The sequence below is a fragment of the Marmota flaviventris genome, chromosome 17 (genome assembly GCF_047511675.1).
Source record: "Marmota flaviventris isolate mMarFla1 chromosome 17, mMarFla1.hap1, whole genome shotgun sequence".
In the NCBI taxonomy this organism is placed as follows: Eukaryota; Metazoa; Chordata; class Mammalia; order Rodentia; family Sciuridae; genus Marmota; species Marmota flaviventris.
This window is the reverse complement of record NC_092514.1, coordinates 2,615,867-2,904,224: the sequence shown is the minus strand read 5'-3', so window position 1 is coordinate 2,904,224 and position 288,358 is coordinate 2,615,867. Positions and strand designations below refer to the sequence as shown.

The 288,358-nt window shown below is 37.9% G+C and overlaps 1 protein-coding gene, 1 long non-coding RNA gene and 1 other non-coding gene across 6 annotated transcripts; 1 reads left to right on the top strand and 2 right to left on the bottom strand.

The window, feature by feature from the left end:
* The first annotated feature begins 91,711 nt into the window (after window positions 1-91,711).
* On the top strand, window positions 91,712-262,454 carry LOC139701369 (syntaxin-binding protein 6-like). The gene is made up of 5 exons (XM_071602915.1): window positions 91,712-91,895; window positions 215,796-215,926; window positions 216,815-216,980; window positions 256,325-256,482; window positions 262,235-262,454. The coding sequence occupies exons 1-5, from the start codon at window positions 91,742-91,744 to the stop codon at window positions 262,256-262,258; spliced, it is 633 nt and encodes a 210-aa protein (XP_071459016.1). The 5' UTR covers window positions 91,712-91,741; the 3' UTR covers window positions 262,259-262,454.
* Window positions 115,503-115,608, bottom strand: LOC114088296 (U6 spliceosomal RNA). The gene has a single exon (XR_003581959.2). It is a non-coding gene; the product is annotated as a U6 spliceosomal RNA (small nuclear RNA).
* On the bottom strand, window positions 220,115-259,027 carry LOC139702261 (uncharacterized). Of its 4 annotated transcripts, XR_011704839.1 has the most exons (6): window positions 258,878-259,027; window positions 247,119-247,169; window positions 226,425-226,583; window positions 223,678-223,816; window positions 222,954-223,088; window positions 220,115-221,583 (listed from the first exon to the last, which is right to left on the bottom strand). It is a non-coding gene; the product is annotated as an uncharacterized lncRNA (long non-coding RNA). The 4 variants fall into 4 exon arrangements; XR_011704838.1 differs by lacking the exon at window positions 247,119-247,169 and having other exon boundaries at window positions 222,748-223,088; XR_011704837.1 differs by lacking the exon at window positions 247,119-247,169 and having other exon boundaries at window positions 221,279-221,583.
* Window positions 262,455-288,358: the final 25,904 nt, after the last annotated feature.

Sequence of the window (288,358 nt, the reverse complement as noted above, 5' to 3'; positions counted from 1 at the left end):
GTTCCCAATGCAAAATTGTTCAGAGGTGGAGCCTTTCAGAGGTGATGGGGTCATGAAGGCTCTGACTTCATCATTGAATTAGTCCATTGATGGATTCATAGTTCAGTGACTTATTAGGAGGTGTTGGAAACTTATGAGGTGGGGCCTACATGGAGGAAGAAGGTCCTTGGGCAGGTGCTCTTGGAAGCTGTACCTTGTACAGGCCTCTTCTATTGTTCTCTCTCTCAGTGGCCATGGGGTGAGCAGTCTTGCTTTACCACGTGCTCCTCAATATGATATTCAGCCTCACTACAGGCCCAGAAACAACCAAGACAAGGGACCATGGGATGAAACTGCTAGAATGATGAGCCCCAATAAATCTTTCCTTCTTTATGCTAATTTTCTCAGTTATTTTTTCATAATGATGGAAATCACAAAAACGTAATTAGGCCATGAGGCTTCCTCACTTGTGAATAAGACTACAGGAAATATTTAGCTGGGCTGTCTTTCTGCTTTTGCCATTTCAGGATATAGAGCTCCTCCCGCTCTGGAGAATGCAGCCCTCACCAGATATTCAGATGAACAGGCACCTTGATCTTGGACTTCCTAGCCGCCAGAACTGTGAGAAGTAAATTTATGTTCCTTATAAATTACCCACTCTTGTGGTATGCTGTTATAGAAATAAAAAACAAATACAATAACTTCATTTTTTGATCTAAAAGAGGGTTCTCAAAATATATAACCCTCAGGCTCTACAAATGCCATATTCATTCCTGATTCTATATATCCTATCATCAGAACATTTCAGTTATGGTGGCAACAAGCACCTTACATGACCCTTAGAACCAGTTTGAGATCCATGGAACTCAGAATGTCCTTATGACTCTTCTGTCCCATGTCTGTAATTTAAATGAGTTTTTTTTTAAATGAACTTAATTTTACTTATTTAGTTTTTGATGTGGTGCTGAGGATCAAACCCAGTGCCTCACAATGCTAGGCAAGTATTCTACCACTGAGCCACAATACCAGCCCTTAAATGAGTTTTGAGTGACTTTTTTCTGGCAACAAGAAACGTTCTGCCAAATCATCCTCTTCAGCATATCACCATTTTATTGAAGGTCTCTGAAATTATTTGTATGATTAATTGACTGCCAGCCCAATTATGGAATACCTACAATATCTTTAACCTTCATAATATCTCCAGCAGAGAGTTATTATTATTGACATTTTACAAGGGAGAAGATGGAGAAGGACCTTTGTTAAAGGTCAAATAACTGGAAAGTGAGGCTGGATTGGAAATCAGCTTTGTCTGATTTCAAACTGAGTTCTTCATTTACTGTGCTGCCTGCTGATGTTGAAAGCCAAGGGAATTAATGTCTGCTGGTGGAATTTTATACATGATATTTAGCACATGATTATCAAATGTTAGAACAGGGAGAAGCTACACAGATCATCCAATTCAACTCCTCATTTTACATTAAGATCATTGTAGTCTTAGAAAAATGTACCTCAAGATTCCAGAGTAAGTGCTGGAGTAGAGCTGTGGGTCTCCTGGCTTGCTTTCATTAAATATGACCTATACTGATAGTGTTTATAGCCTGATACTATTCTTGCTTTAATAAAAATGATATGCTTCATATACATTCCTATCTAATAATACACATTTTTATTTCAAAAGGAATCTTAGTAGTAATATTAAAGTAATTCAAGTGTGAATTCCTTTAAAAAATGTATTTAAATTTTATTCCACAGGTTTATTTGCTGTAAATGATTTACTCTTTAAATCCTGTAGTATGTTATTGTCAAGCACTTGCTGAACTTTAAATAAATTTTCTGCCAATCCATATACACTTTAGTATGGAATTTATAGGGACAATGAAATTTAAAGTAATGTACACATGGTTTGTCTAAATGATAAGGGGTAAAACAGGGTTTTTTAAAACCTAGATTATGTTTCCTGCAAATAGCAAATATTTTACCAGTTTTTATGAAGTTTTAACATACATAAGGTTCAAAATGCGGGCATTAAGACACAGCTTATATTATGTCCTAGTATTTTGTGTTTCTTTTCTTACTCTGCATAAAGTGGTTATGGTTTCCACTGAAAGCAGTGATCTGGTCAATAGCTTTTAAGTATCCTTTAAACAGAAACATTGGTACATAAATACTCAGGGGATGTGGATTTTCTCATTGAACAGGAATAATCTTTGAAGGAAAGATTATTATAAGAAAAACAACTCAGCTGGTCAGAGCTTAAAGATTTAAAAATCATTTCTGTATTTTAAATGGAAGTTCAGGGCTTTAAAAGATTTACTTAAGCCTGTAGGGAAAAAAACCCTGAAAATTGTTCCATACTGAATAATGTAGCATCCAAAAATAAATTGGAATTTATTATGAAATCCTGATATTTCAGAAATCTCCCTTTCTAAAATTATTCTTGGCTATGCTATGTTTGATTACACTGATATTGATTTTTGTTCTCTTGAATAAACAGATAGAGGTTATGAAAGGTAATATTCTTTACTGAGACTTTTTCACGTAAGATTCTATTAGAAGGAAAGTAGACTTAATTTGATGGTGTTTGACCAATAGCCATGATTATGTGAGATCAAATGAATATAAATTCAGCATAGTAAAGCTCAGTAAGTGTTAGCTATTGCTATTTTTATTATTGGCTGTAGAAAGATGACAGAGAAACCATGAGAAACATGGATGACTTTCTAAAATGAATAGAGCATCTTGTCAAATGTTCCATGAGACATTCAGGTGTTAGAGGTTGGCAGTGAAATAAAGCAGCTCTGTGTAGTGACCAGATGGGATTTGGCTCTCACTTGGCACTATGCCAGCTGCATCAGGCCCTTGTTGATTGCCATGGAAGCTTGATCTGACAGGCTGATGTGACATTGCTGACACCACAGTCCAGCCAGAGGCACCTGCAATGTATCAGCACTTTTTTACCTGCAAGTGCCACATATGTCTAATAAAAATCCAATTTCTCACTCTGGGGAGGTACTTTCTATGCTTTTCTTCATGAACTTAGGGCCCCAATTCAGATCCTTGGGCTGTGTGGTAACTGTTCTTCTGAAAATTACAGCAGATGAGCAGGCTCAAATAACTTTTCCACCAGTATTTATCTAAAAGGGGAATCTGGTAGGCCAAATACCCTGTTAGCATAGTAACACAATGCTTGATTATTTTAACCATAATGGTTGAAAAAAAAAAACAGTTCTATATCCTGATAATTATTCCTAACTAGGGTTCACAACTTTTGAAGGGTAGTTTACCAAGGTTCTGAACATCACCATCTGGAGGGTGATGGCTAAATGCTGACTCCTGTCAGGAAACAGTAAAAATGGATGAGCACTGACCTTGGATAATTCTCCAAGGAGCTTGCTGATGAAGGTTAGGCTTAGCAATGATTTTTGTTAATTTAATAGGAAGTTGGTTGCCAAGTATGCAGCTCATGTGCCAGTGAGAACTGACTTTTGTGAAGTTCACCACATTGTTCTGATTGGTTCTCTTTGAAACCAGCCATACGAGAATTTCTAAGTAATGCCCACATAGCCTGTCAATCTCTGGACCACTTAGGACATCTAGAGTATATGTTTATCACTTTAACTTCATGTGTTTTCCTCCTTTTTTTATGTGCTCAAAGTTTATATTGCAAGAAGCCATCATGTGCTTTTTATGATTTATGTCATAGTTATATCATTCCATCTAAATGGAATATTGACTCCAAATGAAGAAAAAACTAAGAGAAGACAATTTATCATGTCATAGTCTTGTATTATGGCCACAATAAAAACCTGGCTTTGGAAATTGAGCAGGCTGTCACTCAGTTGGTGTAATGTGTCTCACATATGCTTCAGTAAGGTGGAGTGATGCTTAGGGGGAAGAGTCTGCATGAATTTTTTACAAGTGTTCTTTTTAAAAGAAAAGTATAATTAGCCTTACACGAATTAGCCATGTGAAACGTCTTCTTTTCTACTGGACCATTATTTGCAATAAATACTCATGATCAAAATATTTCCATTGCAACCCCCACAAACCTTCCTACCACTCAGTGTCCTTCTACTTTGTTGTCCTATTTACATCCTTTCCTTTAGAGATAAGCTTAGTGAAAGATTCGTCTAATCCTCCATGAGACTTTTCTGATGTAATTTGTATTGACTAATCTGTGGCGTTTTCCACTATTGTCAATATCATCTCTCTTAATAAATCTCAGTTTTCATGCATGTTATTTTCCTCATGCTATCAGTGTTTCCCTTTGTTCTCAATCATCTGTGCATTTTCTTCCATGTTTAAAATATTGTTTTTCTTGGGAGTTCTCTCTTGTGTCTCTTTCTCACTTTCACAAGTTTATCAAGGCTTCATATACCATGTATTTTCTGATGACTCATAATTATACATTCTATCTTTGGAAATTCAGGGTTCTACTTCTATATTCACTAACAAAATCTGCCAATCTAAGCCTCAACTTATACACTGGAATGCCAAGCTGCTGTTGTCTCTTTCTTTAGGAATGACATTAGCATTTTACTTCTCTCTTTTTAAGTTGGAATACTCATCCATCTTTAGGGTTAAGAACAAGTCCCACCTTGTCCTTGGAGATTTTCCTATTCTGCACTTCTGCTTTTTGTTCCTGTAATACCAACGTCTCCCCAGTGTTTAATACATTCATCGTGTGTTGTTATTATTAATTTATTTATGAGACAACTCCACTGTTTAGTTCTGTTTGAACAGGGCTTCAGATTGTTTATCTCCATGTCATTGAACCAAGTAACTCATACCAATTAAGAGATCAAGAAATGATTCTGGATAAATGAGTGAAAATTTCTTTAATATTTGCAAATAGGGTCACAGTTTGGATACATTATTCATTGATTTTGTCCCACTTTCATTTGCTGAAATTTAATTATTTCCTCTCTTGACTAGATTTCTTTTTCATAACTTAAATTCCTAATACTTTTAAAGATTATTTTTTTTTATACATAACCAAAACAACTAACTGTGGAGACAAAAATTTAGAAGGATCATAGTTTAAGTTTTTACTTTTCCATCTTTTGAATCCAAAGAACAGAGTTGCTTTTTTGTGGTAATAGAAGGATACATATCAGAATCCAATGCCAAATTATTTTCATAGAGTAATTGGGATTGGACACCTGGTCTACCTTTTGGGTCTAACATTAGGATGTGCTATAAAGTCTACTCATCTTGAGCTGATAGTAGTGGCCTGGCTTATAGCTCACAGCAATCATGAAGAGCTGACATTGCTGAGAGAATAATGTGTGCTAAGCACTGCTTCCTACTGTTGTCTGTGTTGTATCATCTACTTTAATCCTCATAGTAACAATATAAGGGAGACATCATCATTATTACTATTTCTATTTAACACATTAGGAAACCGAGTCCTAGAGTATTTTAGAAAATTATCCAGTATCTCATTATTAGCAAGCAGGAGAGCAGCAGAGCAGTAAGCTCAGCAGTCTGACTCCAGCCTGTGTGCTCCTCAGTGATCTGCTGCAGCTGTCCTGCTAGAGACAAAGGGGCTCTAAATATATTAGTCAGAACAAATTTATATGCTCAAATATGCTTCCCTAAAACATGAGAGTTATGGATAATCTAAATAATTATGCTGTGACATTTTTTTCAAGAAATAGACTCAGTGATATTTAGAAATATAGGACCACAGTGGGGTGGACAATAAATAAAATCTCTTTATTGTTTTCTAAAATGTCTAGTAATTTTATTTGAGAACAGTATATAAATGATGCTAAAAATATTTCCCCCATCTCAGGCCCTGCTGACTGTATTTTTCTGAGCAGTGGCAGGCTACCTCCACTCCAGCTATCTGTCACAGCTCTGTTAATTGTTGCTCTTACCATTATCCCTTCATTAGCCCTTCAGCTTCTAATTTTCATTCTCTTGCCATTGTTCCACTTGGGGAAAACTTACTTCTTTTTCACTTCTTTGCATTTTACACGCTCTCATGTTTTTATGAAACCTCTATAAAGGGTAATTTGTAATCACCACTTGCATGACTTTCATAGTAAAGTATACAGCAAAAGAATTCATACTCTGAAAAAGCCGTTAAGTCCTGTTTAGAATATCAGACTAGGGACTCTTTATTATGAGGCATTTTGGTATTTTAAAAAATATCCTCAAGCTCTCCTTTTGCTTTTAAAACAAATAATTATAATAAAAATTTCCTCACATACCCAGATAAATCTAAAAGGGAATTCTTTTACCCAACTAGGCAGAAAAAATATATATTAACTTTTAAGAGGTTGGCATTTGAGAAATCAACAGTGGAAAAATGCTTAGCTAAGTAATGCAAAAATTATCAGCTGCAGTATAAAAAGTTCTCTTCTGATTACTTTACCTTATAGTAATCTCATTCAAAAGAAGAAAACACATAAACCATATCTGTAATTAGAATGCAAACTCACTCATTTATCAGTGCTCAGGGAAGACTGATGCCCTCAACATTTTTCCTGGGTGAAAAATGGTATCACTTTCACTGATTCAGCTGTACAAAAACTGTGTAAAATAGAATGTTCTCAGGATTAAAGAAAAAAAAGATAATACCATAATTTATGAATAAAGATAGCCTAGGCTTTTAAAGTATGAAACTAATTACATGTACCTGATAATCTATAAACATTTGACCTACTGATGAAGCAATGCAGCTTAGGCTTTAGGCCCAGCCCACATGGTTTTGTGACTTGGCCAATTTTAATATCGAAAAATGACTGAGAGGTCACAAAATGTTTTCATCAAAGGAATACATATTGGGTGGGGTCTTTGCAGGCCACTCCTAATTAGCAATGGGAATGCCTAAATTAAACTTGGCCTTGGCATGCTTAGCAAAATGCTAACTTAGCCTTTACCTAAGCCAAAATTTTTCTTTCTGTTGAGGGGAAAAAAAGTAATATTTAAATATAGTGAAATTATTTCTTTTCGCATATTCACTACCAACAAAGAGTGTGTGACTGCAATCTATATGGAGAGTAACATCGTATTGGATCATTCGAGAAGAATAAAACTAGCTTTGAAAAATAGATAACTTATGATTTGAGTTAGGTAGCTGTATGCAAGAGAAACGTTGCTTGGACTAATGACATTTCTGGCTGGTTGCCTTGTTTGATGCTCCAGAAGTGGTTTCCATTGAGATGATTAAATAAAAGGATTGATATGAAATGGAATATGTGACAGTGGTGCCCCTTGTATGAGGATTAGTTGATTCTTTGATTCATTTTGGCATTTCATTTTACACCTCATTTTGAAATCAACTCCTGGACGTGTGATCAATCTACTTCCTTCTATAAACTACTCAGTGTACTTTCACTTTGATACTTTATATGCATTCTGATTAGTGTTGCAACATCTCAAACTTCCCTAAAAGTAAGTTGCTAAGTAAGACTCAAGGGCTTTAAATGCAGAAGCGAGGAAGTGGAAGGCCAGGTGGATAAGAAGAATAAAATGAAATTCCCATGTCTCCTGTCTTCACCAACATCATCAATGTTATTGTCAATAAACACATTAAATTCACATATGCATTTGTCATTTTAGGCATTTTCTTTAGCACAGTCTCACAAGATGGAGCATACAGTTGAAAATTATTAAAAACATGCTAATTTAAACTTGGCTTAATTCTTCTTCTTAAAGAGCAGCAGATAGTATGGCAGACTAGCATACATGACAATTCACTGACACTCTCTCGCAAAATATGTCTGATGTAAAGTGAGAAATCTCAAAGCCTCATCAAAAGAGAAAATACAAAACATTAAACTCAGCATATGTTCCATTACCAAATATTCCTTTTCTGTAATTAAGGAGAGACATACTTTTTCTGCATATGGTGGTTGTTTCTGAAAATGAAAGTAGACCAATAAGCCAGAAAATGTCTGGGATATATGTATTTTGAACTGATCTATTTTTTCCTTTTTTATTATTGTAAAACAAAATTATGTTTCATGGTGTTTTCAGCATCATGAAGTACTTAATAGTAGGGTAAGAACTAAATCTCCAAGGAACTTGCAAACTTTGTTGGGAGACAAGGATCCAGTCATCAATCCAGTTTGCATTAAGTACTAAAACCAGGGTGGGGAGGGATGGAGGTCCAAAATTGCCATAGTAAGCCAGACCTTGAAGTTTAGGTAGGTTTTGAGGATGATGACACAGCAACTAAACAGTATTCCAGCCTAGATGAAAATCCTAAGCAATGGCTGAGAAACAGAATAAATCATGATAGGTTGCTGTAACTGCACAGGCAGGTGGTAGTTGGGAACTAGTGGTAGTATAGATTGTACAAAAAATCCATGTTACTTATTATGGTTTGATTGTGGTGTCCCCCAAAAGCTCACATGTAAGACCATGCAAGAAGATTCAGAGAAATGATTGAGTTATGAGAGCCTTAACCCAATTAGCTAACTAATCATCTGATGGGATTAATTGTGTGGTAACTGAAGGCAGGTGGGGTATGACTGAAGGAGGTAGGGTATTGGGGGTGCTGCTTTGGGGTATATATTTGTATCTGGCAAGTGGAGATCTCTCTCTCTCTTTCTCCCCTTCTAATTAACATTTGAGCTGCTTCAGTCTGCCATACTCTTCTGCCATGTTGGAGCCAGCCTTCTATGGACTAAGACCTCTGAAACCATAAACTCTCTATTAAATGTTTTCTTCTCTACAATTGTTCTGGTTGAATCCTTTTATTCACAGCAGTGAAAAAGCTGACTAAAATAGAAATAACTTCACAGAAGTTAATTAACCAACACAAGACAAGTGCAAACATCTCAGCATTGTAGGCATCATCATAGGTAGTAATGCCAACCTGATATGGAATTTTGCACTGGTCCTTTTTATTCTATTTAGATTTAATCTTTTTCATATTAGAAGGCTCTGGTACATTGTTCTGGAAACAATATTGATAGTTCCACTGGAAGAGAGGGAGGTTTATTCTGGACTTGTCATTATATATGGCCTGGTTCAGATTGAAAGAGATAGTTGTTCTCTAAGTTGTGTCTGTATACAGCACTTCTCAATGGAAGAAAAAATTTCTAAGTAATAATTACTTATATATTTATTGTGCATGGCTTGGTTAACCCAAGTGTCAGACTGTACAGTCTATATGGACATGATAATTCTTTGCAAGGTCCATTTAAATCTAGACATCAAATATGATGGACTGTGTTCCAGAAAATCAATCTGAGATGGGCCTACTTCTCCAAAGATATAGATAAGAAACAGGGTCAAAGTTTTTTGTTTGTTTGTTTTGGGAAAAGTAGATTATCATTGCACTGAGGTGGAGGCACAGATGGTCTTGGGAAAGACCATCCACATGGGCTACATGAATTATAACTGAGTGTTGATGGAGTCAGATTTCTACAATATAGACCGAAAAGATCATTTTGGGGGTATCTTCTTAAAATATTTTTTTAGTAGTAGATGGACACAATATCTTTATTTTTATTTGTTTATTTTTCTGTGGTGCTAGGGATTGAACCCAGTGCCTTACATGTGAAAGGCAAGTGCTCTACCACTGAGCTTCAACCCCAGCCCTGGGGTGTCTTTTTGAATGTTTACATTTTTCTTCTTCCTTCCGGCCTTTCTCTGTCACATAGCTACCTTTACTGCCTCTGTGAATTATCCTATTGCAGCAGTATAGTAGAAAGTACAGAGACAGATGCTTTCAGATGCTTTGTGGAGTTAGACAAGACTGAGTTCCATTGCTGCTTGCCAGCAGTGCTACTGTAAGTGCTATGGGTCTGTTTCTCTTTGACAAAACAGGAATAATAAGAAGTATTTTTGGTGATGATTAAATGAAATAGCACATATAAAATAGCTAATACAGTGTTCCACTTGCAATAATGATGCATTGAAAGCTGGTTTATTTTCTTCCTCCTTCTGCCCCTCTTTCTCTCTGACTACCCTTTCTTTGCATTTTTCCTCTAATTCATTATTCATCCATTATTTATCTAGGAATATTTTAAAATAACTTCCAATTTGCTAAGTGCTATGTTTGGGACTAAGGATGAACTGGTACCTTGAAGGGAGACAATGATCCTACCCTCAGTAGATGGTAACATCTAATAAGAGAAACAAACTTTATTCATAGCTGGTCATCAATGCATATAAAAAAAAAAAAAAAAAAACTTACAACCACAAAGCATAAAGCAACATAAAGTTGTTGCAGAGTGAATAATATGAGGATTAATATCTTTTCCTTCTCTCCTTTCTATTATTATAAAACAGAAGAAGAAACTATGTTTAGTGTTGAACTCAGAAAATTAACAGAAAATATAAATATTTATATATTGGTGAATTGAGCTTGAGATGTATGAATGTTGGTACTTCCACACTTTAGGATTCCTGGATTCAGGAGTTGATTAAGAGATGTCAGAACCTCACATATTTCTACATTATGTTTCTATTTTATGCTTCTTTGGTCCCTTTTGTGTGTTGTGTGTGGGCTGAGGGGAGAGAAGTTGTTTTAGTAGATGTTGAGGGTTTACTCTTTAATGACTTGTCATTAAAGGACTGTGCATGGGATATTTTTTTCTTACTCACCCTGTTTGCCAAGGCTGAGGAACTTGGGTGCTGTCATTGTGTTTATGTCACATAAACATAATCTAGTATAATGTTTCTCATACTATGGTAAGTGACTATGTTATAGGCAAAACTAGAGGAAAAAAATAAAAGACAGCTACCAAAAATTTGTATTGGAGAATTTAGAGTTAACTGATCTAGGGGGCCTTTAATAAGATTATTCAGCTGTGACAATCTTTGATGCACCAGGAGGTGGCCTTCATGCCATTCAACATACTCAAGATGTATCTCCTCCTACAGTCCAGACCAGAGAAAAAAAGCTCCTCTTGAGTCTGCTTTCTTCTTCAGCTACCTCATTTCCCCTCTTTCCTCTCACAGTGATGCTCTTTGAAAGAATTGTCATCTCCCTGTCACCTTCTTTCATTCTCTCTTTTTGCATTCCAATGAGATTTCTTTCCCTGCACTTCACCAAAGCTACCCCTTTGCAGGTCCTCTAAGTCACTAAATCAGAAGGTCAATTCACAATCATCCTCTCCCTTGATTATTTCACTACACTTGACCCCGGCTGACTGCAAGCTCCTCCTTAAACCATTTTCCTCACTTGACTTTGGAACAGTGAGCTCTCCTTGTTCTCCTCCCCCTTTACTGGTCTCTGCTTCTCAGTTTCCTAACTGTCTAAACTCCTTTGTTCTGGAGGACAGGGACTCTCTGAGTGTCTTGGTGTCACTCCCTCAAGTGATGCTTGGAAACAATTACATATTGAATGTTCAGACCTTTCTGGGAGTTATTTGTGCATTTCCTTTCTTTATAGGAAGTGTTACATAAAAAGGCAACAGAAACATGTGTATGTGTATTTTTATATAAAACAATAACAAAGAACATTGAAAAGCCATTCTAAAGAAGGTGTTTTTCTTATATTTGCATCATATATGAGCTCTTCAAGCACAGAATATATAATTGTTTATTGAATGCTCGGAATGAAAAATAAAACAGTTCCAGATTTTAAGAAATAATTAAAGAAACAATTCTAATAAATTCTAATACCAGAATCACAGAGCAAGATTTGTGTTGTGATTTACAAGGTGCCAAGGAGAAGATCAGAAAGCCCAGTATCATCATTGATTTAACAAAAGTACATTTCCTCTGCAGATGATAGACACTTCTCCTTAAAAAAGTAGAAAAGAATAGGGTCCCAAAAGAAACTTGGCTTGCATATATTCCATGCTACAAAGAAGCACATTATTGCAAGTTCAGGTACATTATCTGTGTTGGTTTAGAGAAAGGAATAGTGATGATTTATAACTAAGTTTCCATATAAATCATAATTACTGAACCAGAATATTGATCCAAAAATAAAATGAAAGGCAACCTGCATCATGAATTTTATGACTTGGGGTTCATTGTATGTATTTCAAGTAAATACTAGGTCTGAATTATATAAATACTAACTTTAGACTCACCATTTATAAACAAAATAGAGCTATCAGATTATTAAGCTGAAAAGAGTTCAGTACAAAGACGAAAATAAACAACTATTTCAATATGCACATCTAAGGCATAAACATTTTTAAAAAGAAAAAATTAAATTTTTATTGTAGTATAATTCATGGTGATTCAAAATTGGTGACAAGCAAAAAGAAAACAATACCGATGTTTCCTGGTATTCTGTACTGTGTCTACTGAATATTTCAATTTTGTGTCCCCTGTTGCATTTTTCTTGTTCAGGAAGTGAAAACGCAGTGTTATATTGCAAGTGGGTGTTTGATTTTGGCCCTCTACTGTGCATTTTTCAGTTCATAGTACCAACTCTCATAAAATTAAGTCTGCAATACAATGATACTCTGGGTATGGTGTGTCTGTGATAAGATTCTTTAAAGCACAGAAAGAGCCATCCTAAAGCAGAGAAAGCATTTGGGAGAGAGGATTCAGTACTTGAGGTCTGGTTTTGAATCCCTCCCTGAATTTCTCCATTTGCAACAACAACAACAACATTTTTTTTTCCATTTTCATTTTCCGGTTATTGGCATATATGAGGTAAGACTCCCCCTTCTTGTGCTTAGCCTTATAGAAGATCTTCTTTGAAACATCAAAACATCAAGAAAGACAGACCAAAGTACATTTTTAAAGAGATGTAGGGTTCTCTGTTTCTGTGTTTATAAACAGGCTTGAGTTTTCTTTAGAATTTTTTTTTTCTTTGAGGTTATGTTGTAAAATCAGAATGCAGTCTGCAAGCAAAGGCTGCAGAAGACATGCATGGCAAGACTTTTCTCCCCAGACAGGTAAGACTGCAGCAGTCTACTCTAATAGGTCAGAGGCTTCCTCATTGGCTCTTCAGAAGCTCAAAGCCTAGGAGGACTCATTGTTAGAGGCAAGGTCTCCAAGGCCTGGGGAAATCTTCTGTACACAGCAGAATTTGGCAAATTTCAGTAAATTTGGCCTGACTCATATTTTCACACAGTTTGAAATTTAAAAAAGGTTCTTAAATTTTAAAATAGCTGACACAGAAAAATGTCATGAAATTCAAATTTCAGTGTCTATAAGTAAAGTTTTATTGAGACTCAGATACATTTATTTGTTTGTCTATTTTTCGGTTGCCTTCATGCTATCACAGAAGAGCTGAGTGGTGTTGACAGAGACCATATGTCTTGTCAAGCTGAAAATATTTACCATCTGGAGCTTCACAGAAAAAGTTTGTGGACTCTGCTACAGAGTACAATTTGCATCACTCTAACCTAAAAGTGACACTTGAGGCATTTGCATCTTTTTTTTTTTTTACATTAGCTATAAGCTAGTGGATAAATATATCCATATGTAGTATAGCTTTAGTTTTGCAGCCCTGGTTCTTAAGAAAGCCATATCCACCCGTGTGCTTGACTGACTCTGACTCAGGAATGTGCTCACCAAGTTGAGTGCAGATTCAGCCTCATCCTTCAAACCCCACACCGAGAGCTTTCCACACTTGTCTCACTTGCAATATTGACTTATCCACCCTTACTTTGCTATCCTTTGGGATTATTCAACAGCTGAACTTCAGTAACAAGAGGCACACTTGAAAGAAGGGTCTGTTTTTAAAGATCTGTGCATTTTGTTGTATATAAATGATATCTAAAACATAGCTCAATTTAAAGAAGCACAAACAAAATAAACTATGGCCAAACCAGGAGAGATGTGAGAGAAAAAACACAGATGAGGTCCTATACTTAGGAAGTGAGATTCCTTCCAGTCGAATCTAGAAGGGAAATATGACCAGAATCTGGCTCTTGCTGCAGAAATGTGCCCAGAAGGGTCTGTTTGAAAAGTTATACTTCAATTTCTTTTTGCTAAGTCCAAGGATTATGTGTTCATGTGACCCTATTCTTATCTCAATGCCTTATTTAAATATTGTTTATTATGGCTTACCACTTAAGTTTTTGATTGTGGGAAAAACACTTAACAAGAGATCTACTTTCAACAAATTTTTTGTGTACAATGCAGTATTTTTTTAACAATAGGCACTATGTCCTAAAACAGAGCTCTAGAATTTACTCATCTAGCATAATTGAAAGTACACCCATTGAACAATTCCCCAATCTACCCCCATCCCCGCAACCCCTGGCAGATACTGTTCCACAATGGGCTTCTATGAATTTGAACATTTTATATTTTAAGTACTTCATCCAAGAGGAAGCATGCAGACTTGTCCTTTGGTATCTGGCTTGATTCACTGAGCATAACACCCTCTAGATCCATCCATGTTGCTGTGTATGGTAGGATTTCCTTTAAAAAAAAAGCTGAACATTATTCCATTGCATTCTGTTGGCTATGTAAAATGGGATAGCCAATGAGAAAAGTATTTTGAAAGTTCCTCAAAAAATTGAAATTAAAAATAGGACTAAATTATAACCCAGCAGTCCCACTTCTGAGTAATATACCAAAGCATTGAAATTGAGATCTTAAAGAAATATTTGTACTCTCATATTTTTGCATAGCCAGCATTATTCACAAAAGCAAATTAAATATCTGCTCAGCACTTAGTTAGAATCTTAATTTAGAATCCAGATGTTCTTTAGGTGGGGCTCCAGAAATGCAAATGTTTTTGAGGTAAAGGTCTTTAGTTAGGCTAATCTCTCAGGGACTAATGCCTGCCTTTGCCAGAGGGAAGGCTTAATAACTGAGTTCTGTTTGGTGTGCTTGTGTCTGTGGGACAGGAAATCTTTTCAGTCTCTTTAATATCCTGATATCCAGGAACTTTTGTTTCTCTTCCCAAAAGGAACTCAGAGGAAAGGCAGAAACAGAACCCACAAGACAACTCCTGCCCCTGTCGTGTGTGCGGGGAGAGAGTGGCCATCAGAATGGTGATTCTTTCTATTTATTGGTATTAGGAGAGGCTTTTTTTATTTTAATAGCCTGGTCAGAATGTTACTAGAAACTGCTTTTTCAAAGTGCTATCTCCTTTATTTTACAAAACACATTTTAGGAGGAGTCAAATTAAGCTGTGTAGTAAATTAAACTACTTTCATGGTAACAGATATGGAGTTAGTGCTGCCATACTGATTGAAACCAGATTCCAAGGTGACCAACTGTTCTCAGAGCAGTTTTGGCCACGTTGAATGTGAATATTTCCGTCTTTGGCTATGAGTCCAGCATTTATCTCAGAATACCAAATTCTGCCTCCTGACACCATGACATCCAGTATCATCATGAACCTCCTAGAGCTACAAGGCTCTGCTTGCATCAGGTGGATATCCCTAGATAGATCCTTCAGCAAGAAGCAAGTATTTGTGATGACCTGGTCAAACTCAGGCTCTCTTGTATACATTAGAACCTGACAGGTCTAGTGACTCCTCAGCTCCTACATATCTTAGTGCTTAGGCAACAGACCCATTAATAACAATCAAATCTATAAGGGTGGTGGGAAGGAGCCCCATCTCTAGCCTTGGTTTAGGTATACAGAACATCTCCAGTTTTATTCAGACACATTTCTATGGCTACTTCTGGGCTCATTGTAAATTGCTTCTGAGCCTTAAATTCTATCTTAAATTTTACCAGAGACTATTCAAAGAGACACTTAAGTTCCACCCAGCGTATGTAACATTCTGTGTGCCACAAAGTTGTCCTGTATCACAAAATCCTCTTTCAAAATGAAACTTTCTGGGAATTGAATATTGGAAAATGTTAGCCAATTTTCTGCAGTTTTTATAAACTAAGAAGGAAATACACAAACCCCATGATAATATTCCAGGAGTGCATCTTGCAACTATTTTCTTTTGATTAATCTTTGCTTCCTTAAAAATAACTTCTATTTAGATGTAGTTGCTTAAGCTGTGAAGCCAGAGGCACTGAAATGCACTGTGCTAACTTGAACTTCATGAAACATATTCTACCAAAGATGAACTTGCTCTATTTGAAAGTCCCAGAAATAAGGCTACTCCAGGCTAGTGAGTTGTAATAGGAGCTTTCCATGTAATCAGCAATGTCCCTTTTGCTTTCAAGGTGATGCTGAATTACCCCCATTTCCTCATTACAACTGTTTTACTAAATAAAGACTCTATTTGGAGATGGCTTCTGTTATCCCAGTGGCTCAAGAAGGAAGCCAGAGAATCATAAACAAAGAAAAGAGAAAGAACAAAGCTGTTTCCAACATGTCATAATGGAACAATCTGTATTTATTCTGCCCCTTCTGCCATTACTTTACCAGCATTTTAAGCTTTGTGACCTCCTGTCCACTGAATCTCCTAAGAAAGGTTAAAAAAAGAAGAAAAAGAAAAAAAAGGCAATTTAATTTTTTGATCATTCAGAAAGTGTATAGGTGATTCTAAGTTTCTATTTCACCAAGGCTTCTATATTATAGTTTGCTTTTGATATAATTTGCTAATCTGATCTGGGTGCTAATTTCTCACTTGTCATGCTTCTTGGTTGTGTGTGTGTGTGTGTGTGTGTGTGTGTGTGTGTTTCTGGGGATTGAACCCAAGGGCGCTTTACCACTGAGAGATATTCCCAGTCTTTTAAATTTTTATTTGGAGACAAGGGTCTCACTAAGTTATCCAGTTTAGTTTCAAATTAATCCTCTTGCCGCAGCCTCCCAGTAGCTGGGATTATAGGCATGTGCCACCATACCTGGCAAATTTTTCATGCTTCTTAATCTCTAGGCATAGAATGTCCTGATCATGTTATACTTATTCAAGTTGTACATATCTTATATTCCATTTATCACATTATCTAAATACTTTAAATAAGTACTCTTTTTGCTAAGTGTCCTACAGAACAGAATTTTTCTTACATTTTTTGGGGAGTCTATTTCCTGAAATGCTACCAGCATCTTTCCAATTAGTTTTCTTATTGGAATTACTTTTCACAGAGGATAAAGCTCTTCTGAGCTCCTCTCATATCTTATAACTCTGTACACTGCAGTGTTAGGGTCTGTAAAAAAGTCAAGATGGTGCCTGGCATTTTGCCAGAGGGAGTGGTTTGTGAAGTAATGCCAGCAAGCCATTAAGTGTGGAGATTGCTTATTGGTTGACTGCTGTATCTAGTTTATGTTAATTAAGATAAGCTGTGTGGAATGTATATATACCCCTCCTGTCCTACAATAAACGGCTCCCACTCCTGCTGTATCAATGTGCACAAGTTGTTCGTCACCCCCCAGTTAGTTTGCCCAGCCAGCTGAGCTGAGGCACTGCAGGGTCTCTGGGACACTCCTCTTTATGATGACATTTTCATGATGTCTTGATTAAGAAATGCCCACTAGTTAAGGTGATAGTAGACTGGAGTACCTGCTCCATCTCCATTTGCAATGTTTTAATTAGAGAAAGCAAATAAAAACCCATAGGACTTCTTTATTTATTCATTAAACATGCCCTGAGTGACAGGTACTATGCTTGTTCTTAATATACAACTGTGCTCAGATAGCTTGGATGAGGGCATCCTCTCCTCCACTAACCTTATAACTTTCAGAATTGGTTAAAAGAAAGAATTTTCTTGGGGGTTTAAGGTGAAATTTTTACTCAAATTCAGTTTTTGTGCCAGGAATTAGTTCGTTTTTCCAGAGTCATAACCACTCCTTTCTTTAAATTTTGCTCAAATATGCAATAATACATATTGTTTTGAGAAGTGTGAGCCTACCAGAGTTTCATGAGATAAATCAATATGCTAAGTAAGTCATTTGTACCAATCCCACTTGTCTTTGCCAATAATTGGTTTAGGGAAGAACAAATGAAGAGATTTTGGCCAATAGGGTCATTAGGGAATTTGCTAGAAGTCTATGATTTGAGAAACATTTGCAAGTTATTTCTGTGAAAAGTTGATGTTTACAGCCATGGATGGCATTCTAACACCCTAAGTAGGGATATCATCAACTCACCAAATGATCACAGGGCTGAAATGTGGAGCTTATGTTATTATGCTGCTGAATCAATCACAGAAAAGTTAAGCACCAAAAAAGCAAATAACCCAATCAATAAATGGGCCAAGGATCTGGACACTTCTTAGAAGATGATATATAATCAATCAACAAATATATGAAAAAAGTTTCATCATTGCTAGTAATGAGAAAAATGAAAATTAAAACTACTCTAAGATTTCATCTCATTCTTACACTGCTGGTGGGACTGCAAATTGGTGCAGCCAATATGGAAAGCAATATTGAGATTTCTTAGAAAATTGGGAGTGAATCCACCATTTGGCCAAGATATCCCCCTCCTCAGTCTATACTCAAAGGACTTAAAAACAGCATACTACAGGAACACAGCCACATCAATGTTTATAGCAGCACAATTCACAGTACCTAAAATGTGGAATCAACCTGGATGCCCTTCAATAGATGAATGAATAAAAAGAATGTGGCATAAATACACAATGGAATATTACTTAGCAATAAAAGAGAATAAAATCATGGCATTTGCAGATAAATGGATGGAGTTAAAGAAGATAATGCTAGTGAAGTTATCCAATCCCCCAACAAACAAATGCCAAATGTTTTCTCTGATATAAGAAGGCTGACTCATAGTGTGGTAGGGAGAGGGAGCATGGGAGAAATAGACAAACTCTAGATAGGGCAAAGGGGTTAGAAATGATGGTGGAATGTGATGGACATCATTATACCAAGTACATGTATGAAGACACGAATTGGTATAAATATACAACGATAGATATGAAAAATTGTGCTCTATATGTGTAAAAAGAATTGTAATGCATTCTGCAGTCATATATAAATAAAAAATTAATTATAAAAAATAAAGTGATTCCAAGGCTCAAAAAAAAAAAAAAAAAAAACAAGCCACAAGCCTACAGAATTGCCTACCTCCAAAGTTCTTGTGAAGACAGACAATAAAGGACTATTCTTAGAGTTCTTTTAACTGGACACTGTATTCCATATAGCTAAAGAATCTTAACTGACACAGAAATAATCATATTCCCCATTCAAATAATCTTGAATTATTCTTTCATTTTGAAAGTCTTCTCTCAGTGTTTACTGGATAATATCGGTGTGGAGAAAGCTTGTTTGTCATTCCACAGTCTTTAAAGTGGCTGATCAGTAGGACTAATGGTGGAAAGCTTGGAAAATTTGGGGGTGGTTTCATAAAATCTTTGTGCTTTTTGTATATATCTGTATCCATATCCATATCTATATCTTTATCTCTGTGCATGCTTGTGTTTGTGTGTGTGTATGTGTGTGTCTTATAGATAGAACAGCACAATCAAGGAATTTCAAGATTTTTACATTCTTTTTCAACTCTTAGCATTGGCTTTCAATTTACTATGGATTCTATCAATTAGGAAATGTGGTCATTATTGAAAATATATCTGAAAGATAGCTGATTTTTAATTTTTAAACATTAGAAAGACTAGGGATAACAGGAACTTACCTCAACATTGTAAAAGCTATCTATGCTAAGCCTCAGGCTAGCATCATTCTGAATGGAGAAAAATTGAAGGCATTCCCTCTAAAATCTGGACCAAGACAGGGATGCACTCTATCACCACTTCTATTCAATATAGTTCTCGAAACACTGGCCAGAGCAATTAGACAGATGAAAGAAATTAAAGGCATAAAAATAGGAAAAGAAGAACTTAAATTATCACTATTTGTGGAAGACATGATTCTATACCTAGAAGACCCAAAATGGTCTACAAAAAACTACTAGAACTAATAAGTGAATTCAGCAAAGTGGCAGGATATAAAATCAACATGCATAAATCAAAGGCATTCCTGTATATCAGCGACAAAACTTCTGAAATGGAAATGAGGAAAACCACTCCATTCACAATATCCTCAAAAAAAAATAAAATACTTGGGAATCAAACTCACAAAAGAGGTGAAAGATTTATGCAATGAAAACTACAGAACCCTAAAGAGAGAAATAGAAGAAGATCTTAGAAGATGGAAAAATATACCCTGTTCATGGATAGGCAGAACTAACATCATCAAAATGGCGATATTACCAAAAGTTCTCTATAGGTTCAATGCAATGCCAATCACAATCCCAATGGCATTTCTTGTAGAAATAGATAAAGCAATCATGAAATTCAAATGGAAAAATAAAAGACCCAGAATAGCAAAAGCGACTCTAAGCAGGAAGTGTGAATCAGGCGGTATAGCGATACCAGATTTCAAACTATATTACAGAGCAATAGTAACAAAAACAGCATGGTACTGGTACCAAAACAGGCGGGTGGACCAATGGTACAGAATAGAGGACACAGAGACTAATCCACAAAGTTACAACTATCTTATATTTGATAAAGGGGCTAAAAGCATCCAATGCAGGAAAAATGTCCTGATACTATAATTTATTGGGTGCAGCAACAGATGTATTATTATCCTCATAATTTCTGATATCATCTTTTGTTTCCTCTACACATCTCTGAGGGAAATAATTGATGTAATGAAAACAACTTCCACTTAGAAAAAACATAAAAAATCATGAAGTTATATTTATATTCCTTAGCTTAAAAAGTGGAAAACAAGAGGTTGCTATTTTATTGATGAAATGAATAGTTTCATGTTTTGATAACTTATAGCACAGCATGAGATTATATGAGACAGTAAACTACAATTAAGCTAATTTATATTCACCATAATCCATATTATTTATGGATTTTTAAACATTTTAAACTTATTTTTAAACATTATCTTTCTATTGCTCTACAACCTACTTAAAGTTTAACGGTGCCTTTTGGGGAGTTTCATTTAATTATCTCTAAGTTAGTATTAGCTGCTTAGTTAGCTTAATTATGTTATTATAATATGAAAAAACCCTTTCATATGGATATTCAGCAAAGGTTACTTCCTCATATAGTATTAAAAATAATCCTTGATTTCTGATATGAAACCAGTATTCACATATTCCACCTGTTTCTTCTTGGCAACTCAGTTGATGAACAGGCATCTTGACTTTCAACAATGAAAATGTGAATAATTATGATCCAAGGATGCAAAAAAATTATGAAACCCCAAATTTATTTATGTTTATGAAAATTTAGTAGTTTAGTAACTTTCTCCTCACATCTTAATGCTTACTCCTTTCTTTTATGGAGGTTGATCTAGAACTTATTTATTTGCATTTTAAGTATTTAAATTTCTATTTATAACAGAAATGTCACCAGATGTCAGTACAGGTAAAGAACTGGAGTTAGTTTTTTTCCTTAGAGTGTGATCATCACGCTCTGTTGAGGGCCACTGCCAGAGTTGGGATGACGCATGACATTTTTGCCAGAAGTAGTGGTTGAGAGGTGACGCCAGAGAGTTCTGGTTGAGTTCCAGTTGAGCTCTGGAGGGGATTCCTGGAGGGTTCCCATTGGTTGGGGAAGTGCCAAAGGAGGGATATTTCCGGCTGCTGGTTCCTGGACGAAGCGCGTGGCTTTCGGCAGATTTCCCTGGAGCATATGTGGAGTGTGCTGGTAGAGTTCAGGAATAAAATTTGTTCCTGCTTCAGTGGCTCGTGATTTGTGCCTAGCCAGACTGCGGCAGTTATTTTCTGTAGTTTTGATTGTGCCCATCCTCATGGGTGGTGACGTGATAGCTCACCATGGTTTTGATTTGCATTTATCCAATAATCATGATGTTGGACTTTTTTTTTTTTCATATGCTTGCTAACCATTTTTTTATCTTCTTTGGAGAAATATCTATTCATGTTCTTTGCCCATTTCCTAATTGTTTTTTTGTCATGGTTGATGATAATATTTCCTCTGTTTCTTGAAGATCAATAGCATCTTGTTGCTTCTGGACAGTGTACATCAGGAAGAGATCTATTGATCCAGACTGGCTCCAATGATGTGAAAAGGTCAACAGATTGGGACAAATGTCATTACAACAGACTGTGTGAAACTGACACAATGCCTTACATAACTGGGAAGAATGTGGTCTTTGTCCTTCTCACAGAGCAGTTCCCACTCCTGCTGTATCAATGTACACAAGTTGCTCATCACCACCCTGTTATTTTGCTGCAGCCGGACTGCAGCAATGCTCTTTCCCCCTTGTCCTCCATTCCTCTTTCAAACCCTTCCCTACTGACAATAATAGAACCTGGAAGCAGTACAGCTGGAAGGGATTTTATAACCCATCTCTGCCATCACTGTACCTCCTACATCTTATCCAGTGCTAGGAAAACTGAGATGCAGAAATCCAAGGCTCCTCAATTACTCAGGAGCAGAATAGATCCTGGATGTCAGTGCAGCACTCAGAAACAAGTCTTCTTGGACAGTCTCAGCTCTTCAGGGGCCATGCATCCCTTCCCAGTGCCAGTTTGAAATAAGGCTGCTTTGGAGGATCGCATGTTTGTAGGGCTCAAGATGCACTCTAAATGAATAAATTGTTCAAAAGTTGAAAACAATCTAAGTCTTCAGATGAGAACTATAGAATTTCACCTTAAAGCACTAACTGGCATGGAATTACTGATAGTCCAACAACTATACCACCATGTAGTACTACATCACTCAGGAGACCCAAGGCTATAGGGGACTTGCTCCTTCTGATTTAGTATTTGGGTATTAATCAAATATATCTGGATGCTTTCTATCCAACTTATCTAAAAATGAACTTATGATCTAGTGTTTGGGTTTTCATTTAAATGTATCTGTATGCCTTAAATAGAGTTAATCTAAAATAAATAAACCATTATTCCCTAAAACCTTATTGACTCCTTTCTTTATTCAACAAATACTTACAGAATGTGACTTTGTATCAGGCAATATTAAAAAATGAAAGCTTTTTCATAGTAGTGGAAACAACAAATTTCCTTTTCCCAACCATTATTATAGGCCATGCTATTGAGTTACACCAAAAATAGATCAATGTTTAATATAATAAAAGGTAGCTGCAAGAATTTTGTAAATGAAGCAGAGTGTGTGGTCAGAGAGGGTGAGAGCTGGGGCAAGGCTATGGATTGGGTGATTTGATCAGGATACCATTTATGTGGCAGTTAGCTTGTGCTAATTTGCCTTATCATTTGTTCCATTCATTCACTAATTATTTGTTTTGTGCTCTCTGTTGTAATCAAGCTATTTGGTGTTATATTTGGATGAAATGATAATTGTTGCCCTCATAGGGCTCACATTTCAGCATCAGAAATAGAACATGTAAGTGGTATCGATAACTAAAATAAGGCAGATGATGGTAAAAGTAGAAGAGACATCTCTGAAGTTCCAGGGAGAGAGAATAAACAGCATGTTTTTTTTTTTTTTTTTTTTTTTTTTTTTTTTTTTTTTTTTATTAATCCTGTTTTCATAGCCAGGTATCCAGGAGTTAGGGATCATATATTTTCATACTTGCATCCCAAAATCAAACATAGTGACTTACCAGTTTGGATCTTGTTCATGCTATTAGGTTTGTGGCAGTTGATGACTATTAATTCTTCTATTAGCTAGTCACTGCTCCTTAAATTTTCCTGTAGGAGAGAACACTATTCTTATGCAAATGAACCACATCTAAAACCAAATGCAACTTTCCCTTTTAATTTTCTTATCTACCTGTACTGAAGTCTAAAGCATCTCTGACTTCTTCCTTTCACTTATTCTATCAGTAATATTGTGAAGCGGTGGCTCTCTGTGCTCTCTCTCATTCTACGCAGATATTAAGGCCACATGAGCAATGTATGTTTAAATGAGCAAGTGAATAAATGCAAGAACCTCTTTCTGGGGATTGAATTTGGAATTATTTAGTTAAGTTATGAAATGGACGTTTCATGGCTAAAGGGAACAGAGAAATGGGAAAAAAAGTTAAGTTATAAAAGAAGCTTTTAAAAATGATCTGCAATTGGATTCCATGGTTATTTATATTGGAAAAATAGATTCCACTTCAAGTGCTTGGCTAGGTGCTCATTTTTTTTTAAAGTAGGTTAAAAAAACAATTAAAAGAACTAAAATAATTATGTGCATAAAATATTCTGCCTATGCATTTGAATACATGCAGGATTGTATTCTTTTATTGATCCCTTTCAAGTCCCAAGTGTTTTATTTTAAAAGGAATCACTTCAGTTCCTTTTTCAGTCAAAAGATTAACCCATTTTAATTTTCCAAGGGAAGAAGCCCCCAAAGACACATAGAAGTTTTTAATCCTGCCCTAATATAAGCTGAATTCTCCCAAATGCCTGCCTCTGAGGTAAACACAATCCATTAAAAAGTAGTTATTAAGCCCTGAGAACAGAAAACAATATTAGAAGCCTAAAAACGATAGCTTTGGGGCAATGAAACTCATTGGAAATAGAGTATAGAATCAGGAACATTGGAGGAAAAAAAGGAGAGATCTTTTGGTATAAAAACAAGATTATGATGAAAAAAAGTAACTAATTAGCATTTTCATTGTTTCTTTCAATAAAAATCTCAAGAATCTTTATGGACAAGTAGGGTGATAAAAGGAAGCCTCAGGGTAGGCTACCAGATGGAATAATATGTATGCACAATGAAAATATGCACAGATATGGAAAACTTCACACTTTATGTCAGTGGGGAACTGCCTGATCATGTTGTCTGTATATATTTGGTACCACATTTAATACCCTGAAAGGGTTTCATGTTTAAAAGCAATATAAATATCATAGGAAGTATTATTACCTTATGTATAATTCTAAAGTCAAGAACAATTGTGTCAAGCTTCACAATTTTTTATTTTGTGAATGAAAACACACACAAATACATCCACAAACTGGATTTTTAAAAATATTTTCAATTGCTCACTATTGAGAGGGAATATATGTATATATATATATATATATATATATATATATATATATATATATAACAACAGAATAAGGTAAATAAAATACATATATGCACACTCATATATATGTAAAATATATATCTTAAAATATATAATATAAATATATATTTTTAATTTAGAATATATGAATATAGGGAATGAAAATATAATATATGTGCCTAGTACTAAGTCATATATAATTATAATTGAATGCTTGCAGGGAATTGGCAATGCATGATGCTTATACTAATGCTTGTATAAATGCATGAGGCTTATTCCAATGGTTATAAATAAGTGATGTTCCTGCTAAGGTCAGATCCCCCTAACAATTTCAGAGTTAGTATTCAAGAATCATAATGAAGTTTAAATGTAACACAGTGCATGTGTTCTGTGCTGATAAGGCTTACTATTTTCAATAAATGGAGTGAAGGATTGGCCTTGGTCTCAATTCATAAAAGCCATCTATTGCACTGACAGTTCAACAAAAATGGCCCACAAATTGATGATTATGCTCCCAATAATGGATATAGATGGAGCACTGATTACACTGTATGGACTACTGATTAAGTTTCGTGAACCCTAAAATGACACCTGCTATACATATTCCTACTGACCTAGAAATAAGCTTTAGTCTCCCTTTAAAACAGAAGACTGCAATAGGCAACTTAGGAATTAAAGAACTACTTTATGCAATGTTCTCCCACAACAAAACAAAACAAAACAACAAAACAAAATAAGACTTTGGAGTATCTGAGTATTTGGAAATTGAAAATGAAAGTACTAACACCACATGTGGTCATTAAGGTGATGTCTCAGAGATGGACAGACTTCACATAATTTATTCTCTGTGTGTCTCTGGAAGGAAAGGTGCCTATATTCTGTTTACTGGATATTCAGATTTTTGTAATTTAATCTTTAGATTAGCAATGGATTTTTCCAAGTTCTCATCACCAAATGTGTGCATAATGCAAACTCAACAGCTGATCTACCTCTAAAAACTTTCCACAATGAGTAGCTGAATGTGAATGAAGCCTTTGGAACTCACCTTTGTGAGTTTTCTTCAGTCTTCCCTGGCTGTCAAGAATTTCTTGGCTTACTGGCTTACTCATAGCTGGAATTGATTGATTCCAAGTGGTCTGACTACTCACAGGCTTTGTGATGTCAGTCATGGGAGTATTTTGTATTTCCATTTGCTCATGGAAGTCTTCTTGGTAGCACTGTCTGTACTGCACTCTCCTTAAATGCCTCCAGGATTTCTACCTCTTAATCATGGCTTTATTCATCTCCAAAGAATTAATGATAGTGATTCTCTGCCCTTAAACCTTAGCACCCTGATCATTGCCAGGGTCTCTGAGTAGAGAACATCAGTTCTCATCTTGCTGTAATCACATACTTGCTTGACTTTTTATACACTAATTATCCATTGGACTTATGAAATACTTAACTAATTAGAACTCAACTTCAATAGCTATGCTTTTACAATCTCCATTTTCTGTCCTTCAACACAACAAATTTGATCACTTAAGCTAAGTACTTTAGAAGAAAGTACTGTTCAGTTCTCATATAGATTGTAGCCAACCATGCCTGTTTTCTCCTCTCTATTCTGTACCATCAAATGTTTAGATCTATAAGCATTTTAATAATTGTATTTTGAAACAGAAATGGAAGGAAAGAAAATGTGGTAAAAACACAAGAATGCTTATCATGGTCAATATAATTTAGTATTTCCCTGGAGAAATGTAAATGATTGATCTGGACTTTTGCTCCCCTCTCTACTCAAGTTTGATATCTTGAAGAATATTATCTAAAAAAGATTCAGATTATAATATTCAGCAATATATTAAATTAATATGAGTTTATGTCCAATATAAAATTCCTTTCTAAAATGAATGAATACAGTGTTAAGCCATGGAGAGAAAATACCAACATGTATCTCTACAACCTACAAAGACTAACCACCTTCAAATGCAGTAATGTTAAGTTTGAGAACCTTGACCTCATGGGCATATGTGGTTGACCATGATACTAGAAGACATTTATGAAACTGTAGAACTAGGAAGATATGCCAATAAATTTCCTTTGGATATCCCTATCTATTTTAAATAGGAATTTATGAAAATTTAATAACTAGAGGGATTAGAATATTTATCTTAAAAAGAGAGACTAATCTAAGAAAAATTAGACTCAGAATATAACAATGGCTGCTAGTAGCTCATCCCTCAGGAAATTCTGTATAGAATTTAACATGCCTAAAACAGTACTCAAATATATTCATTCATTTCCTTATTTTTCTATCAATTTACATTTTTTGAACTCATACCAGATCCTGAGATTACAAAGACAAGGGTTTTCCAAGACTTGAAATCTAATGTTTTGAGATCCAACATGGCAGCAGGCACAGAGAGATTAAGTCTCTGATCTCTTCAGCTGCGCGGGCATAGGGAGTCTTAAACCATCTAAATACCGTTTGCTCAGGATCACTAGGCAATGCTGAGCTAACATGGATCTGGGGCGAACAGTCTGTGCCTCTAAGAACACACACTGAGCCCGGATCGGCTGAATTCAAGCTCCCGTTCCCCTGCATCTTGCAGACAAACTGCTGTGACTCAGCGTTAAACGATCCCACTGAAGCAACTTGTCGGCCCTTCTGAACCTGCAGAGGTTAATATCAACAGAGCCTTCATAGGCAGTGGCCACAGGATTGAGACGGGGCTTGGGAGAGCCAGTCAGGACCCACCCGTTGCATCGGTCACCCGGCAAAGGGAATGAACTGTTGCCATTTGCATGGGATACCACCATGGCAGAAAACTGACATCACCAGAATGCGGTGGAGGAGTTAACTTCATTGAAACCAGTGGCGACAGGTGTGTAACCACCTAGCCTTCCCTCTCCACACAGCGGGGAAACATCAAGGGCCCCTCCCAGCTCTCCCGTGAGGGCGATAGTTAGACCGAGGGAATCAGGAATGGTGCGAGACTCACGGCGCAGGACCCCCGGCTACTGCTCCCACCAGTGCTGACAACTGAGGTATCTTGCACCAGCTACAGGGGGTGTGGCTACCAGAGGGCAAGCAAAATACGCTGAGGGTTCTCAGCCCCAAGCTCCAAAACCTTAGGGTCTGAGGGAATGGCAAACAGGGAGCGTGTACCCGGTCATTCAAGAAAATAGGGCTCCCGGGAGCAGCAGACCTGGCATGTAGCCAGTATTGTGGAGAGTGTCACCCGTGAGTGGGGCCTGGCTGGAGGAAAAGTGGGGAAGTGACCAGACATAAGAAAAGGCCCAAGGCACTCAGGATTGGAGACCCACCCAGTCAGGGAGGAGGAGCTGCTGCACAGTGATTGGATCCCGCATATTGAGAGGAAAAGCTTGGATGAGTGGGCACAGCTCCACCTACTGGAAGAGAAGTTAATCAAACACTGACTGCATTTTTTACTTTTTTTATTATTATTATTTGTTTTTTTTTTCATTTTTCATTTTTTTTATTTTTTATTTTTTAAAATAGTTTTTTATTATTTTTTATTTTTATTTTTTTGATTATTTTTTAAATTTTTTTCTTTTCTATTTTTTTCTTTTGTCTTTTCACTTCTTTTCAATTTCCATATTCCCCCTTCCCTGAATTCTACCTGTTTACTCTCATTCTCTTTAGTGACTTCTTCCCTTTCCTTCTAATACCTTTCCTCCCAAGCATCACTACGCTGTTTATGTGTAACTTACTAAATATGTATAGGTCAATGTTCCGAGGCATTATACAGTGCTACACGTCCCTAGCTACCCCCAAATACTCCAGACCATTCTCCTGTTAATATCCCCCGTCAGTAGAGCAACCCTCCAAGGTGCCAAGAGATTCCAACCTCAATACCATCACATCATTCGACCTAAATATAAGTCCAAACTGCAGACCGCTATATGCCATCAGAATCCATACACAGTTTTGGAAACGAATGAATCTGCATTAAAGTGCAACAAAAATCATCTCTAGTCATAGTCTCCCATCACAAAAGAGAGACCCCAGAGACACACAAAAAAACAAATAAATTTATAGGAGTAAACAGTAACTCAGCAGTCAAGCAGAACAAGAAGTAACATGAGCAGCATGAAAAAGCAAGGAAGGAAAGGAATACAAACAATGCAGGACAGCCTAAATATTCAGGAGGACCTAGAGGCATCAGAAAAATGGTCAAATAAAGAACTCAAGGAATACCTTAGACAGATGGAATGGAATCTTAAAGAGGATATGAGACAGCAAATTCAAACAATGAAAGAACAGATTGAAAATGAATTACATAAACAGATAAAAGAAGCAAATAAGCATCTTTATCAGGAGATAGAGATTATTTAAAAAAATCAAACAATAATTTTAGAAATGAAGGAAACTATAAACCAAATTAAAAACTCAAATGAGAGTATCACTAACAGAGTGGAGCAAGTAGAAGCCAGAACATCAGATAATGAAGACAAAATATATCATCTTGAAAAGAGTCTATCCAACTCAGAAAGGCTGGTAAAAAATCACGAGAAAAACATCCAAGAGATATGGGATAACATCAAAAAAACAAACTTAAGAGTCATCAGGATAGAGGAAGGTATAGAGGTTCAATCCAAGGGAATGAGCAACCTGCTGAATGAAATAATTTTAGAAACCTTTCCAGAAATAAAAAAGGAAACAGATGTACAAATTGTAGATGCATACAGGACACCAAGCATACAAAATCACAGTAGACCAACGCCAAGACATATTGTTATGAAGATATCCAATATACAACAAAGAGAAAATATTAAAAGCTACAAGAGAAAGGAGGCAGATTACATTCAGGGGTAAACCAAAAAGGTTAACAACAGATTTTTCATCACAGATGCTGAAAGTGAGAAGATCCTGGAACAACATATTTCAAACACTGAAAGACAATGGATGCCAACCAAGAATTTTGTATCCAGCAAAATTAAGCTTCAGGTATGACAACGAAATAAAAATCTTTCATGATAAAAAAAAAAGTTAAAAGAATTTGCAGCCAGAAAACCAGCATTGCAAAACATCTTGAGCAAAACACTACATGAGGAAGAAATGAAAAAAAAAAAATAACCAAAATCAAAAGTGGGAAGTGCCTCAGTAAAGCCAGAGGGCAGAGGGAAAGCTAATCATGCAGAAACAAACCAAATTTTTAAAAAAAGATAAATAATCAAACATATATATATATTGATATATGGTACAAACCATATAGTAACTCTAAACATTAATGGCTTAAACTCACCAATAAAGCTACATAGGCTGGTAACATAGATTTAAAAAACAAATCCAACAATATGCTGCCTCCAGGAGACACGTCTGATTGGAAAACACATACACAGGCTGAAGGTGAAAGGTTGGGAAAAAATATACCACGCACACAGTCCTCGTAAGCAAGCAGGGGTGGCCATCCTCATATTGAATAAAATTGTCTTTAAAACTAAATTAATCAAAAGGGATAAGGAAGGATATTATATACTGTTAAAAGGAACCATTCACCAACAAGACATAACAATTATCAATATTTATGCACCAAATAAGGGTGCTGCAATGTTCATATAACAAACTCTCCTCAAGTTCAAGAATCAAATAGACCACAACACAATAATTATGCATGACTTCAACACACCTCTCTCACCATTGGGCAGATCCTCCAAACAAAAGTTGAATAAAGAAACTATAGAACTCAATATCACAATCAATAAACTAGACTTAACTGACATATATAGAATATATCAACCATCATCAAGTGGATATACTTTTTTCTCAGTAGCACATGAATCCTTCTCAAAAATAGACCATATATTATGCCATAGGGCAACCCTCAGTAAATATAAAGGGGTGGAGATAATACCATGCATTTTATCTGATCATAATGGAATGAAACTGGAAATCAATGATAAAAGAAGGAAGGAAAAATCCTACATCACATGGAAAATGAAGAATATGTTACTGAATGATCAGTGGGTTACAGAAGACATAAAGAAGGAAATCAAAAAATTCTTAGAGAAAAATGAAAATACAGACACAACATATCAGAATTTATGGGAAACAATGAAAGCAGTTTTAAGAGGGAAATTCATCTCCTAGAGGTCATTCCTCAAAAAAAGAAAAAAAAAAAAAACAACAAATAAATGAGCTCACACTTCATCTCAAAGCCCTAGAAAAGGAACAGCCAAACAACAGCAAATGTAGCAGAAGGCAAGAAATAATTAAAATCAGAGTGGAAATCAATGAAATTGAAACAAAAGAAACTATTGAAAAAATTGACAAAACTAAATATTGGTTCTTTGAAAAAATAAATAAGATCGACAGACCTTTAGCCATGCTAACAAAGAGAAGAAGAGAGAGAACTCAAATTACTAACATACGGGATGAAAAAGGCAATATCACAACAGATGCTACAGAAATACAGAAGACAATTAGAAACTACTTTGAAGCCCTATATTCCAATAAAATAGAATATAGTGAAGACATTGATAAATTTCTTAAGTCATATGATTTGCCCAGACTGAGTCAGAAGGATACACACAATTTGAACAGACCAATATCAATGGATGAAATAGAAGAAGCAATCAAAAGACTACCAACTAAGAAAAGCCCAGGACTGGATGGGTATACAGTGGAGTTTTACAAAACCTTTAAAGAAGAATTAATACCAATACTTTTCAAGTTGTTTCAGGAAATAGAAAAAGAGGGAGATCTTCCAAATTCATTCTATGAGGCCAACATCACCCTGATTCCGAAACCAGACAAAGACACCTCAAAGAAAGAAAACTACAGACCAATATCTCTGATGAACCTAGATGCAAAAATCCTCAATAAAATTCTGGCAAATTGGATACAAAAACACATCAAAAAAATTGTGCACCAGGATCAAGCAGGATTCATCCCTGGGATGCAAGGATGGTTCAATATACGGAAATCAATAAATGTTATTCACCACATTAATAGACTTAAAGATAAGAACCATATGATCATCTTGATAGACACAGAAAAAGCATTCAACAAAGTACAGCATCTCTTTATTTTCAAAACTTTAGAAAAACCAGGGATAACAGGAACTTACCTAAAACATTGTAAAAGCTATCTTTGCTAAGCCTCAGGCTAGCATCATTCTGAATGGAGAAAAATTGAAGGCATTCCCTCTAAAATCTGGAACAAGACAGGGATGCCCTCTATCACCACTTTTATTCAATATAGTTATCGAAACACTGGCCAGAGCAATTAGACAGACGAAAGAAATTAAAGGCATAAAAATAGGAAAAGAAGAACTGAAATTATCACTATTTGTGGAAGACATGATTCTATACCTAGAAGACCCAAAAGGGTCTACAAAGAAACTACTAGAACTGATAAATGAATTTAGCAAAGTGGCAGGATATAAAATCAACACGCATAAATCAAAGGCATTTCTGTATATCAGCTACAAAACTTCTGAAATGGAAATGAGGAAAAACACCCCATTCACAATATCCTCAAAAAAAATAAAATACTTGGGAATCAACCTAACAAAAGAGGTGAAAGATTTATGCAATGACAACTACAGAAACCTAAAGAGAGAGATAGAAGATCTTAGAAGATGGAAAAATATATCCTGTTCATGGATAGGCAAACTAACATCATCGAAATGGCGATATTACCAAAAGTTCTCTATAGGTTTAATGCAATGCCAATCAAAATCCCAATGACATTTCTTGTAGAAATAGATAAAGCAATCATAAAATTCAAATGGAAAAATAAAAGACCCAGAATAGCAAAAGTGACTCTAAGCAGAAAGTGTGAATCAGGCGGTATAACGATACCAGATTTCAAACTATTCTACAAGCAATATTAACAAAAACAGCATGGTACTGGCACCAAAACAGGCGGGTGGACCAATGGTACAGAATAGAGGACACAGAGACCAATCCACAAAATTACAACATTCTTATATTTGATAAAAATGCTAAAAGCATGCAATGGAGGAATGATAGCATCTTCAACACATGGTGCTGGGAAAACTGGAAATCCATATGCAACAAAATGAAACTGAATCTCCTTCTCTCGCCATGCACAAAAGTTAATTCAAAATGGATCAAGGAGCATGATATCAAATCAGAGACTCTGCATCTGATACAAGAAAAAGTTGGCTCCGATCTACATATTGTGGGGTCAGGCTCCAAATTTCTTAATAGGACACCCATAGCAGAAGAGTTAATAACAAGAATCAACAAATGGGTCTTACTTAAACTAAAAAGTTTTTTCTCAGCAAGAGAAACAATAAGAGAGGTAAATAGGGAGCCTACATCCTGGGAACAAATCTTTACTCCTCACACTTCAGATAGAGCCCTAATATCCAGAGTATACAAAGAACTCAAAAAAATTAAACAATAAGATAACAAATAACCCAATCAACAAATGGGCCTAGGACCTGGATAGACACTTCTCAGAGGAGGACATACAATCAATCAACAAGTACATGAAAAAATGCTCACCATCTCTAGCAGTCAGAGAAATGCAAATCAAAACCACCCTAAGATACCATCTCACTCCAGTAAGATTGGCAGCCATTCTGAAGTCAAACAACAACAAGTGCTGGCGAGGATGTGGGAAAAAGGATACACTTGTACATTGCTGGTGGGACTGCATATTGGTGCAGCCAATTTGGAAAGCAGTATGGAGATTCCTTGGAAAGCTGGGAATGGAACCACCATTTGACCCAGCTATTGCCCTTCTCGGACTATACCCTGAAGACCTTAAAAGAGTGTACTATAGGGATACTGCTACATTGATGTTCATAGCAGCACAATTCGCAATAGGTAGACTGTGGAACCAACCCAGATGCCCTTCAATAGATGAATGGATAAAAAAAAAGGTGGCATGGAGTATTACTCAGCACTAAAAAATGACAAAATCATGGAATTTGCAGGGTAATGGATGGCATTAGAGAAGATTATGCTAAGTGAAGGTATCCAATCCCTAAAAAAACAAATGCCAAATGTCATCTTTGATATAAAGAGAGCAACTAAAACAGAATAGGGAGGAAGAGCATGAGAAGAAGATCACCATTGAACAGGGATGAGAGCAGGGAGGGAAAGGGAGAGAGAAGGGAAATTGCATGGTTATGGAAGGAGACCCTCATTGTTATACAAAATTACATATAAGAGGAAGTGAGGAGAAAGGGGGAAAAACAAGAGAGAGAAATGAATTACAGTAGATGAGGTAGAGAGAGGAGATGGGAGGAGAGGGGAGGGGAGGAGATGGGGGATAGTAGAGGATAGGAAGGACAGCAGAATACAATAGACACTAGTATGGCAGTATGTAAAAAAGTGGATGTGTAACCGATGTGAATCTGCAATATGTATATGGGGTAAAAATGGGAGTTCATAATCTGCTTGAATCAAATGTATGAAACGTGATATGTCAAGAGCTTTGTAATGTTTTGAACAACTAATAATAAAAAATTAAAAAAAAAGAAATGTAATGTTTTAGCCTCACAGGTAAAGAATATATTGATATACCAATGTAATAAGGAATATATATATATATATATATATATATATATATATATATATATATATATATATATACACATACATTACTCTTGGCTTTCATTAGAAAGTTTGACTGGCCTCTATCTTTAAGTAGAGCTTTCCAGAAGTGTTGTCCTGGTTAACTTCTGGAGAGAAAATTGGAGTTAGGTAGGTAAGAAGGGACGGCTGCTTACAGGCATGGCACCATGTGTGGAATACCACTAGAGGTGATGACAAAGAGTTACCTGATCATTTTAGTAAAAGGTGTTTCTGGACTAGAATTTGAGATTTTGAGTATGTTAATGGTGAAAATTAGAAATTTTCCCTTTAAGTAGGAATTGAGTTTTCCTTTGGGAAAATTTTAGGAAGAAAAGAAAGGGATATTAGGACTCAAAAGAAAGATTTTCTAAATGGTATATATAGCTATTATAATGTAAGAACCACTAGACAGAAACAAGAAGAATAGGCCATAGAAAGTGGGGATTAATAAAAAAAAGTGAAGTTTCTGATGAAGTTGGAAAAGATGAAAGTAGAGAAGAGTGGGGAATTAGCTTTGAAGCTGATCAGGGACTGATCTTTGAAGACAGGAAGATCAAATGTAAGAGGTTTATTTACAGATAAATTTGTAGATGGGAGTTGGGCAATAAGTGGGGGAGGCATAAACAAATATGTGATAGGCAAAGAAAAGCAATCAACTAAATCATTAGGTCATGGCTGTGTGATTTTTTTCTATTCCTGTTCAGGGGATATGGAGTGGAGAAAAAAATGTTGGAATGATACAGGCTCCAGGGTTATATATAGGGTAATTAGATAAAGGGGTAGCAAATGGTAGGAGGATGGTGGTAGAGAGGGTGCAACATTCCACATGGGTAGGAGTGAAAATGAAACTCTGATGAGAATGAGAATTTTAAAGTAAAATTGTGAGTCAGGTGCCTGGAGAAAGTCATGAAGTCAAGGAAGGTATTTAGCTGGGGATTGATATACCTGGAAAGACAGATATCTTTAAAGAACAGAAATTGGTAAATTTGAGATATCAAAGGGTCTACTTTCAACTAACTGATAATAAGTTCCAAGTTGAGGCAGTGTTAGTGGATGGCTGCAGAGGAATGGAAGACAGGGTTGTTGGACTCCAGTTCTCTAGGTTGATCAGGACACAGATAGTGAAGTCCTCTGGAATGATGGTAAAACTTGATTTTTCAAGGAGTTCCCTGTGTATGAGGGTGACGAGAATAGGAAACTCGAAGGGTGCATGGTTGAACGGCCTTGTAGGTTCAACTTGAACCTTGATCACTTGACACATACCCCTTGATGTCTTACCTTCTCCTTTACCAATTGCCTGGGAAATGATTTACCAATTGCCTAAGAAGTGACTTGGTTGCTGCTACACAGAGAGCTGGCTTGCTTATTTAATGCAAGAAATATGTATTGAGTGCCTCTTGTGCCTGAATCTCAAGGTCAGCTTTTGCATTTATGGAGAATTTTAGGTCCAGCATACTTGTAGCACACTTGGTAAAAAAATTCAAAATGAAATTGTCCTTACATCAAGAAAGATGAGCACATTTACATAATAAACATACAAGGGATTTGGAAAAAGGAAATTTATGTAGTTAGAAGATGAATCAAAATTCAAATAAATATAATTTAGGCTAGCTTAGGTAAGCTAGCAATATTTTCAGAGGTTATATGCCCATCCCTTTTAGAAAGACCAGAAGAAAGCTGGAGGGAGGGTGAGGTGTGGTCTTACAGTGACTTTTTGATTTTCCTCAGGAAATAAATCAACTCTTGGGGAGGCTAGAAGTAGCTTTTGACAGTGGCAGGGTTGGAGATCTACTTATCAACAAACTCATGGCTTATAGCAAGCTGAAAATTCACATCCACTGAGTTGTTGGGAGGTTGCCAATATTTGGTTTAACATTATCCAAGGAATAATAAATGGAAAGAAAAAAAACAAAACAAAAAAAAGCTTCTGTTAATTAACAGAAAATGGTAAGGATTTGCACATATTTCACATCTTTATGTCTGGCTCTTAGGAATGACCTGGAAAATGAAGTTCAGGCAATACTCTATGATTATGAAAAATGATATATTCGTCTGAATGAAAGAACAAGTTGGAGAAAGTTTTAAGTCGAAATGCAATATTATCAATGACTGTTTAAGTTCAAGAGGACTATGGCCCTATAGAAACCCATATGTATAATGAACATGTTTTTAATCTCTATAGGTAGTAGACTCATCTTTTGAAACAGATTCCACTAGAAATGGATGTAAACTTTACCCCTAGCATTTTAATATCTTTGGTGCTATTGTTACATGTGTTAGTGTATGTGAATTGAATTGAAAGCTGGAAAACATACCAGACATGTTACTATGGAAAAGGCCTGACTCCCTGACTCATGGGAGTGTGAATGGCATAGGATCTGAATGCTTCCTCCCTGCCTCTTATCACTGCCATGGACTTCACAATTCATGGAAGCCACCAATGAAATGAATTTGCCTCTGGCAGTTGGCTATTTCTATATTCGACACCTCAAGAAGCTGAGAGTTTGGGAAATCATTGAACTTTTTTCTTGTCCTTTTCATGTGAGAGAAAGCAATTGTAGACAGCTTTCCAGTAGGGTAGCTCCTTGTGTCCCCTCACCTGTGGAGAAGCTTAATAATGGAGCTATGCAGCCAAGTAGCTTCAGTTTTCTTATGTCAGAGTATCAAGTGAACAAGTGGTGGAAATATTTTGCGATCCATTTTTCTCTTAATTCCACTAAATTATCTAAATTCCCTTGATGATATCTGGCAGCCTAAAAGATTGTATGGTTGCTTCAAAAACCAAACAGATTATGAACTTTATATTCCTGTTTGAATGATAATTTGATTGACCTTGGAAAAGGACATGCACAAAACTCATGATATTTATTTGTACCCTATAGAATTTTATTCTTGAACAATTCAATACTGTTTGAACTTCAGTTTAAGCATGTGAGATAATGAGGCTAGAACTCCATTAATTTTTTTTTTCCTACAGAAAAAAATAGAAAGAGAGTAACTCTATTTATTAAATCTTATTTACTTGGTTAGGCTAAGATCCATTTTGAATGTCTTAATATTTTATAATTATTATGCCTTCCACATAAAGTAGGAGCTTTACCAATCCATTTATACACTAAAGTAGAAATAATAGACTGTTAAAGTTCTTCCTTGTGAAGGGCTGTTTAGAAACAGGATCATCTATAAAACACTTTTAAAAGGAAATGATCAAATTTTGCAACTGCTCCTAGATAACAAAGAAAAATGTCAATGTAGTGAAAGATAAAAATGAAATGATTTGGTAGCTCTATCATCATAAATATCAATGAGCACTGTAATTTTAATGTTGCTGAAATTGGCACTAGGGCGTTATTGATTTTCTGTATCATCTAATGGTTTTCTGCAAATATCTTTTACAAAAGTGCATTATATGTCTTTTTAATAATATTTTCTCGAGTCATATACTATCAAATTCTGCAGAGTACCATTCATTCCATAGTAAGTTAAAGTCATTAAACATATTTCTATTAAGATTTTATTAGACTTGAACTAATATCCTGAAACTGATGCAATGTAATTTTACTATTTCCACCAACCACTTTGTTTTATGATAAGAAACATTTTAAAAATCAGAAAAAAAAATTCTAAAAGGACAATTAGAATTTATGAGAATTTCGGTTTTGACATTTTTAAAGCAGGACTAATTATTTTAAGGTCCTGTTGTTACAATGGCCTTCCTTTCCCAGGAGCTTTTCCTCTCTTTTCCTCAGTGCTTTTCATTTGGGCAAAGAAGATATTCTCATCTCATGACCTATGTGAAATGTGTTTTAATTTTGTTCAATTCCCAGCTGCTTTACATCTTGACATGGAAGAATTACTGTATCACGCAGTGTTAGAAGGATAGAAGATAGAAATAATTACTGAACTTTATGTTACTATTGATGTGTGAAATTTTTCAAGGAAGAAAATCCACTCATTTTAATAATAGAGGCACCCTGGCTAAATGCACAACCTTGTCCCATGAAAAATTTATTCTTTACACATTCTTTTCTCTAGTAAGCCATTATTGGAGAGTGCTTCAGTGAATTTATATTTTATTTGGGGGTTATGAGATTTACATATTTTAATGTGTGTATGCTTCCTCTGGGTTACTCAGAGTAATAAATGTTTTAGTTAATGGGATATTTAAAGTCCTCTTTCTTTCTGCTTCTATTTGGCACTGTCTGCATACAATGAGTTTAGTATTGCAGGCCATCTTTACATTCTCACACTTGAGAAAAGCATTTGTGGGGGAAAGAAGCTGACATCAGAGTACCCAGCAACATGTTTCGCTGTTCTCTTTATAGTTCTACTTCCTTCTTTTTCTTTTTCTTTTAAATTGTAGTTACACACAATACCTTTATTTTATTTATTTATTTTTATGTGGTGCTGAGGATCAAACCCAGTGCCTCTCATGTGCTAGGCAATCACTGTATAGCTGAGCCCCAGCCCCAGCCCTACTTTATTCTTCTTCTAAAGTTCAACAAAGAAACATGTATGGGTAGATTCATTTCTGCCAGCTAGAGACAGAAACTGATTTACTGTAAGTTTAGCTAGGTTTGATTGAAAAACCAACAAGGGTTCTGAGACCACTTTGAAACTGTATGCAAAAGACTTCCTAAGTATGTGCACCTTCTGTCTTTTGAACAGGCACTCAGCTTTTACTAGAATCTAAAATGTCCCTCAAAGTTAAGAATCTTTGTACATAGAACACATTACTCTAACTAGCAGCCATACTAGGTTTTCCTTATCACATTTTTTAAAAAAGAAATAAAAGCATATAGACTTTGTTAATTAAGAGCCTTGTCCACCAGGGGAGAGTGAGTGTTAAGCTTAAAATTAGCCCCATATTATACATTTAAGAAGTCAAATGCTCACCAGGTGTGGTGTTGCACACCTGTAATCCAAGTGGCTCAGGAGGCTGAGATAGGAGGATCACAGGTCCAAAGCCAGCCTCAGCAACAGTGAGGCACTAAGCAACTCAGTGAGACCCTGTATAAATAAAATACACAATAGGGATATGGTTGTAGCTCAGTTGTTGAGTGCCCCTGATTTCAATCCCTAGTTCCCTCCCTGGGTTGTGGGGGAAAGGTACTAGGGGCACTAGTACTGCTGATAGAAGTTCAGCTTGTGAGACATTTACTCCTTATAAACTCTTAAAGAACTTAGTCCTTTCTCTGTGTTTCTCTTCCTCCTCTCTCATCCTTCTCTCCCTTGTTCTTTGCTTGTCCCTCTATGTAGCTAAAAAGAAAGAACTGGAAAACTGAGATACATTGAATATTTGGCTCTAAAATTCTATCTCCTTAGTTTCCTAAGTATTGAATTTTTTATTGTACTCGCCCCCCCCCCATTAATCACCTAGAAAAGAATGACTGGGTAGCAAGATAGGAGCACTATCCTGTGATGGAGTCATGGTTTCAATGCAGGGACCCGGAGTGAGAAGCTAGGCTAACTGCTGATTTAGGTAAGCAAACCTTGGGTTAGGTCCAGACAGCAGGCAGGAGGACGCTCCTGCAAGACCTTATGCATGTCTCAATTTGGACAAGGAACTGGGAAATAGGAACATTCTCACTTTCACACATGCTGGTTTCTCCTTGAGTAAGCAGAGGGGCAAACTTCCCAGCTGAAGCTCCCAGGGTAACTTAAGTTATTCACATTCTGTGCTCCTATTTTACTGGAATTGCATTGTTATTTCCCCACTAAACTTACACATTAAGTAAAATATCCTTAGAAATTAAAAGTAAATTGACACATAGATAGGATTTCAAACCTGACAAACAACACTTCTCTTCCCTAGGTGGCAAGAATTTGCTTTTCTCCCATATGGTTGTGTTCTTTCTGTTAATTCTTGATTTTGAACACATGGATCACAATGTTCTTTAGATTTTGAATGTTTCCCACTCCTCTTCCCACCAAAAGTGTACTTAGAATCATGGGTAACAATTTACCACATCGATCCAAGATTAAAAATATTTTATCATGTAATTCAGTACTGGCTTGAGATACTCACATTTAAATAATTGTGAAATCTGCTTGATCTTTTAAATTAAATCCTTAAAATTTTCCTATTTATATAATATATAATAATAATTTCCTTAACATTCTGTCCTCACCAATATTATTATTTTCTGGTTGATTTGAAACTGTATTTCTCTAATCAAGAACTGAATGTATGGTGTACTAAGTTATTTGCACAAATATGGGCCATATTTGAAATAGTAGCTGCCATTACTATCAAAGAAACTGCAGATTTATACTTGATTGAATGTGCATGCTTATGGATGATTTTCCCATTTTTTATTTGAATAATTGTGCTTATAACAAGCAAATATAAACACAAAAAGATCCAATCTAGTTCGATCATTGCAGAACTATTTGAAGAAAAAGACTTGGGTTGTGTGAGTCAATTATCATAAAGAGAATGGAAAGAAAATGACTCCAGTGATTTCTTTTAGATTAGTAAAAGCAGCACAGAAAAGCTCCCAATTCTCCTTCTTCCTTCTTACCTAATTTTATGTTGGCTTTATTGCTAGCAAGTCCGCAGGCATACACAATACCTTTCCTTCATACCCCAAAGTAAAAAAGGCTGTTGAGAATATTTGAAAGAATGAACTGGGGGGCTGTCAGCAGTAGAGAGCTCCCCTAGTACATGCAAAGCCCTGGGTTTGATCCTCAGCACCACATAAAAATAAAAGAAGGTACTGTGTCCAACTACAACTAAAAATAAATATATAAAAAGAAGAGAGAACTAGAATCTATTTTTGTGCTATACAGGCATGTAAATCCGTAAAATAAAACCAGTTAATGAGCAATTAGCTCAATTTAAGATACTGAAAAGTACATTGATATATCAAGCACTCTGTATGAGACTATTTAAGCTTAGGCATTGCCTAGGAGAGGTAAATGTGTCACATTCAGCTTGAATACCTGGTGTGTTTAGATATGTAGAGCTACAGAAAGACAAATGTCAACTCATCAACCAACTAACTCATAAATAAACTCAGATTATTTCAGCAATTATTTAATGATTTATTTTATTATGGTGACATGCAAATGTATGTCCTTCCACTCTATCATCCTCTTAGTATCCACTTGTTTGCACCATAACCTGAGTTACTCAAAAGTCCTAGTGCCACTGCCACCACACAAAACTCAACTTTTCAGGAAAGATTATCAGCATTTGAGGTCCCAGAGTTTAAAAATGTGGTTGTTTAAAGCTCAGCATCATGAATCTTGTAAAATTAGAAGTGAAAGTCAGAACAAATCATAAGTAACTATGATAGCTATATCTCTGAAGATAGCCTCATATTTCATGGGTTGTAGTCTGGACTCTTAAGATGTTAACTGGGTAAATATCCTTCTATTACTTGCTATACCTTGAACATTATAGCAAAATTTACTTCTAATTATCCCTACTACAGAATTTTCTGGCTAAGAATGATCACTGAATCAAAAATGTGATAACCAAGACATCTGGAAAACCAGAGATGAAATGGCAGAATCAAAACTTTAGGAGTGGAAGAAAACCAAGGGTTCCTGAATTCTGTTTTCTCACCAAAATAACTCTCCTTGGCATGTGTCCTTACTGTACTTGTGCTTGAAATACACATCTTACTATCTCAAAATATGGCCACTCTCATCATGGCTAGGGCTAATTAGATAATTATTATGTCTTAAATGTTAATGATAAATATGCATTTATTAAGAATTATAACTCTCATTTTCCCTCCTTCTTTCTTTCCTTTCCTCTCTTTTTTCTACTAAATAAGTTATTATAAACATTTTATTTAAGTGTGGCAGGGTATTATATTCAAAATATAAAGATATAAGTTTGGATAGGTTTGAAGATTTAAGGAATATATGTAATGACTATATTTAAAGTTACTAATGTTTGATTTATAAAGAACTTTGATAAAGACAAGAAAACGAGCAGATATGCTAAATAAATAAGCAAAAGTTGTTGTTGCTAAAGCAAAGGACATCAATGGTGGTAAGAAGGCTGAAAGGCAACCCCACAATGAAGCTGAAGTTAGAAATAACCACCCATGCTGTTCAGTGTGTGTGTGTGTGGGTGTGTGTGTGTGTGTGTGTGTGTTTGTGTGTGTGTGTCTATTGAAAAGGGGCTGATGTTGGAGGGAAGGCTACAACAATTATTCACTAAAGGTCAAGGAGACATTAATTCACATGATAGGACTTCTATTTTCTTATGCAAATTTACTAGAACTATCATTGGATTACTGAGCACAAGTTCTGTAAAGTGTGTATAATGGCCAGGAGACTAATCACCCACTCTTGAAGACAGGGATGAAGCTACAGATGAAAGCTGGAAGATGTTGCAAAGTGTGTGTTTTTACTACCACCTTCCTTACAAAACTTTGGAATTTAATCTGTGATATAGTATCAAGTGAGAAATGCATGTCATGTTGTAGAAAAATAACCATATTACTATATACTTGTAGTAAACATTTTTATGAGCAAAGATAAAATTGGGGAAATAAATATAGATAGGTTCATGTTGGATATCTCAGGTGGAAGAAACTGGAGTAAAATGGCAGGAGTAAATTGTTGCACTGCTACTAATACATTGTATTTTTATTTGCTTGTTTTGCCCTTAAATTAAAAAAAAAAAAAAAAAAAAAAAAAAAAAAAAAAAAAAAACATTAAAAAACAAAAAAAAAGTTTAAAAAAATTACAATGATGTTTAAATTATGTTTTTCAAACATTAGCAAAATCATTGTGAAATTGAAGGTCTGCTTTGAGTTGTCATCTTTTTAATGATCCCATTATTTCATAAAATTTGTAAAAAAATCAAGTAAGTGTGGGGATTTAAAATCACCTTATCACTGCATTATTATTTTGCTCTTTTTTCTCTTTGCTGAGTGGTTAAATTCCATCATAAACTAATCTTATTCTTCTTAATGTGGTTAAGTGAGATGGAGTCAAAGTGGATTCAGGGTGTGTTTACTTCTCTAAGACAGGTCTAGAGAAACTGATGTAAGACATTAGAAGAGGAAGAAATTAAATTAACCTACCTCATAATATCACTTGTTTCGAATGTACTCATATTATACATGGGATATTGGTCGAGTGGAATCTGCTGAGATCAGGTTCAGTGGGTTTGGAGAGCTGGGTAGGACTATAGAGTGGTTCTAGTTTATTCTTGCATATAATAATGGGGTTGAGCCTTGTTCTTGGCCTGAAAACAGATGACTCCAGCAGTCAATGCTGGTAATCCTTTAGTGAGTTGAAAGTTTGTGGAGTTCACCAATGAAAATGAGGAGGTGTCAGGTATCAGGATAAGGCACAGATATTGATCCTGTGCTTGCTTTCTAGTTTTCAATCTCTTTTTGTGGCTCTTTAATTTTAGTGGATGCTTTGAATAAGGTGCATTTTATTTAGGGAGTTGAGTGGTTAGAAGTTAGAAGTAAAAACTGTGAAGATAATTTGAATGCATCAAAATAGCACACAAATTTTACTTTCTTTGGGACGCATGGCTATTTGAAAAAAAAAAGAACTAAGAGAAATCCATTGCTGGATCATAAAGAATGTGGTACACACCTGTAATCCCAGCTGCTCAGAAGGCTGAGGAAGGAGGATTGTAATTTCATAGCCACTCTCAGTAAGTTAGTGAGGCCCTAAGGAACTTAGTGAGACCCTAGGAATGGAATGTCTCATATTGTTGAAGAATTGTTTATCTGATAAGCTGGTATATAGATATGGCTTAGTTGTACAGTTTTCTGATTATTGTAATGAGACTTTTCCCTAATTAAAAGCACCACTATTCTAAATGCTTAGGGGCATTTAGTAGATTACAATGTTTAATAAATTATATTTTAGAAAGTGTGCAGTGTCCACTAATTTTCTTTATGGCAAGCATAGAGTAGTAACCGAAGGATGTATACTGCAAGAGAGGCAACATTTTTTCTCAACTCTCTTGGGGGTTTTCACCTAGGTCTGAGAATCAAACAATCCTAAACCTAAATGGGAGAAAACATAGGGGCTTATTTGATGTAAATTCTTTGTGACACAGGAGCTCTCATGAGGAAATAAAGACCCAAGGAAGTGGTTAAACTTAAACACCCTCCTGTTGGGTTGTATAAAGAGGCGCCATTGTGGGAAAGTAACTAAATCATAGAGGGAGTCTAAAGGAAGCAAAGAATTAGTTTAACTGGATTTGTCTGTATTGAAGTCTCTACAGCTTTCCCTCCTTGCTGATGAGAATGTCACTTTCTTTCTGTTACAGGGAGGATATCTTCCAAATTGGAGTTTCATCTCCTGATTTCCAGAAGAGTAGTGCAATAAACCATTTTTGCACTTCCTGTTTAAGTTCCTTTAGTTAAAAAAAAAAAAAAAAAAAAAAAAAAAAACTTCTTATGTCAAAATTTGGGGTGGGAGGTATTCTGCCATTCTTTAACATTTTATAGGCACTGTTCTAACCATGAACCGAAGCTTAAAGAGTAGTCACAGAGTGTGCTGTCATCAAGATATCCTTCATTATCTTATTAATTTTATTTTCTTTTTAATTTTTTAAAAATATTTTTACACGTTGATGGACCTTTATTATTTTATTCATTTACTTATATGCGATGCTGAGAATTGAACCCCATGCCTCACACATGCTAAGCAAGTGCTCTACCACTGAGCACCAGCCCCAGCCCACCTTATTTAATTTTCATAGGTAATTGGATAGGTAGAGTGCATCTACTGAGTGCTTGGGTGTATCTCGCAGATGTGCTGCTAAGCTATTCTTCTTTCTTCTGGGATGTGTTCCTTACTTTAAGCCTCAGGAGCCTGGGGATCATGAGTATTTTTATGAACAGCACTATATATATATATATATATATATATATATATATATATATATATATATATATATATATGCAGTGCAACTACTTTTTGACACAAATTGTTAGAGGAATGGAGGTTTTGTCTTGGCTTCTAGGAAAAATGGAGATGTCCCAATTCCATCCACCTTAATAAACTATAGCAAAGTAACAAAAAATATCACCTAAACATCATGTGGAATACTTTCCCATATAAAATTAGATTTAAAAATATGATAATTACTATTCTTTTTCTTCCTCAATTGCTAAGAGAAAAAACCTATTAGATGGTTCCTTTTCAAATGCTTGGCAGGCGAGGCCAGGAAGCTATACAATACAAAAGCATTTGTCAAAAACAAATCATTAAATTAAGTTCATTATATTCCTTCATTAAAACTACAGAGCATAACACAGTATATTCTAAAAAAATTAATGACTTTACACTAATACCATTGATACTACAGTAGATAAGCAAGCTTAATTCATATAATGATCTGTGTTCTCACATTTGCATATAATGAGTTTTCAAGGCCATCCTGGCAGCCCTATCCTAATCAATAATAATGACACAGTTTATGTTTTTATAGCAAATTAAGGCTAGACAAACTTAACATAAAAGTTATTTCTATGGAAATCCAACCAACTGGAAAGAAATAGGAGGTCAAAATATATAGGGAGAATAAAAGATCTGTTCTTAATTGAAGATTCCTTTACACATTTCCTTTTGCTTTGTTTAGAGAAAGTTTTTTTTTATTAAGAAGCTTTCTTCACAAGATCATTGTTTCTCTTTTGAAAATTAAAAAAAGAAAGGATGTATATATTTTAGTCATAAGATGGACAGCACTGCTTTTTAATAGAAGCAAGATTATAGAACTGTTGCTGAGAATCAAATCTTGCTTCTGTCTTGGACATCAGTTACCAAGTTTAAAAAAATGTAGAATCTGAATAATAAATTTACAAGTAGCAACATGTCACTTTTATAAGTTGCAGCTGGGGAAAATGTCTATAACAACACATTACTACGTTTTTTTGTGGCATATCATCCATGGCCTTCCATGATACCTTACTCTCAACCAAACCTCCACCATCTCGGAGGGATGATGACTTTTCTTACTGGTCTCTGAAGCAATTAGGAAATCCAAAAGTAATTTTTCTTGTTATATTTGCCTTGTGGAAATTAGTTTTCTGTTTAATTGACAAAAAAGGACAGTTGCAAATTTACTTATTAGTTTTCTTCATTGTATGCAATCAACACTCCAACATAACATTTTAATCAAAGAAAACTTTCACAATTGCAATGTAAATGTATGAGGCAACCACACATTTGCCAGTCATTTTCTACTATTGTATACACCAAATTTAAATATGTCACACCATTCCTCACACAAACACTTCTTCCCAGGTGGTGCATTTGATTTATTGCCATGTTTGTTGGATGAAGGGTTCTGGTCAGGGGACCACGTGGTGCATCATCTGCAGCACCAGTTGTGACTTAGAGTCAAGGTTAATGAAGAATTTGGAAGAGGAAGCTCTCCTCTATCAGCTCTATTGTAGTAGGATATGTAATAGGTCGGACCCAGAGCCACTTGTTTTAGAGACAGACCCAAGACAGACCCTCTACCTACCTCTGTTCAGATAAAGATATGACAGGGTCAAACAGAAACAGTGAAGTCTTTTAAATTTGAATGACATTTTTTATTCCCTATTCCCTTTCCCTCTGCTTGTGACTTTTTTATTTTTTTCCTTTGTACTCTTCCCCCATTAGTTCCAGGTACCTAGGATTTTACCTGTTTTCTAAATTTTTAACCTTAGCAAAAATCACTGGTAGTCTCATGCTGAGAAATATTTCATGCAAAGTTAGGAAGTTCCAAACCCTTTATACACCTTACCGTTTCACTAGCAATTAAGTTCATCTTTGTATTTTCTCAGAACTCAACACAGACCCACTGTGCTGGTACAGACCCATCCCCCAAAGCCAGACACATGCCTGGTAAATATTGAACGAATGTGTCAGTGTGTAAGGAGCACAGCTCCAGAGAAAGCATTGCAGTGACTTGTTAACATAGTATTTTAATGTAAGGCATTAAGATGATTATCCCAATGATTAAGAGAGTGAATATCAGAGGAAAGGAAATACCAGTCCTTGGTGTATTGAGGTAGAAGCCTGTCAAGGGACTACTAATTTGTTCAGAGTTGGAGAGTTGGGATCTTTTTCTTTTAAGGTTTGAATTTCAGAATATTTGATGGCACTGCTGATGTGAAAGATGACTTAATTTCACATAATATTGTGAAAAATAGTCATGGTTGAAAATGAAGCCCAGAAAATTCAGTCAAAGGAAAGGAGAATAGCATCATAAAACAAACAAAAAAGAAAAAAAAAAAACAGAAAAGGAAAAAAAAAAAAACCCAGGTTTTTGTTATTTAAAATAATGTTCTTTCAATCACATATGTGAATTGCTCACCATTTAGTCCTAAAACCCATGTCACCTAGTGGATTTTTATGTATCACACTTGCTAGATAAAGTTATTTGATTAAAACAATGAAATATCTCATTTGTTTTTCTTTTAGGGTTTATTATGCATGGTGATGTGCATCTAATCCTTAAAAGGGTACAGAGATTTTTATTTTAGAGGTTGGATATATAACAGGACTCATACAGACTCAATTTCTCATTCGCTTGGAGCTTACAACTATCACTGTTGATAGGTCTTCCTCTGGAAAACTTTTATGTTTTGTGGAAATGTCAAAAACCCATGTGCAATTTTCTTCAAGTGAGGGTAACTGGTCAGATGTGTTGTTCAAATTCTCTTTGACATGTGGATTAGATATTAGGCTAATAAGTGTCCAGGCCAGTTGGTTTCTTGTGATCCCAAAACAAACTGAAATAGTAATGCAAAACCCTTCAGAATGTCTTTTGTTGGTCAAGAATAAACCCAGGTAATACCAAGTCTGCATAAATTTACCATTATTTAAAACAGGCCACAAGGCAGTCACATGACTAAAGGACACAAATTAGGAGTAAATCCGTCTACATACAAAGGCCAGGTACAGCCCCAAATGGGCCAAAATCATCACAGAAAATCTGACATGTGTGCTTATCACTGCCTATTTTCACATGTATTAGGAGCAAAATCCACCTGACTGTTCCTAATAATATAGTTTCAAATTGTTCTTTGCTGTTTTTGAATAAATCTTTCAAAGAGGCTTTTGTATATTTGTGATGAACAGTCTTCCTAGAATTAGCAGTAAAAATGCATTTACTTTAACTCTCTTTCTATGTGTATTTGGTCTCATAACAATGTCTCTTTTTGCTACAGGGCTAAGGCAGTTTATTTCTCTTACAGGAAAAAAAAAAAAACTCCTAAAAATCAGAATTTTTTTTCCCTTTGAGAGAGCTCTGTTAGAAAGCTATTTTCCTCTGCCTTTTTTGGCAAAAAGAAGTTTTCTTGGGATGTGAGTTTGCTACATTTGTATGTGTGGCCCAGAGGCCTCCTACAGTCTCAGCTGGATGGTCCCTTAGAAAGGGAAATAGCTAGTGTATCACATTTTATAACGAGGCTACCAGATTGTTGTTCCCCTTTATAGATCTCCTAGTTGTTCTGCACAAGGGACTCCCTATGGTGAAGAGGAGAGACAAATGAGGTGTTGAGGGGAATAATAATTTTGCACAAGGTGAAAGGATAAAGGAAATGTGAAAAGCCTTCCTGCTTAGCCACAGGGATAAGTCATATTAATTAGTATGTGTGTGACACAATTCCACCAGTGGAAATGAAATTTATGAAAAGAGAACCATAAAATGGATACACCACGAAGATAAATATCACTCCAATGCTGCACTTCACAGCTTTTCCACATTGTATGGAAATTACTTCATTTTGCATGACCTTATTAAAATACATTATGGAGATACAGTTGGATATGAATTTAAATACTTAATCTCAGTATGCTCTGTGTATTTAAAAATACAATGAAAGATCCATTTCTAATATTTTAGATTTAGACATTTGTCATATAGTGACAAATTATGAAAGGAAAGAGTCTTCTATGGTCCATTTAGGAAAATACCTGAGTCAAGTCTAGTCTACAGTAATTCAAGAGGTAGTGTTGTACATGATCTAAAAAGTACAGACATACATTTGCTTCTAGAATATACACTTAAGTTTTTTTTAAAGGCTGAGCCTTTTTTTAAAGGGGAAAGAGAGAGAGAGAGAGAGAGAGAGAGAGAGAGAGAGAGAGAGAGAGAGAGAGAGAGAGAATCTTTTTTTGTAGATGGAAACAACACAATGCCTTTATTTTTATATGGTGCTGAGAATTGAACCCGCTTCCTGCCCCTGCTGAGCGAGCGCTCTGCCACTGAGCCACAATTCCAGCCCTACACTTAAGTTTTTCTGCATATTCACTTTCTGAATTTTGCTTAATTTAAGATGATACAAAATAACATTTTTGTAAGAATGACACAATTAAAAGCCAAGAAAGCCAGCACAAAGCCTTGTAAAGGAAGAGTATGCAACTCTTTAATATTAAATGCAAAACATAGATAGTCTATAAATGGATGAGAAGAGTACATAGAATATTAAAAATTTCTCCACTTTATTAAAATTCCTTGACAAAAGTATGAATTAAATATAATTTAAAGCAAATAAAACAATAAGAAAGTTTGCATTCTGAATACATGCAATCAAGTCATGGTTTTTGTTCTTTGATTTTGGCCTATATCTCAATTATTTTTATGGGCAAATAGCAGTACATGTGTTTTAGGATTTTCATAACTAGAATGTAGATAATTGTTCAAATTAAAGAGGCAAATTTTTGTTACTCTTTTATCTTTCTTACTAGCTTTCCACTAAACTATTCTTTAAAAAGCAACATAATATAATATTTGCAAATTTAACCATTTTTTAGCATACAGTTCATGATTATATACCAATGTTTTTTTTTGTATTCTGATTTTCAATTATTTTTTTAAACTGATATGTAAAATAAAATTATATATATTAATGGGGTTCCCTGTAATGTTTTGATAAATGTATATACATTGTGCAATCAAATTACAAAAATACTGAAAATCTTTTCTCCTAGCTATTGGAGATAAACAGTACACAATTGCTATCTGTACTTAAGGTGCTGTTCTTTCTCTTAACTGCAACTTAGTGCCCGGTGATTAACTTTCCATCCCTCCTGCCCTCCCCTGCTCTCTCCAGTATTCTCAGACAACTGCCATTCTAGTCTCAATTTCTATGACACCAGTTTTTTTAGATTCCACCTGAGTAAGATCATACGGTACTGGAATTTCTGTGCCTGGCTTCTTTCACTTCTTTCATCTCTGATTCCACCCATGTTGTCACAATGACAGAATTTCATTCTTTTTATAGTTGCATAGTATTCCATTTTGTGTATGTTCCGCATTTTCTTTACCCATTTATCAAGTAGTAAACACTTTGGTTGCTTCCATTTCTTGGCTCTTGGGAGTAGTACTGCAATAAATAAAGGAGTTCAAATGTCTCTTTGACATACTGATTTTATTTCCTTTGGATTTCTAAAAGTGGGATTGTTGGATCATATTGCAATTCTGTTTTTAATTTTTGAGACCATTCCATACTGTTTTACATAATGATGGTACTAATTTACATTTCCACCAACAGTATGCAAGGTTCCCCTTGTCTGTATATGCTTGTCAGCACTTGTTGTATTTTGTCTTTTTTATAATAGTGATTCTTAGTGAAATGAGTGATATCTCATAAAGAGTTTGATTTGCATTTCTCTGACCATTAATGAATTTGAATATTTTTTTCAAAATATACCTGATGGACATTTGTATGTCTTCTAATGGGAAATGTCTGTTTAGATCTATTACCCATTTTTAAAATGGGTTATTTGATGTTTTAGCATTCTGTTTTTTTTTTTCAAGGTGCTTTCACAAATATCTGTTAGAAATGTAGTAGGTCATGAACATCTAGAATCAAGTTCTAAATTGATTTGGTTTATGTTCATTTTTCTAGAAATAACTGAGTATAAGAGTTTGCTGGAAACCTCGATGCTCCTTTAAGAAATGCATCTTTGTTATTAATACATTCCCCTAAAACATTGTATATAAACAATTTTATCAATAAATGAGAGTTACATTTCTTTAAGATAGGCCTGTATCAGCATTGTTTCTCTTGTATGATGAAAGGAGTACTCACTACAGTATAATAATTACCTTTGTTTCCAAAGGAGTAATTAGGAATCCAACCCTGAATAAGTAATGGTGTGTGAATTACTGCTGGCATCCCAAGGATCCAGTAGCTCATGCATTCTTCTTTTAAATGTTTTTTTTTCCTTTGATTATCATGCCTAGTTTATGCTATCAAATATAGGATTCATCTCTGTTTTATAGCTGATGCTGACTCTTTTGGAGTAATTGAAGTTTATTTACTTCCTGGAGGAGAAAGTAATTTAAAGAATTTTAAAAATATTCTCCCTGTAGAAAGACATTCAAGCTGTACATTAATATGAGAATTCATCAACATATATAACCCATGTGAATTTACAGAAAAACTTCCTCTAAGACAGTAATTACAAATATAGCTGGGAAGAACAGTATGATTTAGGTGTTTTTGTTAATTCATTTAATACATTTTTAATAGATAATGCATACACATCATATTGTGTTCAAAAAGAACAAAGGAATATAATATGAGGAAAAATATGTAATAAGCAATGAATATTTGCACTTCATCTCCTCTCTAAGACCACAGTGACTATTTCCTGTGCATCTATTTAGGGATGGTTTATTCTTGGACAACAATGGATAAGATTATATGAGTTTATATGTATATTTCTATATTCATAGTTATACCTGTATTTATGTCCTTATATGTCTTTTCTCACTAATGACAGTTTGTTACACATGTAGGTGTGCCTTATCATTTCACTAGACATTGTATCAATACATATCATCTGTTCTTATACTTTTTTTACTGTTGCATATTATTCCATACATATATCAAATATTTTAATAACCCAGTCACCTATCATGTTGAACATTTATGTGTTTTCTAACCTTTTTCTATTATAATCTCTACAATAAGCAACCTCCTACATACCTCACAAATGGCCAATATTTCTTCAGAATATATTCCTAGAATTCGTATTGCTGAGTCAAAAATTCTGACAATTATAAATTATGATTGAACTATCTAAGTCATTCTCTGTGGAAATGTCACTGTTTAACATAAGAGACAGCAACAGATAGAAGTGTCTATCACTTCTTGAAGTTGCAAACATAATGAGAATACCATCTTTCTCCAAATACTTGCTGCATTAACTGTGGCTATGAATAATGCTTAGCATTCTATAAAAACACTTTTTTTGTCATTGACAATATCAAATATCCTGTATTGGAGTCATACTAGAATTTGGAAAAAAAACAAACAAACAATCAAGCAAAACATGCAATTAAAACTAGCTGAAGAACCATGTGAGAGATTTCAAACACCCTGCCTTCTCTATATAAATAATAAAACAACTTAATGGAAGAGAACATTATTATAATTGCTAGTGACAAACATCTGTTGAGCACTAACAATACATGAAGCACCACAGAGTAAACAAAGAATTAGATATGTTCTGAGTGCTTTTAAGCCACAATTTAAAATTAGGTAGAGAGAATACACACAGATACATGGCTTGAATTTTTGTTAACTTCCTCAGAGCAGAGTCAACACTGCCCACACACACACACACACACATGTATGTGGATTAGTAAGAGAAGTCATCTTTTTTTGTCAGATTTGACATGATTTACCTGTTGTGGCAATGGGGTATTTCCCAGATGGTGTGTGTGTGTGTGTGTGTGTGTGTGTGTGTTGACTCTTTTCTGCCTTTGGGGGAAATGGGGAAGATTGGATGATAGCTGATATTCTCCTCTCTCGGGGTTCTATCCAGGAGCTGGAATGGAGAACTCTCCAGCATCCTCTGGGTTGCTGTCCCATCCTCTGCCCCCTTGGCAGTGCCACTCCCTGGCTGCTTCCTTTTCCCCAGGCCATTCAGACCTTCAGTCTTTCCTTTGTTGTTGCCTTGACCTAGTGACTCACAGAACCATCCTGTTAGTTCCTAGGTGTTGGCTGCTTGGAATGTGCTCAATGACTTGCCTGCCCACCCTCTTCTGGTTTTCTTGGAGTCAAGCTGTTGGGAAGAAAGTGTTCTCTTCTTTGAGTCACATCATGGGAAGACATGGATCATTGCCTTATTTGAAGGCAGGGACTCATGCATGGTATTGTGAATAGGTGGAGAAATTCAAGGAAGGCTTTACTTGAACCCCCCAAAAGCATGTCTTTGTTTCCTACTTAGTCTACTCATTTGAGGAATGCTGTTATGTTTGGTTCAAGGTATGTGCATGTTTAATGGGGGAGGATATGTCTATCTTTATAATTTTAGTAAATTATATTTACTGCTCTTGCTTTCCCTTTATCTGGTACTTACCTCTCTGTTCTCATTGGTTTGTGATGTCTTTCCAGATGATTAAATGGTGATCAAAAATTATTTGGGTTAAAGTGCTGGTATCTATGCATAAGTGCCATACAAATAAATATTTCCTGGAGTTTAGACAAATTGGAATCCCTGAATCCCTATTAATGGAGAAATCTAATGTTGCACCTAGCTTGAAGGAGTGACTGCTCCAACCTCAGTTCCTTTATCCTATCTCAGGGCATGGAGAGTGATTTTCCATGGTGATGACAGAGCTGAGAAGGATGTGTGGTGACTTTCTCTTTGTAGAGGATTCATGTTTGGGGTTTATCTGAGCCTAGCCCATCTGTTTGCCATCTGTGGATTTGGCTCCAGGAAGTGATATTGCAGTGAGCTTGTGATTTTGTTTGTTTGTAAAGACCCTGTATCATTCTAAGCAACCAGGCAGGGTAGCCATGGGTCTTGGTATCAGGTGGGTCTGGATGAGAATCAAAACTGTTCCATAATAACTGTGAGATCTTGAGTAAGTCATGCTACCCCTTTAACCCTTGTTTTTCCTTTTGTGAAAGGAGATACATGTCCCCACCTTTTAGAGATTTACAGAGGACTACATGAGATAATAGAGGAGATAGCTAGAAAAGTATTTGGCTCCAAAAGCTGTTATTAGCTTTTTCAAATTTTGTGATGTCAATTAAAATGCTTTGGAAAAAAAAAAAAACAGTAGTTCCCCCATGAATATGAATTTTAAATCCTCACATCCACAAATGTAGGTTTTTATTTTCTCTCTTTTCTGCAGTCTCTTGACTGACAGCCCTCTGAGCATTGTGCTCTCTGTGTGTGGTGACTTCTGTAGTTAACTGGGCTCACCCTGTGCTTTGCTGCTGTCATTATGTGCTCTAAAGGGAGCCGAGATTTCTGCTTGGAGGGAGGTCAACCAGAATTTCCCAAGTGCCTTCTTTGTTCCAGGGATGTTGAAACTGCTTTACACAGGCTACTTTCCTAGGGAAAAAGAAGTTTCTAAGAAACAGCTTCTACCAAATCTCTAATTTAGTTGGAGCCAGTGTTTTGTCAATCTTGTTAATGTTAGTATAATGCAAAGTCCATAAAACATGAAACAACTGGCCTTTTGTATGGTGTGTTCTGAGGCCTTTCGTGTGTTCCTCATTGTTCTGCATTGCCAGCACATGGCTGTATCACCACTATTTGGCAGAATGTGGCAGGTTGCAATGATTAATTGCATAGATATGTGAAGCAGAAATCTGGACAACTCAAGAGCAGTTACACTTTAGTGGGCAAAATAGAAGAGACCCGTTGTAATACCTAAGAAGACAGGGAAAAGAAACAAGTCAGAAATGATATGGTTTGTTTGCACTATTTGCTGAAGGCACAGAATTCAAAGGAGCTAAAAGTGAGAGTGGAGCTGTCAGGAAAAGGATGGGATTTTGAGGATTGGATTTTTTGACATAAGCAAGTTACCTGTGAATGTTGGTCACATCTTCTTTTCCCAGTAGGCACTCTTGCAACAGCGTCACTCTGAAAACCACATGCAAACAGCGATTGTCTTGCTATTCTTGTCAAACTGAGGTTTTCTTTCCTTCATTACCTTCTTTACTCTGAACTGTTTTGTTGGAACTGAGCACGTTTCATCATAACTGGAAACTGCTTTCCCACAAACCTTTGCCTTTCTCAAATTATTACTTATATATCTTCAACATGTTGACCTGGCTTTAGTAATAAAATCTTTTTTAGCACCTATGCATAAAACACAGTTTTTAAAGATTTTAGGGATACCAGTATTCTAAATTGAATATCAATCACATTGAAATGAATGAACAGTACTTCTACATGTTTCTTTTTATTTATCTTCTACAGGTTTCTTTTTATTTCTTTTTTGGGGGTGCTGGTAGAGATCCTGAGGGTCTCCAACATGATAGGCAAGCACCCTACCCCCTGAATCCCCACCTCTTTTTAAAAGTGATTTGAGACAGGGTCTCAAAAACTAGAGTTCTAGGCTGGCCTTGATCTTGCAGTCCTCCTGCTTTAGCCTTCAGACTAGCGGGGATTACAGGTGTGCTCCATGATGCCCATCTACCCCCTAGGCTTCTTAGTTGGGTGTTTCAAGTCCCAAAAAACAAAGGGATGCATTAGAAGATATTTTAAAAATGTGTTATGAGATAAGATATTACTGCATATTTTTATCATGTAACGTAGCATATTAGACTCTGCTGACTACTCCCAGTAACTACCCCTCACTAGCTCTATGCCTGTGGGTAATTTGCTTAATTTCCCTATTCTTTTTTAATCTGCAAATTCAGGTAGAATAGAGTCTACCTCACAGAGTCATTGGGAATATTAAATGAGATAATGGCACTGTGATTCCCCACAAAGTAGCATTGAGTAAGTGTTGATTGTTAGTGGTTATTTTGGTGAAATTTAATCAAATAATTTTTAGTCTGCCAGTAAGCACACAATAAATATGTGTTGGTATTGGGCTGAAGGAAGGAAAGCATGAGCCTTAGGAAGAGAGGTGTTTATCCAAGAATAAAAAAGCAGCAGTCATTCTGATGTGTCTGGAAGTGACTGGTAGATCCTTCTTCACTTTTTAAACAAATATTTATTTTTTAGTTGTAGTTGGACACAGTACCTTTATTTTATTTTATTTATTTTTATGTGGTGCTGAGAATTGAACCCAGAGCCTTGCACATGCTAGGTGAGCGCTCTACCTTTGAGCCACAACCCTACCCCCCTCCTTCACTTTTTTAGGATGAGTGTGTCTTTAAGAGTTCAGAAAAGATTTATTGAGCACTATATATGATAGGTGCTGAGACAAGTTTGAGGACTATCCAAATGAATGACAGTGTCTGCAGAAAAAAGAAACAAGCACAAGTACAAATGGTGTCCTACTTGATTGCCCATAGGCTTGCAGATGACTGAGATGCTTTCATTGAGGGAAGTGCTGCCATCCACAGTTAAAAAAGGAGAGCCCAAAGTGCCTTGGCACAACACAGGTCACCCTGGATGAATGAGCTCATAGGTGTGGAACTCACAGGTATATGAGCTATGAGACTGCTGACTAGATATGGGAGTGGGTAGTGAAAGCTGTAGGAAGAGTTGGGCTCATTGGGTGGGGTGTTTTGTTTTGTTTTTTGTTTTTTTTGTGTGTGTGTGTAGTAAGAGAGTTCATAATTGGCAGCAAAGTATCTGGCTGCAAGCTAAGGAGCCCAATGTTAACTCTCACAAGGATGTGGAACAAGGCAGTCTCTGTGATCTCATTACCTCAAAAAGGAAGAGTAGTTATAATTGAGTTGATTTTTGTTGTGTTAGAGTGATGTTGGGCTGATATTTTGTTTTGCTTTGAAAAGGAATTTTCAATATTTGGGGGACTGAATAGTATTATGACTCTCAATGAATTTTAATCATTCTAGATTCAAAATAGTCTTTGCAGATATATTACATTTAAAAAATGTTGCTAATTATTTTAGGTTTTGCAACATTTTATTTATTTATTTTTCTTTGTAAGGGGTAATTTCCAGGCATTGCTGCTCTGTCTGGGAGAAGCTGGAAGATGATCATTAGCTCTAAGCTGAAGGAGGGTGGCAAGTTGCTCTATTCATTATCTTGCTTAGGAAGCTTAAGGAGTAAGGATTCACATATGAGGTCCTGCTACTTTGTGCAAGAGGCTCAGTCAGTGGGATTGAGTGACTTAGCTGATATAAACAGCTCGTTAGTGCTGGAGCAGGCATCTGAATCCAGGGCCTGGACTCCAGTTCTCACCAATGTCCTCTTTGACATGCTGTCTTTACCATGGTGATATTGTGTTAGGGTGAACCATGTGAAATTGTCATTTCTGTGTATTAAAACAGTCCAATATTGGCAATTTCATATGATTCCACTTAATATTTATGAAGTAATTTTTAACTTCTTGAAAATGTGTTGCAAAAGTCCATGGAGAGTTGACTCTTTTGTTTACTCTGGGGTCTCCACAAAGTGCCTCATTTTCTTTAATGTTTGGGTGTATTTGGTACCTACGCAACTGCATGCAATAATATCCTCACCCCTAGGCCCAATTCCATTTCCTCTTTACCAATTTAATATCAACAGTAATGATGTTTTCACAAATTACCAATCAATAAGTGTGTACCATAGAATATTATTTTATTTAGAACATCTAATATTTTACTAGGATTCAAATAGGAGCTACTGTCTTTACCAGAAGGATAATTTCCCTTTGATTGATTGCTAAATGAATAGAGCCTGTGAAAGGATCTTTTTTTTCCCAGGGATTTCTTGTTCAAGCAGAATTTGCTGTATCCACATCAGTAAAGCCCTGCTAATTGGGGCTGCTGGCCAGAACTTGGAAATAGCCTCATTATATTGAACTGGGTGTCATAATGGTACCCATTAAGGTGGGATTCTCTTGTGTTTGTACTTTTAAACCCAAGTCCTTGTCACTTTTTGTATCTCGCTGAGAATAGCAACATTTTTTGGTAATGCGACCTTTGAGTGTGCTGTCTCTTCCTACTGTAACCATCACAAAAGTAGAATCCTGGGTTTTGAGCACTTTCGGGGTATGTGCATTTTTGCTGCTCTCCAGTCATTAATTCTATTCTCAGAGGTTGTCATAACTATAGTAAGTTCTGGTGACTGGAGGTTAGAACCCATGAGATTCACTTCTTTCAACACTTGCATTAATTGATATTGCTGTCCAAATAGGTGGCTGGGAAAGAGCTGCTTTTTTTTCCAGATCTAACAAAATTCAACACAAGGTTCTTCATTTTATTTTTACAAGTCATTAAGAGACTACTGGGTTGGAACTCACAGCATTTATACTTACTGTCAATGCTACCATCCTGGCAAGGTGAAGCATTTGTTGTGCTGTTATAGGGTAGTGGATCCCTTCAGTGTTACAGCTCAGGAATGCAGAGGAATGTAGCCCACAAAGGGGAGGGCAGGGTGGGTGTCAACTACATTCCTCCAGCTAGAACAATTAAAGATCATAGCAGAGTGCAGGGTAGCACTTTTTTTTGAAGGCTGTTTGAACACCAAGGGGAACTATTTAGAGACATTACATATTTTACGATATAATTTCTGTCTTCTCTGTCCACTCAATTGGACTTACTTTAGAAACAAATTTTTATCAGTAGAATCAGCTTAATTTCTGTTGCTATAATTAAAGAGATGGTAAGAAATGTTTTAGAGTGGAGTCCTCTCTATGGCAATTGGGGGAAGATTTGTGCATTCATTCAGAAATTATTTCCCCAGTGCCTTCTGGATGCTGGACTTTGTGATAGGGCTAGAGTGTGACTAAGGGAGACACAAGTCCCTGGCCTCATGTAGCATCCACTTTAGTGGGAAAAATGGTACTTACAAACAAATAAACTGTCATAAAATATCAGGAAGTGATAGAAAATAAATTAAGTAGGTCAAAGAGATGGGAGTGGTCTGGGAAGGCTTCATTAGATACTCATGAATGGGAGCCAGCCATGGTCACAGCCACAGGGAGACCATTCCAAAAACACATGTAAAGGTCCTGAGGTGGATGCCATCTGGGCATGTTGAAGAATGGAGAAGGTCACTATGGCTGCCACAGAGTAAGGGAGGAGGAGAGTGGAAGGAGGTGATACAACAAGAATGGGCAGAGACAGATCATGTTGGGTCTGGAAGGCTTTGGGAAGCCAACGGACACTTTGAACAAAGGCATGGCATAATCTAATGTATGATATGAAAGATCCTCTGGCCAGTGTGGATCACAGGCTTTGTGGAGGGTAGACAGTGGAGGCAGGGAGAACAGTTAGGTAATTATTATAATTAACTAGGTGAGAGAAGATGATGGTCTGCAAGGGAGGTAGGGGAAGGGTCAGATTCAGGGTAAGGTTTGGATATGGGTGGTCAGTAAAAGAGAGCAGTCAAGAATAGTACCCAGATTTTAGCCTGAGGGACCTGTTTGAATGGTGGGAAAAAGGAATTTTGCAGGCAGTGGCTGCAATCAAGATTGTGTGGTTGTATCTACTTTAAGAGGCTTGTGATCCATCAGCTGGGAAATGTCACATAGTCGGTGGCACTTGGATGTCTTTAGAGGGGGAAGGTCTGGGATAGTGATTGGGAGTCATCAGTGTATGGAATGTAAAGCTAATGGAGTAAATGGAGTAATAGAAGAGAAGCAGCCTGAAGACCATGTCTTGCAGCTTTCCAATGTTTGGGATCTGCAGGAATAGGAGGTTGGAAGGGAGCAGACATTCCAGGCAGTTGCAGGTCCAGGAGTGGGGAAGAAATGTTTCAGTGGTCTCTGCAGTCAGGTTAAGTTCTGGTGAAAGTGTGAAGGTTGGATTTTGTCTTTGGAATGTTCCCTCCCTTTTCAGTGTTTTTTTTTTTTTTTTAATCTTCTCTGTGATCCCTTTCACCTGAGACTATTGCAGTCCCCTTCACCTGAGACCATTGGTTTTTCTCATCCCAGATATCAACTGTTCTAATTCTCAAAGTATGGTGTCCTGACTGGCAGCCTCAGCACTACTGGGGACCTTGTTAAAAATACCAATTGTTGGGCTCCGCCCTAAACCTGCCAATGAGATGCTCTGAGGGGCAGAGGCAATGAGTTGTCTTCTTTTTTTTTAGTTGTCAATGGACCTTTTTATTTTTTTCTATTTTTACGTGTTGCTGAGAATTGAACCCAGTGACTCACATATGCCAAGCAAGTGTTCTACTATGAGCCACAACCCCAGCCCCAGCAAGTTGTCTTTTAACAACCTTATGATGCATGCTGAAATTTGGGAATCACAGCTTTAAGAGAAGCAGAAAAACTGAATCAAGAAAAAATAACAGATGAAAATACACTCTTATTTCTTTCTGGACCAACTTTGTGAAGCCAAAGAAATGAATACATTTTTAAGTCTCCGCCAGCAGAAGACCACTATTGAGACATCTTCATGGTGGCCAGCGAAGCTGCTCAAGGCCTAAAAATCATAACAATAGGAATATATATATCCTGTTTTTTATATGGGTTCTACTAATAACTCTCCTAAATAGTATTATAAAAGTTCTCTGATCCCAACTACAGTCACAATGAAAACTTTGGCATTTTAGTGGGCAATCCAAAATCTCTAGCAACCATTCAGAACTTATTTTGTTTAACCACAACTTATCTACTAGGCAGTTTTAAGTAATGCCTGAGGCTAATAATAATAATAATAATAATAATAATAATAATAGAACATTTGTTGAGTTGTGAATTTTATTCATAAAATATATCTCAAATTTATTTTAGCCTTTAAAATAATAGAGCTTAATGTATATTTAGTCAGGCATTACAGTAGTAAGGGCTTAAGAAGATTAGAAATAAATGAATCCAATTAAAGAACATGTCTCTGAGATTTGATATGTCATAGATATGAATGAACTGTTTGCACAGCAACTGTAAAGAAACCATTAATGAATAACTTTCTAGAAGAGGTTTAATCAAGAATAAATGTAATGGGACATATTTTAAAATATTTAAACTAAACAAATGAAGATTTATGCATTTGAAAACATTGCATTATGCCATTATTTTTGCTGTGTCTTTTCCTGTGGAGTTCAAAGTCTGAGATTAAACTCTGCTGTGATTCACAGAAATTCCAGTGCATTGGTATTATGCAGAGCAAGGCAGATCTTCTAATCAGGTCCTGATGGTTTACTTTGTGGGATCTGCCTACCTGAGGCCCGAGGCCCTGTGGAGGAATTCAGGGACACTGTGCCATTGAATTTGGGGTCAAAATTTCTCAGTTTACAATGATTTAATGTTGACTACAGTTTTTTTTTTTTTTTTCTGTTCCTAGTTTGTGTGGAGTTCCTGCCAGAGTGGAAGATATTTTTAGAGTTTAGAAATTAGCTTTGCTCAGGATCAGAATAACTAGGTGAGAAAGCTGTTCCTGTGAGGTTGAGTCTCAAACAAATATAAGGTGTTAGGTGATGAGATCCCCATTGCTTTTCTTTCCTAGGGACTAGAAGAGTTCTAAAGGGAACTTGAAAAACATCAGGTTAATAAGTGAGAGTGAAGTGCATGTGGGGTGTGGGGAATGCACACAGAGGGTGGGGTAGGTTGGAAGGAGTGGAAGAAGATAGAGAAGAGGGGGCAGAATAAGGTGTGCATTTTGTTTACTTTTTGTTTGAGAATTTTTAAAAAGACAAACCTGATTGACATTGTATTACTTTTTCTTTTGATTGATATTATTAAGACATTTTGTGCTTAATTTATTTTGCTCTGACTTTTAAAGACCCAAATCCTCCTTACCTCTCCCAAATATAAGAAATAGAAAAACTATAAGAGTAACTTCACTTGGAACTTAGATCTGAAAGATTTGCAATATGTTGAAAACTTTAGTAGCTAAAGAGTGGATTTCTGATCATAAAAATTAAGTTCCTTCAAGCAAAAGCTATGCCCACCACCCCCAAATTGGGACTTCATTTGAACAATGATAAATATGCCATTTTTAATTCACACAAATCGAAATTGTTTTAGGAAACCACATAAAAGAGTCTTTTCCCCCTCAGTTGTAGTAACAATTTAAGTTCTATTCTCCAAAGAAGGAGATATAAAAATCATATAGTTCATATGAAAGTCTTCAGAGACAGATAATTCTGTAAACTTTTAAAGATGAAAAATAAATCAGAAAGTAGGGAAAACATATAGGTACTGAGAGACCATTTGAACATTTGGATATTTAAGTTGTAATTATTATGCCTCAGAAGGTATCCTATGAGAAAGAAGATTTTGGAGTGTTTTCTCTTTTGTATTTACTATGTGCAAAGATAAAACCCTAGAAATAAAAAAAAAAAAGTTGGGGAACCCTTTCAATATGAGGTGGAGATGCCTGAAATTTGCCTCAATTAGTGTTTTTCTAAAGAAACATTATTTCTGATTATACATACATGCCTATTATAAAGAATTAAGATAATAGAGACACATAAAAAGATGAAACATGTTTTCATCTATTTGCCAGATATCTGTACATGACATTTTAGTTCATTGCCTGTCACTGTCCATATGTAATACATGGTAATTTAAATAGAAAAAAAAATGTCACTTCATTATGCTTTTTTTGTATCACTGTAATTGAAATATTTAATGACTACATAACATTTTCTCACATGGATACATTGTAACTTAGTAATTCCTTTATTTTTAGTTCTTATTTCATTATTTCCAATTAAAAATAGAAATTATCTGATAAGCACTGTCATATATATTTTTGATGCTTATATTTGATTATTTTCTAGGAATGTTTTAATCCTCCTAGTTGACATTCCTGGATTTAAAGTATGCATGTTTTTAAGCTGCTTTATAAACACTCCTCTCTTACCAGTAGCATATACAAATGCTCATTTATTTCAACTTCCTTCATTGGGATTTATCGTCACTCAGAAAACTTTGCCAATTTGAAAGTTGCCTCTGTTACCTGCTTTAATTCCTATAGGTTATCATACATGAGGCTTAAGCTTTTAAAACATTTCTCAGCAATTTGTTCATTGTTCACATTCTTTTTAAATTTTTCTATGTGGAGATATTATTTTCATTATTGATTTCTAGGAGTTATTTCTCTGGGGGTTAAAGCACGGTTACTAGTGGGGCATCGCAGTGCATGCCTGTGATCCCAGCCGCTTGGGAGCTGAGGTGGGAGGATCTCAAGTTCAAAGCTAGCATCAGCAACTTAGCAAGGCCCTAAGCAATTTATCAAGACTCTGTCCCAAAATTTAAAAAAAATGCAAGGGCTGGGAAAGTGGTTCAGTGGTAGAGTGCTCCTGGGTTAAATCCCTAGTACCAAACAAACAAACAAACAAAAACAAACAACACTATTCCTTCTAATTCCTTCAGTATAATTGCAATAGTTCCAAATGGTTCAGGATGAAATTAATTTAGTATTTTATTATGCCCAGTATCACATATGCTGTGCCTGAATTGCAGTTTGCCAAAATCAGTGCATTTAATCAATGTGCATAACACTAAAATAGTAAGATAGGATTGGCTTCTTTGATTTAGGTTCTTACGGAATTTAAGGATGATTATGAATTATAATTTGAGAATTTGAAAAAACTCACATGAACTTGCTTACCTAGTAGACATCTCTCATTTGTATGGAAAGGTTTGACAGTTTTTTGAGTTTTGGATTTGAGATGAGTCAAAGTTTATTGAAATTAGAATCATTTTGTTAATCACTCACAAAGTGAGCATCTGTTCTATATGAGATATTGTGTTGGACAGTAAATAAAGGATGTTATACAAGAAGGAATTCAAGTGGTGGTTGTCAGGGTACAACTTTGGCCACACTGTAAGATGGAATGTTGAACCAAATGAGCAGTAGAGGCAGTGAGTGGTGGAGGAACTCAGAAGAAGGAGCAGGGAGAAATCACTGGAAGGGTAGGGACACAAATTCAGGGGCAGTGTGGTGGCAGATCTGGATAGAGCTGCAACCCAGTTTGTTTCATGAACTAGTAGGAAGGATTAACTTGATTCCCCTTATGAACACAGAGAGCTTGGCCACATCTTGTCAACATATTACTGATTTTCCCTTTAATTTTTGGTTGTTATTGTTTGCATATTAATTACAGTCATGTCATTCCTTCTTGAAATCACAGTGTGGTACTAAAACTTGTGTCTAAGGCATTCCTTACCTTTTGGTGCCATCCACTGCAGAGTGTGTTGGAGGAAACTTCAAAATGGAGAAAGCCATAGGCTCTATTTTTGTAAAAGCAAAGTTTTGGGGGGACCAACCTCAAATCCACTTATTGAGTATGAGACTATTATATTTTTACTATTCACATCAGGAAAAAAATCAGTGCACACTTTTAACATTTTTGCTTTAAAAATCTCATCAGCTAAATGTCTTATAAAAATGTTTTCAGGTTATGATTTTCACTTAACTACAGGGCACAATCTGCTAAACTGTCCATCACTGTATAATTAGGATTCTCTTTCCTACTATTTCTGATAAGGAATTCCTCATTTCCTATTCAGCCCTCATCAGCAGTGTCTTTAACAAACATATTCCTATCAGCAGATGATTTGAGTATTGTGTTTAGTGAAGTATGTTCTGAACCATGATCCTCATTTCCTACTGAAGAGTCTCTAGCAGAATTGATAACATCCTTGTCTCTATTCATAGTCTTTTCAAACAATCTGGGTCTTTTCTATCTTGCTTTTCAATACTGCCTTGTCTCTGCCTATCACCCAATTCCAAAGCTATACCCACTTTTTAAGGTGTTTGTTATCAAAATACTTCACATTCAGGTGATAGAATCTGTGTACTAATGGCATGTAAGTGACCAAAAACAATGGCTGAAAATAGCACAAGTGTATCATCTTGCAGTTCCATATGTCAGACATCTTAGGCAGGTCTCACTAATCTGAAATCAAGTTATTAGTAGAGCTTTATCCCTTTGAGGAGTGTAAAGAGGCAATTTTCCTTGCCTCTTCCAAATTAATTGGTTCTATTTTAACATCTTCAAAGAAAAAAAATGCTGCTTATCTCTGTATATCCTTCTAACTCTCTACTTTTGTCTCCCTTTCCAACTTTTCAGGACCATGATGATTGCATTGGACATGTGCAGATAATCCAGTGTGATAACCCTGTCTCAAGTTCCTTACATTCAAAGTCCCTGTCTCAGGTAAAGTTGTATATTCATGGGTTCTTGCGTGTAGGACAGGACATAAACATATTTAGGAGATTATTATTCTGTCTACTAGAGCTTCTTAAAAATGAGTCTATGTATATATAAAAACATGTATATAGATAGAGATTAACAGAAGTCTCCAGAATTAGTATATCCTGTATTATTACTCTGTTCAAAACATGATCACCCCTTCCACAGAATACTACTTTCACAGTAGACCCCCCAAAAGTCTCTGTGTTACTATCCTTTTTCATCTAAGCTGTATTCTCAACAAGTCAAACAAAATTAAATATTTCTCAAATGTCACATCATGTTATTTGGCTCCAGAAATTCCAATGACTGCCTATTATAGTCAAAACTAATGTCATTAAACTGGTATATACACTGTCATTTGGCATTTTTATATTTCACACCCACATATTTATTACTACCATGTACTCCTTATTATGTCTACTACTAATAAGCCCTGTGAATAGGTGTGGATAAAAAGGCATTTTCCAGATCAATAGCTACTTACCAGGTAGTAGGAGATGTATTAATCTTCTCAAGAAAATAAACTACATCTGCTACAACAGCTGTTATTGGTGTCATTACCTTATTATGCTAATGGAAATTAACTGTTATTCTCCAAGATTCATCTACCTTTGGCACAGGTCAAATAGGGAAGTTAAATGGGACTGTAGTAGGAACTACCACACCTGCATCCTTCAAGTTGTTGGTGGTCACACTAATCTATGTAATCCCACCAGTGATGCAACATTGTTTTTGATTTACTATTATCCTAAGCAAAGGAAGTTCTACCAGCTTCAATTTAGCCTTTCCTGCACCTTAATAACCATCAATCCACATGTTAGAAAGCCAATATTCTAAATATTTCTATCCCGAATGTGCATGCTGGGAGTGGGGAAACAACCACAAGATGCATTATGGGACCCACTAGACATACTCCTAGTCAAATCTTGGCTAATGTTCCATAAATCACTGACCTCTCTAAGTCCCTATTTTGACTAGAGGGTAATAGTGACATTTTGAATCTCCCAGGATCAATGTCAATTCAGAGATGGTATTGAATAGTCCCCCAAAGACTAGATCATTGCCTTTTCCCTGATGTGCATTTACCCTGGTTAAAGTCCATAGGCCCCTTAGGGGAAGAATGGGAGAAAGATTAACATTTTAACTTTTTGGTACAGTACCAAAGTCCTTCTTCAAAAGTAACTTGCCTTCCCTTAACTTATTCCCTTGAGACTTAAACTGACTCAAGTCTTGGCATTGGCTGAGAAACCATGATTTTCTGCTATTGCACATTTGCTCTGAAATTTTTATGCTTATATAAATTGAGTATGCACTTTGATTTTCCATCATACTGACTTCTGAAAATACCATGATTGATTAGCCAATGTCTTAGATGTACATAAGTCAGAAGATTCTAGTCATTGCTTCTACTTTGCTATGCTTTATGATATGAACCAAGTTGCCTGTGGTTGTTGAGTGCTATCACTTGGTCTCTGATACTTTGAAATCCAATAATACTCATTGCATTTCAGTTTGCTAATTGGGTAATTTCAGCTCTCATGATAAGATATGACATATAAAGAAGAGGTTGGGGTTTATAGTCAATTTTCATTGACTGAAAGAAAGAAGTTTCTCCTTCAGTACACACTAAGAAGACTTTAGATTGCATATGCACACCTAGAGATGAAAAAATAAAAAAATGAGTTCTTGAGCTAATTTTTTGTTGTTGTTGTTGTTCAGTGAAGAAGTATCCAGAGAACATTATTATATTCCTTAATTTTCCAGAACTGTTAAAAATATCATTTATAGAGTCACTAAACATTTTGACTCTCACAAGTGGCATATTATGAGTATCAAATGCATTCACTATGTATATGGCTTTAAAGAGTTCATGACATGAACCACCAGCTTTAGGAACATTAGGTCTATCCAATGTAGACAATTAACTCCAGAAACCACAAAATCAACTAAGAAAATATCAACTTATAATTTTATTTCTCTAGAACCACTTCTAGTCCCAATAGGATATCTCCATGTAAGATTATAAAAGAGGATTTCCTAGATTTGTTTACATGTTCAGAAGGTGAATCATAATGGCCATCTGCACACCAGAGAGTTGATTTTCCCCTTATGTAAAGTACAAAAGTCATCTTGCATTAATATGTCTTTTGACTGGATTTATTTTGCCTTTGGGGATGATAAAAGCTCAGTGAGCTGAGCATCTATCATCGACTCATCGGCAGTGAAAGTTCTCTGTGTATTTAGAACTCTGAGATGGCTGTCATTTTACTGTCCACACCCCTTAATCATAACAAACTATACCTTCGCATCACTCTCTGTCCTCCCAGTGGCCTGTGGGAGCTGATCTTAGCAGCTTTTAGGCCTCTTCTTTATGAATAAAGACAATGAGACTTATAATACAGATTTGAATTTCTTTTTGTTGACATTTATGGGTTTTGTTAGGTTTTGTTGGGTTCTGTCTTTACCTTGCAAGTAACAGCAGCTCACTCCAATTGCTTTGGGAAAAAGGGAGTTTTTCATAAGTTTGCATGTGAACTGCAAGTGCCAGGAAGTTTTGTGTGCTTTCCTTTCTTCTTTCTGCTTTCCTCTTTTGTTTCTCTCCCCTCTATCTCCTTCTCTCCATATCTGTATCACCCTTTTTGCAGTCTACAGATCAGCTTTCTCTGTAGTTTTGCTTGTGTGTGATCAGTCTTCTCAGCCTCTCTGCATCATACATAGCTCACTTAAAGCTTCAGCTTCCTCTGCCTATTGGGTATTAATGCTATTTTTTATAGTCTATCTTTAGAATCTGATTGGCCCAGTTTCTCTTTCCAGGTGTGGCCATATTGTAGCTGGTTGAGTCTTCATGGATTAGGAGCCCTCACCTGTTCCATCCACCTGTACAGGGAGGCATATCCATTTGGCTCTGAAAACCAGGAAGTTGGGAAACTTCCCTTAGAAACACAAAGTGAGAAGCACAGCAGCCCTGAGAGTGACTCTTCTCTGCCTAGTCCATAACTTAGTTTCTATACACAGTTCCAAAGATCCCCTTTTCTAATATAATCTAATCCTCATAGGCAACATCACACATTGACTTACTCTTTCCCCAGAAGAAAGCATCTGAAAGTCATAGTTAGCTGTTACATTAAGAAGCAGCCACTCAGAAAGCATCATCTCAGGCTGAATCCAGTTTTCAGTGATATTTGTTACAACTCTAGGTCTCTCATGATCTGGTCTAGCCATTCTGCAACCTGGGGACTAAATACTAACCACTGTACATGCCCAGGTATGCTGGTAATGGTGAAGACTCTCTTAATGCTCATTTAACAAAGGGGAGAAGAAATCTCCACCTCTAGCTGTGAAAGGACCATCATACATTAGTCACTAGCTCAGCTTATGCTCTGCCTAGAAGAATAGAGCCCACATCTAGTGATGAGCAGCCACCTTGCTGGCATACTGGGAACAAATGCTTGGAAATGGCAAGTTGTATTTTGAGAAGCCTAGCTCTTAGGCCCTTGGCTTGTTGCCTTGTCTTTTCTCCCATGAAATGAGTTCCCTGATCTGTAAATGGCTACTTTAGAATTATTATCTCTAGATTGTTGATTGGACTGGATCCTTGAAAATACCATGGAATCTTTTCTTCCTGTCCCTTTTTCTTCTTTGTGCCTTTCCTAAAATCCAGTTTAGAGGGTTTTTTTTTTTAAATGAGCTCTTCAGTGGTTAACAACATGGCATAGAGTAATAGAGTAGAAAGATCAGCAGTTGTGTCTCAAATCACTTCTTTGGAATTTTTCCCTTCAATTCCTGTTAAGAAATTAGAGCATCCTAATTTTGTAATAGATAGAGTAGGTATCTATGAGACTTGGATTCTGTAATCAAGGTTGTTTATTTCTGAGCATTCTTTTTTGGCTAATTTCCATGTGATTTCTAAGTTAATTGCATAGAGAAAAAATGAAAAATTTAGCACTGTATTGACATGACTTTTGCATTTGCATTTAATCATTTGCTTTCTTTATCTCATGAAGTACAGTGAGCTGCTTTTATATTTACATACCATTGAGAAGTATATGATAAATGAGGGGTAGAACTGGAATAGTGGAAATTAGAATAGTCATTTCGTAAATAAATACTCATCAAGGAACACTGCAGCCAAGAAGCTCCCAAGTCATCAGCCAGTACTAACTAACTTCAAACTAATTAAGGCATTAGTACTTTAAAAAAAAAAAGGTATGCTACTTATCTGTCTTAATTTGTTTTAGTTTATTTATCTTAATCTGGCTAATGAAAGTTCCTGATTTGTTACCCTGTACCATTTCTTTTTAGGTCTTCCCACTCTGACTAGGTTGAATTAGGCCTACCTTATGGGAAACTGTTCCATGAACTGTCCCATTGATATGCTTACCCAGAATCATAGGGGAATTTCTGTGGTGCAGAAAGACATACAGAATTATCAGAGCAGGTATGTAATAATGTGTAGTATAAGGTGCTTTGTATAGGGAGTAAAGTGTATTGTGCAGTTTATTGCTCTGAAGTCATTTTAAAAAAAAAATTATTAGAGCTTTATAGTTATTTATAGTAGCTGGGATTCAACCTGACAAATTCATACATGCAAGGAAGCCAGTTTCAGTTCATGATACTACTCCCTTTTCCTTCTCCCTTGTCCCTCCTGTCCTCCCTTCCTCTTCCATTCTCCTTCCTCTACTCTACTGGACTTCCTTTTACTTGTCTGTTAATTTATATTTAATTGGTTCTTTATATTTTTCTATCTTTCCCTTCCCCTTTCCTTTATTTTACAATAGCTTCCATATATGAGAGAGAATATTTGACCTTTGAGTTTCTGAGTATCACAGTTTCTTAATCCATTCATCTATTGACTGGCATCTGGTTTGATTCTGTAATTTAGCTATTGTGAATTGTGCTGCTATAAACGTTGATTGTGGCTGCTTTGCTGTAGTATGCTGCTTTTAGATATTTTGAGAAAATAACAAGGAGTGACACTTGCTGGGTCATATGATGGTTCCATCCCTAGTTTTTTGAGGAATCTCCATACTGTTTCCCAGAGTGTTTATACTAGTCTGCAGCCCCACCAACAGTGTACAGGTGTACCTTTCCCCCACAACCTTGTCAGCATTTATTGTTCTTATTCTTGATCATTGACATTCTGACTAGAATAAGATGGAATCTTGGTTTACTTTTGATTTGCATTTCCCTGACTGCTAGAGAAGTTGAACATTTTTTCATATATGTGTTAGTAATTTTTTCTGCTTTTGAGAAGTTTCTGTTTAGTTCTTTTGCCCACTTATTGATTGGTTATTATTATAATTTTTGGTGTTTTATGAAGTTCATTGTATATTCTGGATATTAATCCCCTATCAGAGGAGTAGCTGGCCAAGATTTTCTCCCATTCTGTAGGCTTTTTCATTTCGTTTTCTGTGCAGAAGCTTTTTAGTTTGACGGCATCCCACTTATTGATTCTTGATTTTACTTTTTGTACTTTGTGGGTCTTGTTAAGGAATTTGTTGCTGGGAACTATATGATGGAGTATTGATCCTATGCTTTCTTCTAGAAGTTTTAAAGTTTCTGGTCTAATTTCTTTGATCAATTTCAATTTGATTTTGTTCAGGGTGAAAGAGAGGGGGTCTAATTTCATTTTTCTACATGTAGTAGTCCAGTTTTCCCAGAACCATTTGTTTAAAAGGTTGTCTTTTCTCCAAGAGATAGATATGTGTGTGTGTGTATGTGTGTGTGTAAGTGTGTATATATGTGTGTGTGTATGTGTATAATATAAAATCTATGTGCTTTTGTCAAATATCAGAGAACTATAGGTATATGGATGTGTCTCTGTGTGTTCTATTCTGTTCCATAGGTCTTCATGTCTGTTTTGATGCTAATACCATGCTGTTTTTGTTACTACTTCTCTGTAGTACTCTTCTTGCTTAGTATTGTTTTGGGTATTCTGGGTCTCTGATTCTTCCAAATGAATTTAAGAATTGTTTTTTTCTAATTCTGTGAAAAATGTCACTGGTATTTTGATAGGGATTGCTTCGACTCTGTATAGTGCTTTGGTAGTATAGCATTTTGACAGTATTGATTCTGGCAATCCAAGAAGATGGAATGTTTAACTTCTCAGGTCCTCCTCTTCAATTTCTTTCTTCAGTTTTCTATAATTTTCATCATAGAGATCTTTTATCTCCTTGGTTAGATTAATTCTCAAGTATTTAATTTTTTTGAGTTTATTGTGAATGGGGTGGTTTTCCTGATTTCTTCCTCAGCTCAATTACTGTTAGAGTAGAGGAAAACTGTTGATTTGTGGGTGTTGATTTTGTATCCTGCTGCTTTGCTTGAGAAGTCTTCTAATGGAGTTTTTGGATCTTTTCATATTCCTCTTTTCCTATTTGTATTCCTTTGATTTCCTTTTCTTCATTTATTGTTCTGGCTAATATTTTGAGGATTATATTGAATAGGAGCAGTGAGACAAGGACAGCCTTGTCTTGTTCCTGATTTTCAAGGAAATGCTTTTAATTTTTCTCCACTTAGTATGATGTTTGTTTTGGGTTTGTCATAAATGGCCTTTATGATGTTGAGGTAAGTTTCTTCAATCTCTAGCTTCTCCAGCATTTTTAACATGAATGGGTGTTGGATTTTATCAAAGGCCTTTTCTGAGTCTATTGAAATGATCATGCAGTTTTTGTCCTTAATTCTATTTAGGTGATGAATTACATTTTATTTTATTGATTTGTACATGTTGAACCAACCTTGCATCCCTGTAATGAAACCCACTCTATTGTCTTTTTTTTAAGAGAGAGAGAGAGAGAGAGAGAGAGAGAGAATTTTTTAGTATTTTTCAGTTTTCAGTGGACACAACATCTTTATTTTTATGTGGTGCTGAGGATTGAACCCAGCGCCCCGTGCATGCCAGGCAAGCGCGTTACCACTTGAGCCACATCCCCAGCCCTTCTATTATCTTTTTGATGTGCTTTTGAATGTTATTTGCTAATATTTATTTCATTAAGGATTTTTGTATCTGTGTTCATCAGGGATATTGGTCTTTAGTTTTCTTTCCTTGATATGTTTTTGTCTGATTTTGTTATCAGAGTTATGCTGGCTTCATTAATAGTATTTGGGGGGCGGGCTGGGGATGTGGCTCAAGTGGTAGCACCCTTGCCTGACATGCGCAGGGCGCTGGGTTCAATCCTCAGCACCACATAAAAATAAAATAAATATGTTGTGTCCACCGAAAACTAAAAAATAATAAATATTAAAAAAATTCTCTCTCTTTCTCTCTCTCTAAAAACAAAAGTATTTGGGGGTGTTTCCTCTCTTAACAATTTCATGAAATAATTTTTTTTAGACCTCTCTGGATCATGAAAATTAAATTGATTTTTATTGTATTTATTATAATTTTATTTATTTTACAGGCCCTTTGAGTCATTAGGTTTTACAATCTGAAAAGAAATGTACTAAAATTAAATAAAAATATAAATTTGTGATATATTTTCTTCATACATCATTTATCTTCTGTTTACTCTCATCCCTACTGGTATGAATTATTTGGAAAAATAGCAAATGGTGAATTCAGATAATGATCTATTTTGATGTTTATATCACAACTAATTTTATTTTTTTAAATATATTTTTAGTTGTAGTTGGACACAATATTTATTTTATTTATTGTTATGTGGTGCTGAGGATCGAACCCAGTATTATAATAAGTGAAATCTGTGTTTTGTGGAAATGTGGCATTTTCTTAGTTAGACCTGGAAAATAATAATTAAATACTTTCATTTGATAAAGACCCATGCATGGTTCATGATAGAGTCTCTGTTTTCAAGCATAACTGAAAGCATAAGTTCAAAATTAAAAAAAAATAATAAAATAGGGCCTGGGGTTGTGGCTCAGTGGTAGTAGCACTTGCCTAGCTCATGAAATAATTTTTAAAAGACTGGTTAGTTCTTCTGTAAAGGTGTGGTAGAACTCAGAATCCATCAGGTCTTATATATGTCTTTTTTGGAAAGCGTTTAATTGCTTTTTCAATTTCATCACTTGGTATTGGTCTGTTTAGGTTTTCTGTATCTTCCTGATCCAATTTGGGTAGGTCATATGTGTCTAGAAGTATTTCAGTGTCTTCCAGATTTTCCCGTTTATTATAGTATAAATTTTCAAAATAGGTTTGGATAATCCTCTGGATTTCAGAAGGATCTGTGGTGGTGACTCCTTTTTCATCTCTGATTTTGCTGATTTGCTCCTTCTCACGTTTTCTTTTGGTTTCATTGCATTGTTTCTGTGTTATGTTTTCTTATTCTCAATGTCATTGATTTCAACTTTGAATTTAATTGTTCCCTATCTTCTAGTTGTTTTGGGGTTGGTTTTTCTAAGACATCGAGGTGGAGCATAAGCTTATTTATTTGGGATCTCTCCAATTTTTTTAATGTAGGCACTAGTACTATAATATTTTCTCTTAGAACTGCTTTATATTGTCTCAGATATTTTAATATGTTTATCTCTGTTCATTTCTAAGAATTTCTTGATTTCTATTCTCATTTCTTCTTTGATCCATTTTTCATCTAAGAGTACTTTTTCAATCTCCATGTGTTTATGTGGTTTCTCTTATTTTTCTTGCTATTGATTTCTAGTTCTACCCATTAGGATCTAATAGGATACATGGGATTATATTGATTTTCTTATATCTGCTAATATTTGCTTTGTGTCCTAGAATATGATTACTTTTGGAATAAGTTTCATGAGCAGCTGAGAAGAGCATAAATTCAGCTGTTTTGGGGTGGACTATTCTGTAGATGTCCATTAGGTCCATTTGATTTATAGTTGTTTAGGTTGGAAATCTCTTTATTGATTGTTTTGATGACCTGTCTATTGGTGATAAGGGTGTATTGAAATCACCAAGTATTATCGTGTTGGGATCTTTGTGGGATTTATTATCATGGAATTTTTTTTTTCATGTAATTGGGTTCTGCAGTCATTTTTGAAGTGAACAAAGAAATCCAAGAAGTTTGCTGCATGGGGCTATGGGAGAAGGGTTAGATACAAAAGTTCATTTGAAAAACAAAATGCAGATGTTACACAGGTAAGCCCTCAGTTTGAAGCAGCAGTTATGCAGAACCCCCGTGTGAACTTGGAGCTCTATCGGTATCTTGACAAGGTCAGCCCTGCTGTGCTTACCCTCCTGACTTGTCTTATTTATCTCTGAGACTCTTTGTACAGATTTGGAAGTTGGTAAAAACATGAGTAGAATCAAGTAGAAATTTGATTCTCAAGTTTCCATGGAATATTGATTGTTTACATTTATGAGAATAAATTAAATATGATATCAGTGGAAGAGTCTGGTACTTTTAAGAATACCAATTAAGTAGATAGACCTCCTTGAATATGCATCTTTGCCCATTTGTTCAATGATTTCTTTTGGAAAATTTTATAGAATTAGAATTGTTGCTGTATTCTGCTGTATTTTCAGAGGATTTTTAAAAAAATTATATATGACAGCAGAATGCATTACAATTCTTATTACACACATACAGGACAATTTTTCATATCTCTGGTTGTATACAAAATATATTCACCCCAATTTGTGTCTTCAAACATGTACCTTGGATAATAATGATCATCACATTCCACCATCATTAATCCCCTCCCACCCCTCTGCCCTATTTTGAGTCCATTTATTCCTCCCATTCTCTTGCTCCCTATCTCACTATGAATCAGCCTCCTTATATCAAAGAAAACATTTGGCATTTGTTTTTTTGGATTGGCTAACTTCACTTAGCAATATCTTCTCTAAACTGCATCCATTTACCTGCAAATGCCATGATTTTATTCTCTTTTATTGCTGAGTAATATTCCATTGTGTATATATGCCATATTTTTTTATACATTCATATATTGAAGGGCATCTAGGTTGGTTCCACAGTTTAGCTATTGTAAATTGTGCTGCTATAAATATTGATATGGCTATGTCACTGTAGTATGCTGTTCCTTTGGGTATTGGCCGAGGAGAGGGCTAGCTGGGTCAAATGGTGGTTCCATTCCCAATTTTCCAAGAAATCTCCATACTGCTTTCCATATTGGCTACACCAATTTGCAGTCCCATCAGCAGTGTATGAGTGTGCCTTTTTCCTCACATCCTTGCCAACACTTATTGTTGTTTGTCTTCATAATAGCTGCCATTCTTACTGTAGTGAGATGAAATCTTAGAGTGGTTTTGGCTTGCATTTCTCTATCTGCTAGTGTTGATGAACATTTTTTCGTGTGTTTGTTGATTGATTGTGTGTCATCTTCTGAGAAGTCTCTCTTCAGGTCCTTGGCCCATTTATTGATTGGGTTATTTGGTTTTTTGGTGTTTAGCTTTTTGAGTTCTTTATATACCCTAGAGATATGGTGCTCTATCTGATGTGTGAGGGGTAAAGATTTGCTCCCAAGATGTAGGTTCTCTATTCACCTCCAAGATTGTTTCTTTTGCTGAGAAGAAACTTTTTAGTTTTAGTCCATCCCATTTATTGATTCTTGATTTTAATTCTTGCACCACAGGAATCTTATTAAGGAAGTTGGTGGAATGTGATAATCATTATTATCCAAAGTACATGTATGAAGACACGAATTGGTGTCTTCCTACTTCCTTAATAAGACTTCACATGATGGAGATCCTCTTTATTAGAGCCTAGTTTTTCTTCTATTAGACGTAGGGTGTCTGGTTGTATTCTTGGGTCCTTGATCCATTTTGAGTTGAGTTTTGTGCATGGTGAGAGAGAGGGGTTTAATTTCATTTTGTTGCATATGGATTTCCAGTTTTCCCAGCACCATTTGTTGAAAAGGCTATCTTTTCTCCAATGCATGTTCTTGGCACCTTTGTCTAATATAAGATAATTATAGTTTTGTGGGTTAGTCTCTGTGTCCTCTATTCTTTCAGAGGATTTTTTGTTTGTTTGTGTTGTTATCAAGAATTGACCGTAGGGGTTCTTTACCACTGAGCTATATCTCTGTCTTCTTCTTTTTTCTTTTTTTTTTCTTTTTGGTACCAGGGATTGAACTGAGCCACATCTCTAACCCTATTTTGTATTTTATTTAGAGAGATGGTCTCATTGAGTTGCATAGCACCTTACTTTTGCTGGGCTGGGTTTGAACTCCTGATCCTCCTGCCTCAGCCTCCTGAGCAGCTGGAATTACAGTTGCACCACCGCACCCAGCAGTCCTTTTATTATTATTTTGACACAAAATCTCACTAAATTGCTGAGGCTGTTCTTGAAGTTACAATCCTCCTTCCTTAGCCTTCCAAATTGCTGGGATTACAGGTGTACACCACTGCACCCAGCTTTTGATAAATATGATTGATGTGTCCTTTAGAATTTGATACCAGTTGGCTTTAGATGAGAGTACTGGCATTCCACCCCTGGACCCTCAATAATTTCATTGTATGTGTCTCTCCAGACCCTCTCTGTGGCACTTTATTAGAGCAGTTGGCATGCTGGAAGAAAAAGAGACTGTAAAGTTTTTATCAAAATTCAAAGATAACTCTAAGATAAAAATGTTTGGCTTGTTTTTTTGTTTGTTTATTTTGATTCTTTTTGTTCAGTTCCCCCAAATTGATGCAGTGGTTTCTTTATATTTATTTATTTTTCTTTTTGCAGTACTAGGGATTTAACTCAGGAGTGCTTTTATACTGACTCACACCCCTAGGGTCTCATCAAGTTGTCCAGACTGATCTTGAACTGATCCCCCTGCCTCAGCTGCTTAAGTGCCTCTGGATATCTGGGATTATAGGGGTGTACCACCATGCCTGGCTCCATAAAATGATTTCTTGACCCCGTTTTGCTCTCCCATTTGACAGCACTTTTGTTGTTGTTGTTGTTAAACTCTGCTCTACCTTTGTGAACATGTATTCTTAGAACTTCCCCAATTGAGTTAATTATTTATGCCAGGTTCTGCATCCTCAGTATCTATACAGGAATGAACTCATGGATAGGCAGTTAGAAAAGCACAGCAAATTGGATGAGGAAGGTCAATTGACATTAATGCCTCAGTTTGAACAAAAAGACGGGGAGTGGTGGGGACTTGTAAATTTGAGATTGTAGAAGTGTTGAGGGCACAGGTATAGTGTTTCCAGGTTCTCCCAACTTTCAAGAAAAGCTATAAATCTATCTTACATAAAATATATGCATTTTAATATGTGCATGAACCAAGAAAATTTATTCTTGCAAAACTACCCATTTTTGACCTTGGGTCTTTCCTGACCCACTTCAATGAATTTCTCTCTGCAGATTGAGATAAGGTATGTATGTATGTATGTATATTATGTTATTTATTTACTTATTTGTGCTGGGATTTGAATACAGAGTCTTGTGCACAGTACAGAATGAACATTTTAAAGTAGTTTTCCTTCCATTTCCCTTCCCCCATTACTTAGTACAAAATGGACAGGGTTCACTTACTTGTCTCAGGCATCCTTTTCCTATGGCTGCTTCTCCATCATCATTTCTTTTATTTATTTTTTTCTTGCAGATCTAAAAGTGTGTGAATTCTGTGTAGAAATGGTATCCTGCAGAGTATTCTTTGCATTCCACATTAGCCTGGATCAGTCTCTCGGGGTGCACCCATTATGCAGATTCCAGGTGGAAGCAGAGGGTGGAGCAGGCATATGTTGTAGGTCACTCAGAGCTAAAGGCTCCCCAAAACACTCCCCATGGCTTCGCACTGAGGTGGATCTACCTGCATAGTCCGGACAGGCTGGCCTAATTAAATTCTTTAATTACATTTCAAGGATAGGCTTAATAGAATAAGTATCTCCTGATCACCAGTCTCTGAAGAATTAAGTTATACTCTTCTGCTGTGTAGCAGCAACTTTACATTCTTAATTAAGTATGTGGCCTGTTTGCTTTGTCTTTCTCCTCTGCTAAAGAGCTGCCCCCACCCTCCCAGCACCAAGGATAACTGTGATCTCCAATCCTCGTGTAGAACCCAGGTATTAATAATCACTTAGTAAATGCTGAATGAAGAAAGAAAGGGCCTGTCCCTAGATGAAATTTGTTTGTTACCTCTGTTATAGAGGACTACCATGTGCTAGGAACAGAAATATTCATCAAGGCCAGGTGCATGTCCTCTTAGAAGGTTGGAAGCTCTTGACTCCATATTATTTGATTTCCCTGTCAGGTGGTTAGTGGTGGTTTATATCTTTGTCTAATTGATAAACCCCCAAGACTTCTATATTGATTTGTTCTCATTGCTTCATTGATTGCTAACTTGTTGATTGTTCTTCTTCCCCACTAAAATGCAAGCTGCATGGGGGAAAGGACTTTGTTTATCTTGGTCTTCTCAGTATCCTGAATGTCTAGGACTGGGCTGCCATATTGAATGAACGAGTATGTGTCTTATCCCAGATTTGCTCTACTCTTTTATATGTGTTTTCTGTTTTATCTTCTTTCTTTCCTTTCCACACCACTCTGCATCTTTTTGGAATGTAACATTTCATTCACAGTGGAGTAGACAACACTTGGGTCCTGTCATTATTGTCTTGTTTAGCCTGGCAGTTCCACATGCTGAAGCACAGGGGAGCAATGGATGTAGGACAGAATCACAAGAGGAAGATCCGTCTCATCTCTTTTCCTGTCCAGGAGAGTTCACAATACCTCCCTATCTCTCTCACAAGTTTGAGAGATGAAATAGGATGCCATTCGAGAAAAGGCTTTGAAAAATCTATTGTTATATATATGCTTTTGCGAACATAATCTGAAACATAATGCAATTTATTTGTTACCTCTGTTATAGAGATATGTGCTTATATACCTTTCAAGGACTGGGCACCTCAGGTGGGAGCAGTCAGACCCAGGGAGCAAATTTCCATTCTTCTTCATCCTTCATGAAAGCCCTGTGAAGCAGGTGGCACTATTCCATTTTAAAGATGAAGATGCATATCTCAGAGATGAGGAATTTTGCCCAAGTATTTGTTCACTAAGTAAAGGCAAAGACAGGCTCAGATCTAGATCCTCTGATGACAAATGCAGACTTCTTTTCATCATCTATCATCTCTCTGGTTGGGGCAGAGGAGAAGTCACCATTGTGCCTTGGTCCCAAGCTTCTGGATGTTGCTCTTGATTACATAGGCTTGAATGTCTTTGTAAATTGGTAATGTGTGATGCCATTAAAATCTGTACTAGTGTTAATTAAGTTCATATTAGAGTTGTTCATTTGATAGTTTTTTCCCTTCCCTATCAAACACTGCACAGCTAGTTAGGTCAGAAGTTAGTTATTTTCTGGAACATACTGATTAAAAAGGGGTTGACATTGAATGGCAGAAGAGCTGATTGAATGGGGCAGAGACTGCATTCACATATGGACCTTGAATCTGACCTGGATTTGTAGGTTATTTTGTGACATCCCAAGACGATTAGGGATGCCCGCCCACCACTCACTCCACTCACATGGAGATTTCACCATTATCAGATGCTGGATCTTAACCAAGGTATTCTGGTCTTTTGCTTGTGGGGAGTCTCAAGTCAACCTGTAAAGACTGTTCAGTTACCCAGCAGGACCTCATGCAGCTGCCTGTGGAAATCAGAATAATTTTGGCATTTCTGAGGGCATTTTAATAGAGCACTGATTACAGATTGCAGGCACCTGGTGCTGTTTTTGTATTGAGGCTGAAGAGTGCAGTTCCAAAGACAAGAACTGGCCTTGACACATTCCTATTTTTCTACTGTTGTTTGCCAGACCTGGAATAGGTACTTAAAAACCCTTTTAACAGCTGATTCAGCCCCTGAGTGGTTAGCATGTGCTTTCAGGAGACCACCAGTGCCAGAGTACTCCTTCCTAGGCTGATGATGTATGTGTGACTTTGTCCAGGATGAGTTTTCCTGCCAGTGCTCAGAGCACCAAATGAGCTTCTCTTAATTTGGGTTATCATTGAGGTCTATGGGTTGAGAAGGCCAAAGTTATTTCTGTGCTTCTTAGACTACCCAAGGCTGTTCTACTTGGGCTGACCATCATTTTTTTTGGCCTCAATAGCCATATGAGAAAACATAAGCTGTGAAAATTCAAAGGAAAAGAAGGTGAAAGCCAAAAATGAAGGTTTAGAAATCTATGGGCTAGATGTATTCCAGTCCAGGGCTTAATTTTGTGCCAATTCTAAGGGGAAAAAAATGAATATGGGAAGAATCCTTACTGTGATTAGTCATGTTTTCTCTTTGTCTTTTCTCCCTGCTCTCCCAATTTACCACCTCTTCTCACTTATACAGACTTGAAACTGTTGTAATATTTTACATTATCATTTCATGCTTGATTAATTTTTACTTGAAAAAAGCATTGTAGTGAAGTGGAGTGCAATGTCTAGTTCCAATATTGGTTCTGCTACTCTTTAGTGGTATGACTTTGGAATTACCCTTGGACTTCAGCTTCTTTATGAGTTAAGTGAGAGACAATCACCAAGATCTCTTGCATGCATTAAATTTTTAGGCTTAAGAATGCCTGTCTGTGCTTTTTCACTGGGTTATAAGCTGCTGGTAGGTAGGACCCAAAAAGGTGTTGGAATTGTTTTTTGTTGACTCATTTGTGAAGGTCTTGCTGAGCTCCTTCTCAGTAAAATGGAATGGGTGAAATTCCCTGTGGAGATCCTGTTAACTGTATGAGGCTTGGGGGCACAGCTATGAGGCAATCTGAGGTTGCCAGAAGCACTGGCAGTGAAAGATACAAGGTACTGAAAGTGTAGGGCGGGGGAGGGGGGACAAAGACGGGTAATACAGTAAAGGAAGTGGAAAGAGGAGTTTCCCTTGAGAACTAGCAGAAACCTTTGAAATAAGTGCCTTTCATATTTAAGCCTTTTTCCGGTTGGGAAAATAGCCTACAGGGTTCATAAAACTGCCTCATGGCAGCCATCCAAGATCTCAGGAGTTGACTCCTGATGCAAACTTCTGGGATGGAAAGGAGGGTGGTGAGCCTCTGTGATGAGACTTCAGTGGTCTCTGGTCTCATGGAAGCAGAGGTCCACTGTAGAATCTCTCTGCTAATGTATTGTCAACTCTGTACTTTAATTTGTGGAATCAAAACAAGCTCTGTCCTAAAAAGAATGTGTGAACCACTTTGCCAAGTAAACAGCAAGCCATACACACCAGGAGAAACATATAATGCAGAAAGAATGAGTTCAGATATAGCCCAGTCCATTATCTTTGTAGCTGCTGGGCAAGGATGATAATGGTATCAGGTCCACCAGAAAGCAGGGCTGATCACAGGCAAAATTGTGAGTCAGTTGAGTTTGTGTTGATTTACCTAAAATGCATTTCCGTCTCATTTCTTTCTTTACCTTTTTCATTTCTTCCATACAAAATAGTAAGGAAGAGCTGAGACTTCTGGTGTCATGCTTCCTAGGTTCAAATCTTTACTGTGCCCATCAAAAGCTGTGTGGCTTATTTAACCACTGTCAGCTTTAGTTTCATCATCTGTAAAACAGTTTCTTCTTCTAGGACATACATGTATTAATCAAGATTTTTGAATATCAGAGTCATATGTCTAAATATATGCCTTTTTAAAATATACTTTTTGTTGTAGATGGACACAATACATTTATTTATTTATTTTTATGTGGTGCTGAGGATTGAATCCAAGGCCTCATGCATGCAAGATGAGGGCTCTACCACTGAGCCCCAGCCCCAGCCCAGCATATGCATCTCTTGTATCACATTGTGAGGTAGTGGATAGATAGGGAAAGGTGCTTTTGGAGGCTGGGAACAAGGCTTTCTGTCACCATTCTGATTATATTACATAGGCATAAATTAAATTCATGAAATTGATCACTTGGGAAAACAATTAAAGTTGGAATTATAGTCCTGGGCTAGATGTTCTATGAGAAGTGCCAGTGAACCCACAGGCAGTTTCAATTGTGAAATTGAGACATTGAGGGACAAAGTCTTTCTTTTTAAACTAACAAGGTAAGGATGAGCAACATGGACCCTGGAAGTATCACATTTCTTCTGAGTTGTGAGAGACTTCATGGTGTAGTGTCACACTGAAGATGCGTTGATTATACAGAACTCTTTACGGCTCTCCCAAGAAGCTGTGAAATGGTGACATTCTTCAAATGGGGGATTCAGGCCGAGAATGTTGTTTTAAAATTGATGTTAGATTTAGAGAATATTTTAAAAAGTTTCTGACTTGAAATTTTAGAAAATGCTTGTTTCAATCATAATTTAGATTTTTTAATAGGTTTTGTATACTTAAAAATTGGAGGTTCTCTCTGAAGCCTCATTATCTTTTTAGTGTTATATTCCCGGTCTGCTCCAAAAGCAAATTTGCACCATCAAGAATGCTTAAATTTCACCTGAGATTTGACTCAATAAATATCCACTATGAAAAGTTGACCCTAAACTTGCTGGAGCATTTATTCTTTTATTTTTTCCTTTATTTTTAGTGGTAGATTATAGCTTCTGTTATATGTCAAACCATCTTCTAAGAGAAAACATCAGAACCATTACCTAAGCCTCTGTTTCTCTTAGTATGGGTTCAGTGCTTTTCCCCTCTTTTGTGTTCTCTGTGGTGTAAGTAAAACAAGCACACTAATTCAGCAAGTAGCACAACACCTAGCACATAATTGAAGTGTTTGTTTTCATTGAAGTCAATCCTTATGTGGCTTTTGTCTGTATTTGAACATGGCTGAAATCATCTGTTCCCACTGCTTTCTACTAAGTGACGCTTTCAGGCTGATGCACTGTTTTCTTGATTTGCCAGCCAGATGTTGGATACCATAATTACATGAATACCCAGTATAGGTAGGCTGCCAAAAATTTGAGCTCTTTTTGGTATAACTTATTACCCTTTGTTCATTTTTTTAAAAATATGGTTAAATTCACTTTATAAGGCCTATCTTGCCTTTTATTTTGCTAAAATCGTGTCACAATTCAGTAAGCGTTTTCCCTCCTGGTCTTTTCGTTGGCACTTTATTTCCATTCTTTGTTGAAGAATGGGTACATGGGTACCGGAGAACCTGCTCATCTGGTCCTTAGAATTTAAACTCGTGAGTGTGGAGATTCTAGTATCATAATGAAGAATGCTTATGAAATCTTTATCTCACCTTAAAAAAAAGCCTTTAAATGATATAGCCTATGTGTTATGGTTTGAATTTCAAGTGTCCCTCAAAAGCCATGTATTGAGGGTGTGGCTTCCATCCTGTGGTGCTTATGGGAAGTGGTGGGACCTTTAAGAGGTGGGACCTGGTTGGAGGAGGTGGATTATGGGGGTGTGCCATTGGAGGGGATTTTGGGACCCTAGTCCCATCCTTCCTTGTTTTTGCTTCCTGTTGACCATTAGGCAAGCAGTTTCTTCTGCTATGTGCTCCCCATCATGATGTACTGCTTTACTACAGGCCGAAAGGCAACAGCACCAAGAAATATGGACTAAAATCTCGTAAACTGAGATGTGATCCAGATAGACATTTCCTCTGAGTTGTTTATCTTGTATTTGTAAAAGCAACAATAAGCTAACACCTTAAAAAAATCATCCAAATGACACATCCTGTATGTGTAGCTTTGTTAGTTGTGTTATTTTAAATTTTTTTGGCTTCCTCATATCATTTGTTAAAGTTAGGATGATTGACGAGTTTAAAAAGTACAGCCATATTGCAAATAAACATGTGTAAACCCAGATCTGTGGTCTGGGTGTATAGAACAGTGTTTGTTCTTCGAATATTAAACCTACAAGAAGAATGTGCTTACTGAACGCATAAACAAGGAAAGAAGAGATGAAAATAGTCTAGGTTTATAATTGAAGCAGACATGAGTCACTGGCTCAGAGAATCCTGTGAACATAATGTCTCCTATACAAGAAGAGTTTGTGTACATAGGGAGAAGAAAGCCAACCATGTTTCATAGTACATAGTAGCCTGATGATAGAAAAGAGGTTCTTCCTTCTCCTCTGTAAAGAATTAAATATGATCAGGGCTTTTGTGTATGGTGGTGGTGTTTTTGCATATACACAGGTGTGCAAAAACACTGTGGAAGAAAGTGTAGACTAACACATAGCTGGCAATCTGTTCACCGAGCTGTGGATCATGGCATGGGGCTACAGTTTGCTCAGAGGAAGGGTGCCATTTTCTTCTCACAAAAAATTTCTTCTAGGCCTTGTGATCATTCATAGTAGCATTTGTTCTTCTTTCTCACAACTTTTTGAGGGTGGGAATTTCTAATCTTACCTTTGGGGCTCCCCAAACCATGCCTGGACTGGAGTCAGAAAGAAGCTAGAAAATAATGATTATAGGATGTCAATAAAATGTATTATATTTAGCTTCTAGGTTTTGGGGGAAAAAATTGTATCTCAAAACCAAAATGTTTGAAGGAGTACTCTACTGTGGTTATGGTGGAATAAGGAGTGCAGATTCTCTGACCTCTCGTTTCAAAATTGAGAGATAGTCATATTAACGTGGAGGCAAGCATTTTTCTAGATATCTGCTTATGCATATAATTGTATAGATAGTTTTACTTTCTATAAAATGAATGAGCTCGTTTTCTGTTCTGTAACCTCCTTGTTTTCACTCTGTATTATTTCATAGTTTATATTTTTCCAAGTCAATGTCTACAGTCTTTGATCTGGGTGTGGAACAGGGATTTTTCTGGCATGATTTTAGAAGGATATGAACATTCCATCACAACCATGGGCTATACTATATCCATCTATTAAAGGAGGATGGGTATTTAGGTTACTTATAATGTTTTCTCTTAAAAGTGGATCTGTGATAAGCATGTGTCTATGCAGTACACACGTGTGCTTGTTCACACATTTTTCTGTAATAGTAGTGTTACTGGTTCAAAGGGTTTCAACTCAAATTTTAATCTCTGAGAGATGAATTATAACACTTTTTCATAATACTTAGACTAATAGGGGTACTGTTCGTTAAAACATACTGAAAGATTCTAATTCACAGTCTTGAAGCAAACTTTGGAAGATATATTTAGCAACTATCGTGATCCTACATTTGGAATACTTTGTAAATTTATGGGCGCCATACAACCTTTAGTGATTCATTACTAGGGCTTTTACAGAGTTTCTGCTGTGTATACTTATTTATTGAATCTTTAAATTTTTTAATAAATAATTCATGAAATACTAGGGGGGAAATCCCCAAGACAACGGTTCTGAACCTAGTTGAACAACAGAACAAATAGAAGAGGTCATCAGGAAAATAAGTTTCAGGTCCTGGGCCCCTGGTCCCCTAAATTTCTGTGATGGGGATCTGGGCACTGCAGGTGATGTTAATGTGCAATCTTTGTTTAGAGTTCCTCCTCTATGACATGTCTTTGCCTTTCTTCAAATATTTTTCTATAGAATAGAGAATATTTTTAGCTTTTACTTATATCCCTATAACTTTTCTTATTTTCCCTGTTTAGAAGTTTCTGTCTCCTTTAAGAATGTTGTTAAAGAGTGTCTGTATGCCTTATGAACTGAGTCTTGATTCTGTAAGGCTCATTAAGCCTTAAGCGTAGGTTCTTAATCCACTGTTCTATGCTGTCCCACATAGCAAGGCCACTTGACAGCCCTTGTGGTTTGTCTTGGACTTGGAGTGATTGTGTCAAATGGTATCACCCCATAACATTATCTGTCTGTTCTAGTGACTTATCTGACTCTCCTTTTAATTTCTATGAGTTGAGAGTCCTGGTGTAAACACATGGAAAAATTGTCTAGTGGAACTAAAATTCTTATTGTGTAAGTAGCTAACATTGCCTCAGATTATCTCCTTGATATGAAATATAAAATAGTAAAATTTTCTTTTCATAAAAAGCTGCATATTTTCTTTCTTTCTTTTTTTTAACTGGTGGGATTTCTTTTTTATTTTTATTTTTATTTATTTTTTAATTTCTTACATACATGACAATAGTGGAGTGCATTACATTCACAGCACAATTTTTCATAATTCTGTATATAAAGTATGTTCATGCCAAATTATGCCATTATACATGAGCTCTCTTATTTTTTTGCATACAATTCTTAATACACCTTTATACCACAATTTATCATATCTCTGTTTGTATAGAAGGTATGTTGACACCAAATTCACATCTTCATACATGTATTTTGTATAATCATGACCATCTCCTTCCACCATCCTTGCTATTCCCATTCTCCCTCCCTTTCCCTCCCATCCCTATTCCCTATCTAGAGGTAATTTTCCTCCCATGTTCTCCCTTCCTACCCCACTTTGAGTCACCCCCCTTATATTAGAGAAAACATTCGGCATTTGTTTTTTGGGGATTGGCTAACTTCACTTAGCATAATCTTCTCTAATGCCATCCATTTCCCTAAAAGTTGCATATTTTCTGATTACCAGGTGATATTTATGGACTTTGGAGCAAAATTAACATTTTTAGGTTTAATGATTGTATGACAACATCTAACTTGTAACACTTAGTATTTATACACCCTATATACTGTGGTGTTTAAGGAAAATAATTTAACATTATTTCAGTTTCAACATTTACAACATTGACCCTTTCCTTGACAAGGTCAAGATCTGAGGCATGGAGAAGAAAAAATTAAATACAATTATGCTTCAATCATATTCATCTTGTAGAATGACATTGGACAATGTAGAGGGTTGATTGCATTGAAGTTGGAGCAAAATGGGAGTCCCTTTAGAGGAGCCATGAAAATCATTCAGGCCCAGGATGGTGAAGACTGCAACTTAGGCAGAAGAAGTTAGAATGAAAAAAACTGGAGTCCAGAAATATTAAATCAAATGCATAGGAGGCTTGGCAATTGAATGGTTGTTATGGGGAACTGAAGGATTTGAGGGAAAAGGAAGAATCATTGTTAGGTATTGGTGGAAATGTTCAGTCTACAGATAGATGCACATCTTTAAAGTCAAGAAGGCAATTAAACTGGAGGCATGACTAGTCTCACAGGTTATTGGTGAGGGGTTGAAGTTACAATTCAAAATCTGTTTTAAAAACAAAGTGGCAATGTAGAGAAATCCAATTTTAGACAGTAATCTTATTTCTCTCATTTCTAAATTGTTTAGGTTCATCTCACTGGTGTTCCCATGCACTAGGGAAGACCAGCTGATTTTCTCCCAAAGTCTTCCAGGATGACATCACCTTGTCTCTGAGCTTCAGAGACACTGACATATGCTCTCAGCATATCGAGTACATCTGCCTCAGAGTTGAATCACATTAACTGCCTCATGAGGCTGATGTGTAAAACCAGGAATTGTGGTTACTCATTTACAGCACAGAGTTTAGCTGGCACACAGTCCATCATACCTGTGTTGGCACAACCAGGGCCAAAACATGATGAAAAGGCTGTATGTTAAACATGGGATTAGAAGAGAGAAGTTAATAATCTTAGATAAAGAGAAGAGTTAGTGATGTTAGATAAATCAAGGATCTGATAGTATTAAGCTGAATGGATGGCACTTCTCTTTCCTCTCAGATGAGAAATATTTAAGGCTCTGCTCCCCTAGAATCCCCTGCATGATAATGAATGCCTTGTCAGTGGTGGTTTTTGGTTGGCTGAAGGTCCCTACTCCTTCCTAGTCTCTTGCCAGTAGAGGACAAATATCAGTTCTACTGAAAACCAACAGTGTTATCATCTGAATACAAAACCTTACACCTGTATGCCCTGAATTATGCATTTCACCTGCCCTGCCCCTGAGTTTTCTTCAGTTTCTAACACTTGCCTAAATAGTTATATTATTTTCTGGTTACTTGAGTGGTGGAAAACCATCCCACTACAGTAGACATGCACCAGTTAAGTGGGTATGTATTAAATAGATGGCTTAAAGTAAGAAAAGCATGAATGAAGAAGACCTTGAAGAAGATCAGAACTGTGATTAGTTTCTGCAACTACCACTCAAGGCAGCCAGTTGCTTCGACTTGCAAATCAATACTAGGTTGGCTTCTTGGATGAAAAAGCTTTGTAATTGTGTCCTATAGAAGCTATGGACCTGGGAAAGAAAAAGCTTCCGTGGGTCATGTAGATTGGAGTAACAAGTGGTCATTGGTGCATGATTGCTTTTGTATTTATCTTGCTTCCTTAAAATGGGGCCCTGGTCTTGGACTGGACATTGAATTACCAACAAAGGTTTAAGAACTCATTACAGCTGCTTGGTGAAATGAAGAGAAAAAAGAAATCCTGTGCACTGTCTGCCTGTATTCTCTCATGAATTGATTCTTCGTTTTCATTCCTATTTCCACCTTGCTAGTCCAGACCCAAAGTTTCTCTTTAGGGTAATGGATTTTAAATTAGGTGGCAGGATGACTGCATGGAAGAGTATGAATCAGAGAGTTGTTTGAAATACAGATTTTAAGATTCTGATTTGGTGGTTATGAAAGATGGTGCAGGAGTCTGTGCATTTTAAAAGCCCTCCATGCTGGACTCACAAACACAACCTGATTTGGGATTCTTGTAGAGACACTCTTCAAAGTTATTGTCACACAACTACAAGAGTCACCCTTTTACTTTCTTATTCTTTCCCTTCTTATCAATGCTACATTACATTCCCAGTGTGACACTGAAAACATACTCAACATGTATGTGCTCTACATAGGCTCATTAGTATCATTGCCCTAACAAAAGCTTTTGATGATTTTTCATAGAATGAATCTGATAATCTACTAGTGAATTTCCTGTTGAAGTCTATAAATTCTTCATTCTCATAACATTTAGTGCACAGCTTGCCATCTAAGAGACCATTTATCATACATAGAGAATTTCATGCCCATGAGTGAGAAAAGTGAGGCTTTAGTGAATAAAGTTGGGTTTCACTTTTATAAATACCTTCTGGTGTGAGTGGTTACATTTGTTCAGTTTATACAAGTTCAGAGGCTCTTTTATTATTCTATTATAGTAGGAAAGTTAATAAAAATCACCACAACTAAGCATTTTTAAAAAAATTATTCAGGTACTGGAATCAATGATCTGCACACATTGTTTCATTTTAGTTCTTTAATTCTAGGAAGTAGGTGAAGATATCTTCATGTTGTAGTAAGTAAACTTAGGGTCAGGGATTTTGAGATTTACACAAATCACACAGGTTTTATGTGTTGCAGTTAAAATTTGAACCTGAGTTTGTTGATTTCAAAACTCAGTGAAGTTACTGATTTTTTTCTCTCTCACCCTTTCCCCCCCATTTGTTATTGGCCATTGAATATCAGTATGATAAAAACAACAAAAGGTCATTTTCATTTCTCAATAGTTTTTCCAAAAGAAAAAAAAGGATTTCCTAAGAATTTGGTAAAATTATGCATCTGTTTTCTTATTTTTCTGATGGATTTTTGCACAATAAAGTGATCTTTTTATTTCTTTTTAACTAGTTTTAGAAAAATGCGAACTAAGATGGAAAAGCAAAAGCCATGCCAGTTGGGAGGCACTGGTCAGGGAGTGCCTGATGTGTTGGGGAATGTCTTTCTTCCTTGCTTACAGAATGGCTTGAAGCCACTGCATGAATACTGAGCTCTCTCTCTTTTTAAACATGTCCTTAAATGGTGAGAAGTGAGAGGCCTTGGAGGTAGAGTGTATCTTTAAAAAAAATACTCATTAAAAAAAATCATAGTTAAAAAATTGTAACCAGTTGCAGTGGCACAGCAGCTTGGGAGGCTGAAGCAGGAGGATCTCGAGTTCAAAGCCAGCCTCAGCAACTTGTTGAGGCACCTAGCAACTAAGCCAGACCCTGTCTCTAAATAAAATAAATAAAGACTGGGGGGTATAGCTCAGTGGTTAGGCATCCCTGGGTTCAATCCTTAGTACCAAAAAGAAAAAAAAATGTAATAACCCCCTAAGAACATATAAATCATGGGGGATGTTCTGTTTGCTAACCTGTAGGAAATGACAGTATGTCAGTTTAGTGGTCAGTACATTGTCATTTTCTTGGCCAGCATGAAGAACCTGGTGATAATGATAAAAATGTTGTGTGCCAAGCACAAGGAGATCTGGGTAGATCTCTAATGTCTACATCTTTAGGTATGTATTTTTGGTGTTATAAGTTGATATAGTTTCTTGGAGCCATTAGGGAAACATGCTTCATTATGGAATTAAGACTAGGAGAAATTTCTTTAACTAGAGGGACTTTCTGTTTTTAATATATATTTTCCCACCAAGAAGGTATAGGTGTGGACAAGTTACAGGAGGCCGGCTGTGTTGGTAGCATTTGTGAATCTTGTACTCGGAAAAATCCTCTCATCTATTCCTCAGATAAATCATTGGTATTTAAGTGAAACCTTCTATATGGTCAGCAGTCAACTCTTGGAAGACATAGATGGTAGTTTAATTTTTTCTTATATCTTTAATATTAAGCATAAAGTGCATGTAGTAGATGTTTGTTCACTGATTGGCTCAATTTTACAGCTTTCTGATCAACTCTTTGAGCTGCTGTTACTATGTATAGCTGTGCTACTGATCCATGTGCAGGATCTCTGAGTTCTCAATATAACCTGCATGACAAACCCAAAGGCTCTCTCTGCACCTTTAATTCTGATTTTCTAATTGTCCAAACACATGCTGGGTGGTGAGTGATTAAATAGATCATTTATGGATAGAGTGATGGAATAGAGAACGTTTTCTAAGTTGCTCGAGTAAGAATTAGTGTTCAAATTGACCTTGAATACAATAGACACAAGCAGAATTGAGATCATCAGGGAAGTACAACTACTGGAAAACTAAATATAACTGTGCATGTAAGTTGGGCAGTGGGGGGCGGGGTTATGTGAGTCAGCAACATACTGCTATATTTTCTAAATTATTGGGTGACCACTGCCAGTTAACCATAAGAGTAGAACATGTGGGAACTGCCTGGTAACATTTCCAAAATACTTTGGGTTAGTCAGATAGTTTTAAAGAATTCTGTGTCCACTTTGGCTGAAGAAAAATGTGGAGAACTTGGCAAGACTCCAGAGCATGGCAACAAGATGCAGAGGAGGGCTGGAAACTAGGGCCTGGTGCATGAGGCTAATAAATAAATTCCTTACTTGGCTTGATCAAAAACAGCTGACAAGTGATTAAATTAATGATCTTTTGTTGCATATATAATTATTATGTAGAAGATGATATAATTATTTCCACTATAAGTGGAATTAGGGAAATAGATTTACATTATTAGAGTTAAAGGAGCTGTAGAAGGGACATAAAGAACTTTTACGGATTGTTGGTTGGTGGAAAGCCTTCTCAACTGGAAATGTGAAATCGCATTCCTTACAGAATGCGTGTAAAGTGGGTGCCTACTGCCAGTTAGAGTGAGATACAATTGGGGTAGAAATCAACTAGCTGCTCAGATCTCATTCCGTGTGGCTCCACTCACATTGTGTTTGACATTTTCAGGGAGTAAAGAGCCATCCTCATTTTGTTTGTATTTTTCCATGGCTAACACATATACGAAGACCTTGCTTTTAATGTTTCTGAAATGCATTTCAAGCAAGTAAGAAGTTAAACTGCATATTGAAAAGTACTCCTGTGAATCAGTGTGGTGCTCATTATTTTATGAGCCCCTACAATATTGTCAATTCCAACTTTTCCTTTTCTTTTACTTCTTTAGAACATTGACTCCCTTTCCTCCTCACTTGTTCTACGATGAGTGCCAAATCTGCCATCAGCAAGGAAATTTTTGCACCTCTTGATGAAAGAATGCTGGGAGCTGTCCAAGTCAAGAGGAGGACAAAGAAAAAGATTCCTTTTTTGGCAACTGGAGGTCAAGGCGAATATTTAACTTATATCTGCCTGTCAGGTAACGAAAACCAAATATTCGTGTTATTATTACAACTACCATTTTAAACAGTTGATTCTCGGGTTCCAGGAGGGTCATAATCATTTTGTAGATGTCTGCTCTTCCATTCTTCTTTTCTGATTCCTCTGTTGTCACCTTCTGATTCTTATTAACTTGAGGTGCCTCTGTTTTTCTGGTTGCCTTCTGGTGGAAGGGCAGTGAGGTTCAAACTTAATGTATTTCCAGATCATTAGGAGTTTCTGCAGAGGGTCTGGCAGACACATTTGATTGTTCATGCCTTCCTTGGTAGGAAGGCTCTGTCCTCTGCGGATTTTTTTTTTTTTCAGAACAATTCTTAGTATTTGCATAATTGTCATTACTAGCAGCTTGAGTTTCATTGACTTGCTTTTTCTAGACCATTGCCAATAATTAGTAACAGTTTGTCTTGAGATAAATACTGGCACGTTCTGTAACATGAGAAAGATTTGGTTCACAAATCATTGCTTTGCCTGACAGCCATTGCTTGTCAGAAAGAGGCATCTGTTTTATTAAGCTTAGATTTTGTTGGATTATTTTTCTTTCTGTTTGTGATTATGGGAGATCTGTGGGATTTCTTGTGGATTCATACAGAGTTTTCTGAGATAAAATTTGGATAAATTTCCATGGGTGGGTGATACTGATCTGAGCACCAGAGGAATTTGTAATTTTCCTAATATTTATTGTAGAAGAGTAATGGAATAATTAAGCTTACCTTAATTCATTTTTTTTTAAATTCCTTTCTGTTGTGGTTTGGTAATAAACCTATTTTGGCCCCCTTTTTAATTTTTTTAAAAAACTAAGCCTCAGATTATTTATCAGAATTCATTTCAAGATGGAAGTAACTTTTTATCAGAATATATAAATTTGTAAGACAGGTTAAAATAAGAACACAGCACTTTGGTAAGAACAATTTTTCAGTATTTAGAGCAAAGCTTTTATTTAAATGAATGTGAGGAAATGAACCTTGGAATATCTCCTCAAATAAACAGTAGGCTAATAAAATTTGGTTATTTTAAGGAGATATTTGTATTTCTTTAGTGTGCTAAGCAGTGCCTGACATACAGTAGGGTCTCAATTTGTATATAATGACTAAGTGAAAGAAAGTAGTAGCCCTTCCCAAGACCTTTCTAGTATTTTGTTAATGATTCAAACCTTAAAATACTTTCATATTCTTGAATTTTGATCCTATTGTTTATACCATTAATGTATAGAATACATTCCAGTATATTTTGTTTTATGTGTAATCTGAATGGAACATCAGGGGCCCAGTGCATAATGATTCTAATTTTGTTAAGCTGTATTTGCTCAATATTTCATTGAGATTTCCAGTAGGCAGGTAGTTGAAGGAAAGGTGGGTGGTCCAGGAGCCACTTGAGTTGTATGTAATATATACTTATAAACTGAGAAGAGAATAGCTTTGTTTGGATTTTAGGTGTACGCAATTGTCTGCCTATTTCTGACCATAAAGTCCATGAGCGTGACATGAGGACTATGAAAACCTCATCTCAGTGAAATAGCATAACCATTTCTTCTGCCATAGAAGATGATGACCTGGGACTTACTGGATAACTGTGTTTCCCTTACAAATTGCCAAGTCCTTCAGGCTAAAGTCTGAAATGATGTGGATTGCTTATTTGTTGCATGCTAATGGAGGAAAATCTCTTGTTCTGCAAAACTTCATATTTTTCATGGTTTCTGAATTTAGAGAGTATGGATAGATAAAATAGATCAGACCCTGCAGAGAACAGTCTGGTGGAATTTGGGGCAGGAAAAGGCCAAGCAACCATGACACCATTATTTGCAGTTTGATTTTTTCCTAATAAATGATGAAGAAGTAACCACCTTTATTTTCCAATTTATGTAAAGCCTAGAGGCATGTCAGTCCTGATAATGTAGTATTGCCAGAAAAGGTAATGCTTTAGTTAACTATAAATTAGTCATTCAAATAATTTTAAGTGCTTTTTATGTGCTGAGCATTCTAGGTGCCAAGTGTATAGTTATAAGAAAAATTCATGCAATTAACCTAGTTTGTGGGGGAAAAAGCGGTAGATGTTAATAAGTTACACATTAAAATAAACATAATTATAAACTGTGAAAAGGCCAAAAAGGAAAAATACAAATAAGCATTATGAAGAGAATTTGGCCTAGTTGGAGGAACCAAGAGCTTCTGGAAAATTTTAGTAGGACTTTAATAGTTTTAAAGGGGGCTGTGTGGGTGAGTAGCATTTGAGGCAGAAGAAATGGCAGCTTCATTAGCCAACCAAGCAGGATTCTGCACTTCTCCTTCTCTCCTGTTGAGCCAAGGGATGTAAGTTTACCTCCCTCATACAGGAGGTTGTGAAGTTCCAGCTGAGCTCTGCAATGACAGTCTCCTTGCTGCTGTTAGTGTGAACGACTTATCTGCCTACGCTTTCTGGGAGTCAGGGCCCTTCAACTCTTGTGGTTTGGTTGATGAAAACCAGCTATTCATTTTGAACAGGCAGACTTTGTCCAATTAGGTCAAGGTCTGTAAATAATGTTTCATGCTGCTTGGAGAATGGTTAAAATTAAGTTAAAGAAAAAGAAAAAGCTGGGGGTGATATAACTTTAAAAGTTTGTCAAAATATGCATGAGTGTGATACATATATATTTCAACAATCTTTTGCTTATATTTCTTTGTGTGAAATTTTTTCCAGTGTCTGGTATAATCTGTAACCTGAGAGAGAGAGAGGATTGTAATCTTAAAATTTACTATTCTCAGAGTGGGTTATGTATCCTCTGGAGATATCCAAAAAGGTGCTGGAGTGGGGGAAATGAGATGATCTATTTGGGTTTTTCAGCTGTAATTCTGTGAAGAGAAAAAATGATCTTTCTAGTTCATTCACATTGCCTTGGAATAGGATTTGAGTATCTCTCATTGGATTCCCCAATTGACTTCTCAAATAGTCTATCAGTTCTTGTGTACCGAGTTCCCTCTGTGATTAACATTTTTAAAGCATTGGTTTCCAATTTTTCCTTTGAACAAGGATAAAAATTAAAAACACTGACAATACCAAGAGCTGGCAAGCCATATGGAGCGAAGAGCTCTTGTACTGTTGGAAATATAAAAATTTCATAACTACATTAGTAAAAAAAAAATTGGCAGTATTTTTTAATAAAGTCAAGTATACACTCCATTCCTAGTTATATACACAAGAGAAATAAAAACTTGTACATAGGTGTTCCTAAGTTTTATTTATAATAACATCAGAAATAAATTTTCATCTATGTGTGACTGATTAAGAAAAATTTTACCTATGTAGTAGAATACTACCTAATAATGAAATAATTACCAGCACATACAGCAATATAGATAAATCTTGACAGCATTATGTTGTCTGCAAGAAACATAATTAGGTTGCTTGAAGACCAGAGTTGATGTGTTCTTGGTATCTATAGCACCTGGCATATTGCTAGGTATGAATAGAGGCTTAATGGAGGATGCTGTTTGGATTTATGGCTTACCACATACCTGATTATATGCTTTTACTATATACCTGATTATAGTGTAATCTTTATTTTACAACTTAGCACTGTTAATGCATTCAAAGTATAAAGCAAACACCCACAACAGCCACTTGTCCCCTCCCATGATTATTTGGGTCTATAAAATCAAATTAGAAACATGCTAAGTTAAAAATAGTTTATTATTAGAATAAATTACCTACTGAGCATTTTGTCATTTTGGTTTTCATACCAAAAATTATACATATTCCATGCATATAATATTAGGGAGGAAATTTAGGTTGTTAATATAAAAACGGTCACTTAGACATTTATGAGGGTTTGAGAAAATTCTTTATAGGTTGCTAGTGGAATGAAGATAGTCAAATTTAATTGTCAGCAATCAGGCATAAGAAAGAAAATCCTTTTATCTACTTTCTAATTCAGGCTATTTCTCTTCTCAAAAGTTTATAAATATTAGAAGGGAGAGAAGGGAAGAATACAAGACTGATGGAATTTGGCCTTGATAAAAATGGTTTATTCAGTAGTGGTGAGTTGACATCTAAGCATTTTATCCAAGAAAAAAAATAAAGAAATTCACTGAAATCAGAGGTTTGTAAAGGTATTAGCAGCAAAGAAGAAATGCAAAACAAGCATAGTAATGACATATATTATTCTTTTTATAGAAGTGGTAAACATTGCTGGAAATATGAACTGTTTTAGAAAATTATATGGAAGAAAATAAGCTTTCATCTTGCATTTGGCACGGTTCTATAACATTTGCAAATATTCATATAAACCTTGAAATAATACTATGAAGTAGATACTATTACTGTTCTCACTTTGTAGAAGAGGAAACTGAGCACAAGTGTGAATTCCTCAGATCTAGCGCTGACAATACCAAGAGCTGGCAAGCCACGTGGAGCAGTGATCCAATGCCCAAGATCATCAGTTGTAACAAAACAGAAATTTGAACCCATGTAGTCAAGATTCTGGGTCCTGTTCCCTTAGCCACAGTTCCTGCTCTTCCCCTGTAGGCACAGGAGTTCTGTGAGAGAAGACTTCTCAGACCAGAGTCTTTGCTCAGCACCTCACACAGCTATAGCGATAATCAGGTCTGGGTGTGACTTTGGTCTCCTGAAGTTTGAAGCTTTGGTTGCTTTTGATTGGGTGGTGATTAATTTAACCAGGCTATTAAATCTACATATTAGGAGACAGTATTAGTGAATGTATTTGAGGCTTAGAAAACTCATTCCCCAGGGAGAGTCATGGTGTCTTCTGACAATGACCTGCCACACCTGGCCACATATGAACTTTTTTTCTTTAGGGTACCCAGGATTGAACCCATGGGCACTTAACCACTAAGCCACATATCCAGCCCTTTTTTATATTTTATTTAAAGACAGACTTGTTGAGTTGCTTAGGGCCTCACTAAGTTGCTGAGATTGGTTTTTGAACTCTGGATCCTCCTGCCTCAGCCTCCCAAGCTGTTGGGATTGCAGGCTTGCACCACTGTGCCTGTACATATAACTTTCTGTTCAGTTGTGTAGTAGAAAAAGTAAATGGCTATTTTTTTTTTTTAATTTTCCTTGTTCTAGAACTCTTCCTGTGAAAACTGGTATTAATAATATTTATCTTTTTAAAGCCTTGTGAATAGAAGTCTGACATCAGATAACTAGGCAGTTACCATATATCATCTCATTTCCTCCTCATGGGCCTTGGTGACTGTTTCTGCTTTACAGATGAAATCGCTGAGGCTTCCACTCAGTGAGTTCCCTGCCTGAACAAGGTGGCTGGAGAGCAGCAGAGCTGACCCACACCCAGGCCCCTCTCCCTCCAAAATATATACACTTTTCTTTTCTTTAACTAGGTATTAAACCTCAGGGAACTTTACCACTGAGCCACATTTCCAACCCTTTTAATTTTTTTATTTTGAGACAGGGCCTCACTAAGTTGCTTAGGGCTTCACCAAGTTGCTGAGGCTGGCTTTGAACTTGTGATCCTCCTGTCTCACCTACCCAAATCACTGGGATTACATCACCATGCCTGGTTAGTATACAGGCTTTGTGATATTTTTTCCAGGACAGGGCTAGATCTGAGGAACAGAAAGCTCACTTCCCTAAAGCAGTGTGACCATATTTCTTGAGCAGCGAGTGTCCTCATCTGCAAGGATTCCAAGACTGTGCTGTGGGCCACCTCAGCTTTTCTAGTGGTTTAGCACGCCAACTGAGTTTTCTTTTTCCATTCTCTCATGTATGCATTCCAGTGCTAAAACCAGATGGAAACAAGGGAAAGCTCTTGACAGAGACTGGTGCCAAAACATTTCATTTAAAAAGGAGACTCCATCTGTGCGCTGTGCCTCCACACAGCCTGCTGTTCAGAGTAGGAGTCTCAGGGGTGACTCACCGTCTTCCTCTTCATGGGTTCTGACCAACTGCAAAGGCAGAGCCGGTGGTGGTTGGGGAGATGTCAGACTTAGGCAGTGCTCCTGCTGGAATGTGGCTGACGAGGTACTAAGCACCTAGCACACATCCTGACAGCCGCTGGCCAAGAGGGTACTTACTGTGTGACACCTACAGGCCATTCTTTGTTTTGGGTGATTTTTTTTTCTTCCTGTTTTCTTTTTCTGGGACTGTTGTCCAGGCTGGCCTCAAACTCAGGATCCTCCAGCTGTAGCCCCTTAGTAGCAGGTTTACAGGTGTATGCCACCTTACCCTGCTCTTGAGTTTCTAAGTTAGTGTGATACTGGGAGTTTGAAATCGTCCTCTTGTTTACCAGTGGGTCACAGTCAGAGGCACCTGGGGATATTGAGTCCCTATGCTCCCTGTGTTCTTCCCCTGCTATTGCAGAACACAGATTTAGACATAAGACTGATTTATGGTAAAATACTGACTACTGGGACTGTCAGGACTTTGAGGCTGTTTTCTCATCTTTAAAACAGGAATAGTATCTATATCCCAAGGGTATTTTGAACTGAACTATACACGTCTATAAAATGCCTGATTCACAGAAGGTGCTCAGCTCTATGAGCAATGTTATTATCTTGTCACTAGTGAAACACCCACTGCCACACAAAGGTAATTCATCTGCAGTGGTTTACAAACACACTGATTTATATGTGACAGACACCTGTGACCCATTACCTGTGACACATCATCACACAGAGCCCAGGCTTGGTCTTGTGAGTTTGCTGCCTCCCATTCCATACTTCTTTCCTCTCTCCTTTTCATGTTTACTGCTGCTTCTTACCGTGTCCCATCCCTGACAGTAATCTTGAGGTTCTGCCGATCTCAGTTTCTAATTCAGGCTTCTCTTAATTCTCTTTGCTCCAAAATGTTTTCCCCTCCCAGTATCCTTGCAGGTGTTCAGTTCTGTTGTGGAGAGTTTGAGCCGGAAACCGCTGCCCTGGCCTCCTGAGTATTGCATGTTGCTAGGTATATCAGGCATGGAAGTGCTGAGTTCAGGCCTCTTTATCCAACTTCACGGGGAGTAAGAACTGGCTTAGTCAATCAGGTTCCTGTCCCTGAAATGGGAGATGTTATTTTCCTACACCTATCTTTGCTGGATCAAAGGAAACATTAAAACAAAATAAAACAAAACATTCTCTGGGGTCAGTCCAGTGCACAGTTAAGCAAACAGCAGAAGTGGGAGAGGCCGACACAGATGCCTGTGGACCCAGCTTTCAGTCCAGCTCAGGTTCTTGTTTTTGTTTCCCCAACTCTTTCCTGTTACCCTTCCTCCATGTGTGCACGTGACTGTGTGTGTGTGTGTGTGTGTGTACTAGAATATGAGTGACATTTTTATTCCAGTTAGCCATGCGAAACCATATACAGAGTTTTCCAGAAGCAAGTACAAATAACCATGAGTGCAATGAAGTCATCAGGTTTTCCAGGACCCTTAAGAATAGACAGCCATTTGGTTGCTGCTCTGGGTGTGCACGTTCTTGCAGCTTCTCTCATCATCTCTGTCAGCACGTGGCCTGTCTGGGTTTGTCCATCAGCTTCCGTTTCCTGCCTAGATAGTCTGTCTAGAGGTAGGGCCTGTGAGGTAGACACCTCCCAGTCCCCAGGACCCTGAACACAGATCCCCTGAGGAACAGATGCACTGGGAGGGAACAGACATAATCCCACTCTTGTTGGGTCTTTGTGTCCCTATAAGGGGTGAGAAGGTTTGAACCCCAGCTCACTTTCTGGGGAGAGCTCTGGGCTGTGATCTCACCCCTTCATTTTGGATCTACCAGCTGGTACTTGATTTGGCCTTTTAAAAACTTACTGTCATTCACACTGTCCTGCTGATGGGTGGTCTTCTAATTCCCTTAAAATTCATCAGATTACTGAGCAGGGGATTTTATTCTACCTAATGGTAGCCCAATTAGCAAGAAGAAGATGCAGAGTTCTCTGATGCACTCAGTAAATCTAAAATGAGCAATTTATAAATGCTTCCATTGTGGCCTACAGTAGGAAGCTGTTATCTCAAAATTTTGAAGTACCTAAGTGTTTTTCCTGAAGAAAGAGTTCATATTATAGAGGAATAAATGATCATTTAATGGCATTCAATACATCAAAACTTCCCCAAATGGTCTTTCCTCACAGTCATCCTTTGCAATTCTACATTGCCTTAAGGAGATCTTTCAAAGGAAAAATGGAAATTCCATTTTTTTGTTTTAGTACTATCCTCTCTGAGAATATTAGTGCTATCTCTCCCACCCGACCTTTTCATACAAATGATTTTTCATCCAATATATGAGGATCCCATGCGGCTTAGGTTAATGACCTCGTACAAGACTGCATTTTGATGTTTATATCAGTTTAACAAAGTGCATAGCTTTGAGAAGCCTAAAGGGACTTGGCAGGTGAATTTGAGATGGTGAGATTATACCTAGCCTTAATTCTTTGAGAACAAAGTTTCTATTTTCATAAAAGGAAGCATTGGAATTGAAAGCAGCCCTCCTCTACTTTCTGGCACATAAGCATCAGTTATAAAGGTTTTATCTCTGCTCATAATTATTTCCCTCTTATGGATAGGTAAGAGTTGACTATGTTTTTGGATCCATGAATTTTTAAGCATATTTTCCCACATATATGTATACATTCTTTATTTTAAAAATGTAGAAAGTACTTCCAAGAAAATGAAAGGAAATGAAAATCATGGCTTTGGATTACCAGGCTCCATGATTTTTAATGCTCCTTCCCCATTAGAGTATTCTAGGTTTAATTTTGTCCTCCTTTATTCATTAAACATGGTAATAATTTATTTTATACACTTTTTATGAAGATATTTTAATGGTTTCTTGAGTACTGTCAAATATTTAGCCATTTATCTAGTGCTTGATTTTTTTCCAGCTTTTTTTTCCACATGAAATAATGATCTTGGTCTTTTTTTTTTTCTAACAAAACTTTCTTATAGAGGAATAAACTAAGGAGCACATGGATAATTCATTAGAAGAAACATCTACACTGCCAGAGTACTAGGGTGAGACTGGAAACTTAGTCCTCTGTGCTTTCTTGGTGTTCTGCCATGGACCAAAATGAGTATTTCAAAATCTTAAGTCTGCCAGAATCCCTTAGAAGTAAAATATTCTATCACACTCTGTGTGTTTAACAACCAGTTGGCAATTCCCATGGTATTTGATATTGTTCTACACCATGTTCTCTTTGGTATGCATTTGATGCCTGCTCCCTTTATGTCATGCCATTCTTTGATTTTCATGCACATTTGCAGGTGTATGTAAGTGTGCTGTGCATGTGTGGTGGTATCTGTTTTGGCAGAGAAAGAGAAGAATGTGTCTTCCCTAGAGTTAGCCTCAACATGCCTCAGAAAAGGTAGTGCTTTACCTCACCTTCCTGGTCTGGTTCAGCTATGAGCTCATTAGAGCTATGATCTTCTGTTGTATCATTAGATGGAGTTTGGGGGAAGTGGTAAATGTTGGCCAAACATATTCATGCTTTTTTCCTAGGTCAGTACATTTAATTAATGATTCACATTTAATATTATATCAGATCCACTATCTGAACCTTTTTTTTCCAAATCTAGATTTTTATGTGTAGAAGAATCCATAGTCATTCTCAAAGCTAACAGCAATATTTATATGAAAAATAAAGCTCCCAAAGATTGAGCAGCTTGCTCAACATCATAGAACCACTATAGTCAGGCAAAAGAAGAAAAAAGTGTGTTTTTATTTTCCTGCCAACTTGGTTTCTGACTCTGGTTAACTCTGGTTAGGTGAGGAAGAGTTAGGTTAGTAGCTCAGGTGAGTTTATTTCTCTGTAACATTCCTTCTCATACCAGCATGCAACAGCAGTGTGTACCTCTTTGCTTGGGAAGACCCTGTTGGTTGCTGTTCCAAGCTGTCTCTTGAAAGGTTTAATTATTATAAGGATATGAGTTTAGCCATAAAGGCCAGGTGTGAGGGCCTATTCCTCTTCTTATTGCTTTCTCTTAGACTTAGGGATGCACGAAGTGGGAATTATCCAGTTTTAGAGGGAAAGACAAAAATGATGTGGTTATACTACCTCCCTGATCCACTGGGTTAAAGGAAGAAAACATTATAACTTCAATTTAAAATTTAAAATTTAATTAAAATTTTTTAAATTAGTTTTAATTAGTTATACATGCTAGTAGAATGCATTATGATACATCATACATAATGGTGTATAATTTCTCATTTTTCTGGTTGTACATAATGCAGAATACTACCGGTTGTGTAGTCATACATGTACATAGGGTAATATTGTCTGATTCATCCTACTATCATTCCTATTCCCATATACCCTCCCCTCCCTTCATTCCCCTCTACTTAATATAAAGTAACTTTATTCTTCCCTAGCATCCCCCCACCCTTATTGTGAGTTAACATCCACATATTAGAGAAAACATTCTTTCTTTAGTTTTTTGGAATTGGCTTATTTCACTTAATATGATATTCTACAGCTCCATCCATTTACCAGTAAATGACATAATTTCATTCTTTTATAAGGCTGAGTAATATTTCATATGTGTTTTATAATCAGCGTAATGTATTAGAACACTAAGCCATGCATGTAATTTATAAACATGTAATTTATAAACATGTATATTGGAGATTAGTACTCAAACTTTTTAAATGAGGAAAAAGTTTGAGTACTAATGCACAGTCAAAATTAATAGAGATCCCTGGAATAGAACCTAGAGAAGTGAAAGTCTTTGCCAGAGTACTAATAACTTTCAGCCAGTGGATAGTAATTGACTAGTAAAATCTCTGGCTTACAAGTCAGTTGCCACCTATAATATATCCAAGTGGCTTTGGAGGCTGAGGCAGGAGGATTGCAAGTTCAAAACCAGCTTCAGCAACTAGCGAGGCCCTAAACAACTTAATGAGACTCCCATCTCAAAATTTAAAAAGTAAAATAAAAAGGGCTGGGAATGTGGCTCAGTGGTTAAGTGCTCCTGGGTTCAATCCCTGGTACCAATAAAATAAAATTTAAAAATGCAGTTGCAATGAACATATAACTGCCCCTGGAATTGGCCTCAATTCTACTCCCTGCCTCAAAGCCTTCCCCCAAACCCCATGGCTTTCTGGAAGGTGGAGAGCCAGCTGCTTGTGGGCTAGGTATCCTAATACAGGTGAGGGGCCTGTCCCAGTGCTTAGCATTTAGTAGTTGCAACTGATTTGTCAATTGCTATACTTTATATCTCTCTATTCAAGGCTTGTCTCCTCTCCTTTTGGAGCCTGAAATGTGGCTGGGACAGTCATTTGTTCCATTTCTAATTTTAGGTTTGACTTGGACTGCATGTAAACATCGGTGACTTTGCTTAGTACCCATCATCAGGCCGGGCCTCATTTATTTAGTTCTGAAGCTTAGTCTTTTGTACTGTTTAAGAAAGGGAAACCTACATTATCTTTTTGGACCTGACATTTATTGATTCATCCAGGGGAGCCTCATTCTTGCTGATACAGTAAAGTCCTTGGTTCCTGCATGAGCAGTTCTGTTTGAGTTAGTGCCTTTCCTTTCTGTACATAGTTATTTCTCTTCATTGGTCAGTTGTTATACTTTTATGTATGGACTTGGTAGACCACTTGCTTACAGTACTGCTATGCCAACCTGTTTCAGGAAGGAAATAATTTGAATTTAAATTCAAATAAAGTTGGTCCCTGTATGCATGAGGGATATGGTCCAAGATGCCTTATTGATGCCTGAAAGGGGATAGTACTGAACCCATACATATTAAAATTTAATTTATAACTTAGGCACAGTAAGAGATTCATATCAATGATGAATAATAATTAGAACAATTATAACAACAAGTTATTTAATACCTATAAATCATGTAATTCTGGAATTACCATTTAGTATTTTCAGACTTCAGATATCCAACCATAAATAAATGAAACCAAGTGAAGCTAAAATGTAGATGAGGGGAGACTGCTGTGCTGTCTCCAAAAGACATTCAAATACCACAACTTACATAAAGACAGACAAAAGTCACGATATTCCCTTTTCCATGGAAATTGAAGCTGCTAAAAATATTCTCCCCCTTTTTATTCAGAAATAATATGGCTCTGAGATTGAACTTGGTTTCTAATTATCTATTTCAGAGGTGGAAAGAGGGACTACCCTCTCATGCCTGTCTGTCTTCTCACTCTAGGTGACCTCGCCAACCCCCGCCAGCTATGGATACCCTCTGCTTGCCAAGGCACTCCACCTGCCATCATGGCCAAACACTGTCCCCTCACTAGGAAAGCCCTCTTTTTCTTTCCTCTCCAACAATCTTCAAAAGAATTCCTCAGAGAGACTGATCTGAGATGATATTAAAGAAATAATAATTTACAAAAACTGTTTAAAGCCTGATGTGTCATTTGAACATCTGTGCTGGGGGATGTGTACTTGGAGGAAGTGTCAGCCCCTATAAAACCAGTGGTGGTGGTAACGCTGAGAGCATTTATTGTACAACTGTCATCACCCATTTTGTGCCCTCCCAGATAAGTATATCTGGGGTTGGCATACACATTATAGCAAATGTCTGGATTTCCTGTTTTGATCATTGTTCTTTGTGTTGATTTCCTTATGAATCTGTTAGATAGATTTACGTGCTCATCATTGATACTTAAGAACTCCTGCTTGAAACTACTTTGAATGGTGCTATTTTTTTAAACCTGGAATTTAAGAGAATAGCTTATTAAATGGACTTTGATTCCATTTAATTTGACATCTGATTGTTTTTGTACTTCAATAAAGAGTGTTGCTTAAAAAATGCATTTCTCACTTGCATAAATTGATTTACTAACACCAAGGGCACTTAACATTATAAATCATCCTTCACTATTAAAATATATGTGGTTTTTAAAAAAATCACAATGTAAGTCAGCCTCCCAGATAAAAGGCTTTAAGGTAGGAATCTTATTGCCAAGACTTTTCAATATAATATTTCAAACTCTTTTCCCTCTAAAATCTGATTTTATTTTCAGCTACATTATAGTGCTGTGAATGTTGAGGTCAAAGGAAGCAAGGTACCTTCTACCCCATAAAATTAGCTTTTTAAATCTGTACTGGAAATAACTTGTAGGTCACAAGCAAGGGGAGAGTTTTGTAGGAATGAGTTTAAATTTCCCTGTGACTAATTATTGCCTAGAGGGAGGAACAGAATGATGGTACTTAAAACCTTTCAAGAATGCAGCACCTGGTGTTACACAATGTAGTTAGCATTATAAATACTTCAGTCTATTCAGTATTAAAAATGAGATTTGGCTTAAAATAATTTACTTAGATTTATGATTTGGATTACTGTTTTTAACATAAGTATATCAAATCCAATTAGAATTTTCAAGTTTTGTTTTTATGAATGATAAAACATCATTTTCCTAAGGTTTGAATGTCTTGACAAACTGTTTTGAAACACTTTTTGTACACTGGCAAATCAGGTGTGATATATTGGTGCAGAAGCCCCTTCTGATGTGAGGCCCTATTTTGTCATCCTGGGGTACCAAGTGGGGGAAATCTTTGGTCCAGTAATGGCTCTCAGGTAATAGTTCTGTGTGCACATTCTGTATGTCTTCAATTTTTAGGCTTAAGGTAACTCAGCAGAAGTACTTTTGTGTAAGAGCAAAAGCTTTGGAGAGAGAAAAACATGGGTGTGGATCCCAATTCTGTTTCTACTATATGTGTGATCTGTGTAGCCCACAGATAGTCACTTGGCCTTTTCAAGCCACAATTTCCACTTACATAAAATGCTGTTTTAAAATTGCTATCTTGGAGAACTATTTCGAGGGCTTAAAAGAATTGTATCAGAAAGGATGTACATAAACTGCCTTGTTGGCTCCAGAATAAAACAAATGCTTATTAATTCATGGTAGTTTCTTCATCATCCTCATGAAGCATTTGATAGCATTCTTCTCTTGGTGGTAGTCCCCAGTCTGTCAGAGAGGGAAAAGGCAAGAGAGTATTTTGGCCACTGTACAGTCCATCAAACAGAAACCCAAATCTGTCAGGGTACCAAAGAGGGTTTCTAGTCCTAGGAGCTGGGCATATATGAGGCTCCTAATCACACTTTTGTCTCTGCCATGTTGGCCTAGACTTAGGCCATGTCTGTGTTCTGAAGATGGAAATTATTCAGCTTTCCTGAGGAGTGAATCAGTGACAAACTGGTGGAGTTTTAATTTAAAGCAGAGCCGGGTGCTTACGGATGTTACTAGTTATGTTGGAAGGTTGTGTGTGCTGAGAGAGCGAGACTAGAGTCCCACGTGGCTCTGCTCACATCTCAGCCATGGACTGTGCCTTACCTCCTGAACTGCTTTCCCTACCTTAGTATGAAGCCAGTCAGACTCTTGGGTTTAGTGTGGAAGCTAAAGGAGGCCATCAGCACTTTGCTGATGGTTTGGGTTTGAAGTCACTGTCAGTCAGTGTTTCAGAAACAAAACAACCATAGAAATGCCTGCCTTGTTATTGAGTATATTTTTGTCTTCTTCCTTTAAAAGATGATATACCGTCACTTCTTGCTTATAAAATGTCTTTGTGGAATGGTGAGTGGTAGGTGCCTGTGGCAGTGGGCAGCTTTCACCAGTGTATACGCAGGATTATTAGGCCTATGCCAGTCTCCAAAGAGCTTGAGTTCCTTATAGTTTGATAACATGCTTTGGGGATATAAAAGAAACTTCTGAAAACAAATTTTTGGTTTATCATTTTATTTTCTCCAAGTTCTTCTTTATGTAAGCTAATGCCAGGCATTTGGATTTTCTTCTAACATTAAAAGCTTCACAAGGCAGAACCTTCATCTGAGGGCTTACCCTATAGCATCTAAGCCATGTCCCTGACTGGATACCCATCCCTGCATTGCCTTAATCAGTGGTGAAGCCTTCTGCAGTGGGTATACCTGCTTCTGTAACTTGGTGTTGAATTCCTGACAGAGGGCCTTTTTTTTTTTCTGTGGAACTCCAGTCTATTCAAAGGTGCAGTGATATTTTCCCCTTTAATTCCATTTACCCACATACCACATACATAGTAGGCAATGTTGTCTTCATGTTCCACTACCCAGTTGTCTGCCAGTTGATCATTTAGCTCTCTTGTGCTTTGGTTATGTGTGGGGACCAGTAGTCAGTAGCTGTGCCCTGCAATAGGGAAAAGAGTTGGGGCTTCTGGGTCAAACAGACTTGGATTAGAATCTTACATGGACATAAGATATGTGATCTTGGGCAAGTTACTTCTCCTCTTTCTGTACTGGTTTCCTCAGCTCTGAAGCTCATTGTTTGGTGTGGTGGTAAAGATGAGAAGTGACCTAGGTGACTCATCTGGCTTATTTCATGGTACATAGGCACTGTTGAAGAGAAGCTACCCTCTTTTTTTGGGGGGGGGGTTACGGGGATTGAACTCAGGGGCACTTGACCACTGAGCCACATTCAGCCCTATTTTGTATTTTATTTAGAGACAGGGTCTCACTGAATTGCTTAGAGCCTTGCTAAATTGCTGAGGTTGGCTTTGAACTCAAAATTCCTCCTGCCTCAGCCTCTCAAGCTGCTGGGGTTACAGGCATGTGCTACTGTGCCCAGCTAGAAGCTGTCACTCTTGTGGCTGTCTGCCCAGTTGGTTCAATGCCCTGGCACTGGTCTCTATGGAGAGCTTGCTGAGGGAAGCAGGCCCTATCCCTAACCACCCATAGGCTGAAACACTCTGTGCCCCGAGGACACCTTCACCTTCTCCCCACAGCTGCCCACAGCTCATCACTGGCCTTATGCTCAGGGTAGTTTCACTGAGGGCTTTAGCTACAACCTTACTTTGCCACTTGAGTTTGAATATCCCTAATCATTGCTGCTGAGGCAATTCCCTGCCACCAGTTCACCCTGCAGTGATGCCTAGAGCACACAGTGGGCAGGGCATTTACATTTCAGGCTCTCTGTCCTTTCCAGCAAGGAGAGCAGACAGGACCCCATGGGCCAGACCAAAAAAGATGAGCTCTTTTGAGCTGTCTCCTTCCATACAGAGTGAAGATGAAGAAGCTACAGCAGGTTAGGGGCTCAATGGCAATGAAGTGGAGGACTGAGGTGAGAGGCTTGTGTATGCTTAGGCAGGAGACATGGGTCTGCCTGCTCAAGTGGACAGCCTGTAAGAAGGTGGTCACTTTAACATCTGTCTACATCACATCCCACTGGCACTTTGGCTCTTTGAGAGGTGGTGACCCTCTCAGGCATCCTCCCTAAGGAAGTTACTCTCTTCCTGCTATGTTCCACATAATTTCTACAGTCCAATAGCTGAGGAATGAAGACCTTACAGATGAGAATAAGAGTAAAAATTTCCAATGTTAATTGAACACCTCTTATATGCCAGTAACTGAACTAAGCAGCTTACATGCACGATCTCATTTAATCTTGATATAGATCCTCCCAGAGAGGCATGTATGCTTATTACCCCCTTTCTTCATGAGGAAAGACTAGTAGGGAGGCTCATTAACTTGCCTAGTGTCAGACAACCACTAAATATAGGAGAGGGTTTAAAACCAGATCTTTCTGGTCTCTAAAACCTTAACTCTGTGCTATGGAAACAGGAGCTTCCTAAAGCTACTTCATTCTCTGTTAGGTTATGTCCTGCTCCTCAGAAAATCATCCTCTGTCAACAGGAGCTGATTTATCTCGGCATCACTGTGGTACTGCCTTAGAGAACCTTGCTTTACAGGGAAGATGGTCTGTGTCCTCCCTGGTGCTGGGTTGTGGTGGGATCCAGACTCCTTGCCTCTTCTCACTAGCTCTTGCTGCCTGTCCCATATCCATGTGTTATAGTTTAGATATGAGATGTCCTCCAGAAGCTCATGTGTGAAATAATACAAGAAGGTTTAGAGGAGAAATGATTGGGTTATGAGAGCCTTAACCCAATCAGTTAATTAATCTCCTGATGGGGATTAACTGAGTGGTAACTAAAGGTGGGTAGGGTGTGGCTGGGGGAGGTGGATCATTGGCAGCATGGCTTTGGGGGTATATATTTTGTATCTGTAGAGTGGAAAATCTCTCTCTCTCTCTCTCACTCTCTCTCTCCCTCTCTCTCTCTCTCTCTCTCTCTCTCCCTCCCTCTCTCTTCTTCCTGATCATCATGTGAGCCGCTTCCCTCAGCCACATTCTTCTGCCATGATGTTCTGCCTCACCTCAAGCCCCAAGGAATGGAGCCAGCTGTCTATGGACTGAAACCTCTGAAACCATGAGCCCCTAAATAAACTTTTCCTCCCCTGAAATTGTTCTGGGTGGGTATTCTAGTGCCAGCAGTGAAAAAAGCTGACTAAAACACCATGTTTGTACTAAGCTCAGTGCACATACCCATCTGTGCTGCTGTGCCTGCTGCTCAGGGTTGTTCTCTTGCAAGCTGGGTAGACAGAGTGAAGGTTACTTTATGGAGGTGGAAGTGAGTATTTACACCACATAAGGCAGCAAAGAATGTAGCACCTATTCCTTAATTCCTGCTGTGCTACCTCAAGAGACTTTTCTTTGAAAAACATTTTTTTTAAGTAGATTCTCACTGTGTTGCCCAGGCTAGTCTCAAACATCTGGGATCCAGCAAGTCTCCTGCATCATCCTGCTGAGTAGCTGGGACTGTAGGCATGCACCACTGTGGCAACAGAGCCTTCTTTTTAACAGTATCTACAGCTCTGCTTAATTGAGTTATCTTTTCCCCTTCAGTCAGCTTTCTATTCCACCATGCAGAGCAATTCATGACTTCTTAAGTGCCCCCCAAACTCTTTGCTTATCCTAATCTATTTTAACATGGGGCACAAAAGAAATAAAGCAACCCTAGTCATTAGGACCACCTTTTTTAGAAAGCAGTTAGGGTTTGAAACAAGTTTATTCGTCCTGTTTTTACCTTAGTTAAGGATCTGTGATCCTTTTTCATGCCTAGGGTTAGTAACCCTGAAACATGCCAAAGATGATAGATGAGTCTGTTTTCCTTGGAAAAGTACTGGCCATTTTCATCTCCAAGAGCCAGTGGCCAACTCCCTGTTCTCTTTCTTCCTATAAATTAGTGACCCTTACAGGGATCTCAGCCCATCCTGGGAGCTCATTCTCTTCTTCCAACCCTCTTCACTGTCACCTCCACAAAGGTGGAGTGACAGCAAATAATATTCCAGGTGTGCTGCATACTTTTTTGCCCTTGGTCCCATCTATGTTCATTTTGAAGGAGATGCTGACCTCGGCTATTAGTATCAACAGTTCAAAACTTTGGACAAAATAAGCATGATCAATTATTTTCATGGAATTTCAAGGGGAAGAGAGACATAAGTGATGAGATATAAAGTGCTGAGTTGATTTCCATGAAGGAAAACAGACCAGAAGAACGTGATGTTGTCAGTAGAAAGTGAGTGATCAATTGGGATATGAAGGTTGAAAATGAGTTGCAAGGGGTACTGGGAAGGGTTGGAGCAGCAGGAAGGTGTATCCCAGGTGGAGCCACAAGCAAAGCTTGACAGGTTGAGATCACGAAGAATACACAGTGGACAAAGAGGAAGTGATGGACGCTGTGGGAGGTGATGTCACCCCCCCAGTTACGTTCACATCCTTGTCCCAAGAACCTGTGATTTTTATAATTTTTTGAAAAGTGACTTTTGCAGATATAGTTAAGGATTTTGAAATAAAAGGTTTTTCAGGGCTGGATCATCAGGGCTTTAAATGCTATCACGTGTTTTTATAATAGAAGGGCAAAGGGAGAGGAGATGCACACACAGAGATGTGAAGTTGAAGGCAGAGGCTGGGGTGATGTAGCCACAGGTCAATGAGTGTTGGAAGCTGTCAGAAGCTGGAAGGGCAAGGAACAAATTCCCTGCTAGAGCCTCTGGAGGGAGTATGGCCTGCTGACACCTCGGTTTTTGACTTCTGGCCTCCGAGACTGTGAGAAAACAAACTTCTTTTAAGCCACCCAGTCTGTGGTACTTTGTTCTAGCAGCCACAGGCTGCTTCCTACTCTGGGCCCTACATTACCAATGCCCAGGATTTTGACATTCATACTAGGTCCGTTCCTTTACACACCATGGAAGGCTGTGAGAGGCACAGAAGATGGTATTCCCATCTTCCTGCTCTCCACCACAAATGCAACAGAAATTTAAGCAGGAATATGTCTGTGTACTAGGCATTTGCATATGCTCATAATGCCTGGAGAAGGACTGTGTCCTGGGGCATCTCCTTATTCTCAGAACTTCCCAATGTGGTTTCCTTCTCTGGGCTGGAATGCCCTTTGGTCAAATCTTTTTCAATTTTGCGTGTTGGAAAACATTTACTGACAGCATTAAACAAACCAAGAGGGAAAACAGAACTATTTTTTCTCCTGTGCTTAGTGAAATAAGGTATTTATCTGCTACTTAGTGTATTATTTTTTCCATAAATAACAATAGTTTAAAATCTTTCAATCCAGAATTTTTGTTCTGATGATAGTTTTAATTGTGGAGTTGGAATTAAATTTTCATGATTTAAAGCATTAAATACTGGTTGCAAAGCATGAAAAATTATAATCCTGTCACTTCAAAAATGTGGTTTGATCTAGAAGAACTTAAAAGAGAAATATGAAATGATATGTTGAATTAACAGTCTTCAGGTTTTTTCTTTGGGCAAAATATTAGCATTGAATTTTATGGAGGTTTAGAGGGAAATCTATGCTATTAGTAGGTGAATATATGCTTAAGTATGTACATGGTGACATAAAATTATTTATGTGTGTTTATTTAAATAGGCCCCTTCAAACTCTACAAGTCTGAAATAAGCTTATTTTTTGTTTTGGTGGGATTTTCTAAGTGATTATTTTTAAATCTTTTTTATTAAAAATTGCAAATGTGCAATGGTAGAATGTAGCATGATGAATGCCATGTACTTATCCTGTTCTTTCTCTGGTTAACTCTACTGGCCAGGCACATTGCATTTATTTTCCATCCACTTTCCAACACTGGATTTTTTTGGTCTAAATTATATTACTTTATTTTTTATATTTCTATCTGTATTTAAAAGACAAGACTTTAAAAATACTGTTAAAATACCAACATCTAATTCCTTGATGACATATACTAAATCAGTGTTAAACTTTCCAAACTTCCCCCATATGTCTCATGTGTATAAATTCAAAAGAAGTATAAAAAGTTTTTTTCCAGATAAAGTGTATTTTATTTCCAAAGAATGAAACCCACTTAATAACAGCCAAGAATTAAGATATAGAAAATAAGTTATGGCCCCATCAATCTGGCAATTGGACAAAAAGAAATAGAAAAATATATATTTCTATCAGATAATGACAAAATATTTTAAAGATGGGTGAGAAAAAATTGCTGAGTAAAGCAATGTGATATAATAGATAATGAACACTTAGGGCTATATAAGAGAATATGTTTTTCAAATCAAATTCCACTAAAAAACTTGCATATCTAGAAAAATTCAACATGTCCTAATCTGGAGGATAAAGATACACAAAATATCCACTGGTTTCACATCTACAGATTCAATCTGAGGTTGAAAATGTTCAGGCAAAAAAATTACATCTGTATTAAGCATGTAGAGTTTTTTTTCCATGTCATTATCATTCCCTGAACAATACACTATCACAACTATTTATATGGCATTTACATTGTATTAGGTAATATAAGTAATATATAGATGATTTGAAATAGAATGTACATGAATTATATGCAAATAATGTGCCATTATTTATATTAGGGACTTGAGCATTCCTGGATTTTGGTATCATCAGGGGGTCCTGAAACTAATCCTCTGATGATACTGAGGGAAACTGTACCCAGTCAATGTATATTGACAAAGGATACCATTATTTCGATTTCTAGCACCATACTTTAAATTTGCTTGCTCATGGACTTTCCATAATGGAATCCTAGATATATATGATGTAGTGCTTGTCTTCTTTCTCTCAGCTTTGTTTACGAGATTCATTCACCCATGATGTTGCATATTGCTATTGTTTATCATTCTCATTGCAGAATGGGATTCCATTGTAAAAAGGTACCACTGATTTCATTCCAATGTTGATTGACACTTACACTTTTTCTAGGGTTTAGTCATTACAAAGAGTTCTGCTATGAACATTCTGGGACATACATGTCTTTTGGTGATTATACCTACATATTTCTGTTGGGTCTATGTTAGGAATGGAATAGTTAAGGTTGAGGAGTATGTGCCTGTCTCTTCAGCTTCAGTATATGCTACCAAACAGATTTACAAAAGGTGGTACCAATTTTCTGTCTTACCAGCATTGTATGGAGTGCCAGGGCTCCACACATGTGGCCATTTGTGATTTAAAATTTAGTAGGTAGGGTTGCGGAATGAATATTTGCAATTGAAATTTGACAGTTGTTACTCTATTAATATGAAATGCTAGTGAAAATATTTGGGCCAGACTAAAGGCAATTTTCTCATTCATTTTATATCTGAGAAATATTTATAAACTATCTGCCTCTGTTAGTAACTATCTTCTGTGTGCACCTGTCTCTCACCATGAAGAATATTGCAATGGTTTACCCTGACTCCCATGGGAAGAACTCTTAGCCATCTAGAGCATCACTGTTAAGGTGCCTCCTTTCTTTTCAAGGCCAATTAATGTTTAACTCAAGTACCCACTCTCTATCTCTTTAGTTGTCTTTGGTATTCTTCCATGAAAACCTCTTTAGTTTCTGTGTGTCCGAGAAACTATGAAGACTAAAGAAAACTTTAAACATTTGAAGAGATAATCATTGCTCAAATTAGAGAAAAAGCTTACCTCTAACCCATGCATTTTACACGCCTTTTAGTGTTTTTAAATATAATATATTAGATAATAAAATGATGCCATTGTGTGATGAGATATGTAGCTGTAACCAGCTTTTTTTGAAGGATAAAATACCTTTACCCTAATCATGCTTACTCTAGTCTCTTTCCTGTTGAATTTAGTCCCAGTTAAGTTGGATTCATGCCTCTTCCCTCAACATTACTTTTATTCTTTCTTCATCTTTCCTGTGTGCCCTCCTGTCCCCCACTGATCTCATCAGCTGTAGACACCGAGTGTCAAAACATGCACCAAGAAACTGGGATCCTTTTAGATGACTGCGAGATCTTATTCTCCATTTCATAGTGTGGAATACGATTCTGTAAAATGGGAAAAACCCCACTCCTTTAGTATGTGTGTTGTTTAGATGTAATTGATAACCAACCACACTAGCTCTTTCTTAATTAGATATGACAAATCGGTGATTCTTTTTGTTTTATTATACTCTGAGACAAGATAGTCTCCTTTCCTCTAACACCTGCTGTTAATTTTTGACACTTGTTAAGGATAAGTGCTATAGTTTATTGGCTTTGCATTAATCCAAGAGAGCCCTTATGAAGGTATTAGGTTAAAAATCAGTAAAGATGTTGTCTCCTGTTTCTAATCAATAAAGTTCTCACTTGGTTTTTCCATTTCAAGAGACTTCCTGTTATCGTTTAGATGTCCTGTGCCCCAAAAGCTTACATGTGAGACAATGCAAGAGGGTTTGGAGAATAAATGATTGGATTATAGTTCCAACCTAATCAGTGAATTGATCCCTGATGGGATTAATTGAGTGGTGACTGGAGGCGGGGGGTGTGTGGCTGGAGGAAGTGGTTCATTGGTGGTATAGCTATGGGGTGTATATTTTTGTATCTAGAGAGTGGAGTCTCTCTTTTATTTTTGATTTTTAAAATTTGTTTTAATTAGTTATACATGACAGTAAAATGCATTTATGCACTTTGATATATCATACATTGATGGGATATAATTTCTCATTTTTCTCTGTGTACATGTTGCAGAATCATATTGGTCATGTAGTCACATATATACATACAGTAATAATGTCTGTTTCATTCTACTGTCTTTCCTATCCCCACATCCCCTCCCCTCCCCTCCCATCACTTCCTTCTACCTAATCTAAGGTAACTCTATTCTTCCCTAATGCCCCTGACCTTATTGTGGATTAGCATCTGCATATTAGAGAAAAACATTCTGTGTTTGGTTTTGTGGGATTGGCTTATTTCGCTTAGCATGATATTCTCTAACCCCAACCATTTACTGGCAAATGCCATAATTTTACTCTTTTTAAATCTGAGTAATAGTTCATTGAGTATATATATCACATTTTCTTATCCATTCATCTATTAAGAGATACCTAGGTTGGTTCCATAGTCTAGCTATTATGAATTGAGCTGCTAAAACAATTGAGGTGGCTGTGTCACTATAATATGCTATGTTTATTAGGGATATTGGTCTGAGGTTTTCTTTCTTGACGTGTCTTTATCTTGTTTTGGTTCCAGGGTGATATTAGCCCATAGAATGAGTTTGGAAGGGTTCCCTCCTTTTCTATTTCTTGGAATACTTTGAGGAGTATTGGTGTTAATTCTTCTTTGAAAGTCTTGTAGAACTCAGGTGAGAATCCATCTTGTCCTGGGCTTTTCTTGATTGTTTATAGGCTTTTGATGGCATTTTCTTTTTCATTACTTGAAATTGATCTGTTGAAATCATGTAAGACTTCCTCATTCAGTTTGGGTAGGTCATATGTCTCTAGAAATTTGTTGATGTCTGATATTTTCTATTTTATTAGAATATAAATTTTCAAAATAGTTTCTAATTATCTTCCGTATTTCAGACGTGTCAATTGTGATATTTCCTTCTTCTATTTTAGTAATTTGAATTTTCTCTCAAAAATATGGAATGCTTCACAGATTTGCATTTCATCCTTGCACAGGGCCATACTAATCTTCTCTGTATCATTCCAATTTTAGTATGTGTGCTGCCAAAGTGAGCACTCTCTCTGCTTTCTGATCATCATGTGGCTGCTTCTCTTTGCCACACTCTTCCACCATGATGGTCTGCCTCACTTGGAGCCCCAAGGAATGGAGCCGCCTTCTGTGGACTAAGACCTCCGAAATCACAAGCCCCCAAATAAACTTTTCCTCCCTAAAATTGTTCTGGTCAGATATTTTGTCATAACAGTGAAAAAACTGACTGAAATACTTCCCTAAGCTCAGAAAATCACATATGTGAGTTTAATGTCAGGTGGTCCCTTTTGGACTGGGACCAGAAACTGTTTCTGAGTGTGACACCCCCATACCACAGGGCTACTGAATGCTGCCTTACAGCCTGAGCTTCTGGCACTTTCCAGAGATTCTTTGCGTCAAGTATCAGATCCCTGGTCTTTGAAAGGTAGGTGAAAAATAAGGTCAAGGCCTTTCATAGCAGTATTATGTGCCTTGGAGGTTCTTTGGGTCCAGGTGCTAAGTAATGCCAGTGTCTAGGAATTTCAACAAAGCCCTTACTTTTTTTTTTTTTTGGTACCAGGGATTGAACCCACATTACCATCCCTTTTTAATATGTATTTTTAAATTTAGAGACAGAGTCTCACTAAGTTGCTAAGGCTGGTTTTGAACTTAGGATCCTCCTGCCTCAGATTCCCAAGCCATGGGATTACAGGTGCATGTGCCATGGTGCCTGGCTAAAGACCTTACTTTTTAACAGTCTCCACTATGAGTTGAAAAATGAATCTTTCCAGGCACACTGACACATCTCTTTAGTCCTAGTGACTTGGGAGGCTGAGACAGGATGATCACAAGTTCAAGGCCAGCCTCAGCAATTTAGCAATACTCTATCTCAAAAAAAAAAAAAAAGAAAAAGAAAAAGAAAAAGAAAAAAAATTGGGATGTAGATCAGTGGTAAAGGGCCTCTGGGTTCAATCCCTAGTACCAAAAACAAACACTTTATAAATGTTATGGCTATTTCAAAGAGTGACTCCTTTATAGGTATTTTGCTTTCTCCACAGAGAATTAGGATCTGACACATTTTCTCACTCTAATTTTCATGGGTATAGTTCTTGGTGCTACCCAAGTGAATTCTAGGACAAAGTTGATTTCATATGGAAATTTAATTTTTGTATTAATGTTTGTTTTCATATTAGAAACTAATCTGCTTAAGAAGCCATTTATTAGTAGTGAAAATCTGAGTGATCTTCTTGAAGGCAGATCTGTGAACAAGTTGCTACTTCTGAGTATGGATTCTTAAAAACTAAAAGTACATCTTGAGAAGGGGCATGGGTGAAAAGGTGTTTTCTTAGACTGGAATTGGTGATGGAAGATGTGTGGATTTGGCCTCTTTTTTGGCATTAAACTATAATATTTTACATTCTTATCCAATCAGTGCCTATTAATCATTCAGTTGAATGCCCATTCCCCAGCCTTTGCAGTCAGTTTCCCCCAGATGTAAAGAATGCTCAGTGTCTGAGAATGGAAGTGTTGTTTGTAGAAATGTCTCTTTTGTGTGGCTAATGTGTGAATGATGGTCTTCTTCCCATTCTGGGCTTCCTCCACTGTCATTGGCTGTGACTCTTCTGCTGGTAATTGGTCTTTGCCTGTCATCTTGGGAATATGTATGCTATGCCTCCTGGCATTCTGTTGGAATTGTTCTGGATTTTCTCATTGACTTCTCCATTGCTGTCTCTGTCACCACATTGTGCTCCTTGGTCCTTGTTTTCTTCAAAAAGCCATCTGTGTCCCCTTCTGTGGGCTGTTCCCATTGTGGCTGTCAGTGCTGTTTGAGCATAAGCCACAGCTTTTATTCTAACCAGTTTGGTCCCAGCAAAGCAGAAAACTGCAAATCACATATGGATCTCTTTATTAGTATTATTTCTCTCCTTTGTTTTCTGTTTCAGAAGACCTCTGTCTCACCTTGTCAATCAAGATTGATTTATTTGGGGAGATTTTTACTGATAGATGGGCCCCCTGCCAACTTCTCTCCATAGCCTGCCTTCTTTGGGGAGATGCCTATGCTTGCTGTGGGTATCACTAGTCCCTCCTTCACCTGTAGGCTCACTTCAGTCTGGCTAGGACCCCCCACCACCACTCAACTCCTGCTTCTGAAGTGGTCCCAGGGAGCTTCCGTGCTATGTGACCAAAGGCTGCCTTTCCCATCCTCCTTCGCTCCATCTTCAGGAGCACTCAACACAGTTGGCACTCTCTGCTTTAAGTCGTTTCTCCTGTGGCATCAGACATACCATATTCTCTCCCAGTTATATTTTCCCCTGTCACTTGCTTTTGTTTTTATTTTGTTGCAGAGCTCTGGTGCCTTAATTCTTACTGTTGGAGACTCTTAGGACTCTGTCCTGGGACTTCTTTCACACTTTCTCTTTTTTCTACATTCTTTCTGCTTACATAAAAAAGTGTTTGGGGATGATTATTTCTAGTACTATTATATTTACATTGTATGGCACTATGTTAATTTTTTTGTTGCTGTGACCAAAATACCAGACAAGAACAATTTAGAGGAGGAAAAGTTTATTTTGGCTTATGGGTTCAGAGGTTTAATCCTTGGTTGGCTGTCTCCAAGGCAAGAACATGATGGCAGAAGGGCAGGGTAGAGGAAAGCAGCTCAATTCATGACAGTCAGGGAGCAGATAAAGGAAGAGAAAGGGACCAAGGACAAGATAAACCCTTCCAAGGCACACTCCCTGTGACCTATTTCTTCCAACTAGGTTCCACCTTCCAGTAGTCCATTTAGCTATCAATGGATTAATCCATTAAGTGGATTAATTCACTAATGAGGTCAGAGCTCTCACGATCCAATCATTGCCTGACTCTTGCTGCATTGAGGACCATGCTTTCAATTCATGAGTTTATGGGGACATTCTAGATCAAGAACTCACACAAACTTCCCAGAATACCATAATATTCCACAAATGGTGCAAATGCTTTATATTATCTGTTTTTCTCATAAATTTGTATAAAATTCAACTCAGATATTTATTGAGAGAAAGAACAGTTGAATTTATTTTTCTTTGGTTTCAAACATTAAACATCTTGGTTTTCTACTAAATATTAATTGCCATATGCTCCCTCTAAGAAGGTGTCTCAACCAACCTGATATTGGTATAAATACTTTAAGATCATATTCTTTGACCCATCTACATCATTTTTCTACTCTTTTCATTTCAGCTATTTTAATTATTTAAAATCCAGTTTGTGTGTCTGAAAATCACCTAGTTATTAATTGTAGGGAGAAGTTTTTGTATTATGCTTCTAATTAAATTGCTTTTGTGAAGGATTAAGTGAGTTAGTATGTTTTTTTTTAAAGAGAGAGGGGGGGAGAGAGAGAATTTTAATATTTATTTTTTAGTATTTGGCGGACACAACATCTTTGTATGTGGTGCTGAGGATCGAACCTGGGCCGCACTGATGCCAGGCGAGCACACTACCGCTTAAGCCACATCCCCAGGCCAGTATGTTTTTAATATATATAAAGCTCTTAGAATAACACCTAGCTCATAGCTAATGTTTGACAAATGTCGATTATTGCCTTTGTGTTTTAAATGATCATTTTACAACATAGGAAACTCCTTCAAGGAAGGGTCTATTTATCTGTTTATGGGCATAGCAGCAGTGATAACCTGACCTGCCCTCACTGTAGGATCATGTTTTAAGGTGTGATTCACAGGCTGACCAGTAAGAAAAATGTGAGGTGTTCAGAAAATAGCAGATACTTCAGATCCACCACAAAACTTGCCAAGCTACCATCTGTGGGAATAGGAGCCAGGAATCTGATTTTATTTTAAACAATTTTTCTGGTTGGTTCCTGTATATGCTAAAGTTTGAGGATTATTTTGGCCCTCAATATTTTGTGAGCCTTTGGAGGCATATCTTTCATACATGAAGTAGTTGCTTAATAAGTGGTTCATTGAATTACAGACCTTAGAGAGCACTGAGTCTACTGCCCTCATGTTGCCAGTAGGAGATGGGAGCCCAGCTAGAAGAGCCTCTTTCTCCAAGGCTATATCCTTTACTTGTGGCTTTGTCAGGGCTAAGATGCATGCCTTCTGGCTCCCAGTTCTCTTTCCACACTCTCAACTTCCTGTGCCCATATAATGGCCCAGAAGGCTTTCCAGTTTGCCTCCATGAAGCATGGAGGGCTGTCCTAATGCAAAACAGATGGAGAAGAGAGTGAAAGGAAACCATGATTAAAGAATGAAAAAGATCACCCAAGAGGAAGACAATTGAGATGTAGTAAGAAGAGAAGCATAGGCTTCAAGATTGGAAGCCATGGGAAAGCAAGAGAGGAGGTTGCTTTTAAAAAGAGAAAAGCAAAAGAGGAAAAACAAAGCAAGGAACATAATAGATAAGTGTTTTGTTTTGTTTTTTTTTAATGCTCTAAGTGTTCATAGTCTGATGTAACAAAGAGAGTCTTGGATTAAAGGACTTGGTTTAAAACTGTTTAACAACTTACCTAGGTAAACACATAATCATACACAAAAAAATACCCAAGCCCCTTCTAGTCCCAGTGTCTTCCATTTAGATTTGAATGTGACAAAACACCCAGTGCAGTGAGGTCTGTTCAAGGCATTCTCGTTTTCACTGGGGAGCACTGTGGGCTTCAAAGGAAACCCTCCTCCTGCTTCCCATGTGCTCCCAACAAAGTGCTGGCTGTGTGTGCACATGCTGTTGGGTGAGGGCTGTGCAACCCTGATGTGGCTAAAATAACTTTAATTCGAGCTTTATTCCTTGGAGATTTTAAAACATGAAGAATATTCACTGTGTTTCTCTACCTCTGCCTTTCCTGCCTCAGTTGGAGATTATTTTAGTATTTACTGCTCTCCTTGATTCCTGCATGCCCATGCTGGAGGAAGCCTGTGTCATGGTAGAGCTTAACAGAATTCCTCAATTTTGCATGTCAAAAAATAAATCATCAACCTATTTTCACACCCTGGTTTCTTGAATCAATAGCCTCTTGCTATTGCTTACTATGGGCATCTCGAGAATGAAACTAATTTTTTACTGGAAAAAGAAAGATGGAGAACCCCAGGGCATAAAACCCCCCAAAACAACAACAGAATACCTCCCAAGCCCTAATTTCTTTTTCTATTCTGATCAGGAGGGAAAGGAAGACATTAAGCAACATTCCTTGCTTAACACAAAAAAGCAACAGATGAATTTTAATGACTGTATAAATAAGAAACTATTTTGAATAATCAAAATACCCTCTTTAAATTAGAAAATATGTATTCATTTCTAGTTCTTTGGTACTTTAGAGTCAAAGCTAGAGCTCCTACTGTTAGAGATTTGTAATGATTTATTTAAAGGTTAGGATGTAGACATTTTTCTAACCATTGAGACCAATTTTTATTCCTTTTTGAATGTTATAATCCAATTACATAGTAGTACACTTTATTAGATATATTCGGTTCAGAACTGAAGAAAAACTAATTTGTATTATCACTACGTTTTTAAATGTCCTTCTTTACTTCAGTACTAAACCTGGCAGTTTCCATTGAGTATACTTTTTAAAGAAGAATTCAGAATTTAATTACTGAATGTCATGAAGAATATAAAACTGAAAAATGTAAAAATTTAAGGATTTGATTCTCATGGAACATTTAGAATAAATCATTTATCAGCTAGGGTTCAGCTGCACCTAATGGAAAACCTGAATAAATGGTGGCTTAAATAAATCAGGAGTATGTCTGCGCCACCTGCCCCCCCCCCCCGCCCCCATAGGAGTCCAGGATGGTTTCTCCTCTGCCTTGCTGCTCTGTGTACCTTACTGACTCTGATTACCTGTGGTAGTAAGAGTAGTAGGCCACCTGAGGTCACACCTGCTATTCAGGAAGAGGAGATGGGCAGAGGGCTAAAGGGGCAGCCTGCTCCCAGTGAGTTCTCCTAGAAATCCAGAGAATTCCAAGTCATTTCATGGCCCATACTCTGTCACACAGCCACCCCTAGCTGTGATTGAGTTGAGGTTCCCCACTGCCACAAAAATCAAGGTTCTGCTAAGAGGAGAATGAATATTGGGTAAGATGCACATTACTAACCCTGCCAGCCCATGGAGAGTGAGCATACAAGTTTTCTGAAAGGAGATTCACCTTCAAGAACTGATTCTAATTTACTTGAGTTTTTTTTTATGACTCTTCTTTTCATTTATTTTCTCCTCTGGGCTCTGGTACATTTCTGCCTACCAGTAAGTGTACCTATCTTGATTTTTCTGCTACATTGCAATCAATTTGGAAATCAATATGCACTTAGATATTGGTCTGAGGCATTGGGAATGGGTCCAAGGGCATGAATCACCCCATTATCTTTTGTGAGGATGCCTGCCACTTGTGAGTAATTGATTTGCTCTTTTTGTGGTCTTCACAGCACTACCTGCCCTCAGATCAAAGGTGGTTGTGTTCAATAAATGCTGAATACAAAATCAAACTGTCAGTGGGCAAAGCATAGAGACAAGAGAATTGGCCATTTGATTGTGGCCATTTCATTATCCTTGAGAGGAACACGAGAGATTGCCATTTATGCTTCATGTTGACAGTTTTCTGAACAATACACTGTCTCCCTCCAAGAGTGGCCCCGGAAGTTGTGAAGGTGGTGAGGACAAATGTGGTGAACCATACCACAAACCTCCTTCCCATTTTCCCCATTGTGTGTGAACCTTGTCCAGCTATTCTGACCTCGGTGTTGTCTGCCACCTCAAGATGGGAATTGTTGTCAGTGTGGATTTGGAAATTCAGTCTGCTTTGAAATATGGTTCTGATTTTCACAGATAAAAATTAAGCTCAAATGTCACCACTTTTATGCTTTTGTTCTGTCTGTCTGTCTGTCTCTCTCTCTACTGGGAACTTAACCCAGTGGTGTTCTACCTCTGAGCTAGATTCCTAGCCTGTTGAAATTTTTGAGACAGGGTCTTGCTAAATTGCCTAGGCTTGCCTCAAATTTGTGATCCTCTTGTCACAGCCTCCCAAATAGCTCAGATAATAGGCACATTGCAACAGCACCTGACCTTTGTTCTCATTTCTAATGCTCGTGTAGAGACCTCCATGGATGGGCTCAAAAATGATATAAGCTCACTGGAGAAGGTGGCGCCCACCTGTAATCCCAGTGGCTCAGGAGGCTAAGGCAGAAGGATCACAAGTTCAAAGCTAGCCTCAGCAAAAGTGACTCGGTGAGACCCTGTCTCTAAATAAAATACAGAATAGGGCTGTGGATGTGACTCAGTGATTGAGTGCCCTGAGTTCAATCCCTGGTACCCCCCACCTTCAAAAAAAAAAAGGCATAAGCTCTATTTAGTAAAGAGTTGATTTCTAATTTTCTTCTTTTTATTCTTTCCCTTCATTTTTTCTCAAACTCCATCCAGCATTCTCATTAAATCATTGCTCTTTACAATTTGAATGTGTCCCCAGCAATAGATTCTCAGTAGGTAATCTCTTCACAATCTCAGTTTCTCAAACACAAAATGGATTGAAGCAAACATATTAGCCAGAGAGACTTGCCAGGAAGGAACTTGTACAGATGCACCTCACGGCATCCCATGGGCATTCAGCTAGCCACTCCTGTGTACGTCCCTGTACCAGTTACTCATAGGCCCTCAGAAACTGAAGGAAGCTTCACTTGTGTGAGTCCCTGGGACACTCTCTTACTGTTGGTCCTGGAGTTAAATACATATGGAGGTACTCTCTCAAGTAGAGGGAGTTGAGGAAGAGGGGAGATTGAGCAGAAAAGGGCAGATACCTAGGAGTAGCTGTTGGGGGTGGGCCAGGTGGAGGACTACCTGACACAACCCTGAGAGCCAGGAGGAGCCTAAGTGAGAACAGATGCTGGGCTTTGTGGCTAGATAATGTGTGCCAGTGAATCTGATATAGCTAGTTAGGTACAGGGTCTGCTTCTTCTTGGCCCCAGGACAGAAGTCAATATTTCTTTGGCTAGACTTTTAAACCCTTAATGATCTCGTTTCTTCCTACTGCTTTTTTATTCATCCTCCAAACCCACATTTCTAGGCATTCTCTCTCGGATCCCCACACACAGTGTCAGCCATATTGATTAATGAACTTTCATATTCTTTCATTTTTTTATATTACATTTTCTTTTTCTTTACCCTGCTGAACTTTTTGGAGAGGGGTATTTCGAATTGACACAGGGGCACTCTACCACTGAGCTACATCCTCAGTCCTTTTTGTTTTTTATTCTGAGAAAGGACCTTTCTAATTTGCTTAGGCTGACCTCAACTTTGTGATCCTCCTGCCTCAGTCACTTGAATATCTGGGATTATAGGTGTGAGGAACCATAACCGGCTTCACCCTGCTGAATTTGATGTCCGTTTCCAACCTCATTTCACATGTTGTTTTTTCCAGGTGCCTGCATGAGGCCCTCAGTCTGAAGTGATATCCCTCCTCTGTACTCCCAAGGTGTCCTATGCCTCCTGATCATTGCCCTTATCACATGTTCTGCAGTTTAGGCTTGCCTTCTGTCCTACTGGATGGCAGGACTTTGAAGTTAGTGACCATATCTTACCTTCTTTTTTTAAAAAAAAATTAATATCTTTATTTTATTTGTTTATTATTTTATGTGATGCTTAGGACCGAGCCCAGGGCCTCGTAAGTGCTAGGCAGTGCTCTACCACTGAGCCTCAACCCCAGTCCCCATATATTACCTTCTTAAACACATATCTAGCATGGGGTCGGGCACAGTGTAGTTGCTCAGTAATATCAGATGAAATAATGGATGAAACCAAAAGAAACTAGCTGTGTTGTCAAATTTCATAGCTGAATTTTTCATCTTCTCAATTGCCATAGTAGACCCCCTACTCAAAGGTCTGTTTGGGTTGACAATGGGTGAATTAGAGAGGAGAGGGAAAGTTGCTTTGGCAAGAGGAAGGAAGAATGATTTTTGAAAGGTTTGCATTCAGGTCAGCAGGTCTCTAACGTGCACCAGCATATAAATGGACCTGAAGCTCTTACCAATCTGCAGTGAGTATATTTACTGGTCAAAGAAGGTTCTTCCAGCATCAAGCAGGCTGAGTAATAATGAAGATCTTCAGATGATAGACTGATGATAAAGGGAAGCTGAAGACCATGCACTCATTTCCTGGTTTTCTTGCCTGTGGAACCGCCATCTGGCAGAGTGCTTTCAGTAGGAGTATGGACTTTGCATAATCACAGTTTAGAGCTGCAGTTTTTGCCTTGTCCCTTTCAGTAATTATATTCCTAACTACAGTTCCTGCACCCATAGAAAAGTAAGAGTTTGGGAACTGAAACTATCTTTCTTCATTCTCTCAAATTATCAGATCTGTTGGTATATTGTATACCGGGAACCATCCTAGTAAAAGTCATCCTTTCTACCTCAGTTGGGTGTTCTGCTTTAGGCACCAACAGGATGGAGAGGCAGTCCACTTTCTAGAGTCAATCTGTAGAGCTTTCATCTTTTTTTCAGCTTTATACAAATGTGAATATATTTTTTTCTTTAAAAAGAATTGGGGAGTTGAGAACAGGAGGTCAGTGATGAAACATTGTAATAAGATACTGGGCAAATAGGCAATGGAACCCCTCTTGCTAAAGATGTAGACTAGATCTCTTTTTGTTATTTTCTATGAAGGTCTAGAACTGTGGTATTCTTATGATAGCCATTAGCTATATTTGGTTATTGAGCACTTGTAATTAAAACTAATCCCAATTAAATCGTGTTGTAAGTCTAGAATATATACCAGATATTGAAGCTTTTCTACAATAAAAAATGTAAAATAATGCAATCACCTTTTATGTTTATTACATATTGGGATAAATAAAATACATGATTATGTTATCTGTCTCTTTCTAGTTATTAATATGGCTGTTATAAAATGAGTGTTGTCCACATTTCTGTTGGAAAGTAACAGTCTGAAATCTCCAAGTGTTTCAATGTATGCATGAAATACACATAGTAGCAATTAATAACCATATCATGATAGCTCAATTTAGAGATGATGACCATCACCATTAATAGAACATCAAAAAATCCCCAGTTTTTACCTCTCAGATTAGGCCAACAAAACTAGAAGTCCAAGGGAAAAAGCAACCCAGTGTAGATATTCTTGGGAAAATATTATGTAACCACATCTAATCGAATCTTTTGCTTAACTCTTTCATTTATCTCTGTTGTTTTCAGAGGAACTCACTGCCTTTCAGCTTGCCTAACTGATCATCTAGGGTTGGAGTCAAGACTCTCCCAATGAGAATAGAAGCCAGCAAGGCACCAAGAGCCGCTGTTACTCCATAAGCCTATCTGGTCTGTGGCTGCGGTGTCTGTTGCCTCCACCACCAGAGCACCCCAAGAGGATGTAAATGTTATTCAGTAACTGCAGCTAAACTTCTTGGTATTTGGCTTGATAAAAACCAACTGTACCCACTTAGATAAAGGCCAATAAAGGCAATACAATTAGTTTCTATTCATGGAATATCAAGATGTAGTTAGAATTTCTTTTCTGCTTTTTGATCCCTTGTATTGATGTAATTTCTTTTTTAGTTCTGGATTTTGGGAACCTTTTGGCTCCTGGAATTGGCCACTTAAGCGCTCTTTTTCCCCCATGGATATCAACCCTTCTTCTTTGATCCACACTGACAGGGCTTATTTGAGCATGTTGAACATGTGTTAAGTGCCTTAAACCAGCAAAGTGACTTTTCAGATGAGAACATCTAGCCAGTGGGAACAGGACTTGATGTTTAGGATCCTTGGGAAAGCTTCAGGGGTGGGTCATCATGGAGACACTTTCTGCTCTATTCCAGCATGAACAGACCAGACTTGCCCCCATTAGAACAAATAAACAGTATTTTAAAATTCAAACATCATTCCTTATAATGCAGTCTAGTCTTGTGTTATTAAAATTCAAAAGAACGTCTTTCCCTGGTCCTCAGATATGGACAGGGATTTGGTTTAGATACTGATTTATAAGCTCAGAATTGATTAGAGGAGCAGTGGCTACCTGTATAATATACAGGACCTTAGAGTTGGTTTTATTTTTTTAGCATGAATAAAGTATTACGTATAGCCAAGTATTATAAATTATTGAAGAAGGGAGAAGTAGAATCTCATGAAAAGCTGAATCTTTGCATGAATGTAGGTTAGTCATTAAGGAAATATCAGGAGATAAACAATACTAAGCTTAAGTGGGCCAGAAGACAGCATCTGATGGGGCATCTGTCCTGGAATTCATCTGCTCATCTATTTTGGCTAATACTGCTCCTATATATATAAAAAAAAAAAAAAAAAAAAAAAAAAAAAAAAAAAACATTGGTAGGCTGGGCACAGTGGCACATGCTGTAATCCCAGCAGCCTGAGAGACTGAGGCAGTAGGAGGATAACAAGTTTGATGCCAGCTTCATCAACTTAGAAAGACACTGTCTCAAAAAAAAAAAAAAAAAAAAAAAAGGATGTGGATGTAGCTTAGTGGTAGAATGCCCCTGGGTTCAATCCCCAGAACCACAGAAAAACAAACCAATGTAATAATGGAATTACTGTGATCCTGGCATATTCTACATTTTCACTTCAAATAGCCAAATACCAGGTTCTGTTTAATTTTTTTCTTATGTTTTATGTGATTTCAATTGTCTTGTACAATATATACAGTGATAGATAAATAAGATCAATTGTTTTCTTCCTCACATAAAGCCAAGCAGAACTTATGTGTATAATTTTGCACCTAATTAGCATGTTGCTTGCTGCATTTGCAAAGTGGCAAAGTATTAAGTGACTTTTGATTGGCAGTTCTAAAATTCTTTCTACACATAATGCTTAAGATGGAAAGATCTACCTTGCTCTTGGATAGGCAGAATTAATATTATCAAAATGACCATCGTACCAAAAGCAATATACAGATTTAATGCAATTCCGATCAAAATCCCAATAGCATTCCTCATAGAAATAGAAAAAGCAGTCATGAAATTCATCTGGAAAAATAAGAGACCCAGAATAGCTAAAGCAATCCTTAGCAGGAAAAGCGAAACAGGTGACATCACTATACCAGACCTTAAACTATACTACAGAGCAATAGTAACAAAAACAGCATTGGCACCAAAATAGACTGGTAAACCAATGGTACAGAATAGAGGACACAGAGACTAACCCACAAAATTACAATTATCTTATATTAGACAAAGGTGCCAAAAAACATGCATTGGAGAAAAGATAGCCTCTTCAACAAATGGTGCTGGGAAAACTGAAAATCCATATTCGACAAAATGAAATTAAACCCTTATCTCTCACCATGCACAAAACTCAACTCAAGATGGGTCAAGGATTTAGGAATAAAACCAGAGACCCTGCGTCTAATCTCCATCATGTGGGATTAGGCCCCAACTTCCTTAATAAGACTCCTGTGGCACAAGAATTAAAATCAAGAATCAATAAATGGAATGGATTCAAACTAAAAAGCTGCTTCACAGCAGCAGAAACAATAAGGTGAATAGAGAACCTACAGAAGAGGAGCAATTTTTTTCCCCTCTCACATCAGATAGAGCACTAATCTCTAGGGTATATAAAGAACTCAAAAAGCTAAGCACCAATAAAACAAATAACCCAATCAATAAATGGACCTGAACAGACATTTCTCAGAAGATGATATACAATCAATCAACAAATATATGAAAAAAATGCTCATTATTGCTAGCAGTTAGAGAAATGCAAACCAAAACCACTCTGTCACCTCACTCCAGTCAGAATGGCAGCTATTATATAAACAACAATAAGTGTTGGCGAGGATGTGGGGGAAAAGGCACACTCATACATTGCTGGTGGGACTAAAAATTGGTGCAGCCAATATTGAAAGCAGTATGGAGATTTCTTGGAAAATTGGGAATGGAACCACCATTCGACCCAATTCTCCCTCTCCTTGGTCTATACCCAAAGTACTTAAAAACAGCATACTGCTGGGACCCAGCCACATCAATGTTTATAGCAGCACAATTACCAAAATCTGTGAAAATCTCAGTGTACTAGATAATTTTCTTTTATTTCAACCAAATGGTTCCATTCATGTGCACACATAGACCATAAAGCTTAATGTCAGAAGCAGTAATATTTAAAATTAGCGTAGTCAAGAAATTATTTGCTTAAGGTTCTTCATGTTTCTAAGTGTGCACAACACATTAAAAATGTGTATCAGCTGTGATTAAAAAATACTTTACTATATTTCAAAGTTTTGTTCTTACATTTTACTACCTCTGAAATTGGGATGCATCTTAGCATCTGTGGCATCTTTAAATTCTTATTAGCCAGGTGGTGGTCATGACATAATTGTGATTGCCTGTGCAGATTGTCCATAACTGTTCCTCTTATCATCACTTCAACTGAAATAGGTTGAGTGTAATTGCACTGTAAACTGTCTTCAAAAAGATTATGCTGTTCAGTGTATGTAAAAAGGCTTAGAAACAGAGCAACATGATCTACAAGTCTAAGTCTAAAAGAGCTCTTTCAGTAAGTATAAAATGAAAATGTGTGATTAAAAAAAAAAGGATTGCGTCACAGTTGGTAGTCTCTTTACTTACGTAGTGTTACATAAATAATAGTACATCTTAATAATCAATGGTGACTTGAGTATGATGAAATCTAATCTATAAGATCAGGCCCTTCCCAAAGTGAGTAGACTATTTTTTCCTTCATACTCTTCCTGTGGATATATTTTTACATTTCTTCATCTTCCTACAAGCTAAGTTGTGATCTCTTCTATCAGAAAGTAGCACTGGTGACTTATCTTACAAAGAACTTGCCACTCTGGTCTTTATGTGGATCCCCTCAGACCTAAATACCAATCCACCCATGTTCTTTTGCCTGTGAGCCACATTTGATGGGTGGTGTGGGGGGGGGGGCGGAAGAACAATAGTGTTGAAATGACAAATGGTCAGTATTGAGGCGGAGTTGGGGCTCTAGGCAGTGGAGCTCCCCAGCTTCACACACAGAAGTTAAGCTAAGTTCAAAGACATTTGTTCTTAGCCAACTTAAAGTTATACTTTTAAACCAAACGAAGGTCACTTGTGCTTTGTGATTCTATGCACTTTCTCATATTTCTCCTGTTTGTTCTGGACTCTCAGGCTAGATCTCTCCTGTGAAAGCAGATAGAATGAGAGTTGCCAAATCATTTCTGTCTGCTCTGTGTATGGATGTTAAGTTGTTTGGGGTGTGTGTTCATCAGGAAAAGATGGCCATTTCCAAGAGCAATACTACATCTGAGAAGAAAAATTTTTGAGGCTAATCTCTGGTTTCAAGAAAAGACATCAAAGCAAAAGCAATCTAGTATAATTCTATTTTAGTTTATTATAATTCTTCAATTACAAGTTAATTGTACACTCTGAAAGTAGAAATTTTATACTCTTTGTGAACACTTTTACTCACATCATATTTTTAGAAAGTATGTTTATTTTATACGCAAAGCCCTTTCATCCTGATTTTATGAATTTCACTTCATCGCCCAACTCTTTCTTCACACATGTTGCCACACTTTTATTTTTCAGTTTAAATTCATGTTATTTTGCCTCAGTTTGACTTAATTTTTGTTGAGGTTTTTCACACTAACCATATATATGAATTTATTTTTTCCTGGATTTTGCTTTTCATCTGTTTCTGTTTGTTTTGACAGCTCATCTTTCAGTTCATTTCTACCTCTATTTTCTACATTTTCTACTTTTTTTCTCCATTACTCTAAATTAATTTCTTTGTAATTTGGAGAGTCCTATATTATAAATGTTGTGCAACAAAATCCTTCTCCAATTAGAAGGCCCTGCAGGATTCGTTGTGGTAAAATGGTTTGTTGCTGTGAGAAGCTGAGTATGCTTAATGATCCTACATCTGGCCTTTCAGTTTCTCATTTACTAATTCAGTGCTATATTAGAATAATACCAGCTTTTGTAATAGACATCTCTAGATGGTGCCAGCTTCTCTGTGGGAAAATCAGTTTCCTGTAGAGGTTTTCTGTACCCTTTTCCCACCCATCCTATTGCCCTGAGAGAGCTAAGAACTGTGTGAAATATATTAATTTTATATTTCAAAAATATTTTTTGATTTTTGTTTTTTTTAAAAAAGGAGTATCTCAGTATTGATTAAGATTCTTAAAAGCAACTTTTGGTGTTCTTTATCAAGATTTAGAAAGCCTGCCTTAGGAATTTTGTCTTACAGAATGACTTTATTGATTTTGTAAACAAATAATTACACTTCTTCCTGCTTTTCCTCCTATACCTCTTGGCTTTTATTACTTGTATTATTTGTAATTTGTCAGGCACTATAATATGTGCATTCTGTTCTTCAAACATGCTTCCTCCAATTGTTAGATCTTAGTTCCGAATGTTAATGGATTTGATGCTTGTTCCAGATCCTTTAACCACAGCCTCTCCAATTGGAATCTTTAGTCTTTGTGCTAGGCTGGATTGCATTCTGGAATTTCCAGTGCCATTGTCAAGAAGTGACGAGGGTGCTCCACTTAATCCCTGTGTTCTCTCACGTATGAAACTGTCAGTGACTTAAGTCTGAACTTTCTTCCTCCTGCATTGTTATAGTTGTTTCATTGGCTTCTGTCACTGAACTCTCAGAGAGAAGCTTGGAGCCAGTCTGGTTTTTTCCCCCATTGATAAATGACTCACTTTTATTCATTCAGAATGTTGGAAAATTATTTCTTTACACTTTAGGTTCAACAGCTTAACCAGAATATGTCTTTATATTAACCTATATACTCTATCAAATGTGTAAGTTTACTTTTTTTTTTTTTTATTTCAGTGACATTTTCTCCTATCATATATCTTATTCTTTTATGTTTCCATTGGGTTCTTTTCTTTAGACATCAACTGTCTTTTTTGTGATTGTGTTTGTATTCCATTGCTATTGTCTGTCTCATGGCTTCAGTTTTGGTCTCTTTCCCCCTTGCATTTACTATTATCCTAGTCTCTTTGTATTTGCTTCATCTAGGTGTTCAATAGTTATTAAATTTCTTGTTCCTAAATCTTGGGAGGATCACTTAATTTCCCTCAAAATATAAGTTTCAACATAGAACTGAGGATTTTCTTTTAATTGGACTCTGTACATTTTGTTTTATATGAATAATTTTATTGAAAGAATATGACCAATTTTGATAAAATAAGACACAATTGCAAATTTCTAAGTAAATCAATATTTTTTTTCATATGAGCATATATTCTACAGTATTCAATGAAACTAAATATTCTAGTAGAGATAGCCCATTGAGGTGAGGCTAGATGAACATTGTTCTTAGATTGACAAAGAATTCCCAATTCCCAAGCATGAAAATGGATGGCCTGAAGAAAATAAATAAATAAAAATAAAGCATAATAATATTAGCAACAAAATTAGTCCTGAAAATACCAAAGCTTTTTGGTGAGAGATTAGCATCTCAGTATATGCATATACTGTTGTCTGAATTGGCCATTCCTTCTGTCTTCTTTGTTCTTATTCCTCTTGAACTTTGAACTTGTTTTTTGGCACCTAGGCCTTTTGTGTGCTCCTTAGGAAGTTTCCAGTGGTGGGACTTTCAGAATCTTCTGCGTCTCAGACTTCTTTGTTCCTGCTCAGCTCCACTCTAGAATCTGAAACACAGTAGTTGCTTTCTAAATATGAAGAAATGAATTTAGGAATGAATGAATCTTTTAAAACATGTTTTTTGTTTTCTAAAAACGAAGACTAACTCTATCAGGGAGGTTTGTGGAAGCTCAGAGGAACAAGGAAGAAAATGGGAAATAACCCTTAATATTTAACTTTTTAATCTTGGTAGGGTTAGGCTAAAGATACAGTACATGCTTAACAAGAAGGTATTAATTTTTATACTTCCAGATAATTCCTTGAGTTACTTTTATTAAAAAATTATTTTTAAAATATAGTGGAATAACTGTTTTAAATTTTTCTCATGAAAGAACCAACTTCTATGGTCTTATTACCTGCATACACATGTCTCAACTCTTGCCCATGTACTTCAATACTATTGTAATTTTATAAATTCTTCTGTACTCTATATCCCAGTAAAACATTGCAGGAAGTTTCTGGTTAGTGTTTTCAGTCCACCATCATGAACTGATATTAGTTCTTATTTAGTGAATTAATTAGTTCATAGAGGAAAAAAAAGCACAGAGCATTTTTCTCCCTAACAGATCATCATGAAAAAGTTTTCAGAATATGGTGGGTAGTTAAACCTTCTGTTCATAAAGGCTTTGCTGGAACTAGCACAATGCAATGGTCACAGAAATGTGTGGTGAAGACTGTTGTAAGAGATAGGCTTTATTTTTTGTAGGGAAATGTGACTTTTCTTCTAAAACTAAAAAGTTCAGTGAACAAATTAAAAGTGTACTAAAATCCTCTATTCATTTTTAGGAAAATGCAAACACAGTGAGATCCAACAAGTTATCTCTGTGTAATTTGTCATGTGTGATTTTTCAGAATGATGTGATTAGCCATCTGAGGAATACGTCACAGCTTAAAGTGGATTTCACTTCCCAAAGTGGATTAGTTCTGTGCTCACAGAAGCACAGCAAGTCTTGGAGAAATCTAATGAATTAAAACATTTCTCTACCTATGGCCTGGGGAATATTTGTCTGCTGAAGTACCTGTAAAAGTCTCTGCCTGGCATCTAGGAGACACCTCCATGTTCTTTCTTCAATACAATGAAGTGCTCCTTTGTGATCAAGAGGCTACATATTTTCTAGATTCTCTAGAAGGCTAGTTATTTGTCACTGCTACCTCTTCTACCAGACTACCCTTTTCAAAGAGCCAGGATCATAGGGCAGGAAGGGAAAGAAGTTAAATAGAACATGTTTTCCTGAGAGTGGTCACTCCAGTCCATTGAACGATGCCCAGGGTGAAGTAGAGGTCACTTGCCCATGCTTGGAAGAACGTCATTTCTCTACTTAGGCCCTTTAAAGCTGATTCAGTCTATAAAATTTTGTGGCCGATATAAATATCTAATTTGGAGAAATTCCGTTTGTGCTGTGTATTCTTTTGGTACTGAAAATATAAATGGGAATACAGACAAATGTTTATTAGCTTCTTTGGAAGTTTGACAATAAAGCATCCTGAAACTGCCGACGTGGGCATGAATGCTTTTTAGAACTGCAAACTACTACTTTAAATGTCTGCAGTCTGTAGTAAAAGACAAAATAATTTACTTTATCAGAAAGGGAATGGTTTGGACTGTATATTGCCCTAAGCTTACAGAGACTTTCAGAAATCTGGCCTTTTGCTGGAGTGTTTCATACCTTGAAGCAATTTAGGAGTGAAGCAGCTCCAGCTCTGTGTTGTGTGTGGGAAGATGGAATGGAAAGTGCTTGCCATCCCAGTGTTAAGTGTCAGTGGCACTGGAAGATTGAAAGGCTCCTGAGAACTCCGCTATTTGAGAGCTAATTCCTTTTTTCCCTTGGGTTCAGCTATGCGGTTTGAAGCATAAGGGGTGTGTTTCCCTTAGTTGTTCTCCTGAACTTTGAACTAATATCTCCTGTCATCTCTTGGTCTTGTGCAATGTCATACTGTTCTTTTTTTTAAATTTAATGCTTTTTGAATTTTAATGGAAATTTCCAACCCAAGGGACCCACCTGGATTGATATTCAGAATTGTTTTTATTTTTCAGTGAATTTTAATAAACTAAAAACAATCTTTTCTTCTTAATACCCATGTACTAGAATACTAGAAATATTTAAATTCTGGGGTGCATGTCTCATGTACCTTTGGAATGAATAAATCAAAATAAACAATGATCAGATGTGACAGCTGCGAGGCTGGCTCAGAGGCTCTGAGCTAGTGATTGCATGCTTTTGCTTTAATCACTGAGATACTAAATTATTTTAGCTATGTGTTTCTTGCTTCTATATTTAGGTTTATCAGTATCTGAAGCGATTGCTAAAGAGCTGGAAAGTGGTGTCAAAAACTGGGTAGGTTATCCAATTCTAATTTGTTTTCACAGCATGAAGTTGTTAATAGACTAATAAGCTAGTAGGAGAAGAAATAATGGGTTTATGATCTAGAGACACTATTAAAATTGTAAATGAATAGCTTAGCATATGTCTGTGATGAGAATAAAAACAAAAATTAAAAGAAAAAAAACAACAAAGCAAATGGGGAGGATGCCTGCTTAGAAACATTGACAGGAAGTAAGGTTAATGAGAGCTAAGTTGAAATCTTTCTATATTCTAGAATATTCTCTCCCTGCTTTCCAGTTCTTTCCATGGCAGTGCTGCAGGCTGGACTCTCTTGGTCCTCTATATAACTGTACAGTTTTTTTCTATTTCCAGTTTTTAATAATGTAAACAGATAGATTGATTGATTAGGCTTGGTTTCCTAAGGAAAGTAAAAAGATGAAGTCTGACAGATCAATCTAATTAGGGATTTATTATTCTCAATTCTGGAGGACTATTTTGTGATAGGGTATCTGAGGGCACCTCTGTTTCAATTTCCTATTGTCTCCTCTTCCTTCCCCCAACTCACTTGCCTCTGTGTGCAGAGGTATAACACCACCAGAAAGTAATTCAAAGGCTGTCTGTGCAGTAAACTAAGATTAATGAGAATTAAATCCCTGAATGATTGTATGTTCTCCAAAACCGAGAAGAACACCTTTTCATTAAAGTTGCAGACACAAAGGTTTGGAAATATTTTCCTTCAAATGTTAACATAGCCCACTGAAGAGAGGGGAGAACTATAATAAAGAAAAATAAGCACCAGACATATCTGGTTGACATTTCTGCTAATGTCACCCAAAGGAACACAGCTGCAATCCATTCCTTGGACGAAGGACATGGAGACCAGGAGTCTGTTGCAGCACAAAAACAGGGAAAAGGACAGCGTCAGAGGTGATTTAGAAAATAAATAAACTGCTTTTTGAAGATGTCTTTAGAGAAAAGGTTATTTCAAAGTATGATAGTTACAAAAACTCTCTCAGCAAATCAAGATTTGGGCAATATCACTCCTAGGGTTCTTAAAGGATTTTGAGCATAAATATGTTCTGCCTTTGGCAATTATAGATAACATGAAAAAATAGCGTTGCTTGTTCCACTTGACTCTATTTCAAAAGGATGTTAACCCAGCCCAGAGGCCAAGGAGGAAACAGCCTCAGCCACTGAGAGCTCAGGATTAATATTTGAGGGAAAGGTGGATCACTTGGCCAGGAGGGTGGGACAGGGTGGGCCAGTGTGGAAGCTACAGAAAATCCTCCCTCCCTCACAACACAAGAGTACTGCATTCAGAAACGTCCTCCTTTGACAAGTAAGTTACAATTGCCTAATTGAATACCTATGACAGCATACCCTACTTGTAGTATAAGAACAACACTATGTGGTCATCCATTATGGTCTCTTCACATCTTCACATTTTTTTTTTTTTTTTGTACCAGGGATTGAACTCGAGGGCACTCAATAACTGAGTCACATCCCCAGACCATTTTTGTATTTTATTTAGAGACAGGGTCTCACTCAGTTGTTTTGTGCTGCACTGTTGCTGGCTTTGAGCCCTCAATCCTCCTACCTCAGCCTCCAGAGCCACTGGGATTACAGGAGTGCCCCACCATACCCGGTCACACCTCTGAATTTTAATGAGAATATTCTGTATACATGGTTCTACTTGTTTTTGTCCACCAAAAGGTTTGAAGTCCATTTCATTATTTTGAAATTAGGGTGCTAACCTTGGCTAGTAGCAATTGGAAATTTTATTTAAAATAAAGACCCGTAGGGGCTAAAATTTATATTGCACCCCTCGTCCTTTTCAGGGTACTGTTCTCAGTGTTGCCTGTATCTCAATTCATTTGATACTTAGGACATCCCACTCACACAGGTATTGTTGCTGCTTCTCTTTCACAGATGAGCAGCCAGGCTCACAGAGGGTAAGGAACTGGCCCACATGCACATAGGCAGGAGCTGCAGGCTGGCATGGGTCCTGAGCAACCTGGCTTCACAATTGTTCTTAACCACTATACTGAACTCTCTTAGTTGAAAAATTACCAACTTCTGCATTAGAAATATTTTAAGTTCATAATTCCTGACTTTTATTTTCAAATTTACTGTCCAGCTATAGATGCAAATGTTTTCCACAAACACAAAACAATGATAGCAGTGTACTGATGGAGTTGATAGGACTATGTTTTTCCTCAGTTCTCACAGGGAATAAATATATGAAATAAATATATGAAATATATATGAATAAGTATATGAAATAAACATACATATCAAAATTCATTCATTTATGTGCTGATAGGGTTTGGCTACTTATACTCCCAAGAAACTGACTCCTTATTATGAATTATTGTTTGGCCAAAATGAAAGACCTGATTAACGACTAACTTTATGCCATTCCCCCATAGTACAAAACTCTCCATATGATTAGTCGGAGCGATGTGGCAAGTCCAGAGATATCCAGAGAAGCAGTTTGGGAAAGTGTTTTCATCTCTCCTAATAGCCCCATACTTCTCATCCTGATTTTTATTGCCTTCCTGTGATTCCTATAGTGTTCTGCTCCTTTTAGCAAGATCCTTCCCCTTTTCCACCAGAACTTTGCTAGACTGGTTGGAAATTAGATAAATGCTTGTTTGTTTATACAAAGAAGAAAAGTTGACTGAAGCATGAATCCCCTGGCCAAAAATTAAATAAAACTAGGCAGCCAGTAGAGGATAGGTATTTGGAAACATGTCAGAGTCCTCACTGCATAAATATTTCCGTTTCAACAATACCATCCCATCTTTGTTTTACAGTTACAAACCACTCAAACACTTACCCCTTTCCAGTTTTTTAGGTAATATATTTTAGGGACTTTTCGGCAGTCAATGTGAAATGCCTTTTTCTTTGTGCTGTGAAATAAGTTCCAAGCAAATCAGAAAATTTGGCTGTAGTTGAATTCTTCTCCCTTCTTATGTTAATGTGGGGGAGGGGTGGAGATTATAAAATTTATTTCTAGAGGATATTTGCATATTATAAAATACTTCAAAAGCCTATTATGCAAGCTTATTCAGTAGTTTTCCAAAGTCAATTAATTAAGCAATTGCTATTCTTTTGATTGATCCATATTTATGCTCTTATTAATCCTTAAAAGTGGAGTTGCTGGTTTTTGAGAATGACTCAGCCCTCGGAGTTGAGAAGTATCTGACTGGAGAGATGCCAAGGCCCCTTATGTAGGTACCTCTCTGGACAGGGCAGCTGCAGGACTGGACAAGTTGGAACTTCCCTTCCCCCACCATGCATGACTGGAGGTATCTTCATGAATGCCTGTGACATTCTCTTATATGTGTTTTCTGGCCATTGTTAAGTTGGTTGTTTTTGCCTCTGTGCCTTAAATGGAATTACTCTTTTTTAATTTCCCTAGCAATGGCAGGAAATATTCTGATCCTCAGTACCTAGAATCTGTGAGTTCACTTATTTGCAATGTGCTTTGAAGAACTATTTGTCAACAGCATCTAATGTCCAAGATGTGCTGATAGAGTTTGGCTACTTACTTAGACTCCAGAGAAACTGACATGCTCTTAAGGAAACATGAAAAAGAGTGTTCAGGACACTATTATTTGTAATATTGAAAACTTGAACTTAATTATCTATCAATAGTAAAATAATAACATGATATTGTATTAATTAAAATTTTACAAATATTTCTCTGAATCTTCACTACATCCCTGGGAGGTAAGGTGTTATTTCTGTTTAGATGACATAAACAAGACGTGAAGAGATTGCACAACTTGCTTTACTAAGTAGCTTTTACTAAAGTTCACACCTAACTCTAAAGCCTAACTTAGGGAATATCAAACCCTTGTGGATGGTGCCTGTGTCTGTTACAGAGTCAGCCATCCAGGCACACACAGATCTTGTTTGCCTCATGTCATGTGGTGCCATTAGCTGACCTTGTCTTCCTGTTTCCCAAAAAAACAAGTGAAACACATTCATAGGGAAGAACAGTCTCTAGTTGGGAACAGGAGTTGCTTGGCAAACCGTTCATCATACATTGGGGAAGGTTAGATGTATGGACATGGATATGAAAGACAAGAGACTGAAAAGTTGGTTTAGGGGCTTGAAGAATGTGAACTTGAAGAGATGCTGGAGATGGAAGCAGATGAACATGGAAACCAGACTTGTTAAGGTCTGCTGGGGGGTCCTGAGGCTCCACAGGGCGGAGGCCTTGCCAGCTAGCAGAATTTTTCCCATTCAAGTAAAGTGTTCTGAGTCTTGTTGAGTTGCTCATGAGCCTTGAGTCTCATTCTCATCAAACTAGAAGGATAGTTAAATCATCTCCAGCAGGAGGCCCACAAGGCCTTCTGAGGAATATCCTCAACTTGTAGGAAGTGAGAAAGAGAAAATGTTAAGTAGTATTGATCAGACGTTAAAATGGTTGAGAATTTTTGTTTTAAACCAACAGAAAAGAATGATTAAAAAAATTATGAATGATATTCTTGTTATTTTTGAAAATGGCCACATCTTAGACATCTTAAAGTGATTTCATATACAAATATAAGTACATTCACACACCTTCCTCCAAATGGGTTTTGAGGGTTTTTTTTAAATTAATTTTTTAAAATTTAGATATGACAGTGGAATGCATTACAATTCGTATTACACATACAGAGCCCAATTTTTCATATCTCTGATTGTATACAAAATATATTCACACCAATTCGCGTCTTTATACGTGTACTTTGGATAATGATGACCATCACATTCCACCATCATTTCTAACCCCCTCCGCACTCCCTTCCTTTCCCACCCCTCTGCCCTATCTAGGATTCCTCTATTCCTCCCATGCTCCCCCTCCCTATCCCACTATGAATCAGCCTCCTTATATCAGAGAAAACATTCAGCATTTGATTTTTTGGGATTGGCTAACTTCACTTAGCATTATGTCCTCCAACTCCATCCATTTACCTGCAAATGCCATGATTTTATTTTCTTTTATTGCTGATTAATATTCAGTTGTGTATAAATGCCACATTTTTTAATCCATTCATTTACTGAAGGGCATCTAGGTTGATTCCACAGTTTAGCTATTGTGAATTTTCTGCTATAAACATTGATGTGGCTGTGTCCTTGTAGTATGTTGTTTTGAAGTTCTTTGGGTATAGACTGAGGAGAGGGATAGCTGGGTCAAATGGTGGTTCCATTCCCAGTTTTCCAAGAAATCTCCATACTGCTTTCTATATTGGCTGCACCAATTTTCAGTCCCACCAGCAATGTATGAGTGTGCCTTTTTCCCCACATCCTCGCCAACACTTATTGTTGAAATAAAAACAAGCTTTATCTGTTAAAAAATATATATATATAGAACCCTAAAGAAAGAAATCAAAGAAGACCTTAGAAGTTGGAAAGATCTACCTTGCTCTTGGATAGGCAGAATTAATATTATCAAAATAACCATAGTACCAAAAACACTGTACAGATTTAATGCAATTCTGATCAAAATCCCAATAGCATTCCTCATAGAAATAGAAAAATACAGTCAGGAAATTCATCTGGAAAAATAAGAGACCCAGAATAGCTAAAGTAATCCTTAGCAGGAAGATTGAAGCAGGTGGCATCACTATAGCAGACCTTAAACTATACTACAGGGTTTTGAGTTTTGAGCTCCAATTCTTGCTTTGTGTTCTGAATGACAGGACCAAATACCCTGGTGAGCTTCAAGACCATTTTATGAATAGAGAGGTAAAGAAGCTTCCTAGTGTCTGAGAGAGTTTAAACATAATAAAAATGAAAAGGAAGGGAAAAAGATCAATCTGTTTGATGGTGCATTGACACACAAGATACTGTTTGATGTTCTTTTCCTTTAATTAGAAAGACTGAAAGCTACATATAGGAATCACAATAGCATTTTAAGGTTTCTAGATATTAAAAATTCTGGAAAACTAAACTTTTCCTCTTATTTGACTTTAAATTCTTTGGTAGGGTACAAATGAAGCTTCTGTAGTTTTCAATTTGACCTAACTTTCTTCTCTTAGATCCTGCCATCTAGGCAGCTATTTCTCTCTTATTGTTAACATTTTGTCAAAGTACTCTTGGGTATTGTAAGCAATAAAATTGTATAAGAAATTAACTCCTGTCGGCCACCCACATCATCCATAGGTAAGTACACATGGGAATATGCTTACCCGTGCACCTTACCTTCTCCCAGTGATGTTTCTGCTAACAAGTAAGTATTTATTTAATTAACAAAATCAGTATTTTCACAAAAGAAAATTAAGAGTATGAGGCAGAATCACAGGTGTGAAGTATACTTAAAGATATGTTAAAATTATCAATTGAATGAAATCATTCCTGCTGGATCCAAAGATCCCAAGTGTAAGAATTAAATCTGAGATACTAAAGGAATAGTGGCTCATTTAATTTAAAAAAAAAAAAAAAAAAACTTCTTTAAATCTTGCTAAAGAGAAAGATTTTTTTAAAAAAATAATCTGAACCCTAAAGGTAAATTTAAATTTTTTTAAAATTTATTCTTTAGTTGTCAAAATATCCCAAATGTTTTAACCAGGTGTGGTAGTGTGCACATATGATCCTAGTGACTTGGGAGGCTGACACAGGAGGATCACAAGTTCAAGGCCAACCTCAGCAAGTTAGCAAGAACCTGTCTTAAAAAGGACCTGGGGTGTAGCTTAGTGGTAGAGCACCCCTGGGTTCAATCCCCAGTACCACAGGAAAAAAAAGTGAAGAATTAGGAAATGAAACACTACATATTTCTGTCTTTGTTTGTTTAACATTGCAGTGCTGGTGGTGGAACCCAGGGTCTTATACATGCTATGTGAGTGCTCTACCACTGAGCCACATACCCAACCCCTACCAATGCTTTTTTTTTTTTTTTGGTATGGGAATTGTTCTTTTCCTAGAAACTTTTCCTCCATCTCTTTAAACAATCTTGTAGTTACCCATGCCAGAATGAGTTCTGGTAATGAGATTATTTTAAGCATCTTAGACAGAAATTGCCCTGAAAGTACCTGATTTCTGTGTGTGCTGAACTCCATGTTGTGCCTATTGCATAAGACAGGCAACTAGGGCAGCTCTGACACATCTCACCCTGAGTGCTGGGCGCCTGGGGAAGGAGGAAGTCAGGTACGGATGTGTGAGACCCTGTTTCCCAGAGCCTCTGTCATGACAACCATACGATTTTAATCTTGAACACACTCTTAGATTCAAAGTACCTACTTTTCTTGTGCCTCCCCAGCGTAGAAGCTCATGCCAACATGAGGAATTTTTTGAAATCATTATTCTGCCTACCACAAACTCATGTTCATCAACTGAGGAATAAATAAAAGGTAGTCTATTTATATAATTAATCTGCTATTATTCTTCAATAAAGAGGAATGAAGTACTGATTCATACTAAAGCATGGATGGCTTTTCAGAACATAATTCTAAACAAAAGAAGCCAATCATAAAAGGCTATAGGATTCCATACATATGAAATGCCAAGAATAGGTAAATCCATAGAGATAAAAAGTCGATTCATAGTTTAGACTACTTCTTAGGTAATGAAATGTAGGAAAACATTCATTATTTAATAGTGCACTCAGGGAAGAGTTCCTTTCCCTTGAATATAGTTTAGAATAAAATTGAAGCTTCTAGAATAAGTTATGCTCCACGTTTGTATAATATGTCAAAATACACTCTAATGTCATGCATATCTAAAGAGAACAGATAACATATTGAAGCCACACGTTTAGAGCAGCTATTTGCAATCCATGACTTACGCATAATATGCTGCAATGTTGCTTTTCCCACACTCATGCTCTGGGCTTGTTCTAGGGTGAGAGTATGCTGGCCGCCTGCTATACTGCTTTAATGGTAAAAGGAAGGGACCAGACTTATGTCAATTATGTCTCCATCATGGTACGACGTTGTATTGAGTATATAAATCCTCACTGCTAACCTACTTGTCAGACTGCCAGTTCTAGAATATTTTGTTAAATGAAACAGTTTTCCTGTTCTTCCATTTCACCAACTAAACAAAGATTTGTCCCTTTGTCAGACATCCCTGATTGCAATTAACTTTTTGTTTTGAAGAATAATCACCTCTTTTTAAAATTAAATGTTTTCATGAATCTTATGAATGTCAGTGACTTCCTTAATCATGAATGCCCCATAATTCAAGCTCCTTCGACAATGATTTTAGGTTCGTATTGTATTTTAACTAAAATTTATACCATATTTAACTGAAACCACCGTGGGTTATTTCTGTGTCCTCTTACCCTCATTCACTGGAAGAATAGCTTTATTAAATATAATTCATATACATAGAGTTCAACCATTTAGAGTATATAATTCAGTGTTATTAGTATATGCATGGACTTGTGCAAACTTCACTACTTTTTTTATGTATGTCCCCTCCCACATACACAAAAAGTCACAACTGTTATCATATACACCCCCAACCTCAGCCCTTGGAAGCTATTAATCTATTTTTTATCACTATGGATTTACCTATCCTGGATATTTTATATATATGAAATCATAGTGTTTTCTGATTGGCCTCTTGCACTTAGTATAATGTTCTAAAAGGTCATCCATGTTGTAGTATGTATCAATACTTCATTCATTTTTATTGCAGAATAAAAACTTGTTAATTATAGGAATAGATTACATTTTGTTTATCCAATAGCCAATCTGCTTTTGTGGCAGGCAGAATAATGGTTCCCTAAAATGACCGTGTCCTAATCTTGGAATTGTAATATACCTTACTTTGCATGGCAAAAGGAACTTTGCAGATGTCTTTAAATAAGCAGACCACCACTTAAGGGGATTATACTGGATTTATCTAGTGGGCCTCCTCTAATAATATGAGTCCATAAAGGTGGAGAGCCTTTTGCACCTGTGGAAGAAGGATCAAAGAGATGCATCACTGCTGGCTTTGAAAGTAGGGGAAGGGGATCATGAATCGAGGAATGCAGGTGGCGTCTAGGAGCTACAAAAAGTATGGAGTGAGACCTAAAGAACTGTCATATAAATTTGTATTGTTTCAGTTTATGGTAATTAGTTACAGCTGCAACAGAAAACTAATACAGGGTAGTTTCCACTTATTGGCTTTTATGAGTAATGCTGCTATGAATATTGTTTTCAGAGTATTTGTGTTGACATATGTCTTCATTCTTCTTGAGTATTTATTTATGTAGGAGTCAAATTGCTGGGTCATGTGATAACTGAATGGATAACTTTTGGAGGAACTGCCAGACCGTTTTCTAAGTGGCTGCACCACTTTACATTCCCCAATAGCAGTATTTCCATTTCCCTCATCCTTACCAACACTGTCCTTTTGATTTTAGACATTCTAGTGGATGTCAGATGGATCTCATTGGGGTTTTGATTTGAATTTTCCTAGAGACTAATGGCATTAAGCTTCTTTTCAAGTGCTCATTAGCCATTCATATATCTTCTTTGTAGAAATGTCTATTCATGTCCTCTGTCCATTTTTTAAATTATTTTTTTACTATTTTTAATTTATATATTCTGGATACAAGACCTTTATCAGATATGTGGTTAGTAAATATCTTCTTCCATTCTGTAGGCTGTAATCAGAGTTTTTAATTTTGATAAAGTCCAATTAATCTATTTTTTTCTTTTATCTCTTATAGAAGCATATCTAAGAAACTAATCAGAAGTCACAACAGTTTGTGTCTATGTCTTTTTCTAAGATTTTACAAGTTTCATCTCTTCTTCATCTGTTTAGGTCTTTGATTCATTTTGTGTAAATTTGTAGGTGTCCAGCTTCATTCTTTTGCATGTGAAATCCAGTTTCTCCAGTATGGAAATGCAGTTAATTTCTAATTGAAATGTGAACCCCCAGGAGATTATATTCAGATCCTTAGGATGCTCCTGGGGCCTGGGCAGGCTGTTGCTGAAGCTCTGCTGCACATTTAGAACCTGCTGTGATGGTGACAGCCTTTTCTCTCAGTTCTCTGCAGTGAACAATGTGTCATAAGCTTCTGTTCCCATGTGGGTTGCTAGTACCTTGTTAAAAAGTTTGCAAAATATAGGATACCAAGGATACTTTTACTCAAAACCATTTTGTCATCTTTTCCTTCAGTTTCTTTCATTTCTGATGGTCCAGTGTTTTTCTACAAAAAATCATCATAAGAGTTGCTATGATTAGGAATAATGCTAAACAAAGATTTTGGTATTAACTTACCTCTCTACTCTGCTCAACTCCTTAGTTCCCCAGAAATAATCGTGTATACCAGGGTCACATTGCATTTTCTTCCTCATTCACTAGTGTCTTTATGTTATGCTTCCCAAGAAGATTTTTTTTTCTCATTTGTTCTTAAGTCAGGGATGGCTCTATATCATCCTATTTATCTATGACAGGATGACCGTGGGAAGTAGCATAGGTCTGATTTAGAATGTCACCAAAATTAAGCACTTCCCAGATTACCCCCAGGATTCATTATCACCAGAGACCTTATTTCTTTAAGGATGGTTCATGGGCCTCTTACTGGTCTATATTTAAAAATCCAAATGATTTACCTAATGTGTTGCTCTTGGTAATTAAGAACCAGTGCCTTATGGTGGTCAGCTTAAGATGAAACACAATAGTAACAGTAGTCACAAAAGTAATAGTAATAGTTGTCTCTTGTTTTAATAGTGAAGGAATCTGAACTCTTTAGTATGTGTGTAGAATCTGTGTAACTCAGCAGAGCATCAAGAGCAATGGCTCTTGGAAACCTCACTTCTACCACTACCAGGAGGAATAGATTAGAGTATAGTTCTGAACCATAGTTGAAATGAAAGAATTTGCAAAGCCATCTCATTTGTTCTTTTATCTCAGTGTAATAATTTTTGTTCTATCTCTGTTGAGGTTGTTACAGGGATTCCAGGAGCTCCAAGTCTGACCCCTACAGATAGTAATGATGTGAAATGCAACTGTGTTTTTGTTAAGTTCTGTAAAACATGAAAAATTGTACTCATCTGTGATGCCTCTCTTGCTCCTTGAAAAAGACAGTGTTGACCCAAACTTCATGATAAATAACTTTGGATAACAATGGTGAAAGCTGAGGGAGACTAATGTTTTGCTTCACAGAAATTCTGCTGCCTGACACTTGTGTATTTGAAACAGTCAAGAAAATAATTTGCTGAAAATGAGCAAAAACTGTTAAGCTAAGAGCTACATCCTTTGGAAACATATGAGTGAAAAACTGAAATGCTATCATGCAAGCTCATAAATCTTGATCCATCATTACAAACCTTTATCAGAAAATTATTCATACATCCCTCTTCTAATGTGAATTTTAAATGCAGAAGTTTAAAAAGGGGAGAGTCTTTGTGACAACAGATAGACAAAGGAAAGGATAAACATCTGAGGAGAGTGAATAGCGTCCACACAAGGAATGTTGGAGGGAGTAGTCGGGGGGTGGTGCTGGCACAGAGGATAGTCACATATGGTCTCTTAATTGAGGTAGGAATAGGGAGGACAATATAGTAAGCCTGTCTTTGAAGGTTTGTTATTGTCACAAGATCATTGATTTTTCTTCCTTTGACTTATTAAGGACAGTATAGAAATCATTACATTAGTAACATTTTGAAGTTTGTTTAAAAAAAGAAAACAAAAAGCTCTCCCCTTAAGATTCAAATATCACATCTCAGTCTTGTGATTGAGAATATGTAAGATGGTGCTGTGCATATTAATAACAAAATGGTATTAATCTGTCATACTAAAAATAAGCACAACCAACAACCACTTTAAAATATATTTCCTGACCCAAACTTGGAAGATAATCCTGGGATGACAAATGATTAATTAGAAATACGTTGACCTCAGCCACCGGAGATGAAGGTACCTGTAAGATAAAATCCACGAGAAATTAATTTTAAATAACTTCATTTCTCATATCATAGTGGCATTTTTTCTGATACCAACTTTAGTATCTATCATCAAATGACAGTAAAAGATGATGCATAATTCAGAAAGCCTGAATTGCTGAATAGTGACACAGGGACATCAAAAACAAGGTCTAACAGAGGAAAGGGAAGCACCATCCTGCCTATCCAATCCTTCCCCACATCCTCAGACCTTCCCACCCTTCCTTGGAGAGAAACAATCTTTTTCCATATCCTGTCAACCTCTTTACCCCATTTCCCCTTCCTTATTCAAGGTTTCTTGAGATTATTCAGATGTGAAGCAAGGTAGCAGCAGGGTTTTTCCAAAGACTCCTAAAGATTTCATCTCTCATTGTTTTTAATTGATGTCTTTAAAACATGAGGTTAAACATGGAAATTATATATAATAGCAAAGCAATTCACTTTTCAAATTGACTGTTTAAAAAATTCCCCTTGAAATCTAATTGCTTTATGGATTTTTCCTCCCCTTCCTCTCAACATACCTGAATTACAGTTCTCAATGGGGGTTACAGACATTCTATTTTCAGTGTTAATCCTGGACACTAACAAAGATAATCCATTCTTTTTTAAGTGGTCCTTGCTGATGTTGCTAGGGCTGTGGCCCTTCAGCAAAGAAGGGATAATTCCTGTTTGGCCCATGAAAAAATAAATGGAATAGTTGAACTGCTATTTTTTGTTAGAATATGTTCAATGGAAATTCTCCTGTTCAGCATGACTTTCAAACCATTTAATGATTCTGAAATTACACTCAATCTCCTGGCATTATAAGTGTTGGCAGCATTAAAATTGGGCATATAACTCAGAATTGCAAAGAAGATATTATATAAATTAAAAGACGTCAGATCTCGCCCATCTTGCATGGTGTGGTGGCACATGCCTGTAATCCCAGTGGCTCAGGAGGCTGAAGGAGGAGGATCATGAGTTCAAAGCCAGCCTCAGCAACTTATTGAGGTCTTCAGCAACTTAGTGAGACCCTATCTCTAAATAAAATACAAAACTGGGCTGGGATGCAGCTCAGTGGTTAAGAGCCCGTGGGTTCAATCCCTGGTACCAAAACAAACAAACAAAAAAAAACTCCTCAAGTCTCAATTCATCTAGTGTTGTCTTCTGGAAAAATCTGTAGTGAAAGACCAATGCTATAGTGAAATAGGATAAAATAAATTGCTAAAAAATTGAAATAAGACAAGTTCCTATTTTTTTAAAAAGTATTATCAGATTCAACTAACATAAAATTACTTTGTCCACATTCCATTAAAGTCTGTAAATAGTCTATCTCAATTTTTGTGTGAAGAACAATACCACATAGCATGGTCTGTGGCCCACACTTTTGAGTGGCATTAATGTATTGTGCTCACATTTATTCACTTGTACCTGGGGCTATTCCAAGTCATCTTGTGCTTTTAACAAATTGTTGTTTATGCCTTTGGGTAAATTGTGCACTTAAAATAAGACATGTGATTTTTAAATGGATAGAAGTTCATCTAAATTGTGAACTCCTATACGTTGTTAAATGGTCACAGGAGATTTTAACAATTACTTGTTGAACACTACTTGCTGTATTTCATATTTTTTAGCATTTATTTTCTATCATCCCATTATAAAACCTCACCCAACCACCTCTCCATCTCAAGGCCAAATGGTGTTTGAATTATTTAATTATTAAAGCTAATCTGGGATTCTGGTTTTTTTTTTTAAATTGAAAGGAAGAGGTTGCTTTAAAGACTGTAGGAAAATAATCATGCTCTATTTTAATCTCACTCAGATTTTAAGCAGTTAAAACCTTTTTAGTTTCATGAATTTCTTATTAAGATGGGGTACTTAGAAATACAGTGTTAGTTATGTAGAATAACAGCTTGATGGGAGCCTGTACTGAATAGATACCATCTGCCATTGGTGGTTATGTTAGCTTCTCTCTTCTGTTGTACAAGTTGAACAAGGTGGTCATGTTTAAGGTGGAAAGGACTCATGGGCACACAGACTATCTCACATATTTGGAGAGTTACCATGTGAAATCAGAAAGTTGAGTAACTGATTGGAGATCACACAGAATAATGGAAAGCAACAGAGAGGCTGATTTCAATTCAATGAAGGGTTTCCAAACATGGAAAACAAGGAGTAACTGAATAACTCTCCTGGTTTTTAGTCTAAACCTATAGAAAAGCACACTCAATTCTGCTCGTACACATGTGTGTCTGTTCCTCTTTGTCTCTTTGATGTTAAAGATACACCTAAAGGCTCACCACCGCCATTCTATCCTTTTCACTTCTTTCCTTCCCAGAGGTATCCGTCTGTCCTTAGGTCCCTTTTTTGTGGAAAATTTTAATTTTACTTTCTGACTTTTTTCACACTCATGGAAACTCTGGGTGGTGGTAGTTGTTATAACATCTCTGATATTAATAATTGAGATAGAAATAGAAGTTTTGAGGGCTTTGCTAGGACTTAAGTTGTTAAGTGCTAGTGACTATCATTTATATGTGTTTTCTAGTCCTGCCATCTCCTCGCTTATATAAAATTGTGCTAAGTTTACCCTGATTGAAGACACATATTTTAATGCCAAGAATGCTATGTATAACTTGGCTCATAGTAAGCAGACCAAACAGGACTAGATGATGATAATCATAATGCATTCATGCATATGATATATTTTATTTAGTTCTTTCATCCATTTACTAGGTCAGTGTTTAAAGGACATTCTATGGGCCAGCCATTGTGTTAGCCTTCTGGGATACCAACCCTGGGTAGATAAAAAACCCTGCTTTCATGAAACTTACAATCTAATTGTGGGAAGAAATCAAATGTGTCAGATGAAGAAGAAGCACTTTAACTATAATTGCGGTAGGTGATAGGGAGTATGGATTGAGGGTATGGTCACTGTTGTATTTGGGGTATTTGGTGAAGGCCTTCTAATGTGGATATATTAGGAAATATGGGGACAAACTACAGATGTCAAGGGAAGAGAAATCTCAGGCCCAGCAAGTACACAGGCCTTGAAAGGAAGCATGCCTCATACAGGACCACACACTGATTCTTAAAACAATTCTGTGGTACAGTTAATGAGTTTCCTTTTTAATTGAGGAAACTGAGGCAAATAGGCCACACTCAAGGCCACACTTGCTAACTGGTGATAAATTCAGGACTAGCATGTCTCCTGGATTACAGAATATTGTCTTTTTCAGACATAATGATTTTATTTTCTAATGCACTAAGAACAAAGAACATGGTTTGATCTTACCTTTATAACTGAATCTTTGGTTGAAGTGAATAAACTTCTTAGAAACCAGTTCTCTTATATAGAGAAACTATACATTTTATAGATATCAGGTTGCTGTGAGAACCAAGAGGGCAATGTGGACCTAGCCCTGGGAACAGTAAAGTACCCCACAAATGTGTTTTGCTAGATTGTTCCTGCAGCTTGGCCCCGATTGGCTAGCCTGGAGGTTGTAATCAACCTATCCAAGGCTGAGCCAACATACCAGTGTGCAGCACTTTTGATTCCATAGATGCCCATCCCTGATGTTTCAAGAATCATAGAGGTAAAATTAAATGTAGTTTTGAACAAATTTAGAAGTACTTCAATAACTGCATCTTCTTTCCTGCTTGTCCTTAAAGATAAAACAGAAATGTAAATATGGCTTGATTTATTTAACTGGCACAAATTCTACTACTGTGTATTTTACCTATTTCTATTTTGAGTGCATTTTCCTTTGTGCTTTCTTGTTTCCTTTTATGTTCTGCCAAATCCCATTAACTTGTCCTTGAGCTGTGTAATCTAGAGTTTAGCTACTGGTGAGTGATGGGGTACGCCTGAAGGGGAGATCTGACTGCAGGGAGTAGCCAACTCTTTTTGCAAGTGTTGTAGCTCATCCTGGCCCCTGACTGCTTGAGGGCTATTGGATGGTGAAAGCAGCTGCTGGTTTGACAGTCCTGGTACAAGCTGAGCATCGTGAAGAAATTGGGACAAGTTTTAGGTCTGAGTAGTAGAGGAAGGATCATTGGTGGAAGCAGGCCTCAGTGAGAGCTTTGCAGGCAGAAGGGACAAAAATTTCCTAATTGTTTGATATAGCTGAGGAAGCAAGGAAGATCAGTGAATTTTGAAGCACAGAGGGAGTGGAAAAGAAATGAGAGTAAGGAAGCAGAGGCATCCAGATCCATGACAGCCATGATCTAGGGTGTAGATTTTTTCTTTTTTTTTTTGGTACCAGGGATTGAACCCAGGAGCACTCAAACACTCAGCCCCAGCCCCAGCCTTTTTATGTTTTTTATTTAGAGACAGGGTCTCGCTGAATTACTTAGGACCTTGCTAAGTTGCTGAAGCTGGCTTTGAATTCACAATACTCTGCCTTAACCTCTTGAGCATCTGGAATTACAGGGGTGTCCCACTGTGCCTGGCCTAGGACTTAGATTTTATCATGCACACAATGAGACACAAAGAACAGGTTTTAAGCAAAGACATGACATATTGAATGTCACATTCTGGCTACCATGAAGACAAATGGGGTCAGAGAATACAACACATGGATAGCTTTGCAGAGATCTACTTGTGATACAATATGATGGTGTCTTGTGAAAGTGGAAGCCAGAGTAATGGGATCAGTGTTGGGTTCAAGGTATACATAGCAGTGACATTAACAAGTCACAAGATGGACTGAGTAGGGTGAGATGGTTATGAAAAAGGATGTAATCAAGGATATTTTATAGTTTTCAACATAAGCAACTAAGAAATTAGTGGTATCGTTTACTGTAAAGGTAAAAGACTTGAAGTGTAGATTAGGAAAGACTAAGAGAGGGAGAAGGTAGGAAATCACTAATGTTGTTTGGCCACATTCAGTGTGAGAAGCCTGTTACAGACACGATAGTGGTACTGCTGGTTTGAAGATGCAACATGGATGTTATTGAGGATATGGGGAAAAAGGTACAATCACGTGTTGCTGGTAGGACTGAAAATTGGTGCAACCACTATGGAAAGCAGTGTGGAGATTCCTCAGAAAACTTGGAACAGAACCAACATATGACCTAGTCATCCCATTCCTAAGTTTATACCCAAATGACTTAAAGTCAACATACTACAGTGACGCAGACACATCAATGTTTATAGCAGCTCAATTCACAGTAGCCAAACTATGGAAACCTTTAAGTAGATGAATGGGTAAAGAAAATGTGGTATATACAATGGAATTACTCAGCCTTAAAGAAGAATGAAATTATGGCATTTGACAGGAAATGTATGGAACTGGAGAATATCATGCTAAGCGAAAGAAGCCAATCCCAAGGAACCAAAGCTGCATGTTTTCTCTGATATGTGGATGCTGATTCAAAATAAGGAGGAGTGGGCTAGGGAAGAAAAGGGGTACTTTGGATTGGGTGGAGGGGAGTGTGGAGAGTTGAGAAGATGGGGGGCAGGAACAATAGTAGAATGATTTGGACATTATGACCATATGTGTTTATCTGATTATATAACCAGTGTGATTCTGCATCATGTACAACCAGAAGAATGAATTATGTTCCATTAATGTATGATGTGTCAAAATGCATTCTACTGCCACGTATAACTAATTAAAATAGATTTTAAAAAATTAAAAAAGATGTAAGCTCGGAAGTTGGTGTGGGCTGGAGATACAGACTTGGAATTCATTAGCTCTCCAGTGGTATTTAAAGCAAAGCATTGGCTGGTTGAGATCACCTACAAAGAGCCTGTAGCCAAGACAGAGAAAGTTGGGGTGCAGCAAGAGAACTGATGCAGAAAGGAGAGAAGAAGGATCATACCCTAAACAAAATGGAAAACCAGGTTTTGTTAATTTTTTTTAAAAGAGGGAATAATAGCAATGTCTCATTTGTGGATGAGATATCAATATTGTTGCTTTAAGTACAATATTGATATCTTAGTATCCTGAAGAATTCAGGATGACTATCTTAACTTTTTAAACAATTATTTTAAAACAAAATATTTTCATTCTTAAAAAAATTTAAAAATGTTAACTATAGAGAAAGTCACTTAAGATTTGATGGCAGTTCCATTTTTTAAGTCCAAACTACACAGCCACATTAATGTTTATAGCAGCCCAATTCACAATAGCTAAACTGTGGAACCAACTTAGCTGACTTTCAATAGATGAATGGATAAAAAATGTGGCATATATACACAATGGAATATTACTCAGCAATAAAAGAGAATAAAATCATGGTATTTGCAGGTAAATGTATGGAGTTAGAGCAGATAATGCTAAGAAAAGTTAGCCAATACCAAAAGAACAGATGCCAAATGTTTTCATTGATATAAGGAGGCTGATTCATAGTAGGATAGGGAGCCAGGAGCATGGAAGGAATAGACAAACTCTAGATAGGGCAGAGGAGTGGGAGGAGAAGAGGGGGACATGGGGTTAGAAATGATGGTGGAATGTGATAGTCATCATTATCCAAAGTACATGTATAAAGACATGAATTGGTGTGAATATACTTTGTATACAACCAGAGATATGAAAAATTGTGCTCTATATGTGTAATAAGAATTGTAATGCATTCTGCTGTCATACATAAATTTTAAAAATTAATTAAACTAGTAGATGGGAAATTTATTTTAGTGTATTTTCTCAATCTTCCCTAATGCCTCCAAGACTTTTTATGTAATTGAGGTGATAATATATGGATATTGACAACTGTGCACAGTTCCCTTACACTCTACATTATAATAGAAGCAATTTCCCATGTTAATTTTTAAATAAAATTGTACTACTTGCATAAGTATTTTTAAACTTATGTTTAAATGCTTCAATCTGTACCTTTAATATTCTTTGAGTAATTCCTGCTTCTTTGTTTCCTCTCAGAGAATAGAGTGAAGTGTTCAACTCACCACCTTGACCTGATATCTCCCTACTACCACAGTAGTGCACAGGAGAAGTTAAAAGTTTGTCAAACTGCCAGCTTAGAAATTTGACTTAGCAAGATTGCCTGTAGTGAGGGACCCACTTGATATGGAAACCTTGCAATTCAGCACTATACTTCATTTTCCTTTAGCTTTAAAATGAAAATTTGTCATGAATGTTCCTTTCTCAGGTTAGATTTCATAACAAAAAAAATCTTTTAATATATCTAAATCATGTGACTTTAAAAGTAAGATGTCAGACAAAAAAGAACATTAGTGAAATACACAGTTCTCTGAATGTAAAATCCTCCAAGCATAGAAAGGTAAATATATTTTCTGTACACAAAAGATCATACTCAATATCAATTGAAACAATAGCTGTTTTTGAACTCTTGATCGAATAGTACATATAAAAAATTTAAATGTCCTGATATAAAAAATACTAAGTAAAATATCCACCATATCAGAAAAGCCCATTTGATTTTGAAATTTTTGTGTATTGTAGAATGTCTTTAACCTTGCATATTTTTAGCCCACAGAAAAATCTAGATTCAAATTGAAAAGTAGCACATATCATTCATTTAATAGTAGTAAGGTTTGAACTGAGAAAAACACAGACCATTCTAAAACCCTTCAAAATAAAGGAATAGAATTGTCATCCAAAGGCATTTTAAAAAACACATCATTATATGGGACAATAGAAATATATCTTTAATCAAAATGCATTCACCTTCTAGAGAGATTCTATTGCTAAGAGATGATGACAATTAGAGATGGCCGATTGAGGGTTCTGTGTATACCTGCGTGTCTTTTTTCTATTCAGTTTTTACTCTGTTTTTTGTAGCAACTTTTTATTACAAACAGATAAGGTGATTTTTATGTCCCATAATTTGTCTCCCATTATATCTTTTTTGTGGGGAGGGGTTACTCAGGAGCCCACAACCATTGAGCCAAATCCTCAGCCCTATTTTGTATTTTATTTAGAGACAGAGTCTCACTGAGTTGCTTAGCACCTTGCTTTTGCCGAGGCTGGCTTTAAACTCTCAATCCTCCTGCCTTTGCCTCCCGAGCCACTGGGATTACAGGTGTCCATTATATCTTGGCATCATATTCTACAATAGGTGTGCAGGTGTGTGCACAGGCGTGGGAGCAAAAGCTGCCTGAGCTTCAATCACAGGTAGATCCTATCTTAGTCTGACATTGTGTATCTCCTAAAGATTTTGTTTAGGAACTGATGCATTAAAAAGCCTTACATATTCTTTGTTGAACTAAAAGAAAGTGTTATAGACATAAAGGTAATTCCATTTTAGAGAGGATTGTACAACATATAGAACTGGACTGAAGACAACTACTCTCATGATTCTCTTCCTCCTTTGGTGGTTTTGCTCCACAGGACACAGAGCCATAGGTTCCATGTTGTTTGCAGGTCAGAATAGTAGGAATCTTGTAGAGTCTCAAGGTTTTCATCATTAGACAGATGGGGAGAGGAAAGCAAAGGACCAGAATCTCACGAGGGGGATACACAGAAAGATACAGATTGCACAACCGTATATTGAATGTCTGCAGTATTCTGGGCACTCTGCAATCCCTCTCATACTCCTCAAATAACACTCGCCTGTTTTACTGATGAGAAAGCTGAAGCTTGGAGAATGCATATAACCTCACCCAATAATGTCTTGGGTAAACGTAGTCCTGAAGCTTGTATGGAAGTTTCCTGAAACTGAAGGCACCAAAGGACTTTGGAATAAATAGTGCAAAAGAGTAGGTGGGAAGTCTGAATCAGTTCTTTTTGAGGTGGCTGTAACCTGTCCTTTTGCTGGTCTCCAATAGAAATATTCATGCTATAAGAGCAGACTTAAATAAATCAGAATTTTCTGTTTGAAAGGGACACTTGTATATATGGGAAACTGAGACACAAAGAGGTTAAGTGACTTCACCCAAAGCCACATTGCCACTAGTGGCAAAGCCAAGACCTGAACCCTCAGGCTGTGATCTTTCAACATCCTATTTTAGCTATTGTGAATAGTACAGCAACAGACATGAACATGTGTGTCTCTTTGATATGCTAATCTTATTTCCTTTGGCTATGTATGCCCAGAAGAGGGTTAACTGGATCAAATAGTAGATCTATTTTTAGTTTCTTGAGGAACCTCCACACTGTTCTCCATAGTGGCTGTGCTAATTTACATTCCTGCCAACAGTGTGTGAGAGTTCCCTTTCTCTACATTCTTGCTTGCATTTGTTATTTTTTGTCTTTTTGATAATAGGTATTCTAACTGAAGCAAATCAACCTAGATGCTGATCATGGTGTGAATGGATAAAGAAAATGTGGCATATGTGCCCAGTGGAAACTGTGATTTATATGTCCAAAGGAAAAAAAATGGGCAATATCCTGTTATTTGTAACAAAATGGGTAGAACTAGAAGATGTTAAATGAAACAACTGAGTCTTTAAAAAATTCTGTATATTCCCTGTCATATATGAATGTTTTTTAAAAAGTTGATTGGAATGTATGGTACTGATCCCTGGAATCTGGGAAGGGTTGGGAGGAGAGGAAGATAGTGAGAGGTTACATATTGTTACCCAAACACAGATGGAAGTAATAAGAACTGTGTTCTACAGCATAATGGGGTAACTGTTTTTCAAAATAATCTATTTTATATATATAGATATAGATATAGATATAGATATAGATATAGATATATAGATATAGATATACATATATAGATATATATAGATATATATATATATATTAATGTATATATTATGCATATATATGTATGTATATATCTGTGTCTATATGTACATGTATAGAAATATATAGACATGTATAGACATGTATATATGTATAGAAATATAGATATAGATTTAGATATAGATATATATATATTGCAGTACTTGGGATTGAACCCTGGGGCCCTCTACCACTGAGTAACACCCTTAGACCATTTCTTTTTTTAAGACAGAGCTTTCACTAAGTTGTTAAGGATGGTCTCAAACTTGCAATTTCCCTGCCACAGCCCTCTAAGTAGTTGGGATTACAGGCTTGCACCACTGCATCCAGCTGGAAATGGAAATCACATATTGTGTATGTGTATTAAAGTACCACACTGTACCCTATAAATATAGGCAATTATTACATGTTAATCAAATATTTGTTTCAAAAGCTTGAGGAGAAAAAAATCCTTATAATAATCAGTACGTATGTATGTATGTATGTATTTTTGTAGTACCAAAATTGAACCCAGTAGTGCTCTACCCCTGAGCTACATCCCCAGCCCTTTTTAATTTCTTTATTTTGAGACAGGGTTCCACTAAGTTGTAGAGGCTGGCCTCAAATTTGCCATCCTCCTGCCTCAGCTTCTCTGAATTGCTGGGATTACAGGTGTGTGCTTCTGTACCCAGCTCTAATAAGCAATATTTGAATGGGTAATTTTTTATGGTAATTTTTTATGACCAGGTACAGTCAAAAAGAACTCTTTGAGATGCCATTCTTTCATCATTTAGGACTGCTGTAATAGAATGCCACAGAAACTAATTTTTCACAGGTCTGGAGACTGAAAAGTCCAAGATCAAGGTGGTCATGGTCTCTCCTCCTGGTTTGTAGACTGCAGCCTTCTGTTGTTTCCTCATATAGACTTTCCTGTGTACTCTCATTCTCCTGGTGTCTTCCTCTTCTTATAAGGACAATCAGTCATATTGGATTAAGGTGCCACCCTTAAGAACTCAGTTAACTTCAACTTCCTCCTCCAAGGAACCCTGCTTCCAAATATAGTTACATGTGGGTTAAGGCTTCAAATCTGAATTTTGAGGGGATACAGTTCATCACACAACAGGTATGTAAAAGGAATAGTAAACAGTGGCACCTTAGGAACTTAAGGTATGAAGTTGCATTTAGGTATGAAGTTGCAGTCAGATGTAGTTACCTATATTATTCAAACAAAGCCTATAAAATGACTTTGGGTCTGTGTTTAGATTAGAGGGGTGAAATTTGGAAAAAAATATTTTATTTCAATTTCTTAATTCTGTTGGATCCAATATGAGCTAATGACAAGGTCACTCATAAGAATGATGTTTGGCCAAAGCTCGGAAATCCATTTCCTATACCTTGAAGCCAGTCCTTGAGTTGTGTGACTGGGTATCATTATTTTTGCTCCAAAGGAACTATATCAAAACCTGTTTATGTTTGCTTGCTCAGCCAAATTATCTTCATGCACAAAGAAAACAAAGATTTAGTCAGGATTGGAAGGAGAGGCAGAATTACAAATCTTAAACTAGTGTATACAAGTATAGGCCTTTTCATAAATAATCTCTTTTAATCCTAGCAGATACTCTGTAGATTAACATCCCTATTTTTATAAATGATAAAAGTTGAAGCTCTGTGATTTTATATAGTTTATACAAGTTTATAAAATAATAGTGAAATTTTGATTTAAACTTGAGTTTTTTCTAGCATATATTCCTTTTATCCATCCATGTAAGATCCCTAAGTTACAAATAACAAAATATAGCATTCTTATCATGTAGGTTACTTTTTTTTGACAGTAAAGAGATCTCACATTGGATGTTCTGGTAGTCTCTATAAGAACTTTTAGACATTTTTTTTGAATTTTGTTTATGTACCAATTATAACTCATACCATATATGTTTACAAAGAATCTTCTATGTTTAAGGGACTGTACTAGAAAATATAGAAAATCAAGATGAATACTCTGTCTTTAAGTAGCTTATGATATAGAAGAAATAAGATATAAAGTTAAGTACATGTAATGGAAGGCAGTAAGTGAATAGGTCCATCAGAGTAGCAATGACAGGAACTTGGGCAGTTAGAAAAGAGGTGACTTTTAGACAGGAGCCCAAATAACCTAAACATGAACTGTGCTACCGTGGTTCACAGAGCAGGTAATCCAATCTGTGCCCAACACTATTTCAACAAGGAAAAAAAAAGCAAAGAATAATCAAATCAACTGCAAATACCAAAAATGGCAGCTGTAACTGATCAGGTAATGTACTAGAAGGCTTAAGGTACACATAATTCAGAGGAATTCAATGAAGAAAAGTAAGATTGTTTAAACCTGTGCTAAATGGTTATAAGTTTCTTGCTCTGAGCCACTTTGAACGTGATTATTAGCCATGTTTCATAAGTCCATGACATTTCATGATGTATGAAATATGAAATCTTATTCAAAGATAAAAATATTGTAAAATCATCTGTTAGACCTAGAGATTTAACTGAAGACCTGCTACTACACTGATATTTGTATGAAGAGCCCATTGAATTACCTATAAACAGAAAAGGTTAGAATTTTAGACAAAAGCAGTTAGATGAAACAGTATCTCTAGAAACTCTGATATAGCCATCTCATTAGCCTTCCTCACTTTAGGAGATATTATGTTATCTTTATGAACTTTCTCATGTTTTTCTCTTAAGAAATATACTCAATTGATATCAACTAATGTTCTTATAAAGCTAGTGGAAGAGAAGAAAATACTTTATGTAACTCATTACATCATCAAGCTATACTATGTTAGTGAACATTTCAGAATCAGTCATCAGCCATGTCTCTATAGCAATGTGAAGTTATCTAAAGGATAATGAGGTGGGTCTTTACTCTTGGGGTGCTTCTGGAAGCATCTGTGGTAGGAAGAATAATGCCTCATCTCCATGGCATACTCAAGATTAGGGTTTCAACATAGAAATTTTAGGGGGAGGGACACAAATATTTAGTCCCTAACAGTCATGCATGTTTTTATGCCTAGCCTTTTGATAGATGTTACCTTTTCATGTCTATGGGAAATACTACTGCAACATTTTGGTTTAGTTCAGGTATAGAGTTATGACATAAATATGCCCCTGGTACTCTAGCATTGAATATTTAAATCTATTTTTCTAATGTTTACCTGTAATAAACTTACAATGAACATGCTTTGTGTGTGTGTGTGTGTGTGTGTGTGTGTGTGTGTGTGTGACTGGAGACTGAAGTCAGGAGCGTTCTACTGCCCAGCCCTTTCTATTTGGGGACAAGGTCTCACTAAATTGCAGAGGTTGGCCTTGAACTTGCCATTCTTCTGCCTCAGCCTCCGGAGCATCTGGGATTATATGAATGCACAACCATACACAGCTACAGTGAATATTGTTGCAGCTACATTCATGATATTCATCCTTCCACTAGCAAAAAATAAGTTATTGTTATATTTCTTACTTATAAACAGATTTTTATTATCTTTTAGATGCATAAATATAAAATTATTTAATGTTAAAATTTTAAGGTAATAAGAAAAATGAATGCTTTCAGTGTTTGTTGTTTTACTGAGGTATAATGTACATGCAGTATTCCCTCTAAAATCTGGAACAAGACAGGGATGCCCTCTTTCACCAATTCTGTTCAACATAGATCTCGAAATGCTGGCCAGAGCAATTAGACAGACGAAAGAAATTAAAGGCATAAAAATAGGAAAAGAAGAACTTAAATTATCACTATTTGCAGATGATATGATTCTATACCTAGCAGACCCAAAAGGCTCTACAAAGAAACTATTAGAGCTAATAAATGAATTCAGCAAAGTGGCAGGATATAAAATCAACACACATAAATCAAAGGCATTCCTGTATATCAGCGACAAATCCTCTGAAATGGAAATGAGGACAACCACTCCATTCACAATATCTTCAAAAAAAATAAAATACTTGGGAATCAACCTAACAAAAGAGGTGAAAGACTTATACAATGAAAACTACAGAACCCTAAAGAGAGAAATAGAAGAAGATCTGAGAAGATGGAAAAATATACCCTGTTCATGGATAGGCAGAACTAACATCATCAAAATGGCGATATTACCAAAAGTTCTCTATAGGTTTAATGCAATGCCAATCAAAATCCCAACGGCATTTCTTGTAGAAATAGAGAAAGCAATCATGAAATTCATATAGAAAAATAAAAGACCCAGAATAGCAAAAACAATGCTAAGCAGGAAGTGTGAATCAGGCGGTATAGCGATACCAGACTTCACACTATACTACAGAGCAATAGTAACAAAAACAGCATGGTACTGGTACCAAAACAGGCGGGTGGACCAATGGTACAGAATAGAGGACACAGAAACCAATCCACAAAACTACAACTATCTTATATTTGATAAAGGGGCTAAAAGCATGCAATGGAGGAAGGATAGCATCTTCAACAAATGGTGCTGGGAAAACTGGAAATCCATATGCAACAAAATGAAACTGAATCCCTTTCTCTTGCCATGCACAAAAGTGAATTCAAAATGGATCAAGGAGCTTGATATCAAATCAGAGACACGCCGTCTGATAGAAGAAAAAGTTGGCTACGATCTACGTACTGTGGGGTCGGGCTCCAAATTCCTCAATAGGACACCCATAGCACACAAGTTAATAACTAGAATCAACAAATGGGACTTACTCAAACTAAAAAGTTTTTTCTCAGCTAAAGAAACAATAAGAGAGGTAAATAGAGAGCCTACATCCTGGGAACAAATCTTTACTCCTCACACTTCAGATAGAGCCCTAATATCCAGAGTATACAAAGAACTCCAAACATTAGACAATAAGAGAACAAACAACCCAATCAACAAATGGGCCAAGGACCTGAACAGACACTTCTCAAAGGAGGACATACAATCAATCAACAAGTACATGAAAAAATGCTCACCATCTCTAGCAGTCAGAGAAATGCAAATCAAAACCACCCTAAGATACCATCTCACTCCAGTTAGATTGGCAGCCATTATGAAGTCAAACAACAACAAGTGCTGGCGAGGATGTGGGGAAAAGGGTACACTTGTACATTGCTGGTGGGACTGCAAATTGGTGCAGCCAATTTGGAAAGCAGCATGGAGATTTCTTGGAAAGCTGGGAATGGAGCCACCATTTGACCCAGCTATTCCCCTTCTCGGTCTATTCCCTAAAGACCTAAAAAGAGCATGCTACAGGGACACTGCTACATCGATGTTCATAGCAGCACAATTCACAATAGCAAGACTGTGGAACCAACCTAGATGCCCTTCAATAGATGAATGGATAAAAAAAATGTGGCATTTATACACAATGGAGTATTACTCTGCATTAAAAAATGACAAAATCATAGAATTTACAGGGAAATGGATGGCATTAGAGCAGATTATGCTAAGTGAAGCTAGCCAATCCCTAAAAAACAAATGCCAAATGTCTTCTTTGATATAAGGAGAGTAACTAAGAACAGAGTAGGGTCGAAGAGCATGAGAAGAAGATTAACATTAAACAGGGATGAGAGGTGGGAGGGAAAGGGAGAGAGAAGGGAAATTGCATGGAAATGGAAGGAGACCCTCAGAGTTATACAAAAGTACATAAAAGAGGAAGTGAGGGGAAAGGGAAAAATAATACAAGGGGGACAAATGAATGCCAGTAGAGCGGGCAGAGAGAGAAGAGGGGAGGGGAGGGGAGGGGGGATAGTAGAGGATAGGAAAGGCAGCAGAACACAACAGACACTAGTATGGCAATATGTAAATCAATGGATGTGTAACTGATGTAATTCTGCAATCTGTATTTGGGGTAAAAATGGGAGCTCATAACCCACTTGAATCAAAGTGTGAAATATGATATATCAAGAACTATGTAAAGTTTTGAACAAAAAACAACAAAAAATTTAAAAAAATGTGGCATTTATACACAATGGAATATTACTCTGCATTAAAAAATGAGAAAATCATAGAATTTGCAGGGAAATGGATGGCACTAGAGCAGATTATGCTAAGTGAAGCTAGCCAATCCCTAAAAAACAAATGCCAAATGTCTTCTTTGATATAAAGAGAGTAACTAAGAACAGAGTAGGGACGAAGAGCATGAGAAGAAGATTAACATTAAACAGAGATGAGAGGTGGGAGGGAAAGGGAGAGAAAAGGGAAATTGCATGGAAATGGAAGGAGACCCTAAGGGTTATACAAAAGAACATACAAGAGGAAATGAGGGGAAAGGGAAAAATAATACAAGGGGGAGAAATGAAGGTCAGTAGAGGGGGTAGAGAGAGAAGAGGGGATGGGAGGGGAGGGGAGGGGGGATAGTAGAGGATAGGAAAGGCAGCAGAACACAACAGACACTAGTATGGCAATATGTAAATCAATGGATGTGTAATTGATATGATTCTGCAATCTGTATATGGGCTAAAAATGGGAGTTCATAACCCACTTGAAGCAAAGTGTGAAAGATGATATACCAAGAACTATGTAATGTTTTGAACAACCAACAATAAAAAAATAAGAAAAAATAAAAAAAAATAATGTACATGCAGTAAAAGGCACACACCTTAAGTGTTCAGCTCATTGATAGCTTACATGTGCAGCACCTATTTGACCACCACCCAGGCCAAGCTATAGAACATTCCCATCATCCCAGAAAGCTCTCTTACCACCCTTTCCAGTCAGAAGCTCCCATCCTCAGAGATAAATACTTCCTGATTCTTGTCACCAGGTTTAATTACATCTGTTTTTGAACTTCACATAAGTGGAATCATACCATGTATATTAACTCTTTCAAGTCTTAGTTCCTTTCATTCGTTATGTTCATGAGATTCTCCCACATTTATGTGTTAATGTAAGCAATTTTTAAAAATTGCTGACAAGTCTCCTGTTGTATGGATGTGTCGTAGTTTATTGAACCTGTCTCTTGTTGCTGTACATTTGAGTTGCTTCCAATTTGGGGTTATTATGAATAAAGACGCTTTGCACATTTGTGCACTCATTTCTCTTGGATATACAGATCAGAGTGGAATTGCTAGGTCATAAGAATGTTATGCTTAATTTTATCAGAAACTGCCAACCATTTTCCAAGTAGTTGTAACATTTTACACTCCATTTGCCAGGTGTAAGTGTTCTAGCTGTCCAACATTCTAGTCTTTGCTTGGTATTGCCAGTCATTTTTGGTTTTCTTTTTGTTGTTGTTGTTGTTTTGCCATTCTGATGTGTATGTTGTAATAAATCATTCCTTTTTTTTTCCCAATCTCAATTAAGTGTGAGTGGTCTAAAATGAGTCTAAATAGTGGATTTGAGAACATTTTGATTTTAAATAATGAAAGAAAATGTCCCTAACATTCCCTATACTTATTCCCACTTTAAAATAGGTTAAAAATCCAAAACAAACAAAAATCCTGTCTGTACATTTTAAATAAATCACTTATTTTCCCTGTATTTACTTAAAATAGAGATTAGTCACTCAACTCTGTTTTTAGGTTAGGCTTTCAAGTACAAGTTTCTTGCTTTAAGTTGTAAATTTCATGACCATGTTTGTCCAGGGGTGATATTGTTCCAATAGCTACAGGCAGAGTGCTTCTCCTTCTCCCAAATCTGCATGCATCCCAGGTTTTATTGCCTTCATCACTGCTTTAGATTTTGTTGGTCGTCATTTATTTCTGATGTTTAGTCAGAACTGGGCCGCTGGGAGTCTGGTTCCTTTAGAGAAGACAGCTTTAGCACCGGGTGGAGAGGTAATTTGTCTTCATGATTCTTACGGCAACCTCACTGGGCCCTGTCATTTTCACAGTTTGATAGGGACCTCATATCCTTCCCTTTTGATCACATGAAGATGGGTCCAGAGACCTCTAAATAGCACACTGAAAAATTAGGCATGACTAAGCCTCAGTAGCGCAAGGGAATGGTTTTGTGGAATCTTCTCTTGTCATTTAGCCCAGTTATTTGGTGTACAGCTTTCCCAATATTTCTTTCCCAACAGAGATCTGTCTCTCCGAATCTACATCAGATGTGATGAGGAAGCCTGGAGTTTATTTTGGACTTCATGATAGATTAGAAGATAAGCACACATAGAGCTTCTTTCTTGATGTTGTCAAGTGGGTGTGTTTTGTTTTGACTCTTAACACTGCTCCTCTGTAGTGCAGAGTTCTGCTGGAGTCTGCTGTTCCACAACGCTTGGAATGCTGCCCCACCTGGTAGGTGCTTTGATCAACACACTTTGCCTTACCTGGGTTGAAATGTAGCTCTCTGATGGAGCCAAGAAGAGCTTAGGATCTGCTTAGTCCTCGGATTTCAGGGATGCAAGTTCTCCCTATAGCCCATAGAGATGTCTTTCCCTTATATAAATCCTAAGAAGATGAAAAAAGAAAAATTGAATGTTAGGGACAAAAGTAAGCAGACAGACTAGGATTGTTTGCATTTATTTTAATCTTTAGGATTTGTAAATTGCAATCTGTAAAGGATATCACTTTGTTTACCTATTGGATAATTTTTTGTGTGGGATTTAGCAAGTCACAACCTCTCCTACTTCTTTATTGACAACAAGCATTGACACTAATGATATGCAAGGACCCTCTCACTTCAGAGGTCAAAAAGAGGCTGCATAGCCATGGTTTCTAAGAACACTGCTCAGGAGCTGGACAGCTGAGTTCAAATACTGCCACACTTGATATCTGAGCAGGTTTCTCCCTTTCTTGGTACCCTGTACAAAATGGTGGTAATTAGATCACCCACATCACAGGATTATAATCACAATTCATTGAGGGAGAAAAGTACTTCTTATTTCTCCTGGCACAGGATAGTTCCTCTAAAGTGTTTAATATATGAAATATTGCTATAATGTCTGTTCTGATTTGAATTTTCTTATTTCCTTGGAAGTATCTTTCAACATTCTTACCAGAATAAGAAGAAAGACAAATTAGTATTGATTTTCTATTTAATATAATGCTTTAATTTCATTGAAATAAATTTCTATATCAAATTTATGTGTAATATCTAAAGGTATTTTGGAAAATTCAAATTAGTAAAAAGAATAAGATAAATGACTCATACTTTTACCTCCCAGATAAATGTATTTTGTTTTATTGCAAATCATCCTTCAGTTTTTTTAACTCATAGATTAACTGTTTTCCAAGTTATAATCATTCTGTATAAATCATTTTGATTCATTATTTTTTCATTTACTATTAATTTATAAGTGTTTTTGTTATTTACATAGGATTAATTAAAGCATCACCCCAGTGGTTGCATAATATTATTTTGAATAGATTCTTTTTGATTTATCTTTGCCAGATCAATGACCATGGTGGTTGTTTATGATTTTTCAGTACTATAAATAAACATGGTTCAATAAGTATTCTTCTTCAGACTAGGTTTACAGGGTTCATTATTTCTTTCAGGTAGATTCCCAAAGGTGGAATTACTAATTCAAGAAACATGAATAGTTTGTGGAACTTGAGTTTTCAAAGGAACTTCCAAAGCTTGTTACTACTAGTTATATATGGACATGTCTATTTACTCACATTTCCCCAGAACAGTGATCATTTTTCTAACCTGTGCCAACTAATAGGCATCTAAGATACTGCTGTTTTTATCTGTGTTTCATTGTGGGATTCTTAAACATTTTCTCATGCCTTTGCTTATTTAAAGGTATTTGTTCTTTTAGAAAATGTCTGTTTATATCCTTAGCCTGACTGAAATCTTGTTGTTTTCTTGTTCACTAATTTGTGTGAATTCTTTGTAGAGAAATAACCCTGAACCTATACATAAAACATTTGCTGAGAATATTTCCCTGTGTATGTGCTTATTTGAGTTATGATCTTTTAAAATCACACAGAAATAAATGAGAGCACAAATCCAACTTTGAACACTTTTCCACTGTCGATTTTTCTATAGTTTCTAAATTTACAAGTTATTTATGCTGTAGGGATTTGGTAATCTTAGTTCTGTTTTCCTCTGGTTTTTCTAGAAGTGTGTGTGTGTGTATGTGTGTGTGCACGTGTGCACACACATATGTATGTACATATATATGTATGTGTGTGTGTATATATATATATATATATGCAAATATATAAATTTAGTACTTTTATATAAACTTAAATGACTTTAAAGAAAACCAAAGTTTCTGGTATTTCCTTTGCATTCTTCACTGAATTATTGCTATAAACTGAAATCAAACCTAAATCCCTTTCCACACTGGTTGGAAAAGCATGACATTTAGTGAGGTGTAATATTCCCCAGTGGTGCAATTATTCTGTGAGACTCACAATCAGAGTATTTATTAAACGATTAAAGAGTATTTATTAAAAGCTCCTTATATGACTAAATGTCCGTCACAACAGATGACCCCATGGCCTGTAAGAGACTATAATCATTGGTTTGGAAACTTGGGGCACTCAGTAAATGTTAGTTCTGAGAACCTCAGAGATGAGGTCTCTGGCACACAGCTTCCCTCCTCTGCCCTCAGACTCCTCCTCTGTGAACTGAATGAGTTGAACTAGCTGATTTCTAAGGAGCTCTGCAGCTCTGGTGTTGCTGAATTTGGTGTACAGAAGCACTTGTGTACACACCACTGTGCAGAGACATAGAAGCCTTTGTCTATGCTGTCTACCACCTATTTTCCAATCTGCAACATCATAAGCTTTGCTCATTCACACTTGTAGCAACAGAGAGACAAGGGCTTATAATAGCAGTGGAAAAGAATTATGAGAAACAAACCATTTAGTCCATAACTGCCTTCTCTTTTAGATAAACCTCTACAGCAATTAAGTGATCACAGAAAATTGGCCACTAGGAATAATAGCACTGATTACCCACATTTATATATCACCTTTCAAGGTTTCCTGGGTCTTGTAAAGCATCAAGGGGCTACTAAACCTCTCCAGTTATTTGTGAAAGTCCATAACCCTTTAGCAAAACCTAAGTTTGATGTGCATTTTGGAATTCAGAATTCTTCTGGGTTCAGAAAATGCATATAATACATGAACTAAATTTCATGTAATATACCTAGTGGGATTTGGGCAGCACTCTTAATCAAACACATTATTACTTTTGTAGCCAAATGCATGATACTCATAATATATTAGATAAATAATGACTGTAAGTAACTTCACTCAATTTCATGGTAGGTTTTGCCAGCACATGAGGTTAAATTTTAAAAGAGAGAGAGAGACAGAGAGAATTTGATTTCTGTATCATTTTGGATTTTGCAAAGTAGATAGGGTTTGTGGGCATCAGTAATTCACCATACCACATTCACCTCCTAAAAGTCCAGATCTGGCTATTGTCTCCCATAGAAACCTCTCTCAGTGATTCTTGGCAAAGAGACTCTAGGACCCAGCCTTCACCTGGTGTTATAGGCCCTCCAGCTTATATCTCATTCATCTGGAAGTCTTTCTCTTTCCTGACTAAAGCAGCAGCCTTCTTCACAAGCCCATTCACCTAGGCTCCAGCCACACTTAGCTGCTCTGATGTATTCTAGACTTGCTTACTCCTAATGATTCTTTTGATCTAGTTTCCTCTACCTATGACAACTCTGTGTCCATTTCTCCTCATTTCTAGCCTAGCTATATTCTGCTATTAATCCTAACCACCTACCTTTCTCTCCTTTGTTCTGCTCCTATGTTAGTCAGATTTTTGTCACTGTGACTAAAATACTTGACAATAACAACTTAGAGGAAGAAGAGTTTATTTTAGCTCATGATTTCGTAGGGTCAGTCCATGATAAGCTGGCTCCATTGCTCTAAGCTCAAGGTGAGGCAGGACATCACGACAGAAAGAGCATGGTAGAGGGGAGCTTCCCAGGACATGGCAGCCAGATAGCAGAGAAAGGGAGAAGCCACAGGGACAAGATACAGTCCCCAAGAGCATGCCTCCAGTGACCCACCTCTTCTAGCCACACCTCACCTGCCCACAGTTATTACCCAGCAAAGCAGTCCTTTCAAATAGTTAATCAAGTGGATTAATCCACTGATTAGGTCACAGCCTTCATAATCTAATCATTTCATCTCTAGATAGTTCTGCATTTACATAGAAGCTTTTTGGGGACACCTCATATCCCAATCATAATAACTTCTGTATCCCATACCTTTATTAAGGCAACTATCAAAGGCTGTCTAGATTAGAATAATTTATATGTGTATTCTCTACTAACTTACGAACCCCTAGAGTAGTGGTTCTGAAATCTTAGTAAACATGAAGCACTGCTTATTTTTAACCCAGATTTCTGGGTTCTTCTGTCCTCTCTCCTGAGAGATTCATTTTCATTAGGTTTATATGCAGGACCCAGGGTAACTGCATGCCAGCGAATCTCTGATTATTTAAATTCTTTGGTCACACTTCCTTGACTGTGAGGAATGCAGTGGCAGGTTCTTTTGCTAAAACAAGAAACTACCCTGGAACTCTGAAGTCAGAACCTAAAACAATTGTCACTCAACATCAGTCCACACAACAGTGCTGCCTTTATTTTTGTTATCTCATTTCTTCTCCTTCACACAACTGTATTGGAAGTGAGATCAATAAGAGCTGATAGGGATTATAGTACAGTTTCTAGTAACATTTGTGTAGGAGGTTTCTTGTGAGAGCAGACTTGAGCCAGCCGTGCCTTTGGTAATAGCAGAGTGTGGAAAAAGCCATGGCGAGTGCAAAAACAACCAAGTGCTAACAGGATTATAGACAGCCTGAGAATATTGGAGAGCGGATTCACACACACACATAAACATACACACACACACACACACACACACAACACATGGGATCCTGTGGGCTTGCCCAGGCTGGCCTTGAACTCCTAGCCCAAAGTGATCCTCCTGCTTCAGCTTCCTGAGTAACTGGAATTATAAGAATGCGCCATCATACCTGGCTCAGGATTGTGGATTTTTAAAGGCTGAATAATTTACCTGGTCAATCCTCCACCAGGGACATGTGTTTCAGAAATGCTGCTGCTTGCTCTGGATTTAGATTTCTCAGGCTGAAGAGAGCCTACTTGTAGTCCATAGTTCAGCCCCACCAAAGATATACCCCACACTCTTCTTTTGGGTTTCTAATAGTGATGATGTTGATGAACATAGTGATTCATGGAGCTAATGTTTGGTGAGCTCTGTGTGCTGGAACTGTGTTAATCACGTTACATGAATTATCTCATTTACTCCTCAAGACAACCCTGAGAGGAGGTGTTATTTTTGCATGATTTGCTAATGAGGAGCAAGATGTGCAGAGAAGTAAGGCAGCCTGGCTGTGTCAATAGAACTGATGAGGAGGGAGTAGGACAGGGATGTCAGTCCAAATGAGCTAACTCCGGAGCCCAAAGTGCTCCCACAGTGCTCCAGTTACCACTTCTGAAGTTTTCAGTGTCCTGACTTACTGTATAAACTGAAACTCTGAAAAAAAAATTCATCCTATTTAATTTCCTGTGTTTTTGAAAGATTTATTATTCACAATTTAGTGTTATAATTTAATTTAATGCAACAAATAAATATTGTGGTGCCATAATTTAATTAACAAGTATCCTTTTGAAAGACTTAGGGTTTTGATCAATTTTGAATGTGTCTTTTTTGTCTTTGGTTTTTGTTATTACAAATAATGATGTCACAAATATGCCTTAAAATAGTTTTATTTTATTATGCCCTTATAATAGATCCATGAAGAAAAATTTCCAAGTAGAAAACCATGTATATTTCTACATGAGAAATATTGTCAAATCGCTTTGTAAAGTTTTATGGCACTATAAAATGACCCACAGATTAACAACAACAACAACAATAGCTGAAGCTCTGCTCTATCTTCTGTGCATATAAGAGGACTTGTTTTTCAGTTGTATCTTTGGGTATGTCATATGTGAATGAGAATAACTTCAATTCTGTGTGTGGGAACCTCTACCAGGCAGAAGTGACATATGGGCTGCTTGTCCAACAGAAAGATGTACCACCAGGAGTGGCTGGGCATATCACAGCTCTGAAAAGAAGTCAAGTACAACTCCTAATAATCTCATTGCTTTCACTGGGCATGAATGCCAATTAACCTAGGCCTGTTGTTTATGCTAGAGCTGAAGAATGGACCCTTGGATAGAATGCAAGCATACTACATTCAAATCACTCTAATCATTCTTCCATAATGGGACAAACTAAAAAGAATGAACAGCACCTCAGATGAGAATTGCTTATGGCTTTTAATTTATCTCATGGCTGCAGTCAATCAAATCAAATGAGTCATTCACATTGAGAAAATCTGGACACTTAAGCTCTGTACCTTGCTCCTTTGCCTCAGATATTGGAAAATGCCACCATTTTGACCAGCTATTAGATTGATTTCAGGGAAGATAACAGTTCTTGGGAACATTCAAGTGCTTAACACATGGAATGTGGTTAGTTATTGAAATGAACATAGACATATTATCTTGGCATTATTTTCTTAGAACTTATTTCAGAGACCAAAACTAATACATGACAGGTAAAAAAGAAAAATAGTCAGATAAACTCAAGGGAAATATCAGAAAGACACTCATATACAATATGGAAGGAGTTAGGAAAGATTTTCCTGAACATAACAAAAGAAGAAAGAGTTAGAATGGAAAAATTTAAAAATAAAATTTGAAGGAAGTTATAAAAGGAGGAAGCCCCATTCTCCATCAACTTTTTATTTACTTGGTATCTACCCACTTAGAGCACAGTGCTTGGTGGGGTAGAGAGGGGTGTGTGTCCCTGCCACATTTGCCTGTGTGAAAGATTTATGTTAGTGTAAGCAGATCTATAAGATGTGAGTAAGTGCCCCATAAAGCATGCCTGTTTGAGCAAAGCAAACTCTCAGGGGATGAATACAGCCTTATTCCCTGCTCCTGGGAGACTTCTCTGTTCCTGGTTCTCCTCCAGTTAACCAGACTGTCTCTAGTCTCTCCTGCCCTAGCTACCTAGTAAATACTTCCACCTGACCTAAGTTGAGGCCAGTTCAATCCCTCCTGCCATCTTTCCCTTGAATATCCCTTCATGGTTAGCAACATCTTCTGTATGACTTGCTCACGTCTTAGATTAGACTTGGTTTTCCAGTTCTCTCACATATTCAGGTAACTTACATTTAAGTCAGTTCCAAGTCCTAGTCATTTTACACTGGTTTGCTTCAAGACTGTATCTCCTCTCTTAGGAAACACTGAGGTACTTTCCAAAGTGGTCTTTGTTTTTATTGTCCTTTTCCATTCAAGGACTCCTGTGCTCTCCCAGAACTTCTATTTCTAAACTATAAACCTAATCATAATAGTCCTATTTAATTTCTAAAACCAGTTCACATCCCCTAATGGGACTTGCCTCATCCCATTCTGCTTTTACTGTGCCCTGTGTCCCACATGCTTTTCCCCTTTCCCTTGACTTGATGCTATATACCTATTTTTATGATCATCGGTTCTAATTTCATTCATATTTATATTTTATCACTTTTTTTATTACATGGTCTTTTGTAAAGTGTCACTTGTCCAAAAGATGGAATGAGTTAACTGGAGTTCAAGCCCAGAATTATTTTACTGTAAAATAAGCTGTTCCTTACATGTTCTATTTATGATTGTGAAGTCGAATTACTTAAGAAGTCTGTTTTCTAGCTTTGGAATGCCTAGAAAATGTTAAAGGGAGGGGCACATGTTTTTATTCCCATTTAAAGGCAGGAGAATGGAGTAGCTGTGCATTGAGCATATACCTTATAGCCCCAAATGCTCTTTGCTCTGACCCTTTGTTCCATATTACTCACAAGATATTAGTCAAAATTGGAAGTCCTAGATCCATCTTTAATATCTATATATTGCACAACTGGGGTTTTTTGTTTATATATGTATTATTACCTAACACCCTCAGTGCATGGGGGTTCCTAGCCTAGTGAGGTAGCACTGCCTGATGAGTGAGAACAGACTCTGAAGCCAGGTGACCTAAGTTCTAATCTCTGTTCTGCTGCTCACAAGCTACATGACTTTGGCAAGTTCCTTAGCCTTTACGTACCTGGGTCTCTTCATTTATAAAATTGATTGAAGGATGACTTTGGGAATGATAAAAAATGAATAATTTTTTTAATCATTTGTGTCACTGGACTTCTGAGAGTGTGGGGACTGCTTCTGCCAACTGAGAGAACAGTGGGCAGATTGTATTCACTGCATCATGCTTGGAAGATAAGAGTTCAGGTGTCTCCCTTGCAGCTTGGCTATTGGGAATGCCATTCTTGGCTCTCCTCCTTGCCCAATGTCTCCCTGCAGAGCTCTTTGGAGCAGCAGAATGTGGAAAAGGAGTTTCTGTTCTACTCCCTCAGAACCACTGGAATTCTATTTACAGTAATTGCTAGTTGAGAATGTGTGGATACGCTTGACTTGCTTCTGTTTCTTCTTAAACCCCTACTTGGTGGTATATTGGCAGAGTACCTCACATTTGATATTCTCCCATGTGACCCTCTGTAGCTCAGCAGCCCTCACTGTCTGCAGGCCAGTTGGAGTCAGTATGGACAGCAGAGTGCAGAGGATCACATCTGGAGTGCTCTTAGTGTGACACTCAGGGCACAAGAACTGTGATCCAGATACCTGCTCAGGAGTCTGCTCCAGATGCCCACAAGGAGACAGTATGTAGAGGGGAAGCAGCTCTGCATTCCATGACTCTTCTAGAAAGAGAGAGACTCAATCCAAGGGGTGTGGTTGACCCAGATCAAGATTACCTTCTGAAGATGTAGCTCCAAGACTTCTTCCTTCTTAGAATTAATTTCCCTCTTAAAAGAGCATAGAAACATCTGGCTCACTTGCCAAGTCCTTTACCTTACCTCTAATTTCTAAAGCAAAATAAATAGATGATGTAGCATATTTTAGGTACACATTGAACAAATCAAAGTTTTACCTAAATATTTTCCTACATGATATTTTTCTGATTTATGAAGAACATATGAGTGCCCTCAAGGCTAATTCCAGTGGTGGATGGAAAGAATATCAATTTTTCTCTATCTAGTCAAATGAGATAGTTTTCCTTTTAAATACTGTAATCTAAGTAAGTCCCCTAGAGGGGCTCTTGACATTTTCCTTTCCTTACAGAATGGAGGGAGGGGGATTAATTAATGATGAGGTTCTAATGTGAAATGAGACTGTAGTCTTTTACTAACTTTTGAATAACATTTTCCTTGTTGTGCTAGTGAGCTTTCCATCACTGTGAAAAAATACCTGACACAATCAACTTAGAAGGAGGAAAGGCCTATATCAGCTTATGGTTTCAGAGATTTCAGTCCATGGTCAGTTTGCCTGTTGCTTTGGGGGCTGTGAAAATGAGTGCATCATGGTGGGAAAGTGTGGCAGAAGCTTCTCACTTTATGGTGGCCAGGAACCAAAAGATAAGAAGAAGCCAGAGTCCTAATATCTTCTTCAAGGGCACATCCTCAGTGACCTGACTTCCTCCCACAAGGCCTCACCTCCTAAAGGTTCTACCACCTCCCATATGCTCATAATTGGGCCTTCAACATGCAGGTCTTTGGAAAACATTCATAATCTGACCTATAGCACTTGTCTTTTGACACTCAAACTAAACATATATAAGTGGGGTATTCAAATTAGTCCCTACATATCCTACAGAGGTAGTAGCACTGAGGAGATAGAGACTCAATCTCCACTAATTGCCCTTTTGTTTATATTTGCCATATTTTTTCCTGGAAATGAAATATCCATAAGCTTGTTGGAAGGACTTCATCGCTGGTGGAGGCAAACTTTTGTCCTAATTGGTTTTAAGGTCTTATTTGTACCTACAGTTAACACACTGTACAGGTATCTGTACACAGATGTTATGAGTTCTCCCTTAGGAAATCCCTAGAGAACAAGGGTATAAATGAGCAAGAAGAAAACACGAGATACAAGAAACAGATATTCAACATAGGAGAGAGGCAAAAAGAAATCATAGGAAGACAGATAATAGAGCCCAGGATAAATGCAGTGCACTGGCATGAACAACTTGCCTATGCTTCCACCCTGATACTTGACTGATAGCTTGGCTGGATATAGAATTATAAAGGAGCAAATGCACCAAACTTAAATGAAGCATAGAGCACTCAACTAGCAGTTTGTGTCCATCTCCACACAAGACTCCTCCCTCTGAGGAATAAACAAGGGCTTACTATACTTTGAATACCCTGTTAATAGCCTGTTTCAATGTATTTCAGAGAAATACATTGAAACAAATTTCCTTTTCCTATGAAATTTTGGAAATGTTGTTCTTCTACAGTCTAGATTCCAATTCTGCTGTTGAAAATCCCCAAAGGATTTTAATTCCTGATCTTTTCTTTTTGATTTATTTCTCTGTTTTATGAAAACTTGTAAGATCTTTAAATTCCTCGTGTTCCACAATTTCATAGTAAACTATCTGTGGGTCATCTTTTTTCATCTATGGTACTATGACTAAGTGACCCCTTTAGTGTTGAAATTCATTTATATCAAATTTTCTTGAATCAACTTCATATACACACACACACACACACACACACACATATGAATGAATGAATCTTTCTGATATTTCATTATTCAGACCTTGTGATGGATTTGGTTAGTTATCTCACAAACATTTCAACTTTCTTCTCGTTTACCTTTGGGTACTGCACATTTTCCTTTCCTTACACAGGCTGGAAGCTAACCATCTGTATTTCCTAGGCTTTTTTGCAGCTAGTGTTCTGGACATAATTTAAATTCACCTTTGCTTCTTTTTACCTGTTGCCTAGTCTGGCCATGGAGGCTTTTCCCTGGGACAGCATTAGCAGGGATCCCACTTTAGAGCCACCAGCTCTGTGAAAAGTAACAGGCTGCTTGGCATCCGTTTTGCTTGTTTGGGTGGTGGCAGGTAAAGCCCATCTTTGCAGCCAGCAGCTATAGCTGTGACTCCCTGCCTTTGGCAACATTAGCATGCTTCTGGAGCTTGCAACAACAGTGGCAGCTGGCCACTTCAGGAGGCAGCCTCTTGATGTTAGAGTCTCTTTGCAGGTTAGTTCTTTGGTACAGTTTGGGATTTGTGAAAGCTCAACCTCATGTCTGTTTGTTTAGTCCTTTATTGTAAGACATAATTTCTGCTAAAAATAAATAACATGGATTTTTTTTTCTTTTCAGAGGACCCTCATCTGTATGATCTCCTGTTTTATTTTTCTAATTTTACATGTTTCTGTCTTCCAACTTTAGTTTGGGAGATTTTCTTAACTTTAGTTAGATTGAGTTTTTAAAATTTATATATACATACATATATAATATTTTTCCCTCTGGATGTTCTTATTTTATACATCTTATTTTATGAATAGACCATCTTCTGTTTTCTTTCTGAGGGTATTAATGTTAAATTTCTAAAACTTTTCTTCTCACTGCCTTGTTCCTGTTTTCTCCCAGTTGCTTTTGACTGTCTACTTAGGTCTCTAACTGTTGCACTAGAGACTTGGCTTAGTGATCCATGGTTGATCTGCTCATATTTAAGAGCAGCATCTTAGAAGCTGATTAGAAGCCCTGAATGTGTGTTGGACATTGTTACTGTCAGCCTTCACTATAAGGAGGTCCAGGTCTGGGTCTGTGGTTTAGTGATAGAGTGCTCGCCTAGCATGTGTGAGGCCCTGGGTTCAATCTCCAGCACTACAAAGGCAAAAAAAAAAAAGGGGGTGGGGAGACTATAAGGAGGTCTAGCTATGCTGGTTCATGGGGGAACCTGGATGTAAAGATCTATTTTACTCTCTTCTTTGTAGATTGATTCCCCAGGAAGGGATTTCCTAATATTCCACATGTAGAAAGTATGGGCTGGCTGCCTGAATCTTGGGAGCTGAGTCTAAATCTAAGCATAAGTATATGAATGTTTTCTTTGACGAAAAAGCAACCGCAGTGATTTTTAGTACCTTACCCTAAACTGTGCATGGCATAGAAAGCATTATAAAAGGCAGCACCTACCTGTAAAAACAGAAAGGAACTGGGGCTTCTTGAACAGACTTTCAACCATTCTTTCAATTTAGCTCCATCTTTACTCCTGCTTCCAAAGGTACCTAATGCTGGAAGATGCTTGTCTTTAGGGAGTACATTGCTATACATTGGGTTGCTTTGTCTTTTCCCTACTGCCCACTTAGGTTTCAGCTTTCCTGGGCCTACTTGGGTCATTAACCACCCATCCATTTGGGCTCTAGCTTGCAAAGTTTTATTGATATTGTATTCTTTTGTGTTTTGTTTTTGTTGGATCTGTACCTTTCAAACACAATCTCCCTATTGTCATTTTAGTCGGACTAGAAGTAAAAGTGTGTATGAAGACTACAGCCTCATCTGGAATTGGTTAGCCTTTCTATAATGTGAGTAATAGAAAGCTACTATATTGGTTTTGCTTAAATATTGTCATTTGATTAGTTATTAAGCTTAATAGCATAGTGTATGTCTAAACTGTGTGTTCTTAAACTTTGTGTGTGTGTGTGTGTGTATGTGTTTGTATCTCTCAGCTTAAAATAGAATGGATATAGCTAAAAGAAAGAAGTGCTCAGTGTCCTAAAATATGCACGACTTTCTTCCTGACACTGTTAGTAGGATTGCTTTAAGCTGTACCAGCACCAAAGATCTGTCCTTCACACTGACTGGAATATACTTAGTGGGAAACATATGTAGCCAACATTTCTGTCCTAAACCCTAAGGGAAGGGGGACAGGTAGGTTTTGGGTTTTCCTTTATCATGTTTAATGTGATAGGAATTTGTATTTGCCACCCCATCAGCATGGTTTTTGAGCATTTACTATTGCAGAGTTGTGGAAAATCAGAAATGATTTGCTTGAGTTCAGTGAAACCTTTCACATCAGCACATTCTCACTGTTCTTCATACCCGGCGCCTACAGCAAAGATTTAATAAGCCCTGTTTGCAAAACAAAAAGAGAAAAGGGTAATGGCTCAATGGAAAGCCCCATTAATGCTTCAGACCACTGACTGTTGAATCCAAATATAGATTTTAGGAAAGAGGGCTGAAGAGAGTGAATTTCCTTTAAGACAGAATCCGTTTTTTTAATTTTTGCAATAGGAGAAATTAAATGATAAAAATGAGAAATTAAAATTGCCAATGTGTTCTTAGTATAATGTTTGGCTTTTATTTGAAATTATATAGTTTTTAGTTATTATAAATTGGCAGGTTTAGTATTTTACTGATTTTGAGAAAAAAAATCAGGAAGAATTATATAACTTACCTTTTAATAAAAGATACACTTAAAAAATAGCTATACTAAAATAAAGTACCAAAGGATGGGAAAGGACTATATGGTATGTGTAGTGTAATATTTAAGGAGGTTTTTCACCAAAGCCTTAACTGTCGAGCTCATAACTTGTGGATGAAAAATACATAACTCTCCTGCCAAAATATGTTCTCACTCATGCTTTGAGCTCTGACATCACTTCGGGTGATGCAGAAACTAGATGAAATTCTAGAGTTCCATGTTGGCTGTTTAGAAACACAGCATAAGGGCATTCATGTTCTTGCTCAATTGTTTGGCTGCCTCTTTGAGAGGGCTCAGGGAGAAGGCACAGCTCAGAACAGTTGGTTCTCCATTCCACAACTTCATTTCTGTGACTCAACCAACCTCGGACTGAAAATATTTGAAGAAAAGGATGTTTCATCTGTACTGAACACATACAGATTTTTCTTCTCATTCCCTAAACAATACATAGCACTTACTTTGTACTGGGTATTATAAGCCGTCTAGAGATTATTTAAAGTATAAGGGAGGATTTGCATAGGATATATGAAAATACCTTTACATTTTATGTTAGAGGCTTTACCACTTATGGATTTTGGTATCTGAGAGTTACTAGGACCATCCTCTTCAGATACTGAGGATACTTTAGCTAAGGATTGGCATCAAGGAAGGAACAGCAAGGTATTCTAGAAGGCTTGATTCGGAGTTGGGAAACTTGGATTGTGATTGAAATTTATCTACTCACTAATCGTAAGTCCTTCTTAATTGCTTTATTTTTTTTAATTCTAAGGTAGTTAGAAAGCATATGTTACAAAATTAAAGTAATATATAGAATGATAATTTTACTTTGGAAGTTCAGACTACATGGAGGAGGAATACATTTTTAAAGCTAGTGTGAACTGACAAATCATAAAGGTAAATGGAATTATTGACAATGAAATTATTGGCAATCCACAGAACAATTGATACCATCAAATTTCCAAATAAACTAGCAATATATATAATCAGAATTATTGATGAGTTCTGGATTTCAAAGATTTCACAGGTATTATTATTAAGATAAATACATTTATTGAGTCCTTAATGTCACATCTTACACTGAAATCATTAAGTTCATTATCTTATTTATGATCTTAGTAACAACTTGTATTTACAGTTACTATTATCATTCCTGTTGTATAAATAATAATTTAGATTATAACTTATAGATGAGAACTGCAGTTTAGGTGTTTTTGTACCACATAGATAAGAGGTAGTAGATCAATCATAGCCATGTCTATTTAACTCCAAAACAAGATGTTTTTAGTCACCATGCTATTATGTTTCCAAAATTGAAAATAGTTGAGGATTGTGTCAAAGGATAAAATATAAAAAATAGCTAATTCTTCCTTTCTCTCTTTTATGAAATTGAAGCCACTGGGGCAAGTAGAAGATTCAGCGAGTTATATACAAAAAAACTATTTATCAGATAGCCCTGCCCTGAAGGAGATTCTAGTCTACCTGAGGGGGTTGGGGATTTTAAGCAATTAAAGAGACAAGGCAATGTATAAACATAGAGGAAGAAGCTAGGTATATTTACTGAGTAAGAGGAAATTCATGAAGACTAAGTTCAAAAACTGATAATTGTAAAATGAAAGGTAAACCAGGTTTATTTTCTGGAACCCAAGAACTATAGTCAAACATTTCTGTATGTGAAGTAAATGGGCATCTGCCACAAGAGGTAGCTCATTTCCTGTTACTATGTAAAGTCAGCATTTAGTACGTTCACATTGTTGGATGACCATCACCATCCATCTTCAGAATTTTTCATCATATCAAACTGAAACTCTACATTTAACAATACTTCTCCATTTTACCCTCTTTTTATCATTAAAAAATTATCATTATTATAATATTGATGTATTAATTGTACAAATTACGGAGTTTCACTGCAACATTTATATGCATGCACATGTTGTGCCTTGATCGTATTTACCTTCCCTTCTGCCCTCTCTTGTCCTACCCTCTATCCACCTCCCATCATCCCTCATCCCCTTCCCCTTCCCTCATAGTCTTACTTTCAGATCATCATTTTTTTTTTTTTTTTTTTTTTTTTTTTTTTTTTTTTTTAGTTTACACATGAGAGAAATATGCTTGTCTGGCTTATTTTGCTTAAAGGTGGTGTTCCCCATCCCATCCATTGTCCTGCAAGTGGCAGGATTTCATTCTCCTTTGTACCTGCATAATACTCCATGGTGTATTTATACACCATATATTCTTCATCCATTTGTCTGTTGACCGACACCTAGGGTTGATTCCTTATCTTAGCTATTTCGACTATTGCCACAATAAACATGGAAGTATAGGGATCTCTTTCATATGTTGATTTCATTTCCTTTGGATAAACATCCAGGAGTGGTGTAGCAGGATCATATGGTAGATCTATTTTAAGTTTTTTTTGAGGAACCTCCATATTGTTTTATGGTGGTTGTCCTAATATACATTTCTCACTAAGGGAATGCATAAGGGTTCCTTTTTTCTTTACATCCTTGTTAGCATTTGATTCTTATTTTATTTTTGTTAAATAATAGCCATTCTGACTGGGAAGAAATAGAATCTCAGTATAGTTCAGATTTATGTTTCCTTAGGGATATTTTAAACTAAAAATACTTAGAAGTCAAAGATATTTAGGGAAGACCAGTTTGAATGGGAAGGAGGACATTCTGGGAGAAGGCAAACCTTGAGCTCATACCTGAGATAACTATCATCTATGAGTTAACTAGTCAAACTGTTCTTGCTCGTAGAGGAACCAAGAGCTGTATGGGAGCTCATGCTGTTGGACAGACCTGCATTTCTCTGCCCTTGGTGGCCTCCCCTCTCAAGGTAAGGGACTGACTGAGTGTGATGATCTTTAAGGCCCAACCATTCCAAGCATTCTTAGGGTCCTGAGGCACCTGTCTTTAGCAAGACTGTCAGCCTCAGTCATTTGTCCTGTGGCCTTTAGATATGTCAAATCTTGAGTATAGGAAAACAGACTCTCTGCTCAGGACACTAAGTTTAGAAATGGGAAAGCTCACCAGAGTGTGAGTACTGAGAGAAGTGGCACACCTGAGAGAGGTAGCAGACATCTCCAAAGATCTCCAAATCCAAGGTATCAGATGTATTTTTTTGTTAAAACATTTCTCTTAAAGTAAAGAATAGAAATGCCACAAAATTTTTCTGTTCCTCCCAGATTTTTAAAGATATCACACCAGTTTTATTTCATCCTGAGTTAGGAAGGTTGACGCCTTGAGACTCCCTATAAAGAAATACCTTGTCTTTGGTTCTTGATTTCCAAGACTGGACCAAAGCAGAGCACTAACAGGGCAAGTGGTGGAGTTGGTACCGGAAAATCCAGGAAAAACCATTTCTTTACTCACATAGCATGAATTTAGATGTAAAGGGGAAATGCTGTGTCAAGGCACAGTGAGGAGCTTTAGAATTCAGTATTTCATTTTGAGTGTACCACTCATGGGGCAAACATAGAGAAGGGTTTATAAATAATATTAGTAACAAGCATTACAGATGCATGTTTTACCAAATACACTCAGAGTTTTGGAAAGTCAGCACTGACGATTGATTTGCCAGGAGCACTCCTTTGATGTAAAGGCATTCAGTGGATACCTGGGGGGGCATATAAAGGGACAGTCTTTGAAATGCCATGTCAGCAAGTGCTGCCCATCTCTTATTGACTCTTGGCTCAGCTGGGCAAAGCTTTGGGGTTTTTATTGCTTTTGGAAAGAAGAGCTATATTAGAATTGTTGTCCTTTGGGAAACAAGTCAAAATAGAATTCCTTCAGTGTGTCATTGAAATTTAAAATGAAAACAAAATACTGGTACCTTCTGTTCTTGAATTTCCATTATGAATGGAAGGTAGAAACTGGGAGCTGTTTGCAGCTGTTTTTCAGGTCATTTTAACCAAAATTCATTAAAATTGTGTTTGAGGACATAAGTATGTTTTGCTATAGGCAATTGTTCTCTATTTTTTTTAAAGGATTAGGTTAGTCTGTAGCTTGTCTCACTGCACAGAATAAAGTGGGCCGATGAATCCATTGAATCTCAATGGCTTACTAAAGCCTTATTTTTCTTCTGAATGAGATATGTTCATTTTGCAAAGATAGCTAGACAGTTGCATGCTAAAAAGTGTGAGATTTCTTTTAATAGGGAAGGCATCCTTTAATAAAAGAGAGTTTTAGTTTTTGTTACTCCCCTCCCCATGTAAATACAATTTATTATTTCATTCTTTTATTTGCCATTTAAGTGCTTATGCTGTTGGAAAGTTCCAATTCAAAACATTTTTTAGAGTATGGGGTTAGAAATGATTATGGAATGCGATGGACATTATTATCCAAGGTACATGTATGAAGACACAAATTGGTGTGAATATAATTTGTATACAACCAGAGATATGAAAAATTGTGCTCTTTATGTGTAATAAGAATTTTAATGCATTCCACTGTCACATATAAATAAAAAATTAATTAAAACTAAAAGCATTCTTTTAAGATAGTCTAACATTTTCATTAGCTTTTACAGAAGAATCCCAGGGTGATTTAGACACTATGGAAGAACAAATAAGAGGACAGAACCAAAACAGCACAGTGGAGACTCCACCAACCAATTCCAGACCAACAGGTTCAGTGGGTCATTTTTTCTGTAATAAACTGAATATTTGGGGAGTTATTCCACGTCTAATAGCTTTCTTTGAAAGCATTCAATATGGAAACTTTATAAAAGGTTCTCGTGTCTAGATACTTCCATAGACCCTCAGCAGTTGCAGATTCAATATTTGAGGTTTTAGCCATTTGTGAACACTGTTTCCTTGGTTTATGACATAAATTTTTGTGGTTTCTTGATCATAATTTTAGCAATATAATATTTTTACCAAAATAGTAAAAAATAACGTATCCTCAAAAGGAAGAGCATACTAGGTAAAGACTAAGGAAATCTGAATAAAGAATGGATTTAACTTAACAATATTGTACTGGTTTGGATAAAGTAGTTGTGACAAATGTCCTCACCTAAAACAGGATAATAACCATAGGGAAGACTGTAAGAAGTACAGAGGAAGTTTCTGGGTTCTCTTTACAACTTTCTGTACACCCCAAACTATTATAAATAGTTTATTTTAAACAAATATATGCTATGGAAACCTTGGGACATTCAGAGAAATAAACAGTTGTTCAAAGAAACACAGTATTTTGAGGGACATTCATATATAGTGAGCATATATGATTTTATGATATATATGCACATATTGTTTCGTAAGTGAACATCTTTCCAAGTGAACATCTCTCCATGTCACTGAATATCTTATTGCGTTATAATTGTTGCATAATATTCAGTTATATGAAAATATTGCAGAATATATTTAACCGGTCCTTCTCATTACTCATATTTCATTATTGTAAACAATGTCATGACTTAGTCATGTTAATTAAAGCTTTGTTCACATTCCCTGTTACTCCCTCAAGAGCAGTTTCTAGAAATGGTATTACTGACTCAGAGAATATGCACAGTTTCAAAATGTTGATAGTTTTGGGTACATAAATTTGAATAATGTATCAAGTGGAACTGATTTGGTATGAGGGATTATATGAACAAATGGATTTATAATGGAAAAGTGGCATTCTAGAACTAGTCAGTCAGGAAGTTGAGGGAGATCTAATTTAAAGCTTCTGTTTATTTATTTATCTTTGAAGCTTTGCTGAGAATGACTAGGGATAGGGTAGGTAACTGGAAGAGAATGCCTAAATAAATACAGCCACATTGAGACATGCGGAAGAAGGCTGAGTAGATGCAACCCAGTGCAGGCTTGAAAAGGAGGAGAGATCTAGAGACAGGTCAGGCAGGCCATGGTGGGTTCATCTCCTTCTGCTGGGTCTGAGGAGGAGGCAAAGGCAGATCTGCCAAAGCTCGGGCATCTCAAGGCTAGTACACTTAGGAGCAGTGTGGGAAACCCCCAGCTCCAAGCCCAGTACCCCAGAAGAAGGGCAGGCATGTGGGCAATGGCTGCTCTGGATAGGAACCTGCCTTGATAGGTTATGTCAGACAGTGAGGGGAGGACCTTGCCAAGGAATAGGATGGAGAAAGCTAATGTATTGATTTTCACCACTCAGCCCATAGGTCACTAGCATTCAATTTGGGGCAAATTGGAGTGATTCTCCCATGGGGAAACTCATATATCTGCCCTGTGCATTGTCCCTCCAGCCAGTCACTAGCCTGTGAGGTACGCTTCCTCCCTCATTACCACCCTCTGCATCTCTACACTCCAATAATGACCAGAGCAGTGCCTGCTCCCACTGTTGCAGTTATCCACCTAAGTGTGCCCATTCAAATTATCAGCTTTTAAAAATGCATCCATGTCATTGCCAGGAAAAGTCCACAGTATTTGGGAAGATATTCATATATAGCCAAGTATGTATGATTTTATGAGACATATACACATATTGTTTGATAATTTCCTTTACCAAGTGAACATCTTTCCATGTCACCAAATATAATTATTATAATTGTTGCATAATATTAATTAAGTTATATGAAAACATTGCATAATGTATTGAGCCAGTCCTGTCCCCCTGTCTTCAGGGAATTTAGGTAAACTCCATTCCAGCCCAGCTACCTCCATCATGGGTGGTTAAAAATGGACCTCAGTAGGAAACTGTGTTACTGTCTTCAGATATGCTGCATTTGTGAATGTCATCTCTATTGTTGTATATTTGTCATCTTAACATTTTGTCTTATTTCAAGTGTTTTCCTGCTATAAAGTTTAAGTGGCCTTTTCATGATGTTTTGAATGAGGCTCCACTGTAGTCTTGAGTTCTTTCCTGAAGTCTATTCCCTAGAAAGGGATTTGTTTTTCTGTCATAACTTGAGGAATATTCCAATGTAAACGGTATCAGCTGGCTGGAGCTCTGGCCACCCACCACGGTCTTCAGAACATGAGGAGATTCAGGAAGCCCTAGAGTTCCAAGAAAGGTATCAAGAGGCTTCTGAACTTCACCCTGGAGTTAGTGGCCTGTGAATTCCGAATGAGCCTCTCCCTTGTGTTCCCACCATTCTGTTTTGTTCAGATTTTCCGAAAACCCAGAAGATCCAGTCTTTGGGTAGCTTTTTCATAATTAAATCATCTGGTAAATACAGTGTGTGGGAGAAGTCCTAAGGAGTAGGGAAGTGAAAAGAGTATAAAAACAATGGTCTCTAAACAATGGAGTAGTCTCTGAGCAGCATCTTTGCTTTGGGGAATTTCAAAGCAGTGAGAAGATACCCTGTCAGTGGAGGAATGAAGAAAACCTTGTGAAATGTGACTCATCTAACCTTTTAGAAATTGGAGCTGCCCCACAATGCTATTAGTCTGAGTCTTCCTCTCTGCCCTCTGGCCGTCTGTGCTCCTCCTCTTCTTTTTAAGACTGCAGTGTGCAGAATTAGATTCATCATAACCAATGGTTCACAACATGTTCTCATCACTGAGCCATCATGACCCACTTTTTATATTTGGTCATTTTTAATAAATATGCCTTCCATTAAGAGGAATTGAGCTGTTTCTAGATTTTAGCTCCTGAGCCCCCTTTACCTTTCACTCTCACTTCAGAGCCCATGTTCCCAGCGCCAGATGGTGGGGTACAGTGAGTCGTGCACCTAGACTGCAAGTCCTGCCCCAGGAATGTGGTCCCATTACCCCTTCCTGTACTTTTCCCATTTACAACTCCCTATCTTTAGCAGTTCTCCCCTCTATACACATAGAGCACAACGCCTTTGGTAGGATAAGTTTCAGTCATACCCATGGTGTAGTAATTGTGAGGATGTGAACTAAATATTAATATGCCCCTGCGGGATTGCAGTAGATTTTACATTGTCTGGGAAATTTTCAAAATCTTTGTTCCTGTTTCTGGTCCTTGTATTCCCCCCACCCCCAATACCAGGAGCAAATTCTTGGTAGAGTCTAGCTAGGGAAACTTTCCACTGGCTTCTCCGGGGAATATTGTGAACAATGTAGTAAATAAGTCTGTCTTTTAAAGTATTTTCCCAGGACCCTTTTGCACAAGACAAGTTAGGGCATGTGCAGGAGAGAAGACAAATGTCCCTTCAGTAACGTCATGTCGTGTCTCAGCCTTTCACTCACAGGTGCACCCAGATCCTTCTCAGAGCACATGGCTGGCAAGCCTATTAGTAGACTAAACAGATTCACCATTTTATAGGTGAGGAAAGAGAGTTTGCACCAAGAGGATAAAAAGCAACAAGGAACAAATCATCCAGGGGTTGTTCCCATGTAAGCAGCAGGTAGGGAGCAGGCGGCTGGGTTGGGGGGTTGCTGCCCTTCATGGCCCCTCAGAAGCTAGAGTTGTTTGAGAATCTTCATCTCTGCCTGGCTTTCTATTGTTCACAGAGGACAGCTCCTGCCAACCAAGATCCTGTTTCTGTTTTGTTAAAACAGTGCCTGGAGCTCAGGGAAAGAAAGGCTGTGTGGAGAGGCAGGAAACATTAAAAGGGGAGGAAGAAAATGGATTCTGTCAAATTGTTTGTACAGTTCCTCTCCTTTTTCTTCCTCATCTCTTTTAAAATAATTGGTTTAGGACTATAATAGAATTGCCATCAAACAAACCCTGAGAGTTGGTTATCTTGGGTGCAAGCAAGAAAGTAAAAGTGTACCAAATGAGATCATGGAGTCTGAATGAAAAGAAATATTGATCCACCACTGAGAGCCAGCCTGGGGCAGAGGAGGCAAGGGTTTTGATTTTTTTTCCTTGAATCGATAATATTTTGATACTAAGTATTTCTTCCAGTATCAAATGGATTACAGGAAAAGCATTAGGGTACAGAACTCTATACTTATATTTTATTCCTTTCTTGTTCTTTTTTAAAGAAGGAAATTCCGATTATGGTTTCTTTCTTTTTATATAAACATATGTTATATGTAGGGCCATAGGGAAGATTCAAATGGCCATAGCAAAATCAATCTTTCATATTGTTTTCTATATATTATTGATTATTAATTATTTAATGGGAATGATGAACTGAACAGATGGAAATTTTCTTTCATTTTGTGAAAAGGAAGCTGTTTTATTCCTTTCCTCAGTGGCATGGCTCCAATAGTTTGAATTTACTTGGCAGTTAGTTTTTTGTTGCTTGTTTTCTTGTTTGTTTGTTTTAGGATTCACAATTTATTATTTTATAGAATTTCAGTAGTCTTATGTTTACCAAATTAAATGCATGTGAGGCACTTGGCTTTTCAGGTCAAACACTGAGCAATAGGAACTTTAAGTACCATGTACTTTTCTAGTCATTCTTTCTTGTCCACAGTTTCACTGCGATAAGAATAAGCATAGGCGTAATAGCCCCTTAGTAGTTTGCATGCTCTCATAAATTGTTCATCAGAGACCAAGTCCCATCTAAAGAGGAAAGCAATTACTGAATTTGAGTCAGAGAAAAGACCAGCAGATGAACTGTGTCTTGGGGATGAAAGTCCTATCATGTCTTCCAAGAAAGCTGTTTCAGAAAAGGCAGTGGATATTTGAGTTTAGGTCCTCTCCTAATCCCAGAACAGGTGTCCCATGAGCTTGAAGATTCTGTAGAGTGTGCGGTCAACACAAGTGTGTGGAGCACACAGAATTTTCCTCAGATCAGCGAGGAAGAGCTGAACTGTTAAATGGTGTTGCAACAAATTGAATCACCATCTGGAAAAAATAAAGTTGGATGCATGCCTGATAACATATTCCTTCATAAATTCCAAATAGATGAAATATTTAACAGTAAAAAAATGAAATCAGAAAACTACTTAAAAGGGGGTAATTTTGGAGTAAGGAAAGACTTCCTGATCATGACTGAAAATCCTGAAGCCAAGAAGAAAAGATTGTTGAATGACTATTTTTAAAAGAATATAACAAAAGAAAACTGTCCAAATGTCCTGGTGCAGGTCACTATGAGACAAAAGATAAATGACAAAATGGAAGAATACTCATATCACAAAAGGCTAATCTCCATACATAGAAAAAGCCACTAGAAATCAGTATGAAAAATGGGCAATAAATATAAATAGACCTTAAATATGCGGAAACTTCACTAATATTAAGACAAGTGCAAATTGAAAATACACTGAAATATAACTTCTCATCTCTCAGGTTTATAGAAATATAACTAGACTATAGACACCATCTTGGCATGTGTGTGTGAGAAAATAGATATTTATAGATTTCTGGCAGGAGGACATGATGTGTGACATTGCCTATGGAAGGCTCATGGCAATACTTATTACAATTGTAAGTTCATTTTCTTCTTGGCCCTATAACCCATTTCAGTTCTGGAACTTTATTCTCAAGATATACTTGCAGGATTGTTCAATGCAGCATTGTTGGAAATTGTAAAAGTTTGGAAAGAACTCTGTCCATTTAAGTGGGAGGAGGTGCTGGTTAAATAGTCCTTGGTGCATCCTCAGGATGGAGTAAGGACTATACAAAGAAGGAAGAATTTTTCCATGAATTTGGATCACTCTATAAATCTCAAAGAGCTCCAAGATGTAATGTTAAATTATTTTTTAAAAAGTATGTAGTATGCACTTTTGTATAAGAAAGGAGGAAAATAAGAACATCTATTCTTATTTGTTGTTTCTACATGAAGAAATTCTGTAAAAATATACAAGAAAGCAAGAGAAAGGGAAAGGAATGAGTAGACAGGCACAGAAGTGGGAGTAAGATGGCTTAATGTTTATTTTTGAATCATATGAATGTACTACTTGTTTAAAATAAGATTTAAAAAAGAATCAGTAGTCAGCAGGCACTGGCAGTATTCATAAATGACTTAGAGGTCTTTGGCTGTGGTCCATCATAAAAGAACTCTTCCATTCAATTAACAGACGTCCAGCTGACTATCTTCTGGATGCCCCAGTGAGTGGCCAGATTTCTAATATACTCACAGATGCACTCTGCTGTTTAAGTATGCTATGTGAATAAAGCTCATACTCCTTGGTAGTCCTTCTGGGTTATGCAATACATATTGCTCATTAAGCCAAATATGTACCTGCTGAATTGGATAGAACACTTTTAAGGTGTAGTTTTACTTATAAGAGGTGAAGCTAAGCTTAAAAATTAAAATATTTTGATAACCTCTGGCACATAAGAAAATTTAAGAAAACCAAACAAGTTCAAAGTCTTCAGCTCAGAATACTAGTTAGCAGTGTGTTAAATTATAGTGCCAAAATCTATTCACTTTCCATTTGCATCTGATTCATCATTGCTCTAATTTTTAATGTTCTTAAACATTACCTGTCGAAGCCGTTAAAATACAGTAAGTGCCTTTGCATACCCAATTAAATGCCCAATTACCAATTTTAGGCTCTCAACTTACATTTTAAAATGAAATGAACCCAGCCCTGCAGCTGAATTGTTAATGGATAGCAGATCTCGAGGGAAGTGATGCTAATTGTTCTCACTCAGAAACATGGTTCCCTGGCTTAAGCAAAAGAGCACCATTGCTGCTTTGACCTTACACCCCCTGTGCTGTCCCACACTAGTATGAGTTATAACTCTTGATGTCCTTTCAAGAGGAGAAAGAAGATTGAGGGCAAACAGGAGTCCTCGAAGCCTGGGCAGGGATACTGGAATAATTTCCTTTTCCAGAAAAATAACAGTGCCTTTGTATTAAGGCCAGGAAGCAAGACCAAGAAGCTTGGCATTGTGCTTCTGAATATAAATATATATTTAACAAGATTACTTCCTAAACATTGAGTTTGAACATAGAGGAGTATCCAGGATTCTTGGCCAGGATGTGAGTTGTCTTCAGATTCATCCCAGGTCAAGGCAATCTAAAAGAAATCAGCTGCTCTCTGGTTGGCCCTATTTCTGTTCCTGTAAACTGGCCCTTCCCAGTTAGTAGAGCCCATCATTTTAGTTATGGAGGCACAAAGGAGACCAGATCTGCTCTGCATCTCTTTCCTTGATCTTTAAAAGCTATGTTCAGCCACAGGCTGAAATGATGCTTCATAAAGAAGCTTTCCTGCATCCACCAAAAACCCCCTTCTTGCCCACTGCCCCGTCCCACTCAATATGTGTTCTTTCTGTCCTCCTAGCACATAATCATGTGCCTGCTGGTGGGGAGAAGTATGCATTGTGGTGTTTGTTGAGTCCTGCCTCTGTTTCATCACGAGGAACTTATCAATTCGCTTCTGGGATGCACACTTCCCAAGGAGTAGGTTTGTGCTTCAGTCACCTTGTTCTTATTTCATATCATCTCCCCTGTCTCCTCCACTACCCTGGCACATCATTTTTCCTTCAGTGTGCACATCATAAATATTTGTCGAATCAATGTTATTTGTGCCTTCAGATTTTTCCAGAAGAAAAGAATAGTCATACTGCTTTATGATGCAAGTGTTGACAGTTTAAATTCCTCTTAAGTGAGACAGAAAATTTACATAAACTTCTCATACTCAGCTATGATTCCCTCTAGGGGAATTTAGGAAAGATATGAGCATAACATTCTGCCACTCCCAACAGAAAGGCTTTCTCATACCGTGAAGCTCCCTTCCCTTCCTGCCAAGAGACCTCCCCTCCCCAGCAGGAGTGGCACTTCTCAGGGGAAGATACTCTTTGTGTGTTGGACATTTTTAAATGCATAGATAATTCACATGCTCTGCTGTTATTTTGTAAGATGGACTTTACTATTTTTTTCTATATAGTGACTGGCTCTGTTTGTCACTGCATTAGGGAGAGACCTGAGAGAGTGTGCACCACAGTGTGCAGCATGCATCTTTGTGATTTGGAGAATGTTAAAACCAGAGGGCTCAGAGGGTCCCTCTGGTCTCGTTTTATCTTATAAATGATGAAATTAAGACTCAGACAGGAAAAGACACATGTCTGAAACACCCAGAGACAGGTAGGCAGAACAAGCCCAAGAACCCAGCCTCACACTACAACAGCTCCCACCCAGTGCTCTCGTTGGCTCCCTGATGTCTCCCCTTCTTCAGGGTCATTGCTGTTATTCAGTTAGCCATCAGTCCAGTGCTGATGGACGCAAGGTTCATTCCCCATGTAGAGCAGCTTCCTTCACAGAAGGGATTCCTTCGTTTCTAGGCCAAATCCTGTGCCTTGAAAGCTGTTTTGCTACTGGATAGAGCAGAGGAACTACAGGGTGGTTTGATACCAGAAACACCAGCTCCACTGGAGAGCCATTTTAATGAATATGTCCTGTTGACAGGGAGTTAGGAAGGAGCATTACCTTTCCCTGGGGAGTCAGCAGGTTGAGCTGTAATTCTTTGAAAGAAGAATAGTGCTGGGACTCCATGCAAAGGGATCTTTCTGAGGCTCCCAGCAGGAAATATATATTCTCACAAATTTCCCTTTACTTTGCTGTCTCACAAAACAGGTTTTTTTTGTCCTCTTATATCTAAAAAAAATAGCCACTTAATTGGCTTTACTCTTTGAATTAAGATGGCCTTCCACTCATCACCATGCATTGAACCATACTAGCTTTCCGCTTGGCTCACACTTTGGTGAACACAGTTCATTTACATCAGGAGGCAATTTGGATTCTGGCTGTTTCTCCAGAGCCTTTCATGCCTGGTAGCTGAGGAGATATGCATGGGATGGAGCCTGTGGCATCTGTTTCTGTGGGTAGAACTGGAGCAAGGGGCTTTCGACACTCCTCTTTTAAACTTATCTGAACAACACCCTTTGGAAATGTTGACTAGAAGTGGAAGCTGAGAGTGAAATTAATTCCATTATTAAAAAATCTGAAAGCAGGGCATAAGCACTGGACATCAGAACCTGAGCTACTATTCCTCTCATCTCCCTTTGCCCCTACCTTTTATATATAGCCTGAGTGTCTTTTTTCACACCTTCTGCCCTCCATTCAGACCACTGGCCAGAAAACCTGTGCTTCAGAATGAGGACACAGAGAGTAAGAAATTTACCAAGGACAAAAAAGTGGTTATCTTCTGTCTCTTTAAAAAAAAAAGCCATTACTTAAGACTTGGAGCCTCCCGTGTGGAATGCTCAGTGGATGCTAATTTTAGTTGCTACAAATGCTTCCCTTATCTCTTTTATAGGGCAGAATAATGAACAGTGGAGGGCTTCTGCACCTGTCCATCAGCAAAATTAGGCACCTTTTCTGCCTGAGGAGGGTGTGGTGGTCTGAGGGTTATTAGACATCTTGTCTTGGGAACAGAGTGTGCACAGGAGTTCAGGCAGACACAGCCAGGGTTGTTATGTTTGGATGCTGTCCCTGTGTTCTTCCTTCACACCCTCATGGTTCTTATCAGTCAGAGAAAATGAACCGGAGGGTGGACGTGCATCTGCAAAATGAATCTCCTTTCAAAGAGTCCTCAGAAAAGGGAGAAAGTTAATGGTTTTGGTCCAGCACAAAGGAGAAACAAATGTCACAAGCAGAAAGGCAGTGACCTTTCCCATACTTCCTTCTGTAGGGACACCACAATGGCTTGAGTCCAGAGATGGAAGTCACTGTTTGCACTGTCCATTTTATTAGAATCCCAAACCAAACACACTGTGGTCATTTCTACCTTTACTCAACTCCATCTGGGAATATGCCTGTTTTGCCTTTTGTTCTTATCTTTGGAAGAGTAGCTGTCCAAAGTGTTTACTCCTTCTTTCTGAGGGGTTGGGTTTCCTTTCTGCCTCAAGCCTCCCATTGGAACTTCCTCCCTCTGACATTTGTCCAGGCTCTTATGGCTTTTTGAATGTTCTGCTGGAAGTGAACCCTAACTACCACTTCTTGCTTGATTTTTTTTTTCCTTTTCAACGTAAATTGAAAATCCTTATGAAGAAAGGACTGTCTCCTATTTTCCCTAAAGGACCAATAAAAAAGATCCTTCTGCAATATCATCAGAGAATACATTTTCATTTGAGGGAGGCTCATGCATTTTGAACCTAGAATTTTTGATGAATCATAAACAAGTTTGGACGTAGGTTCTCGTTGCACTACCTGTGGAATTAAAATGCTTCCCAGGCTAATGAACAGAATAAGTAAGATATGTTAAAAAAAAGGTTTATTTTTTAAATTAAAAATTTAGAAAAAAGCAAAAACCCAACAGTTTAGGACCTATCATTTTCTTGCAAAGAGAGTTTCCTCTTTGTTCCTGAATTTGATTCAACAAATCCCAAAATGAGTGTGACAGAGAAATCCCACAGACATTTTGGGAAAAGAGGGAGTGTAGTCTGGATTGTCAGAGAAGTCTAGAGTTGGCATGAAAAGGGTGGACATGCTTTAGATTTGCAAGAGGTGGATTGAAAGTATCCCAAGCTGAGAAGGCACAAGAGCAACAGCACACAGATGGGATGAACTATGATATGCCCTAGGAAGAGCCTGGCACTTGACAGAGTAGGTCATGGGAGTGTGGAGTAGAAGGTGAAGCTGGGGAGACCAGTTGGAAATCTAGTTCCAGAGACAGCAGTGATTATCCACTGCATTGCACTACTTAAAGAATCAAACCTTCATTTGTCTAGAAATAAGTTCAATAATTTATTCTTGAATTATCAGGGCTTCTGAGCAATTTTACCCACCAGGATAGTATCTTCTACATGTGACAATAAGACACTGGACAGCAGTGGTGAGGACTCTTTCTAACTGATGGCTTGCCATCAAGAGGGCAGCCTATCAATATGTCTGGGGCAGACAGTGGCTTCTCCCTGTAGAACTCTCAATGACATCCTTGACCTCCTTAGCAGAAGAAACACATAGGAGGGAGGCATTAATTCTATCCTTGTAACAATATCAGACTTTCAAGTGGCCTTTGTCATTTGCTGTGTTAGTCATTTCCTCCAAGTCTGCTTGGGATTGGCACAGTTTTGCTCGTGCTTAAGGTTTTGTGATGGTTTGTGTGTCCTGCGCTATCCAGGGTCACAAGTGTCTTTGACTTAAAAATGTGTATGTCCAGCATTGTATGTCATTACTGACTCCAGAGAAGAATTCACAGCAGCCGAGAAAACATTCAATAAAGAGACATCATTACCCTAAGTACATGTATGAAGACACAAATGGTATGACTCTACTTTGTGTACAACCAGAGATATGAAAAATTGTGCTCTATATGTGAAATATGAATTGTAATTCATTCTGTTGTCATATATAAAAATTTGAATTTTAAAAGATCTAAAAAAATAGGATAAAAGAGAGACAGACAGACAGACAGACTTGGGTAACTGTGGCCTGTTACTTTACTTGTATTTTTTGACTTGACAAAATAGGTTTGTATTTTCAAGTATAAAGGTATTTGTCTTTCCTCCTCTTTGAAATTCATATGGAAAAATAAAAGACCCAGAATAGCAAAAACAATGCTAAGCAGGAAATGTGAATCAGGCGGTATAGCGATACCAGACTTCAAACTATATTACAGAGCAATAGTAACAAAAACAGCATGGTACTGGTACCAAAACAGGCGGGTGGACCAATGGTACAGAATAGAGGACACAGAAACCAATCCACAAAACTACAACTATCTTATATTTGATAAAGGGTCTAAAAGCATGCAATGGAGGAAGGATAGCATCTTCAACAAATGGTGCTGGGAAAACTGGAAATCCATATGCAACAAAATGAAACTGAATCCCTTTCTCTCGCCATGCACAAAAGTTAATTCAAAATGGATCAAGGAGCTTGATATCAAATCAGAGACACGCCGTCTGATAGAAGAAAAAGTTGGCTACGATCTACGTACTGTGGGGTCGGGCTCCAAATTCCTCAATAGGACACCCATAGCACAAAAGTTAATAACTAGAATCAACAAATGGGACTTACTCAAACTAAAAAGTTTTTTCTCAGCAAAAGATACAATAAGAGAGGTAAATAGAGAGCCTACATCCTGGGAACAAATCTTTACTCCTCACACTTCAGATAGAGCCCTAATATCCAGAGTATACAAAGAACTCAAAAAATTAGACAATAAGAGAACAAACAACCCAATCAAGAAATGGGCCAAGGACCTGAACAGACACTTCTCAGAGGAGGACATACAATCAATCAACAAGTACATGAAAAAATGCTCACCATCTCTAGCAGTCAGAGAAATGCAAATCAAAACCACCCTAAGATACCATCTCACTCCAGTAAGATTGGCAGCCATTATGAAGTCAAACAACAACAAGTGCTGGCGAGGATGTGGGGAAAAGGGTACACTTGTACATTGCTGGTGGGACTGCAAATTGGTGCAGCCAATTTGGAAAGCAGTATGGAGATTTCTTGGAAAGCTGGGAATGGAGCCACCATTTGACCCAGCTATTCCCCTTCTTGGTCTATTCCCTAAAGACCTAAAAAGAGCATGCTACAGGGACACTGCTACATCGATGTTCATAGCAGCACAATTCACAATAGCTAGACTGTGGAACCAACCTAGATGCCCTTCAATGGATGAATGGATAAAAAAAATGTGGCATTTATACACAATGTAGTATTACTCTGCATTAAAAAATGACAAAATCATAGAATTTGCAGGGAAATGGATGGCATTAGAGCAGATTATGCTAAGTGAAGCTAGCCAATCCCTAAAAAACAAATGCCAAATGTCTTCTTTGATATAAGGAGAGTAACTAAGAACAGAGTAGGGTCAAAGAGCATGAGAAGAAGATTAACATTAAACAGGGATGAGAGGTGGGAGGGAAAGGGAGAGAGAAGGGAAAATGCATGGAAATGGAAGGAGACCCTCAGAGTTATACAAAAGTACATACAAGAGGAAGTGAGGGGAAGGGGAAAAATAATACAAGGGGGACAAACGAATGTCAGTAAAGGGGGCAGAGAGAGAAGAGGGGAGGGGAGGGGAGGGGAGGGGAGGGGAGGGGGGATAGTAGAGGATAGGAAAGACAGCAGAATACAACAGACACTAGTATGGCAATATGTAAATCAATGGATGTGTAACTGATGTGATTCTGCAATCTGTATATGGGGTAAAAATGGGAGCTCATAACCCACTTGAATCAAATTGTGAAATATGATATATCAAGAACTATGTAATGTTTTGAACAGCCAACAATAAAAAAAAAAAAAGTTATTTTGCATTTACTCCTGAATGAATTCACTCTAAGACCCATTGGGCCTCTGTTCATGCTAGAGGATCTAGGAGTCTACTGATAGACTAAAATTTGGAGAAGTGAGTCTTCTTGGTAATGTTGGCATAATTCTGTCTTTCTGTTTGTTTAATATTGCTAGTTTCTGGAGGATTTTTCTTCACAGAAGTACCAGCAGCCCTTGGTGCTAAGGTATGCTGAAGGCTCACCAAAGGCTAGTTAAGAAATTACTTTGTTAGTCATAGAGATCTTGACCTGAGAAGTCAGATGGAGAAAAAAATAGTATAAATTTATACTTGTGTAGGAGATCCTCCATAAAGGACATTTGAAGAGTGAATTAAGAACTTGATACCTGTAGCTTTTAATGGAGCAAGGATGAGCCAGCAGACTGTTGGTGACAACTCTCTGGCAGATGTAATACCTTTCTTGCCTCATTCGTTCCACAGAGACACATTCTTATAAATCTTCTGATAAGCTAGGTGAGTTTTTTGATCCATGTTCCTAGGCAAATATATTTGAGTGAACTGCAATTTCAGTTAAGGGAATACACCAGAGTTTCTGAATTAGTGATCCAACATTAGGAAAATTTGATCCCTCTTATCACAAGCCCTCCAGGCACCATGCTCTGAAGAGGAGATATTTTTATCATGTGTCCCTACAGGTAGAAAATATTCAGCTGGCTATTGAATTGTGAGAGTTTTTATGGCCTTCAGACTTGCTGACAGCATCACTGGGCACATACCTAATGTACAGCTTGACAGAATGCTTTCAGCCTGTATTCACCTCCACCGTGTAAGTGATTCAAACCATGGCAGCCCACCAGTTCACCCACACGGACAGACTTTGTGCAAGGTCCTTCATTCCTTATCTTTTGTCCCCAGTGCCAGCCTCCCACTTGCAGCAACCATCCCCAGTATTCATAGCATTCATTTAGTGGACACTGACTGCTAATGCACTCTCTGGGAGTGGGGTAAAGGAGGCTTAGGAGCAGAAACCTTGCCTCTGCCTTACAAAATTACTCAGCAAGAATAGGAAATGGCCTGTCTCCCTCAAGGAGTCCAAAGTGGGCTTTTATGCTTTATGAAAACAGTGGCAAAAGAACACAGTGGGATACAAAATGTTGGTATGACTTAGAGGAAAATAACTTTGCAAAATCTATTAAAATTTTCCTCTAATCTCTTTGAGAATGTGGATAAAGAATGGGCCTATAAATCATCATGGTACATAATAAGATGACTATAAGCCAGTAGCATCATAGTTTTTAAAAATATTACTGTGTTGGGCTGGGGCTAGGGCTCAGTGGTAGAGCACTTGCCTGGCATGTGTGAGGCACTGGGTTCAATATTCAGCACCACATAAAAGTAAGTAAGTAAGTAAATAAGTAAATAAATGTGTTATGTCCATCTACAACTAAAAAGATTTTTTTTTTTAAATAGCGCTGTGGTCAAATACGAGTTTCAGTTGATCTCAGCTGACCACGAGCTTGTTAATCTGCTGCTGAGTGGGTGTTATGTGTTGCATTGTCATAATGCATTTTCACCTGCTCTACTTAGGTCTGCCTCATGTTTGAAAGGCAAACATGGAGCACTCTTCTCCAGCCCAGGAGGACCACATGGGTGGTGGTGATTGGGGAAGAAAATGCCCTAGGGGGAGGCTGAGTGGGCAGGAAAGCTACAATATAGACATAACTGGAGACTAAAGGACAACTGTCAAGGATGTGGAAATATACAAATGGAAATGGCTGCAATCTTGTCCTGAAAGGAGAATCTCTTGTCAAGAGGCTTTTTAACTATTGGGATAAGTTGTAAATCACTTCCATGAGAATAAAAGAAGTTAGAAGAAATAGCCATTTAATGTAGCCTTGAAAATGTAAGCCCAAAGAAAAGACATGGAATCAAGAGAAACCTCATGAAATATCTTTAATTCTGTAATACATTGATTGCATAGGCAGAAGTACTAACCATACGTGTAAAATCGGTTAAGTGAACTTTAATTATGTCAAATTGGTGTAATAAGCTGAAAAGAACTTTAGCTTGTACATTACCAGAATGCAAAATATTGCTTCTAATGGAACCAATAGAAGTTACAATTTTTAGTGTTTTGCTGATCTATAGATTTCCATATTTGGCCCTTCATTAAGTTTAGCTTTAAAACCAATATATGTTACCTTGCAGTGCAAAAGTGGTTATTGCTACCCCAAATTTCAGTTCAAGTAAACTAAAGTTTTGAAACCAAATCAATATCATAAAAGGGTTTGAGAATTCAAAGTTAGTAGGGCTACTTACTCTCCTACTACTCAGATGCATGATGCATGATTTGTTCTCTGCCTGTCATAAGCCATACCTATCCATAATGCTCATTCCTGCTATTCAATTTTAAAATACAATGCCTTTACCTTTCCAGCGGAATACACATAGTGACAGCCAGTGAAATTCAGGAATTCACTCTATGGTGTAGACACCAAACAGTTATAGAAACACTTAGCTACATCCCTGAGCCCTGGGGAAAACCAAGTTTAGTGGTTGCCTTTGGTGTTACTAAGAGCAACACCTCTCTTTGTCCTGGAGAAGTGACTTAGTGTAGTGACTGTTCTGATTCATGTTGGCTTTATCAGAATCGTCTCTGGTCTAGGCTACCAATCTGAGAGAGAGGAAAGATATCATGGGGCGACCAAATGGAGACTTGCAGGCATGATGACCAGCTGAGTTTTGAGAGGAGCTAATGCAGTGATAGTTGCACCTCACCTCAAGGAAATGGCAAGACAGTTTGTCCTCCAATTAGTTGTGATTTATGTAGGAATGGTCATTGGGGAATTGAATAGAGAAAGCTGAGCACATCGCTGCTCATCCAGCACCAGAGGGTCAGGTGTTTTACTCCTTTTATTCTGAATCTTCATCAAGGCTGTGCTTTGAAAAAGACCCCAAGAGATTTTTCTTAGGAAGAAATCATTTAACACAAGTGGCGTCATTTATTTCAGAAATGATTCCTAGGCTGTTGCATAAACACTAATGACATGCATAACAATGTGTTCCACCTTGGAATTTGCAGCAAAAGTCACAGAGACGCTGGCTTTATGTGTGGGAGAGGCAGCTCTTCACCACACAGAAGAGCCTTATAGTCAGGAGTGCCTGCTGCTTTTATCCACACCCCCTTCCCTTAAATGACTCTAGACTTTATAAAAAGAAAACCAGAGATTTGACCAAAGAGGAATAGAGTGGGTGAGATCTTTCTAACCATGGTCCTCAGTACAAATACTTATTTCTCTTGGATGTGGAGATATGTGATGTGTTATATCCATATCCAATATGGTCTCTAATACACTAAGCATTGTGGGGTTCAAGGATGACTAGAAAATGGTGAGTGACATTGAGGATTTCCATCTGGAGGGTCAGTAGCTCTGGAGAGTGAGGTAGACCAGCCCCTTTTCTGTGTATGTCTCTACCCCTGACACCTAGTATGAGTTAACCATGGTCTCCTCTCCCCTGAACTGTAGCAGGCTCTCCTGGACTCTGACTGTTGTGCCCAAAAGATTTGTTGTACCTGAAAAATGTCCTGGGGTTTGTATTAGTCAGAGTTCTCCAGAGAAATAGAACCTACACCTAGGTATAAGATAGATGGAGGAATGGATAGACAGACTGGTATCTTCCTTACTGAGTCAAATGCTAATTTCATCTGGAAACAACCTCATGGACATAACCAGAAGCAATGTTTGATCTGAGCATCTTTTGGCTCATCAAGTTAAAATTAATCATCAAAAAGTTTATCTAGATTTAGGGAGTAATGCAATGAAGCAAAGAAGATAAAAACAGAAAAGACAAGGAGGTCGTCTAGGAGAGGTTTTAACTTGCAGAGGAGTTTCTGAGGAGTACTAGGGGGCTGAGGAGCAGTGGGTCAAGGAGCAGGTGGTAATAAAGTACATGTCACAGTCTTCACATTTCTTAGAATGAACAAGGTTTGAGCGCTAGCCTTGACAATGAAAACTTCTCATTAAAAAGAAAGAATCAAGCCTTTTCTGAGGCACAGTGAGAGAAGTCTGAAAAAGGGAAGATAGAAGCTTCAACTTAATGGTAATTAAGAAAGAAATGTTCTGGAAGAGACAGGCAGTGCTGGAGATCAAATCCAGGGCCTCACCTGGGCAAGTGCTATACCCAAGCCCCACAACTCAGCCACATGTTCATTCAAATCTTCTGCGTATCTTTTTAAGTTGGATTGTTTTTTTTTCCTTTATTGAGTTTTGAGTTTTAAACTCTCAATATAAGTAATTTAGCAGAAACAATGATTTACAGACATTTTCTCCAAATTTATAACTTCTCAGTCTCTTGAAGAACAGAAGTTTTTGATTCTGTTGAAATTCTACTTCTTAATGACTTCTTTCTTGAACTGTACTCTTGGTTTATCTATATCTGCCTAACCCCAGGTCACAAAGATAGTCTTCTAAAAGTTTTACCATTTGAGATCTTTACCTTTAGGTCTATCATCCGTTTGACCTACTTTTTAGGTAGGGTACAAAGTACAAGCTGAAGTTCCTTTTTTGTGTGTGGCTATTGGTTGTTCTAGTATTACTTGTCGAAAAAGCTTCCTTTCCCCACTTTGCAGTTTGGTTGAAACCAGTTCTCCATATATGTGAAGAATCTTTTTGTGTCCTCTCTTCTATACCATGGATCTGTGTGTCTGTTTCCATGTATGCAGCACATTGTTTTGTTGAGTTTATTTTTGTAATAAATCTTTCAATCAGATCAGGTAAGTCAACATTGTTTTCTTTTTTCAAATTTGTTTTTGTTCTTCCAGCCTTTTGCATTTCCATATGAATTTTTATAATCCATTTACTGTATTCTACAAAAATTTACAAACCTGCTGGAATTTTGGTTAAGATATCTAGTGATCTGTAAATCAAATTGGAGAGAATTAGTATCTTAATTGTACTGAGTTTTCTAACCCATGATCACCATATCTCTTCATTTGAACTTAAGATTCATTTGGGGATTTTTGGCCTCTCATTGATTCCTCCAGTCATTGAACAAGAGATGTTTTTAGATTTATTTAAGACATTACTGTCTTTCAACAATGTTTTTTAACTTTCATTGTCCATCTTGTATTTCTTTGATTAAATATGTTTTCCTAAGTGGTTCTTTTTTTAAGTGCTATTATTAATAGAAGTTTTTTCTTTGTTGGTTTATTAGCTATTTTGTTAGTCAGGGATCTCCAGAGAAACAGAACCTTGGCTGAGTATACAGACAGTTCCAAATTTACATGATTTGACTTAGGAGTTTACAAGTTATATGATGACACAAAAGTGAACTTACACAGCCATTCTGTTTTTTCACTTTCAATTCGGTGTTCAGTAAATTGCATGAGACAGTCTATACTTCATTGTAAAATAGGTTTTTTGTTAGATGATTTTGCCCAACTGTTGACCCTGAGCACGTGTGAGGTAGATAGACTAAGCTATGATATTCAATAGGCTAGGTAAGTGCAGGCATTTTTTTTTGTGTGTTCTTTTTTTGTTAATTCTTATTTTTTTTTCTCACAATAAGCATATACATTACTCTGGCATTTCTTTTTGTAATTATTTTTAGTTTATAATAGGTGTATCTAACTTACTATATGCTTTGCCTTATGTTGGATTTATTCTAATAATCTAACATAACCCCATTATGAATCAAGGAGCATCTACACACACATACACACACACACACACACACACAGGGAGGGGGTGAGAGGGGGAAGGAGAGAGGATGGCTGGTAGAGAGACTAGTGATATTTTAAGGAATTAGCTCCTATGATTATGGAGACTGGCAAATTCAAAATCTGCAGGCCAGAAGCCCACGGAATAGCTGATGTTGCCACACAAATGTCAAGGCCATCTGCTGGCAGAGTGCCTTCCTGCTCTGGGGAACTCAGTCTCCTGCTCTTTGGGCCTTCAGCTGATTAGATGAGGCCCACTGTGTCTAGGAGGACACACTGCCTTATTCAAAGTCCACCTATTTAAATGTTAATCTTCTCCCAAAATACCCCACCAAAACATCCAGAACAGTGTTTGACCATGTATCTGGGCACCGTGGGCCAGCCAAGTTGACATATCCATTGCAGCTATGACTCTGTTTTTGTTATTTTAGTGGTTGCTTCAGGCTTAGCAGACTGTGCCTTCACTTGGTATTATACTACTTCATGTATCATTTAAGAACCTCACAAGAGTTCACTTCCATTTCTCCCATCCCAAGTTTTGCTGTCTTGTCATATATTTTGCATTTTTGTATGTTATAAACTCTGAACTACATGGTCATTTGGTAGGTAAGACTAAAGCATTGCTCAGTCTGGGGCTGATTATTTCTTACTAATGAGATAAGACTCTTCTGAGTGTTCTATCCAATGTTTCACAAATCTTGAGGTTCTCCAATCTGGCTGGTAGGATGGGCATTCTTCCTGGCCCTGTGTGAGCATGGAAGGTTCTGTCCTCTCTTCATTTGAAGCAGTTGTTTCTCTGACTCGGGTAGTTTTCTCACATACACACGGTGAAAAATACTTAGGTAAGCACTCAGTGGCAAATCTCTATAAGTCTCTGGTATTTTCTTTCTGCATAGTTTCTCTCCTTGGTCTCCCTGGGCTCTCGGCACTGTCCCTTCAGCTCAGGAGTCTACCAGTGTCTGGCTGGGTTCTTCTCCCTGCACCATAGCCTGGAAACTTTCTCACAGCAGTAAGGACTCATCTCATTTATTTTCCATCTTTTAGAGATCATTTGAAAGATCATTGCCTGATACACAATGCCTTGAATCCATTGTTCCATGTGGTTTGTCCATTTTGGGTTGCTTTAGGCAAGGAGAGTGGACATAGCACTGATATCAGATCAGTACATTCCAAGATTGGAATTCTTGAGTCATAAAGCATATGCACATTTATCTTTAGTAGATATTACCTATGGTTTGCCAGGGCAAATTCGGCTAATTTTAACTTTAGATAATTTTCACTAACAGAGTTGAACTTTGTTTCAACCAGATCATTTTGCTGGATTTTATTCCCCAATTTAGCACAGTAAAAAGTGAAGGTGACAGGCTCCTAGTGACATTTTTTTTTAGAATATTAGTGAAGTACACCCTCATTTAAAATGTATGATTAAAAGTATTGAGTAAGCGGTGGTGGTGGAGAGAGCGGATAATCTGTCTTTGCTTGACTGATAGTCATAATTATATTTGACAGTTTGTGCTTGCAAAGTAATAACAGCTTTGATTTTTTTCCACAATCCTACTCCTATTATATGTTTAGTACCTGGTCCATTAGAAAATTTTGTGTCTTCCTCTGCCTCCTTTAAGTTTTAGTGTCTCTCTTTCTCCTTCCTTCTTTCTCTCCCCAACTCTTTCCTTCCTCTCCCCTGCCCCTCTAGCAGTCTTTTCAAGTAAGGAGATCCATATCCACAAAACATCCTTCAATGGTTCTTTCACACTATTTTGAATGATTCTGCTCAGCAGTGGGGGACCTGGCTTCCTAGTATGACAGAGCACAGTAGCAGGCCCTTCCTCTCACAAGCGTGATGAGTGCCCTCTTCCATAGCTGCAAGTGGGTGAAGCTTCCATCTCCCCTCATTGTATAGGGTATTTGAGCTTCGAGAACTCTGCTGCTCTGTTCTCCCAGGTGAAATATGTACTGAATTTCTACCAAGTAGGACATTTCACTGAAGAAAGTTACTGCTTAGCGTATACTTTTCAGTACGTAGTGACAGTACTATAAGAAAGAAGAACATTAAGAGGCTGTGTCTCACACATTTTTATTCCTAGGCTTTGAGCTTTTGGTGGAGAAATTTAATTTGTTCTTGAGTCAGGTAGCTGATTATTTAATGCCTTTGTTTTTTGATAAAGTTTTTGTAAGTCTGCCCTAAGAACAGATCAAAAAATGGCATTTACCTTGTTTTCCAGAATTGAAGGAGCAAGGAGAAAATAAGACTTTATGACTGTAGTTAACCACTTTTGGTATCTTCATTTTATAATAGTTGTTATTGAATTTAGTCTCCTTTGGAAGCCATCACAATTGTCACAACTCTGGGCATTTACTCTTAGTTGAAGCCTGTTTGTTTGTTTCATGGTTACATTACACAAACAGGACATGTTATATCCTTTCCATATAAAATGTAAAATTGCAATAACTAATATTAACCAGGCTTTATAATTCATTGTATATTTCATTTCCCCTTTACCCCAAGTGAATGCAGATTGGTTTTCCCTGCAGGTCAATGGGGAGATTGTCTTAGGACGTTAAAAAAATCCTTGAGTGGCTGAATCTCAAGCCAAAAATTGTGTTTTCAGGGAGGCTGAAACAAACAGTTAATTGAGAAAGATGCTGTTAGAATTAAATTGAATTAAAAGAGATTGTTGCAATTGGTTATAACCTCCAAATTTCTCTCCTTCTAGGCTCTGATATTTCTATAATTTCTTGGTTCTTGCACTTTTTTTCCCACTTACTTGTTCTCAGAATCTCCCTCTTTTCCAGTAAGAAAATGTTCAAATCCCTTAAATCATGTCTTGATTTTGAAACTGAACAATTTAACCTGAAATAAGTTTTTGGTTTGTTCATGGTTTCTGGTGAGCCCAAGAATAATTCTTCCTTTAATTGAAGAACCATTCATCTTTTAACTGATTCATTTGTTCATGCATGTAGCAATTAGCACTGTGTATCAATTAATAATATAGAAGACTGTGGTCTTAATCTAGAGAGGGCACTGGAGAATTCAGGTCTTCTGAGGTTAACCTTCCAGGAAGATTTCAGGCTTAAGATTTAATTAAGACCACTTTGCTATACCTGAACCTGTCATTGACTTGAAAAATAGAATATGCTTCAAAATAAAAATCTACATATTTTATAGGTTTTTTAAAATTAAAATTATAAATGAGTTATAGAAGATTATAATTAGATGGGGATAGATTTTCAAAGTATCAACGAGATCTCATATGGGCCTGTGACACTGAAGTTGTCTATTCCAGAGGTGATAATGCCTCCCTATTTGTAATTTGAAACTATTGGAACAACTCAGTACTTCTAAGCAGAGTTGACATAGGACAGTCGCGTGATGATTAATGTGCAGTCATTAACTACTCTGGACATGGTGGTGTTTCTTCATATTAAAGGCAGCCTTCCCAAGAGAGCTTGATACAAACTATTTCTTATTTCTCTTGCCCTACTAAAGGACTTAAACAAACTTCCTATAAAAAAGGCGGGGGGCGGGGGTTTCTACACAGACGTTTCCTTTTGTGGTATCACTTTGAAGAAATTTCCTAGACATCATCATCACCATTTTCAACTGTCTTCCCTCTGCCCTGTCTGATATGAGAATGTAATGTCACTGGAGATTGAGGAACTAATGCCAAGTAAGGGCTCTTTGGTATGGAGAACTTCTTTCTTTGTGATTAGTTCTTCAAGAGACTTAGAAAGTTGGCTTCCTCAAAGCCTTGAGCACTCATTCTACACTTTCCTTTCCCTTAAGGACTAAGGGAGTAGGAACTGTTTAGGGGCATCCCACATTCATTCCCACTGGCTTGGTGCTCCTGACTGAAATGTCACCATCTTTATTATTTTTTCTTCAAATATGCAGATTCAAGAATATTTTGTCACATCCATGTTTGTAGCAGCTCAATTCACAATTGCTAAGCTATGGAAACCAACCTAGATTCCCTTAAACAAATGAATTGATAAAGAAAATTTGGTGTGTGTGTGTGTGTGTGTGTGTGTGTGTGTGTGTGTGTGTGACACACATATATAATGGATTATTTCTCAGCCATGAAGAAGAATGAAATTATAGCCCTTGCCAGTAAGTGAATGGAACTGGAGACTATCATGCTAAGTGAAATAAGCCAATCCCCAAAAACCCAAAGGTCAAATATTTTGTCTGATATGTAGATGCTGGCACACAATAAGGAGTTGGAGAGGTAAGAATAGAAGTTCATTGGATTAGAAAAAGGCATATGAAAGAAGGGATGGGGGGTGGGAATAGGAAAGACAGTAGAATGAATTGGACATACTTTCCTACATTCACAACCAGTGAAACCCTACATACGTACAACCACAAGAATGGGATCCTAAGTTATACTCCATGTATGTATAATACATCAAAACACACTCTACTGCCATGTATATCTAAAAAGTACAAATAAAAAATAAATATTTCAAAATTTTTAAAAAATAAAAAAAAAAGAATATCCTATCAGACCCATGTGGGCCCGAGGAATCTGTCCAGAGAGCCTCCAGTACTGCTATGGTTTAGATGTCTCCCAAAAGCTCTTGTGTGAGATAACACAAAAAATTTCTGAGGTGAAATAATTGGGTTAATGCACCTAATCAATGCATTGATCCACTGATAGAGACTGACTGGGTGGTAACTATAGGCAGGTAGGGTGCAACTGGAGGAGGTGGGCCATTGGGGGCATGCCTTTGGGTATATTTTGTCTGTGGTGAGGGGAGCTCCCATTCTCTGCTCCCTGGTGTGATGCCCTGAGCTGCATTCTTCTGCCACAGCCTTCTGACGCAATGTCCTGCCTCCAGGCCCAGAGAAATGGAGCCGACTATCTGTGCACTGAGACCTCTGAAATAATGAGCCCCATATAAACTTTTTCCTCTAAAATGCTTCTTGTCAGAGCTTTTGATCACAGGAAAAAAGAAAGAAAAAGTTCAAGTACTGAAGATAGAAAGGAGGTACCAGAAAGAGAGGACTAGGCCTCACAGACCAATCTGACAATTTCAAGACCTGGTCTGATTTTGAAACTCTGGATCATGTAACTTATGGATCTAAACATTTACTGTATCCCTAAATTATAACAAACTTTGAGAAAGTGTTAAAAGCAAAAAATCAGTTCTGGGTAGAGAGTACCATGTTCCACTTCCCGCTAACCAGAGGAGGGAGGATATCTCCCTATGCTCATAAACATTCAGCTGTCTCACTTGGTGAAATTACTGATGCAGCTGAGATTAATATTTATTCTCATGCATATTATGAAATCTACCTGGAATTATCAGACATTAGCATTTTAGAACAGTAAGGAAACCAGTTCCAAGAAGACTTTTTTTTTTTTTTTGTACCAGGGATTGAACCCAGGGGTGCTTTACCACTGAGCCACATCCCCAGCCCTTTTGATTTTTTTTATTTTGAGACAGGGTGTCAATAAGTTGCTTAAGACCTCAATAAGTTGGTAAGGCTAGCCTCAAATTTGTGATCTTCCTGCCTCAGCCTTTTGAGTTTCTGGGATTATGGGTGTGTACCACCTTACCCAATGCAAGATCATTTCTCACCTTGGCTTGTTCCCTCACATCAGCCCCCAGAAGCCATGGGCTTTTACTTTCTGGACCCACATTGCAGAGGATTTTTTTTTCTTTTTTTGTCAGTCACCTCTGATACAGCCAAAGAGCATCACTAGTGAGATTCTATATGAACGATGTTCTTTTCTTGCTCAGATTATTTATTTGTCTTCAGCAGTCTTAAAACCAAAGTGTCTGCCCATTAGACTCCAACTGAGCTGGGAGCTGAGGCACACCACCAACCCAGTCTTCCCTAAATCATGAGGTCATGAGAGGACTGTGTTGGTGAATCCTAAAGATATGTTAGGGATGATAGGAACTGCAAATTCTGCATTTTAACCACCTAGCTTTAACATCAAACTTTAATGCGGATATGGTTTGTCCTTTAGCACCTGTACTTTTTTTTCTAATTTACAGAAATGGCCATATAAAGTAATACAATGATTTGATTTAAGTTCTATATGTAAAGGAAATGTTTGTCAAAATGTTGATAACTGTTTTACAATACCTAAGACATACAAGATAGAAAGGATACAAAGGAGGAGAGTAATCGTTTTGTTTATAGGCTGATTTTTTTTTTTGTTTCCTTTAAAATTGTGTTTTAAGGCTGAAATAGGAATTTGTATCTTAGGCAAAATTGGCTTTTCTTTTTGGAATAGTTGAGACATGATGGTGTGAAAAATGAGATCACCATTGGACCTTGAAGTGGAGGATCAGTCTCAGAATCCCCTGCAGAGTGTGCACTATTCTCCTATTTACATCACATGCAAGTAGTATGTATTTCTCTCTTCCCCTTCCTTGTCAGTTCACCAACTCCTCCTTGTGCAAGACTTGTTTGATAAGATTAGTTGGTACTTGGTTGTTGGCTGCTTGGTGGTTTTTAATGAAATATAATTTTCTGATTTGCACAGTCAAGGCCAGTGGTCTCCACCCTGTGATTAGAGTCAGGTGTCTGATTTTATTTTTGTAAAATGTCTCACGGATGGGCCACTATTCAAAAGACCTCGTTAGACCATTAGTTTGTGAGATGGAGAAGTGTGTGTTGATGATAAGGATATTCTGAACAGAATGGTTTGTATCACTGCTTCATAGCATCAAGTCTACATAAAGGTCAAAGAAGAGACATGAAGCCATGAAGACCATTCTCTGTTCAGAGCTGAGAGCAAAGTGACCTAGCTTTGGTTGCCTTGGTGCTACTCCTGCCTCTGATGCCAGTGAGGAAGCGGGGACTGCAGGAAGTGGGAGTGAGAGAGCAGGAAGCATTAGCTTGGGTAACCCCAAAACTGGATTTCCTGAGTAAGTCCCAAATGTACCACTCAGTGGTCCCAGAGGAGCCATTCTGGTTGTCTTATTGTTTGTAGGAGGACATCTATGATGTGGAGTCCTTAACTTCTGTCTCCACTTGCTAATCCCATGTCTTACCAAAGAGTTTTCTCTGAGTAAGGCAGGCAACACTGCATATCTATTTATGATTTTAATATATATTGCCTTTCATTAACTCATTTAAAAATAAAAAGGAAGGTTTATTTAAGAGAAAACATTAAAAAATAACATTTCAGGAAACTATAAAAATCATAACAAGTAGTATCATTATTAGAAAGCAGTGATTCAATTAAGTCTTACTTAATGAGCATCCTGTACCCAATAAAATGTGACATTTGACACTGCAGCAAAAAAATTATGATAGAAAAAGCACTGAAGTTCATTGTTTAAGTTGCAGTTTTTCCAGTTATTAACAGACAACTTTGAAGATGGCGGCGAGGGGAGTGCATTGCCCCCATGTGCCGCATCACTGTGTGGGAGAATGACGAGTCAGGAAGGCTAAAGGCTATCTTATTAGGAATTTCCAGCAATAGTGGGGTGCTCCGGAACCTGGAGGAAGGATTTCCATCGCACGAGGATCTGCTACAGGGACTCAAACGCGAGAGATTTGTCGCACGGAGGGTAACACTGCTTATTCAGCAAATCTCCCTGTGGCTAGAGTCTGCAGCGTGCGCTGGGAAACAAGGAGATAACGCAGGGATACAGCGCTGCAGTTACTGCCAGCCGTGCAAGCACCGTACTCAGTGCTGAATTCTGGGTTTGAGACGGGGGAAGGAAGCGGTCCAATTCGGTTCTCCACACTGGTCAGACCACAGAGGAGGCCAGCGGCCACCATCTTGGAGAGCTGACGTCACCATCCCTGTTTTCGACTGACCGCAGCTCATTCAGCCATAGAACAGATAATTTCAGGCTGCCATTCGCCTGCGGCTTGCAGACAGATTACTCAGGCTCAGTGCTAAATAACCCACGGAAACTGCTTCTTGGAGCCTGCTCCTATCAGAGCATACACCGAGCACGTAGCGGCCGAGTTCCGGCTCCCGGAACTGCTCTGGCCCAGGGCTAAGGAGCCCACGGAAACGGCTTCTCGGTCCGGGTCCTGCTGAGTACTGTGGAGGTAAATACCAACCGAGCCTTCGTGGGCAGTGGCAACAGGACTGAGACGGGGCCTGTAAGGGCCGGTCAGGACTCACCCTTTGCTTTGGTTGCCCGGCAAAGGGAACGAGATGCTGCCATTCGCATAGGATACCAACATGGCAGAGATCTGATGTCATCAGAAAGCAGCGGAGGAGAGAACTTCATCAATACCAGCGGCGACAGAAACAGTTGGTCTCCTGGTAGGGAGGGTGAGTCACAGACACCCGAGTCTCTCTCGCTTTGTCTTCGAGCCAGAGGGGAGGAGCCGGGCTGCCGCCAGAAACAGGCCCAGCGACCTGCCGGCATGGTAGTCACAACACCCCAATTGGAGTAGGGGCAGAGCAGAGCCGCCACCCATGCCCGAAAGGTGGGCAGACCTGCGACCGACCAGCGGGACAGGCCCAGTGGCTTACCAGTGTGACAGACATGTCACCCCATTTGGAGTAGGGGCAGAGCAGAGCCGCCGCCCGTGCCCGCAAGGTAGGCAGACCTGCGACTGACCCGTGGAACAGGCCCAGCGGCTGGCCAGGGTGTTAGGCACGTCACCCCAATTGGAGTAGGAGCAGAGCAGAGCCTTCGCCCGCGCCCGGAAAGGGCCAACGGTCCGCGGGTGTGGTAGACAAGTCACACCAATTGGAGGGGGAGCAGAGCAGAGCCGCCGCCCGCGCCTGCAGGGTAGGCAGACCTGCAACCGACCCGCAGATCAGGCCCGGTGGCCTGCCAGTGTGGTACACTCGTCACCCCAATTGGCGTAGGGGCAGATCAGAGCCGCCGCCCGCACCCGGAACAGCCCCAGTGACCTGCCGGTGTGGTTGTCACGACACCCCAATTGGAGTAAGGGCAGAGCAGAGCCGCCGCCCGCGCCTGCAAAGTAGGCAGACCTGCGACCGACCGGCAGAACAGGCCCAGGGGTCCGCGGGCGTGGTAGACACCTCACACCAATTGGAGGAGGGGCAGAGCAGAGCCGCTGCCCGCGCCTGCAAGGTAGGCAGACCGCCGCCTGACCCTGCAAGGGAGACTTTTCAACTATACAAGAGCAATATAAATATATAGGGGAAAAAAACATTTCAAAAACACAACAGTTTCACCAAGCAGAAAGAAATGCAAGCAGTATGAAAAGACAAGGAAAGAAAGGACCACAAGCAATGCAGGTCAACTCAACTTTAGAAGAGGTAACAGCTGCAGTAGATGGAATGTCAGATAAAGAATTCAGGATATACGTGCTTCAGATGATCTGGAGTATCAAAGAAGACATTAGACACCAAAATCAGACAATGAAAGATCACTTCGACAATGAATTACACAAACTAAAAAGTTTTTTCTCAGCAAAAGAAACAATAAGAGAGGTAAATAGGGAGCCTATATCCTGGGAACAAATCTTTACTCCTCACACTTCAGATAGAGCCCTAATATCCAGAATATACAAAGAACTCAAAAAATTAGACAATAAGATAACAAATAACCCAATCAACAAATGGGCCAAGGACCTGAACAGACACTTCTCAAAGGAGGACATACTATCAATCAACAAGTACATGAAAAAATGCTCACTATCCCTAGCAGTCAGAGAAATGCAAATCAAAACCACCCTAAGATACCATTTCACTCCAGTAAGATTGGCAGCCATTATGAAGTCAAACAACAACAAGTGCTGGCGAGGATGTGGGGAAAAGGGTACACTTGTACATTGCTGGTGGGACTGCAAATTGGTGCAGCCAATTTGGAAAGCAGTATGGAGATTTCTTGGAAAGCTGGGAATGGAGCCACCATTTGACCCAGCTATTCCCCTTCTCGGTCTATTCCCTAAAGACCTGAAAAGAGCATGCTACAGGGACACTGCTACATCAATGTTCATAGCAGCTCAATTCACAATAGCTAGACTGTGGAACCAACCTAGATGCCCTTCAATAGACGAATGGATAAAAAAATGTGGCATTTATACACAATGGAGTATTACTCTGCATTAAAAAATGACAAAATCATAGAATTTGCAGGGAAATGGATGGCATTAGAGCAGATTATGCTAAGTGAAGCTAACCAATCCCTAAAAAACAAATGCCAAATGTCTTCTTTGATATAAGGAGAGTAACTAAGAACAGAGTAGGGACGAAGAGCAGGAGAAGAAGATTAACATTAAACAGGGATGAGAGGTGGGAGGGAAAGGGAGAGAGAAGGGAAATTGCATGGAAATGGAAGGAGACCCTCAGGGTTATACAAAAGTACATACAAGAGGAAGTGAGGGGAAAGGGAAAAATAATACAAGGGGGAGAAATGAATGACAGTAGAGGGGGTAGAGAGAGAAGAGGGGAGGGGAGGGGGGATAGTAGAGGATAGGAAAGGCAGCAGAACACAACAGACACTAGTATGGCAATATGTAAATCAGTGGATGTGTAACTGATGTGATTCTGCAATCTGTATATGGGGTAAAAATGGGAGTTCATAACCCACTTGAATCAAAGTGTGAAATATGATATATCAAGAAACATGTAATGTTTTGAACAACCAACAATAAAAAATTAAAAAAAGAACAGACAACTTTGGAAAGTCAGCTCTTTCTGTGCCTCAGTTTCCTTATCTATAAAATAATGGTCAGATAATGGCAATGATTATCACAGGTATTATAATCTCAAGAGCAAAACTAGTAGCTATATAAAATTGATTTTTTAAAATATTAAATTCTATTGTGAAAAAGCACTATGTCAATTTATAATCCTATAACACAAACCAGTAGGAAGTAACTTAGAAGAGCCTCATGGGGATTTATCTATATCGTATATTTTGTAGAACTGGGGGACACAATAACAGTCTGGTTTTTGTTTTTTGCAAATTTCTCAGAGAAGCAAACACTGAATATTTAATGCAAGCTTGAAATTAACCCATTTTTAAAAATGAACATTGAGTGTGATGTGAATGAAATAGCATGTTGGGAATCTACTTGGATAAAGTGATCAAAAAGTAAACTGAGTACAAAAAGGAAGGGGCAATGAGATGAGCTTGGGAGGTACCCAAGCACATGCAGGCCTTTGCAGGTCATGGTTAAGGGACTTGGATTTATTCTAAGTACTTTGGAATATCACTGAGGGTTTGTTGTTGTTTTGTTTTGGTTTTGTTGTTGTTGTTTATTTTGGTTTTGGAAGTACCAGTGACTGAACCCACTGAACCACATTCCTAGCCCTTTTTATTTATTTATTTATTTATTTTTATTTTCAGATAGGATCTCACTAGATTGCTTACAGCCTCACTATGTTGCTGAGGCTAGCCTTGAACCTGCGATCTTCCTGCCTCAGCCTCCCACAGTTTTTTTTTTTTTTATTTCATTTTTTAGTTGTTGATGAACTTTATTTTATTTATTTTCATGTGGTGCTGAGAATTGAATCTGGTGCATCACTCATGCTAGGCAAATGCTCTACCACTGAGCCACAACCCCATCCCATCCCAGAGTTATTAAAAGATATTTCAGTCCTCTATTTAATTTTGAATAGACAGGTTTGGGGAATCATAGAAGTCCCTAACAGGGATGACCATGTCAGGCCTGAGATGTGGCTGCTTCTTGGAGCCTCCCTGACTTCCCCAACTCCATCTTCATCCTTAAAACCCCGACCCAAACACCTCAGATCCTCAGATGATTTGTATATCCTACTATTATATTTTAGAACTCTTCTGCATAATTCTTTTTTTTTTCTTTGCCGCACTGGGCATGGAACCCAGGGATACTCTACCACTAAGCTACACCCTCAGCCTTTTTTATTTTAAGATAGGCTCTCCCCAGTCTGCCTGGCTTCTTTTGCATAATTCCCCTAATCACATCCAAATTCGTGATTCAAGATTTTATCTTATTTAATCTTCAAATTGCCTTCAAAACCTAAATGTTCCATAAATATTTATTGAATTAATTAATACATAAGTTCATTGATTCCCAGCAATCAATACGCATTTGAATCACTTGGGAGAATTAAAATATTCATACCAGAGCTCCATCCAAGGTGTTCCAGCTCACCCAATTCAGGACCTTTGTTGTAAGAGCTCCCAGGTGATTCTGATGTGCAATCAGAGTGGACACCAGAGGAAATGTCCTCATTCTGGGTGCTCTGCAATATTACCTAGGTGTGTCATACCCACTCTGTCCCCTCTAAATGTCTGTATAGCTTATTTTCCTCATAATTGATGAAATCATATGAAAGTGTCCCCGTTATCTGAACTTTAAAGATATTAAAAATAATGCACATTGGAGTCTATCATAGAGGGGTTGTTGGATATAGCTTATGATATTACTAATACAGGTAATTTGCATTTTCCATGTATGCTTTCAATTAATTTTCTTTTGGAAGGAGAAGATGAGTTACTATCTTTCATTAAAACAGTGAAATAGACATCGAAAACCTGGGTGTCTTACTTTTTTTATGAGCTATCTTTCATTAAAACAGTGAAATAGACATCGAAAACCTGGGTGTCTTACTTTTTTTATGAGCTATGAACCCCAAAAATACTCAAACAAGGAAGGATTTAAACCATCATTTCTTAAGTACTCAAAAAGTATGGCCATGGTATGTTTAGCCAAGTGTTTTGATTTTAGAAAGGGAAATTCTATATTTAATTCTATATAATGTGTATATAATAACATAATTTTAAGGCACCTGCTTCAAAATAGAAACTGGGATGTTAGGGAAAATAACATTCAACAGAAATTAAACCAAACTGGGCTCAGTGCCCAGGAAAACTAGCCAGACTCTAAGAACTGGGCAAGGAATAAACTAATAGGGAAAGACAGTGGGAATGGATAGAATTATAACTGTTTCCATCAAAAATGGCCACTGTCCAGTGTGATCACAGCTGAGGAATTTTGCTGGGACACTTGTCATTGTGGGTGGGGTTCCTGCCCTTCTCATTTTAATGACAAACTTGCAATGGAACTTGCCCTCCTAAAAAGTGAATTTTAAACATGCCAGGCATATACAGTGATCTTGCATTGAATTTGAGTTTTTATAATGCTGTAAACTAATTGGAAACAAATGGACCTGAAATAAAAATAGGAGTTCATAACAACTTTAACTGAAGTTAGAAGGAAAGCCTTCAAGTTTCTCAAGATGCTTAAATGTCATATGATTTACATAAACAAGGGAGGAAATCCTCTTTGTGTGTTTAGGGGTGTGCGTCTAATACAGGAACCCATGTTTTCCTGTTATTGAAAAGCATTCTTTCTTTAATCTTTTAAGCACATTCTGGGCCTGCATGTATTCCAGGTGTGTGTTTTCTTTGACATTAAAATATAAGAGCAGAGTACAACTATCAGAGGAACCTATTAGGACTCCTATTTATGTCATAGGAGATGAAAAAATAAATAAATAAATAAACTGAAATAAATGGATGGACAGAGCCCTGGGCACACTAGTAATATTGCCTGAATTTACTTATGGAAATGGTTATTCCGAATAGGATAGACCTATGAAGAGAGGCCATTTGTGATAAATACTATAAAATCTCCTCTGATTATGGGTATGATCATGATGACTTTTTAACCGTAAAAGTAAATTTAAATAGTGTAAAAATGTCCAGAAGCTGTTGGGCAAAAATAACTGAAATAATGGGCAGTAAACCAAAACATTATTTGAAGTTTAAAAAAAAAAAAGAGTTTGCTAAGTACTGGCTAGGAGCAAGGGGGGAGATTGTACTGAGACCATAGGGACTCTTCAGAGCTGGGCTTGTGGATGCTCACTGTATCCAAAGGCAGAGTATCTTCCTTCCATGCTTTTCTGTGGTCTCTGCTCTCCTACTTCAGTGACCCCAGATACTACAAAGCGTTTTATAATGCCTGAACCATAGAGACTTCTAATCATCAAATGTGACTGGAGCAAATGCTTTCTGTCCCTTGTCCCTCGAGAATCCTTTTCTTTCAAGCATCTGCCGAATTATTGAAAACAACAACAAAAAAAAAGAATATGCATTTTCTTCTGACACAGCTACTCAGGCCTCCGCAGGCTGTGATTAGCTCAAATTCTTTGCAGCGCATGGTGCTCTCTGCTTTCCCTAATTCCTCCATGGCATCATTTCTCTTTAATCTTTACTAACTTCCACATCCAGGACTCAGGAGGAGCTTTTAGGAAAGTGCTTTTAAGACCGTTAATTATCTCTCCCACCATTATTAGTCTCTAAACCACCAAGTAAGCAGATGTAGAAATGCTCAGGGTGACTTTGTCCTGGTGTTTGACATCAATCTGAGAGGCGGTGAAGTCCATCTGCAGTTGGAAGGGGGGAAACTGCCAGAGGCTAAGGAGGGGTGGCCGTGGTCCTGTGAGTATAGTGACTTCAAAAATTCATATGTGGGGACTTTGCCCAGAATGCCAGATATAGTCTTAATCAGATGCAAACTATATATACACTGGATGATATTATAAAAACAAATAGTTCTTTTTTATTTATTTTTTTGGTTACTTGAGAGTTGAGATTACTCCTTATCACTGAGGCCTCAGGTATTGATACACTATCAAACTGTAAATAAGCATTATGGTTTCCCCAGGGAGCTTGAAACTATCACTTCCTTTAAAATTTAGCCCTCCTAATGAACCCAGCCTGATGCCTGTCAGCCCCACATGTTTCTTTCCCTGCAAGCTGCAATTGTGCACTTGTAGCCTCTATTAAAGGTTTTTGGTGTTATTTAGTTAAGCTGTTTTTTGTTTGATTGGATGAAGACATAAAGGAAGCAGCTTTTGCAGTTATGTTATAAACAGCTAGAGAGGGGAGACTGAAACTTCTATTTCTTTTGCATTCATATCCCCCCACCAAAGGCACACATTCATTCAGATTCTCTCCATCGTGCATACACACTGAAGGAGAATATAAACCAGCCTGCAGGCCCACTAATGTCTCTGGTCTTTTCTTGGCAGTGACAAACAAGAAGCCCACACAGGCATCTATCACGAAGGTCAAACAGTTTGAAGGGTCCACATCGTTCGTGCGGAGATCACAGTGGATGCTAGAGCAGCTTCGCCAGGTTAATGGTATCTATCCTAATCGGGTGAGTGAATAGCTCTATGCTGGCTGAAGGAATTCTCTTTACAAGATGATTCTGATTGACCTTGGTAGTGGTGGGGGTGGTTTGAATCATCCCAAACAAGACTGTCAGCCCCACATGCCTCTTTCTCTATTTCAGTCATGGAACTAAAACTTCCTATGCCTCTTCACTTCCTATAGGAAATTACAGATCTAGTTCTTTTGTTTGATGGAGCACCCAAAGGGATGTTTGTTGCAGAAATGCTGCCTCCAGTGACGTTCATAGCAGAGGGCAAGTCTCATCAAAGCTGCATTTGTCCCCCAATGCCACCAATGACAAGGATTATCTACGAAGAATCAAATCAGTTAATGACACCTTAAGAATTTTGTACTAGTATTCCTTTGGATTTAACAAGAGAAACATTTATGATATAGATATATATTTAAAATACCATCCCTTTGCATATATGTATGTACACACCCCCAAAACATCAATAATGAAGAAGAATAAAATGTAAATTGTTATTTTCTATTAAAATAAGGGAGATTCTCTTACTACCAAAGTTTAGGGGCAAGATTAATAGAGGTCAATGCTGAGAACCTGAGGTCATCCATCTTCCGAGTAATTGGGAAAATAAAACAGTTGGAATTCTGACCATCAGTGTGTAGTTAGACTGTCTTTACTTCTGTAATACTATCTTTCTAGGGACATCTATAAATTCCATGTGATTTGAATTTTGCTTGATATACATAGAAACATGGACCCTCCACACACTTGGGTCGTAATAAAGCTGAGCCTTACAATTGGTACCACAGTCTTTGTTTTAGCCTTTCTGAGTCTTTTGACAGGGGAAAACTGGAAGCAGCAGTCTTTACAGATTGAGATCAGTAGTTATCTCACTGTCTTTTCCAGGATTCTGCAGAGTTTGATTTGTTGTTTGAAAATGCTTTTGACCAGTGGGTAGCCAGCACAGCCTCAGAAAAGTGCACCTTCTTCCAGATCCTCCACCACACCTGCCAGAGATACCTCACAGACAGGAAGCCGGAGTTTATTAACTGCCAATCCAAAATTATGGGAGGTGAGTGGGCATCTGTGTGACTTTAGTCATCCTGTTTCCTTAGACTTGCTTCTTTATATAAAAAAAAATATTCAGCAGCATAATTAAAAGCATACAAAAGAATCAAAATGCTCTGAAGTAGGCAGCATTAAATTATCTTAGAGAGTGTACACTATGCTACATCTAGACACAGTGGTATGTTTTCACTCTTACACAAAAGATGGTCTTTTTAGAACAATGAGCCACCTTTCACTTTTTCTTGTTTACCCCCTTTTCTATAATTTCTCCGCAGAACACTATTTTCTGGGTTGCTTTTTCCTGTTATTTCTCAAGTTGTTTTACAAATGCTAATATAAAAATTCCAATTGATTTTGTCCCTTTTGTTGAAATAATATCCAGTCTCATGTTTATTCCTTGGCACACAAAAATGAGTTAGAATGAGGGCCATAAGCCAGTGTTACAGGGTGAGTACCATCTTAGGCAGCACAGTGAGACACTTTTAGAGGGTGATCACACATTTCTTTTAGGTGGCAAGTCTTTTTAGGGAATTCAAACTGTGCTAAAAATATAAAAGACTTGCCAATCACTCTGAGTTGGAGAAGAGTTATTTTATATCATTGGTCTTTTTGCTGACCTGTTTTCTTGGTTTTGCAAAATGTGTTTTTAAAAATGCACCAATTTTGCCTTAATAAATATTAAATGAAAATCACAGTAGAGATTCTGCCTCTTCTCCTTGGCCTTTCATATATTCTTCATTTGAATTTGGGGTGGAATCTACTATTCTGTCCCCAGCTGAAGCACACACTCTCACTTTGCCATTAGTCTGCATGGCATCATAAAGAGAAAACAATGTCCAATTCTTTATTATTATCCTTGGAAGTGTTTGTATTACTCTTAAACTGAAAGATAATGATCCAAATAACCTTGAAAGTCTTTCTTAAGCATTGATGCAGTTTTTTATTATAGCTTCTCTGTTTAGTCCTAGAAAAATATAAGAGGTGATATGTGGTGCATATTTTCTTCAAAGTGGCCACTTCTTGTTGGACAAAAACAAAGTTAAATATTTAAAGGAAATGTCAACCAACACCAACCTCTGTGGCAAATATAATGAGATGGAACTCTCTCTCATGCCTGTGCCATCAGTGATCTTCAAATGAACTCTGCTTTGGAAATCCAACCTTAACTGATTTGGTAAAAGATTGCAGTACACTGGGTTTTGGACTAGTGGTGTCTGTTTTTTTGTGAATGAAAAGTTGGACAGAATACCCAGCTTTCCCTTATTCTTCATTAGCTCTTAAGTTAGATCTGTTATAGCTTAAGATCAGATTACTTTCTTGATCTTCACTTCTTGCTGTGGAACATTTCTCTCATTAGTGTCAGTGTGGTCAGCAGCTTGTATGGCTATCAACCATAAAAATAGCGTGCCTTTATGAATTTGAAATTGCTATTGCTCTTGGAGAAAGACTCTTCCAGAGCATTTTACTTCTTCATGAGAGGCCAGAAGCAAGTGCAGTTCCATGGGAACGCCTGCATTTCTAAGATGTTCTCTTTGAATATCTCAGCTTTCCCATAAGTCCAACCAGCTGTCTCTGTCAATCATTGACCCAGTCCTTTAGATATCTTCATTTTTGAACACCAAATGATGCAGAGTTGAGATGAGAATCCATATATCTAAAGTTACATTGTTTGTATGTGTATTGGATAAAGTTCAATATTGCTTTCTTACAGTCTGAGAAAGAGTAAGTTTAATGAGATCAAGTCCCAGAAAAAAGTTTGTGGTAAGCCTGTTGTAATTTGTTGGCAGCACATATGTCCTTAATGAATGTAGTCTGTCTTATTTAAACAGTTGCTGGTCCTTGATAACAGTTGTACCTACACACCCTGATAAATTAGTGTGCTCATTAGTCTTCCTTTCTGCTACTTATCACAATCCTGAGACTTAAAAATGATGTGTTTCTGGGATCACTATATCCTGACCCCTTTAACTTTTGCCTACCTGTTCCATCTTAGGCAGATGAACAACTTTCCTATTTCACAAAATATTTTGATGTCTCCTTATACTTAGGCCACAATGTTTATTGTACTTTGAAACATGTTAGTTTTGTGATTTTAGAGAACAAATGTTGGTGTTGGTATGCTGCCCTCCACCAGACTCTTTACATGTCTTATCTTACTTAGTTTTTAAATCAGCCTTTGGAAATACAATGTATTATCTTCATTTTACAGAGAAGGAAACAGGATCAGAGAGATTATTAAATAGCTTGCCAAGGGTCACATCAGTAGTGATTAGTGGAGATTAGATTCCAACACAGGCTCGCTGAGCTCTAAAAGTATTTTCCTCAGGGTCTCTGAGTGGCACATGCCAGGAAACCTCATTACACTGCCTTTGGTATGAATGGCGCCCTCTGGAGTTGTGCAGTAATATTGTTGGAAGTATTTTAGCGAGCACATTCCTGTATTTGGAACAGTGAATGGGGGGTAGGAGGGAGAGCATTAGAGATTATAATAGTTTTAATTTTTTCTTTGTTATGTCACAGGTACATAATTACAATAATTCTTTTTCTTTTTGTCCTAAGAACCGTAGAGTCATTGAGGACCCTTAAGATCATCTTGCTTTTTGTTTTCTGTTTGTTTTTTCGTGTTTTTTTTTTCACTAGAACTTTAGATCAGGCAGATGAAACCATGGGGAAGAGATGCGTCCTGGCCATGCGGGGCCTCTCAGATGCTGGGTCTCTGATATAGCCATGTCACTGGGAAAACTGAGGCATAGCAATTTGGAATGAGACTGACTGTCAAGGTCAAAGGTCTAGAAGCAAGTCTGACTCTCAATGAACTCGATTTTCTCCCAGACCAATTTTAGTATAAGATGATCATTTAAATATCTATGATCCCATGCAGTCGTGCTCTTATGTTTTCGATTGTGCCTATCTCTTGTGATAATATTTTTTATTCTTTGTGAAAGGTCATTTAAATCCATTTCAGAAATGAAATGAATTCTTTGGCATGTTTGAAATTCTTTGTTGCTCCAAAATGATATTTTCTTATCATCAGAGGACAAACTAGAAATTTTCTCATCCTCATCTCAGGATCCAGTGAAGACACAAGTGAAGTCTTTTTTTTAAAAAAATTATTATTTTTTATTTATATATGACAGTGGAATATATTACAATTCTTATTACACATATAGAGAACAATTTTTCATATCTCTGGTTGTATACACAGTATATTCACACAAATTCATGTCTTCATACATGTACTTTGGATAATAATGTCCATCACGTTCCACCATCATTAATAACTTCATGCACCCTCCATTTCCCTCCAACCCCTCTGCCCTATCTAGAGTTCCTCTATTCCTCCCGTGCTCCCACTCCCTATCCCAATATGAATCAGCTTCCTTATATCAAAGAAAACATTTGGCATTTGGTTTTTTGGGATTGACTAACTTCACTTCACTTAGCATTATCTTCTCTAACTCCATTCATTTACCTGCAAATACCATGATTTTATTCTCTTATCACTGAGTAATATTCCATTGAGTATATATGCCATATTTTTTTTATCCATTCATCTGCTGAAGGGAATCTAGGTTGGATCCACAACCTAGATGCCCTTCATTTAGCTATTGTGAATTGTGCTGCTATAAACATCGATATGGCTGTGCCCCTATAGTATGCTATTTTTAAGTCCTTTGGGTATAGACCAAGGAGAGGGATAGCTGGGTCAAATGGTGGTTCCATTCCCAATTTCCCAAGAAATCTCCATATTGCTTTCCGTATTGGCTGCACCAATTTGCAGTCCCAACAGCAGTGTATGAGTGTGTCTTTTTCCCCAAATCCTCGCCAACACTTATTGTTGTTTGTATGCATAACAGCTGCCATTCTGACAGAAGTGAGATGAAATCTTAAGAGTGGTTTTGATTTGCATTTCTCTAATTGTTAATGATGATGAACATTTTTTCATGTATTTGCTGATTGATTGTACATCATCTTCTTAGAAGTGTCTGTTCAGGTTCTTGGCCCATTTATTGATTGGGTTATTTGGTTTTTTTTGGTGTTTAGCTTTTTGTGTTCTTTATATACCCTAGAGATTAGTGCTGTATCTGATGTGTGACAGGTAAAGATTTGCTCCCAAGATGTAGGCTCTCTATTCACCTCACAGATTGTTTCTTTTGCTGAGAAGAGACTTTTTAGAACTCATTGGAGCCCTCATAAGCTGAAAGAGGGCAGGAGGCTCTGAAGAAGTATGAAGGGGGAAGTGCTGGCCCCTCCTCCTGCCTCATCAGCACATTTGCAGTGCTCTCCCCTCCCCTCCCCTCCCCTCCCCTTCCCTCCCCTTCCCTCCTCTCCTCTCCTGTTCATGGTTAGAGGATCATTAAGTTAGGATGGACCCTCAGCTTATCCTAACCTCCACTCTACCTTGAAAAAAATACAAAACTGTTCATTTAGTTTGCTGGGTCCTTAAGCTATCTACTGATCCACAGAGACTGGAGACAGAGGTGCGGAGCCAGTTCTATCTGCTGAGATGAAACATGACATCTTGAATGACAGGATATCTTGAAAGTGAAGTTCACATGGGTTGAATCTTCTTCTTCTGAAATGGAGGCTTTTACTTTTTCTGTTTACTGTAAACAGAGATGATGTTATACTGTTATATGTATAATAACACATTTACACTTGAATCTAGGACTACAAAAGAGAGGCTTGCTTTTAGCTAAGTCATTTCAAAGAAAGGTGGTCTGCCCCAAATAGAGCATCAGTTTAGATCTTGAGCATTTCCTATTAATTCAAGGTCCCAAAGAAGACTTTGGGTTTTTTCTTACTTCATTGTTCTTATAAAATGTGAACAATTCCCACATGGCTCCCACATTGCTACTTTATTTTACTGACCTTTTGTAATGATAATTGTTGGTCTTTTATTTTTATGTCTAATATAGGTTGAGTATCCCTTATCTGAAATGCTTGAAACAAGGTTTTTAGATTTCAGCTTCTGGACTTTGGAATATTTGAACTTATATATAATGAGCTGTCTTGGGGATAGGACCCCAGTCTAATCACAGTCATTTATGTTTCATGTGCACCTTATACACATGTCTGAAGATAATTTTATACAGTATTTTTAATAATTTTGTGCATGAAACAGTTTTTGTAGCATGCTAAAGGATCTAGGAGAGCCTTTTTTTTCCTCTTGGAAAAACTGTGTCGTGCAGCATTTTAACTGCAATCCCTCACATGAGGTCAGGCATGGCATTTTTCATCTGTGATATCCTGCACCACTCAAAGTTTTGCATATTGGATTGTAGATTTTCAGAGTAGGGATGTTCAATCTGTACTCTGAACTACAGTAATCTTTGTAGGTATTAGCAGGTTCTGTGTCAGACCCACAAAGTAGGTTCTTGGCAAACCTTTTTTAGTTTTCCCAATAAGTGGTATAAATGAGATATAGGGAAAATGATTTATTCTTCAAGGCAAGCATAAATTGAAGCATATCCTGGCATTTTTCTTGAACTCCATGCTTAAACTCCCTGGCTAACTCAATCAACTACCTCTTCATCTTTTGCCTATTTTACATCTGGCCTCCTTCAATGAGTCCTCCTACTATTGTTTGAGACCCGATTATGGACATTCTCATTAATTTCACAAGCATTTACTTGGGTCTGCATGTCCAGCACAGAGTTATCTGTAGAAATCCAACTACAAAGTAGTACCTTCACCAATTTAATTAACCTTCCTTGGTGGATATTAGATGTAAAATATTGCATAATGGCAAGGTAATGTCTGAGCTGCACCTTAAAAGATGGTTACCAGTTTCCAGACAGGCAGGGACAGGATGAAATAAGCTCTCTCTTATTCCAACAGTTAATCCAGACAGTTTTTATTTCAATGTTAGCTGTATTCAGAATTTGGAATGTAGCAGATTGTTTTTCCATGTAGCAGGCTATTTTGAAGTGCCATATATTTTCATCAGCAGCAAAGAGTATTTTACAAGCATTACCCTTGGTCTCACAGCTCTTCAGATGATGGTGTAAAGCCCAGGCTTATGAGCACTGTTAGAATTTCAGGGACACGGATGTCTCTGATGTCTCCTTCATCCCAGGCTGGCCCTCCTTTGCTCCTGCTAATTGGTATGCTAGAAGAGAAACCCAAATGGCTTTACTCTGGATTCCTATAGGGAGTGCAGAATCTAAAGATTCAATCACAGTGTGACTTCACATTGTACTTTTCTTCCAAACAGTGCAAGATCATCCTTCAGTGAGGTGTGCATGTAAGTCACCTTGAGGATGCTTAGACCTGGGAAGTGTAAAGTGAGGTAGTGAATTATTTAAAACACACACACACACACACACACACACACACACTTAAGCTTTCTAATGAGCTATTTTTTTAAGTGATTGCTATGGTCATTCTTAATTCCAGTTTATTAATGTAGTGCTTTCAGGGAACCTATAACATGTGCCATAATTTCTGTATGTCTTCTTTTTGTTTTAATAGTTTAGTCTGTTAGTGAGTAGGCTTTATAGGACATGCATGAATCTCATGCTCCAACTAGGAACATATTAAATGGATTGCTTATTCTTCAAGAATAAAATCATATGTAATTTTGCCCCTACTGCTCAAACTCATTATGCTCGTACATGCACAGTCCCATGCACATGAGGTTGTAATTCCCAGAAAGATTTAAGTTGTATTAAAGCTATCATATCATTGCTTGTGGGTACCTGTGTATATACAGAGCAGAGGAGAGGCCAGGTTTCTTAGCCAGGCCCCTGTTGTGACAGAGCAATGAAATGTTTCTTCCATTTCTTTAAATCAAAAGGAATCTATGTCAGAGTTCTTCTATTAACTATTTTTGTTGCCCTTGAAAAAATAGCAAAATAACAAACTTCAGTTATTTTCCACCTAGGTACAAGTGAAGAAAATGATTCATAGGGAATTTGCTCTAAATTCCACAGCTATTAAGGGATAGAGATGGTGTTTCAGTCTAAATCCACCACTTATTACCCATCTATTTACTGGAAACCATGACTTCCAAGTTACCTTAATGGGCACAAGGCTTCTTTTCCTTAAATTGATTCAGCTCAGCAAAAATGGATGTGACACCAAATTCAACAAATTCTTTGTTGAGAGTTGAATTAAAAATTGTTTGAAAGTTCACAAATGACATTTAATTATATTAATCACATACACACAGAAACTTAATATTCCCTCTTCCATAATTCCATCTTCCTCACTGCAGCCAAATACATCTTTTCCTAGGTAACATAATTTCATTTAAGACTTGCCTTATAGGCTAGGGATATAGTTCAGTAGTAGAGGACTCTCCTACCTTGTACAATGCTCTGGGTTCAAACCCCAGCCCTAGGAAACAACAACAACTTATTAAATCCTTCCAGAGAGGAAAAAATTAAAAATAAAAACCAAAAATAATACTAGAAATATTTACAATTAGAAAAACCCGGTTTGGAGGAAAGTTTTTGTTTTGTTTTTGTTTTTGTTAGGATCCCACCAGTATAACCATTGTATCAAACACAAGAATGTTTTTCATTGACATAATCATCTGCATTGACCAAGCACTTATTAGGAAGATGCTGTTCTAACAGAAACTATGAGGTGTTTTCAGATATGAATCTTTTATATATTTATTTTTTTTCCATTTAGGATGACACTACTGGTCATATTTTTTGGTATGTAGGTACTTTTCCATATTTTCTGGTACATCCGTGCAATCCACCATCCCATGAAATGAATGAAAAGCAAGTGCTTTTATTTTTAGTGAGAAAATTGAAGTACCAAGGACTTCTTTCTTGGGTTTCATCCAGTTTGGTGCATGATATAAATTACTGTTAACTAAGTAAAAATTGGGTCACAGATGTGTTTTTTCTTTTTCACTGCTTATTGGTGAGCTGTAAGCTACACTGAAATGCTTGCTGTGAAACAGCTGGTGGAGGGTAGCTCATCATCCTGATCCAGGAGTGACTCCACGCATCAAATGCTTTCAAATCATCCCTCTCCATCAAGCCAAGGCCAGCTACGTAAGGGTACTTCCACCGTATCATTTGTTGGCCTGACAAGGATTATGAACATATTCTGTCTATCCCATGGCTAAATAATCTGCAGTAGATGAAAGGCATTCCTGCTTTTAGAGTCAACAGGAGGACTTGTAGTGACAAGAGCCCAGAGTAATTCACTTATCTCTGCCTTTGATGATATCACTCATTAGCTCTGAGATTTTCTCTAAGCTGCTTACATTCCTCTCTTCCTCTCTGTTTTTCTGTATTGTGGGCAGTAGTATATAACCTTGAAAGGATGGAATGAGGACTAAAATAAATTTTAAAAGTACCAGTGTATGCCTGAATATTCTATTTTTTTAAAGAACTGGAAATTGTTATATGCATATTCATAATATTACAGAATTTCTTCCAGAATATTTATCAAAAGCCTTTTCTTATGAAAGGAGCAAAAAAGAAAGAAAGAAAGAAAAAATATAGTTTCTTTGTTCTATATGGGAATGAGCTGAACTGTGTTATATGCATCTCAGATATCTGGGATGCTGAGTTATTTGCCATGGTTGTGTAGAATGCTGAATGTGTTGCACTTTATGTTTGACATTTATAGAGAGCATATGTTACTGCTGACTTACCAAAACAACAGTGTTCAAAATATATCGAGTGACACTGTGCCAGAGTTCAGGACACATAATTCCAATCTCATAGTAGGAAGGAAAAAAACCTAAAGCATGTTTTCTGAACTTTACAAAAGAACAGATATATTCTTTTTCCACCATTATGTCTTCAGCCCAGAATATTTCCTTGAATCTAATTTGCATTCTACTGCCAAAAATGGAGAGACATGTGTCAAAAGTAAAATGGTTTAATATCATGAGACATGAAGTGGTTATTTCTGAAACAGATATAAAAGACATCCTTCATGATGTTCATACTTGAAGATTTACAGACAAATAGAATTTCTTAAAGAATTTGGAGACATAAATTTGCATTTTGGGGAGCGGGGTACCAGGCATTGAACCCAGGGCACTTAACCATTGAGCCACATCCCCAACTCTTTTTTTTTTTGTTGTTGTTGTTTTATTTTGATACAGGATCTTGTTAAGTTTCATAGGACCTCACTAAGTTGCTGAGGCTGGCTTTGAGTTCAAGAGCGTCCTGCCTTAGCCTCCCAAGCCACTGGGATTATAGGTGTACACCACTGTACCTGGTGCTAACTAATTTTCTGTGGGAGAGCATTTTTAAAATTTACATTCATAATTTAGTAACAGAAAGTTTACTTTAACAGGATAAAAGTTAAAAGGAGGTAATAAAGTTTCCTTGAATTTGAACAGTTTCATGAAAAGCTTACTTCATTATCCTTACTTTTCTTATTTCACACAGACCAATGAGCACTGCCATCAGCTCACATTTAATAATTGTTGCTCTGCTGTAACATAAAAACTAAAACTGAAACTTACCTGGAATTTTAATGAAGAGAAGCTGTTCTAAAAGTGGTCATTTAGTGATATGGCAAAAGCATTCCCATCTCTGGATAAAACACTCTGAGAGCACATACTTTTTGGACAGCAGATCAGAATATAATCTTCAGGGTTGGAGGTCATAGTTCTATTTCTTACCTGAAGTAAAGGTAAGAAAGAAACTTGAACATAAGACCTGATAAACTCCACAGGGCCTGAGATTCCTAAACCTTTAGTGAAAGGGTGAATAAAGCAGTATTTGCCTCTTTTTTATTTCTGACCACTAAAGTAAGGCTAAATCACTAGATTTAGCATAAATAGTTGTTTGAAATTTGGATATTGGTGTAAATCTGAAGTTGGAGCCTTTTTAAAATTTGTAAAACCATATGTTCCCTACCCTTCCACCTGCAGTATGCCTTCTCAGGATTGGATTCATTGCAATAAGCAAGAGCATTAGGGCTGCCATACTTTGCTAATAAAAATGCAGGACATATGACATGGACATATTTATACAAAAAATAAAAGTTGCTAAAAGTAAAAGTTAAGTTATCCATAAATTATCCATTATCCATTGTTTTTCTGGAGTTCAAGTTTTACTTGATATATTTTTGTCTGGCAACCTTTGTGGGCATCCTGTCTTTCAGGTTATAGCCAGCCATTCCAAATGTGGAAAACAAAATAGGAGTATTGTTATTGTTATGTAGACAAATAAGCCTTATAATGTCCAAATAATTGTAAGAACCTTAAGAGAACTTCTGATGGGGATGTCAAGGGCATATGGGTCAGTCATTCAAAGGTACAGGATTATCTTTAAAATAGAAATATGAGGCTGCTAAAGAAGAAATGTCCAGAAGAATATAGAGTATTTAATGTCTTACTGTGGCTATTCTACATAGGATAATGCTATAAAGTGCAAATTTTAAGTAGTAGTAAGTATATGAATTCCTCTAAAGCATTTTTTAAAGGAATATCGCATTTCTGATTAAATTTTCATAAGGAAGCCAGTTCAATTCTGAGTTGTCTGAATATCTGGGTTGGTTTTAGGTGTTAGTTTACCATAAAGAACAATAAAAGGAATTTTCCATAGACTTTTGGGGACACTAGCAAAATAAAGACTTCCATTCGTGGAAGGACAGTAAAAAGCCTACTATCTAAAGAACTTAAAGAATAAAGTCTAACAGGAAGCTGCTACTTAAAAAACGTGGCTTCCTCTCAGACTAATCTAATAGTTTTCTTGGAAACAAAATGATGGCCCCCTGGGCTCCCCACGGCTGGCCCATAGGTTCTGCTCCCCTCTCACTGTCAACAGGCACGGAATGTGGCTCTGGCTTGTTCAGCCAGTAGGTTTAGTTTTGGTTTTTCTTAGCTTTGAATGAGTATGGCACAGGTGAAGCCATGTCACTGCTGTATGTTCTGCAGAAGATTCAGTAGGTCATACCTATGAAAGCACATTAAACATCAACAGTTTAATTGCAACACAGGTAGGAATGCAAGGAAGCAAGTATATCATTATATTGAAGTAAAAATACAAGTTTTAGCCTAAAAAAGTATCAGAACAAATCTTCATTGGCTTAGGGATTTATTTATCCAAATTTTGAGTGGTTCAGTTGTAAGCAAATACATGTCCAAGTATGTATGGGGGTGAACTGCCTTTGAAACTCTGGGTGCTATTAATAGGAAAGCAACTGTTTGTTTTTTTTATTTATTTTAATTAGTAGTTCACCAAAAAGACAGCAGTAAGAAAGACTCGGACTATTTTTTTAAATTTTTTTTTTAGTTTAAATGAAGAAGCAGAAACTGGTTATTTATACTTTCTGAAATTCTAAATATAATTGTCATAATTATCCATAAATCTATTTCCTAAGGAAAAGGATTTTCAAGTAGAATCAGTATCTCTCCTTTTAAACCTAATTAAGAACATTCTGGTGAGGTTTGACTTTATACCAAGGAGGATTAAAGGATATTCCATCATTCATGTACAGTATTGCACAGAGGTCCAACCTCCTTGTGGTTATTCCTCTTTATTATTATATATTCTTCCCTGTATCAATATGTTTTACTCTACCCCATGTTCCTTATTTTCACGGTTTGTTGATTTTATTGATCTTTCTCTCAGTTCCTATTATAAAAGGTTGAAACCTGGAGAGTGGGCAGGGGGTTGTTCCTCACAAGGTCAAAGTAGATTTACACATCTGTCATAAATGCCAAAGTTGCCCCATAGTTGGTTTCTAGGAATATTAGATTTTTCTTTGGAAAGCGGAGGACCAAGTTAAGGGAATAAACATTTTTTTTTTTTTTTTTTTTTGCAATTGTAAGAAAGTTTTATGGTACCAGTATACTATTCTCATATATTTCCTTTCAACAGTTCACTTTCAAACTTGAACAAGTTAGACTTTATGATATATTTTTTTAAATTTTACATTATTTGAAAGTAAATACTCCTCTCAGAATCGGTATATACTTTAAGTTTACTATCCACAGTAGAGTTACTTTTGTGGCTCTCTCTCTTAATTTCCAATTGCTGCTATAAGAAATTACCACAAATTTAGTAGCCTCAAATAACACAAATTTTTTTATCTTTTAGATCTTGGGTTGGAAGTTTAAAGTGGGTCAGGAGGGCTGAATTCTTTCTGAAGGCCCTAAGGAAGAATTTCCTTCCTACATTCTGGAAGCTGCTTGTAATCCTTGGCTCATGGTCCCTTCCTACATTTTCAAAGTCTCCAGTGTAGTCAAATCTCTCTCCTGGTCTCTGGCATTCCTGCCTCTCTCTTAAAAGGACCCTTGGGTTTATGTTGGGTTCACCCAGATAATTCAGTGTAATCTTCCTATCTGAAAGTCCTTAACTTAGTCGCCTCCAAAAGTCCCTTTTACCATTCACAGATTCCAAGGACTAAGGCAAGGACATGTTTGGGAAGCCATTATTCTACCTATCATGCCATTGTCCTAAAAGCTTTATTATACACTGTCAAAGTACAAAATTGCAACAATTTAAAAACATTTTTAATTCTAGAGTCAGGCAATACTTCATTCCAGAGTAGATTAAGTGTTCCAATGAGTGTAACAGAAGAGGTTGGTTTTACAGACAGAGAAGGTCTGGGAAAAGGCAAAAACTAAATGACAAAAAGAGGATTGGTTATTTCAAAGTCACTTTCCTTGTAAAGCTGATACAGGGAGACAGACCAATATAAAAATAACTTACTGGTTAACATCGAATTATGTCAGATTACTTTTTTTAAGGATTAAATCAGAGGGAACTTCATTGTCATACTAACTGGTCTGTTTGCGAAATTTGACTCTCATTTTCCTAATTTCTTTGAAAGTCTTGATGACTTAATTTTGGTTTGGTGATATGAAACTTCACCGTTGGTGACTCCATTTTAGTCTGGTCATTGGAGCTTAGTCCAAAACAATGGCCTCCTATATCTTTAATGTAACATACCATTGTATAATACTGTCCTACTCTTAATGTTTATGTTTAATTATTCTTATTTTACTTCATATAACAGTACATTTTGTAATACATACGATATATCTTATGGAAAAAATATATTAAAAGGAATAATATATACTTTTATTTACCTACTATGGACTTGTGCTAATCTGTTATAATTTAAGACATTTAAATTTAGAAGCACCTATCCTTTCTATGAAGATCCAGTACTTAAATGGCAAAAATTGCCAGGTTCTAGAATGGCAGGAATTTTCTTATTTTACCAGCTGCTATATTTGAACATTGAACATTCTCTTTATATAAATAATTTATTTTTATTTTTCATTGCTAATTATACAAGTTCATTACAGGAGTTGGTGGTAGAACACTCAGCTAGCATGTGTGAGATCCTGGATTCAATCCTCAACTCAAAACGCAAACAAAAAAAAAGTTAATATTCTTGGTGGTTTATTGGGTTGAACTGTATTCAAATTCCAAGTTCTTTACACATGTCTAGGAAGTCTTAAGGTACTCAATATTTAAAGCTTTTGATGAGGAAGGTATTATAGGCCATTTTCTTGTGTTAAAAATCACCTTTTTCCTTGACATGTCCCTTCCCTGACTGCTCAGAAAAATTGTCACAAGGCTTTACTTGTAAGTAACTTGGTGGGGTTCCTTGTGAGAGACTGAAACTTTCTTTTTTAACTTTGATATAAAACATCAAGATTAAGTTTATTTAACACATAATCTCTAAAAGATGAATTCTTATTAGGTGGTTAGATTTATCTCTTTAATTCAGCCTACATTTAAACATGATTATACATGAGCACCTGAAGTGCAGTGACCACATTAATTCAGCAGTTTTCAGTATTGCTTAGGTATGTAATCACTTCACTGTGGTGGTGCTTTACTACTATTAAGATCTGTTTCTACTCACAGAACACTTCTGACACCAAATTGTAGGTTTTTTTACACCAAGCAATGATCCAGTTTTCTATAGACATCAACTGGGTGTCCTATAATTCTGACACTACCCAGACTTAGTGTAGAATCTACAGGTTAAGCCTTTGGTCCCCAAATGTCCCCCCACTCCCTGCATTCCGATGCCAACCACAGGTAGCCAGTCCCTAGGTTACTCACACTTCTGTTGACACTAATTGGGAGGTTGGTCGCATGACTTTTTCCTCGGGATTGGTCATTGGTTTTAACAGCTCACAGAACCCACTTACATTTTCCCATTTATTTTATGTTTAAAAGAGTATGAATGAGTAGCCAGATGATGACATACATAGCACAAGGTATGGAAGGGCCCTGCTCACAAGCGCTTTTGTCCCCAATTAATTTGGGGTATGTCACCCTCCTGGCATAGATACTCACCAGCTCTAAGGCTATGCAAACACCATCATTTAAGGGTTTGTACTGAGGTCTCATTATATAAGCACCGTTGATTAAATAATTGGCCATTGGTGATTAGCTCATCTCTAGTCCCTCCGTCTTTCCTGGAGGTCAGGAGTCAGAGTGCTGAAAGTTCCCACCCTCTAATCATTTGGTTGGTTCCTCTGGCAACCAGCCCCCCTCCTCCAACAGTCATATGATTAGGATAAACTCACATGTGATTGAAAGGGGCTTATTATAAATAATGAAAGGTACTCCTCTCTCCCTGTTGCTTAGAAAATTCCAGGGCTTAAGAGGTCTGTGTGAGGAACTGAGGACAGTGAACTAGTATTTATTCTTCCATGTCACATATTATTTCTTAAATATTCTCTTCCTAATGGAATAAGATATGCTGTCATTAATAGGAAAGAGACTTTGAATACACAGATCTGGGTTTGAATTTCTGTTCTATAACAGGTCTATGGATGAGTTACTAAGACTCTAAATTTGACTTCCTCTTTTTAAAAGGAATGCTAATGCCCATGATAGGATTTTGGTAAGGATTAAACAAGATGATAAGTGAAACATGTAGCTTGTTACATAGGGGGTACTATGGATCACAGCAAGCACTCATTGGAAGCTGTTATAATTAATGTTTTCTTTCAATCCTATCTTCTGTTCTTGTCCTGCCTTCCCTTCTGTTCATGGAAATTAGCATGACATCTGATTGCCAGTCAAACACAGTAGGATGTAAAGATAGAGAAGCAGAACTGTCAAAGCATACTATGTGTCAGATATAGTACAAGTCATATATATTTGAATTTTTCATATCTTTCAAGAAAAAATCCTGTGAGTAATGTTAACACTGATGGTTATCAGATAGAATTCCTACAATATGCCATACAATTTCTTTTAGTTCACATTAACTCCTAAAAGTAGTTATTATTATTCCCATTTTATGGATGAAGAAATTGAGCCTCCAAAAGTTTTGTAACTACCTACAGACACACAGATAATAAAGAGCAATTGAGACTTGAATCCAAGTCTGTCTCTAAAATCTGTTCTTTCATTCATCCCCATTAGAGCTTTAGTCAGCTTTTTCATCACTGTGACCAAAAGTCTTGACAGGAACAATTTTAGAGGAGGAAAAATTTATTTGGGGTTCACAGTTTCAAAGGTCTGTAGTTAGCCAGATCCGTTGCTCTGAACCCAAGGTAAGGTAGAATATGACAGAGGAAAGAAGATCAGGCCATGGCAATTGGGAAGCAGAGAGAGAGAGAGCTCAAATGACCCACCTCCTCTAGCCACACCCTACCTGCCTACAGTTACCACCCAGTCAATCCCTCTCAGGCGATCAATGCACTGATTAGGTTAAGACTCCTTACCCTATCATTTAACCTCTAAACTTTTTGCATTGTTTCACACATGAGCTTTTGGGAGATACCCAATGTCTAAACCATAACAGAAAATAAGCAGTTATCATTAACTCATGTTTTTGTCTAAAAGTTTCAAGTGTTCCTCCAACAGAATTGCATTCTATTCTTAGTATTATTTTTGTCAATAAGTATTATTCTTTGACATTGGGCAATGTCTTCTTGGTATAACATTTGAGTTACTGATACACTGCTATATTATTATGAAATCATTTTCCAATTCCATTCTTGACTGGTAAATTCACTTTTCTAATGCTGCTTTACTTTTGCCCCTAGAAACACATATTTGAAACTATACTATAATTCAAAAGGAAAATACAATTTGATTTACTGAAATTTGATATATACACGGATTTTCAGGAATACATATATTAAGGGTGGCACACTTATATTCCTCAATTCTTGTAGGTAATAAACATTGATAGGCCAGCAACATGCATGGGTAATTACTAGGTAAAGCAGCCTTTTGAAATGAATATAAATCATCTTTCAGGAAATAAAAGATATGGATTAATATGATAAATCTTTCTTCTATTGTTATTAAGAAAATAATCTAAAATTATGACTCCCATCTTTTGGGCCTCTTCTATATCTCAGCAGCATCAATTTAAAGCTAACTAAATGCATGGACAGATAGTTGGATTTCTTTCTGATTAAAATTGGGTAAGGGGCAAAGGGTATAACTCAGTGGAGTATGTGCTTAGCATGAGTAATGTGCTAGAATCAGTCCCTCAGCACAAAACAAACAAGAAAGCATTAAGATTAGGTAAAACTGCAGAAGCTTTAAGCTGTAATGCAGATAACAACAGATAGGACTACTGAATTGCTTCTGTTTCTTAGCCTTTTTCTTTTTTTATTTTTATTTCCTATTAAGAAAAATAAATTAAAATTTATCACTTGGGGCCATCTACCTCCAGTGAATTAAGAGAATTTATCAGTAAATCATAATCATTCTTTTCTTTATTTGTTGATGAAAACAAAGGGAAAATAAAAAATAATACTGCTGAACAATGTAGAATATTTAGATTGTTATAGTGATGAAAATGCATGTTTTAGAAATTGACTATTAGAGCAGCTTATCATTATAAATTTTTATTTTGAGGCTCTTTCATGCAAAATTAAGAAAATCAAAAAGCAGTAGACACTTTCAGCAAAAAGAAATAAGTATGCCCATAAGCCAGAAACATAACAGAATCATAAAGCAGTTAGTTAGTAAGAATGAAGCTTGATCATCTGCTGAGCTACAATAAAGACTAAGAGTGTCCCATGCAAAACAGGAGACAGGAGCCAGACACCCTGCTTGGAACCACATTTTCTGAGCCCCGCAAAATATACCACAATATGCTATGACCAGCTGCTCCCTGGAGCAGTGGCTTATAAGAATCTGCATTCCAGGGAGGCCAGAGATAGTAGACATAGTCTCCCACCAAAAACCTGGATCCACTGGCCACTCTAACTCATCTAGAATATCACCCAGGAAAAGAACCTCAGATCAACACTTTCAGTCCAGGGGCCAGTACAGAAAGTAGTGATCAACTATTCCATAGGGAGAATGGACCAATGTCACTGTGTTCTACACAATGATGGATCAGATAACCGCATGGAGGTGTGAGCTGGCTGAGAAATTAAAAGTCTGAAATAATAAGAAGTAAAATACAAAAGATACAGAAAATAGTTTTATAGTGGGAGCCTGGGTGGGGGGTGTTTTGGACCTGATGGGTCCAATCTCTAACAAAGAGTGAGGCTCCATGTGCTTCATTTATAGGAAAGCAGATCAAAGCGATTTATTGTCAGAAAGGGTTCTTCAAGGTAAACAAAGTGGGCAAGAACAGGCTAATTGGGGCTCATCTATTTGCGTGATCTCTTCTTGCTCTGGACAGCTGGCACCTCAAGGCTGTTGAGCGTGCCCATATTTCTTTTACCCCAGGAAAGCAGGCATCTGAAATCAAAGTTATCGGACCCATTAATTCCATGCCAGGCATGGAATCTGCCCCATTCACAGCGGCCACCTGCAAATGGCATGTCTTTCAGCACCATAATATTGAGAGATACCCAAAAGGGCAGTCTAACTGTCCATGGCTGTGGAGTTCAAAGCAATGATTCATTTGTCGCTCCCTACAGGCCAAGTCCTTGAGGAAAATAATTAAAATCTCAAGAAGAATGTGTGCAACAAAAATCTGTAGTAGATGAGAAAGCCACTAGAAAGAATAATTGCATATTGAATTCACCCCAAATGAAATGGTGCAGAGGGAGCAGAGAAATAGAAAATGACCTTAAGTATATTTAGGATACTCAAAAGATAAAGGAACCGGGGTTTGGTGGTACAGACCTGTAATCCCAGGAGCTGGAGAGACTGAGGGAGGAGGATCACAAGTTCAAGGTCAGCCTCAATAACTTAGTAAGTCCATAAGCAACTTAGATCCTGTCTTAAAATAAAAAATAGAAAGGGCTGGAGCTGGAGCTCAGTGGCAAAGCACCTCTGGATTTAATCCTCAGTACCCCCAAAAAATTTAAATTAAAAAAAAATGAAGGAATTGGGGGAAAGCAGTAAGATTTTATAAAACAAAAGCAAATGAAAAGATGAGATAGTAGGGGAGAAAATAGTTCTGAAAATGAAAAATTGTTTTTTTTTAATTTTTTTTAGTTGTAGGTGGACACAATACTTTTATTTTTATTTATTTGTTTTTATTTGGTGCTGAGGATCAAACCCAGTGTCTCACACTTGCTAGGCAAGTGCTCTACCACTGAACTACAACCCCAGCCCCCCAAAATAGTTTTTTTGATATATACTCATTTGATAGAGCAAACTCTATATACTTTGACTATATACATAATCAAAGATATAATTAATGAATTGAAAGATAATAATGAGAAATTTACCCATAATATAGTCCAGAGCAATGAAGATTGCATTTGTACATAGACAATAGAATGAGAGGCTCTACCATTCAATCATAGGAGTTTCTGAAGAAGAGGTTAAAAGCGGGTAGAAAAACAATATTCCAAAATACAATGGCTAAAACCTTTCCATAATTGAAGGTTCAGATTAAGGGTAGCACCAAATATCACACTTGAAAATAAAACAGAGTTTTACCTAGTTCTCTAGATAAAGCAGGAAAACATTCAGAACAGAGAAAAATCTTACTGCTAAAAATGAAGGACAGTTTTCCTAAAATAGTAGGACAAACTGCTTACTTGTCATCATCAACAAGAGATGCCAAAAGTCAACATATTAATATAATACAATCAAAGATTGATTGTTAACTACCTCCAGACCCTTGTGGAAGGAAATCCTTGTTGATGTATTTCAACATGAAGCAAAATGAACCCAAAGGGCAGCAGTAGTATGTAAGAAACAACAATGATCACAAATACAGTAAAAATACAATGCCAAACTTAATTGCTTAATGATTATTTAAAAGTTATTTTGGATGTTTTCTTAAAATAACTGGAGATAAAGTTATAGGCAGAAGTAATAAAGAAGAAATGCTGTATGCTTAGTAAGTAGTTAATCCACACTAATGTCTTTTTCAAGAAGCATAGTTACTGAGTGAATTGTACTTTGATAGAAGAAAAAAATGCCAGTGACATTTGTTAGATTTCTGGCTTTAAAATGAAAGAATAAAAAAAAGATTTTCCCTTCTTTTCTTGAATATACCCAAAATCAACTAGTAGGAGAATATATGAATACAAATTCTATCTCTAAACAAAAGAATAGCTGTCTCGAATTATAGACTCCTATATTTGGGAAAGACTGATAAACTTGGAAAAGGTCAGAGTGGACCCTAGGAAAGAACGACCAAAACTATGGTCTCAGACAAAGCCAAAAGCCTGCAGGATGAAATGGTCCAAAATGTGTGCCAGTAACACCTTCTTTGGAACAATGGAGCAGATGCCTGGAAAGCTGTGGGAGTTTGATGGACCCAGAATGGTCTGATGCCTTGATAAACAAGAAAAGAAGGGCTGAATGTAGACTCAAAGCCAAAGCCATGTTTGCAGGTATCAGTCTGTTAATGGGGCAAGGTGGAAGGGAAAAACTCAGTTCCCAGCCTTCCTGTAGTACAGATCCCTTTTGGGCAAGTAAAGTCTCAAGAGGCTTCTGTAACAAATACAACCCTGCATGATAAGGAGAATAATAACCCCTACCTGCCAGCCTAGAATGTGGTCTTCCTTCCCTGGTGATGTGAACTGGAAAGTGATCACCTTATTCTCAAGTGAATAGTAACCCCAATAGAACCAGCCTTGGTAGTTCCATATTTACTAAGTGTATGTCCTTGGGCAACTTTTAAGCTTCTGAATATAGTTTCTGTTTTTGTAAAATAGGATAATAGTGCTTCCCATATAGAGACATGGTTAGGACAAAATAATATATGTAAAACACCAAGCATGCTCCCCATTACATTGTAAGTATCAGTAAATATTCCCTGATCAACAAAGAAAGAATGCCTATGTTTAAATCCCACCTCTTTCACCTACTAGTCTTTTGATCCCAGTCAAATTATTTATCTGGTTCTCAGGTTTCCCATTTGTAAAGTAGTATCTACCTGACAAAATTTTTATTTCTGTTTTATTTTGGTACCAGGGATTAAACCCAGGGCACTCTACCACCAACCTATATTCCATTCCTTTACATTCTTTATTTTGAGATGGGGCCTCACTAAATTGCTGAGACTGGCCTTGAACTTATGATCCTCCTGCCTCAACCTCCTGAGTCACTGAAATTATAGGTGTGAGCCACCGTGTCCAACAAGTTAATTCTTAAAGACCACTTTGAACAGTGCCTTGAGAGGAGTAAATATTCATTATGTCTTAGCTATTAGTGCTTTTATTTTTCAAGAATGACAAGTTGTGCCACAGATATGGTTACCATACTTATTAGATTTTTAGGGACCATTACCTTCTCAGGAGATGTGATACTTTAAACATAAAACCAAACATTGACCAGATTTTTTCCCCCATCAGGCATAGGATATATTGCCCTACTTCTTAGTCATGTATTCTAAATTCTGGTTTAGAGAATACACTATATCTGTAGATAATGATACAAATTCTCTTTCAACCATGGTTAATTGTTTTTTTAAGCTAGATTAACATCGTTGGTTGTATAGATTGTTTACATGCCAGCCAGTTGTGATAACTTATAAATTGGGATCTTAGAACCGAGTTCCACAGACTGCTGTGGGCCAAATCCAACCTGTTTTTATACATAAAGTTTTATTGGAACCCATATTTTACATATTGTCTGTGACCCCCTTCATGCTGCAATGGCAATGGCACCAGACACGCTGTGGCACAAAAAGCCCAAAACATTTACTCTTTGGCCTTGTACAGAAGTTTGCTGACTTCTACCCTAAAAACTTCCAAATAGGCCTTTAGTCAGAAACAACATTTTATGGATACATTTAATAAAATGTTTAGTGTACTTTGGAAAAGTAAAGGATAACAAAATTAGAAAGAAATTGGTAGTTATATGGTTCCAGTACCCTGTGATGTTTTTGTAATTATATAAAAGCTATTAACCTACAAGAAGATAGTGTGGAATTCCGCTCCTTTCTTAGTGTGGGAAATGTCAGATTTAGGACTGCTTGCTGCTGATCTTTTTGTTAAGGGATGCTGTCAAGGCCAATATGTCTAAAATTAGAGAACAGAGCAGAAGGAGGGCAGACAGGGACAGACAATGCAACTTTCACTCATAATCACAGAGCTCAGCTCCCTGTGGATTTGCCTGGCCAGGTTCCCAGTTGAAAGGGGAGATCTTTGTAATGTTTTTAGTCTTCATTTTCCAGGCCTATTGGATTGTGGATGGTATGAGCTTTTTCTTGTCTTTTCTTTTTTAATGGCCATACTTTGTTGTTTCTTTTCTCATTTTCTGTTTTTTTTTTTTTTTTTAACTTGATCGACTTTTTAATCTCAGCCTAGAAAACACCACTGTTGAAATCTATTGGGAATGTTTAAATCAGTAAAAAGAAGCAGGAATTAAATACACGAGGGTGGTTGAGTTATCCACACATATAGGTGTCTATGCTCAAATTTGCTTACTTCCCATTTGGTACATTTCTAGAAGGAATTATACAGTAGGTACTTAGTAAGACAGGGAAGAGCCCTTAACATATTGGCCATTTTTAAAAATGTCCACCTTTCCTTCAATTCCACCACTATAGACCACAAACTTGTTGATGCTCACTCACAACCAGAGAAACTCTCAGAAACAAGTCATATCTTTAATCAGATTTCAACAAAAAGGAAAAGATGCTTTTTGGCTACCAAATCACTAGAGATCATTAGTTGTTGTTGTTTCTTTCTAGTTACTATTTCTAGCCACCCGCAGCTCAGCTGGGCATCTCTAACACTTACCCTCCCCAAAGATAATTCAGTCTTTCTGGCAAACTCACCTTATAGGGGAGAGTCAAAGGTAAAGGTACTTATATACAGCTAGTCATATTAAGGCCCTATCCAGACCTCTTGGATTAATGGTAGAATTGTAAGCCTTACATATTTGTCTCCTTGCTTATTCTTAATCTTATAAAGATCAGTTCTGTCCTAGCTTTGATGAAAGGAGCACAGGACCCTGCTCACATGATCCCCCCCGCCCCAATCCACTACCCCCAAAGCAACAGAACAACACTTTGCTGGCTTGTCACAAAAGTTCACAGGAAGAATGTAACACATGATTATGAGACTTGAGAGTATAGTTAGGTGGCAATAAGATTTCAGATTTTAAGTGATGAATATGCATCTACTCATGTACTGAGGCAGAGAAAGATGCCACTACCATCTTATCAGGGTATGAATTTGCATATTTTGATAGAAATAACTGGTGGACACTCAAGTGCCTAGTTTTCAGACCACTTTTATCTTTGAAAGTACTTAATTTTCATGTTTTACAGTGCTCAGAAACTTGTCCTACTTTCTTTCATCTTCCCTGTTGTTTCACCCTTGTTTTAGATCATTTGTGTCGAGTTACATTTATTCAAAATAAGCAAAGCATTCAATTACCTAAAAGAAACGGGACTAGAAAAAATTGTAGTGCCATATATACCCTGTAACCTCTAATAATTATGTCTGGATCAGCTAACATACGAATTAAAATATGCATGTTCTTGATGTCTTCTAGTCCACAAAAGGAAATGATTACTACATTTGTCAAACTAATGCCAATATGATGATATGTTAAAACGTTCAGTTTGCAGCTGCAAGTTAGTAAGCCATCTAAGGTAAGGCCTTAATTATAGCTCTATCCTGCCGCAGAAATGCTTAATTAGACTTGTATGAGATTTTACTTGAAGCAAGACTTTTTTCCCAAAGACTTAAGGAATTAAGAAAAAGAGTTTATTTTCCCATTCATCTTCTTTTCTTCTTTTTTTGACCTTTAGGCATCCTTCCACCCTGCTTTCTTCCTGTTACAAGAATTAACCATTTAGTCCAGCAATTTACTAGTCTTGTCCACTTTTTTCACCTGTTATTGGTTTTTACTTCTAAGTTGTGAATTTCCAAATGTTATTTATCTTTAGTATTTAGACTAGGTCTTGAATGCAAAATAAATACTTTTTACTTACAAAGTTCCTTTCTACCCTAAAGTGAATAGTACCAGTTTTAAAGACATTTTACCAGTCATCTTGTTAAAAATCATCAAGTATCAAAGTACATGACTTTATGCATACATTTATAGGTATGTTATTGCTTGTGACAAGCATGTTGGTGCTGGCTCTCTGGAGTGGCAGTGAGAAGAGCTACTGATTCCTTTCACCTCTGTGCTATTTCAAAAGCCATGGTGACTGCAATGTATTGTCACACTTGTGTGATACAATGTCATTTTACCTTATTGCCATGCTGTTCTTTAAGTTTACCTATCGATACGTTTTTAATAAGAAAGGAATTGGAAATGTGTCTGTAGCCACACTGTGCAAGAGAGAAAATGGCATTATGAATGTTGTTACTAGAGTTGCTATGGCTAAAAATTCAAAGCAGAAAGTGGCATATTTATATTAATATATTAATCTGTGAAGTCTGTATCTTTATTTTACTTATATTTTGTCATGCTGGGGATTGAACCCAGAGCATCATGCATGCTAGACAAGGACTACATTCTCAGCACAATATTTTTATATTTAAACCATAAATATGGTTTACTAATGCTTATTTGTAATAGCACCTACTTTTTTGTCCTTAAAGAGATGAAGGAAAACTTTCCAAAAACTAGATTATCTGTGTTTATTTTTATCCTAGGTGGTTTAAAAATATTTAAGTAACTAACTTCATCACTATGTGCTTAAAGTATGCATTTATCAATTTCACTCCTCCTGTTCCCATATACAGGAATAATATCATTGACTCAATTTGTTTTAGGTAAATAAAATATTTTCAAGAGAGTCTTCTAAACCTGGTTACTCTCTCCAGAGTATGTTGAAATTGGGAATATTGCCCCTTTTATTGGTCAGAACAACATTCAGTAATGTTGCAATAACAACAATAACAATCATATCTTACAATCTCAGTGGCTTAACATATACAATGTTATTTTCACTCCAACAAGGCCTGTGACTTCAGTATTTCTCTAGGCAACTTCTTAGTTGTGACCCAAGGTTTCAGTTTACTCCTGTCTTTAGCATTCCATCATCTCTACATGAAGTGCATTCCAAAGTCAAATTTCCAGGGGAAAGAGCTGGAGGGCTGCCTATGGGTTGGCTGCCTCAGCCCAGAAGTAATGTTGTGCTTCTTCTTACAACCCACTGGCCATCTTACCCATCAAACTACAAGGAAGGCAAGAAAATACAGACTTTAAAATATATATTCAGGAAGAAGAAAAATGAGACACAATTCTGTGGACACCTAGCATTATTTCTGCCAAATCTTTTATGCATAGCAGAGGAAAACTTCAAAAAGCATTTTTTAAATTCTTAATTTCAAATCAAGTAATGTGAATTGTTCTTATAGTAAGACTCTGCTTTTCTTCCTTTAAAAAGCCATGATCCATTCTCTGCCAACAAGCCCTTCTCCCTCACTGTCTCTTAAAACTCTGCATTTTCCTTCCCATCTTTTCCATTATAGTTCAGGCCCTTCACATCTTTTCCTTGAATATCTGCTATACTGGTCATCTCACTTCCTCTCGTTATTCTAACCACACCCCAGACAGATCATCATCTCTTCAACCCTGAATGGTCTCTCTATCTTGAAAATTCCAAGGAGCATTAGTGGCCATATATTTAAGTGTTGTGTTGAGAGTCATATACCTTCAAAGTATGAGGATTCTTCATTCCTCAGGATGTAAGAATTTTTCTCACAAGGATTATAAATGGCTTGAAAACCAATGGATGAAATATGAAATATTTTTAAATTGTGAGAAAACTTTCTTTTAGATGTGATTCTATTATAATTTTTTTTTAAATTTATTGTGATACTGGGGATTGAACCCAGTGGTGCTCTGCCATTGAGCTATATCCCTAGTTTTTTCTACTTTAAGACAGGGTTTCACTAGTTGACCAATCTGCTCAAACTTGTGATCCTCCTGCCTCAACCTTCCGAGTAGCTGGGTTTATAAGCATGTGCCACCACACCCAGTTGATTCTGTTCACATTTTAACCTTTATGGCTAGGGATGGAATATACTAAAAGTTCAGTCTTCTAAACTGAGTTTTCAATGCTTAATTCTTTTTTTTTTTTTTTTAAGTGTGGTATTTATACAGAAGAGGTGCGAAAAATATGCCTTCAGTTCATTTTCTAAATGGAATAAACACAGGAAGAAGTAAAATCTGTTTTGGTTTTCGCTCACTTGGGATGTCATCTTTTTCCCATCAGAACCACAACGACGATTTTGGAAACAGTACTGTTTCTATTGAAAATAATTTTTCCATATTCATCAAATATCCTGAACTTGATATATTTTACATGTGATTATATCTTTAACAGAATAAGAAAATCCCTAACAATTTAGAAAAATGAAATCAAATTGCAGTTTTATTTTTCCACATCTAAAAGATGAGCTTTTCCATGTACTAATTAGAATAGTATAGTCCAAAACAAACGTCAAGGAAAATAAGGATTTAGATATAAATAGTAACCTCATCACATCTTTATAAAATAAGAATGTCTTCCATTCCTTTTAAATGTACTTTCTACCATCAAGTATCTGTTGAACATCTGTGATAGACATTATGTCTGGAGATGCCAAAAAATGAAGGGGCGACCCCTATGTTCAAGAGGCTCCTAGTTTGAAGAGGTACATAAATAAGTAGATCAACAGTTGGGTGCCTTGTAATAAATGTAAAGGGTACCATAGGAGCACAGAGTGCCTCTCACCCTCAGGGAAGCAGATGCCTAGAAGAGCTGTGACTGAGGTGAGCAAGCTGATGCAAAGGAACTCCACTGTGCGACCATCACGCTGGCTTCATACAAGAGATTGGAAGCATAGAAGTTAACTAGTGAGATCAAAATAAACACACAAACTCAATTTACCTTTTTCTTTGACCAGGTCTGAGACGGCCCTCCCTCTGGCTCCTGCCTCGAGCCACCCAGTGGGGCAGCGAGGCTTACTCAGGACTAGCAGGAGAGAGAGAGAGAGCACGCCAGGGAGTGGCCTTTTGTTGGGGAACAAGAAATTCAGGGGAAAATTCCATCCGATGAAGGTCGAGGGGGACAGCGTTCCAAGGTCAGGGTCAGTGATTGGTCTCAGGGTCAATGGTCAGTCACACCCCCACACAGACGAGCTCTGGCACCTAGAAAGGGTGGGGATTCGTTCTGACACAGTTTAGCCAGAACAGCCAGAACGCCTCACACCCAGTCAGGGAGGTGCCCAATCACGTGGGAGAATGGCTTCCCACAGGAATAACTACAATGGCATGATGCTGGGACAAGTGAAATCAACACTTGGCACTTAGATTCTGCCTTACAAGATATGCCTTACAAGAATCCAGAAACTCTCATAGTGCAAAAAAAAAAAAAAAAAAAGAATAGTGATTTTGGAGTCAACCATACTTGATCAAATCAAGGTCTTATCACTGATCAGAAGTCTATTTTGGGGTGAGTTTCTGCATGTCATCAGTTTTCAGAGGGGAACAATATACCGAAGAGTAGCCACTAGGATTCATAGTGGGTGCAAAGCACTAAGAGTAGTTCATGGCACATACTGGGAAGTTAGCAAACCATGGTGTATAATAATAATAGTACAAGTGGAAATGAGTTGCATTTGTAACTTTGATAATAGACATCTATGGTTGGAGGGCATTCCCTCCTTCAGTGTGTGTGTTCTTCGTATGAACTGAAAATGTGTTTAAAACAGTGTAATGTAGATTAATTTCTCTTTGTTAATTGATAGTAATTTGATTCCATTGATAAAATTGTAGTGGATTTTAATGACATGACCAGTGGCAGGAATTTTTATAGCATCCTTCTTAGGAAGTAAAATATGTCACCAAACTCATTAGTAATCAAACAAAATATATCTACACCAAAGACTAACTAATGTATAGTCACAAATTCCATTGTGATTTCATAGCAATTTCAAAATTGTTAAGTATGATTCTAGAGAACTAGTAAAAAAAAATACCCCTACAGCTATCAACCTGGACAGAAATTAGATGTGACATTTGTTAGCATACTAGCTTATTCATTATCATATGCCCAATCTGTCAATGAGGTGAGGTTCTCAATTTTATATTCTCCAAATTAAAATAATAAAATAAGTGGTTCTCAAGTTCACGAGTGCCAGCATGGAAAAAAGAAAGAAAAGCTGTGCTTCAGTGAACTATCTGCTGAATTCTGTTGTCCTTGATGACAATGTCTGAAACATAATCGACCCACACTTTGTTGCCAGTATCAAAAGAAAACAGGTCAAGGCTGCAGACTGACTTGGTTCTCATTATTCTAAATAATAGGATTTAGCTACAGCAATAATGACCTAGTCCAATAGTATATGACCTTGGTAACTGTAATAGAAGATTATCATGTTATTTATACTAAAAGCATAATCTTCTTTTCAAATTTTTATGAAGTTCGTCTCTGCTTTTGTTGCTTGTGTTTTTTGGTGTCATATCTAAGAAACCATTGTCTCAATTAAGGCCTTAAATATTTGCCCTTAGAGTTTAAGTTTAAATATTTACTCCTAAGAGTTAAGAGTCTGGCTCTGATGTTTAGATGTTTGATCTATTTTGAGTTAAATGTGTGTATGTGTCATGTAGGGGTCCAACTTCATGCAATTGCAAGTGGCTGTCCGGTTGCCCCCGGAACCATTGTTGAAGAGACCATTTTCCCTATTGAACTGTGGCTGCCCCTTGGTTATATTGTCCTGCCCTAACTTCCATTGTGCCATATTCACCTTGGATTTCTTCTGCTTCTCAGACTATTTCTGCTCAATTTTCTCAGCAGGCCCTTTACCTTCACATTACTCTGTTAAAATCCCTAAAGGTACGGCTTACCAACCTTCCCCTATTCTCTTTGGTATTAATCCCTAGGTACTTTGGCCATTTCCACCCCCTCCCTGTGCTGATGACTTGCAAACTTTGTGTCTATCCCAGGCTTGTTCCCATATAGGAATCAGTATTTGCTTTATGGAGTCCACTTTGGCTATCTCATGAGCAACCCAAGTATAACATTACAAAAAATGAAATACCTGATTCTTGCATCTGTCCACCCTCCAAGGAAATCTGTTTTCCTGACAGTTTTTTTTTAATCTTATAAATTGCACTACTATCCAATTTCTCAAGTGAGAAGCCTGGGATTTAGTCAATATCCTTCGTCTTCCATCATTTCCATCATCAGTCCATCAGTATGTATCTTAAACTTTTCCACTTAATCTTGTCTCCCGACCCTCATCCTAGTCCAGGCCACCATTATCTCCTACCTGAATTATTGTAATAGCTTCTTGATCATTCTTTCTGTTTCCTCTCTTGCTCCTTTCACAAACCATAGGCAGAGTAATCATTTCAGAAATAATTTCCGTCCATCTTGCCCCTATTTAAACTGCTGCAGTGGCTTCTGGATCTATCTCTAAACCCCTCTGCAATTCAGCTCCATTTGTCCCACTACTCTTTCTCAAGCCCACACTCCCCTTCTATTTCTATAGCCACACCAGTTACCCTTTCAGTTACTAGAACACATAAGGTTTATTCCCCCTTTCAAGCCTTTATGTGTGGACTTTGTCCCAGCTCCTCTGTCCAGCGTCACATCTTAAACATTTCCTCCTCAGAGAGGTCTTCCTAACTGACTCTGTCGATGCCTCTCCAGTAGCACAGCAAATTATTTGCTAACTGCCTGGCAATTCTTTAATTGTTTGTTAACTGCCTGGCACATGTTTTAATGTGTTAATTGTTTAACTGCCTGGCAATTTTTATTGGTGTTTTAATAATTTTAGTTTTAACTGTAACATGTACACACACACACACACACATCTTTTTTTTTTTTAACTTATACATACTCTGCTCCTGTTACTATACTGGAAGCTCCTTGCCTGGCTTGGGGTGGGGGTTGTATGTGTGACAGCACATTTACTTTGCCTATGACTGTGTTCCAAGCCCACTTCTGCATCCATTCAAAAAACTGGCGGCCCAAAAATAATTCAGTAAATTCACAAACCAGCAGGGAAGTTTTCAAAGGTGGAAGAACATATGATGCATATGAATGACCAGGTGGGAGAGGGAGAAAAGGCATCACTGGTTGAGTAACCAGACTATACAAGGTCTCAGAGGCAAGAAAAGAGATGTGTGCATGAGAATAGTAATTATTTCCTTAAAGGCTGTTGGGACTCTATGCATGGAGAAGAAACACTTTTATTTTTCCATTTTGTTTCATGATCAATTTTTCAAGTATTTCTACTAAGCACAACTTGAAAAATCAAACTTTCTTAAACTTTTAAACATTGTTTATGAAACTTAGTTCTTGAATTATCTTAAAAAATTTAAGCTACAATCACAATTTAATAGGACATTATTTTACATGCTGTAGATACTTTCAACTGATAAACATATACAAAGTTAACAATTATAATACTTAAAGGAGTATTATATTTCAACCTGTTGTAAACAACACCATGAGTTTATGTCTCCATTAGTTCTTAGCTTCTTCCCAGATCTTCCAAATTTAATCAAAGTCCTTTTTTTCTTCTTTTTTTTCATATTTCCTGACGTTAGAGGAATTTGGTTATCAAGCAGTTAATTTTAGAGGGGGCACAGGGCCTGCTTTCTCCTTCTAAAGTAATCTAAACTTGAGTCCTTGGATATCATACTGGGTCTCTATTTATCATTGAACTTATCATTTCTCATCAGAAGCACTGTTTAAACCCTCGCTTTACATGAGCATCCCATACTTTCAACCTGATGGGTTTTCTCCCAGAACCGCTTCTCTTGCTTTGCTTGGCCAGTGTTACATAATCTTCCACCACATCATTATCATACCTCTATCTGGTATATTAGCATTAATGGAAACATACAGATGCCTTATGCATTTCTTACTGCAGTTTGTAACTTACCTAGATATTTCTTCCTCTAGGACTTGCAATCTGTTCTCAACAGTCAAATTTCTGAAGAGAGAGAAATACCTCACTGTCACTTTTTCTGATTAATGGTTATATTTCACCATTATTGCTCATCAGCTTTTTCTATGACAGTTTCTTGCTCTTTCTGAAATTCTTTGGCTTACTCAGTTTCCTGTGTTTACCAATTGCTACCCACAGAGAGATAAACACACAGCTTTGGATACAGATATTTAGAAGAATAATATTTGGATACAAATATTTAGAAGAAATGAAATAACCAGATATTTTAGTATTTCTTCCTAATTGAAATCAATAAAACAAATTAAGCATCCTATCATTACCATTTTCGTTTGTGTTTAAACTTCACTTCTTACATTTTGTATTAACTTTTATTTATTTTTTAGGAAGTTATGACTTCTGCAATGCTATATAAAATTACTATAATTATTTTCAGTTTTGTAGTGTTTATTGCTATTGATGTTCTAAATATCACAGCTTGCCCAGTGGGATTCACTTTAAACTTGGTTTTTTTGTCTATTAGCACTATCCTTACCATTTTTTAAGGTATTCTTGCTGTCTGACAGTAATAAGACATTTTAGGCCTGAGTTTTTTTCTTGCCCTGAGGTATAGAATCCACTACATTCCAAAGAACTTTGCTTTCTTCTAGGGGAAAATATTAAATATTGCTAGACAACAAAGTCTGAGTGCTGGCTTTGCATTTGAGTACTGATGCGTAAAAAAATAAAAAAGTTTGACTGCTTATGTTGAGACACCCTCAAGGACAAAGATGGCCACAGTATTCCCTGTTAAAGTTTTTACTCACATTCATTTTCAAAATATATGTTCTACCCTACTTACAGTAAGAAATTGACAAAACTTTAAAAATTCTCTAAAATTTTCAAGGAACACTGAGAAAGTAAATGAAGGTTGGGAGTAGTGGAGAGTTCAGTGAGAAGCCTTGAGCTAGAGCAAGTAGTGCCCCTTGGAGTTGATTGTGTATATTATGGGTGAGCCAGCAAAGCATTGGAATGAGAAGGCACTAGAAGACCTAGGGACCAGTGGTAGGAAAATCATCCAGGCTGCAGTGGCTATCCAGTAAGACTGGAAGAGAACTTAAAGTAACATAGTGACTAGAAATAGATGGCAAAGTACCCTTATTGAAATGTTACTCCATGAACATTGGAATATGGGATGTGATGGAGAAATCAGAATCAAAGGTAAACTGAGCATGGGCATGAGAGATGGGTGAATACATCATGAATTCAGGAAGAACAGAACAGATGGAAGGTAAGGAGAGAGACTGGGTTAATAAGGTATAATTTATGAAGCAGACATAGGGAGGAAGTATCTAGTGCATGGATATTCTGTAATAATATGAAATGAATCAGTTGTTACTGATTCGCTGAGAGTGCATTGAGCTCATACTGCATTACTGGCAAGATGCTAAGTACATATTTCATTCAGTTCTCACAGTAGACCCTATGAAATACAGGTGCTGTTTTTGTTGTTGTTGTTCTTTAGTTGTAGATGGACACAATACCTTTATTTTAATGTGGTACCAAGGATCGAACCCAGTGCCTCCCACATGCCAGGCAAGTGCTCTACCACTGAGCCACAACCCCAGCCCAAGGTGCTGTTTTTAAAACCATAGACCCATAGGGAGTAACTTACCTGAGGCCACATCACTGGCACTTGGCAAGAGCCAGGTGAAGCCCAGACCTCTCCTGTACCTCTAACCAGAAAAAAAATGAAGAGAGCAACCAAAGTAATTGGGGTAATCAAGAGATAGCATATTCTAAGAAGTCAAGAGAAAGAGCAACTTTCAAAAGCAATAGTCCATCAACCTGTGGTCTAGTGGCCAGGCCACTGGTCAGTTTGAGAGAACAGTCTTGGTTGAGAGGGTTGGAAGCATGCCACTGAATATTCAAAATGACAGGAAGCATGAGAGGCAGCAGGCAGAGGATATTTCTCCTTCAAGAATGTTTATGGGCCAAGCAAGATGGTCAGATGTCTGCTGAGTGCCAGAGTTCTAGGTTCCCCACTTGTGCATCACCTCAGATGTTCCTCATGGCCACATCATGAGGTAGGCTCTAGACCAACCCCCATGACTAGTGAGGAAATCAAAGCATAAAGATGAAAGTAATTTGTTCAGGGTTGCACAGCTAGTAAACACCAACCTCCACATATCAAACAGAATTCATCTTTAGCCTATAGAATTATGTAGAGGGTTTTCAAATTGTATGTATCAAGACTTGAAATTATAGTTCTTAAAGTCAAATCCACCAGCATCTCAACTGTAATAAAAGCAGAGACCTGCAGGTCACAGCTGGTTTGCTGTCACACAAACTGGAGAGACAAGGAACAAAATCTATTTTACCAAATTTACAGCCACTTAAGGTTTTTAACCTCAAAATAAGGGTTCCCTCTTTGAAGTTTCACTTGAGCCACCCTTCTGAGAGCCTGATATACTCTGAACAAAACAGAACCAAAAGATGTGTCCTTGAATTCATTATTCTGATACCACATAACTCTTATAAGAGCATGTTCATAAGAACCAAGGTTAAATGAACACTAAACATACTGATGAATTTCCCTGCCTATCCTGAATTTCAATGTTGAAAGGGACATGAATATAATCCTAAATGTTTGGCTCTTGTCATTGGGAATATTAGAACAGTGAACTGAGAGGAGAATATGAACTCACACTTGTATATAGATAGGAAGGGGACACTGTGGGCTTTTTCCTGAGTCCTTAGGGCTCCACTAAATTACCTTAACATAGCCAGCAGAAGCCGTTTACCTGACAGAATGGCCCATTCTTCTTCCTTTGGTAACTCCAAAAATAGATAACTCCAAGGTCTCCTTCAAGTAGGCTTTGGAGTTTATGGACTTACAAAGTATTCCTGAGCACTGAGTCCATTTTTCTTTGTCATCCGGCTCCAGGCAACAAGCAAGTTTCATGGTCCCTGAAATTAGCCTCCAACTTGAAACAAAAGATAATTCTGGAACTGCCATTCAGCATGCTATATCTGTTCTACTGCTCTATAAAGCAAGCCTTTCTAATGTAATTACATGACTTGTCTGTCTATTATTAAATTGATGAGAACAGGCTGGATTTATTTATTTTTTCTCCTTTAACTTAGAAGTCAGTATAGTTTATTGTAGAATTCCCCATCTCAGATTCTCTGTGCAAGGGGGCCCTGTGAATAAATGTGTTGGGGAAACCCTGCATTACCTCCCTGACCTGCCACCCCAACCTCCTTCACCTTTGGTTTACATTAGTTTATTAAAGGTTTTCCAAATGTCTCCTGGAGAGATCCAGGAAAGGTCATATTTCTAAAGTCATTTTACCATAGAATTGACTTTTCCTTGTAGCACTATTTTAACCCACAAAGCCACTTTAGGAAGTGCTGACATAAATGTTGAGAGCTTTGGGGTCAATACCAGGATGGTCTTGGGTAAGTCCTTCACCTCCCTAATCTTAACTGTAAAGTAAGGGTAAGAAATCTTGCTTTGAGGAAAGTATCAGCTTACCACAGCATCTGCCACCTGGTTGGCCTTTGAGAATGGTCCCTGTTCTGTAATGTGACAGCTAATGTTCACACTGCCTGCATGCCCTTCCTTTAGAAAGTCTTGATGTAACCCAGGGCTTTAAAAAGAATGTTTCTGACTAGTCATTACCAAAGAGGTACAAGTGAAATTTAACCTTTTGGAAGAATCTTTATCTTAAAAAAGGATTCTAGAGGTCGTCTAACATTGAAATGCAGCGGCATGACAGTATTGATTAGTGTAATGCCAAAAGAGCTTGGTGTTGCTCTTAATCTTGTATTAATCTTCAATAATTAATGGAGTCCATGAATTAAAAGCCATCTCATTTCACTGGTACTTTGCATTTAATCACTCTGTTTATAAAAGTAAAAGCTAGTACCATCCTTATTATTTAAATATTATTCATTTATAAAATATTTAGTTCAAGGCACAGTGCTAAGTGGACTCAGTCTCCTTTGAAGCATCATGACTACCATGTAACTGAGTACCACTGAGGGGGAGGAATGGGGCATTTCATAGGAAGTGGAGTAAACTGTAGGTGGTACTGAGGGGCCTTGGGACTAGGAGACTGAGCTGTCAAGGAACCAGTTCTTTGTGTAACTTTGTTTTGTTAACATGGGATCTGGGAGAGGTCCTGACCAGTGAAATGTCTTAGACTAGAAGTAGAGAAAGAAAGGAAAAAATCATCTTAGGTGAATCCCACATATTAGTATCCCATGAAATTAAATCAAATGTTGCTGGTATTGAACGAGACTTAATTGTACCTTGTGTCCTACTCATGAAAGTGGTATTGCTAAAAAAAAAAAAAAAATAGATGAAAACAGAATACGGCCTATTTAATCCACTCAGAGAACAAATCATTATTGAACATTGGGTGCATACAGTATGAGATTATTAGTGTTCCTGGTCTGTTAACAGATTTAATATAATAATTCTCCTTGCCAATTTTTGTGTTAATTAGAACCCAAATCCATTGTGTGTATATGTATGTGTTTCCCCACAATTTAAATTGGTTTTCTTCTTTTTTTTTTATTTTGGTTGTTTGGATAATTTATTGTGTGACTATTCCCAAGCAGTTAAATTGATGATGAAATAGAAATAGTTCAAGTAAAGCTATTAAGACATTTATGTTTTAGAAGATTGTTTTTAGATGACCATGTTTGCTCAGCACTGAGTATATATGGGCATATATCTATTGATCATTTATTTTTTAAGACAGTTTTTCTCCTGCCTTACTTTCTAAACTGGATGAGTATTTTACATTTGAAATACCTACTTTATGTATTTTATATAGAAAGTATCCCCCAAAAAAAATTCTGTTTAAGTTGCCTCTTTATTAGCTATAGAATTAGAATTTTTAATTACCACGATGTAACTCCCGGAGGACCAAATGAAATTATGTTGATATTTTGAGTTGTTGGTGTATTCTGTGTACTTCCAAAACACTTTCTTTCTCTTTTTTTCTTTTCTGCTGTCACTTTTCAATATACTTTATTCTTTTCCTGTGCATTTAAATTTATTTTAATTGTGTTTTCTAACAGTAACTGAATACAATGCTATAGCTTTATTTCAAGTTTCTTTTTTAAAAAGTCTTTTAAATCACTTAACATAAAAGATGCTAGCATATATGTTTTTAAAAGCACACATTGACTGGTACTGATGTGAAGAGAGTGTCAATGAAGCAAGACTGGTTTCTGCTGTACTCTCCAGAGTCTATAATTCAAAAGGAAGTTGACTTTATTTGCTGTGGTTGACAGCTTCTTCTCAGATTGCTTGAATAAATTTGGATATTAATATTCTTCCTGTCTATTTAGAGAGAATTACTGTTCTATCTGCCTCAGGAGACTGCCTCATTTCCAGATTTAACTTGGCACAGTATGATGGGCCCAAACTTTTGAGTAAGGCATCCTATTTACAAAGTATGCCTTGATTGAATAAATATGTCTCAATACTTTGAGCAACACACCATGCTACACACCAAGATATCTGAGGAGTGTCTTCCATGAGCTTCAAACTGAGTTGAACCAAGTAGGATTGTTCCATTATTCCCACATTCCCTAAAGAACAGATGTGCTCTTTAGGCAGGTAGAGAGACAAACTTCCAAGTGCATCCTATGGAATAAAAATGAGAGAGGAATCCAGGTGCTGTGGCACATGTCTATAATCCCAGTGGATCAGGAGATTGAGACAGGAGGATTACAAGTTCAAAGCCAGCCTCAGCAACTTAATGAGGCACTTAGCAACTCAGCAAGACCTTGTCTCCAAAAGTAAAATGTAAAAAAGGGCTGTGGATATGGCTTAGTGGTTAAGCATCCCTGGGTTCAGTCCTCAGTATAAAAATTTAAAAATGAGAGAGGAATCAAGAGGAGATCCTAGATTTTTTGGCTGGAATGAAGACCTGGGTGGATATTGGGATTCATTGCTAAAACAAGGATCCCAAAGGAAAGCAGGCATGAAGGGAAAGATAATGCAGTCAGGTTTAGACATACTGAATTTAAGATGACTTTGGGTCATTTAGTTGGAGTTGTCTAGAACAACTGAGCTTATGAAAGATTAAGAATTGGAAACTGAAGTCATGAACTGAATAAGATTGTTCCATAGAGACTTGGAAGAGGGTGAAGGACAGAACCCTAGAATTATAGTTTGAGCAAGGAAACCCAGAGAGAAGAAAATAAGTAAACAGAAGATCTACGTCAAAAAAGGGGGACATTTGAAGATTTGGAAATGACCCATGTGATCTAAAATTTATTTGGTCAACAGAATGAATTGGTAACCTCAGGGGATTTTTAACCCAGCTACATGTCACGGAAGTGAAGTAGGAGAAAGGTTGACCCGGATAATACTTGATGAAGCACTCAACGAGGACAGAGGTAGCACTTAGAGTTGAGGAGGAGAAGGGAATTGATCTAGAGCTTGATAAAGGTGATGGGACTTCACTGGGCCTGAATTGTGCATAGAATTGAGACTGGGAGAGAGCATTTCAACTAGGAAAATGAGATTTGTCCAAATTCATTCTTGTGCCTGAAAATCACTGAAGGTAGATTTCTTATTGATAGTAGTCCACAGTGTCATCTTTGAACAGTAAAAGCAGCATTTGGTTCCCTTTCAGTTGTACCATTTGGTTCTATTTTTTATAACAACTATTGGTTAAATAATATCATATAAAACTGGGTGTGATATCATCTGACATCATGTACCAGACTAATTTTAGGGAAGTCATGATGAGAAGTAGTATGGCTTATGTGTAGCAGGTCCATTCCAGAAACCCAAATGTATATAACTTTTAATCACATGGGTCACTTCCAAAGGAAAAGACAAATCCTCTTTACACACCCTCTTAAATTTATAGCAACTAATTCTAAAATCCCTTTGATTTAATGTGGCTATTCCTAGCCATGAAGTGGCCTGCCCTGTATTTTCCCAGTCCTTATGTGGCTAAACTGTGGGTATATGAAGGGATTTCCTTGTGCCACTCCTCTCCCAGCACCTTCCAGGCTCTAAGCCATCTTCTCATCACACACCATTGGCCTCTCCCATCTTCAGATCATAGGACTTGCAATGTGACATGGGTAGCTCTGAATTTACCAAGTGGAATACTTTGAAGACAGAAATGGTCAGGCGCATTACCTTGGGAAATAACCTGTGAAACCTGTTCCTATGCTACCACAATGTTAAGTGATTGCTTCCCCAGACCCACATCATATCTGCAAAGAAGGGGGTACATAATAAGGAAAAGTCATTGGAGAAAGCAGGTCCCTGTGCTGGTGTGTTATTTCCCTAGTGATACAATCTTGGGCAGGCCTTTCCACCTCTCCAGTCTGTCTTCTCAGTAGAATTTTTGGATAATCAAGTGAGGTAGTATTTGTGAAGGTGATTTATGATTGCAAAAATGCTATATAAATTGTTAGAGTCTGTAAACAAGTCAAAATAACACCTGGCATTTTGCCAGGGGAATGTTAGAGTTTGTAAACAAGTCTGGATGGTGCCTGGCAAAATGCCAGAGGGAGTGGTTTGAGAAGTAACAAAAGCGAGCCATTAAGTGTGGAGATTCCTTATTGATTGACTGATATATCTAGTTTATGCTAATTAGATGAGCTGTGTGGAATGTATAAATACTGCTCCTGTCCTACAATAAACGGCTCCCACTCCTGCTGTATCAACGTACACAAGTTGTTCGTCACCCTCCAGTTATTTTGCTGCAGCCGGGCTGCGGCAATAAATATTAGGTTGGATAATAGGCTTTAATCATAGTCATGAGAATGACATGAAAACAAAAGGGGACTAAGATTTCTCCCCCTAAATCTGTTCCAAAATCCCAGACCTTCCACTCCAAGCCTGTGTTCCACCAAATGTCTCCAGAATTACGTCTCCTCTGCTCCCTGCTCCATTGTACACATTTTTTTAATGCTGGTTCATGTGATGCTTTCTGCAAATAGTAACACTAAGTTAATCCCATTCTCCTTCCCTTAGTGTGTGTTTGAAGCCCTTGAAGTCCACTCCTAAAGAAGAAAAATGGAAAACAACTCACTAAGTGCTTCCTCTAGACCAGGCACTTTCTTTGCCTGAGATCCTTTTCCACAAACCACAGGCTGTTCCTACAGAGGAGAAATTAGAAGTCTTTGTAGCCAAGACCAGTGGAAATTACATTTCTATTAAAAGCTATCTGTGGCTAGATGCATCCATCCTAGGTACAAAGTTAAATGATGTCATAAACTTATTCAAAGACATAAAGCTATTACATGAAATGCCATTAAATATCTTCCACTCAGTGTTAACAAAATACAGCTATAAATTTCCTTTGGTTGTCATTTGCAAGTTGCTGCTTCTCAGTGGGTTATGCGTCTGCAACTTCTTCACCATCAAATTTTGCTGACCAGTCTTTGGCAAATAGGATGTTGAGAATGCATGACCCTCTGAGATGTGATGCTTTTTCATTTTCTCATTATCATCATTCCTGAGTTTGGGAATGTCAAATTTCCTGTACATTGTTTTGTGTAATAGTTTTCTACCTGCTCATACTGAGGCTTCCTATTCCATATACTGGGAATCAGAGATCAGTAGGCCCAGCAATCCTAGCCATGGCACAGGATTCAAGGCTGTAAGCCAACACATCTACCTTAAACTTTGAGACTGAGTCGTAGCTCTTGAGAGCTATATATTTGGGGGTATTTCTTACTTGCTGGATGAAAGAAGAAAATGAAAGCGAAGAATTAAAGGAATTACAGAGCATTGTATCTGGAAAACTCCTGTGGCCCCATTTTTCCTGTGATGATTCTCCTAAATTTGCAAACCAAAAGGAAATGCACATAAGGTCCAGACATGACTCATTGAACTTGCCTAATTCTGTGAACTTGTCAGGATTCTCATTTACTTTTGCAAGCCAAGTCTTAAATCCAGATGGGCCCCAGCTTTTTGAGCCTCAGCAGACAGAACACTGGCAAAATCGATGGGTGTGGAGAAAAGCATCCAGAATCTGCCTAGGTTCTGCTGTCCATCTGTGGTAGTCTTCTACAGTGAGTCAGTCAGACAGACAGAATCAGAAGAAATGTCAGCTTGCTTCCAGAGTGCTGGAGGCTTTTCCATAGCATAGGGTCTGGTCACTGTGGATCAACTAAGCTAGCACCTGATGCTCTTGCTCTTCTTCTTCCAGGAAACAGCATCCTCCACTCGGCCGCTGATAGCGTGACCAGTGCAGTACAGAAGGCTAGCCAGGCCTTGAATGAGCGTGGGGAGCGATTAGGCCGAGCAGAGGAGAAGACGGAAGACATGAAGAATAGTGCCCAGCAGTTTGCAGAAACTGCACACAAGGTGGGCCAGCTGAGGGCCGGGGTCTTAGCTCTGGGCTGCCAGGAAGTTATAGTATCAAGAAACTTTTTATTTCAGCCATGTTTCCTGTGGTGCAAGATATAAAATCAAGCAGCTTTTTAAAAAAAAATTTCTCTTTGATAATTTCCATGTGCTACTTACTAAGTGCCAGAGTTATGAAAAACTTCTTCTGTATCTGGTTTCTTTGTTATGGCCTTTCTGATGTCCTCATCTTATCCCTATCTCTGACCTTCCAACCTTGCCTCTTTAGGAAATCTGGAACATTTTTAGTTGGTGCCCAGGAGGTCAGGATTCAAGTTTCAGGGCACAGGATGAGGCAGAAATGACATCCAGTCTCCAAATGTATCCGCCACCCCTGCCAAGGCCTAAAAGTGTCCTTGGTGCGCTTTAAGCTGCTTGGGCTTACTTTTCTATCCCGTCTCTTTCCTGTCCTGTAGCTGGCATCTCGTGTTCTTGTGTTTTCCCCAGGCACAAAGCAAGCTCCAGTCTCAGGGCTGGTGTGCCCACTGACAGGGGTCAGATTTTATTTCAGTGCGTGGATTCTGGGCTCAGACGGTGTGAAGCTGCAAGATGCCTCCTGCCTCCAGGTCTGGAGAATGGCATTCCCCATGTCACTGGGTGCACACCATGTGCCTCCATACCGCTAAGAACAGCACCTTTCAGAAGGTGAAACGGGAGTTTTTATTGGTAGTCACTACCTAAGGCATTCACAAACTGAAGATAAGGGGCCCCATTGGTCAGGTGTTAAAGAGGATTTATGCTGTCCCCGTGCTTCAGATCAAAGGGCAGTTCTTTTTCTGGCTAGGGATTGGAATTTAGGCTTCCAGAAACAAACTCTGCTGATGATGGTCTGTCAGACTCATAATCTGGACCTGTAGATATGCTTTTCAGGTGACTTTTGAGGGAAAAAAATTAATTTGCACCAACAGAAAGTCCTATTGCTGCTGAGGAAACAAAAATGGGCAACCTAAAAAGCAACAAGAAAAATAACCCCAGGGCTGGGGTTTTGTAAATAACATGCAGAAGGTTCAATCCCCAGCACCAAAAAAAAAAAAAAAAGAAAGAAAGAAAAATAACCACAGCAGAGGTGGCCTCTCCCAGGCTCACACTCAGTCCCAACTGAGCATGTGACTCCAGGTAGGTGCCTTCTGCTGTTCCTCCCTGCATCAACTTTGCACAGACCTGTCGGGGGGTATCATTGATTCTCTATCGCCACAGTGTCTTACTGCACTGCTACCCCTGGGACCCTTTGGAGACCCTTAGAGAATTGGCCTGATCTTTCTGAAAATGTAACAGCCCTGCTGGAGGCCAGGGCGTCATTGCTGCAGCTGTTACAGAGGAAGTGAACTCAGATTTAAGGTTTCCTTAGTCCCTCCCTCCCTTCTCCAGCCTTTGTGTACAGAGGTGGAAATGAGATAGAAATGCTGGAATTCAGTCTCACATTCATATAGCAGCAACTTAAATAATTCAGATGGGAATGGTCAGTAGAAATTTGGAGAAACATTTTAAATGTTGAGCTGGGAAAGAGAAGGCTAAAGGGAATGATTTCCTAACTCCCTCAGGACTGGGAAGGGGTGAAGGGCAGCAGTTCTCTTTCATGGCTTCTCACACAGCATGGAGCAATCAATAGAGTACTGATAAAATTCTGCTAAAACAAGAATTGAGGGTAATGATTTAACCATGAACCAGGTTATCAAGGGAGACTATGAAATCACTCTTCTTAAGGTAGCATAGACAATACCTGGATGCCTTCCATAAAAGCGTCCCTATCAGAGGGGGTTGTACAAACACCCAAGAGGATAACCTAACCAGATGGCCTGAATTCTTGGCCTTGGCAACTGTGTTTCCCTGATATCATGGCCAAGTTGGCTAGGTGATTGGAAGCAATATTGTATGGTAGTTAACATCTTGTTTGAATTCAGACCTGTTATTTACCATCTGGGTGACCTTGGACAAGTGCTAAATTTCTCTTAGCCCCAGTTTCCTCATCAGTAAAACACAGCTAATTAATAATAGTACTACTTTCTAGGGTGTTAAAGAATTTAATGAGTTTGAATCTATCAGCACAGTATGTAACATGTATAAATCTGAATTTTTATTATTTAAAATTACTTCCATAAAAATAGTTTCTGCTAAACCTGCCCTTTCAGTCACAATGAGTACTACACAGGAGCTGGAGAAGTGTTACTAGTGACAGAGGCTCCTCAAAATAGCAAGAGAGAAAAAAATGGAGGGACACTGGGGTGGGGGGCCTCCTACTACAAGTCCATACCCTCTACATGGAGAGAAACTTGAAACAGGAACCTGACAAAGCCACCCAAGGCAGAGGAGACTCTGGCTTTGACCATGGGAGGGTCTGTGTCAGGCAGTTAGTTACCTGCTTTCGGTAGAGAGGAACGAGGCAGGGGCAGTTGGCATTGGGTCCGTTTCCCCTCCTGCAGTGTTCTTCAGGGAGAGCGGCTGCTGGAGTCTATTAGCATGTTTGCGGGAGTGTGAGACAGTGTCAAAGCCAGACTTGATGTTTTCTACAACTGGGATATGTGCTTATGAATCACTGACATTGGCAGTATTCCTAACAAGCAGACTGACTTCTTTGGATAAGGTGTGGCTGTTTTCCCAGGGATGAGGACTGCTGATTTGGCCCTGCTAGAGTAGGCTTACCAAGAAGATGTCATTTCACTGGCCAGGCCCCAGTGGGACCTGCTGGTGAGGAAAGAGTTCAGAGATGGAAGCCAGGCCTTCCACCCCCAGGCATAAGTGGCTTTGTTGACTCATCAAGAGTGGGCTGTGTTTACAAGTGGAGGCACAGCACCCATGGCAGAGCCCTGAGCAGAGAATAGTGATTCTAGGTGACAGTTCCTCCAAGCTCCCAGTTGAAGCAGGACACCACCCCTCGTGGGAAGGTATACCAACACCTGTCTAGACTGCAATAGAACCAGATCTTTGACCTTCTAACTTTCCCAGAATCCCTGCAATGACCCAGGTATGAGAGTAAAGGAATCACTTTTGCACAATCCTGCCCTTATGCTATTGGGGTGCTTGTCCCCTACAGAGCAAATGGAAAATGATCCTTCTCCCCACTCCCCTACATCCCTCATCTCCGCCCTGGTTAGCCCGGCTTCAGGAAGTGCGGTTCCTTCCTGAGCCATGGACTGGGCACAGTCCCAGCTGTTAGGAAAGAACAGCTCCACCACAGAGCAGCCCTGCCCCCAAAAGCACAGCGCTACAGTGTGTGCAGTACCCACAGCCCGCCACGGGGCCATAAGTAAGCAGGCAAGTGTTACCCACACCTAGGCATCCTCAGATGACACTTCTCCCAGAAAGGAGCATGGATATGCCCCGTTCTGTAGAAACCCACATTGTTGGGGGGAAGGAAGGGCAAGTGGCATTCATCTCACTGCAAGGGAATGGCCAGCTCTCCAGGTACTACAGCCAGCTGTTTCCCTTGGACCTCTAGGCCCAGAGGGAAGGGTCTCAGGCCTCCTATAAGTATCTACCAAGTGTCAGTGATGATTTTTAAATTATCATTATTTAGATAGATTACATTGAAAGAGGAAGTTTTCCATGAGAAATTAAGAAAACAGAATAGATCAAAAGGAAATTTTAAACTTCTTTGGGAACTCTGACACTTAAATTATATTAATCCATAGAGTTGGAGATGTTTTAATAGATACATAAGGAAGCTAAAGTTTGGAACAGCTGTGACCTTAGAGCTCAAGGTCACACAGAAAATTTGTAACCATGTGTCCTGACCTTGTTTAGTCTAGTGTTCTTCCTGCTCTGACCATCCTGCCTTCTTTTCTAAAGCTCCCAATTCCCAGGGGATTTCTCTTAAAAAGTAAATGATACCACTTTCTGCAAAAATGCCTATCATAGGTCATTCAGGCTACTGTAACAAAATGCCATAAAACTGATAAAACAACAGAACTTTGTTTCTCACAGTTCTGGAGACTGAGAAACCTAAGAGCCTGGTGGCAGAAGATTTCATGTCTGCTGAAGGCCAGTTTTCCGATTCATAGATGACAACTTTTCAGAGTGCCCTCTAATGGTGGAAAGGGCTAGGGGCCTTTCTCTACCCTCTTTATAAGGATACAATCCCATTTATAAAGACACTACCCTCATGACCTACTTACTTCCCAAAGGCAACAATTGCTAATACCATATCATAGGGGGTTAATGAATGGCAGGTAGGGGGACACAAACATTCAGACCATAAAGGTACTTCAAATAGCAAATGAGGTTGTGTTTCTGCAAAGCACAGCTGGTCACAACCGGTGGTCCCTTGAGCTCCATTCCAGATGTGCTGTCCTGGAAACTGGGGTCTAGTTTGAGCAGCAACACAATCACCATTGAAGATTAATGGCTATGTATGAATTGGCACAGGTTCCTTAGTGGAAAGTTAACAGCTCAATGAATACCAGAACGGTGGCACTAATCAAATATTCATGCTTGATATTCATTATGCAAGACACTTAACAGCTCGGTGTTTATTTGATGGTCCTCATTGCTAAATAATGTTTGAGGAATGGAAGCAGAGCAAGAAGTGGAGGCCTTACAGTAAAGAGGGTGGCCAAGGAGTGGGACCAATCTGAGGTAGAGCCCTGGCTTTGTCCTTTTACTCACTGGAGTTTATAGTTCTTTTTACTGTCCTGGACTCTTGACTCTTTGATATCAGAGTTATTAGCCACCTCCACACTTCTTGGCAGAACCCCACAGCACTCAGCCTAGCAGCCTGTGCATACTCAACTTCACATGCTCTTTGTAAAACACAAAGGTTAACCTTCCAACATGAGAGCAGGTCCACACCTAATTCTTAAAAGGCAGAGAACCTGATCATGATGCAATGGCAGGGTTTTAACAAAGCTATTGCCTCAGAGCACCATCTGTTCTTTGCTTAAAGGAATTCTGCATCACAGAACTCTCCTCCTGGTCATTCCCAGACCAATCCTGGGATTCATCCCCAATGTCAGACTCTGAACACATGAAGAATTGCAACTCAGTCTCTGCTGTGCCTTCTATGGGTCCCTTGGGAGAAGATCTAGATAAGAAAAGAAAGATTTAACTCAATTCTGTATCTGCATAACGTTTTTTAAAATGCATGATCCTGGTCTCCCAAGTGGGCTATTTGGTGTTCCTATTTATAAAGAGCTAACGTTTCAGTAGATCACATTCCTCAGATACCAGTTGGATAAGTAGTGAGTCAAGGTCTGAATTTGGTCAGTTGTTCAGCCCAAGTCAGCAACTCAATATAATTGTCAAGGTCTTCGGACTTGGTTGAAGGTCCGGACTGGGTAGTGAGTACATCATTGTATATTGTCCCACTACAGGCCATTTAATTTTTATACATCATGAGATGTCAGTAGATACTTGTATTGTAGGAGTACTGCTTTTCCTGGATAATTGGTAACCTGGGAATCCCAACTTTTCTAGGGTGAGTTCTGCCTGTACATCAGTTTTTCCAGTTGTTCCTTCAATGGGCTGAAAGAATACAGCACCACACTTTCTCCCACTGGACATGTACACCACTTAAATTAACACAGGAAGAGAAGTAAGCCAGTGTCCACTGAACTATTTGGAAAGTGTTGCTCATCTACAAGGTGCCACTGTGAATAGTCACAGTGATGTACAGAGAGTGAAATCTTGGTTCTGCTTCTTGATGTGGATGTGGGGAGGAGGCAGCAGAGGGATCTACCTATTACTGAGTCTCACTTTTCTCATGCCTCTCTCTCCTTAGCTTGCCATGAAGCACAAATGTTGAGAAACTGCCATCCTGATGACCCTCTTGAAAGCAATGGAAGAGAATGTTCAGCAGTTCTTATGAGAATTCTGAACCTCCACTTGCTTCTTTTTTCCAATATATGGACATTTAGGGTTTTTGCTGTTCATTTTCAGATGTTAATATGAATGAAAAGGTGTTGTGTTTATACATTTCCCTAATGATCTTGCTAAGAAATGCTACAATAGCATTAGTTTTATTTTGATTTTTCCCAGAATGTGGGGGTGGGGGTGGGGGGCGGTAAATTGTTCATGTTTTTCTTTTTAAGATGAATTTTTTTTTGGTAGTTTGAATATAAAATTTGGACCAAATGATAAGCCAAGCTGGGTCTCAACAGGCAACATGTATTTTTTTTCTCCCTGTTATTAAGCAAGTTCAATGTGATGATACCAGATGTCATTGTTCCTGGATGAAATAAAAGTCGAGCAGCGAATGGTTTCACTCACTCTCCTAATACTTTTAATTTGAAGAGTAAAATTAAAATTCTGTATCCTGAGACATAGTCTATATTATGGAAAACACTTGGGTTTATCAGGGGAAATAGCAGTCTTAGATTTTGCTCTTTGCATATTAATCTTTTTCATGAACCATCACCAACATTCAAAAAAACAAATCAGAATCACAAATAGAAATCTACTTTGTGAGCTGCAGCTTAAATACTTCTGCTACTTCTTTCCAGGCTGATTATTTGGAATTATCATATGAAAGATAAAAATTTGAGAGTAAAGAGCTAAGGAAAAGCCTACTTTAAAAACCTCTAAAAATCTTCATGGGTGTTTCTCTCTTTTATATTGTCCCAAATTACAGTAGCTGATATTGAAAAGAGCTTGGATTTTTATCAAAAATTCATTTGCCCAAATAAAAGTCTATATAAATGATAATGTGAAAAGGTAACTACATTTAAAGTATTTTTTTTAACAAAGTCATGCCCATTTTTAAAACACCCTCACAATGTCCTTGGGAAAGAACCTTTAGTTTTGGGGTTTTTGTTTTTTGTTTTTTTTTTTTTTTTTTTGGTATCTAGTTTTGGAGGTTCGGATGTTATTATTGCTGTCTATTTATTTAATGTAACTTAACATGAGTGTTTCTTGACAAATTGCATATCATGGCAATTGTAGCTGGCCTAGCCTGACATAAGACAGCATGGTCACCAAGCCGTTAAACTGCTGTCACATTGAATATACTTAGTCACACACCTTTTGATTGCGTATTGCTCAAGGTAATACAGGGTTTAAAGTCTGGAAGTTTTGCTTCCTGAGCGTTAAACCAAAAAAAGCTGTGCTTGTTCCTCATGAGACAAGTTGGTGAGCTGCACCCCCAGATAACGCTGTCAGCTCTTCCAGCAGGAATCAAGATGCCTGAGTCTTGGTGGCACCCCATTCTGCCCCTTCGTATCCATTGAGCCAATTGAGTCTATGTGTATAGTAGCCTCTTACCAAGCAGCATAAGATGACTTTTGGATTACTAATGCTTATTTAAATAGCTTAAGTTCTCCTGATAAAGCATTCCCAGGGAGACAGAAAGTATGACTATTGGAAAATAAAAATCATAGGCAGTACTTGTCAAAAAGGAGATGGGATTTGCTGGAGACAAATTTTTGAATTCTCTTAGAGAGATGATCCAATTCAAGAAAACTATAAAATTTATATAGGAAACTATAGTAAACATCTATAGTTTACTATAATACTTTGTACTTTTGGTGTCTTAAAAGGTTAAAGAAGCAAGGAGCCTGCCATTTGTTGAATACCATTAGAAATATTTATAGTTTCTAAGAAAAACCCCAAATATCATTCCAAATAGCTTTTGTTTGCAGACTTCCGTTCAGAAAACACACGTGCACACCATGCATGCACGCAGTTATATTTTCAACTTCCCAAACTGGATCTGGTTTCAGAGATAGTTGGTATGAATAATTGAAAGAATAAATCTAAAACCCCTGACAATCGGCCAAGTTCAAGAATAAAATTGGTTGCCAGCTATCTAACAACAGTGTTTGGGAAGCTGCTTCTAAAGTGGCAGAGGATGAGGTCATAAGCAGACTGTGAAATCTGAGATTCCTCCTCCCTGGTAAAATTCTGATAGTTATTCTTCATAAATGTAAGTATTCCACATCTTGCCCTCTCTCCTCACTCTGTTGATCCTTTTAGACCTAAGTCTTATTGGAAATAGCCTAATTAGAAGAAAGCCCATCTGACTCTTTATTAGCTTCCTCTCTTCATTAGCTTTTAGGCCATGGTCATGCCCTTGACCTCCCTGTGTCAAAGTCCTACTTGGCCTCTGCCAAACTGGCCACACAGCACTTCCCTTCCAGCCTCATCATAGAGGAGCCCCATGACTTCACTACATTTAAAGTTCTTTGCTATCCTTTTGTAGAAGGTGCTGCAATACAAAATATGAATACTGTCTAACCTAGAGAAAATTGCTAATAATAAATTGTTTGGAATCAGCTCATTTGGTTGAGCTTGCTAGAGGACATTTAATTCATTTGTTTCATTTCTGCACTTCACTTTGAATTGGGGGATACTACATTTCTGTGAAGGACTTCTCAAATTATACTGACAACACAGAAAGAAAAACTCTCCAGTATTACCACTTCTTCCTGGAATGTAGTTATAGTATCTTCACTAGTTGTTAGATATCTGTGTACAAGAAGTATGCAGTTATTCAGGTTAATGTTTCATTTCAAAGAATGTATTTGTAAAATGTAACAATTAGTAGTTGACTTTTTTTAAGCTCTGAAAAAAAATAAGATTATGTGTTAGACTTATAGTGAAATCTGTTTTAATACTATTGTGGCTAGCAAAGGTTGTGCATTTATGTAAAAATATTTACAGGATTCCCTAAGTAAGGGATATTTAAGATAGGTTTCACTCTTAATTTTCAGAATTGTAACACTGCTAATGTCTGTTGTACAGTTATTAATTCTTCAGAAGTTCCCTAAGATGTCAAACATAATTTTTGTTTTATTCAGAGACAAGTAACACCTGCTCTGTTGATTCACTATTATGGCAAACTCTAATTTTGTCATTAAATATTTTAACTCTGTGGTGAAAGTTTGTTTCTCTCAGTTATTTGTGGAATCTATTAACGCTACCAAACAGATGCACACTGCCACATTTTTATGCTAATGTGAATATCTCATGTGTCTACAGGAAACCTCAGAACTAGATTTAGCAAGATGATGAAGGTTTACTATATACTTTCTAATGGAAGAATGTGAAAAGATAAAAAGGCTAAAGAGCTAGCCTCAGTTTGGGCAGTGGACATCTAAATCCAGCAAGAGTTGTTTTGGTTTTTGTGTTTTCTTCTCATGGATGAATCAATTAAGCTAATATTCACCTTTCTGCTGATATTAGTGATGTGCTCAGCTTAAGTACTTATAGTGTGCCCTCATTCAGCAGACTAGTTTCATGCCCTGTTAAATTGGAAAGAAAACTTGATAATTTTACATCCATTTATTTTTATGGAAAAGCAAATGCATCTCAGTGTGTTGCTCCATGTGCTTTCAAGGAAGCAACTTGAATGTCCACCCTAGCAGAACAGCCATTTCCAGGTTGGCATGGAAACTTGGTAAAGCAGGCAGGACTTGGAAACATTTCCTGGGAGGTCTGCAGGTGGAAGGGCAGGCTGCATTCTCCTCTGCTCAGAAAAGAAGGTAGAGATATAGTTTGGCTAGATGAGGATCTACATTTAAGTTACTTATGCATTTAAAGACACCAGTTCTTATGAACTAAACTATAAGCCAGTTACCTCACAAAGATGGTCTTTTCTTCTTAATATGCATATTGTTAGCAGTTATACCATGACCAACTCTCAAATTTTATGGGAGGATTAATATGAAAAATGTTTTTTTTTTTTTAAATTGATTGTGCCTTTCCCCTGTTGTCATTGGGAACATGATTAGGAAACACTATTGATCTGTCACAATCATTATCTGCCTAAATAAGCAGTTCATGAAGGTGGGCAGAAAGATAAGAGGAAGGGTAGTGGAAAATATCAAACACATTTCAAAGCACAATTCAAATGTCAGAGCAATGATTTCCTACTGGTACTGGTGCGTGCCCCTCCCAGGCACGGGCTAGCCTGGGTCTGTGTGCAAACTCACATGCACTTGTACAGCTAGCACTGAGAAAAGGGCTGTGCTGTGCTCCTAGATAATAAGAGACATGGGAAGAGGACACATCCCACCTATAAGGCAAATGTCACCTTATTTCTCTAAATGTGCTAACAGTCCTCTTCAATGAGATGATGCAATGGAGGGACTTTCTTTTGGTTTACTTTTTAAAAATCCAGAATTATATCTCTGTTAGAGTTCTAACACTGTAACAAATAGTTGAAGTAATCAACTTATAAAGAGAAAAGGTTTACTTGGGCTCACAGTTTTGGAGACGCCAGTCTATGATCAGGGAAGACCTATTCCTGCTAGGCCTCTGGTGGGGGGATAGCACATGATAGCAGCGTACTCCGTGGCCAAAAAGTGAAAAATAAAGGAAGAGACTGGGGTCCCACCATTCCTAATGACCTCCCACTAGTTCCAAATTCTTTAAGGTTCCACCCCATCCCAATTGCCTTTATGATGTCTCTTGTCATCGGGTCTTTTGCAAATGAAAAAAAAAATGACTCCTGCAGTTCCAAGATAGTGGGCACCTGTCTTCCCCAGATGCTTACTAGATTTAAATGATGAAGGTTGTCAATAAAATTGAATGTGACGTGCATTTAAGCTCTATTATAGCTTTGGTGCAACCTCCTGCTGTGACCCCACTTTTTTCTCCCTTGAGTCTCATCTGGAGCTACCGTATTTCCTGAGTGGTGTTTTCACTTTCCGCCTCCCTCCCTCCCCTGAAGTTTTCTGCCTTGTGTTCTTTCTGCCATTGACTCATGGCTGAGCCCAGAGGTCTTCAGGGCTGTCTGTGCAGTGGCCCATCCCTTGGGGCACCACTGGATGCAGTTCTGTGAAACACAGCTGCTCGCCTCCTCCAGCCCACAGGGACTGTCAGGCTACGTGACTCTGAGTTGGTTGCTCATGTGTATTGTCATTTTTCTCATGTTTTGGCCATTAGATATTTTAAATGCTATTGATTCGGGTGGAGGGAAGATTTCTTTTATAGCATATACATTTTTTCTGTCTTTCATGTGCTCAACCTGCCGAGGGATGCCTAATTAAATGGGGCCTGGCCTCATCACACGTCCAGACTTAGATTGTGTCAGGGGTTGGACAGGCATTTCCAGCCCTGAGAGTCCCAGGTATCTCTTGTCAATATTAGATATGGAGCCTTTGTCCTGTGACATTGTATCACAATTGCTTTGCCACTTTGATCATTTGTCAGAAGACACTGAAAGAAGAAAAATGAGCCCATGAATTCTCTGAGCCTTATCTTGTAGCTTTAAAACAGGCTTGGAGGATCCACAATTTCCAAGGAAAATTCCTGTTGTAGGCTCTGACCGTGTATGCCAAATGATCTGTTTAATTACACACTGCATCCTTGGTGATTGAAGCTTCATGCCTTCTGTTAGTTTTCCTTAAAACCAATCCTTTCTGTTCCCATTCAAGGAAGGAAAATATAGTTCCTACTTACTATTGAGCATGTCTTTTTATTCATAGTACTGTGACTTCTTTCTGGGAGTTCTATTTTTTTGACTGGGATTATAATGACTGGTAGACACTTTTACACTGGTCTGAAACTTTTCAATATTGAAGGAGCCTTGGAATTATAGGAAAAGAAAATGACTGGGGCTTGTGTGTGCATTGTGCCCTACCTCAACGTACCCAGGGTGGAAAAACAAAACATCGCTTCTTAACTGGAGTGGGTGAGGGCAGGGCGCCCCCTTGTGGTGATTTTCTGGAGTCAGCATTGCATGGTGGTTGAGAAAGTAGACCCTGGTCCATCTTCCCTTCTTTGAAATCCTGCCTTGGGCAAGGTACTGACTCTCTCAGTTTACTTAGCTTTAAAATGGGAGTGATTGCTATAATAATTGAATGAAACAGTTAATGGAAAGCCTTTAGCCGTATGCCTGCCTTGTCCAGGCTCAAGATACCACAGCTTGCAGTGGGCTTTTCTATGATAGACTCAAAACAAAGAGGTGAATTTTACAGGCTTTTGTTGCCTGCCAGACCACGGTGCTGGCTGTTAAAATACTTTCCTTAAATCCTTTCTGGCATAGGGCATATAAGGAAGATGTTCTCCACACCTCCTGGCTATTTTTATGGCCCATGGACATAGATCCCTCAACATGCCATAGATGACAGCTCTAGGAGAAAGAATAGACTTCCAGCCTACAGCACACAGTAGTGACATTATGGAAGACATTTCCAAGAAGGTTAAATTCACAAGAAAGAGAAGTGAGAGCAATTGACCTCGGTATCTGTCATCAATGATGGGAGTGGAAGTGAATGATTTATGGCCTGGGAGGTTATTTGACATACCTTTTGGACAGTAATTCATATTCCTCTTTAAAGAAGAAGTTCCAGTTGGTTCTGCAGATGTATCAGTATGATTCCAAGGATGTTAAGAAGGTGAGATGCCCCTTCTCAAAAATAAGCCATTCCCAGGTATAATTTGTGTGTATATATGGTACTGGGGATTGAACCCAGGGGCTGAGGATTGAGCCACATCCTCAGCCATTTTTATTTTGAGATCAGGGTCTCAGTAAGTTGCTCAGGTAGGTCTCAAATTTGAAATCCTTCTGTGTCAGCCTCCATAGTAGCTGAGATTATGTACAACACTATGCCCAAACGTAATTTGAAAAGAACCATTGACCCCACAAATTGAACTTGGGCCTAGAGTGAAAAGACCTCTAAGAAAAAAAAATAACTAGTGTCTCACTAAAATGTAAATTGGTGATAACACACTTTTTCTGGAAATATCTTGATATATTCAGCTCAGAGAAGGAAAGATCTCAGAAAAACCATGCTGTCCAAATAGTTGTCATGGTGCTGTCATTTGTAAACTCCTGGTAAACCCAATATTATTATTCAGTATTTGTAAAGAACTGTCCAGGCAAGAGGCCTCAAGCTGGTTCTAACAGTGAGCCTGCCTCAACCCAAATCCCAAATTCAGCTTGCTAAATATTGCAGTACAGTTATACTTGTTTGTATGTATTTTTATCAAACTGAGTCATTCAGAATGCTTTCTGATAAAGTAAATTAATTAGAATCCTTCCAAGCTGAGAGTTTCCTGGCTCCATCACCAGCTTTGTGTACATAGGCAAATTGTATTATTTTTCTGTATCTAGTTCTTTATGTCTCAGAGGAAAATAATCCCCATCCATCCTGTCTCTTGTGAATAAAGGGAGATGTGGAAGCCGACAAAGTCCTGGGAAGGCAAAGCTCTAAGGAGGTGCGGGTTCCTTATCCAAGCTTGATCTTCCGCTGACCCTATCCAAAGCCCACGGGATTCCTTTATCTACCACACCTTCCCCTATTGGGGTGAGTTCAATGGGCCCATCCCTGAGCCACTGGACTTTCTTCCCCCCATCAAAGGAAAAAGAAAACCCCCCAGACACTGTGACTCTACATGCCATTATGAAAAGTGGAACAAAAGCAATAGTAGGGGACGGTGTGGTGGAGACAGTGGAGCTTAGTGGGAACACCGTGGGGAAACGATCAGAGCAGACAGGTCACCCAGACTGCAACTCACTACACGGCCACTTGTGACTCCTGAGAGTCCTAACATCTTCTTGGAGAAGACTACGTATTGGGGAAGACTTGAAAACAAAGAGAACAAAATTTCAGAAACTGTTGGGGAGGTCAGACACTCCCATTATACGGGGTCAAATAGAGGGGTACCTTGGGACCCATTGGGTTTGGCCATCTTAACATAAGAGTGAGATGGGAAGGGGCATAGAAGAGGCCAAGGTCTTGGAAATTCACTGGGTGAAAGTGAAAGGAGTGCTGAGACAGGATGATCCAAGGATGTGCTTCCAGCCAGAGGACAGGGAGGGCCCTCGGCAACAGCACTTGCTGGGAGCAGCCTGCTACCCAGGCTGGGGGAGGCCGGCAGCCAGCTGAGCCCCTTTAGAGGTGCTCACTAGCCTCACTTGCCCTTAGGAAACAGCAGGACTGGAAGCCTGTTCTGTGGGCTCCTCAGGATTCTCCAGGGTGTGTGAGCCACCTCCCCCATATCAGGCTCCCTCCTGCACTAGCTATGCCAGGAAAGTCTGAGGATACAATGAGGAGGAAGGAGTGTGGCTACCCTCCATGTGGGCTCCTGCAGCCCCCCACTCTATAGTTCCTCTTATTCACTTCCTGCTCTGAGGGGTTATGAGAGTGGGCAAAAGACAAATGGAGGCAGCTGTTGCCACAGGAGGAGAGGTGAACTCTGATGAATATGATTCTTAAAAAGTGTGGGTCACAGGAAGGGGTAACAGGGGCAAGGACAGAAACCCCTGAAAATCCAGGGCTGGTCTTGCCTACCAATTGAGGACAGCCTTCTAGCAGTATCCTCAGACCTCAGTTCCATAAGCAAACCCACCAAAGATATTGTCCTAAAAAAAAATATTATAGGGTTTTGTTTAGTAAATGAAAGCCTCAAAAGTAGTTCCCAGTTCTGCTTAGACCAAGAGAAATGAGTCCCCTAGAATCAATAAGGACTGTGAATAAGGACCCTCATTACTCACTACCTTTAACTGGCCTGGCCACTGTCAGTCCTTACAGCCTGCCAGGTTCTTTTGCTATTGAAACCTTCACATACGCTGCTTCTGCTGTCCAGGACTTTCTTCCCCAGAGCATCACACGCTGATCATTTCTCCTCTCTCAAGTCTCCGCTCCAATGTGTTCTCAGACAGACCTGCCCTGCCCATCACATCCAAAGCAGATTCCTACAGGCTCCCTCTCACAGCATCCTCTTCTTACCTTACAAAGCATATGAAAATGTGTGTGCTCTACATTTGCTTACTTCTTAGTTCTAAGAAGCCAGAGATCATGTCTGTTTTGTTCATTAGGCTGCATCCGGGGCCTGAGATTCAACACACACTTAGGACACTTAGTACATTCTTGTAAACTGAATGAGCCTGCCCTCTGCTTAAAGCTCCATGCAGAAGGACATGAATGGAAGTGTGCAGAAAAAAGTCCAAGTGGCTAAACATATGAAAAGATATATTCAGCCCCACTCATAGAAAAATGCAAATTTTTAAAAAGACAGCATTTGAAAAAGCTTGATTGCACTTGATAACCAAATACTTGTTGAATGGGAGTATAAATGGAGACCACATCTTAGAAAACAAATTGTCAACATTTTTCAGGATTTCAATTACTTGTACCTACCATGCCAACTCAGCTCCACCCCAGGACTGCTCTGGGAGTCTCTAGCCACCAGCGATTTAGATGACTCAGCACTGTGTCTCCCACAAAGGATGCTGTGGCTTAGCTCACTCTCCTTGGAGCAGCTGCACTACAGCCTCTGGAAGGATGAAAGTAGTTTTCAGAGAACATAAAGTCCCCAAAACAGATAAAATGATTTGTGCTTGTTATTGTCCTGTTGGATACTCCATGTTGGCAGATTCTTCTGTGGTTCCCATCCAACTTCTGCAGCCAAGCACTTTCCCCTGTCTCCTCAGTGCTTTCCCTTTCTCTGGGATCCTGAAACTGTAGGGAAAGAAAGAAAACTGGGTTTCTACGCTGCAAAACTATTTATCTGCTGAATTGGAAAATCCTTTTACTCATATTGACCAATTATCAATTTATCATCTCTCCGTTTCAAATTCAGCCTTCCATGTCCTGCTTTGTGATCCCAGAGCTAAAATCTGAACATTGCACCTACTACTTCTGAACCTTTGAATAGTTAGCAGCTTTGCACTGATTAACAGTCCCTTACATTATATTTGTCCTGTTCACATTACCTGCCTGGTTTCTTTCTCCTGCTTGAGCCCTGCCTGATATATCAGTAGATTCTCAGATAATGTGGCTTAGTTCCTGTTCCAGAACTTTACCATTCTCCCCGAGTTGCTTTGACAGGTCTCATACTTTGGGCAAAGGATCTAATTTCCTGCTTCGCTAAGATCAGAACTATCCTACTAAAAATAATCCTCAACTTGTCTAAGTTCTTGTGCACTCCCACCTTTAGTAATCCTCCACCTGTTTACGGAAGACCCCTCTTCTGGAGCCCTTCATCCCCATCTCCTCCTGCTGCTCCATCAACAATAGTAGCCATTATGCCCGACAACTGTTTAGTTACTATCACCCATTGAGTAGATGCAAGTCTGTCAATTCTGCTTCTCATGCGTGGCCTTTCTTACTCATAATTTTTCCATCATTGCCTCTATTTAGCTCTAATTCTCATCAATGTTTATCTGAACTGGTGAAGTTGGTTGACATGTATCAATAGGCTGCTGACACATGTGTTTTACACATGTTGATGTGGGAATGTTCCCAGAGGAGAGTGATACTAAGATAATTGGTCCCAGTCTCAAATAGTTCTGCTTTCTACTCTGGTAAGAAAGGGAACCATATGAATGGAATACAACCCAAGTAAAATAAGGAGTGCACCAGAGATCAAGGACTGCAACAGAGTTCTTCTTCCTCCCCTCCAGACTGCCTGGAAGTAGGTCAGGTTTACCTTCAGGAAGACAAATCTGATCATTTATGTCAGAGTTCACAAAGTGATATGTCAATGGGAGTCAGATGCAAAATTGAATGAAATCTGTCACAGGGGGCTATAAGGAATGGTGTGGACTGCAGCAAGGTGGAGTGCAAGTGTGTCCTAAAGAGGGACCACTACTTCAGTTCCCCCATCCTAGCAACGTGGGAGGCAGGCCAGATGCTCCAGCCTTTTCAAAGAGAGGCAAGGATTAGGCATTTCTATGCAAAACCTTCTGTTTGAGCCAAGCAAAGCACATCAGTAGATAACATCTGAAACTTTGGTGGCCAGTTTGTGTTGATGTCCTGCTCAAAAAACATTAGGCCCTCCTCATAATCTGCAAAGAAAATCTAAATCTGCAATCCAGCATGTAGGGTCCTCATAATATAACCCCAATCACCTTCCCAACCCACTCCTCACTTTCATACCTGATGGCTCGGTCACAGTTCTTCAAGAGGCCACGAGTTTCCACCTCAAGCCTTTGGTCACACCAAGTGCTAGCCTAGGATGCTCTCTCTTACCCTTGCATTACTGTTCTGCCTGTCTTCACACAACAACCCTCTTTGGGCAAAATTCCCCAATTTTTTACCAAGCTGAAGTAACTACTTCTTGCACATTCTCATTGCTTTTCTTGGTTCTCTAGAACATTCTACTATTTATTGTAGATGTGATTTGTTTTTTGTTTTGGGTTTTGTTTTTTGTTTTGTTTTGTTTTGTTTTTTGCTACACTGGTGGCTCCCAGAGAACTAAGAGTGAATCTCAGTTATATCTACATGTCAAAGAGCACACATGAGTAGACACCTAATAAATGTGTGTTCATGTATGAGATGAACATATGAATAGTAACAAGCTACCAAAATACTTTGTTATTTCTTATTCTCAGCCTAGGAGAAGATACAGTATTTTTATCCTTAATATGTTTTTTATTGTTTATATGTAGATTAACTTTGAGATATTTTTCTCATGATTCTAAACTCTGCTGAGAAGTGTGTGTGTGTACACCTGTGTGTAAGCACACATCAGACAAGCCATTGCTCTCAACCTTAGAGCCCTCATTTGTAATATTAGAAAGTAAAACTCACTTCATAAGATTGTTGTAAGAATTAAACTTGGCATATGTTAACTTCTTAGCATGATGATTTGCATGCTGTAGGCATTCAACACATGTTAACCTGTCATGGTTTTAGTCATACATATGTTTGGCTGTGAGACCACTGAAATCTTTGTTTTCACAGTAAAATAGATCTGAAAGACCATTGAGAGTACAGGCATGTGAGAACTATGCCAACGCACATTGTGTAGAGAATAACCCCCTAACTGGTCATCCAAAACAAGGGTGAGGGTATTACATCTCTGGAACAGAAGGGTGAGAGGCCAGGATGGAGGTGACATCAAAAATCTTGATCAGTGACACTGTATAGTAATGGTTCAGGGGATGCAGCTGATTGTTTAACACAAAGTGCAGGTGCCAATAATCTGATGCTTCCTGTCAAGTGGGGTGGAGCTGGGTGTGAGGGTGGGGCAGACAGTTGCCAGAGAGGCCAAGTCATTTGCAAGGACACTTAGGCCTGAGGAGAGGGCAGGTGATGTACTCTTACATTCTGGGTATCTCTCCTGACTGCTGAAGCTTCCCTCCTCACTCCTCTCGGGAAAACAAATGGAGACCATGCATGTAGCCATGTCAAAGGTGCAAACCAAGGCCAGAAGAGACCTTCAGAGGAAGGACCAAGCCCCAGCAGGTGGATGTCTATGTCATTTGGGAAGAATTTCTTTTCTCTTCTGGGAACAGTGGCTCTTCTGGCAACTTACTGTCACACTGAACTTCTTCACTTCCCTGACTACCTCAGAAAGGCACTTAGATGACTACTCTCCGTTTAGTATGAAGGATACATTTCCTCTGTTCAGAGACACTTGCTGCAGATCTATGAGAAACACCATTGATGGCTCTGACCTTTAGATAGTTAAAGTATGAGGACCACCGAAGAATCTGGTTTGCGAGGATCCTTGTGGTAGATTGGATAATGAAAAATTGAAAGGTGTTAAACTGCTGGCTTTGAAGACAAGAAGAAGGGGTACCTAGATCTTCCAGAAGGAAAGCAGCCCTGCCAACATCTTGATTTTAGGACTTCTGACCTCTAGAAACATATGGTAATAAATCTGTGTTGGCTTGATAGGAAAATGATACAGTCCTTAACCCCCAAGATGAAGTATGTTTGAGTTCTTGGGAAGGATCTCCCACAGGGCAAGGGAAGTGATGTTTCCCCAACACCAGGAAAACTAATAGATACTCCCAGGCCAGCCATGGTCATGATCAACAAGCATTTATTGAGGACTTATGAATCTCTGCCAGAAAATAGAAATATGAACCCAGACCCCAACCTCAAGGACAGCCACATAAAGGAAAATAGGATTTTAAATGAGATGATGCTAATCGACACAAGGCTCTGGGTTCAATCTCCAGCACCACTACCAAAAAAAAAAAAAAGGCAAGATCAGCTATGCATTAGACATTCAGAGGAGGCAACCATCTTGCTTGCAAAGACATGCTGCTCCTCCTCTTCAGACTTTTCATGTGGGCATGGGGCTGTGCATCCAGGTTGGTCCAGGATAGTGCATGCCTGTGTCTGTTGTTTTAGTGTCATCATGAATAGCGATTCCGCTCATCCTCAGAAATGCCTGCTTCATAATAAACTGTATGGTCACTCTGATGTGGCATTAGACAGGAAGCCACTGGATACACCATGCCCTGTTAGGAACGGCTTTGAACTTAAATCTCAATGCAGTACCAAGAATGACCCCCACAGTGTTACGCCATTAAAATCTTAATAGAGAACATTTTGGGTTCATTGTGAGTAACACAGACATTTCAATAATATTTGGTTCCTTTCCTGGCAAAGTTTAAGTGAGGAAACTTAAATCACATTATCTAATGAACTGCAGTGATTTTAATATATGACAGCTCCTGCAGCTACAGCAGCTGGGGAGAAGGTGTTTGTGTTGTTCTGTTTTATTTTTAAGACATGCTTAAAGCAAGTTGGTGGTGGGGTGGCAGGTTCAGGAAGGGAAGAGGAGAAAGAATTGAAGAGAAGGAACATAACAATATAAGCAAGGTTGAAGGGAAAGGACAGTGAGTTCTAGATGTCTTGCCCTATTCTCCCGGCTTGAAGATCAATCATTCAATTCCACCCCTGAACTTGATTCTCCAGGTGCTGTCCTTTCAAAGACACATCCTGCTCCACATGGGTGGTTGGAGACTGGGGTGCCATTCTACCCCGGGTCTGTGCTTCTAGGGTCCCTAGGAGTGTAAAGGTCAGAGCCAGGTGTGCTGCTTCTGATCTGTCACATCAAACCAGGTGTGGGCAGAATATGTCACTCAAATTGGTCCATGAAGGAACGAAAATTAAACTGCTAACAAAATGAGCACATCAGATTATAGGAAGCTATTTAATGAGCTCGAGTTCACTTCTACCTTTGGGGGATTTTAATGAGACTGCCTTCCAGCTGTTTTTTTCTCTTATCTAACAACAAATGTATTAGCCAGGATTAACACATTTAATACTGGGAGCCTTTGGAGGCACCTCTTCTTCTGGTTTTGTTCGTTTGTTTTTTAGTTCCTCTTTGTACCCCCACTTCCCTGAGATAACACCACCAGGACTCCCAAAGCCACCCTCTGGTTGGATTTGCCTGAGTTGGTTTCAGTCCAGTCTCGGTTCCTCTGCATATCCTACCCACATGCCTGTCTCCTTCCCTTCCCCACATTCCAGGCCTCCCCAAGGCAACAGTGACTTACCTCCCAAGGTATTTATGTAGTTTTGTGTGTGAAAGAGAAAAAAAATGGAAAGGAGAAGAGATGAGGAGGAAAGAAAGCCTGAGGTGAGGGGTAAGGGTATGGAGGGGAGCAGGGTTGGAGGAAGGGAGGGTAAGAAGAGGCATGGAGTGACCAGGCAAGGAGGAGATCACTGAGTGCTCCCGGTCAGTCTCAGGCCCTGGGTCTGCTCCGTGTTTAATGTCTCAGACAAGCCAAAAATGGGTCTGTGGAAAGTTGTAACACTCACCAAACCCTTGACAGCCGCTATTCTTCATAGCGGCTGTGAACAATTGCCCGCCTGCCAGAGTCTGACTGAAATAATAGCCATACCTACAGGATCATTTGGAAGACAGATGGCAGAGGCAACACCATTCATCTGCCCGCAGCCATTTCATAATTCTCATCATCCTGTCAGGCCAGGGCGGAAGGCAGACGCGGCCCTGCTAATTATTCAAGCTCATTAGATGGTGGTTCTTTTAAAGACAGTGCCCCTCACCCCTGTCCTGCTCCTCCATTCCAGCCCCAGTGCCAACTCCTATTCCAAGGCCCTTCCATGAACCCCCAGCACCTTTAGAAAAACAGGTGTCAGAAGCCTAAAAGCCTTTATTGGGCCTTTAGTTGTTGGTTTTGTTTTTATTGTTTTACTTTGTCCTCTTTCCCACTTACAGCTCGAAAAAGGAGGCACTTGCCTTCTTTACTATTTGCTGCTTTCATGAATTGCATATTTCAAAGACTGGCCAACTTTTCCCATACTGTACTAAGTTGCCATTTTCTACTTAAAAGTCCAGATATTTCTATTACCATTTTTATAGCATGCATTAAGCTAAACACTTCCTTTCTTTTTTAATTGATTTTATTTTTTAAATACATGACAGTGGAATGCATTATAATTCTTATTACACATATAGAACACAATTTTTCATATCTCTGTTTGTATATAAAGTAGGTTCACACCAATTCATGTCTTCATACATGTACTTTGGATAATGATGTCCATCACACTCCACCATCATTGCTAACCCTTTGCCCTCTCCCTTCCCCTCCCACCCCTCAGCCCTATCTAGAGTTTGTCTATTCCTCCCATGCTCACCCTCCCTACCCCATTTTGATTCAGTCACCTTATATCTGAGAAAACATTCAGCATTTGTTTTTGGGGGGATTGGCTAACTTCATTTAGCATTATTTTCTCCAGCGCCATCCATTTACCTGCAAATGCCATGATTTTAGTCTCTTTTATTGCTGAGTAATAAATATTTCCTTTCAATGCAATGTTTAAGGATTTAGAGAACATTTAAAAGCTCCATATCATTTCAGTACTTCTGAGATTCTTAGTTTTCATTCAAAAGGGATTTTCAAGAATTCACTATGTAGGTGTGAACAGGAGTGAGAATAGGGAGAGACTAGGAAGTCCCACAGGGGAGAGCCAGTTTTACAAGCATTTACCTGTGCAGTGGCACAGGGCCCTGCATTCACTTTAATATTCTGTAGTTGCCATCTTGAAATTCAAAACTCAAAATTCTTGAATTTATTTTTGAACAAGAGCCTCTCATTTTCATTTTGCCTGAGCCCCACAAATTATATGACTGGTTCTGCTACAATTGTTGGAAAAGGGATAGAACTGGTAAAGGCTCAGGAAGAAATGCCTCCTGAGCCTAAGGAGAGAGGCTGGAAATAAATCCTCAGGGGCAACAGAGGTCAGCAAGTAGGGAGAGGCAATGATCAAACCATGCGGCCAGGGAAACAGAGATAGCAAATATGTGTCTGTTGAGTCCTGCCCCAGGCGGGGGCCCACTTGTAATGTACTGACAGAGAGCCTGAAGATGAGACAAACCCCAGATCGCCGTAAACTGTCCACAGTGTCAGTGCCACCTATGATATCGCTTGGGAAACAATTGCTGGCATCGATCCCTTCACTATGACAGCAATTTCTCAGTGTATCAATGATACAGAAACTTCAGCCAAGGAGCCCTGGAAGGAACGCTTGTGAGAAATAGGGCTACACAGTGCAGGTGGGAGCCCGAAAAGGGAAAGCATCAAATGCCAGACAGGAGAATGGGGAAGCTGCGGGGTATTTGAGGTGAGAGAGCAACGAGGGGAGCTGGGGCTACCCTGGGGGGGAAAAAGACTCTCTGTGAACCCGTCTGGCTGCTGGTTGATAAGGCTTGTACGATAACAAACAACTCACCACCACCTGCCCCTTGTGCCTGACCCTCGCCCACCACTCTCCTTCTTCTCATGGCCTTGCCCACCTCCTCCCCCACACACAGTGGGAAAAGTCCACCTGCTGTCCCCAGTTTTGGCCCTGCTGCTTCCTTGACTTCCTCAGGGCTCAAGTCACAACTGTGCAGCCCAGGACATTTAACAAGCCTGAATTCATGCCTCTGCCACTTCCAAATCACGTAGGTGAGCAATCCCACCTGTGACGGTCTGCGGCCAGCACGATTCCAAGAATGAACCAGTGACCCTCAGCTTTGTGTAATCTCCTCACCTGAAGGGTGGGCAGAAGCTGTGGATAGGATGAGCCCCCATTCCTGTTATGCCATATGACTCAATGCAGATGGAAGTTAGGCTACAGATCAGTCAGGGGAGCCTGTTCTAATCACCCGAGCCCTTTAACAGAAGAAAGCCTTCTACAGGTGGTGGCAGAAGGCAAGTCAGAGAGACTCAACCATGAGGACTAGTGCTGATGCTGCTTTGAAAACAGAGAGGACCACGTAAGAAGGAATGTGGGTGACTCGGGCAGAGACTGACACCAGCTGACAGCCAGCAAGGAAGCAGACATCAGTCCTATGGCTGCAAGGCATTGAATCCCACCCCCTCCCCAAAAAAAGTGAATGGCTTAGAAGATTCTTCCCTAGGGCCTCCATATAAAGGCATGCTCTGGTCAAGACCCTTGATTTTGCCTTCCAACACCCTGACATAGAGTCCAGTCATGTCTGCTAGACATGTGACTACAGAACTCTGATTCTGTAGTGGATGTTGTTTTTTAAGATGTTAAATTTATGGTAATTTGTTATGCAGTAATAGAAAAAGAATACATAGCACTCTCCTGTTCTGTCGTTCAAATCCTGACACTTTAGCACTTCAGGTCATAATCAAAGCAAGTTCCAGAAGCTGGATCTAAAGGGATAATTGGAAAACTATTGCAAATGACCCACATGAAGAAATAAAGTCCTAAATTGAATGGAAGTAGATAGGGGTAAGAGAAATAGATTTAAGGATCTTCATAAGGAAAAACAGTTTCCAGATTTGGCAACTGATTGGATGGGAGAGAGGAGGCTCTATTGTATGGGCTTCAGGAAGATCGAAGAGAAGAGTGGTCCTCTGTGACCATGTGTCCATCAAACTCAATGGAAATAAAAATCTGTCCAACTCTTGAAGATGTCTCTCCTCCTGAAGATAAGAAGGAACCACATTAGTTAAAATTGTTGGCTGCAAGAAACATCACCCACCTATTTGGTGGGAGGAGAGGAGGAGGATGCATATTAAGTTGTAAGTATTTCACAGACTCTAAGAACAGGAAGGCTGAAGAACCTGAGAGAGAACCGTACCAGGTTTTGGAAAGTCCTTGAGACCTGACAGTATGACCTCTCCATTTCCCATCTCTTCTTCCCCTGAATATCCTCCTTCTGAGCCAGTTAGGCCACATGTCAGATAAAAATGGCTTCAGAATAGCTCAAGGGTTGAAAGGAAACCCAGGCTGAACTGGAATTTCTTAGTTTAGATTTCTAATCCCCAGAGATTAGCTGCCTAAATTAGCTAATATAATTGCCCCATCTCCCACCCCACCACCATACTGCTTCTCTCAGGGTAGGGAGAAAAATAATTGATTCTTCAGCAGGGCAGATGCCTGCAAAGTTGTTCACTCTAAAAGCAAAAATGGTTTTCAGTTCTTTATTTCCATATATCTAAGGATGTATCCTTCTTTCTATATATAGAGGCACAGAATCAGACCCAAAAATGTGGCTTGATTCTAATCCTGAGGCTCTCTCTAACTAGCAGTATGAGTGACCCTTTAGTATGTCTAGCTATAAAATGTAGGTCTAGGTGTCATTGAAGGGCCCCAGATTTAATGTCCTGTAATTCTAAGTCCTTGTGAGCAGAAACAATGCTGCATTGATCCACTTCTCTTATTTAACTTTCCTTTGCCCTCTCAAAGGTCAGAAATAAAGCTTCTTGTCGATAATCCTCTCATTGGCTTACAAGAGGAAGAAAAGCAGCCAAAGAAAATACACAGTTTGTATTCCAAGAGAGCCTGACCAGCTAACAATCTACTTAGTACTTGAACAAAGCAAAACAAAAAAACAAACAAAATAAAAAATAACCATCAATCAACCCCAAGCCCAGTGTTGATTGTCTGCCTTGCCTTGCTTGATAGCTTGTCAGGAACAGAGATTCTGCACTCCCCACGACCACCCAAGTTTCGTCTGTCCCACTGGGTGACACAGCTCCAGCCATCTTGGCTCTCTCCTGCAGTGCCCCTAGAGCTGTAGAAGGTCAGAGCTTCAGGGACTTTGGTTCAATTCCTTCATTTTCTACGTGTCTCATCAGAGGCTGAGAGGGAGACGAACTTGTCAAGAGCCATGTGAGCAGTTGGGGATAGAAATGGGACTGAAGCCATGGGGCCTGACCCATGTTTTTCCACTGCCCTTCTTATGTGAACAGAGTAAAGTATCTGATCTGAGGCTGGAGCCCTGGGGATGAGCCAACAGCCTTCATTGTTGGCATCCATTTGGAATTGAATGGGGTCTGTCCCTCTCCAAGAGAATTTTATCTGTTGAAGTCTTAACACCTAATACCTCAGAATATGACCTTATTTGAAGTTAGTGTCTTTGCAGAGGTAGTCAAGTTAAATGAGGCCATTAGTGTGGGCCCTGATCCAATATGGTTGCTGTCCCTGTAAGAAGGAGAAAGCTGAACAGAAGATAAATGGGAAGATAATGTGAGATGTGGCAAGAAGATGGCCAGCCATCTACAAGCCAAGGAGAGAGCCCTGCAACACACTTTCCTCTTAGCCCTCAGAAGGAATCAGCCCTGTTGACATCTTGATCTCAGACATTAGCCTCCAGAGCTGTGAGACAATAGATTTCTGTTATTTAAGCCACCCAGTCTGTGGTGCTTTTGTTACAGTGGCCGCAGCAAACTGATACAGCAAGAAAACTGTCTACTAATCTTTTGTTTCAGAGCAACTTCTTTCAATTGAATTGGAAAAAGTGCAGGTAAAAATGAATGTGAAGAAATCGTCCTCACTATCTCTTTAACCTCTTTCCTGACTTCCTGCCTCTCTCTCTCTCTCTCTCTCTCTCTCTCTCTCTCTCTCTCTCTCTCTCATATCAACCTCCCTGGAAAAGCCAAAGGATCTCAGCTTGTTTCCATGGCCCAGTAGCCTCACAACTACCTCACAACACCACCCCAGGGACCACCCATGCTGTGACTCTTCTTTTTTTTTTTTATAAAAGTTATTTACTAAAATATCCACCACCACGACTCCATAAACATTAGATGTATTCCTTTTTAGTTCTGGGCAGAGTAATGTGCTTCCTATCATGACTGGGTTTTTTGTTTTGTTTTGTTTTTTATGTCTTTATTGGTACATGATGGTTATTCATAATAGTGGGGTTCCTTTTGACATTCATACATGCATGGAACATAATTTGCCCCAACTAAATCCCCAGTACTTCCACTTACCCTCCCCTGTCCCTCTTCTCTACTGGTCTTCCATTTATGTATTTGTTTGTTTGTTTGTTTGTTTTTAAGTTGATGCTTTATAGATATACATGAAGGTGTAAAATTCAATGTGGAATAGACACTTTGGAAAACAATGGAGAGTCTTCAAAAGACTAGGAATGGAACCACCTACCCATTTCTTGGTATTTAGCCTCAAGAACTAAAGTCAGCATACCATAGTGATATATGCATGCCAATGCTTATAGTAGCACAATTCACAATAGCCAAGTTGTGGAATCAGCCCAGATACCCATCAACAGTTGAATGGATACATAAAATGTGGTCTATGGCACTCCTTCTTTTATGCTAGAGTCAGAAGCACAAGTGAGTTTGAAAAGAGAAAAGCAATGCAAAATCCATTTTGCAAAAGTATACTTATTTAAATGATTTCAAATGTTCCCTTTTATGGTGGGTGGTGTCCTTCCAATAAGCAAAGGCATCTCAAAACATCTCACCCATAATGGTCATTGTAGTGAACCATCTGAATTCCAGATGAGGAAAAGGTATGTGTGAGGCCTTGAGATCATATTTATTTATTTATTTTTGAATTTTCCAAATATATATTTAAAAGTAAGTAAACTTGTTACCTTTCCTTTATTTCCTACTCCACCCTAATATTATCCTAACCTAATCTTTTTTTCCTTTATTTTTTTTCTTTTTTTGAATCTTTTTTTATTATTAATTCTTTTATTTATATATGACAGCAGAATGCATTACAAATCTTATTACACATATAGAGCACAATTTTTCATATCTCTGGTTGTACACAAAGAATATTCACACCAATTCATGTCTTTATACATGTACTTTGAATAATAATGTCCATCACATTCCACCATCATTTCTAACCCCATGCCCCCTCCCTTCCCCTTCCACCCCTCTGCCCTATTTAGAGTTCGTCTATTTCTCCTAAGCTCCCCATCCCTACTCCACTATGAATCAGCCTCCTTATATCTGAGACAACATTCAGCATTTGGCTTTTTGGGATTGGCTAACTTCAGTTAGCATTATCTTCTCTAATTCCATCCATTTACCTGCAAATGCCACGATTTATTCTCTTTTATTGCTGAGTAATATTCCATTGTGTATATATGCCACATTTTTTAAAATCCATTCATCTATTGAAGGGAATCTAGGTTGGTTCCACAGTTTAGCTATTGTGAATTGTGCTGCTATAAACATTGATGTGACTGTGTCCCTGTAGTATGCTCTTTTTAAGTCCTTTGTGTATAGACCAAGGAGAGGGTCAGCTGGATCAAATGGTGGTTTCATTACCAGTTTTCCAAGGAATCTCCATACTGCTTTCCATATTGGCTGCACCAATTTTTCAATCCCACCAGCAGTGTATGAGTGTACCTTTCTCCTCACATCCTCACCAACACTTATTGTTGTTTGTATTCATAATAGCTGCCATTCTGACTTGAGTGAGATGAAATGTTGGAGTAGTTTTGATTTGCATTTCTCTAATTGCTAGAGATGATGAACATTTTTTCATCTATTTGTTGATTGATTGTACATCATCTTCTGAGAAGTGTCTGTTCAGGTCCTTGGCCCATTTATTGATTGAGTTTTTGTTTGTTTGTTTGTTTGGGTTTTTTTGGTGTTTAGCTTTTTGAGTTCTTTATACATCCTAGAGATTAGTGCTCTATCTGATGTGTGAGGGGTAAGGATTTGCTCCCAAGAAGAAACTTTTTATTTGAGTCCATCTCATTTATTGATTCTTGATTTTAATTCTTGAACCAAAGGACACAGAGACTAACCTACAAAATTACAATTATCTTATATTAGACAAAGGCGCCAAAAACATGCATTGGAGAAAAGATAGCCTCTTCAACAAATGGTGCTAGGAAAACTGGAAATCCATATGTAACAAAATGAAATTAAATCCCTATCTCTCACCATGCATAAAACTCAACTCAGAATGGATCAGGGACCTAGGAATAAAACCAGAGACCTTGTGTCTAATAGAAGAAAAAGTAGGCCCTAATCTCCATCATGTGGGATTAGACCCCAACTTCCTTGAGATCATTTTTAAAAGGAGCTAGTTCCTGATAATGGAATCCTCTCAATATTTGGGAGTCATTCAAAACAGCATTTCATGTACATTATACACACACTGACATTGCTTCTACATGGAACTGGGAGTAGACTCATCAGCCACAGATCTTACTGTCACTAAATTGGAATTTTTAGATTTTCAGTGTCTATAAACAATTCCTCTAATTCTAAACCACTCTGGCATACCAAGGAATTTCAGAGTTTCAGAATCAACTTGTCCATGATAGTCTTCTGACACCCATCTGCAAAACAGTCTCAAAATTGGGTATATCAAAGTCTAAAAAAAAGATAATTGTCCATTTCTACACCATCTATTTTTTTACTGTTTATAATCAAAAGCACTCTCCTGTGCCAGGCATCACTCAGCCATGACGGTCGCATCCGCAGCTCCCCATCTGGCCAAGGCATTGACGGCCTTTCTCTTTAACCTCAGGTTAAAGCCTCATTTCTGCTTCTTGATTGTTTAAGTGTCTTATTCTGTTCACTTCTTTGTAGTTAACATCTATTTCCTCTTCATAGTGATCAAATCCTTTCAGATACCCATGAGCAAAGAGCTTGATAGAAAACTTAGGTCTCTTTCTATAATACCAGAGCAGTAAACCTGGTATCTGAGCAAGAGATGCTGTAGAAGGAATGTGGTTTCCTAGATCCTAACTCTCAAAGGGAAAGTGGAACATGGCCCGTGTGAGGATGGCACTGTGAAACACAAAATCATCTATGTCAAGGGCTAGTGGCATTTTAAGTTTTAAGATAAATGCAGGCAGTTAAGAAATAGGATGATAGACTTAAATTTTGTAGAGTAGTTTGGTTTTGTGTTTTGCTTTTTGATACTGGGATTGAACCCAGGAGTGCTTTACTGCTGAGTTACCCACCAGTCCTTTTCATTTTTTATTTTGGGACACCTTGGCAATTCTCCTACCTTAACCTCCAGAGTCACTGGGATTACAGGTATACACCACCATACCTGGTCATAGAGTATAATTTTTAAATTGTTATCACAGGCTGCTTAAGAATTGTCTCAGTTTAAAATGTTTGCCTATACAATTTGTCAAAAGAGGTATCTTATGGTATGCTAGCTAGTGGAGAAAGGTGTTAAGAAAGGTGTTCTCAATTTTAGCAGAGGCTTCAAGACTGTGGACCACTTACCGGGCCAGCTATAATACTTAAGCAAGCAGGTAAGAGAGCATATGAAAGCCAGTTTTTGTGACTCTTAGTCCAATACTCAGCTCCACCCTATAAAAAAGATTGAAGAGACCAGAAGGAAGGATGGGGATTAGAGAGAGGCTTTTATTAGGAGATAAGTGGGCTACAGCCTCTTCACCGCCTCCATGAGGGAGGCTGATGCCTCACTGCAAGCCTAGTGACCAGGGCCTCAAGGAGTCCCTGCAGAAGACTGAAAGTGAGCCCCAGGCAGCAGTTCTCTGTCTAACTCACAGTTAACATGTGGGTACAGAGCAGAGATCCCTGCTCAGAGAGCAATTTGTACTTCCTATATGGAAGGGTTTAAGATGAAGATATTTTCTGTGCACCAGAAGTAAGCAGAGATGGAAATGAAGAGGATGAGAAACAGTGAAGAAGATGGGGGGAGAGGGAGAAAGAGCCATCTCAAAGGGACTTCACCCATGAAGCCATCTGAAGGAAAAGGAGAGGAGACGAGGGGAGGGACCTATGTGAGGTAGTCTGCAGAGAATCAAAGTCTTAGGCAGCAGGATGCCAGCTAAAAAGTTCATCCACTGACAAGAGAGTGGTCCCTGATGATGGGGAATCTCCAACAGGGCATTCAAAGAAGTAGATTTATTCATTTATTCTCCAAAGAATCTCCAGGACTAGTGTTTTCACTAGCAAATCCTATCAAACATTTAAGGAAGTATCAGTCATACAACTTCAACAGAGAATAGAAAAAGAGGGTATACTTCTCAAATAATTGTATGAGGATTGCATAAACATGATTTTTAAAAAACTGATAAAGACATTGCAAGAAAAAAATTTAAACCAGTTTTTCTCAAAAATATAAGTGTAAAATCTTAAACACGATGTTAATAAGTTTAATTCAATGGTTTGGGAAAGGACAAATGTTTTAGTCAGTTTTTTTTTTGTTTGTTTTTTTTTGGTGCTGCAACTAAAAGACCTGACCTGAACAATGAGAAGAAAAAGTTTTCTTGGGGGGCTCATGGTTTCAGAGATCTCAGTCTATAGACAGCCAGCTTCATTCTTGGGGGATCAAGGTGAGGCAGGACATCATGGTGGAAGAGTGTGGCAGAGGGAAGCAGCTCACATGATGATCAGAAAGCAGAGAGAGAGAGAGAGAGAGAGAGAGAGAGAGAGAGAGAGAGAGAGAGACACTGCTTGCCAGATACAAAATATATACCCCAAAGCCATGCCTCCAATGAACCATTTCCTCCAGCCACACACCATGTATCTTTAGTTACTATTCAATCCCATCAAGTGATTAAATCACTGACTGAGTTAAGTCTCTCGTAACTCAAACATTTTTTCTCTGAAAATTCTTGCAATGTCTCACACATGAGCTTTTGGGGGACCCCTCACATCCAAACCATAACAACAATGCATTGTAATTGAGTGGTATTTAATCTAGACCACAAACATAAAAGTTAATCTTTGAAGAATCAACTGGTGCAATTCACATAATAACAGAATAAAGAAAAAGAGATAATATAATCAAACAATGAATGCAGAAAGGTTTTTTTGAACAAAATTTAGTGATCATTCAGATTATGAACTTCTAGCAAACTATAAGTCCAAAAGGACCTACAAAACAACAATAAGCTCCTGAGATCAGAAATGATCAGTATTGTACTCCTGGAAGTTCTCACCAGTGTGATAAATAAGAAAGCTCTAGACATCTGCCATGCCCAGAAAAGAAAGAGCCAAGACCTGTGCAGCCCTCTCGCCTCTAATCTCCCCCTCCATTCCAGCACTGGAGGGCAACAGAACTCCCAACTAGCAAATTGGGAGTGCAGTGGGGGAAATAGTTGGCGGAATCAAGAAAAAAGAAACCAACCACTCAGCCCTTCCCCACCTCTCCAACCTATGGTGTCCTGTCTTTCCATTGCTGGCTTCCTATCTTATGTTGGGGTTGAAGGAGTTTCGCATGTCTTTGAAAGGAGTTTGGATTTTTGACTTCTGCACAAATCTGGGCATTTTAGTTACTGAGTTAGTATATTTTATTTAGTGGCTACAAGAATGTTCCCTGTCTGAGAATGATCTGGAAATCATGGTATGTACTCCTGATTTCATCTGAAAGGTGCGGAGAAACTATATCACAGAGGAGATGTGAACGTGGGGAGTAGGGAGCAAAGTTGTTATCTATGTCACCCTAGGATTGGTGCTTTTCCAAAATCCTGGTGATACTACTCTGGGTAATTGTCGCGACCCCTTGCCCGCAAGGAAGACGCAACTCAGGAATCTTCTTTCAGCAGTTTATTCAGGTCCTTGATATTTCTTCTTCTTCCTCTCGGATGCCCCTCCCAGCCTTAATAAAGCATCTCAAGCCCCAATGCAAAGCTGCCACGTGGAGCTTTCTCATAGGGTGGTGAAAAATTATGTGCCAACTCTCCCAAATAAGGAGTTGTTTGTCACAGACCACAGCGGAGCCAGCGCCATCTTGTAATGGCGACCATAGTCTGCAGAAACGGCAGAAGCGGCTCACCACAGTTCCCCCTTTTCTGTTTTCTTAAAACAATACAGGCGAGAGTAGAGGTCCTATCCCACTGTGCAGAAGTGGCTGCATAGTATGACTCAGTCCTAAGGAGGGCCCTTCCCCAGATCTGAGGCCATATCAGCCGACGCCTTTTTTCGTGGGGCGGGGCGTGGACGCGTCTAACCCGCATGCAATAGGACATGTTCTCCTTGAGGTCCACGTCAAGGATCACTCAAGTGCAGTGCCTTGCCTCG

Coding starts and splice junctions, on each gene's coding strand:
- LOC139701369 (XM_071602915.1), top strand. CDS start 91,742: ATGAGTGCCAAATCTGCCATCAGCAAGGAAATTTTTGCACCTCTTGAT. Junction 91,896..215,795: donor AACTTATATCTGCCTGTCAG/GTAACGAAAACC, acceptor TTTTCTTGGCAG/TGACAAACAAGAAGCCCACA. Junction 256,483..262,234: donor TTGCAGAAACTGCACACAAG/GTGGGCCAGCTG, acceptor CTCTCTCCTTAG/CTTGCCATGAAGCACAAATG.